The 208,980-nt window shown below is 41.1% G+C and overlaps 7 protein-coding genes and 2 pseudogenes across 7 annotated transcripts; 4 read left to right on the top strand and 5 right to left on the bottom strand.

Moving 5' to 3' along the window:
• Nucleotides 1-14,047: 14,047 nt before the first annotated feature.
• On the top strand, nt 14,048-21,518 carry LOC135706707 (TATA-binding protein-associated factor 172-like). The gene is made up of 5 exons (XM_065228356.1): nt 14,048-14,125; nt 14,210-19,021; nt 19,082-19,222; nt 19,283-19,526; nt 20,716-21,518. The coding sequence occupies exons 1-5, from the start codon at nt 14,115-14,117 to the stop codon at nt 21,196-21,198; spliced, it is 5,691 nt and encodes a 1,896-aa protein (XP_065084428.1). The 5' UTR covers nt 14,048-14,114; the 3' UTR covers nt 21,199-21,518.
• A 68-nt stretch (nt 21,519-21,586) lies between these two features.
• Nucleotides 21,587-33,115, bottom strand: LOC135706711 (uncharacterized). Its single transcript, XM_065228361.1, has 2 exons — nt 32,535-33,115; nt 21,587-22,020 (listed from the first exon to the last, which is right to left on the bottom strand). The coding sequence occupies exons 1-2, from the start codon at nt 33,082-33,084 to the stop codon at nt 21,812-21,814; spliced, it is 759 nt and encodes a 252-aa protein (XP_065084433.1). The 5' UTR covers nt 33,085-33,115; the 3' UTR covers nt 21,587-21,811.
• On the bottom strand, nt 22,526-23,625 carry LOC135706716 (uncharacterized; annotated as a pseudogene).
• Nucleotides 33,116-50,916: 17,801 nt separating the features above from the next.
• On the top strand, nt 50,917-51,968 carry LOC135706714 (RNA transcription, translation and transport factor protein-like). The gene is made up of 3 exons (XM_065228364.1): nt 50,917-51,048; nt 51,107-51,439; nt 51,497-51,968. The coding sequence occupies exons 1-3, from the start codon at nt 50,988-50,990 to the stop codon at nt 51,853-51,855; spliced, it is 753 nt and encodes a 250-aa protein (XP_065084436.1). The 5' UTR covers nt 50,917-50,987; the 3' UTR covers nt 51,856-51,968.
• Nucleotides 51,969-52,913: 945 nt separating this feature from the next.
• Nucleotides 52,914-53,949, top strand: LOC135706710 (NADH-cytochrome b5 reductase-like). The gene has a single exon (XM_065228360.1). The coding sequence runs from the start codon at nt 52,914-52,916 to the stop codon at nt 53,943-53,945; it is 1,032 nt and encodes a 343-aa protein (XP_065084432.1). The 3' UTR covers nt 53,946-53,949.
• Nucleotides 53,901-110,622, bottom strand: LOC135706709 (cytosolic carboxypeptidase 6-like). The gene is made up of 6 exons (XM_065228359.1): nt 110,551-110,622; nt 66,882-66,947; nt 56,560-57,053; nt 56,131-56,499; nt 55,749-56,064; nt 53,901-54,570 (listed from the first exon to the last, which is right to left on the bottom strand). Exons 1-6 carry the CDS (start codon nt 110,567-110,569, stop codon nt 53,978-53,980), a joined length of 1,857 nt encoding a protein of 618 aa, XP_065084431.1. The 5' UTR covers nt 110,570-110,622; the 3' UTR covers nt 53,901-53,977.
• Nucleotides 84,386-85,526, bottom strand: LOC135706712 (ionotropic receptor 75a-like). The gene is made up of 3 exons (XM_065228362.1): nt 85,020-85,526; nt 84,909-84,964; nt 84,386-84,770 (listed from the first exon to the last, which is right to left on the bottom strand). The coding sequence occupies exons 1-3, from the start codon at nt 85,524-85,526 to the stop codon at nt 84,386-84,388; spliced, it is 948 nt and encodes a 315-aa protein (XP_065084434.1).
• Nucleotides 110,623-124,853: 14,231 nt separating the features above from the next.
• Nucleotides 124,854-130,774, bottom strand: LOC135706705 (uncharacterized; annotated as a pseudogene).
• A 2,798-nt stretch (nt 130,775-133,572) lies between these two features.
• LOC135706713 (dnaJ homolog subfamily B member 14-like) lies at nt 133,573-135,699 on the top strand. Its single transcript, XM_065228363.1, has 7 exons — nt 133,573-133,728; nt 133,808-133,984; nt 134,064-134,238; nt 134,299-134,698; nt 134,769-134,884; nt 134,946-135,109; nt 135,273-135,699. Exons 2-7 carry the CDS (start codon nt 133,858-133,860, stop codon nt 135,383-135,385), a joined length of 1,095 nt encoding a protein of 364 aa, XP_065084435.1. The 5' UTR covers nt 133,573-133,728; nt 133,808-133,857; the 3' UTR covers nt 135,386-135,699.
• The last annotated feature ends 73,281 nt before the right edge of the window (nt 135,700-208,980 follow it).

The following is a 208,980-nucleotide window of genomic DNA, read 5'->3' as shown; positions in this document are numbered from 1 at the left end:
AGAGTAGCTACGGCACGGAAGGGGTGCGTTTATGTACATACATTATTTTCATTGATTGCAGTAATAATTTCCTGGAGCCGTTTCTACGTGGTTTGAATTACTTATTAGGCTCGGGAATGCTTATAATTTATTACTTGTATTCATATAGCTAAGTGAAGTTGACCAAATCAAACTGCAGCAGGATAACGATATATGTAGTAAACGATCCAGCCATCTATGGGAAAAAAGAAACAATTGACAAATGCGTTTATGACAGAATTTCCAAATCAAACCGCATAGAGAAGGGTCCAATCCAAGTCGAAGAAGCTGCAGGAAATTTTGGGATCACGATGCCACATCTGTTGCGATAAACAGCGTAGTTCTTCGAGAACCCGCCTGTCGTACGTCTTATAGCAGCTGACCTTGTGAATCTCGACTGCAGTCCGCTTGCTCTGAAAGTTTAATCGAGGATACTTCATCTCAAGGAATGTTTAGTCTAAATTCTAAATATGCTCTTACTTCTCTGTATACACGACTGGAAAACAAAATCATTTGCACAATCAATTGAGAGTACAACGAGGCGTAGAACAAGTTATTCCACGACATGAAAACTGTAACCTGGTTTGCGCTGGATGCAAACGAATGAATCAGTCCAAAGATGGCGACAATTATGAATGCCAATAACACGGTAAGGATGTATGCTATGTGATCGGAGTAGCAACAGTTGAACAGCTGAACTGTATCGCTTAGTTGATCATGCATTTCGGCAAATTTTCGAATAACACAAGTTTGTTCGGAATTGATCGATGCAGGTTGCATAAACATGCGATGGTGTCTTCTGTCAGGATAAACCGTATTAATCATAATATTCAGAACATTCAAGGAATTCAATTATTACCTGATAGCTTCCTGAAGCTTGACGAATCGTTCCCTTATCGAAAGTAGCATCAAATTGCTGTAGCAGATAAATATTTGTATATTGGCCATTGTCCGTCCCAAAGCTACGATCATTAGATCATAAGATATTATATCGTGATAGTATTGACAGCAACCGGTGATTCGTATTAGTCCAAACCCGATTGTAAACCATGACACGAAGAACAGTATAGTACAAATGTAAACTGTACTGATGAAGTGATGCTTACGATGATTCACGTACACTCCCAACTTCAGCAGCTCTCGATCACAGTGGACAACGTTTTCGAAAATTTGAAACATTTCCCGATACTTGTAGCGATTCCACAAAGGCAACTGAAAGGAAAACAAGTGTAACGCAAGTACGGTGCAGTACCAGCCAACATTGATTAGAGTGGAATCAGTTGCTTCTAAGAAGACATCACTGCTTTTAAAACTGGAGTACAGTAGGTAAATATCTAGCAATATGGTTAAAACGAATCGGAATTGGTCCTGCAGTTTACGGCTGGTCGTTTGCTGTTGAAAGTTGATTGTCTCGAAGTGAATGTGACAAATTTTGGTCGCTAGATAAACCGGACGGAACGAGTCTAGGTAGTTGGATGCGTTGAACCAGCGCATCGTGATGGACTGTTCGGGATGTGAGGTTCTTCGACGAATTTGGTGCTTGAGTTTTGTTTAATAATTCAGAGAGTGCTTAATAAAAGCCATAGATGATTTATCGTGTTGTGCTATTCCGCAGACAGATGCACGTAACTCTTCATGCTGAATCATCGCCATCGTAAATCTAAGTTTTACAAATATGGGTGAACTTGATAAGTTTTTCTACTTTAATATTAATGAGACGAACTCAACCAATGTCGTTATTAAGTTCCGTGACGATGTGTTGTTAAGTTAATGTGGTTCAAACAGTTACGTCTGTTTGTCTCTGTCAGTTGTCTTCATCGATTTAATCATTAATTAACTCATTTACTAAAATTTCATCAATCTCGCTGTTGATCTATAAAATTAGCTTTTACTGCCCATGTCCACCTTTTGACGAAGTTAATCTAAAGAGACAGGTGATTTTTTCATCAATGAATTCCTAAATATTGAGGTAGATACACCTTTTATGCACAATTTGGGACTTTTGGTGTGTTCCAATTATGTTCAATGGGAATTCCATAGGTCATAATTGGAACACACCATAGTTAATAGTAACGTGTGGCCGTAACTGGTACACTCATCCAATATAATATTCGTTCAATCTCGAAATTCTTAACTTTTTCTTAGTAGATACCAAACATTAAGTCTGAGACCCAAACAAAACAAATGTCCCAGAGTTTCATAAATTTGTCAAGAAAAAAACCTTGTCATTTTTTTTTTCTAAATGATTGCAGATCCTGAAAAAAAATACCAAATGTCAGACCAAAGTTTTGGTTAACTTAACAGTTTAAATAAATTTATAACTTCTAGAACCCTGAGATCTTTTAATGCCACAGAATACTTCTAGAATACTTCTCCATTCCTTACCTCGGAATTCTCCTCAGAACTCCATAAAAGTTTTCTTGAAATTCTTATCATAATTATCTTGGAACTATTCTCAGGATTCTCCTGCTCATGCAATTCACCCGAGGTTTCCAAAAGTATTGTCCCTAAATTATCTTGGAATTCACATCAGAATTCTCTTGAAACTCTTCTTAAAATCCCTTGATAGAATCTTTTAGAATATCCTTAAAACTATTCTGAGAATTCGATTCCCTTGGAATTATGCTCAAAATTCTCTTGGAACATACGTCTGAATCTTCCTGGAATTCTACTCGGAATTCATTGGAAATTTGCTCAAAAATCTCTTTGAATTGTTCTAGATTTCCCTGGAATTCTCCTCACAATCCCTGCCTCTTCAGAAGTACCTTGGAGTTTACCTTTATTCCTCCTTACAAATTTCTTGAAATACATTTGAAAAATACCTCGAACTTCTCCTCAGAATTTCTTTAGAATTATCTCTAGAATGTCTTAAAATTTTACCCAAGCGATGATTTATTTGAAATCTGAGATCTTTACAATTACGGTGTGTTATAAATTTTAAATTTTAATATATCGAAAAGTTGAAAAATTGACCTAGTCTCGAAATCTCTAAATTTTCTTATGTGATTTCGACAAATTTTACAGTCCGACATTCTAATGCTATGACACGTATCTTTTTTTTTCTAAATAAATTTCCAAATTCAAATGACCCACTCAGCCTTCGAAAAAATTTCAAGTAATCAAAATAAATTTCAAAATACCGATACACTTAAAAACTTTTAAAATTTCTGTCTTATGTATGCTAATTTATTTAAAATATGATTCAAAATTTGTCAATTTGATGCAATCTCGGAGCCTTCTGGAGTATTCCTATTTGCTATGAGTAGCTATTTATATAAAACCGGGTAAACTATGATTCTCGATGCTCAACAAATCACACACTAGCTTTCATTTCTCACATTGCACATCATCTTTTTGCAGGAAGTCTTAAGAATCTTCATTAATCTTCTTTCTATCTACTTTATTGATGCCGCCCTCTCCGTATTCTACGGCAACATCTATAAAGTAATCCAAGATACTGTTCCGGTGAAGACACGAAAATCTTGTTTGCAATTCCAACAACCTTGGTGGAATCCGCAATTGCGTAATCTGCGTAACCGTCTGCGTAAAGCTCGAAAACGTTACTTTCATTCCCGGACCGCAGCAAACAAGTATACGGTGCAGCTAGTAGAAGCAGAGTATAATAGTTTGCAGGAAGCTCGCTTTCGTGAGTACGTCGACAACCTCCAGAGGGGTTTCAAGGAAAATCCATCGTCGTTCTGGTCTTTTATCAACTCTCGGAAAAGATCAGCTGGTATTCCCGTGGACGTCACCTACGGTAGTAGAAGCTCCACCACCGACACCGCTTCTGCTGACCTTTTCGCTGACTTTTTCCGAAGTGTTTTCGAACCCGATCAAACTTCTCCACCGCAGCAATACATTGATTAGCTACCAAGATACGACATTCACCTGCAGCAGCTCATCTTCAGTCAAGACGCTATTCTCAAAGCCCTTTGCTCAGTCGATCCATCAAAAAGGTCCAGGCCCGGACCGTATTCCACCGTCTTTCGTCAAGAACTGTGCAGCATCGTTGGCCACTCCCGTTATGTCTATTTTCAATCGATCGCTTAAGGATGGCGTTTTTCCGGATGCCTGGAAGCTCGCCTCAATTACACCAATCTTCAAGTCCGGTAACATGCACAAAGTGGAAAATTACCGACCTATCTCGATCCCGAACTGCTTGGCCAAAGTTCTCGAAAGTCTTCTGCATGAGAAGTTGTATCCAGCTGTTCAACCCATAATCTCAGAGTTTCAGCATGGAGTCATGAAAAAGCGCTCGACAGTCTCTAACTTGATGACTTACACGAACACTCTTATAGGTAGCATCGAGAAGCGTCAGCAAGTGGACTCCGTTTATATCGACTTATCTAAGGCTTTTGACAAAGTCCCTCACGACCTAGCCATTATGAAGCTAAACCACCTTGATCTTCCACCGTGGATCGTTTGTTGGTTGAAATCATACTTATCGTCCAGGAAGGCTGCTTGGTTCCAGATCCGAAGTATTCCATATACCATCGATGGTTCCACAAGGGAGTCGCCTAGGACCTCTCATTTTCGTTCTGTTTATTAACGACGTGTGTGATAAGCTAAGTTCCTGTAAGTTGCTATATGCGTGTGTGATGTGTGATCAAATCGATCGTGGATTGTTGCGCACTACAAGCTGATATAGAGCGATTGTCATCCTGGTGTCAGATGAATGGAATGCAAGCCAATGCTGCCAAATGCAAAGTGATTACCCTTACCCGCTCTCACTCTCCGATCATTTTTGATTACTCTATGAATCAATCGCCGCTGGAAAGGGTTAATGCCATTAAGGATCATGGGCTCATCTTGGACAGCAAACTACGGTTTAACGAGCACATATCCATGACAGTTGCAAAGGCCAACTCCATGCTAGGATTTTTGCGCCGCAATACTGCACAATTCGACGACGTGTACGCCCTGAAAGCGTTGTACTACTCTATGGTCCGCAGTGTTCTTGAATATGGAGTACAAATTTGGGCTCCATATCATGCTGTTCATGTACTGCGCATTGAGAGAATCCAGAAACAGTTTATAAAGTTTGCATTACGACGTCTGCCATGGACAAATCCAGATCGCTTACCTCCGTACGAGCATAGATGTGCGCTTATTGGACTGCAAACACTAACAAATCGCCGAGTCTTTCTCCAGAGGATGTTCATATTTGACATGATTAGTAATCATATTGACTGCAGTTGTTTGCTCGGGAACATCAATTTCCACACTCCAGCTCGCCGTCTCCGCAACTATTACTTTCTGTGGACTCCCGGACATCGTACTGCTTACGGTTATAACAATCCTCTCGATAGATGTTGCAGACTGTTTAATGATGTGTGTGATGTTTTTGATTTTAATATAAGTAGACCAGTTTTTAAGAATAGGATTAAGTCACTTTAAACAGTCGGTATGGCTAAAATGTCAAAGATGGAGGTTAAATAAGGCCCTTTTATAAAGTTACGCGAGCATTACGTCATGTGTCCTTTTTTAGTAAACAAGGCACCGCTCAAACGTCAATTTTTTTTTCGTGAATTCATTCCGTGCATTGGTTAATTAGGTACTGCAGCGTGACGTCACAAATGAACTCAGTGTTAATCGGCTGAACCTTTTCGACAGTTCAGTGGCACTGTTTACAAGCACTTAGTCGTTTTTTCGAAAAAAAAAATATTCTAAAATTTCCCAATTTAACTTGAAAATTGTTGTTGAACAGCGCGGTGAAAGCAACAATCAATACGAAACTAACGATTTCAAACTGGCTCACTACTTGACTAGCCTATTGGTCCCAAGCAAATCGATTAACGTACCCCCTTCTAGTATAAATTCCAGCACTACACTATGTTTGTTTAGCTATGAAAGTTTGACAGATAAAATGAGGGGTTAGTGGATTTTCCTATGTTTCGAGGGGTGAATCGATTAGCTTGGGACCGAAGATAGTACCAGAGCTGAGCCAAAAAGTAGAGCTCGTTTCTTCGGGACCTTCTGGTCTTAGAGTTACCTCTATGGTGAAAGGATGTTGCTCGTGGACAATGCAGAAGTGCGGTTTACATCTCACTGCAGTCTGAAAAATTATCGAGAAAATCTACCCATGAAAAAACAGGGGCGGGATGTGCTGTCAAATCGGCCTACTGAAAATCCATCAATGAGATGTAAATGTGTAAGGCTCATTGAGTTTGCCATCTCTTTCGTTTTCCCGCTGTTTAAACGGTTGAAGGAGTGTGACGACAAACTCCAATCCATATAATTAGCCGGATTACGAAAGAGACGATAAATTTACTGGGCCCCACCTGTTTACGCTCATTGATTTGCCATATGTGAATTTGGTTCCAAATATCAACAAACCATCGTAGCTTATGGCTTTGTTGTCGATTGGAACCAGTGATGCGAGGTAGGCGACAATTGTTCGTATTTAACAGTCACCTCTCACCCACCAGAGTAAAAATCGACTAAGTCCAAGTAAACAGTAGCACTGAACTGTCATCAGATTGAGGTTAACCCCGACGGTGCAAAACCTAATGTTTGATACACGCTATTTCAAAACTACAAAAAATTAGATAGAATCCCCCCAGATCGGTCAAAACTGAACCTACCCAAAAATGGGTAAACTATGTTGGGAGTGACAAGTTGACAAATGAACAAAGTCGATCGGATTCATGCCATGTCTTTCTCTACGAAAGACGATTAAAAGACAAAAAGGTCTATGTTTTGGTTTCGACTCGACTGCTTCACAATTCATTCACTCGCGCGAGCACCACAGAATCAAAATAGCCATCCTCACCTACAAACAGATTGCCGAACGAGTGTAAATTCTTTCAACCAAGTGACTCTGCAGCTCTGCTCAGAACTGACAGCAGTAGAAGGAAAGAAGGATAAACTGAAAGCCAGCCAAACAATTTTCCCTAGCGAGGGAGAACCAGATTGAAGGCGTAAAATCCGAATGCTAACGATTTAAATAGCCGAGTCAGATAGTTTTTGGCTCACTGATTTAAATCAGTTGAATTGGCCACAGCAGTTTTATGTTATTTGCGTGACGCTTATGTTTATGTGTTACAGTATAACAGTTTTCTCGATATTAATAGCGATTTAAATGTGTCAATGTATGTTTAAAGCTAGAAAATAAAAAGTGATTCTTTCTACAAAATTCTCATTCAGCTCACTCAGCAGAATGCAATCGAAAAAGGCTCAGCATGGAAAAAATAATAATCTTGAGGTTGAGAGGAATCATCCACACTACTAAACTCAGAATCATTCATGTTACGCTCAGCTGTCTGTTTTGCTCAATGGATCAATGCAAATGCTGAGGTTTTGACAGAACTGTGCTGTGGCTACCACAGTATTTTACATTTGATCGTCCATATACAGTAGCGCCAAAAGCATGCTGTGGTGGGTTCAAAACTTGACCACTAAAATAATCAATTCTGCGTTCATCGAAGAAAATAGAAGCTATGCGAATAGACGAGTGCACGGATGGATTTGAGTTCACTCACTCGACAAAAAGTGACACAACAGCGGGGCCCTGTTTACTAGAAATGAACATATATGTGTTCATTTTTAGTAAACGGCCCCGCTGTTGTGTCACTTTTTGTCGAGTGAGTGAACTCAAATCCATCCGTGCACTCGTCTATACGAACGAAATCAGTGCGGCTCGTACAAGCTGCTGTTCGTTTCTGATGTAGTATGCGTGTGAGTAGTAAATGCAAAATGGAACGATTTTTCCCATGCTTGATGCTTCATACTTATAGCGAATTTGTTTATTATCCAGGTTGGAACCAGTTCCAACCCGTGCGAACCCGAGCTTATTGTCAATGCGAACCTCAACCCGAGCCAGGTTACAAAAACAAACGTTCACACTGACGTTTGACAGATAACAAGCAGACCCAATCTTGATACCCGATCCAGGTTGGCACTGAATCAAAACGATCAAAACAAATTCGCTATTAGCTTAACATACTGGATCAGTGTTGTCAGTTATATATAATATATGAAGCGGTTAAGAAGTATTTTAGTTCATTCAATATTACAATAGTTTAATTTTTCAAATTGTCTGGACAAATCTGGACAAATTCTCTAAAATCTGGACCAGTCAAAAATTTATCTGTATATCTGGATGATGCCTAAAAAACTGGAAGAATCCAGATAAATCTGGAAGGTTGGCAACGCTTGCTAGAGCTTGTCGGTCATTCTTTTGACTAAAGTTGACGCAATCGCACGCAACGGTGCAAACATTCATATCATGCGTTCTTATCGACTTCGTTCGGTAGCATTTGAACTAAAGTATCGTACCAAAAGCATAATTTACCTGTTAACGCAAAAATCATGGATTTATTTGATATTTTCTGCTTGATAGGCCCAAAATGGGCGCTTATGCCGAAGTAGTTCTCTACCCTATCACACACATTTTGCGTCTGTAATATCTCAACCATCTGTCATTCAGAACGCATGTTTTGTTTTATAACCAACATACGGGCAACAGACAAACCGCTGCGTACAAATGATGTGATACATCATGCCTACAAAATGCCACAAGGTCCACTTGTGAATGATTCTTCCGTTGTTTGTATTCTACTTATTTACATTTTAAAACAGATTAAAATTTACATTTTATCATTTGTGCGTAGTGGTGCTAAATAGACCTGTTGCATCGAATTTCACTAGTTGTTTTCATTCAGTGTAAATAATTATAAAACTAACGGCATTTAGCTTTCGATATACAACAGGCTGTACAATCCGCATAAATGTAACAATGGAAACAATAAAAATCGTTCAAAATTGATGCCGGACTTGGTGATAAAACTGTAATAGCATCAAAGAGGTATGAACATTGAGATATCATAAATAAATAATTTATCAGCAGGGACAGGTCTATTATGGATGTATCATTTGTTTGCATAGCATTTATGTGAGTGTTGTCGAGCGCTGTTCCTACATTGTATACGAATCATTATATCAGGTAGGTACTTGTTCGTATCAAGTGTGATGGGAATGTTTTTTTTTTTTTGGGAAATTTCTGGTCGAACGTGATTGCGCTTCATTCTCTGGGATCTCCGTTTCATATTAAATTGGTGATGATTGTCGGTAATTTATCACGTATGGTTTGTGATGCATTTGGGTAAATATTTGAACTAACATAACATAGGTGGTTGCTGTTAGAAACGCTGCGTTTGTTGAAATTGTATTTTCATGTAGCTTGAACTTAGTTTCACTTGATGAATTAAGTAAATTTCAGTCCATTAATTTTCATGCGTTTATCCCGCACGTAGTTTTGATCGTGTCACCCCGAATTGCAAACAAATTTGGACCAACGCGTTTGAAAAATCTGGTAAAATCTAGCTAAAATATGGTGTTATCCAAACTTATGTATTCTACATGAAAAGAAAATTATAGAAAATTTGAATTATAGTTGCATCCCAAATTGACGTTGTGCCTTTTTTTTTGAACATTTCACTCTATTATATAGAATAAAACGAATTAAACTGAAAATGGAGAGCAGGGCTGTCATGTGATCACAGAATGCGCGCAGAGAGCTGAGTTTTCTGGAATCCATAATGTTAAAAACAGTCAAACACAAAGCTTGTCAGTCTCTCTTAAAGCACTCTAGTAAAAGTATGGACGGCTGTCACCACATAACTGAAAAAAGTTGTTCCAATCGAGTGAAGCAGCGCATTTTGACGCTCGATTGTAAAAACTTTTGACAGACGTTCACACTTTTACTTAGCGGCCTTCAGCCTTTTTCCTTAGGCAAGAGTAAAGCCAACCGGTGAACACTCGTGTTTATTTCAGCTACCGTGGGGACGTAATTTGTGGTTAGCCCCGGTCCCTTTCAAATTGTATCATTATTTATGTACGGCCCTTATATTTGAAATGACGTTTCACTTTTATCTAGTGATGACCGATTTTATTTAAATATTTGTAATCGGTTATATCATGCCGATATAAGCATTAACTTCTGCAGAGGATCATCACCGATCGTTTCAAACAAGTTTTGCACTCTCATAGGTGGAAAAATGACAGCACAGCGAACAAAAAATAATCGATTAGTTGTTAATCGAATAATCAAAAAAATGGGACATCTCTGATTTTGGTGAGATTGTTTTGATAAAAAAGCGCGCAAAATTTCATCTGTACCGAGGGGGCAGCAAAACCACAAAATTACCTTGCATACTGGGGGTATTCATTGGATGAAAGGGACCGTGAAAGAGGACACTAAAATTGATAGTTATTCTTCCGACAGTTTCATCTTAGTATTCATCTTTGGTAAAGCAGTCGAGAAGAGAAGAAAGTCACACACACCCAGAAATAACGAAAATGCAAAGTGTAGCCACCGCACCGCCACAAAGAGCGCACCAAGTGTAGGATTGCAAAGGAAATCCAGCAGAAAGGCAATAAACTTCTTTGTTATGCACTTCAAAGAAAACATTAGCTACTTGTTATAGTCCATTCGCTGTGTCCTGTGCCCTGAGCCGTGTGAATGTTACCACCGCTCAATTTTGGCTTAGCCTTATTGTTTAAGCTACAAGCCCTTAAATTCTGAACTAAATCGAGTATAATGAATCATTCCATGAATGAAAAAGTACAGGGGTGGCAGGGTGTCTGTCCTATTATTCATAATTATCTATTTACCTAAATGTCACGTTCCTACTCTAAGCTGCAGTGCGATCTCCTGGGAACGGCGATCACTGACGTTGGATGATGTGTTCTAGAAACGGTTACCAGGAATGCAACTTCAGCATGATGAAATGTTTGGATTTAAGCGGATAGTTACATTGTAGCATAGATGATTGGTTGTAGTAATGATGGTTGAGTGTTTTATGATTCTGTTGCTTAGCATTGCACTTCCGTGGGAACAATGTTTGGTTTTGTGGGTGATAAAGATGGACAAACGATGACTGATGCTGGGATGGTATGATTCTGAAGATGTTTATGCTGTCCTATGGGAGGTGCTGTGATTGTGGTTTTCATAGTAACTGGTTCTGGGGTTACGAATTGTATAACAGGGGAGCATTGGTCCGTAACTCCGAGTTGCGCCCACTAGGTCACGAACCAGAATGCAGACCGATTCATAGAGAGTTATCCAAGGGCAGTCGAGTGGATCAAACATGAACACTACGTAGATGACATGCTGATTAGCGTTGAGACTGAAGAAGAAGCAGTGAAGTTGGCAAGCGAAGTTCGATCCATTCACTCACAGGGAGGGTTCGAAATACGTAACGGACTGTCGAATTCTTCAACCGTCTCATCTTCAACTGCCTGGTTTGCCTGAAAAATCTGCTTCAAGAAATCAACCGGAAGCCATCTGAAAGGTGGATGACCTGGATAGAGGCATTGTCGAACGTCTGACAAGTGAGCGTTCCTCGTTTTTACCGCCACGTAACGTCCGCCAAGTTAACGAATACTGTGGAACTACATATTTTCAAATGCGAGCGAGAACGATATGGCTGCCGTTGCTTACTTCAGGTTCGAAGGAGGAGGAAACACGGAGTGCGCACTGGTTGGTTGGAAAATAAAAGTTGGCCCTTTGAAATTCCTTTCGATTCCGCGCCTTGAATTGCAGGCCGCCGTAATAGGAGCACGTCTAGCTATGTGCATCGCTAGCTCACACCGAATGCAAATCTCACGTCGCGTCTTCTGGGCTGACTCTCGTGACGTTGTATACTGGCTCCGATCTGATCACCGGCGCTACAGCCCATTCGTGGCATTCAGGATTAGCGAGCTGCTAGATACAACACAAGTAGGCGGTTTCCGACCAGAAAGAATGTAGTCGACGACGGGACGAAGTGGGCAAGGTTGCCAGACTTTCAGCCGGACAGTCGTTGGTTCCGTGGGCCGAATTTTATGTGGAAGCATGAAAGCGAATGGCCTGGCGATGGCAGAGATCAAGTATCAACCACGGAAGAGATCCATCATAGGATCATCGAATCCTTCTTGTGCTTCGAACGCTTCTCTAAATGGAAACGACTGTTGAGGACAGTTGCATACGTTCACCGTTTCACAGTGAATCTTCGCAATCGTATCAAACAGACGGCCATAAAGCTTGGTCCGTTAACGCAGGAAGTGCTGAATCATGCCTAAAACATCATCTATCGACAGGTTTAACAGCACGCTTACCCGGAAGAAATCCAATTGCTCTGCAACAGTAATCCAGAGGCGCAGCTATGGGAGCATACTTTGCCAGAGAACAGCCCGCTGTATAAGCTCAGTTCGATCATCGATGAGCATGGCGTGCTGCGGCTGCACGAACGTATCGATGCTTGCGAGTGGGTAGATGTATCTACCAAGAATCTGATCCTTATTCCCAGGAGCAATTACGTATCCAGTCTGGTGCTCGCCGACTATCACGTTAAATACACGGCGCTGAACCAGATTTTGATAAAGTATAATATTCCTCGTCTTCGTTCATAGTTCGACCATAGAGGTAACTCTAAGACTAGAAGTTCCCGAAATGTGCTCAACTTTTTGGCTCAGCTCTGGTACTCCCTTTGGTCCCAAGCTAATCGATTCACCCGTCGAACCATAGGAAAATCCACCAACCCCTCATTTTATCTGTCAAACTTTCATAGCGAATCAAAACAAACATTGTGTAGTAGTAAAATTTCGAATAGAATGGGGTACGTTAATCGTTTGCTTGTGACCAATAGGCTAGTCAAGTAGTGAGCCAATTTAAAATCGTTAGTTTCGTATTAGTTTCGAGTTCGCAGAAACTGTCTGCGTTGCAAGATTCGACAACAAATCCCAAGCCTCCAGTAATGGGAAACCTCCCACCTGCCCGATTGGCAGCGTTCCAATGACCGTTCTCGTACACCGGGTTCGACTATTTTGGGCCGATGCCAGTATTAATTGGCTGACTGACGACAGATTCGTGCATCCTAGCCCTACGCAATTTCATTGCAAGAAGGGGATCGCCGTTGGAGATCATTAGCGACCGAGGAACGAACTTTCTCGGAGCATCACGAGAGCTGCGAGAAGCCCTGAACCACGTTGACCAAGACAAACTAATGGTCGAATTCGTTAGTCCAAACACGATCACATTTTGGTGGATGCTGGAAGCGTCTGATCTAATTGTCAAGAAGAACATGAACGACTTCGACCTCCCACGCTTGGCCTCTGATGAAATACTGCGCTCCATGCTGATCGAAATCGAAATGATCCTGAACTCAAGACCGCTCACTGACATACCACTAGATAACGAAGTTAACTCCCTAACACCAAACCACTTCCTGTTAGGGTCTTCGAATGGGAATAAGCCCCCGATCACCGTCGACGACAGACCTACTATGCTGAAGCGACCGTGGACCAGCTGTACGCCGATAACTTCTGGATGAAGTGGGTGAACGAGTATCTGCCTACTTTGAACCGCAAAACGAAATGGTTTCAACCCATGAAAAAGCAAGTTTCCAACAGAACTCTGAAGAGGATTCCAAGGTAATTCCAAAGAGAATTCCAAGAGAGTTCTGACTAAGGGATTTGTAAGGAGAACTCCAAGGTGCTTGAGAGTAGAATTCCAAGAGATGACAGGTAATGTGCAGCCGTATCTATACTCAAATCGATCCCAAAATCGATTCAAAGCAATATATTTTTATTTTTTACGTTTTGAGACTTGTTGAACAGGTAGATTGAGGTTAGGGCGACGCCACTGTTCTGGACAAAAACAAGATTTAATACAAACAGAAATATTCGAATAGCATATTAAATAAAGGTTTCATGGATAACATGTCAATATTCCGCTGAAGTCCTGAAAAAACCTGAAAAACATAACCTGAAAATTTATTTAGCTTAATGAGTTAGACATCCGGGTGTCATTTTCTCATGCATTTGACTTAAAACCCCCATATAAACTTCGAACCAAAAGCACCAGCTCGTGATACAACCAAATGAGCTGATAGTTTGATACCCCGTTGAAAAAATAGAAAAAAATCCTCCCATATAAATTTGATGATGAACGGTAAAGGTATTAACGAGGTCGGCATTTACCATAATTCGTCAAATTATTAACCCAGCAACACATTCACTAATCAAATTTCTCCTATCCCATTGTTACAGATCGTTGGATGTGATCGTGGTCATCGCGTAGGACCAACTCAGAAGTATCATCCGCAGACCAAAGAATGACTTCACGGTACGTACCCGCATCGTATCTCCCCATTTACAGCGCTCCCATAGTGGCATCCCAATAATCGCCGTCCCAACCGTTTTTTTTCAGCTTGGACCGACTGTTCATTCTGCTGGAGTCCGGTTCGGCAGCCGTGACCCGGAAAGCGGCGGCCAAACAGATCGGAGAGGTGCAGAAGCTGCATCCGCACGAGCTGCACAATCTGCTCGGTCGGCTGTTGACCTACCTGCACAGTAACAACTGGGAGACGCGAATTGCGGCATCCCAGGCCGTCCAGGCGATCCTGGAAAATGTTCCCCAGTGGAGCCCGAAAGGAGTGGAAGGAGAGGAAGGTGACGATGGAAGTGAATTCAATACTCAGGCCGGAGCTGGCAGCTCCCGGTTGTCGTTCGATAAGTTCGACTTGAATGCGGTGTTGCACCGGGGAGCCCGGCTGATGGGCTCCGAGGGTACGGAGTTCGATGCGATCGACGATAATGACGGGGGTGACCCGCGGGAGAAGTGGGCCCGTCAAAGGGCTCTTTTGAATGAAAAGTTGGGTTTGAGTACGGGTGTAAATTTGGATGATATTGTATCGATCGACGATATGCAGAATCGAAGCGTACAGGTGCAACAGGCCAGGCAGGAAGGTGAAAGACTGATGCCAGTTCAGGAGATTTTAAAGCTGGAGACTGATAGGTCTAGTCAGGAGCTGAGCTGTCGGGAGAAGAATCGTGCCCGAAGGAAGGCACGCGAGCAGCAGAAGGCATTTCCCAATCCCATAAATGCCGTCACGGGAGGAAACTCCGGCACCGTTGTCAATGGTTCCGGAGGCGATGGCGAACCGGATCGGAAACGGGTAAAAACCGATGGTAAACCGGATCTTGTTGCATTTTCGGAGCCCGTTCCGGATTTAACTGGTGCGTGGGTGGATGCAACGGAATGGCCTTTGGAGTCATTCTGCTCCAAGCTTTACATGGACTTGTTTAGCCCGCGATGGGAAACACGCCACGGTTCAGCGACGGCTCTGCGGGAGTTACTCAAAAGCCATTCGCAAGGAGCTGGGAAAAGTATTTTCATGACAAAGAAACAGATGGACGAGCAACACCAGCTCTGGTTGGAGGACGCTACGCTGCGATTACTTTGCGTGTTGGCCTTGGATCGTTTTGGAGACTTTGTGTCCGATCAGGTTGTCGCCCCCGTAAGGGAAACATGCGCCCAAGTTCTCGGTACGGTTTTGAAGCAACTGCCCTTGATAAATGTCCACAAAACAGTTAACATTCTCCTAACATTCATCAAACAGAAGGACTGGGAAGTTCGCCACGGTGGCCTGCTGGGCATCAAGTATATGCTAGTCGTTCGGGAAGACCTAGTTCAAACCTTCCTACCGGTGATCATCAACGATGTTCTGACGGGGCTGTTCGACTCCGTAGACGACGTAGGAGCTGTAGCGGCAGCTACTCTCATTCCCATTGCTTCCTGGCTACCAAAGTTGCTTACTAAAACACAAGTCTCTCACATTGTCAAACTTCTGTGGGATCTTCTGCTGGATCAAGACGAACTGGCTTCCGCCTGCAACAGCTTCATGGGACTCCTGGCATCGATTCTCTGTCTTCCGAATGCCTCCAACTGGATCCAAATGGAGCCAATGTCCATTCTAGTGCCACGTTTATGGCCATTTCTCAGCCACTGCACTTCTTCCGTTCGAAGATCTACTCTACAAACGCTGAAAACCCTCACCAATAGTAAACTAGCGGCCCAAAGCGAGCCATCCACGCCAACCGGAAGCAACGGAATGAACGGCAAAGCCACGTCCGTCATTGTCAGTACAGCGGAGGCCTTGGCCAAGGCGGCTACCGAAACAAACACAATTCTTCAGGTAGATCCTTCGGAAAACCTGGTCCTGAACTTCGGAGTACAGGAGTGGCCGCCCGCTTTGCTGCAGGAAGCTCTACGCCATATCTTCCAGCGGGTGCTGGTGGAGCACGTCGAAGATATTCAATCATCAGCCGAAGACGTCTGGAATAACCTCGTTACGAATGCTGAATTGTCGGCCCTCCTCCACGCTTCCTGTCCGTACGTAGCCAGCTGGCTCTGTCTGGCTATGCAACCGGTCCGATTGGCATTCGATCCGTCCTCTTTGATTTACGCTAAACCGACTCAACCCTCCCAGATACGGGAACGTCGCCGTCAGTTCGACTCCTTCGACAGTGGTATCCCGTCGCGTCAGAAACTGTTCCTCGGTGGATCGGAAACCATTCCGATCGACCATCGAGAGAGGAACGTCATTCGAGCCCGTATTAAGGCGTCGAAAATGATTGGATTGTTGTCCCGGTATTTGGTCCTGCCGGCTCCGGGCGTCGTGTACACCCCGGAAATTGAAAGTCCCATCGATTGTTATACCAAAGTATTGCTCGGTTATCTGCAGTCCCGTTCGGCACTGCAACGCTTGATCGCCAGCCTTGTGATTGCATTTTGGTGTTCGTGCGATGACACCATCAAACCGGGACCCGTATCGCTCCAGGACCGATTGAAGGTCTGCCTAAATGAGTACGTTTACTACGATGAAGTGGGCATTCTTTTCACCAGACTGCTGCAAGAAAGTCGAGACTACCTGGCCACGCTGAAGCAGCACAAGATCCAGTTCGTGGAGTTTGAGAGTTTAAAGGTGTTGAGCTTGGATCAGATCTTCCAGCTTTGCACGGTGATGTCGGATAACACAAAAAACAAGTACGGCTTGAAGACGAAGATTGCCGAGATGATGGAGGAACGGCGACGGGGACTGCTTAACTCACATGCCAGCACGTCTTTGGAGCAGAACACCCTTCACATCAGTACCCAAGCATCGCTTTCGGGAGCGGTAGTCAGTTTGCACTGCCTGCCGGAGAAGTTGAATCCGGTTGTTAAACCACTGATGGAATCTATCAAACGTGAAGAATGTGAACTCCTGCAGAAACTGTCTGCCAAATATTTGGCCGATCTGCTTGGACAAATTACGGTTCGCAATCCCTGTCCGAACAGCAAGATTGTTTCCAACCTCTGTACCTTGCTGAAAAGCGACCTTGAATTCACACCGAAATTGGTTATTCCGGAGCGGGAAATGCGCCACTTTGATCCGGCCAATACGGCTGACACTAATTTGTACCATGGAATAATAACACTCATGAATCAACAGAAGTCCAAGGAAGGTAACAACGGTACTGCTTCTCGAGGCCCCGGCAGGCCAGCTTCGGTTACCTCGGATACTCCAACGGCCGAAGATATCCTCAACGAAAACGAAGAAACTAGTCGCAAGCACGCTCGTACTCAGCGGCTTGGTGCCACGCATGCCATAACCACAATCTGCTCGTACTTCAAGGAAACCCTGCCGCAAAAACTTCCCGTCCTGTGGCAGCTGATGACGGAGAAGATCATAACCAAAGTAGATGAAGTTTACGTCGATCGACTCAGTAGGGAGATCGTGAACCAAGAAGATACCAATGACTTCATGACGTCGCTGCAGCTGATCGAAGTTGCCTCGCGGCATATTGATCAGGCCCTACACGATCAACTGTTCCAGTTGCTACCGAAGCTCTGCCTGCTGCTGCGGCATCCGTTGAAGGCGATTCGTCATATGGTCGGTCGGTGTTTGGGTACGCTTGCCGTAGTTGATTCCCAGGTCGTCATGACCATGGTCATCAACGATATCGTGCCCATGCTTTCGTCAATCGAGAACGTGATCAAGCGACAAGGCGCTGCAGAAGCTATAGCCTGTATCGTCAGCAAGCTACAGATGGAAATTGTTCCGTACGTGGTGCTACTGGTTGTTCCTCTACTGGGCCGTATGAGCGATCCCGATCAATCGGTTCGACTCGTATCGACCCATTGCTTTGCCACACTAATTCAGCTGATGCCCCTGGATGGGATCACTCCCGATGTGCGGGGACTTTCCGAAGATCTCAAGAATCGCAAACTCAAAGACAAGGAATTCCTCGAGTATCTCTTCACGCCCAAGACGATTCCGGACTTTAAGATACCGGTCAAGATCAATGCCGATCTGCGCAGCTATCAGCAGTCGGGAGTCAACTGGTTATGGTTCTTGAACAAGTACAAATTACATGGGATTCTGTGTGATGATATGGGTCTCGGAAAAACCTTGCAGGCGATCTGCATTCTTGCTGGGGATCACTACCAGCGCAGTGTCGATCCGAAGTGTGCTAAGCTGCCGAGTTTGGTGATTTGTCCACCGACCTTAACTGGTCATTGGGTGTACGAGGTGGAAAAGTTCTTGCCAACTCGCTTCCTGCGACCGCTGCACTATGTTGGCTTACCGGTGGATCGTGAACGACTTCGTCACAAACTGGGAACGTACAATCTGATCATTGCGTCCTACGAGATCGTTCGCAAGGACATTGAGTTCTTCAGTTCCGTTCACTGGAATTATTGCGTACTTGACGAAGGTCACATAATCAAGAACGGTCGAACGAAGAGTTCCAAAGCTATCAAACAATTGGTTGCGAACCATCGGTTGATCCTGTCGGGAACGCCCATCCAGAACAACGTGCTGGAACTGTGGTCGTTGTTTGACTTCCTGATGCCGGGTTTCCTGGGAACGGAGAAGCAATTCAGTACCCGGTTTTCCCGTCCGATTCTGGCGAGTCGCGATCCAAAGAGCTCTCCAAAGGAGCAGGAAGCTGGAGCACTGGCCATGGAAGCCCTTCATCGGCAGGTGCTTCCGTTTTTGTTGAGGCGTGTGAAGGAAGATGTGCTAACGGATCTGCCTCCGAAGATTACACAGGATTTGCTGTGCGAGCTGAGTCCACTGCAGGAACGGCTGTACGAGGACTTTAGCCGGACGCACCTCAATTCGGACATACGGGAGTGTCTGGAAAATATCGACGGGCAGATCGTCAGCAAGAAGACGCACGTGTTCCAGGCATTGAGGTGAGTTATTTGATGTTGTGCGGTTACGAGATGAATGGTTCTAATATTCAATTCTTACAGGTATCTGCAAAATGTTTGCAACCATCCAAAACTAGTCCTGCAGGCATCGCATCCCGAGTACCAAACTATTACATCGGAAATTAGTCGTAGCGGAAGCTCGCTGGATGACATCGAGCACTCTGCCAAGCTGCCGGCTTTGAAGTAAGATGATTCATTTTTATATCGATTTTATACATGCTCAACGGATGAATTTCTTTTCAGGCAACTGCTGCTCGACTGTGGCATCGGGACCAACGAGGACATGTCGGTCAATCAGCACCGGGCTTTGATTTTCTGTCAACTGAAGGCCATGCTGGATATCATCGAGAATGATCTGCTGAAGAAGCACCTGCCTGCCGTGTCCTATCTGCGGTTGGACGGAAGTGTCCCACCTAGTTCGCGTCATCAAATCGTGACCAAGTTCAACGGTGATCCCAGCATCGATGTGCTGCTGCTGACAACTCAGGTAGGTTGTTTCGTGACTTTAGTAAAATAATTGAAGTGTGTATGCTATCACGTAACTCAGGGATTAGGAATCTTGAACTGGACAAGATTTTCAGGATACATTCGCTTTGATGAACTTAATATTTAGAGAATTTTGGAGAGATTTTATAATGAATTCTGGATATTGCAACAATGTATTTCAGAGAAAAATACCAAGATACTAAGAGAGATTTCACTAGAACTGATTTGTGTGAGTTCAGAGTAGAATCGTTAGGTAGTTCTTTTGGAAAGTTCATGATGGTTGTGAAGAGTATTCCATTTTCATTTCTATTGAATATTAAAAATAAGTTCTGAGAAGAATTTTATGAGGGTTGTGATGAAAATTCCAATGAAATGCTGAGGGTATTGAGTTCCTAGAAAATTTAAAGATAACTTCAAGTGAATTACAAGGAAATCTCGCGATAAATACCAAGAGGATCGAATTTTGATGGGACAATTCCTAAGTAATTCTGAGAAGAATTTTATGAGAATTCCGAGAATAATTCTACAGAATTCTAAGGAGAATGCCATGTAAATTTTCAGAAGAATTTAGAGGAGATTCAAAGATAATTATGAGCAGAATTGTAAGACAATTCTGAGGCTAATTGCATGGACATTCTATGGAGAATTCAGATATATTATAAATAGAGGTATGGAAAGAAACTTCAGTGAATTCTTTTGAAGCGAATCTTAGGATGAAATACTTGATTTTTTTGAGTGTTCAGAAATGCTATAAAGACATTTTGAAAGTACTTGCAAAGAGAACTTCAACTTAATATTAGAGAAACTCTGAAAAGAGCTCTGTGATCAGAAATTTTTCTAAAGGAACGTTGAGAACATTTCATAAAAATCATGTAAAGAGTTCTGAGCGAACTTTTTCAAGGTAGTTAAAACATAGAAGCAGATAATCGAATGCGATTGCGCCGAATAGATCACTCGGTTAAGTGGGTTATAATATAGACAGTAGAAGTTTTTGTGGCGCGTATATATAGTAAAAAACGGGAAATTGCAAATCGAGATTGGCTGGTCACAGTCACCATGCGTAACCAAGTGATTTTATTTTTTAAATTTGTGCCTCGTTCGTTCTTTCAAATCTACCATGCGCCTCCATGATATCTCATCATACGATGGAGTTAGTACAAAACTAAAATTGCCGTACTCTCTTCATTCAGGTCGGCGGTTTGGGGTTGAATCTAACCGGAGCGGATACGGTCATCTTTGTCGAGCACGATTGGAACCCGATGAAGGATCTCCAGGCCATGGACCGAGCTCACCGAATCGGTCAGAAGAAGGTGGTAAATGTCTATCGTCTCATCACCCGAAAGTCTCTCGAGGAGAAGATCATGGGACTGCAAAAGTTTAAAATTCTAACGGCCAATACGGTGGTGAGCGACGAAAATGCCTCGATGGAAACAATGGGCACGGATCAGCTGCTGGATTTATTTGCGCTGAGCGATGGCGGCCGGAGGGCGGACAAGGTTGACAAGGGTTCCACGAGCGCTGGTTCCACGGCGGCTGCCGGAAGCGACGCTAATGGTGCCAACGGGTCCACGATGAAGAACGTACTGGAAAATTTACCGGAATTGTGGGACGACAACCAGTACCATGAGGAGTACGATCTGTCCCAATTCTTGGAAGGACTGAAGAAAAACTAGTCCCCGAGTGAGTGTGTTGTGAGAAATGATATGCTTTTTGCTTAGTCGGTAAGAACGATTGGAATTGGAGCGTTGAAGCTCTAACTTTAGTTTTTAGATTTTTCGTTTAAGTAGCGCTGAACTAAGATTGATATAAGCTTTCCCCTTTCAATCCATTGTCTATCCTTTCATCTCTGTTCAAATTCTTCCAGATGCGTACAATTCTCTGTTATTCCCTTAAACTTGGTAGTTTTGAAGTATTGCTCTTTCCCATGATAAATTATTACCGAAAATATAATTGAAATTAATTATCCACTACGGTTAACAATCTTAGAATACAGCTTTTGAATGAAATCATTTCGGGTAAAATTTATGCGATGACCACTCCTTTCTATTAGAAGCAATGTGAATGATATGGATAAGTGCCCTTGGACTTTATCAACCGACCGCATCGTCACGTGTTGGAAGTATTTTCTTTTCTTTAGTAAGCCGTCATTAATACCATTCAACAATGTTTATTTAAAGATAACTACCTAGTACGTTCACAAACTCTACATTTCGCCTTACCACTTGACATACAAGTAAAAGAAAACAAAACTAACTGCAAAATAATGTTTCGCCAAGCTTATCATCATCAATCCGTATCGATGAGGTTCTCTTCTTCCGGGATGTTGTCGAAGATCCAATCCAGCGACCGTGGACTGGCGTTGCAATATTCGTACGACCTGGCCAACCGTACGTCGTTGACTTCGTAGATTCCGATGTCGGAACAGGTGCGGAAGTGTTCCTGCGGGCCACAGCCCATTTTGCCTGTGCCGTCACCGCACCAGCCCCAGTTGTTGCCTGCCGGTGGGTGAGAAGGTGGAAAGAGAAAATGGTCATTTTACTGGGTTACGAGTAATTCCTCAAATAATAAAATGGCTCGAAATGAAGGACTGGGATCTGTTAGAGATGAGTGTGGAGATTTGAGACTTCGTATTATTTTATATTTTTATTTAATATTTGAAAGAAATGCCATTGAAACTAGGGGAAATGACGATTTCGACAGGCAATTAATGTTTTCAGTATCAAAATAAATATTCAAAATACTTTCAAACACGCGATTCAGGCGTTATCTGAAAGAATCTTCTGAAGCTTCTAAAAGACGCTTCTAGACAGGTGATAGTCTAGTAATCTCAAGTCCGCACTCGGTCACAATTTGTATTGTGATTAATCAATAATGGGTAAAGTCTGAAATTTCAGATCAATTTGAAACAACGGGAACTTGGAGTGTAGAGTGTAGTGTAGGGTCCAATATCCGATAATAATTAAAAATACACTTTAAAAGTACTCTGTTGCTTTCCGGCGTTTATTTTGCATTTTTAAAACCAGAAGCATCAAAAGAAAGAGAGAAAGGAGAAAAATTATTTGATTAACTCTTTCAGGATCGAGACTGCTTCGAGACTCAATCAAAATTCGCCCTGTTTTTGAAAACAAACGCTCTGATGGCACCGAGGTTACAATCCTTGGGAAAAGCTTCAGTGCTGCCTGGTATAAAAATGGAAATCTGCTCTGTTGCTGCTCTCAGTACCGAAAAATGTCATACGTCATTGATTCGATTCCACTCCTCATATACATGTCAATTTCCTTGCGAATGGAGTCTGGCGTTCGCATTGTTACCCTTCGCTTGTTGTAACGTTTAACCATGCCTTCGTGGTAACTCCAAATCCCATTATCGGTAGGGATCTTCCTCGGCGGCTCCTCGTCAACAAAATCTTCTTCATCAGATCCTTCATCTTGCGGTAGGACCATGTGGATGATTATTTCCGTAGCAGCGTTGCGTTCACTCTTGAAATGAACATCTTTAAATCGAGGATCCAGAAACATACTTGGTCCATAAACAGGCGAGGCTCGGTAGTTTTCAAATCGGGATTGGATTTCTCTTAACAAGGATGCTTGGAGGTTTCTTCTAACCGATGATACTGACTTCATAGCAGTGATGCAATTGGCCAGGCAGTTTATGATAGGCAGCACCCGACTTACTGTCGCATAATCTTGACCGCTCAAATCTTCAGTTACTTCGTTAAGGGGCTTTACTGCCCTGTGCGGCATAACAGTCCCATTAGCATTTTTGGCGATTATGAGTTATACATTGGAATCGATTGTCAAGTACCATCACTTTACTATGTACACGAAAAAATTCATACTTTGTTCAGAAAATGTCGCGAAAAATAACAAAACTATGTTGTCCCATCCATAAGAGCCCATGGAGAAAAAAATCTTCAACAGTGTTTTTCTCAGCTTGCTGCTTTAACGAATGGGACAACTATGCTGAAAAGGGCAGTTTAGTAGCTTGACGACTTCCTCCAGATTTCTTTTTCCCTCCAAATTAACCATTTCTGAGGAGCGATCTTGGTCCGACATAATGATCTGTATGAAGTTGTACAGCTCTAGAAACCGTTTAACCATGATAAACTCCGAGTTCCATCTGCTAGGCACAAATGAAGTAATTTTCAGAGGTGTTCTTTTGGCATCATCTTCAATCTGTAGCTTGTGCAGTTTATCTGTTGCGATTGTTGATCTCCGGAAAAAGGCAACTATTTTCTTTACTTTATCTATCAGTTCTGATAGAGCGTTTGTAGTTACAAAGGATTTTTTCGCAACGAGATTGATAGCATGGGCTACACAGCCAATATGTTCATCTTCAGAGAATGTATCCGCAACAGATTTTAACATATCATGCCCACATATCTTTGGGAATTGCCCAATTAAACAGAACTTCCTCAAAGCAAGTTGAAATGTATGCACTATTGTTCCGTTCATTCATGGTATAAACGACCAAGTCAATCGTTTGGAGACTTGTAGAAATTTGAGGGCTCAAAAAGTGACAAGTTACTCCCAAATAGCTCCTAGTAGTATGGCTATCGGTCCAGGTGTTTAGCAGTAATGGTCAAGTCTTTATCTTGAATTTTTGTTTTGACAAACTCGACCACTTTCGAATACTTGTCGTCAACTAGCTTTGCCATGAGTTGTACGGTTGGGAATTTTGTATTTAGGTGCCAGAATTTTCAATAAATTAACAGAACCTTCGTCTTCCACAATCGAGAACGGTTGATAATTTTTCACAATCATGAATCCATTCTAGTCCATCATCTAGAATGTTACAATTAATTTCCCATTATTAATAAAATAACACGAGCTTAATAATCGTGCTATAATATATATTATTTGATAACTGGTTCTGCGTCATATATATCTAAGGAGCATACTACCATTTAGAGCTGGAAAAAGCGATCCAAGACTTATTAGACAAGAATATTTGTAAGACGGGCTTCAACGTAGAGTCGTGTTCTTCCCCTGTAGTACCATGAACAAGCAAATCATCCATATACACGATCACCCCTTTTATCCCCCTGAACAACGGCGTATAATACCTCTTGGAGACCAGTTTCATCCATATCATCTTATATTATCATGCATACCGAAAAACCTGGCATAGTGGGAAAAATGTTTGGTATCAGAAAATAATCTGTCAAACTACTACAACAAACCCATACAATACACAACACGACTTCTCGGATATTCTACGGAGTTGGAAGATCTACGGTCCTTTCAAATATTTTACTGACTTTATTAATAATAATAATAATATTTTGACAAACTTCTTGGAAGTTTAACGGACTTTTCGGAACCAGTTATCTAGTTTTTGCGGAAGCTTTTGAACGGAGTTTGACTGGAAACCTCCATAATATAATTCCAAATTCGCTTTACCCATAGTCAATATTTAAAAACGAGTGAATTTCTAACCTCAAACTGAATTTAAAACAAAAAAATAACATAAAATACCGGTTCAAAGTTGCGTTTCTTTAAACATTAGATCTATTGTGGATGCCGATGTGGATGGTTCTGCAGATGTGAAGCTTGTACTGGGACTGGAGGTTGAGCCAAATCTTGTTCCTGATCCTGACACTTGGATGCATTTTGCGTTTTGTCCTTCTGCGGATGCTTCTGGAGATGAACTTTCAAATTGATGGTATTACCAACAATCAATACGAAACTAACGATTTTAAATTGGCTCACCACTTTAGTAGCCTATTGGTCCCAAGCAAACGATTAACGTACCCTATTCTAGTTGAAATTCTATTACTACACTATGTTTGTTTTGATTCGCTATGAAAGTTTGACAGATAACATCAGGGGTGTGTGGATTCATGCAGAACATGCAGGGGTGAGTGAAATAGCTTGGGACTGCTTGGGACCGTTGTTCTGGTACTGAGTGAGCCAAAAATAATAATGATTTTCTTCGGGACCCAGTGGTCTTAGAGTTACCTCTATGGTATTACCATAGAGGTAACTCTAAGACCAGAAGGTCCCGAAGAAACGAGCTCAACTTTTTGGCTCAGCTCTGGTACTATCTTCGGTCTCAAGTTAATCGATTCACCCTTCGAAACATAGGAAAATCCAATAACCCCTCATTTTATCTGTCAAACTTTCATAGCGAATCAAAACAAACATTGCGTAGTACTAGAATTTCGACGAGAATGGGGTACGTTAATCGTTTGATTGGGACCAATAGGCTAGTCAAGTAGTGAGCCAATTTAAAATCGTTAGTTTCGTATTGATTGTTGGTATTACCAACAATCAATACGAAATTAACGATTTTAAATTGGCTCACCGCTTTAGTAGCCTATTGGTCCCAAGCAAACGATTAACGTACCCTATTCTAGTCGAAATTCTAGTACTACGCAATAATTGTTTTGATTCGCTATGAAAGTTTGACAGATAAAATGAGGAGTTATTGGTTTTTCCTATGTATCGAGGGGTGATTCGACAAGCTTGGAACCGAAGATAGTACCAGCAACAATCAATACGAAACTAACGATTTTAAATTGGCTCACTACTTGACTAGCCTATTGGTCCCAAGCAAACGATTAACGTATCCCATTCTAGTCGAAATTCTAGTACTACGCAATGTTTGTTTTGATTCACTATGAAAGTTTGACAGATAAAATGAGGGGTTATTGGTTTTTCCTATGCTTCGAAGGGTGAATCGATTAGCTTGGGACCGAAGAAAGTACCAGAGCTGAGCCAAAAAGGTAGGCACGTTATTTTGGGACCTTCTAGTCTTAGAGCTACCTCTATGCTAGTAGAGTGCACTGCCCACCGGTTGATGTTGAAGTCTGGCCAAGTAAGTGGGTTAGGGTCTAATGATGCCTGAATGGACAATACAGTGCAAGTGGAGTTTTAGGTTTTTGAGTTAACAGAGGCAGAACGAGGAGGGACCACTTAGGGAAAGCATTATGTTCACACTAGAAGCATAGAGGTAACTCTAAGACCAGAAGGTCCCGAAGAAACGAGATTAACTTTTTGGCTCAGCTCTGGTACTATCTTCGGTCCCAAGCTAATCGATTCACCCCTCAAAACATAGGAGAATTCACTAGCCCCTCATTTTATCTGTCAATTTTTCATAGCGAATCAAAACAAACATAGTGTAGTACTAGAATTTCGACTATAATGGGGTACGTTAATCGTTTGCTTGGGACCAATAGGCTAGTCAAGTAGTGAGCCAATTTAAAATCGTTAGTTTCGTATTGATTGTTGCTAGAAGGGTTCAGACCGGCTGAGCTGTTCGGTGGTAGTATGACCTTTCTTTCAAAACCCATTTTTTCTCTAGAACAATTTCTTGTTCTGCATTATTCACATGTTGCAATTATAGAAAACAGCTCGATATAAATTAGCGTAAAATAATTAAATATAAATGCCGAAATCTTACCGAGTAGTTCAGCTGTTCTGATTTCGGTTCAGTTAGTTGAGATCGGGTATAGTGTGTGAGTATGTTTGTGGATTCCAATTTTGAAATAGCTCTGTTTAGCACAAAGTAATAGTTTTATTGCTAGGGAACGTCCCAGATAACTAGAAGTCGTATAACAATGTACAGACAGTATCGTTAATTGCTACAGTTTAAGTCAAAATCGCATATAAGAATGGCATACCTCGCATTATGTTTAAGACTTTTCAAAATGAATTTGTTATTACAGATTAAATCGTATATGATGTAAAATCAACTCGTTTAAAATTAAATTAAAATATGCACGTATATAGCCTCCACTTTTGTACGCATATGCCATTTTTTTTTGCATTCTATACGAATTGTTTGTTTGTATATATGTTTGTATATCTCGAAAACAACTTTGAATATACGTGCATTCTGGTTGTCTGGGGTTCTTTCGGGATCGTATTTTCTTCATACAATTCTCATTATTCATACTATATTAATCATGATCAGTCTAAGAAAATGCTATATGTTTGAGTTCTAGATTAAAGTGTGTCCGGAAATATTTTTTGTAACTTTGTCGCGTTAGCGGTCTGAGTCAACGTAAGAATTTCTTCCAGTGTATGGTTTGTTTAGCTGTCAGTTGATCCTTTCACCTTCGCGTCGACATGCATATTGTTTACTTTTTAATTTAAGTTCTGAAAATGGCGTCTCGACAACAGGAGCTGCGAAATCCTATTTTGAACAAGTGGTTAGAAAATCCTAATCGTTCACAGAAAACAATCGCGAATTCGGGGCGACGCAACAAACGGTTTCGAATGTCATCAGCAAGTTTCTACAAACCAAAACGGTTCAGAGGAAGCCAACCCAGCACGCTCGCTCAATGTTACTCAAAAGTGAGTAACTTCTACTCAGTTTGGTATTTTTGTACAAAATGTCAAAATCTGAGTAACATTGATTGAGCAAAGTGAGTAACTTCTCCTCTGTTTGTCTAAAAACATTGTTTACTCATTTCTGAGTAATCCTGCACAAATGTTACTCACCATGCTTATGTCAAATACTTGTAACAAAAGTGAAAATTTTTGTTGGTGATTAAACTTCCGATTTCCCTTTGAAGTTTTGAAAATTTAGAATAAAGGAATGAATCAAGTGGCTGCAGAGGTAGATAAGGATTCGTTTCGTAAATTGGAAAGGTAAGAAAAATGAAGTATTTGAAAATAAAAGCACCTTATTCAATACTATCAAAAAACAATAGGCCTATCTAGGAAATGTTGATGTGGGATGTTACATCGGACGTAGTGGACAGCATAGAAATGCAGATGGAACATCAGCGTTTTCTGAAGGTTATTGGGATCCCTGTGCTTACTCATATTGCCATGATAATGCCATGCAACATTTTTAGACATCGCTGAAGAGCGTCGGTCACCAGCCTCGTCGTTGCATTTAGAGAAGCCACATAAGACACCGAAAACATTGTTTTTTAAATATAAATGTACGTCTCCTCTTTTATATTTTAATAAAATTGTTTGTTCTACCGTTTTAATTTTTCATATTTTATCAATATAAAATGAATTAATTACTCATTTCGAAAAACGCTCAATTTTATATGAACTGAGTCACATTTACTCAGATATGCTTTTTTACTGCAAATCAGAACAGAGTACAAGTTACTCTGATTTTGACAAATGCTATCATTACTCAAAAGTGAGTAACTATAGGTTTACTCACTTTAGAGTAGTTCCACTTTTACCGAAAGAGAGTAGATTTTTACTCACTTTTGAGTAACATTGAAGGAGCGTGAGCAGTCGAAAGGGGGAACACGCAACAAACTAGATGATAAACAAGTAGTGAAAGTATACAAGAGGAAGCCCAACATGTCGGTCAGATGAATGGCTGATTGTCGGAAAATGGGAGGAAAGTCAAAATCGGTTAAAAACTTCAAGCAGAAGTTTGTCCAAACCTTGATGGCAGGAGTCAAGTCAAAGGTCCGAAAGTTTGGGCAAGAGGGTGAAACTTAAATCTATAAGAGTAATGGAACATACTTGTGGAAAATAAATGTCGAGAAAAAGATTTCTCGATGAACATTTCAAATGGTCCTATCTGCTTTGATCGATTATCTTCATCGACTTTCTCTTTCGTTAATAACTCAGCTGAAAAACCTTTCCCTGTTGTATTTGACGTTTTGGACGCTAGATAAGAACCTCCTTTATCAAACTATGTGGTAGAATTAGCGCGAAATCTGTTTGCATAGCAGTGGTTATGAAAAGAGAAAGTCGATGAAGAGAATCGATCAAAGCAGATAGGACCATTTGAAATGTTCATCGAGAAATATCGTCGCTGACACATTACCGCCATCTGTTGAGTGCACTGTGGTGGGCACTATGCTGAACAGATGGTGGAATTGTGTAAAAGTCAAACGCAAGCAAAATGACTATACGCGCCACAGGGGGCCGTACTACCAACTACGATACTTTTAAATTGACCGTTAAATGCTTGTTCGATGAACAACTTGCGAGTTTTATGTGTACTACCCACCACAGTGTGCTCAACAGATGGCGGTAATGTTTTAGCGACGATGTTTTACAGTGAGAATTATTCAATGTGTTATGTCTGTTTGTCTGTGCTAATATTAACTATCTGAGAACAAATGGGAACACGGCCAGATGTTCAATAGCGAAAAACGTGAGCAAGAAAAGAAGAATTAATTAAGACATGCATGGGCAGAAGTAGGCAGTCAGAAAGGATCACGCCGGTTGGAGACAGCCAATTTTCACTGGATGGAACTGGTATCTACACACCAAATTTCTTAAATCTTGTTCGGTACTTTTTTGCTGGATTTGTTCGGTAAAATGTAATTTTTACCGAATGCTTTGTAAAACATATTATTTTACAAATTTTCCGCAATCTAAACTGCTGAATTTCCGTTATTTACATACATTTACCGAAAACTGTAAATAAAATTTGCGGATCGAAACTGTAAAAGGCAGCGATTTCGCAATTCTGTAAAAATTGTGACAAGTATACTGTAAAAATAATCTTTTACAAAATCAAACAGCAATAAAGTACCGAATTCTGTAAAAGTTACTGAACAGATTTTCGTACTGTCAAACTCAATATTAGCTGCCATTTCGATGTTGAGTGTCCTTCGGTTCTACGTTGTGAAGCGTAAGTACTTTACCTTTCGATAGATTCTGTGCAATTTATGCAGAAAATATAATTAGTTTTTCATTTCTGGGCCAATTTCTTTCAGACGCCATGGACGTTATGCAACTCAATGTCCTCCTCTACCGCCGAAACTGCATTTTAGAACGGTTCGCTACTTAGTTGATAACCTCGTCCGGGTTCTTTACTGATTTTTTTTTATAATTTTCTGTACAAACTCAAGATGAAAATGCATCTTCCAAAAAAATATATGGTAAAAAGGAATGAATCTTTTGGTTTTATGAAAGAAAGAAACAGTTAATCAATCAATAAAAATTACAATGTTTATTATTTATTCTGAAAATAAAGTACAGTCGATTCGGTAAAAATTATACTGAACGCTATGGTAAACTTTACCGATCTTTCAGTAAAATTTACAGTCCAGGTCAGTAAATTTTGACAGGCCACAAGCGAAGAAAATTTACAGAACGGATTGTAAATTAAAAAAATTACCGAATGGATTACCGAATGTTCAGCTGTTCCATATTCGGTAAAAAATTACAGTATACTGTAAAAAAATCTTAGTGTGTAGGAAACAGTCATATGACCAGGAAACCGTAAGTAAATAATAGTACAGGTGATCCACAAGTTTTCGATACTTCTCTGCCCATGAAAGCATATTTGCCTGCTTGATTTCCTATTCATATGGGACAGTTGTGCTTTTATGTGCGGCAAGGGCGTAGCCGGGTTTCAAACTAGTGCGTTTTTTTTACTATGGAGGATTTGGCCGATTGCCATTAGGTCGAACGCTTGAATGTTGCTGAGTTAAGGGCAGGCAGTCGCACAGCCTGCGCCCATCTAACGCCTATGATGGGCAGATCTCATGTTTGTCGGTCTACCATTAATTAGTCAGCACTAATTTAAGCTTCTCCGTATGCTATGGGACCTACCTTAGCTCAGTTAGTAAAGATGCAGCTACAAAGCAAGACCATGTTGGAGGTGGCTGAGTTCGATTCCTGAGAAATTTCTCGACTTCTGTGGGCATACAGCATCATATTTTACTTGCCATATAATTAAAGCTGAACATTGCATTAGGCCGTTATCCGTAAGGAATCAATGAAATCTACAAATTTTATTTTCTATCATTAAATGGAATTAACAGAACTAAGTCTGTATTAGTTTGGAATAAATTTTCTAATTTTTTAATTTTACACAGAATTTTAAACTTTTATGAACAGTTCCGCAATTCAAAAACCCAGTAAAACCAACCGGTAAGCAAAAAGCGGAACCAATTCAATATATTTTAGACCAACAATTGAAAAGGTACTATCAACTTTTATAAACAAAACGATGATTATTCTTTCCTCGCCAATCGAACACAAATTTCCGGCATCATCGAATAGGGGAAACTTTCCCCAGCCCAAAGATGGTGTTAGTTTGCGAAGGCGTGTCTTAGGTCACGAGAAAAGGGTTTCCGAAGTGTTGTTCGCAATAGCTGATGTGCTCTTTTCTGTTGTTGGTCGTGATTTGCTCGATTGGTTTCGCTATTTGACAGTTCAATTGGTTCCCGAGATTCTATCCGCCAGACTATGAATATAGCGACTATACAGCAAACATGTTTGTTGGGTTGCGCAAATCAAAATAAAGATATGACTGTACGATGACACCAGTGGTGGGATAAACTATTTTTGAGAGTCACTAACTGCCTTGCCTCTCGTATTTGCACAAATAAGCCTACCAAAGAAGGTACACAATGTTCGGAGTGACTAAAACCGTTGTTCGGACGGTAAATGGTTAAACCAGTGATGACCAAAGTTCGGTCCGTGGTGCTTGTATCTCTATGATGCAACAACGTCCGCTTGAATTTTTTTTTTGCATTACGGATGTATATGGCCAGAACGATTGGTAAATACGCAAAATTCAACTTGAGTGTTGAATTTCGAGTACATTGTATTTATTGTTAGATTGTTGTACCAGAGAAAAAATATATTTCGATTGTGATTGTGTTAAGATGCTTAACAACCCCCTCTTTTTACTGTACAATTCTCAAATATCATGATTTTATTTGTTGTGAACCATGAATCTCGTTGTATGGCAATCGACAAAAATGTATAAAGTCAGAAAGTAAATGTAATGGTTACAATGACAATTAAAATCCTTGTATTTTATTGGATTTTTTTTAAGGGCACTGGGTTAAACAAACTTGGTGTCATTTGATAGTTTTAACGCTTAAAGCCCCATAGAACCCTATTAAATAAGGAGTTTCCAAATTGGATTCTTCAACATGTTGTGTGCTCGAACTAATTGTTTGCCAGCCATCGCATCGTGTTTCATTATTTGTCAAAACTTGTGTCATTTGATTGAATTATGATAATCGAAGCCTACCGGAAACTGATTCACACGAACAACATCACACCTATTTTGCGTTCACTTTCCCAACGCCAACCAAATGCCCATTACTCACCGGCAACGTACGTCCACTGCAGAACACAATGTTCGCACACGAGATCGGCAGGCAACTGCAGCATAACGGTGTACTGTGTGGCCGCCGTCGAATTCAGATAACACTCTCTTCGTCCTTTCACGTCCGACAACTTGTACTGCTGGTAGCACTCTTCCGTTTCGCCAGCACTAGACCGGCTCAAGTCACATACATTGAACTCCAAGTGCCCCATATGGTTCGCGGTGATCATTGCCTTCACCTCAATGACAGCGCCCTTCGAGTAGTTTCGAACGATTTCACCTTGCCCGAAGGGACCTCCGATTTCGTGCATCCTTGGCCGCGCATCGGCATAGTTGTCCCCACAGAAGCCACACTTTCCTCCATTTTGCTCCCACTGAACAAAGTACCCACCGCAGTAAAGACCATTATCGTCGTAGTTGGCCGGTGCACCCGAATTGCATCGCCACCGAGAACCACGTGCTATCGGATCCAGTAGCATACCGTGACCGCGGATTGATGGCACTAGAGCAGCTGCGATGCTTAGCACTAATAAGGTTACGATTTGACACATTTTGAATTCGGATGGGAAATTAACTGGTATGAGAGGCAATCGGTGCCAGAGTGGAACTGCCAGTGATAATGCCAGGACAGTTTTATATACGGACACACTCGAACGCGTCGGAATCACTATCAGTTGGCGAGTCACGCTTCGGCTGGTCGGATCATCTGTTTTCCTTTTCGCGCGCCAACTCCTCAAGTGGGTGTCGTCGACGGGTTGGTTGGTTCTTGTTCGGGGGTGTGTGTGGTTGGTTTGTTTGCACAGAGTTTCTAAGCCCGTCGAAGTACCGTGCGGTTTGCGAATTTTTATTTCTGAGCAAACAAATGATTAAACGTGCAGGGTTTTTTTTTTACTTTATGCGCAGAGATTTACCAAAATCAGATGAGAAAGTGCTGTTATCACTGTGCCACACAGTGTCCATAAAAGCTTAATTGTCTCATATGGATAGGAAAATATGCAATTGTGGGACAGTTACGCTACAGTGCGGAATATTTTCGTCGTTATGACAATGAAGAAAACAATTTGATAGGAACATTTTGGTTTGTTTTATTGAGGAAGTACGTTTTTATTTTTCAGATGGAAATGGAGACAAGGTTAGGGTTTATCGAATCATAAAATCAAGGCGGCCATGGAGTGCAAAATTTACATTATTATGGTTGGTATCCACGGGGAATGCGTTGTTCTTCGGGATAGTAAGCATTTGGAATCGAAAGTAGTTGTTATGGTTTAACGGATTGATGACTGTGATTCGCGACTGTATAAGTACTTGAAAGTAGAACTATAAACAAAACTTTATTGCTCTTTATTGTGACAGGCTAGTTGATGATTGCTCACAGGCACGGTATGGATTATAATTTCGCGACTAAGCTGCTTCCTGTTCATATGCTGCCGCTATAGACCATTTTTAGCGATGCCGATGGTGTAGTGGTAAGCGTGATTGTTTCTCATCCCAGACGGCATGGGTTCAATCCAAGTCGGCGACGCCAGGATTTTCAGAGGCATAAAGTCTCTGATCACGCCTTCCTTCGGAAGGGAAGTAAAGCCGTTGGTCCCCGGTCCATGAGTTTGATGGACCGATAGGTAGGGTCCAGGTGTGGGAGCTGCATCCCTGGCGTCGGTAGCCTTGGAACTCAGTACGGAAAACATAATCGACGGAAAACAAATCTGGCAAAAATAAATTAAAATAAAGGATCTTTAAAATTTGTCGAACTTCTTAACGGAATCCCTTTATGAAGAGCTTTGAGTGTGTTGGTTTATTTCCTTTAAATTCCGTTATAATTGCTTATCCTTTGACCGATACACGTATTTCGTCTACTAATTGCAGACTTCATCGGTGCCAAGTATTCAACACCACTGAAGAATCCATCTTTTATCTAGGAGTTATATACTAATCAATAGGTACTAAAAATCAGCAGGTATCCACTGCAATATCACAATTTACCTAACCAGATACCTTTGTTTTAAGTTCTTTGAGAATTAGAATTTCTTCTTTTTCGGTTTTACTAAGTGAATGTCCCTTTCCGTTTTGTATTGTCTCTGAAATAATATTCCTGTCAGTCTCTTCCACGTCAGGTTTTGAGGGGATCGCATATCCTAATACCACAGACAAACAGACATAACACTCGCAAATTGTTCATCGAACAAGCATTTAACGGTAAATTTAAAAATATCGTAGTTGGTAGTACCATCACCTGTGGCGCGCATATTCAATTCCCTTGCGTTTGACGTTTACACACTACCGCCATCTGTTCTGCGTACTACCCACCATAGTGTACTCAACAGATGGCGGTAATGTTTTAGCGACGATGTTTTACAGTGAGAAATATTTAATGTGTTATGTCTGTTTGTCTGTGCTAATACCTTTTTGAGAAGTGTCAATTGTTCTTCTGAGAACTCCTGCGTAAAATAAAGGATTTTAATAGACTTTTCTGGATTGAACACATAAATAAATGTTGACAGGAGGCGGTTACCTAACGGCTGTGAGAAGCAACATCAATATTAGGCTGGGACACGGATATATGAAAAAAATTAATTCTCGTTCCAGTATGATTTCCGGGCGCCTTATGGGTCCTAGCATTACAGCGTAAAATTTCAGGTCGGTCAGTGGAAAAAAATATTTTAGCGCCAGTGGTTTTAATTTTACATAGGATTTTCTATGGGAAAACTTGCTTTTTCAAATAAAAATCTGATGAGGCCACCCATTGTCCTCTAAAAATAAATCAACCCAACTTTTTCCTAGGAAATTTTACAAGGAAACTTTTCTTTCAAGACCGCAAAACGATCCGACACTTGTGAAAAAAGCGAGGGGGGCGACTCTAAACGCTGCAGGAAAGATTGTGTTGTGCTGTGGCTAGCTGCTCGCACGCTGAGTAGATAGAAAGAAGATTGATGACGATTCTGAAGATTTCCTGCAAAAAGATGATGCGCGATGCAAGTAGATGCGAGAAATGCAAGAAGATTATTCGAAGATTGATTCGCTAGTGTGAGATTTTTTGAGCATCTAAATTTGAGATTTAGATGTGTCGCCCCCCTCGGAAAAAAGTTATTTAGCCATTACGGATTGCTAACCAAACAAACTGCTGATTATTCTTTTTTTCTAGCGCAATGACAGCTGCCGCCTGCTGCTGTCTGCGCGAGGCAGTCACGTTGTGTGGGGGTTAACTCAGCATGGAGGATAGCCGATATCATGCGCAAAGAATCTTCGATTTTGATGAAACTTTACACAGGTTTCCGGTATAGTACAACAATTATGTTTGGAAAAATGCGTGATTTTTCACAAGGGTCTTTTTTTTTCCTTTGGTTTGTTTTTTTCCGTCGATCTTGTTTTCCGTGCTGAGCACCAATGCTACCGACGTGCCAGGAAGGCAGCTCCCACACCTGGACCCTACCTATCGACCCATCAACTCATGAACCGGGGACCAACGGCTTTACTTCCCATCCGAAGGAAGGCGTGATCAGAGATGTTATGCCTCAGAACATCCCGGCGGCGCTGACTGGGATTGAACCCAGGCCTTCTGGGGTGAGAGGTAATCACGCTTACCACTACACCACTGGCGCCGTTATCTCGTCGTCGTCGTTTTTTACAAGGGTGTATTTGCTTTGGCACACAATTTATTCAAACCATCCTACTTGGAAAAACTTCGAGTGTAGAACAAAACCGTCTAGGAAATGATGTACCTTTGGTTGTACACTGGGATGTGTAGGGTTTTAGCATACGATTTCTTCCTTCAATTCTCACTCGTCTTCCCAGCACGCACTCACGTACCGTGTTCTTCAATGGTTGCACTACTTCTCCCTCCCGTATCTCATTCAGCCGAACATTCAGCTCAGTTCGTTAAACGCTCGTGCCGTTAATCAAGATAAATACATAATCAAGGTTTATACACTTCGTCTCAAATCCTACATTCCTCCCCTTCTTTATTTAATCAACTGATTCTTCGACATCAATATGTTACATAGTCTTTAAGCAACTTTGATTCTGCCCTAATCCTTTTCGACGCTCTAACTACCTTTTCTGTCAAACCACTCTCCATCGGAAGTGATGCTGTCGATTCTTCCATAGTTTCTACAGCCTGTTGATTTGAATGAACTGGTGGGTTAAAACCCTGATCTGCACTATCGATCTTTGCAGGTATGACTTTCAAATGGGCTGCACTTCTTCTGTATTGTTTACCAGATTCAGTCGAGCGAATAACTACTTCAGTACCCCTCTTCTGGACTACAGTAAATTCTTCCGGGGTAAATTGTGAGCTCAATTTATTGTCCTTCTTCATTCGTTTTGCAAGCACGTAATCACCCACCTCAATAGAACTAGGCTTTGCTCTTCGTCGAATATCCGCATACTCTTTCCCCTTTTCTTTTTCCAATCTGTCACGATCCCTTACATATTCCGAATCCATTGTTTTCACTGGAACATAGGGTAGCTTTGTTCGCATTTTACGGCCAAACATCAATTCCGCTGGTGCCTTTCCAGTTGTTGTGTGACTTGATGAGTGGTACATCATCAGATATTTGCGTAATTCCTGTCTCCAATCCTGACCAAGCTCTTGAGCAATGCACAAGCGCTTTAAAATGAATCGGTTTTGTCGTTCCACCTCTCCATTCATCTGTGGCCAGTAAGGAATAGTGCTCTCTAGGTGAATACCATACTCATCACAAAAATTTCGAAACTCTTCCGATGAAAACTGCGGTCCGTTGTCAGCTCGAAGGATTTCAGGTATCACATAGCGGGAAAAGATAGTCAAAAGCTCACAAATTGTAGCTGATGCAGGAATTTCCTGCATCTCTACTACCTCAAGATATCTGCTATATTAATCCACACAAACCAGTAAATTCTCTCCATTTGGCAGTGGACCAAGAAAATCCACAGCAATTTGTTCCCAAACTCGACTCGGGAGCTCTTTCCGCATCATTGGTTCCGGTGCGCTAGGTGATGATACCAAGGAACATCCTCGACAAGCCTTGACAAATCTCTCTACATTCAAGTCCATTTTAGGCCACCAAACGTTCCCCCGAAGATGAGTTTTCATAATCCTTATACCCGGGTGACCTTCATGGGCCAGCTCTAGAATTCGTTGGCGTAGCTTGTTGGGCACCACAATCTTATCACCCCGCAGCAGAACATCGTTGACCATACACAACTCTGATGAAATTATTTTGTATGCCAGTGGTAAGTTATCAATCCTACCTAACCTCAATGCTTCACCTATCTCCGTGATCTCTGGGTCTTCTTGACTCATCTTCTCTATCTCCTCCCATTTTAGAGCCATCGTCTTCGCAGCAGCGGTTACTATTTCGTTTACTACTAATTCCTCCGTCTCATCAAAAGGAATTGGATGGAAAGTCGATAGGCGAGATAACACATCGGCAATATTAGTATGTCCTGAAATATGTACGACTTTGTATTGGAAACTCTGGAGGCGCAATACCCATCGCTCGATGCGTGCACATGGACGTGACACGGGAGTGAACAGGAAAGTTAAAGCTATGCAGTCTGTTAATAAGTCGAACTCTTTACCGATCAAATAGACCTGGAATCTTTCTACGCTCCAAACTAACGCCAATGCCTCCTTTTCCGTGCCATTGTCGTGAACTCCGGCACTGTGACTGCGACTGCACTCCGCGTAGCTCAGCATCTTTTACATGCGTCCACACTCTTGAAAAGTTTTTTCCAAACTCATTATCGGGTCGAACCATCGTCGACACGAAGCTCTAATGCTATTCCTCTCTCTTTCTCTCCCTCTCGTCATTTCTTCTCTTTTCTTCGACGTTTCATGACAGTTAGCCACCGTATGGAATTCGGTACCTTTAGCCATAAACTGTATATTGGCATAAACATACAAATCCAAATACTTAAATTGCAATATATTTTGAATTCTATCAACCAAACGAACTTTTTTTTTTTTTAGCAATTAGACTAAACAATTTGTTGTAGCAATTTTTAAGTGCAAAAGCAACTTTTTTTTACGAAAGCGTACCGTTTTTCCAAATTAATCATTATTGACTACTATAATCCCTACAAGTACCTTCTCTCAGTATCTGTTAGTGACTTAGAAACATAGGAGATCACGCGTGAATTTCCACTTCTATCTGTTTGAATAAGTACACCACCAAGAGCATGTGGACTTGCGTCGGCAATGACAGCAGTTCTATCTTCTAACTTATAGAACCCTAACCTTTGAGAGCCTGCTAATCTTTGTTTTATGGCACGAAACGCTGATTCCTCTTTTTCACCCCAGTGAAACTTCACACCTTTATGAGTTAGTTTTCTGAGAGGTTCATCCATGGCCGCCAAGTTTGGTATACATTTTCCCATGTAATTGGCGAGCCCTAGGAAACTTCTGACTTCACTTTCATTGTATGGTTGACGGAATGACAAAATAGCATCACGTTTCGAATCTGAAGGCATGAGTCCTTGTGAGTTGATATGGTATCCAAGAAACTCAAAATCCGTTACCCGTATCTTGCACTTCTCCCAGTTGAGAATAACACCTTTTTCCTTAAATCTTTCAAGAACCTTTTTGAGCCTCAAATCATGTTCTTCAACAGAGCTTCCCTCTACACCGACGTCGTCCAAGTACCAATATGTACCCTCGCAATCGGCCAGAATCTCGTCCATCTTTCGCTGAAATGTTTCTGGAGCCGAAACAAGGCCAAATGGTAGCCGTTTGAATCGGTACAGTCCGCGGTGTGTGATGAATGTTACAATGTCCCTAGATCCTTCTTCTAACTCCAAAAGAAAAAACGCATCCTTAACGTCAAGGATGCTCCAAACCTTTCCTTTCCCAATTTTAGCCAGAACCTCATCAATAACAGGCATTGGATGTCTTTCACGAATAACGACTTGGTTTACTCTGCGCAAATCAACACACAGTCGAATACTACCATTCGCCTTACTGGCAACCACCAACGGCGATACCCAAGTTGCTGGACCTTCTTTTGTTTCAATTATATCTCTACGAAGCAGTTCATCTAGCTTTTGGTTAACAGCCTCCTCCAGGGGCATTGGGATTCGTCGTAACGGCTGGAACACCGGAGTTATAGTTGGGTCCATCAAAATACGTATCTTTGTATCATATATCTTGGAGAACGGAGAATCATTGTTCTTGCCACGAAGGCCCCCGGAAATCATACTGGAAAGAACTGGAATTTGAATTTTGTCCCACCCTTCAATATGCCGATTGTAACGGCAGTGCCGGTCATAGCAAGCAAGCTGTGATTTTTTGAAAAATACGAATGTTATGGTATCATTGGTAACTCGGTATTTCTGACAGCTTGTTTTGCTTTGCAATCATAAGGATAACATCGGTCTGGCGACCATCAAGGAGGAATGCTGGCGATATGCATCGTGAGCGGAATCAGCCATCCAACAGGACACAACAAAGACAAAAAAGAGGAGTACAATGTCGAAAAAAGAAAATAACATCGAAAAATACTAGACAGGAGCAACCGCCGTCGGACGTATGAGAAGAAAAATGCGCTCATAAATGTGTTTGCTTCCTGATTCTACTTCATCAAATCAAATGATCGGTTGTAGACAGGGTTGTTAATCGTTAACGTCATCAATTGGAATTTGCATTGAAGACATTAATGTAAGTTAAACGCTGTCCAGACTGGAGAGTTATAACATGTTATAACGGTTGTCAACTAATTGCAACACAGAAACGACCATCAAGATAGCGCTATAACATGTTATAACTCTGTAGTCTGAACGTACTATAATAGTACGTTTATAGTACGTTCAGACTACAGAGTTATAACATGTTATAGCGCTATCTTGATGGTGGTTTCTGTGTTGCAATTATTTGACAACCGTTATAACATGTTATAACTCTCCAGTCTGGACAGCGTTTTAGACTACAGAGTTATAACATGTTATAGCGCTATCTTGATGGTGGTTTCTGTGTTGCAATTATTTGACAACCGTTATAACATGTTATAACTATCCAGTCTGAACAAGGCATTAACGTCATTAAAAATACTGGCTGTAGATGATGCTTCCCTTCTTAATATTAGTTCGGCTTCCCTTTGAGGATGACACAGGTAGTGGTAAGTGTGCGAAATTTGTCTTGTGTTCATAAGATAATAAAAGTCGTGTGTATTAGGGTTTTGTAATGCCCTCAAAAGCAGACCAGATACCCAGCCTTTCGAGCGGCCGGATAGCGTTGAAACTGGTGGGTAAAATTTTTAGAGATTGAATATAGATGATGATGAGTATGACTTCTGTAGTTTGTTTTGTTAGAGTTGCAGCATTATTTTAATTAACGGAATAACCATCGAAGTCTGATAAACTGCCTCTTTCTATTGAGTCCTCGCAAGAATTTACATTTCGGATGCCATGCTAGGTGTATTTAGAAAAAAAATCTTCAACGAGATCAACGCATTGTCTTCACATGTATTCACCACTACTTTCAAATTTGCAAGCAGTAGAGAGGGTGGTCATTATTTAAAATTTATTAAACTGAATATTTACAGAAGCTAAGGGAACTTCCGTGAAGTTGTGAGAACTTCGTAAAAGTTATTGAATCGTCTTAGAAAGAATTTATAAGATCTTCAAGAAAACTCGTAGAATATTATAAAACTCCAGTGAACTTCATAGAGTTTCAGTGAACTTAATTGGGAAGCAGGGATTTTTGCAAAGTTCAGCACATTATGTATAAGTTCAGAGAACTTTGTAAACATTAAACGAACTGTAGATAAATTCAGCAATGTTCGGGCAACTTCGTTTAAGTTCAGGGTTTTTTAACTTCTGGGAACTTCGTAAAACTTCAGAGACTTCATAGATGTTCAAGGATCATCGTAGAAATTCAAGAAACTTAGTAGAAAATTTAGTTAACATCTTAGAGCTTAACGTAGACATTCAGGGAACTTTATAAAAAAAAATCGGGAATACTTTGAGGTGGGAACTGTGTAAAAGTTTCAGGGAACTTCATAGAAAATAGACATATTTTTTATAAGCTCAGAGAACCCCGTATAAGTGAAGTGAACTTCATAGAAGTTTAGAAAACTTTGTAGATGTTTAGGGAATTACGTAGCAATTCTCGGAACATTGTAAAACTTCATAGACATGCTGGGAATTTTGTAAAAGCTCTTGGAACTTCATAGCAGCTCATCAAACATAGTAGAAGCTCAGCAATCAGCGGCACCGGTGGTGTAGTGGTAAGCTTAACTGCTTCTCACTCCAAAGGGCGTGGGCTCAATCCCAGTCGGCGCCGTCGGTATTTTCTTAGGCATAAAATCTCAGATCACGCCTTCCCTCGGGTTTGTCCCCGGTCCATGAGTTGATGAGTCTATAGGTAGGGTCCAGGCGGGAGAGCTGCCTCCCCGGCGTCGGTACCATTGGTACTCGGTACGGAAAACAAGGTCGACGGAAAACAAATCCAAATCAAGCGAAAAAAGCTCAGCATACTTCGTAGAAGTTAATGGTACTTCGTAAAAGCTCCAAGAATATCGTAGAAGTTCAGTAAACTTCTTAGAACTTCAGGTATTTTTGAGGGGGGCGAAAGTAGTCCATTCTACATTAAATTTAACGGATTTCAATAAAATTAGCTTCATAAATTCGATTTTAGTGGATTTCTTCGATTCGTAAAGAATAATAACACGCGCTTGCCGATATCATCCGATATTATCCGCTATTCATCGGTAATCTTGAATGAGTCAGAATTATCCAACCGTTCTCGCATTAAATTTTTAGTGTGTATTATGGTTTGACTGTCTGTCCCTTTCATAATCGCACCTCGGACCACTCATAGCTCATATTTTCAAAAAGTTGTGCGGAAATAACATTAACCCACCCAAATTCGACCTGGTTGCAGCAGTTTGGATGTAATATTCAACAACTTTTTTTTCTGTGTATGGTAAAATCTACAAGCAAACGGCACACTGTGCGTGAAACATGGCGGCCGTCGTACTATCACTTAACTCCACTGAAAATTCCCATAAGCAACTGTCAATATTTGCTAGAAGAGACGATTATTTTTCGACGGTGCCGTCATGGCCAATAGAGAGGAAGTTAACAGTTAAAAAAGGATGCAAGACAACCCAAAGAAATTTACATTAGCCCAACGTTTGATTTTGATGTCTACATCAGCATCGAAATCAAATGTATGCCTGATGTCAAACATTAGGAAACATTATGATTTAGTTGTATTTAAGCAACGTAACATGGTGTATACATCAGAAATTTTGGAACAAAATTTTGCCATTCTAATGTCGGTCTGACGTCAAAAATTTCAATCTATTGACATTAGAACCAAACGTTTTAAGGATGTTTTCAGATGTACAAAACGTTAGAACTAAACGTTTTTCGGATGTTTTTATATGTAAACGTTTTCTGATGTTTTCTAATGTAGAGGTTTCCTGATGTTAGAATCAAACGTTTTTCGGTTGTTTTCGGATGTAAAAAACGTTAGAACTAAACGTTGTTCGGATGTTTTTATATTTAAATGTATTCTGATGTTTTCTAACGTAGATGCCTCCCGATGCTGGAACCAAACTTTTTTTGGATGTTTTCGTATGTACACAACGCTAGAACTAAACGTTGTTCGGATGTTTTCAATTGTACTTCGTGTTTGATGTTCTCTGATGTTTTCAGATGTACAAAACGTTTAAAGTAAACGTTGTTTGAATGTTTTCAAATGTAGATGTTTACTAATGTTTTTAGATATACAAAACACTAGAATCTTACTTTTCAAATGCTTTCAATTATATTTACAACACATTAGAACTAGAAACATGATCGTGTAAACACTACACACGATTGTTGTTAGATTACATCATAAAAATGCGTACATAACAGTCAATGCTGAAGCTCCCGTTTCCCACCAGTCAGTTAACTGACCTTAGCTAACCTAATATCATTGCGGCAACTCTCTATGCGGCAGGGGAACTATGCCATTAGCGCGCTAAAAGTTATTAGACCACTGACATAGGCGCCAATTTGTAGGTGACGAGGCACTTGGTGACATTACAGCGAGCTTGACGATTTTTGCAGCATTTTTTTTTTTATCAAGCTACCAGTTAAGGTGTGTAGTGTTTACAAGATCTTGTTTCTAGCTCTAATGCTTTGTACAATTGAAAGTATTGAAAAAGTTAATTCTCATGTTTTGCACAACCGAAACCATCAGAAAACATAAAATTGTACAAAAAAAAGTCATCCATTCTGGTAGACTATCTCTTAAATGCATAAAGAATAGCCATTGCTTAAGCTCCCGTTTCCCACCAGTTAGTTAACTGACCTTAGCTAACCTAATATCATTGTGGCAACTCTCTATGCGGCAGGGGAACTATGCCATTAGCGCGCTAAGAGTTGTTAGACCACTGACAAAGGCGCCTATTCGTGGGTGACGAGGCACTTGGTGACATTACAGCGAGCTTGGCGATTGTTATAGCATTTTTGAGTGAACTACCAGACAATCATGACAATGTGATCGCTGCGCCTCCAGATCTCCCTTTAAATCGACCCACTGTGCCAATTTGTCAATAATGCATGACACTTTGGACGGGGTTGCTGGCTTGTTTGGTCCACTGTTCGGATATACAAGTGGCAAGCCTTCCCCTTCACGGATCGCTCCAAAAATTGCTGCAAACGAACTGCAAATATATAATAAACAAAATTATTGTGCATGAAAAATATGACAATGGACAATGCTCGAGGAGCACTGGGAGTTTTCGAACGACGCGTGCTTAGGACGATCTTTGGCAGAGGGTATATGAAAATGGTGAATGGAGTAGAAGAATCTAGATAGAGCTGGAATTAGGGAGTAACAGCCTTTGTAAACAATGCCTTGACTTGTTGATTTCTCGGAATTCAAGACACGCCTACACAAACCAACATATCCATCGGGTAGTAGAAGTCTTTCTCTAATCGATGGTGATGTCGATTCGCCTTGGAGAGCCATGACTTCCGCGAAATCATCGAGAGAAGTCATTGATTACAAAAGCTGTTACGCCCTAGTTCCAGCTCTATTTAGGAATGAACCACGAACTGGCGTAACTTTATGGCGAACCCAATATCCAGAAAGTCGCTAAAATTGGAAGGGTACAATGGACGGGACACGTTGTAAGAATGCCGGACAACAATCCCGCAAAAATGGTGTTTTCCTCAAATCCGGCCGGTACAAGACGCAGAAAAGCACAGCGTGCTATGTGGTTAGACCAAGTGGAGTAAGATGTAGGAAGTGTGGGACGCTCGAGAAATTGGAGACAAGCAGCCAGGGACCGAGTTAGTTGGCGCAACTTGTTATACAGGTTAGGTTCCGAGGGACGTCGGATCAGCAAAAGTAAAGTAAGTATACAGACAAACAGACATAAAACTCGCAAGATGTTCATCGAACAAGCATTTATCGGTCAATTTAAAAGTATCTTAGTTGGTAGTACCGCCACCTGTGGCGCGCATAGTCAATTTCCTTGCGTTTGACGTTTCCACACTACCGCCATCTGTTCAGCGTACTACCCACCACAGTGTACTCAACAGAGGGCGGTAATGTTTTAACGACGATGTTTTACAGTGAGAAATATTCAATGTGTTATGTCTGTTTGTCTGTGGTAAGTATCTTATACGTTGGCTAAATTGTTATCCAAACTGCCTAAAAGTTCGAAGAATAGTTATTAGATAGTACAGAATTCTAAATTGGCATTATTTATGAAAAATTTACATTAGAATTCTTAAATTTCAGTCTTTCCCTGATTGCGAACCACACTTTAAATTTTATATAAACTTGCGACCCATCTTGTGTACCATCATAAGGCTTGATGAAACTTATTCCGCCCGGAAACATGTTTTTTTGGAATTATGAAGTCATTATAGGGTTAACTACCCCATTTTCGGCATATTAAGCACAACCCGCACTTAGTCCTTCTTTATCTAGCGTAGTTTAGCACCAAACGGAATGTTATTATTACTGATGGCTTCCAAATTTATTTACCTTTCCGTATGTACCGTAAGATTTGATAAAGAGAAACCAATCGTTGAGATATTGTCAAAAGTCTAACACTGCTTCTTGACACCAAACTCGGCCTACGGATTCTAAACTCGTCCTAGCGCATTGAAACGCCATTGAAACGCCAATTAATTCACTTCGGCCTATCGCATGAAGATTAAACATTGTAATAATCATTGTATGTAGTCTTCACTGGCTTGACGAAATGGAAATAAAGAATAAAGAATGAAGATAAAAATTGATTCGGTCGGAGCGCTTCTTTTGTTTTTGGGAATAATGGGTGCAATCACGTGTTCTCATTGACTTCGTTCCGTAGCTTATTAACTAAAGTATCGTACCAAATGCATAATTGAATTGACGAACTCTGAAATAATGGATTTCTATTGAAGTTTTCTGCTCGATAGGCCCAAAACGGGCGATTAGGCCGAAGTAGTTCTCTACCCTACGTTATTATGACATTTTGTATTTTTAAGTTACAAGAGGACGTTGCAAAGGATGAGTTTGACGTATGAAACCTGTGCATTTAGTTTTCAGAGAGTCGCAATCAGCGAATTATTCATTAAATCACTTATGGCTGTAAGCTCCACTCGGTATTATCCTCGGATTATATCCCGATCAAGAATGTCCGGCTGCTTTGATGTCGACATCAGAGTTATTCAACACGATGTTATGCAAACAATTCGCAGATCATCCAAACAGGGACGGTATTAAAAGTTAATCCGAGTTGGAGCTTACCGCCATTATTGCGGCTCTCTGAATCCAATATTAATAGGTTGAAAAAATGGTTTAAAAATGGAACCTAAATCCAAAATTTCATAAATTTTGGTTCACATGAACTATGATAAATCAGTGTTATTACATTTGCAAACATCACCATTTTAGCGGCCCTCGCCATAGAGCGAACTGTCATTCAAAAGGATATTAATGTCATCTAATGCAATTTATCAACAATTTAAATCTTGGTTTACAAATCGAGATGAATGTCTATGGGAACGATAAAAATATATTTGTGCTCAGAAAACGAAGCTCGCCCGAAAAAAAATAACAACAAAAGTACATTAAAAAACAATGTAACAATAAGACGAAAATTATTGTCTTAACAATGATTTATATTGTTACGTCTACAATAAATTTACCTTGATTTATGTTGTACAAAACAATAAATTTCATGGTAAATGGAAAATTTACAATAAAAAAGGGGGGTTGTTAAGTATCTTAACAATGAAATTTTCGTGATTTTCCCATATAATTTTTTTTCAATAACATTATATATTATTGTTATTTTACTGTTGGTTGGCGAATTTATTTATTAAAAAAAATAACAGTGTACTTTAGAGTGTATGTGTTGACTTGACAGATCTACTTTATCGACTTTAAAAATAAATCGAAAAAATAAAACTTTGCCCCGGGAAGGGAAGGGGGTGGTATATCTGTTACGGGTGGTCCTTTTTTTACTGGTTATGGATCGAGATTCGATCCGGAACTTGTGAGAAATGCAGGCCAACTCCCCTGCGCTCGATATCCCTAGGTCACGTCTCCTTGGTGGTTGAGCGTCGTTGATAAGTTAATGCATTCGACTGGAGAGAATCACCCATGAAATATGCTTCCACCTGAGAGTTCCTTCCTGACATCTTCAAGTGGTGGAATTTTTTATTATTATTGTATGATTATTGACTGCACGGACAAGGTTTCCATTAAGCTTTAGAGAGGGTCTAGGATAAGATATGAGCGGACGCGGACTGCCTGGTTTTGAGCCAAACGAACTGTCAAAGCCAGAGCCATACGAGCAGCGCCTATCTTAATTACATTGGCAGTGTTGCTGACCCTCTCATAGTCTGCATGCTTCAATCAGATTTATTTTTATTGTTCGTGAAGTAACCCACAATGAAAATACACCAATATTTAATGTAACAACAATTTTTATTGCAATAGAGTTGTTCATTATTGTTCATGATCGAATCATGTTAACAATAAAATAAATGAAAAATACGATAAAAATCATTGTAACAACATTTTATTATGTACATTCATTGTACAGCTAGGTAGCAGTTTTGCCGTTTTCGGAAGAGTACAACATTATAACAATCATTTTTATTGTCGACAATAAATATTAATGTTAGAGCATTGTTTCCACTGAAAATTTTACTGTAATTTTTTTTTTCGGGCGTTCAGATGATGTATAAAAATTTGTTTGTTTTTCGAAATTATACAACCCAATTCCAGGTTTTCCACACGAAACGATAACTAATGGATACGTACTCGGTTTCCCCATAGGGATACGTATTCGGTTTCCCCATCAGGATACGTATTCGGTTTCCCCATCGGGATTCGTATTCGGTTTCCCCATCAGGATCCGTATTCGGTTTCCCCATCAGGATTCGTATTCGGTTTCCCCATCGGGATCCGTATTCGGTTTCCCCATCGGGATCCGTCTACGGAATCCCCATCGGGATCCGTATTCGGTTTCCCCATTGGGACCCGTATTCGGTTTTCCCATCGGGATCCGTATTCGGTTTTCCCATCGGGATCCGTATTCGGTTTTCCCATCGGGATCCGTATTCGGTTTCCCCATCGGGATCCGTCTACGGAATCCCCATCGGGATCCGTATTCGGTTTCCCCATTGGGACCTGTATTCGGTTTTCCCATCGGGATCCGTATTCGGTTTTCCCATCGGGATCCGTATTCGGTTTTCCCATTGGGACCCGTATTCGGTTTTCCCATCGGGATTCGTATTCGGTTTCCCCATCGGGATCCGTATTCGGTTTCCCCATCGGGATCTGTCTACGGAATCCCCATCGGGATCCGTATTCGGTTTCCCCATTGGGACCCGTATTCGGTTTCCCCATCGGGATCCGTCTACGGAATCCCCATCGGGAGCCGTATTCGGTTTCCCCATTGGGACCCCGTATTCGGTTTTCCCATCGGGATCCGTATTCGGTTTCCCCATCGGGATCCGTCAACGGAATCCCCATCGGGCTCCGTTTACGGAACCCGTCATCGGGCTCCGTTTACGGAATCCGTCATCGGGCTTGTAGCTTTTAGTAAATACACTGACTAACCTGCAAAGAGATCTGGCTGCAAACTCCCCGCCCGGGATCCAGCTTCGGATTCCCTACCGGGATTCGGCTGGGACTGGTACCGGTACACTTTCCTAAAAAAAAAAACATAATTACATTACATTAAATTAATAAATTCACATTTACTTACCAGAAAAACATTGCATCGCCACCAATGTTTCCTACATTACAATTTCTATTCGGGAATCGACAACGAAAAGATCAGGACGAAGATAATGCCACGGTTTGGAGGTGTTCCAAGTCAAAGGCGAAAGTGGTTGCGAAAGCAAACGAATTTCGGCTGAATGCTGGATTTCAGAAGTATTCGGTGAAGAATGTAGGATTAGATCCTATGATAGAATTTCGTTGGTTGCGACCTTTATACGAAGAGCTTCGGAGTGTGCTTCTGCTGTAGATGGTTGGGTGAATGTAGAATTTTGGCGAGGGGGACGACTCTATCTCCGCTGCAGGAAAGATTGTGTTGTGCTGTGGCTCACACTTAAAATGTTTCGCCGAGATTCCAACAGCCGAGTAGTTCTGCAATTTATTTTGCTGAGATTCAGTAAAACAATTGCCGAGACTCAGCTAACAAATATCATTTTGCTAACAAACAGATATTTTGCACATATATCAGCAAAAGTAAATGCCGAAGTAATCGGCTGTTGGAGATTTTACCGAGCTAGATTAAGTGTGCTGGCTGCTCGCACGCTGAGTAGATCGAAAGAAGATTAATAACGATTCTGAAGATTTCCTGCAAAAAAATGATGCACGATGCAAGTATATGCGAGAAATGCAAGAAGATTTTTCGAAGATTGATTCGCTAGTGTGAGATTTTTTGAGAATCTAAAGTTGAGATTTAGATGTGTCGCCACCCTTAGGTCCACGGCTGCTGTTGATGAGCTTATCAACGACAGGCAAACACACTCTAGTATGTGATGTATTGCAATTTCTGTAAATCTTTTCATACATGAATTCAATATTTATTTGTCATAACCATCAACCAGTCAGCCATGTAGGTGTAATAGAGGTCAAAAAGGTATCAATTTTCCTCATTGGGTTCCAAATGCCGAGAATCCCACCACGCATGTTATCACGGGTTATTAAATATATATAGACATAAACTTGAAGAACTACAATGGTAAACATTTGCTGCATCGCGGCTATCGCCCGTAAAAAAAAGAACCGTAGAGGTACAATGAAATGTATTGTAACCATACAATAGAGTTTATGGTATTTACAAAAAATCGTATTATCCACAACGATAAAATAACAATAGAATGTATTGTTTCTACAATAGAATCTATGGTAAATTGGGGAATATACAATAGATTAAGGGGGTCGTTATGTATCTTAACCATACGAAAAATCACTTTTTCCCGAACAAACTTGAACCATTTACCATTAATTGTATTGTTGTTCTATTGTTGAAAACTCTTACTATATGGGACGTATTGTACATCTATTGTAATAACAATATGCTAAAACTTCGTGTACTATATACACACAATAAGATCGATTGTTGGCAATAGATTTACTTGTAACTGTATTTTATTTTATGGTAATTGTATGGTTATTTTTTTCCGGGCGGTCTTCTCGTTCATTTACCGGCAGATTGCTTCTTCCGATGAAATTCCGAATATGTCGATAAATAATATAAACATTGCCATCTGTCACCTGGTGTGTCTCGAACTCTCTTTAACCAGCGATGCAAATCGATAACAAGGAGATTATAAATGTGCATCGATGGCAATCTTTGTTGTTCTTTGTCAAAGTTCAAAGTTACGATGATATCAGTATTTAAATATTTATTGATGAATATTTGTCAAGAATATTACTAAAGCCCATGTGACATATCGAAATTAAAAGAAATTTCGCATGGCACCTTTATAGATTACTATCATATGACTGATGAAGAAATAATCTTAAATGTAAGTATCGATGAATAAAGATTTTTAAATGTGTACATCGAAAGAAAATTTAAAGTGAATTGCCGACATAAATCTTTATTTCTGTATAAAGAACTTTGAAGAATTTTCACGAACGGTTGGTCGGGATATGATAAAGTGGATTTATACAGGTATGAATCGATTCACGAAAATAGTGATTATTTTTTTTCAAAAAACTTGAATAAATCTGGGAGTTTCGTCCCCCTTGTGGAAGCATGTTAATATCTTAATTTAGAAAAGATTAATGATTGTTTGAACCAGCCAAATGCAGTGCGGTGCGCAGCTGCACCAGTCCCCTCGAATACGTTATCATCCCGTTATTTGCGTTACCAAACACACACAAATCAATTTTTAAACGAGCTGTCATTTTAGGGTAACAACAGCGCTTGACATTTGTATCAAAACAAAAGTCTTCATCCGCACCCGGCAGTCCGGCAAGAAGTATACTGCAATATATTTCACGAAAATTGCAATGTTTGAGCGATACTTGGCCGCGTTGGAATACCCCGCCCAGGGTGGGATCAATATTGACGGTAAGAATATTCTATTTGATTTGTTCGTCGAATGGTAATTATCATTTCATTACCGCAGATCCTAAAGAGTTCCGCAATATCGTCCTGTGGCTGGAGGATCAAAAGATTCGCCACTACACCATCGAAGACCGGGCGAATCTACGGAAGGTGGGCGCCGCTGCCGACTGGGATCCCGCCTATGATAAATACAAGATGGATTTGAAGTATCCCACCGATCTGAAATCGAAAGCCGAAGAGTTAACGTGGCTGTTTCTGTATGCGATAAAGCTGGAATACTCCGACAATGCCGACCGGTATCGGCCCGTTACCGCAGCTCGGAAGCTGGAAGAGGATAAAAAGGCCACAGCGGCGCCGGAGATCAAATCGACGAATCCGTTTGATAATATCGATTGTGAGTTGGTTGTGTTTTTAGATTCGAGGAAGTTCGTAATATTTCTTTAATTTTCAGTCACAAGCCCTGAATTTGAGGAGGGTTCCAAAAAGTTAGCGGAAAAGCTGGGAATCGCCTATCACCCGGATCATTTGGTTTCGGTGAGATCGGCCGGACGGGTGATCTCAACTATGTTCAACAAAGAAGTTCTCAAGGAACCGATCATCACCGGAAAACCATTCCCGATCGGCGAAGGCACAGGGATGGGATTCCAGAAGGAACCCGATCTGGAGCGGGCAGCGCGAATCCTGCGATTGTTGCAGATTCAAAGTCTGCGGAAGCTGCAAACCGCCATCAATGAGACGATCGTTTCCGTGCAGAACATCACCGCCGATCCGAGGACCGATACTTCGCTGGGAAAGGTTGGGCAAAAGTAAGGGGGTGTTCGGATCAAGGAAGTAATTTCCCGCGCGTCGCTCGTGGAGTGTATTCCAGGTCTTAATTTATGTGTAATTTTTCATTTGGTCAAATAAATCATACTAGTAATCTACATACATGTAACATCAACAAACAAGGCGGTGGATTTAGTTCTTTGGGGCTTCCCGTGATTTTCCGAAAGGGTAGACATCTAGGAGTCGCGTTATTCCGATTCCGCCGGCCACTGTAAGTTGCAAATGGTTGGAACTTGTTACATGGTTACTGAAAATTTGAAATGTCTTCACAATGCGTCTTCTGCTTTGGCTTTATTACGCCCTCACTGGGAGACATTACTTCGGCTCTGAACTTAGTGTTTTTAGGCACATCCACAGTTGATAATTGAGAGCTTTCTAGGGATGTACCATTATTGCTTAAGTACATTTGTGACAAGTACAATCATACTCTATGCCAAGGGAAGTCCCACAATTTCGAATGATTTAAAAAATGTAGACATGTTATCAAACCTGGCACCTCTGATCTCTGATAAATGCCACAGAGATGATACGTTTGAAGACATGTCTTTTTGATTGAATAGCCATTCCACGAAACATGTTCTACTCTTCTCTGCTCTATGTTTATTCTTAGGTCAGATTTAATATTTACCTGCCGCCACGCCGTATATGGCGTATCTACCAACTGCCTGAGGTCTCTTCTGTGCCTGCATCCAAATGTAGACTCCCATTCCGAGCACGCCCGTTCCGCTGACGATTCGGCATGGAAGGCAATCTTTATGCCGGCTCGCCACCACTGATTCGGTCATTGCGAATGTTTATCATTAAATTTTCCACGAATTCAAATTCAATTTTAGTAGCTCATGAATCGAATTTTACTTCAGGTGAACATAAACCAGCTCGGTAACCAAATAACAATGCAAATACTACGGAGGCTCGTTTAGTGAACGCTGTCATCGAATCAGATACATCGAGGCGTTACGAGCCGTTAGCAATGGAATTTATAAACAAAACAAATTCTTAACTAGGAATTTTTTTCTTCATCAAAACCATTAGGTATTTTTTTAATGGCCTCCGAAGAAGACTACCTACCCGAGTGTTGTGGTTCCGGCTGCACAAATTGTGTACTCGATCGTAAAGTGAAATTCCGAAAACATCCGTCTACCTCCAACCGACCAAGTCTTCTGGACAGCAGCTACAAACCATTCCAATGCGTCGCCATCACGCAGCGCACACCAAATACTTTCCATTTCCGGTTCCGATACCATCCCCGAACAGAAGACAACGATTGTGCCGGCTACGAGCTACAGATCCCTCCCGGTAGCCATCTGATGCTGCGAGCACCGAGAGGTTGGAGACAGACGGAGCGTGGGCTCAATGCTATGTTTTCAACATGGCGGAACGAAACGGCTTCAGCGGAAGCACGTGTTGCTCATGGTGGCGACAGGAAGTCGGTTGAAAAGTACGATCGAAGCGAGCGTGATTTGTACTTTAGTCGACCGTACACACCGATCCAGGTTGATCGAGATGCGAACGAGTTTGAAGTTCTGATAAGGATGGAAACGGCAGGGGAGATGTCTGAGTATTTGCAGACTTTGAACGTTGGTGACGTGACGGAGTGGAAGGGGGTTTACACCGGATTCGTGTGGGAAAGAAATGCTCGGAAGAACTTGATCTGCTTAGCGCAGGGAGTCGGATTGGCACCGATTTACTCCATCGTGGCGGCCATTTTGGAAGATGAGGCGGATGAAACAAGACTGAAGCTGGTCTACTGTTGTAAAGATGTGGAAGGAATTTTGATGAGAGATGAGCTGTTGAAGCTGGGAGCGTTTTGGAACTTCGAAGCTACGATTTATCTCTCTAGGGAAAGCTGTTTCTGTGGCGGAAAGTCGTCCAGGAGTTGTTCGTGCCTGTCATCGAAGAAGAAATACAACGAGCGGGTCTTGAATCACAGACTGGAGAAAATTGACATAGAGACTTTATTGCTTCGGTATGCTCAGGATTCGCTCCAGGTCCTAATCTGTGGAACGGAATCCTTCGCGACGCTTGTAGAGAGTTGTTTAGTAGATTTGAATATAAGAGATTATTACAAATTTTAATAATAAAAAAATCGATTTTTTATCAATCTAGACTACGCTTTTCTTGAACTGCTTTTGAGCGTGTGGCGACGGATTTTCTCCTTTTCCCGTTCGAGCTTCCGTCCGGAGGTGGCTTCCTCGAGGCCTCCGCGCGTAAGCTGATTGAAGTCTATAATGGTAAGGCAGGGTTTTGGCGGAACGTTCAGGATCTCGATCGGGGGCATCTTGTGCTGCTCCGGAGCCGTTTTGGGCTTCGGGGTAACCTTGAACCGGTAGTCGCTGCTAAAATCCAGATTGCTGAACCGAGCCGCCTGGATGTTGGACAGCGAGTACTGATCCGGTGGCCCAAGGGCACGCATCCGGAAGCCACCGTAGTGTGAGTACATGTAGCGTATCGGCGAGCCCTCGTTCGAGGTCGAACTGTCGTAGCAGATCGAGAGATCCGTATAGCTAATGGGAGCGTAGGTGCGGACGGTTTTGGGCCGCAAGCGAACTTCGCTGCGGGTTCGGGATCGTGCCCGAGGCCGGTGCGTTCGGGGTCGACCCTTGCGCGGTCGCAGCTCGTCCACCGGCGGGATTGGCAGGATGTTGGTGAAACGGTAGTACTCCAGGAAGGATCGCGCCAGGTTGCGACCGATTCGCATATCTGAAATGAGTGTTGGGATGAGAATTGCGTATAGGACAGTCTAATCCGGATTCCGGTATATTCTCGTCAATATCTTTAATTGATTTCAAATGCAGTATGGACGCCATTTTCAACTTTAATTTAGAATCCTGGTCCACTGAATAGACATCTACTTGTTCAAGTATTCTTCAGAATATGGTCTAGGTGCCGTATACCTGCGCCATTTTGTAAGCAAAGATGGCGGATAATGAAAGGCAATTATGATTAATTAAAAACGCTTGGCTGGGAGTTCATAGATCTTTAATGGAAACGCAAATTGAATTTCATATCCAGAGGAACTCAAGAGCATGACCATTCCAGAAGAACATACGAAAAAGACTTCATGTATATGTAAAGAGAACTTTAATAGTAGTGGCTTTCGTATATTTTTGACGTAGGATTACGTTTTTCAGCAACATATTGGGGGTGCAATTTCAAAAAACCAAAATCGACCACGTTACGAAAAGTGGTCAGGTTTTGTCCACTTATAACTCTGTCAAAAACGGATGGGTTTTAATTCTAAACAAGCCAATCGATTGACAAATTTTCTACAAATCTGCTGAAATAAACACTTTATCAATTTTCATCAGGTTACTATTGAAAATTACACGAATGTCCAACTGTTCATCAAAATTATCACCGATTGCCTGCAAAAGGCGCTTTTCCTAACACAGTCGCCGAATATTGATACCGAGCACGTAATCCTACGTCAAATCTATGGTTGTGTCTTGGATACAACCTCTTAATTGCTGAGATCCACTATTTTGATTGAATCCCCATAAAAGGTTTCAAAATGGTAACGAAAGGCCTTTTACGGGGCTGTTCATAAATTACGTAGACAGTTTAGAATGGCAATTATCCACGACCCATACAAATTTAAAAAAAAAATGGACAATTGTCTACGCAGGGGGAGGGGGGTTCAATAATCCCAGAAAACTGTTTACGTAGTTAATGAACAACCCCTAATAGCCTTTTTACTATATCCACACGACCCATTAGAGCACTGCACGCAAAATCTAACCTCAATTTTTGCCATGACAGTAAAAGAGATAGCAACGAACGGGAGCCAAAACAAACCCGGCAGAACTGTCAAAACTCGCTGGTGAGGAAAAGGAACGGGGAGATTTGGGTTAGGTTTCGCGCAGTGCTCTATTACTTACACCCATCTTCAGTGTACTGCGTCAGTAAGTTGCTATCGTTCAGGTAGTACCCACACATGGAAACCTCCAGCGTATAGGTATTGACATTATCACTCAACGCCTCCACAAAGAACCGCCGGGCAGTTCCGGATTTCCTATCGTCCGCGTTGAACATCATATGCTCTTGGCAGAAGTCTTCGCACTTGGCTGCAAACAGCTTGGGAAACACTAGATGCCGTTCGTACCGATACACATTGTCATACGTACTACCGTAGATGAACGTCCCCGTCAGACTCGAATGGGCGTGGATGTCGATCACAAAATCCACCTGGTAGCACTGAAATAAAGAAAGAAAAAAATTCTCTAGACAATTAGCATCACAGCTAAGATTCACCCAACTGACACTCGAGTTGTCGTACTCCTTCAGCATCTTCATGGCCGCACCCAGCGTCGGATGCGTATACTGGGACATCTTGTTCCACGATCGGTTCAAATCGTGTCCGATCACGTTGCACCGGTTGTTTCCCAAGAACACCCCATCTGGATTCAGCATTGGAATGATTTTGAACACCACATTATCCCGCAAGGCTTTCGATATCGGTTGATTCGCTGCCGCCAGGTATTCGATCAATCCCTGCACAACGTACGAAGCTGGCGATTCGCCAGGATGAATCCTCGCCAGGATTACCACCATATGGATGACGTTCTTCTGATCGACTTTGTCCGGTTTCTTCACGTCGTCGAAGGTGACTACCTCCAGTTTGCGGTTTTGCTGCAATCGACATGAAAAGTTCAACAAGAAACAGAGGTGTAATTCAGACAGAAAACTCACAATCGTCATCCCCAGTGTGGTCCGCTCGAACGATTCCGGAAACTTGGTCTCCAACGCGTTTAGATAGGCCTGCAGTTTCGAGTACGAATACGGAAACGTTAGTGCAAACTGGTACACCTCGTCCTCCTTGTCGAATCCAAAAGCAAAGCTCAGCACATAATGGTTCTGATGGATGGCCGATTTGTAGTAGAAAACTTCGCACCTAGGGATACGTTGCCACTTGGGACGGCTGCTCGACTTGACGAGCGGTGTCATGCCATCCTTGAACAGGTTACGATTTTTGTTGATATTTACAATGTTGAATATCACCCGTTGGTCCTGTTTGACGTTGTCGACGGTGAAGTTGAACCAGAACCGGTACCGGGGATTGCACGTGTCCGGCCGGAGAAACAGATCGTACTCGAACTCGCCCACCAGGTCCACACGGCCAAGGTTGCCCGTTTCGAAGGCAGCATCGAAGCATAGGTGACCCCGTTTGGCTTTGCCGCTGTGACCTGAAACGAAAAGGCATTTGTGGTTCTTTAGAATTTTTGTTGAAGCACTTTATAACGTAGTTTCAACTTTAAGCCATGCGTCTCCATTAGATAAGCGAGTTGCATGGAGAGTGTGGTGACTTGGCAATTGAACGACGAACCCCACCCAATTAGAGCGTCAAAAAGATTAAAGCTGAAAGAAGTTTATTTTTTATGTCACTAGGTGGATCCCGGCCCCTCAATTCCTTATTTTGGGAAACTTGTTTCTTAAGACATTTTATTTATTTACTCTTCATGTACAATATTGCTAATCCAGAGAAAAAATTTGCATTGCAAATGCACTGCCAATATTTTCCTGGATTAGTAATGTAGTAATGAACCTGGCTTTGGCAGCTCTCTTTCTTAAAATATTTTCGAATACACTTTGAAATCCATGCTTTTTTTTCAGTGGTCTTATTGCACAGAAAGAATGACATGAGAAAGATTTGGAATTGCGGCTAAAATTAAAATGATTTACCGATAAGTCTGATGTAGAGATGGGCGATCCGCTCCCGAGCTGTTCTATAGACCCGATTCTCTAAAGTGAACTGATGACCCGCGGTTCATTTTTTAGGAACCGCAGCTCATCAGCTCACTGATATCACAAGTCTAAACCATACATTCCATCACTCATAGCGGAACTTAAAAAAAAAAACACATTACTCCACTTACGCATTGAACAGCTACCGCGTAATACAACATGTGCCTACTGATCGACAGCACCAACGGTAAAAGCAAACTTCGAAGTGGGAGAGAGAGAAATATGTACATGTGCTACACGATCTTAATCTTCTACTGGTATTATCCAATTTATTTATGTACCCGGCTCTTATTGCTGATGTTATTCCTCCAGCATATGTGCTCTCACCTCTCCTCCCATAATTCTCTGGGGGAGCGGAAGATCCGCACAAAAGCAAATAATTGAAAAGCGAAATGCATCTCTCCAGCTTATCAGCTCAGCTCCGGATCCGAATCATCGACTCGAATGATTCACTGGGAGCTGCTTAGGATGACAACTCTTGGAACCGGCCAGCTCTTCGGATCTTTTTTTCTCTCTCCATTCTTCACGATTCAGCTCCGGATCCGAATCTGAGCTGATGATCTTGAGCTGATGCCGAGAATAGTGAGAGAAATTCTGCTGGAGAATTAACATCACAAATAAAATCTGTATGTAGACTGGATTGCATAGCTTGAGAAAAGGCGTAACATCGTGTGCCACGATTTCAATAATATCATCGCGTGTGACATAGGTGTAGCTCTTTCGCATACATGTTTTGCTTTTACTGATATGTTGTTGGCACATTTTGCGCGCATGGTTGACCAGTTGTTGCGTTAGTGGCGTTTTCCATTGAAAAGTAGTGCCATATATTGTAAGGTACGGATTTATTGGTTTAGACTACTTTTACGATTTTATGCAGTTTTAAGCACTAAAACCACTAATTAATTTTCCGATTTCGAATTTGTGTCATAATTTCTATAATTTCAATGTGAGCTGAAGAGCTCCCTTTAGCGAGCTGGATGGATTTTATCCACTCGGCCAGATGAGCTGTTTTGCCCACCTCTAGTCTGATGCGTGGAGAGAAAGACAAATTCTGGTCATTACCGGTATATGTAACTTCGCAGATCCTAACTCCTGTCCGATACCCATATAGATAGATCTCTCACATCCGACCACATGCTATTGCCTTTAGATTGCTTAAAATTGAATAAATCTTCGTTTTACAATTCGTTACAATTGCGTTATAGATTTTGATCAACGGCACCCAATGTTTTGAATCAGGAACTGTAGGAGCAAAGGATAATAAAGTATTTTTTATTATTAAACTTATGTAATCGCGCATACACCTGTACCTGTACCTGTGTCTGTGGATTAGCCTATCGGTCCCAAGTACATCGATGAACGTACCCCATTCTAGTCGAAATTCTAGTACTACACAATGTTTGTTTTGATTCGCTATGAAAGTTTGACAGATAAAATGAGGGGTTCGTGGATTTTCCTATGTTTCGAGGGGTGCATCGATTAGCTTGGGACCGAAGAGAGTACCAGAGCTGAGCAAAAAAGTTGAGCACGTTTCTTCGGGACCCACACCTATTGAGTGCAACCATTAAATCACGCTTATTGGTTCATGGTTCACCAAATCATGATTTCATTTTGAATTTTATACATAAATTTTGTTCTTGCTACCATGAACTTGGATCACGACCATAGCTGCTGCTGTCATTTTCAATCGTTGTTTATGACCAGTAGGCAAGGCGCGAGTTCACTTATATCAGCGAGATATGGACTATTTCGGCGGTAGCAGCAGCAGCGAGCGGTGGCAGTAGAATTGGTAAACCAACGAGTGCTGAATTCACCAATCAAGCAATTTCGTCTAGCTTCGGAGTGAACAGTGGAGCTGGCTCCAGTGCAGGTGATTTGGGCGCTAGTTGATTAGAAGAGTTGTGTTGATTTTTTCCTCCGGGACTGAATTCGTCCTACACGCAAAAAAAAAACGTTCATATTTTCGAGAACAAAAAATCACGACAACGTGAACTAACAACTGCTTCAAATTCATGACTTAGTTCACATAAACGTGGTATAAAAAATCCAGCTTTCATGAAAAGAATCACGAATCCAAGAACAAAATTCAAGACTGTTGAGCATCCCAAACCATTTCGTAACGCATTAAAAAGCATGAAATATAATCATGATATCGTGACTTTATAAACCTTTAAGCGTGATTTTTGTTTCTACTTTCGTGAACGTTGTTCAGGCAACTGTCAATTTAGTGTAACGCATGCGAAAAAGGTTTTCATCTTGAATTCATCATTCAGTGTTGTGTGCAAAAGTTAAGTGAAATCTGTGAAGTGCCTACAAAAGAGGAAATCAGATGGACTACTTGATGATACAGTCGAGCATGTACTCCTTGAACCGTCGGAACTGAGCAACTTTACGACCTAAACGTTGCAGCAGTAAATTGAATCCGAGGGGTCACTTATTGTTGAACGAAGCGCCTCCAACGCAGTGAAAAACGATACCGGGGTGCAATATGTTCTTCTTGACGAAGAAAACTGCAATGAGTTGATTCAAGATACAACAAGTGACCCACGGAATTCATTGGAGGAACTTCTTGCATCAAGAGGAGTCGGACATCACCAAGGCATCCTTCAAAATGTTCATGGCATTTTGACACCTCAAATGTTTTCAGAAATTCAGAAATTCGTTTTTATTTCATATCGGTAATGATAAAATAAAGTACTGTACGCATTTGTGCGTATTAAAAACGTAGAGCCTTTCTTTTTCTATTCGTCATGTGTAATTCAATACTGAAGAGATGATCCCGAAGAAAGAAATTCTCGCGATTCGTTGTTTAAATTCGTGCATTTTGTTCCGTCAAGTCATGATTTTCAAGAGAAGAGTTCACGTTTTCATGACATACGATGGCTGGGCTGGTGCATGGAGCGCCATTACGCAGGCGTTATTTTTATTTTGCGGAACAAGGTTCACGTTTCCATAAGTTTAGTTCATGGTGTACTTTCGTAAACAAAAAATGGACTTGTTCCGAAATTCGTGACCAAAGGTTGACAAATTTGGGAACGGATTTTTTCCCGTGTACAGTGTACACTATGGTATATCCATGATTTTTATTCATGGTGTATGTTAGTTAAGATCGAACCCTCCTGGATCCCCAACGAACAACGAACAACGAACAACGAACAACGAACAACGAACAACGAACAACGAACAACGAACAACGAACAACGAACAACGAACAACGAACAACGAACAACGAACAACGAACAACGAACAACGAACAACGAACAACAACAACAACAACAACAACAACAACAACAACAACAACAACAGTTATGTAATTTTCAGTATTTACTTATTTAAAATTAATATAGTGTTCAATTTAGCAGATTCGTACCTAAATTTCTAATCAATTGGCTTGTTTAGAATTAAATCCATCTGCTATTGACAGAGTTATATGTGGTCAACCTGACCTCTTTTCTTAATGCGGTCGATTTTGGTTTTATGTTGCCGTAATACGTAATCCTACGTAAAAAAATACTCTTTACCAAATTTATGGTTTTGTCGTGATGGTTGATTAATGCTGAGCTATTAAGGTGTTTTACGCAGATAAGACTGGCGAGCTGTATTTTGTTTGGAACGGTGACGCGCTTGGAAAAGAGACACAACACAACAAGCAACTGAAATCCGATCAGTAGCGGGGCAACTCCTTGCTCTTTCTTGGACGAATGGACCGGTCAGTGGGCTGCAGCTCGCGCTTGCGGGCAGCCTCTCGTCGTGTACTAGAGAACAATCTACTACGTCACGCACCGAAAGCACTGCTGCTGCTGCTGATGATGACCACTGGACACCACCACTCACCACACATTCGGTGAGACCGGAGTCAATTCGATTTTTAAATCAGTGTCAGGGAAAGCGCTTTTCGCAGTCAATCGGTGATAATTTTCATTATTATAGCAACAGTTGCACATTCGTGCAGAATTAATATCCTTCCGCTATTGACAAAGTTATAAGTGGTCAAATCCTGAGCATTTTTCATAACGCGGTTGATTTTGGTTTTTTGAAATTGTACCCCCAATATGTTGCCGAAAGACGCAATCCTATGTCAAAATACCTATATTGATGGGTCAACAAACCACCCTGCCTTTGGTTAATGGAAAAAAATATTAGCTTATTCTTTATTTTATGAGTGAAGGGGAGATATGTGTGGATGCAAAGAGCACCCAATGCTTCTCCGTGCAGTGTGCTGAACATTCAGCACTATCGCAGGGACTCGTAGTCAGCCATGATGAGCGTTGCGAGGACAACGAACTGGATACTGCATTCTCGTGTCATTCAATCTCCAACCACCGTGCGCAGATTCCGGCAGATTCCTTTCCAGCTGATGGTCAGTTATTCACACTACCCAGCAACACTAAGTAGCACGGATGCACATGCGGTTATTCGCACCAAGGTGACTACATATAGGTGTTCTAATGTGTCAAATTCATGATTCAGCCATGTTGGATTTTTGTATGGGACAGCGACCGAGTTTGTTTACAATTTGCTCTAAAACCGCACTTTTCCCCCCGCGACCTCCTCGCCTATATAGTGACAAAGCTGTATCACCATTTATATACCCACCATGATTCTCACGTAACCATCGATGTCTCCGACCAGGACCACGCGACGGAAGCCACCTCAGCACTTCATTGCCCATGCATTAGCAACACACCCAAGTAACATTGCAAGTTTTATCACGGTTTTAAAGCATGCTACAAGGCTAAATCATAGTCTGTAGAACCCTCATAAAACCCCAATTGCTACTTGGGCAGTGACCGCATTCCTATAGGTTCTTACGCAGCAGTAATTAGCTAGGGCGATAGGTTTCGTTTTATTTGATAATTAATAAACAGTTCAGTTGATTGTTAACAGTGTAACGAGTAAGAGTTCTTTTTTAAAACTTGGACAGGGTGACAAGACCCAAAAGTTATTCATAAACGAAAAATTTACTTGTTCCGAAATTCGGACTTGAGCACCGACAAACCGACATGAATGATCATACAAATTACAAATAAATTGCCGCCGTGTTCGCGGAAAATATTTATCTTAGCCACAATCACGCGTTCAAAATTTATGAGTTGGTTCGTGTCTAATCTATTTTGTTTAGATAAAACATTTATATGGTTTTGACAGATGGGATCGCTGCACATTTGAATCGGCCGTTATGGATTTTCGATCAAGAGTTAAGTTTAAGTTTCATGTCGGTTTGTCGGTGATTTTTTCCCGTTTACCACTCAAGCGTCGAACTCAGTACATCGCATCGCCGTGAACGCTCATGGCGACTGGGGTCTTGAATTCTTTATGCAGATTACCCAGAAATGAATAGCAATCGAATTGAATGGACCCAACTAAACTTGTTCAGTAATGAATAAGCGGATGAGTGACGATTGTTGGTTTGCCTAAAGCCGTAATTCAGCGAACGACGAGAGAATGTAGGACTGTGGGAGATATACCTATTTTCGTGCACGAGAAGAGTGCGAGAGCCGCTCTCCTGCACCACTACTTCAGCAACAGCGAGAGGAATATATAACGAATTGTGCTTCGCTGTGACTGTGAGGATCAGCAACCTTTTAAAGTCACATTTCAGGCATTCAAGCCAAATGTGATAAATATTTAAAATGTTCGTATCCTCTTATAAACAAAAAATCCAAACTTTGCCTGAAGAATGAACTTCTAATATTTGAACAAGTTTTTAGACCGGCCATGCTATGCTTTACGCTGTGCCAATATTATCTTGTTATGTTTTCCGTCGATCTTGTTTTCCGTACTGAGTACCAATGCTACCAACGCCAGGGAGGCAGCTCCCACACCTGGACCCTACCTATCGACCCATCAACTCATGGACCGGGGAAATCCTGGCGGTGCCGACTGGGATTGAACCCAGTTCCTTTTGGAGCGAGAGGCAAACACGCATACCGCTACACCGCCGGCGCCGCTGGTCTAGTTGTTGCAATACAAGGAAAAAAGTACTTCAAAGGATACAGAACAAAATTCTGAAGATGATTCTGAAGTTGCCTCCCTGGTACAGTACTACCGAGGTACATTTGGAAGAAATATTCAATGTAATAATTAATAATTTCAGACATTAATTTCCTTTATACTTAGATAGGATTTAGTTCTAGTTTTTTGTTTTAAGATGTCAATTGTTATATTGACATGCAACAGTTTAAAATACTGAATTGCCAAGGGAGGAACAATGTAATAACACTTTGATATATATATTATAACAATTAAGGCTGGTAAGTTAGTGTAGTAATTGGAGCACCAAGGTAGTGAGTCTCGGCCCGTCTGCTGCTGGACAGGGGTTGAACTGGTGTCTGCGACAAGTTGGGAAGGCCGCAGAATATCAGTGTCCACTAGACTGAAGCAAAATTTGAAATTTTCACTCCACACTCCACTCCCAAAATTTGAACTCATTTAGTGAGAAACTGACTTGGCACAAACCATTTGAAGTTTACATGGGAATTACTATGGAGAAACCATAATTTCGGTTCATATCTATCTCAAAATTCACCAGTTCACTCTACTTTAGAAAATGATAGCTGAGTTTGTTAAAAATTTTCTCAGCTACAACTTTGTTCAAGACCACTTTTCGATCAAATGTAAGGAACAAAAATTATTAATGATTCAAGTCACTGATGTCTTATGATTATGCTCAATCAACTGTTCAGCAGGCAACATTGGTGTTTATGGCACGTAGAATAGAGGACAAAAATCATGGCTACTATGTCACACTGCAGAATGCAGTGTTGCCCACAATACAGTTGTTTATCTTGCCATAAGATTATCAATCTCTTAAACAATTAATAACTATTTAATTTGACGTTTGGCTGAAAAACGATTCTCTGCAAAGTTGTAGCTGATAAAAATTCCCATAAGAATAGTAATAGAATTTGTTAACAGTACAATATGGAAAAAGGCTAGAACACAATGAACAAAAAGTTTTGTTTTCCCATAGTCATTTCCATATAAACTTCAAATGGTTTGTGCCAAGTCAGTTTCTTATCAAATGAATTTAAACTTTCAGAGGCTAATCAGGACCCGATTTGAAACCGTTTGAAAACTGTGGAGCAAAATTTTCAAATTTTGCATCAGTCTGTCACTGTCACTGTCTACCCAGCCCGTTTTAGTTTTTCTCTTTAAACTTCTCTCAACAAGTTGGTAAATCTTAGCCTTTAGCAGAAAGACGCTTAACACTTTTTTCGGTAAATTTATGATCCTGTTTCACGTCATGGTTCTTCTCTATGCCTGTTCAGATAAATTAGTACTTTTGTTTATTTTCTCTACTGCGCTAGAGTAGAAATAAGAAGAGATGACGGTTACGCGGTCGAACAGTTGAAAATTTGATAAATATTTAATCGAATAGCTGGAAAAATCTTTACGATTAATCGTTAATCGAATAATTGGACTTTTAGGTATCCCTAGAAAATAGTGCAATTTCATGTTTTTTGGTGGTCCTTCGAAAATGTCCAAGAATTGCAACCAGCAAGAACCAAAAGCGGTGCGAAGTTGGTTTTCATTGCTATGACGATGACTGAATAAAGGGGCTTAGAAGCAGAGGGGTGAAAGTCTATTTTGCACTATTTCTGCTATGCTCTTCTATCATCCAGAACAACAAACGTATCAACGAATGTGTTTGCCGTCGAGTTATTAACGAAACAGAAAGTCGATGAAGAGAATCGATCAAATTCACTTGCATCCCTGCTTTTAAGTTTGGTTACAAGATTACAACTCTGGAGAGCATTTTGTGTGGTCGTTGGGGGCGTGTGGTTCGGAATATGGCGATGAGTGTGCAAAGTGTTACGCAATTGCATCCTCCCGAAAATCGGAGGCGAATGCCACTTCGACTTGTTTCGTCTACTAACGACTCTCTGATGACAGTGTTGGGGAAGCAGCATGGTGGATTTGTTACTTATTTCGACGCTTTTGGACAATGCTTGACACTAACCCTTTTTTAATAGTTTCTTGTTGAAGCATTGTTATCGAAGCGTAGAAATATTTCTGATCGATTGGTGATAAAATGATTGAAATTGGTCCAGGGGCAGCTGAATTATTAACGTTCAAAATCTTTCATAATTTCGTTACATTTTCGGTTTTCACAAAGTGCACCCCCATATAGCAATCACAGACGAAGTCCTACGTCAAAAAACAGGTTCACTTATAGAAGCCATAGGGTTAACTACCCCATTTCCGGCCTATTAAGCACAACCCGCACTTAGTCTTTCTTAATCTAGCGCAGTTTAGCACCAAACGGAATGTTATTATTACTGATGGCTTCCAAATTTATTTACCTTTCCGTATGTACCGTAAGATTTGATAAAGAGAAACCAATCGTTGAGATATTGTCAAAAGTCTAACGCTGCTTCTTGACGCCAAACTCGGCCTACGGATTCTAAACTCGGCCTAACGCATTGAAACGCCATTGAAACGGCAATGAATTCACTTCGGCCTATCGGATGAAGATAAAAATTGATTCGGTCGGAGCGCTTCTTTTGTTTCTGGGAATAATGGTTGCAAACCTTCATATCACGCGTTCTCATTGACTTCGTTCCGTAGCTTATAAACTAAAGTATCGTACCAAACGCACAATTGACTTGTTAACTCTGAAATGAAGGATTTATTTGAAGTTTTCTGCTCGATAGGCCCAAAATGGGCGATTAGGCCGAAATAGTTCTCTACCCTATATAGTCCATTCTATGTGCACGAGTTTGATGGTCCAAAAATGAGGATAACAATAACAAACCAACATTTTTGGCTGGAGCGAAAGTGATGATAACAAAGATCGCACTTGAAAATGGGATTACGCAAGTGTGCGTGTTATAAACGTCAGAAAGCTTAATGTGTTTTATTTGAAAAAGCTCATCATTCGACATTTTGGACTTAGACCGCTTGCGTCACCTCTAAATGTTAACGAAAAAAGCTAATTTTTTATATGTTACCTAATTTAATTTTGCTAGTCAACCAACTTTATCCGCTCATCAATGATTTTGATGAAAAATATTAGCGGCAAAATCCGTGTTAAATGCAAATCCTCCACAGAATGAAAACTCACCAAGTAATCACACTCAAGGTTTGGAAAATATAACACTATTGGAATAATTTTCATTTTATGTTAACGTGGTAGAGAATTCATTTGATGTGGCCCTCGATTACTTTAATATCACTTCCCATAAAACTTTTGTTTTTCAATCTGCAATTGTTTCCTAAATTTCAATTCCCATTGCGATTAATTGCTGAACACTGTACAAACTTACCTGGTGGTCGAATGATGACTCGGCTAACGTTTCCAAGTCCTCCTTCTCCATCGCTGTCCTCACTATCTGCAACGAGACCAGAATACAACACTCAATTAGAAAACTATTTCCCACCACCGTATAATTAGACAATGTTTCTCCTATATGTATCGCAAAAACGACCTTCTTCCGCCCTCTGGTACATGCTGGTATGCTTCAGAGGATCGCATGCTTCCTTGAACATTTTGTGTCCGAATTATCCAATCCAATATGACCACAGCAGATTAATGAAAAATCCTAATTCCGAAGGAAGTCCTTTTCGCTCGCAGTGAACCGATACAGATCACGGTCGGATGGAAAGTAACCGCTCATCCAATGCAATTTCTAAGAACCACCTACTACCATCGATGGTCCTTGGAGAGGAAGGTGTGTAGTAGTTCTGCCAGAGCTGCAGCAGTTGATTAGATGTCGAGGTTCGTAACGTTCGTGAATTGAATTGTGGCGGTTCTGCTACAGGACCGGTAGGAACGGGAAGCAGTGGAATCTAGACCGCCACATCGCCGTTCGGATCGGTTGGATCGGCGTATGCGGTACATAACAGAAAGAAGTAGTGCAAAAGGTGCAATTGAAAACGTAGGCACTACAGAGTCAGCCGTGTGTGAACTTTTCCCCTAGAGCATCTGCGGGGGCGGAGTGGACGTGTTTGGCATCATCGCGGTAAGTCATGCGGTGTGTTTAGATGAGTGTGATTTTACTGGGTACCCGGCGGCAAATGCTAATTTATTCGTCTGAAGGTTTCTGCTTGTGCGGGCCAAAGTTCAATGGTTCAACGATGAAGGCGGTACCTAATCGCACATGCATGCCACTGAGTGCGATAAAGTAAGTTTGTCGGATTGTGGAGAAACGGCCTAGGTGATGTGTGAAAGTTGTTTTTGCTCTAGGGTAGGTGTATCAAATATCGTCAAAGTATGTTTTGTGTTTACATGTGTTGGAAGGTGTTAAGTGTGCAGCACAAGCAGTTACCCCAGACTGAAACGTTCCGAAGGCAATAATCCATCAAAAAGTAAATGGGCCAGTAAAACTGTGCTTTGATCAGAGCAACACCTCCACTGACTGCAAAATCATGAATGGAAGTAGATTTTGCTGTTAAGTAGATTTCGCTCTTCCCTGTATTCCAATGGTTAGTAGGTAAGGAAGGTTAATGACGGGACTGGTAGTTTCTCGCGTCTCATACGCTAGAAAGCTGTTATATACTGGACGGAAAGTTTTTAGACACATACCGCGCTACCATATCTACGTACAGGAATGCCCTCATCTATGGAATACCTTGTTGTTGTTGATTGGATTTTCCCGAGGATTTTCCATTTCAACATTGCTCAGTGGGCCAGGAATGGAATCAAGCAGGTACAAATTAATAATGCTCTGGATTTTCATTCAATTGAGTTGACGTCTCCAGTAACTTTTCTTGGCTTAGTTAGGACAATAATTTGGTGGATAAAACTAGTTCTAGTGTTTGCCTCAAAGATGGCGCAGCGGTACCAACTTTTTTATTTTGCACGCTAGAGGTTTGCTGTCTTGGGCAAATATGTACTGTATGCGTGATAATGTTTGCACCATTGTACAAATAAGGTTCCCGTTTCATCTGTGCAAACATTTCGTTGTATGCACGTAACCTAGTAGGCTGTGTATAAAAGAAAATGATTTACTTAGTTTGACAGTTGCACCATGACGAAGTGGCAGTGTATTCGTGATTTGTCCCAAGCGTCAATGTCGCAAAAATACATTTCAATTGCCGTGTGCGTGTCCCGGTGGACCGTCAAAAGGGTTTTAGACCGAGAAAAGAAAGGACAACTATCCGCGATGGTGGCCACAGGTCCTCCGTGGTCAGCTCGGGTTCCGAGGGTTATCGCTGCTATCAAAATGAAGATTCGGGTGAATCCAGTGCGTTCAATAAGGAAAATGGTAAAGGAACACGGGATCAGTGATTTTACGGCACGGAAGATCGTAAAGGAAGATTGCGGGGCGAAGTCAAGGGCACGGAAAAAAAAACTCACATGATTACCAACTGCATCCGTTAGCTACGAGTCGAACGATGCAAGAAAATCTTTAACTTCCTGAAGCGAAAAAATCCGGTAGTCCTGTTCACCGGCGAGAGCATGTTTACCGTCGATCCCGTATCAAATTCCAGAACCGACCGGTATATTAGTTCTCTGCCGGTAAAAGGCGTGGCCGACGAGCACAAGAACGTGTATCTGACCAAGCATCCTGCTAGCGTTATGGTGTTTGGATTGGTGGCTTCCGAAGTAAGTATGTTCTTCCATGGATCAAAGAACAGTACGGTTTGAAGCCAAATGTTGTATTTCAACAAGATGGGGCTCCGTGCCACACCTCGAACCGCACTCAGAAGTGGTTGCAGGAACATCTTCCGTTCTGGGCGAAGGATATGTGGCCGCCATCCAGCATCGATCTTAATCCGCTGGATTACTTAATATGGCGCGTCATGAATGCCAAGGCCTGTTCTAAACGCCACCCGAGTACAGCAAGCCTCAGACTAACATTGACCCGACCACGGAGAGAAATGGATCCAGACTACATTATTAGAACCTGCCATGCATTCCGGAAGCGTGTGGAGGCCGTAATTGCAGCAAGGGGAAACTCAATCGATGATTAACATAGTTTAAGACTCTGAAAAACATCCCCCCTTTGAATAAATAAAAAAACTCGAAAACGAAATTTTGAGATTTTTTTAAATTTTGACATTGCTTAATGGTGCAATCATTATCACGCATACGGTAGAACGTTATATTTTATGAAGAGTTGCCGAAGACATTAAAGCTGCACATCTTCAAATTACTGAGATATACCAAGTTTTGTTCTTTTTTTGTGAAATTCATGTTTTTAGCACAGCCGACTAGACATAAAACCTGCATGTTTTCATAGAACACGCATTTAACGCTCAACTTAAATTTATCTCAGTTGGTAGTACGGCCGCCTGTGGACGCGCATAGTCAATTCCCTTGAGTTTGGCGTTTACACACTACCACCATCTGTTGAGCGTACTGCCTATGACAGTGTACTCACCAGATGGCGGTAGTAGTTTAGTGACGATACTCAATGCGTTATGTATGTTTGTCTGTGTTTTGAGTATTAAAGGCTTGCAATTGCTCATTACAGCTAAAATTGTATTATTCGGAACTATGAAACTATGAGATAGTATAACGATATTTTTTATTTGTAAGACGCAGGAAGAGGTGGTAAAGTTTATGTACGACACATAAAACCTGTTAATTTTTGCTTTTACCAGGTCACAATAAGCAATTTTAGCTGTAATGAGCAATCGTAATGAGTGCACGCTCATCGTTATAGCAAATCGCTAATTGTGACACTCTGGAAGCAAAATTAACAGGGTTTATGTGTCATACACAAACTTTACCTCATCTTCCAGCATCTTACAAAAAAAAAATCGTATAATACCTAATAGTTTCTTAATTTCGAATAACATTTTAGCTGTAATGAGTAATTGCAAGCCTGGTATTATGTTTTGTAAATTCGTTCGAATTAATACTATTATAATTTATAGTCGATCCGTTCTAGTCAATCAAATCGTTTCCAGAACAATATTTTAATTTGTAGAGTACTAAAAATAGATATATTACATGAAATTTCAAATAAGTACAAATCTTCGTATACCTCAGTAATTTGAAGATGTACAGCTTTTATGTCTCGGGCAACTCTTTATAAAATTTTACTTTCTACAACTTTGCCAAAGACAGCAAACCTCTAGCATGCGAATTAAAAAAAAAACTACAAAGGACAGCCCTATGTGGTTGTACGCAATGGTGACGTAGGACTACGTGGTCTTATATAATAAATTTTATTTGTTAACAGCAGCAAGAGCTTGTCTTTGGTGTAGGAATAGGAATTTGAGCGGGGTTCTCTCTGTTTATACTCTTAAGTATGACGCGCTTGACGTAGATGGCCCGCAGCGACTCACGAAGAGCTACTGATTCTGATCAATAGTGACATGTTGAAATTGATAAAGTCTTAATTTTAACAGATTCGTAGAAAAAATTCCTATCGATTCGCGTAATAAGAATTAAAATCCATCCTCTCTGGATCAAAATCAGACCACTTTCATGCCGCGACCGACTTTGGTTTTTGAAATTGCACCCCCAATGTTGTCTTCAAGAACATGGTATGTAAGATTTAAACATATCTAGATAGAGCTGGAATAAGGCGTTAACAGCTTTTGTAAACAATGACTTCTCTCGTTGATTTTTAGGAATTCAAGGCACGCCCACGCAAACCAACATTACCGCCGAGTAGGGAAAGTCTTATCCTACTTGATTTTGATGTTGATTTGCGTGGGCAAGGCTTGACTTTCAAGACACCATCGAAAGAAGTCATTGTTTACAAAAGCTGTTACACGCTAATTCCAGCTCTATCTTGATATGGGAACTGACATTCGATTAATGACCTTGACAAATGTCCAAAAAATACTCTTTTACAAATGTATGGTGGTCCGAAAAACCAAAAATGTATGGTGGTCCGGTGAAAAGGACCGTTTTGCCGTGATGGTTGAGTAATGCTGAACTATTAGGGTGTTAAACACAGATGAGGCTGGTGAGCTGTATGTTTTTTGGAATGAGAGTGACGCGCTTGGCATAGATGGCCCACAGCGATTCACGAAGAGCTACTGATTCCGATCAATAGCGGTGCTGCTTCTTCCTCCTTCTATGGATGTTCATGTGGGCTGATGCCGACTACCGGCCACCCCCACACACGGTGATTGGAACTGAATCCGATCAGCGGTTGTGGCCAGCCTTGATAGCCAGCTGCTTGCGGGGAGCCTATTGTTGTGTACTGGAGAACATCACCACTCACCACGCTGTGATTGAATAAACACCGTTTGGTAAGACCGGATGGAATTCAACTTTGAAATCTGTGTTAGGGAAATCGCTTTTCGCAGGCAATCGGTGATAATTTTAATTATAATAGCAACAGTTTCACAGTCGTGCAGTTTTCAATATTGACAGTTTGATGAATGATAAAGTCTTAAATTCAACAGATGCGTAGAAATATTTCTGATCGAATGGTGATAAAATTATTGAAATTGGTCCAGGGGCAGCGGAGTTATTAACGTTCAAAATCTTTCATAATGTTGTTACATGTTCCATTTTCTGTTTTCACAAAGCCCATATAGAAATCACAGACGTAGTCCTACGTCACCATCGTGCACCATCTTTGCGGCAAAAACTTGAACTATCTTTATTCAACAAATTATAATCCTAACTAAGCCAAGGAACTTTGCTGAAGGCCTCAACTCAATTGGATGCAATTAAAGAGCGTTATTATTATTCTTGCTAGATTGCATTCCTGGCCCACTGTGCTTTGGTTGAACTGGTGTAGATGGTAAAAGAAACAACGGCATGTATCTGACGGTAGCAGTTGTGTACATTAATTGAAAACTTTTATAGCTTAATTGAGTCTGGAATAGTTTTCTGTTTCCGTGCTGTAAGCGTAATTAGATATAAAAGAGTGAAAAAGGCGTTAGCTCTTAATGATTTGAACATGCAACTTTTTTGGAAATACATGGCTATGTCTTATTATCCAGTCATTGCATGGTCATGATTTGAAAACAGGTCAAACTGCAAGATACATTTATGGGTAATATAATTTATAAAATGGGGACCTTAGATAGTCTTGTCAGACATTTTTGCGGCCTCCTTGGACATAGATATCTCCCAAGTAGAATTTTATGAGGATTCTGCAGACTATGATTTAGACTTGTAACATGCTTTAAAACCGTGATAAAACTTGCAATGTTACTTAAGTTTTGAGCCTTTCATACAACATTCAAAAGTGTTTGAAAGAACATACTGTGGAAGTGCTTCAAAGATCACTCAGTTGAGAGACGGCAAAACGCTCGCAAAGGAAGCGTAAACAGCCTATAAGAAGTAGAATGCTTTATATGTTACTCCCCGGCATAAGGTACATAAAGCAATTCCAATCTGCAATAGTCCGTAGGTGCGTCAAACTCACCTATCTATCACTCCATTACGACGGTGAATGACACAGACACGCAACGTTGTGCCGTTTTGAAGTCCCGTTGGTGAAGACAATGTTGCACCACGTTAATACATACATTTAGGCCGTTGGCAATATCTAGGAACATTCCTCTTAGTCCTAACATACTTGTTGATAATGTTGATTTGCCACGGTTGTCACTGGTTGGACAGTCGTGTGATTGATGCCTACAGTTTAGTGACATAGACATTAGTAATTGGATTGGGACGTGAATTGAGTTGTTATTCTATCTAAAGAAAGCCGACGTAAAGTCCCAGTAGGGGCGTAATAAAGCCAAAGAAAAATAATAAGAAGCGATACAGGTGTATTTAGAAAAAAGAAGACCGAAGAAGTCAAGGGAATTTCGAAGAAGGTAAGAGAACATGATTTGTTCGGGGAACGATGTAGAACTTCAAGGAACTTCATACATCTTTAGGAAACTTCGTAAAAGTTCTTTCAAAGAATGCAGCTAATTTTATAGCAGTCCAGCTACCTTTTTAACAACTCATGGAGCTTTGTTAAAGCTCAACGAACGGCGTAGAACCATAGAGGTAACTCTAAGACTAGAAGGTCCCGAAAAAAAACGTGCTCAACTTTTTTGTTTTGATTCGCTATGAAAATTTGACAGATGAGGGATTAGTGGATTTTCCTATGTTTCGAGGGGTGAATCGATTAGCTTGGGACCGAAGATAGTACCAGAGCTGAGTCAAAAAGTTGAGCACGTTTCTTCGGGACCTACTAATCTTAGAGTTACCTCTATGGAAATACTGCGTAGGTACCTGCTGATCTTTTTCATCCATTATTATTATTATTATTTAGCTTTATTTAGGAGGCTTTCAGCCTTAGGCTGGTTCGCCTCCAATATTTTTCATCCATGACGATTTGCTGGATCTTGTAAGGGACAAGGAAACATCGAAGGACATTTGAAGTAGTTCATTTCATCTCAAACTCTGGTAAGGAAGCAGCTTGTGAAGCTGAAAGTGGTTGAAGGTTCGTCGATGAGAAATCACCTGAAGACTTTCGACGACTTGGTACGACAACTAAAGTTGGCCGGAGCGAAGGTAGAAGAAAATGATGTCGTATCTCAGCTCTTTGTGACTCTTCGTTCAATTCCCTCGTTACCGCCCTGGAAAATCTTGGAGAAGAAAACCTGAAACTGGATGTTGTCCAAGTGCGCCTTCTTAGTGAAGAACTCTGGAAAACCGATCTTGCCAAGAAAAACCTACAGTCTTTTCCGGGTCGAAACAGAAGCATGAAAAGTTCACAGGGAAGTGCAGCCGTTGCCGCCGGGAGTGCACTTATAAGTGGGGACACTCTGACATAATACTGTCATCTCCAACAGTTATATTATTCATAATCAAGATTTTCTAGAAGTACATTAAAATATTATGTCAAAACACATTTCAGTGGCCCTTATTACGAGTGTCATGGATTCCTTTGCAACATATCGGTGAGATCTCTCCTTTATTAGTCCCTTAACATTCATTCCATTATTATATGACACATTATATGCTGGGTATGGGCCGGTCCAACCAGGGCACCCGATTGAAGCGATTTGGATGGGGAGAGTGGAATTGTCAACTTCCTGTCGTTAACAGATCGTGAATTGAAGTCGCTCTCTTCTTCCCCACTCATTGGGACATCCCCTCGTGCGATGGCTTGTACATTACCCTGTTGTAGGATTTTATTGTTGGAAGGATATTCTCTTTGATCCCGCGGACTAAGCGTAAGTGTCTCTGCTTACAGGTTCGCCCTCCGTTTTTGGCCCTTCATACAATGGTAAATTGAATACAATCAGGTGTTGTACTTGATCAAGTCGTACGAAGTGGACAGTCCACTGTTTAATTATTGTGCCTGCAACAATACATATAAAAAATCTACACATGAGCATCATCATGAGCATGATTAACCGCCCCCGGTTGCTACTCTGATTTGGCCAAATCAGCTGTAATTACACAGAGAACCAATAGACGATATTTGGGACTAGCAATCACCATCAATGTGTAAAAACTTGTGATCTCAAAGTAAGTAATACCAGCGCCAGCCGGGCCCGATCGCAGCTCAAGAAAGGAATAGATACACTGAAAATGTATACAACGAAATCGCTCATTTGTCCTACGAATTTATTCGTTGTTTTCTGCAACGAAATGGATTTGTATATTGTATGAAGCTGAGTACTGCGAACTAACTCAAATGCTTGTCATCTGGGAGCCGAGTCAAACTGTCAAATGGGAGACAAACATTTAAAAGAGCTCAGAAGTCACGTAGGTAGTTACTGTTTGAACCACAAGTAAAGGTGTTGCCACCTACTGAAAACAAATTAATAATTATAATTATGAAACTGTCGAAACATCAACCTTAGTAGGCGGATAATGTAAATCATCGAGCGTGATGCTCGAAAAAGTGTTTTTATTTGATATTAATAATGCCAAAGCTGAGTTGCTGAAACGAGAATGTAATCAAACTTTATAAGAGTCATGTGAGCTTTGTGGGCAGGTGCACTCCCACACCATGTATACGTTATTTCTGGAGCAGAGGAGGAGCAGCCAAGAGTTCATTTGACAGCATATATATACAATTTCGTGAACTGTTTCAGCAAAACAATTTGAAACTTCGGAAGATTTTCAAGATGTTTTCTAGCTCACTTGAAAAATAAAATCGGCTGAGTTCGCAGTACTCAGGTATGAAGCTAGTTTCGTTGGAACTGTCACACTCGCTATCGCTACACCCAACCAGCGGGCCACAAGTGTTGGTTGTGGAAACCGAAAAATGTGGAGTGTGTTAGTGAGGATGGGTAAAAATAATTTCATCATTGGAAGGAATAAACATGACAAAAAATAAAAACAGGCTTCAGACCGGACTCGAATCATGAACCTTGCGATCGTCAGATCTGTACTTTATCCATCGCTAAATCTGTGCTAAGTGAAATGGTAAAGCTAAAGGCAAATAAGAAGCACTCATGGAACGGTAATTCGATTTCGTTTGCTTTTTCTGCTGCTTGCATGTATTTTTTCCTCTGACATAAAATCACCGCGACCAGTAATTTGATTTATTGTGGTAGCTTGCATGTATTGGTCAAACCGACAATATTAAAAAAAAAAAGTATCCCATCTTCAACACTCAATCAGCACTTTAGGAGACAATAAGCGCAGTTGTTGATTTGATTGTTTTTTTTTTTTTTTTTCCTTTGGTTTGTTTTTTCCGTCGATCTTGTTTTCCGTGCTGAGCACCAATGCTACCGACGTGCCAGGAAGGCAGCTCCCACACCTGGACCCTACCTATCGACCCATCAACTCATGAACCGGGGACCAACGGCTTTACTTCCCATCCGAAGGAAGGCGTGATCAGAGATGTTATGCCTCAGAACATCCCTGCGGCGCCGATTGGGATTGAACCCAGGCCTGCTGGGGTGAGAGGTAATCACGCTTACCTGGTTTGATTGTACGAAGATGAATTTGTATATTATACAAATAAGGCGTAATATTTACATTGCGCCAGATGACAGGAAAAACGAATGTTTCGTAACATTTATGAAAGATGTGTTGTATGTACAATATTCATATTCGGTTTTCAGAGAAATAACGAAAATACATTTTCATTTTAGGAATGTGTTGACGTAAGACTCACTTTTATGGCAGCCGAGAAATCGGCTGCACTTCCACGAGGAATCACTGGGATAAGAGCACCGACAAACCAACATGAATGACCATACAAGGTACCAACAAATTTCTGATCAAAGCACAAAATTGACATCTGCCGTCGTGTTCGCGAAAAGTGTGTAGCCTAGCCACGAACACGCATACAAAATGTATGTGTTGGTTCGTGTCTAATCTATTCCGGGCAAATTATTTTTATCTAGATAACAAATTTCTATGGTTTTGGCAGATAGGATCGCTGCACATTTGAATCCGCCATTATGGATTCTCGATCAAGAGTTAAGTTTAAGTTTCATGTCGGTTTGTCGGTGATAAGAGGCTTGGGTTTGCAGCAGGGTTCGTTTTGGTAAACGATAAGCTGAATTGATTGAAACCACGGTATTCTGCTCAGTAAGCAAAAATGTTTGCGACTAGGCAAAAATCATCGAGTTGCTGTCATTACGATGACAAGACCAACAATTGAAATGGCCTTAACTCCATTTTGTAAACAAACCTTATAAGGCCATTTCTCGTGCACTGAAGTCCGCAAACCAACAAAATGAACAAGTAGGGGAAATTCTCCTCTACCCGATTGTGGTTTAGGTTTGCGAATGAAGATTTCGGTTCGCGAGAAAATAGCCTTACAAGGTTTGTTTACAAAATGGAGTTAAGGCCATTTCAATGGTTGTTCTTGATGTAGTCATATTAACAAATAAACCGATTGACGAACCTTGAATGTGAATGGGCCTGAGATTAGACTCATGATGTTTTGCTTAGTAAGCAATAATGGTCGCTCTAAGGCCGCCGAGCCCCTCACTTCACATCATACCGTTACTTGAGTTGTTGTAGCCATTCAAACCGGGGCAAACAAACAAGCACCAGGGGGCAACTGTCGGGCGACCTTGCGTCCTTGCGGACGCCAAAGCTGAGACAAGCACCCTGCGGCGAACCGGTGGAACTGGCCAACCGTAGGTGAATGTCTCCGCTCAGATAATCGAGTTCAACGGGCGTTGACCATCTCTTTAATGTGAAAGGACCTGCAACCGACGATCTTTCAAATCCGAAAACTAAAAGCTACGAAAAAGTACTTAGGCTTTCATTAAGTTCCACTTTCACGCGACGTTCCATGTTTCGATTTGCTTTTTACGCATTGTTCAGGCTGTCAAAACATGCTATGACCGACGTGACGATTGTTTAAGCCCTGATTAAACAAGCTATTCAAATGATATTACGTTCTCGAAAGCAGTATCGCTTTTCTTATGTTCTAACTAAAGCCATAGAGATAACTATAATAATAACTATAAGACCATAAGCTCCCGAAGAAATGTGCTCAACTTTTTGGCTCAGATCTGGTACTATCTTTGGTCCCAAGCTAATCGATGTACCCCTCGAAATGTAGGAAAATCCACGAACCCCTCATTTTATCCGTCATACTTTCATAGCGACTAGAATGGGGTACGTTAATCGATTTGCTTGGGACCAATAGGCCAATTTAAAACCGTTAGTTTTCACCGGTTGCTAAAACTGCAAAATAGATGACGCACGATCGAGATTATCATGGCAGGAAACAAACGGATTATTTTTAACTTTAACTGAGAAGGAACAAGCGCACCAAATCCAATCACCATTAAAACACAACCTTCAACAAATTTTGAAAAATTTTGAAAAGAAAGAAAAGGGAGAAAAATGTACACAACCGCATAAAACACATTAACAGGGAACATGACACTTCCTAATACAAAATCAACCACCATTAAACCTCCATCGAACTCTTTGGCACACATCTCACATCTGTCAGCATCAAATTTACGAAACAACTTTTCTTTTTCTTCCCGGACGCGTACATAGCATTTTATAAAATAAAATTAGGCGCAAGTCAATTTGATACGCAACTTGCCGCCGAGTTCATTATAAAATGTCAGCAACAACCACTTTTACCTTACACTAAAGTAGATAAGCGCTGAGCAATTTACCCAATTTAATTTTAAATTTGATTTAAATTAACTTCACAATTCAACAGGCATTGTGACTACTTCTCCGACTCTTGGTATATAAAGTAACAAGGACTAAAATGTGTTCCTTTGATTCCCGAAAAATCATGCTCCCCCAATTTGAAGTTGTCAGCACTAGGGTTCGGAGGTAGATCTTATACCAGTCACCACGAAAAGGTAATCTACCCGAGGGGGGCGACTCTATCTACGCTGCAGGAAAGATTATGTTGTGCTGTAACTAGCTGCTCGCACGCTGAGTAGATAGAAAGAAGATTGATGACGATTCTGAAGATTTCCTACAAAAAGATGATGCGCGATGCAAGTAGATGCGAGAAATGCAAGAAGATTTTTCGAAGATTGATTCGCTAGTGTGAGATTTTTTGAGCATCTAAATTAGAGATTTAGATGTGTCGCCCCCTCGAATCTGGTTCTGTATAAAAAATCTACACTGGTCTGCTAAAAATTCAAAAAGCCTTCTTCAATTTTATCATGTCTTCACAATACATGGATTGTCTTCAAAATGTCTGCGGGATTAAAATATGCTCACAAAATTTCAAATGGCTTCAATTCTGGCGTCCTTGTGTAAGTAAAAAAGTTGGAAGGGTTGTATACTAGATACGACCGCAGGGTTGGCGTTGGATAACGTCTGTTATGTGTTGTACTTAATTGTGTATATTATATTTTAGGAATATTCCTTAATAACTCTTTTGCGAAAGTTTGGTGGCCCTGAAAAGGGCCGTTTTGTTGGGCTGATGTTGTTGACAATGATGGAACGGGCGACCTTGTTGGACGCTTATATAGTAGAACAGAAAATATCAGAGGTGTCAGATACTCGCATACGTACGTTAAACTCTTTCTTGATAATGTTGTGGCCCTGAAAAGGGCCATTTTTCCAACGCGCTCGGCGTAGTTGCCCTTGCGGAGCAGACGGTGAATACGACCGACTGAGAACTGCAGCAGCTGGGCATTCCATGACGGCGGCCCAGTATACCGGAGCACTGGCACTCGGCGTAGTTGCCCTTTCGCCCCCAGGCTCTGCTGCCGCTGCTCTGCTGCCGTTGCTGGGTCGACGATCGGATAGACAATGATGGAACGGGTGACCTTGTTAGACGCTTATATAGTAGAACAGAAAATATCAGAGGTGTCAGATACTCGCATCTGATGTCTCGGTTGGAGAAAGTATAAGAATATAAAAAAATCAATCGATTTTCACCATCTTTAGACAATGGTTTACTTTTAACCATTTTTCAATAGTTTACAGAATGAAATCAATAGTTTTGAAACATTCAGCAAATTGCTAGAAATATTTCCAATCGATTGATGCCATTATCTCGTAAATCTATCGAGAGACGGTTGAGTTATTATCGTTCAAAATCTTTTAATTTTTCGTAACGCATCCAAAATGACGGTTTTCAATTTTGTACCCCCGTATGTTGCCGAAAGACGTTATCCAACGTCAAAATTATTGTTAAGCTCGTTACTGTATAAACAGCTCCAAAATCAATGTAAACATTAACATACGTTTGGATTTTAGTTCCGTTTCATGGCACAATACTTTGCACTTTTATTCTATATTTTATGAAATATATTTAATTAATTTGACGTTTGTTTTATGGATAATGTTATCTTTTGAAACATCATTTGCAATGCTGAAGCATGCTGATGTCAACAAATAAATATAAAAAAAATTAACATTTTCAGTGTTGGGAAAATATAAAAAAAAAATTAAATCTCACCAATGCCCAAGATCACGCTTGATTTATTATATTATCGTAGCTACGAATATCCAGCTAACAAAACTCACCAGGTCCAATTCTAACCAAAGCGTGGTGAGTTTGAGTTTTATGATTTTTGCTTAACATCCGAACGCGACTCGAAACGTCACATTTTCATCTACATCTTACTTCATCCAGACAGCTCTAAATATATAACATCCCAATCAACAGCTGGCTACAGAACGACTTGAACATTACGCTGATAGACAACCGCACGTTAAGCAACAGGGAGCTACTTCATCATGTGTCTCTAAGACAGTTCAACAACGAAATACGAATTTGGAGTCTTTTTGGAGGATTATCAGTAACAACAATCATATTAATAATGCTCATCCTTCTCTATCTTAGACGGTCAATTGACAGAGTAGCCAAGAGAATATCTAAACTGAGGAAACGTAAACAGAAACCCAGGAAAGAGGATCTCGAGGAAGTTGAAGACAAAACCCCGAAGAAACCAAGTGCCGCGAACGACACTTTTTCACTTTTTCAGTCGATTTGCGACCTCTGTGCACCTGAACTCCGATTCTTACCTCCACGCGATGCCCGACGGGGTTGCTGACGGTAATATTTGCCGTCAGTAATGCGAACAAGAACGGGGGATCATCGTCGTCACTAATGCACTATTGTTCATAAGTCGCTAGTGTCAGTGATGATGATGACAGAGCAAATAGATAGGTTTTAGCCAACTCTAAGTAGCCCGTGATTATCGCTACCTGGGAATGCTAATCGGCTAGGTGCTGGTTACGATTTGACCATCCTGAATGAACTATATCCATTTCTTCAAGGTGGTTTGTTTAAAAGGACGTTAATAAATGGAAGCATGGAAGCTCTCTTTTACCTTTCGGACGTTACTGAAGTAGCAAGTATATAATTTTAATTCTGAATAAAAGTGTTTTTTTTTAATGATACAGTGCTAAGTGTTCTCGACCATGAAATATTTCGTTTTGTTTTAATGTGACTTGAATGCAATACGCAAGGGTTTTCCTTCTTTCGACATGGTTTGACGTTTGTAGTATCATTCGACCTTTTCGACGTTTAATCATCTTTCTCTATCATGGTTTTTTCCCTAATCTGTTTGCCTCTTGCTTGCTCTTCTCCAATTTAGTGGGAAGTTCCGTTCAGCACTAATCTTGCTCGCTCGATGTTAGGCTGTGAACCATTTGCCGAGTTAAATTTAACTCGTGGTTAAAAGTGACATTTCGAAAGTTATTCTGTAAGTTCGAAAATCCCTGTGCTGCCGATCGACTGGTTTTCGAGCAGAACTTAGCCAAGGTTGTCAAAATTTAACTTCTTGTCTATCAGAAGTAACCATGCTCGGATAGCAGGGTTAATCGATAACTTTTCATCTGTCAAATTTTAACCAAAAGTTAAAATAATCCACCAAATGGTTCAGAGCCTAAATGGTTCAGATTGCGCTTCTTTGCCTTGAATGATTGCGTTAAGACGTGTTCTGCCGAATCATGAAAAAGCAGTGAACATATCGTGCGGAGACCGTGTTAAACAATACCCGAAGGGAGTTTTACACGCATATGTTGGACAACTATTTTGTACATGCTGCAACGTGGACAATTTAAGGAAAAATTCAATCGACAAGCATCTGAAATCATAACAGCACTTGCACAAGTTAAAAGCGCAAGAGGACGAGGCTCGGTGTACATTGATTATTTTAGAGAAAAAGCCCTAAGCAAAACGCTTAGCAGTGCGTACCAGTTTTGCCTTGATTATCACAATATGGACATTCGATCTGGTGCACTGAGGAATGAGACAACAAACATGTCGCAAGGCCTCCTATGGTCCTAGGCTCACAGCCACCAGCATCCAATAAGGCAAGCACAAGGGTCCAATCAGCCATTTAGGCCAGCCAACCAACATCGACCTACTCAATATGGCCAAACAAATCAACCCAAGCCAGAACCGATGGATGTTGAGTTATGGACCTGGCGATAGGAATCAGCAGATCACACCACATGGATGGAAACAGGCCAATGCTTACTCGACAATGCACTTTGGAAACCGAAGAATTCGATGACCAGCAATTGTCAACTTAGCAATTGACGATCGGTTGCCACCCAGAGGAGTTTTGCTGAGACAGCAGGAACGAAAAACAAAACCAGTTGCAGAGGCAGGAGCGAGGGTAGTTTATGTTAGGTTCTAGGTGAGAACAGGAGTTATTCAGATTCAGTGTAAAAAGTGAAATGTAATTGCCTTTAAGGGAATAAAGAAAATTATTTCTTTATGATGCCAAGAATCATCCTGGCATAAGTGTTGATCCCAGCATCCGGTCAGGAAATATTAATTACGGTGATTGGTCACAATTAAATCTCAAGCGACCACATCCACCGTCGCAACAATTTCAAAATTTCAAACGTTTTGCTCACCCAGTACAATAAGAGCCAGATTATTATGATTACTATGATTACTATGATTTCTATTATCAAGATGAAGAGTATTATGATGCCAGCACAGTGCTGGCATCATAATACTCTTCATCTTGATAATAGAAATCATAGTAATCATAGTAATCATAATAATCTGGCTGGCAGCACTTCCGATTATCAAGAACAATTAGAAACATCGGTTCACCAAGAAATAGATCCAGAGCCATCAACTTCGGGTCAAACGAGCTCGGATAGTAATGTACCAAATTCCAATACTGAAAATACTGCTAATTTTTTAAAGTGGAAAGCGAGTTGGTAAAACCCTAAAAGGAAGAGGAGACAACTGGCTTCTTACTCTTTTATCTCTATCTCTATCTCTATCTATATCTATCTTTATCTCTACCTTACGCACTTCAAATCGGCCAATCACGAGCTGGTTCGCGTATGACAGAAAAGTGGTTCGTTTTCGCCCCCGTATTGTCTCCTCTTCCTCTTAGGTAAAACCAACTCTGCCGTAAATGAATTTTCAAACAACCATAGGGGAAACGTTCCTATGGTGCCGGTACGTTAGAAGCGTTAGGTTCCTATAGTTGTGCATGGAGACTCAATACACAACTATAGGAACCTAACGCTTCTAACGTACCGCAACTATAGGAGCGTTTACCCTAGGTAGATTTCCTTTTTTGTTTGACACTAGAGCAAACGTCAACTTGATTTCAACAAAAATACCCTATGCTTACGGTAAAAAATAATAAACGAGGCAGATAATGTCCTCGGGATTTATGGAACGGACACCGATTGGGTGAAGAGTAAAGAGAGATAGCGCACTAAACTTTCTCTTTCTAAGAAAACGATGTGCAATGGAATCATTTTTGTGCCGAGTCAACTCTCAACTTCATTTTTACATGTTGTGAATAGGACACAATATTAAAGGAGCTTGTAAAATCAATATCATGTATGATATTTTAATCCAATATCACACGTGATACTGAAAGCATTTGAACACGGAAAAACATCATTTGATTGATGATTTTGCCAACACTGAATACATTTTCTCGAACTAGGTATATCAGGAAATATTGATCGTAAAAAGTATATTGGACGTAATATCGGAAAGTCAAGCTAAGCAGTAAATATCGAAAATTATTCCGTATAAACATCAGCAATTTTTTATTCAAATTCCTAAGTGTCTTATTTTTTCATTTAATACAACAGTTAACACGTGACTTGTAAATTTAAACTGCTACTGCTTTTTGTGACTGAACAGTGCTAATTGTGAAGTGCTTTCAAACCTAGCATGATACCACGGATAAACGGAAATAACTCATCGAATATTTCTAACTGTAAAACATCGTCGGTAAAACAATATCAGCATCTGTTGAGTACACTGTGATGGGCAGTACGCTCAACAGATGGCGGTAGTGTGTAGACGTCAAACGCAAGGGAATTGACTATGTGCGCCACAGGTGGCGGTACCTACTACCAACTAAGAAACATTTAAATTTCGATGAACAACTTGTAAGTGTTATGGCTGTTTGTCTGTGATGATAGTGTAGCTTCTCTCAATACGGCTACACTCATGATTGATAAGCATACGAAAGGAGTGGCTCAAACTGTGTGTGTAAAGGTGTAAAATTGTCATTGTAAGTTATTTTTTATACCTCACTCAGTGCAAGCAAGTCAATCCAACCAAACGGGATACTGCCGCAGGAAATGCCTCATCTCCAGGTACCTCCGGATTCGAAACTCAACCACTTCCACTAGTAAAACCGCTATCCCGAAAATCGCTCCAACTGCCAGTAGCCAATACAAGCTAGCGATATCCCCAAAGCTCACCTGTACAAATGCAAAATCCTTTTTCATGCATTGGGGCTTGCTTGGGAAAAAAATCCTCTTGAAGTACCCGGCTACACTTGTTTCCAGCATCCGTCTGAGTGAAACTCGGAAGATCTCCTTCAACGGGCTTCCCTTCGGTACCGGAACATACAGCGGACGAGACGGATAGAGCGATATTTCCTGAAGCTCACAGATCTGGTGCTCGTCGAAGGATTCTGAAAAGCTGCAACTGTAAAAAATGTGGGTGACATTTGAATTGACTTTCCAACCTAAAATCATCGTATATGCATAGGAGGAATCACAATGGAAGGCATGACCGCCTTGTCGAACATAACCAAGCCCAGTGCTGATGTTTGTGAAGCCATACTTATTCGGGAGGATCTTACGACTGTACAGCTCCAGCGCAGTGGCATCTTTGGTTCTCTAAAAGTGCATTGGACTATAAGTCAAACCCACATGGATAGTAAAAGCTAAATACATTGAAGAAGTCATGGTTGTACGTAAGATCTTCGATCGAGTACTTGAGATCGCTTCCTAGCAACTGTTTCGTAGTGCGGATACTCTTCGGTGGTAAAACCAATAGGTAGCCGATGATGAAAGTCGAGTAGAATTGGTAGATGATGACGGAGAACACAATAACCGCTTTGATAGTGATTCGAGACGAGATGGCAGATGTCCGTCCAGAGTATGCCTGCTGACAGAGGAATCCGAGAATGGCCAGTAGAAACTGGCAGTTGCAGATGGCATCCGATCGACGCTCAACGCGAAAGGCCACTAGTAAAACTACAGACGCGAGAGCCAAAATCACTAGCAGTGCTATCCAAACGACATTCTGAAATGGAAGTAGGAAAATGTTTCGGGTATTGCTGTTTTTCGGATGCCGGAAAATTGTCACAAAATTTGCTGTGCCAAGCGGTACTGTAACATCATAAGCAACCAAACGCTCTTTCGCCAGCGATAGCGGCGCAACGGAGAAATCCACCATCTTTCTTTGCAGTTGACCAAAGATTCCCTTCGAAGAGTTAGTTCCCAGCAAGTCAAAGTGCCATTCATCTGCTATAATGAGTTGGATCCTATTGTAAAAATGTAGACCGTTACTGTAGTGGTTGCTTTACCGATCAAAGGATTCGTATACCTGAAGTTGAGATGCTGACTCAGCAACACGCCTATTTGATAGCCTATACGATCGAAGGAGTATGCTCTTGGTGGATTTAAATTCAACAGATGTTGGCACAGAACATGTTTCTTACGTGAAGGTGCCTGTCATAAGAATTACTAGAATTGATATTATTATTATAAGATTATAACACATTTTACCGCAACAACAGCTCGAAGATACACTCCATCCAAACATTTCCGCTGTTGATAAGTATTGGTACTGCTACCGGTCCAATGGACCTCCATAACCGAATCTACTTCACCAACCTTAACCACATGATTCTTTCCTCCTCGTCTACGAATTGTACCATATACTTCATAAATCCCGTAACTGCGTGCGTCTGAATCCCGTTCGGGTACCACCAATGTAAGATGTGTATCGATGTTCAAGTTCAGACTCTCCAAGAAAGTAAAAGTCCCATCTTTCTCATCGCTAACCAGCAACAACCACCGGTAAGATTCGTTGAAGTACGATTGGTGGGAGCAAAATTGCAGCAGACCAACGACCTCTGGACAACTCCAGTCCACTACCAAACCAAAGCGGTGGTGTCCTGTGGTCATGAATCGGTGATGATCGGAATAGAATTTAGATGAAGCAACGTCGAAACTGTGGAAGGAACCCGACAAATTGGCGTTCAGGTCCTTTAGCCAGGACATCGACATCGAAGGATCGCACTGGAATGAAATCACTGCATTTATGCGTTCTCGAGTAGTGAAATCAAGAATCAATCGATGGTTGAAGTAACTATGTGTCACATTCACATGGATGAGAAGATGGAGAAATATCACCGCCGGTTTCATTGTAGGTATGTTTTGGAACGCGATGAAAGGGCAACTGTTGTACGAGTTTCAAAGCAAATAGTGCAATTGTGCTTCGTTGACCATTACATGGTCACATTATCCTGTCGTCGTAAATGGAAAGCAGAATGCTTGAATTATGAAAGATAAACGGTAAGGCAGTGATTAAAGATTGTTTTCCGTTTATTATCAAGATAGAGAAGCATACTTTGTTTCACACTCACCGGCTCTCGCAATCAAACTGTCGCACACTGAGTACTTTTGTTGGGCAAAAATCATAGCACCCTGAATAATATTCGAAAGAAATTTGAATGCAAATTCATACGAATTTCTGAAGTTAACTCCTAAGGAATTCTGAAGAGGACTCCAAGTAAATTGAAAGCAGAATTCCAAAGGATTTCTGGGGATAATTTCAAGAAGTTTCAGGGAGAAAAAGAATCTAGAGCATATTTGCATGGGAATTTTTTGAGAATACTTCGGAAGTATACTAAAAGGAGTATTAACAAATAAATCTGAAAATAATTCCAGGAAAACTTCAAAGGAACTCTGACAGAACTTTCAAGTTCCATAAAGTCCAATTAAAGTTCCGACAGATCTTTCAAGTTCCATAAAGTTCAAATAAAGTTCCGACAGTACTTTCTTCCCAAGCCATCAAAAGTTCCACATTCAACGATAAAACCCACTTTCAAGTTCCATAAAGTGTATATAAAGTTCCAACACCACTTTCTGGCTAATTTAGAAGCTATAGAAAGCACACGAGGAACTTCAGGCTCTTGAAGTTCAAAAGAAGCCCCAAAAAGTATCCCTAAGTACTTCTTAGTAACTTCAAGCAAAGCTGAAAACATGGCCACAACAAAGTTCCCAGTGGAACTTCTTAGCAACTTTGAAGTATTTTAAAAGTTCCCTGCGGAACTTCTTAGTAACTTGAAAGTTTCTAAAAAGGTCCGTCATAGGCCACATGAAGCAATCCGCTTAAGTCTTTTTTAGGAACAAAAATTAATGTACGTAAATATGAAATGATCAGTGGGTCATCAAATAAATCATATTTCTTACATTTATGCAGTCCATCAAGATTCCATCCAAACATAAAAAATAAAGAACAATTTCCTGGATTCGAACCCGTGTGTTTGGCATGCAATCTACGAACGCTAATAACTGCGCTACAAGTGTGTTGGAATACCCTGCTGGCAAACACCAATTTAAAATTCATTAAGGTGTTGTGTGTCGTATTCAAGTCAGTCAGCTGGCACTGAAAACTCCAACAAGACGGGACTACAGCTCACTTTAATATATCTCAGATGATGTAGCGGTTCGTGCTGGGGCTCTCACGCGTAAGAACTGGGTTGAATTCTTCAAACAGCTCCAATTCTCTACTACTAATACTGATAAATCAATACACTTCATACCTGACTTTAGAATTAACTTTCACAAAAGTGCAAACTAAATATAAAATTGGTGTAGAGGACAAAATTTTTTTTTAATTTGTTTCCTAAAAGTTCCGTTCAAGTTCTGCCAGAAGCTGCTTAGAATAATCTTCAATTATGGTACCGGAACTTTCAAGTTCTTATAACGACTTAAAAATGAGGCTGCTTAGAATTCTATAGACCACCTTCAACCAAGCTGCTTAAGCCACAAATAACCCTTTATCAGGAGTTTTGGTTACTTGGGTTCTGACTTGAATGCCAAATAGGTTTTAATGATAAATCTATCACATTTATTATTTCACTACATGCGAATTCTTATGGAAAATTCAAAGTGAGTAGAATTCCAAGGGAAGGAGTAAAATTCAAAAAGCATTCGGAGATGAATTCATTGAAAATTCTGAGAATAATTCCAAAGGATACTGAGAAGTATTTCAAAGTAATTCCTAGGGTTCCGTGGGAATTTATTTCCAAGGATTATTCCAACGGAATTGCAAGGAACATTTCACGGGACTTGCAGTCATGTTCCGGTGGTAATTTTTGGAGAATTCAAATAAGAGTTGCAAAATTGTGAGGGGCATCTATGTATCGCAGTCCTGAGCAAAACTAAAAAGGAATTTTTTGAATCATTCAATGGGAATTTGTGGAGAATACAAAGTGAATGCTGAAAGTAAACTCCAAGTGAATTTTTCGGAAAAATCTCCTGGGAATTCCTATGTAATTCTGCAAAAAAAAAATAATTTGAAGTGCGTTGAAGAGTTCTGCAAACGATTTTCAGGCTCATTATAGAGCAAGTTCTAAGAAAACACTAGAAAGAGGTCTCAAGTGGACCCTACACGATTGCTTTTATTGATAATAATCGTATTGTCATTCTAAATTGACGTCAATGCATCGATATTGACAATATTTCTGTATTCACATCTCCAATATTATTGTCAATAATTCCCCTTTGCGTTAACATATTGATACGAGTGGGGTTTGCTTAAAATCTAACTGACGGTATTATGATATAATTCAAGCAAATTCCTAAGAAAATAATAAAAAAAAACTACAAGGGACAGCCCTATTGGGTTGTACGCAATGGTGACGTAGGACTACGTGGTCTTATATAAAAAAATGTTATTTGTTAACTGGAGTTTGTGTTTTGTCGAAGACATCATGTCAAGAAGACTGGCAACTTTGCCAGAATCCAAGTGACAGGTACAATAGCGCTGCGGTTGAGTGAAGGTGGCGACGCATAGAAAAATTAACAAATATAAAAACTTTTCTTCTGAGGATGTAATCTTTGCTATCAAATTTGTTCGAAGCATTTACCTTTGAGCGGTAGATGACGCGATTGTACCTGTCTTATAGCGTGCGTATGAGAAAATGGAAGGGTTGCTAGTCTTCTTTATTTGTTGTCTTCGTTTTTGTGTAGGAATAGGAATTTGAGCGGGATTCAATCTGTCTATACTCTTTAGTATAACCAACAATCAATTCGAAACTAACGATTTTAAATTGGCTCACTACTTGACTAGCCTATTGGTCCCAAGCAAATCGATTAACGTACCCATTGGGTTAGATCCCGAAATAACTTGCTCAACTTTTTGGCTCAGCTCTGGTACTCTCTTTGGTCTCAAGCTAATCGATTCACCCCTCGAAACATAGGAAAATCCACTAACCCCTCATTTTATCTGTCAAACTTTCATAGCGAATCAAAACAAACATTGTGTAGTTCTAGAATTTCGACTAGAATGGAATACGTTAATCGATTTGCTTGGGACCAATAGGCTAGTCAAGTAGTGAGCCAATTTAAAATCGTTAGTTTCGAATTGATTGTTGGTTGTATACTCAGCAAAAAAAAAATCTCTTTCAGCAAATATTGACAGTTTTTTATGAGATTTTTCGGTGGAGTGAAAGAATAGTACCAACAATCAATACGAAACTAACGATTTTAAATTGGCTCACTAGAAATTCGTAAGAATGTCCTTGAAATGGATAGGAATATCCTTGAAATTCATTGGAATTTCCTTGAATTTCGAAAGAATTTCCTTTGAAATTGTTTGAATTTTCTTATAATTCGTTGGAAATTGCTTGAAAATCCATGACATTTCCTTAAAATTCTTAAGAATTTCCTTGAGGTTCGTTGAAATTTTTTTAAGAATTTATGGAACCACCATAAAATTCGATTGAATTTTGTTGAAATTCTTAGTTATTTTCTATAAATTTTGAGAAATTTCCTTGAAATTCAATGAAGTTTTGTTGAAATTCGTATGAATTTTCATGAAATTCATGAAATGTCCTTGAAATTGTTGCCATTTCCTTGAAATTGTGTGAATTGGGTTGAATACGTTAGAATTTCATTGAATTCATTGCAATTACCTTGAAATTCATTGGAATTTTCTTGAAATTCCTTGGAATTTTTTTGAAATTTTTGGCATTCCTTGAAAGTTGTAGGATTTTTCTTGAAATTCGTAGGAATTTCTTTGAAATTTATCGGAATTTCCATAAACTTCGTTGGAATTTCCTTGAAATGAATTGGAATTGCCTTGAAACCCGTTGGAATTTTCATGAAATGCGTTGAAATTTTCTTGAAATTCGTTGAAATTTCCTAAATTTTTTGGAACTTCCCTCAAGTTCTTGCCCTGAAGTGCTAAGAACTTTCCGAATCCCGTATGATATTTTCTACAGATCTGTAAACTTATCAGAGCCTTTCTCGGAGTTCAGGTAATGTGCATAGATTTTTATTTGAAACGTTGGCTTGAGGAACATCCCAACAAACATTGAATGTTGAATAAGAGTTTATTCAGACAAAAACAAGCTTCTTCAGCTAAAAAATAGCTTAATCAGCTGTTGATCAACTCAAATTGTTTGTTGGGATGTTAACAACTTTGGAAGCATTAAGAATTCTATCCACAAAGAAGTTACAAAATTGTTTTTATACGCCTTTTTAATAGAAACTTAGCGATAGATTTAAACACTCTTGGTGAATAGGAGACCGTCAAAAACCCAACAAACATTGAATGTTGAATAAGAGCTTATTTAGGCAAACGTAAGCACCGTCAGATAAAAAATAGCTTATTCAGCTGTTGATCAATTCAAATTGTTTGTTGGGAAGAGTGTTGTGAGTAGAAATTTGTGCCGTGAGACATAGGAAGCGAAACAATTTGACGATGACAATCATTCATTTTTGTTTTACAAATCATATGCTACTGGTTATGTACTGCTCAAATACATACGATACACCAAATAAAAAAAAGTTTCATAAACTGATTATGTGTTGTACATACTACTGACAATCAAACCGATATCAGTCGCTTGGATCACTGGAGTTTCTATGTCGTTAATACTAGTTTTGTCGTCGGACGTCGCGTGTCCGGTTTGGCGGGCGTGCGACAATAAGATGCATTTCAAACTTTTATTTGTTAATAAATAAATTGTATTTACAGTACATCATTTCCGAATTCGCCCTATTCAGATAACACTTCTGAAATTTGTGAGTTTGACAGAACCACCAGCACCAAATTTTCGGGGTACAATAGACGAGTGCACGTATGGATTTGAGTTCACTCACTCCACAAAAAGTGACGCAACAGCGGAGCCCTGTTTACTAAAAATGAACACATGAATAATACTCACATAACATTTGAAACGGGCCTATCAACTTTTGCACACAAAACTTGTTAAGCCCCTTTCGTATGAACCGAATACCCCATTCAAACTAACAACACCATCGGGTAGAGAAAATTCCCCCCTTCCCGATAGTGCTCTTGGTTTGCGTGGGCGTACTTCGGTTCTCTTGAAAAGGACCTAGGAAGTTGTTTACAAAAGTTGATAGGCCCTTTTCAAATGTGACGCGAGCATTATTCGTGTGTTCATTTTTAGTAAACAGGGCCCCGCTGTTGTGTCAATTTTTTATCAGTAGATGAACAAAAGTTCACCTGTGCACTTGTCTATGGCAATATACTGGAGATGTCAAGTTGCCCCCGAGTTGATTTTTTTTTTTTTATTAATTACTTTATTTGTACAGGCTCAATCGAATAAACTTTACAGAGCCGAGTTATCATTTTTGTTATACATTATAGATGTCTTATATTTAAAGTTAAAGGAGCTGGACCGGATACTCGCGGTTGTCTCGAGGTTAGTGGGGATTTACATTTTTTTTTTGGATGGGAAAAGGGAGAGGGAGGTTTGAAATGTGGTTTACGATACAAATATTTAATCAATCCTAAAACATGAACTAATTTCTATTCATCTTGAAAACAAACATAAAAAAAACCCACACGTACAAAATGCAAACTAAACACAAGGTTAATAAAACTTACAATCTAATGTTAATATTCTTAAAGTAAACATATATGAGTTTCATAAACTCCAGATCGCGTCTAGCCAAAATATCCCGAACTGGAACATTAGGTTGTCTACCTCGAGCCCGAAGGGAATCGTACAGTTCAGATCTGACTCCGCGATGCTCAGCACAAGACCAAATAATGTGATCTGCGTCCTGGTAACCTTGTCCACATTCACAGAGATTGCTGTCCTTCAGCCCAACACGGAACAAGTGAGCGTTTAACGAATAGTGATTGGACATGAGGCGAGACATCATACGAATGAAGTCTCGACCCACATCCAACATCTTGAACCAAGGACTCGTCGACACCTTAGGGATGATCGAGAATAGCCATCGTCCCAAACTCCCTTCACTCCACTTATTCTGCCAGCTGACGAGTGACTGTTGACGATAAATGAAGAAAAATTCATCGTAGGCGATTTGTCGATCGTAAACCCCCGAGTTGATGAATATTAACGTTTACATTAAAAAAAGGCATTTTTTTTTCTAAAAAAATACTATGAACAAAACAACTTCCAATAGAACCAAACGATTATTTTCGTTTGTAAATAGTGCTTAACTTTGAAACAGCTAGTTGTGAGTCCTACCCTAGGACCTTTGCCATAGTGGTCCAAAAAAAGTTTGTTGCCCTTTGCCTTTTCGATCAACCAGGATAAACTTTACCACGGTTTTTGCTACAAAGTAATTGGAGCAGTTCTTTGTGTTGGGATTTGAGAAGAAACTTTCAATTGACGGCAATTGAGAAACATAGGGAGGGTTGAAATCTTGGGTATTACAGGTATCTATTTATCGTCCTGATTGCAAAATTCTTGCGAATGGAACGTGTCAATGTCAGCTCAAAACACTGCATATTTTTCAAATGGTACTTCTGTGTAAACCTTGACAACTTGTTGCAAAATTTTGCTGCTTCTCCCTGGACTTCGAAATGTAAGCACTTAGATCCAAATTTACGTGGTCGTATTTTTCCTCCTATGACATCCAATGAAATCAAAGTTTGATGCGATTGGTTAAAAAAAAAAAAATAGAAAAAGTCCAAAGAAGGAAATGTTACATACATTTTTCATCTAAGTTTACCACAGTTTTGCTGTGATGGATTTCTTAAAGCTTGATATATAATTATAAATAATCGACACAAATGGTTAAAGAAACAGTAAGACAGGAGTTCAGGAGTGCTAAGAACACATAGAATTATAAACCATGTTAGAATTGTTTTAAAAGAATTTACTGCCTCCTTGATCCCCTTTATCATTTTACAGTTGGTATAATCAAATTGACAGATCGATGTCTTTCTATACCACTTGAAATCACTGAAAAAGGGTAGATTTTTGATGATCGAGCTCCACATATGTTATGTGCCAAATATCTAAGTTTTTAAAATCATAAAACATAACTGTGTAAGGAAGCTTGTCAAAATTTATTTAAGTCTGGGCTAGTGACATCCAGAAATGACCAGAATCTTTGATATCTTGTTTAATGAAATGTCAATAACTGGCAGCCCCAGCTGGGTGGCATCCCTATCTTGTTTGCCTTGGCTTGAAAAGAGCTAACATCGCTGCGGGCCCGCGAATTGTGGGCCCCACTGACAGCTCATAATTTGTAAACAAATAGAAGATTCAAGCCAGAATTTCAAAAAAGGCCTGACTGATATTATGGATATTCTTAATATTTTTGCTTACATTTTGTGAAAAATAAACTTAGGACTCATAAAATATTATTTTCTGCCACGAAGTCAACCATTTATATGGCATAAAAGGGAAAATAATTTCATTTGATAAAAATAAGACATTTTAGACACGCCATTTTTGCAGTTCACACTGGAATTGTGACGTTTCAGATGTTGGTTTCAATAACATGGCGGCATGTCACCCAGCTGGGCAGCCCTGTAGCGTTATTATTTTTATTATTATTATTATTATTATTATTATTATTATTATTATTATTATTATTATTATTATTATTATTATTATTATTATTATTATTATTATTATTATTATTATTATTATTATTATTATTATTATTATTATTATTATTATTATTATTATTATTATTATTATTATTATTATTATTATTATTATTATTATTATTATTATTATTATTATTATTATTATTATTATTATTATTATTATTATTATTATTATTATTATTATTATTATTATTATTATTATTATTATTATTATTATTATTATTATTATTATTATTTATTAGTGACACTTTATCACTTCTGTGACATTCGTGTCTAGAGCCCTGTAGCGTGTTTTGTGTATATTGGCTTAATATTATAATTTAACTACTCAGAACTTTAATAAATAGATCCTTGAACCATTTTTCGAATTCATATGAGCAAATAAGGCCAGATATTCCAGTAAATGGAGTAATTCGGAATTATTCTTGAAATTATAGACCAAAAAATTGTTTATTCTATAAATCGAAAATTCTATAGCTAAATGGTCCCTTCAATATCGAGTTATAAAAAGTTGTCTGTTGTTACTGTTACTGTCCAACTAAGTGATTTCCATGAGTAAATAGTAGCTTGTTGAATATTTAAAATCACTTAGAGACAATTTGCGGTGCAAAGGAATGGAACGTTGCGGCTCAATTTTGCTGTCAATTTAAATCACCTCTGGTTGTGGTTTGTTCGATTCATTAAAAAATCATGTTCGCCTCAGGTTTAAAATTTTCTTCCATTTAGATAGCCTACATATTTGTAACTCAGTGCAGTTTTGGTTGGGAGAGTTGGTTCAAAATGAAATTGCTCGCTATTGTACTGCTTCTGAGGCACTCCATCGATGCAGAATTTAATGCCAATTTACTCAAGGATTACTTGCAGTGGCAACATCTTAGGATTGCAACAATTTTCCATTGTTTGGATCAGAATGATGGTGATTTCTCTGTACATGAGTAGAAGCAAACACAAATTAATTTCCCGATGTAGATATTCTCAGTTTATCCCTGGAAATCACCCGTTCATACCCGGGAAAAATACACTTTGAAAACATTTCCAACATTACGGAGGCCCGCTGGAACCACAGTCACGTGATGCGATACGACTACCATAAGTTGGGAGCTTCCATCGATTTGAGTTGTCCGGGAACGACGAAACTATTCGAGGTGGTATCGAACCACGAATACTTCAACGCTTCGTATCACTGGCTGTTGTTTGGTGCTGACTCCGTGGATACGGCTTCCTGTCTTTTGAACGAGCAAAATTTAAATATAGATGCGAAAGTTACATTGGTAGTTGAACGTGGAAAATATTTGGACGTGATCTACGATGTGTACGACATTTTCAGTCCTTCGATAAGGCACGGAGCTGCCCTCAATGTCACGAACATGGGTACCTGGAGCACGGTGGGAGGATTCGATGTCGTCGTCAATCAGACCGAATACGAACGGAGGTTCGATTTTGGAGGCATTCCACTCAAGGCTGCTGTAACCGTCAGTGCAAGGTTTGTCAACAATGGTGTAGTTGTTTCAAATGTGATCAATTTCAGCCACTGGACCAAGTTCACCATACTACACTTTTGGAACATTTAACTAGTAATGACCCAATTACTAGGTACGCTCTTCATAGGTTCGGATACCGGATGCTGGAGTTCGTAATGTTAAAACACAATTTCTCGTATGTCGACTATTCCAGAATGTGTAGGATTCTTACAGAAAAGTTTACTCCTTTCAGAATTAAATTCGTTCGATCGTCTTCCTGGGGTTTGTCGAATACGGATGGACGGTCTAGCTTTGGAATCATTGGTCAGGTAGCCACAAAGCATGTCGATTTATCCATCAATGTTCTGACGTACACCCAGGAAAGAATTGGTATATTTGACTATACCGTTACAGTTAGCTCGTCTAGGTAAGGTTGAATGTCAGAACAGAAGCATTCCGGTCGATACTAATCGAAGTTTGATCCAGCAGGATGCTCATAGTATTCCGTCATCCACGAATTTTCCAAGGTCGCTACTTCTTTCTGCAACCTTTTCACATGGAACTGTGGATTGCGGTGTTAGTGATTAACTTCCTGGCAGTGGGCATCGTGTTTGGCAGCTTTTGCGGAGAAGGCATTAAGCTGTACGGCGACCGGCAGATTGTCGATAATCGTGGGCTGGCGTGGCTAACCGTATTCGGAATTCTCTTTCAGCAAGGTTAGTTTGTGCATGATTTGGTTGAACCGTTCGGCAAATAGTGATCATTTCAGGCACACACTGCAGAACCCATCTCAGTTCCACCCGGATTGCTCTAATCAGTTCGCTCCTGTTCTCTGTGTTGATTTGGCAGTTCTATTCAGCGTACATAGTCGGTTATCTCTTGATTGTTCCTCGGAAGACCATGTCCACGCTGCAGCATCTGCTGGACAGTAACCTGAAAGTGATCGTCGAAGATCTGGCCTACAATGCGGACTATCTCAATGTAATTCCCCTCGTGTGAATTCCTTTCCTTATTGTATGGAACTCTTATTTCAGAGAACCAAAGATCCCGTAGCCATCGAACTATACCACAGGAAGATTCTGAACGGAGAAAACAACTTCATGAACGTTACCGAAGGCATCTCCTGGGTCAAACGTGGAGGCTATGCGTTTCAGTGCGATACAGCCTACGCCTACCCGCTGGTGAAGCAGACGTTTACCGATAAGGAAATTTGCGACCTGCAGGAAACTTTCCTGAATCCGATCCGACCGATGCACATTCCACTGCGAAAGGGCAGTCCGTTCAAGGAAATGTTCCGCATCACACTTAGGAAGACGGTGGAAACGGGCATCGGACGCTACCAGCAGAAGATGTATTTCACCGATAAGCCCAAGTGCGACAAGAACGATCTGGAAATAGTGGCCGTAGACATCGATCATGTTTTGATGTTGTTCTACGGGCTGGGGGTCTGGATGGTGGGATGTTTTTGTTTGATGCTGTTGGAAAGGGGTTGGTTCTTGATTTTCAATAGGCTTTCGTCCACGGATAAGAGAAATATTTTGCCGTAGTGTACCGGACACCCCAGCTCTGGAAACAGGGCTGGTTGCGATCAATGCTGTCAAAAACAGTGATTTTAGTGACCATGTTGAAGAAATAAGTGATCAAACAGTGACTTATAGTTGTGAAAAAATGACTATAAAGTGACCAAAGTGAAGAAAAGTAGTCGTTCCGAAGGCACTCCAAATAAATGTTAGTAGATGTTCTAGACTCATTCAATTATTATCTCACACTTATGTTCGATATGAACGTTTAAAGCGAAAGATTCAATATACAGTTTATGACCAAACCGACTACATGGAAAACCAGGAATCTTCAGGGGATTTTATTTTTTCCTGAAAATACCTAGAAGCAGTCTTGTAAGCGGTCGCGGTAGACGAGTTTTTTTTTTGTGATAATTGACTGCCTTTGCCTCCGACACTTGCAAAACAAGCTATCATAGTACAGTATCAAACTAAAATGTCATATGACAGTCTCTGTCATACGATGTCCTAGTAATAACATAGAGGTAACTCTAAGACTAGTAGGTCCCGAAGAAACGAGCTCAACTTTTTGGCTCAGCTTCGGTCCCTAGCTAATCAATGCACCCCTCGAAACATATGAAAATCCACGAACCCCTCATTTTATCTGTCAAACTTTCATAGTGAATCAAAACAAACATAGTGTAGTACTGGAATTTATACTAGAATGGGGTACGTTTATCGATTTGATTGGGACCAATAGGCTAGTCAAGTAGTGAGCCAATTTAAAATCGTTAGTTTCGTATTGATTGTTGGTAATAACATTTCTGATCATAAAGTGTTTAATTTATACTAAATTTAAGAATTAGAACGAAATGTCATATGATAGTGATATGATAATTTTATTTTTGCTCGAGTGTTATTCTACCGTTTGTGTTGTGTGAGAGAGACAACGGTAGAGCATAAGTGTACGAATACAAACAGACTATCGCGCACGACAACGAAGCGAGTGTAGTAAAAAACGTCAACCGTTTCAATCCCTGCCTGGAAGCAGACCCCTTTGCACTCTTTGGAATTTATAGAGACAGATAACAGCGCCAAACGGTTTGTGACGAGACAACGTTGAACCAACAATCAATACGAAACTAACGATTTTAAATTGGCTCACCACTTTAGTAGCCTATTGGTCCCAAGCAAACGATTAACGTACCCTATTCTAGTTGAAATTCTATTACTACACTGTGTTTGTTTTGATTCGCTATGAAAGTTTGACAGATAACATCAGGGGTGTGTGGATTCATGCATAACATGCAGGGGTGAGTGAAATAGCTTGGGACTGCTTGGGACCGTTGTTCTGGTACTGAGTGAGCCAAAAATAATAATGATTTTCTTCGGGACCCAGTGGTCTTAGAGTTACCTCTATGGTTGAACTGCAGCGTTGGAAGAAAACACGCACACCAACATCCATACACGAACCCACACAACTGAACGGACGGTACTGCGCAAATCAAAACACGAAGCGGTGAAATCACTCATCGTCATCATTCAGCTTCGGCTACTTCCGTTTGCGTTTGCTTTCACCGGCGTTGAAAAATACTTCCTACGTTATAAAATAGGAAAGTTATGATTATTCCAACGTAATTTTTGAATAGAATGCGTGCTGTGTTGGCCAAAGAAGACGGCATATTTTATTTCGTTTAGCAATGATTTCGATACGTTGCATTTCCAGTGGCTTGGGTGTTGGAATAATTCTTTAGAGCGTGGGAACGTTTTTCCCATGTTTACTTCTTTGCAAATCATCAATTACTATTAGAGATTTACATCTTACTGATACCGGTGGTATATTGGAAACTCTTTCGCTCGAAAGCAAAACATATTGCGCGCTTGGATGTGTGATTGTTTTCTCAAGTGTTTCTGTTGCGTATAAAGTGGTAATGATTAAATACGGAGCAATCACAAACAAGTAAGAATCTTGCTTTCGCAATATAATGATGATGACTTCGAGGATGATATCGTCCTCTTCCCTAGGCTGATCATCAACGTCCGCGTTGACATCTATCATGCTGACACCTGTCAGTTATTGAGCCCTAATGGTGAAGTTGGCGGGGAACTCCCAACAGTTTAAATGTGCGCTCAACAGATGGCACTGCGATCACATAAGGGTGGTAATTATATGCCTTGTATGAGGAATTCAGTGCTAACATTTGAAAACGGCACAAAAGCCATTTGTAAACAAATGGTTTGTGGGCCCTTTACTCACTACTTGGTACACCCACGCGACACAACAGCAACATCGGGTAGGGGAAATTTTCCCCTTCCTGACGATGCTGTTGGTTTGCGTGGGCGTTCTTCGGGTAGCGAGTAAAGGGCCCACAAACCATTTGTTTACAAATGGTTTTTGCGCCGTTTTCAAATGTTAGCACTGAATTGATTAGTGGGATATCTTGTTAATTATATATCTTTGCTGGAAGTCTCAGGAAATCCAAAATTTTTAATTTTCCTCGTTATTTTCATTCACACTTTTAACTTTATAGACCCACACACCAAATTTAAGTTTTCTGTTTCAGTAAAACGGATTGCTGGATCATGACCAGCAATCCAATGCTTTACTGAAAAACAGCAAACGATATTTTTACTGAAAACATCAGCTAACATAAACTAACACCCAGTTGTTACCGGCGGGTAACATTGTTTTCATATGTTTAGTACACGGGATATAGCTGTATTTATATTAGGGAGATTATTTAATCGGCAACGGTCAATTTGAACTCGTTGGTGGGTGGCATAAGTGGACAGACGATCGAACAGCTAAACGATGAGTGCAGGTGGGTGGTAGCGACATCCACTGAACTCGAAGAGAGTGTGGGCGGAAACTCTCCCTGGAGAGAGTGACGGAGCCCACGATGGAGGAGAGTGAGCAGATAACGGAGGCTGGTGAAGTTTAGAGCCAATGCCACCCGACCATCACCCGATCGCTACCCGTCACCACCAAAGCCCAGTTAGGTTTGTTTACCATCAATAAATAAATAATTTAACCGTTGACCGTAGCGTTTGATAGGATCCCTTGTCCGAAAACTCTCCCACGCCCGTACGCCTTGAGACCCGGAACTATCAGAGGTCGTGAGTGCCCACCCCGGGAGCTGTCGTAGGCTTAGACCGGCAGCTTGGGGCTTTGGCAGGTCCTTCTTCAGGTCCTAGCGGTTCCGGGGCCGAAAAGTGTCTTATACAGTAAAAGAGCTGTCAAACTGTTAGCATTAAGTCGCAAGTATTTTTGCATTCGTGCACCACCATTCAAACCGCAGGAGGAGGAAGAGCTAAAAAAAAAACAACAAATAGGGGAATTTACGTATTCTCGTCAATCTAAGCAGCGTCCGAACTTCTATTAGCGATTTCTCAGCGTCACACACATACATGACAGGTTTGTTTGTTGACATTTATCTGCTGTTTGCTGTTCTACCAATTCCAATTGACAGAATTGATCAAAACGGGTTGAACATGTTTTTACAACGCTCCAAACTTCTCAGGTGAGAGTGACTATTGTCGGCAGTCTCTTTTTCTTCGGCACCCTTTCCATTTGAACTGCGTGTTAACCAGCTGTTCTATTATCGGCAACTCGAAATCAGCCGTATTTTGTAGTATGTATATTTCATTTAAAGAAAAATATGGTATAACAGGAATTCACAGTCGTAAAAATGTAATCAGATTGAAGCTGAAAAGGTAAGGAATCGGCTTAATACATTCAGCGAAGAGTTTTGATGGGAAAATACAGTGAAATAAACGTTTCAATTTCGGTTGCCGAAAACAGTCAATGGGTGCCGAAGCCATAATTTACCCTAGATAAAATTGTGTAGGTAAGGACACTGGCTCGGACACTGGTTATATTTAATAAACGATACTTGAAAACGAGTCTGGCGATTTTATCTTTATTATTCGTATATTTACAGAAGCTTGAAGCTCATATAGTGAAAACAAATTCGATTTACTGAATTTAATTGTTTAATCAGCAAAATGCTGCCAAATGTCAAAATTTTTAATTGCTGAATTATCAGTAAAGAAATATTGCTGATTTTCAGTAAAAAGTTGTCTTTTTGACAGAAGTCGGAATTGCTGAAAAAATCAGCAGCATTATTTTGCTGGAACGTTTGCTGATCTTTCATCAAGTCTAAAATCAGCAAAATTTTGCTGATGTTCAGCGATTTAAATTTGGTGTGCAGAGTAGATTAAGCTTCAGTAACAAATAAGGGGCGTCCCAGATCAAATTGCATCACGGTAAAAACACTGTAGAAAATTACCCATTGGATATTTATTCTTGATAATTTGGATAGAAGTAGTTTAGAGTGTATTGTTAAAACTGTATTTTTATCGCTGTCAGTTTTTAGAAAACTGGAAAAAATGGCGTTAAGCAACGTCGCGAATTGATTTTGCGCAAGCACCTGAAAAATCCTCAACTCTCTCATAGGGACATCGGAAAACTAATCGGAATCGCGCAGTCATGTGGCAAACGGACTGCGCCGTTCGTGACTACCGGGACTGTAAACGGGGAGATCTAACGCAAGGAGCGTCTACAGAAGTGGCTGCTTCCCCTGTTGAAACGACACGAGGGCCCTACGATCTTCTGGCAGGATTTAGCTTCGTGCCACTATTCAAATGTTGTCCTGGAGTGGTACGAAGCCAACGGGATCACTTTCGTATCCAAGGACATGAACCCACTTCCCCCTACTGGGCTATTATGAAGCAGGCACAACGGAAGCATCCCAAGGAGGTCAAATCTGAGGAAGACATGAAGAAAAACTGGGTTTCCGTACAGAAGAAACTGCAGCCAGATGTTGTACAGAACAGGCATACTAAAAGTACCGCCTCATGACAGTATTCCAACGTCTGTCGCCTTAAGATTGAGCTATAAGTGACAGTCCACAAAGAGGTTGTCATACTACATGCAACCAACAATCAATACTAAACTAACGATTTTAAATTGGCTCCTAGATTGGCTCACTACTTGACTAGCCTATTGGTCCCAAGCAAATCGATTGACGTACCCCATTCTAGTCGAAATTTTAGTACTAAACAATGTTGGTTTTGATTTGATATGAAAGTTTGACAGATAAAATGAGGGGTTCGTGGATTTTCCAATGTTTCGAGGGGTGAATCGATTAGCTTGGGACCGAAGATAGTACCAGAGCTGAGCCAAAAAGTTGAGCACGTTTCTTCGTGATCTTCTAGTCTTAGAGTTACCTCTATGCTGCTACTACACTACCAGTGTGCCGCCGAAGCTCGTTCGGTTGCTATCACGTTCGTGCTGCCCATTGCAAAATTTTCATCCGACATATTTTAAAAACGCGCGGTCTTGAGCAGATCAGTCATTCCGACATTCCGGCGAAAAATATAAGCCTACCCGACACCAACCTGACTTCTAGCAAACCCAACCAGGGTTTGGGGTAAGCTGAGGGATGTCGTCGGTTTGTGAAGGCTGTCATGACGACAGAAACATTGAAAACCTGCTCATAAAGAAATGTATAAATACAGCCCCATTCGGTTCACTACGTTCCAAGCATGATGATTTTAGCAAAGCGGGTATAGATGCGACGGTTCTAATACAGCTTTCATTCGTTCGTGCGTGCGTTGTTGCCAATGCACTTCGAATTCAGATCTGAACGTACGGTAGCAAGCGGTAGTAAAGCACACAAAGCAACAGTCAATTCAGATATAAACCATCTGTCGCAAGAAGGTTGTACCATAGAGGTAACTCTAAGACCAGAAGGTCCAGATGAAACGAGCTCTACTTTTTGGCTCAGCTCTGGTACTATTTTCGGTCCCAAGCTAATCGATGCACCCCTCGAAACATAGAAAAATCCACTAACCCCTCATTTTATCTGTCAAACTTTCATAGCGAATCAAAACAAACATGGCCGTGGGGATGCAAAGAGAAAGTCGACGAAGAGAATCTGTCAATGTTACTTAGGACGTAATGCAATGTTCAGCTTGAATTGTTGTTTGCGAGAAATCGACGATAAAAATCAAAAGTGACAGTTACGTTATATCGAGGTACACCTGTATTTACTCAGCATTGTTCCGGGAGAGACGAAAAAAAAACTTCCGGAGAAATATGATTTTATGATGGTCTGATTAAAAATATTTATTTTATGATGGTCTGATAGTATCATCTATTATTATCACTTTGTGTTCAATATGTTGCAATCAAGGTGTTTAGGTTCAGTGTGTTTTTTCATTACGAGCCGCCAGTGTTTAAGTAGCTGAATGCTGTAACATCGTATAAATTTCTCTCGTTTTTCTCTCTCACCAATACAATCTGCATACTACGGCAGATTCGGTGATAGGCTTAGAAAAGTATAGAATAAGAAACGATTTTAATATAGTTTGCCATCAGCCACCACTGAGTTTGCAAGAGGAAACCAAATTGCGCGCAAATATACTTTGTCCTAGAAATTAGAAACAAAGTTTGTTAAGTGTTTGGTGTTGCAATAAATTATCGTCCCTCTGTGAATGTGTTTCGTTTAACCGTGCGAAGAATAAGTTGCGTATTGCAAACTGTTAGGCGAATGACGGCCGTAAAGCGGTGAGAAAAGGTTCTTCCCCAACATAATTTGGTGCCGTGACCAGGATTAGTGGATTCCTGGACTTTTCGGGGGCTCATCGCCATCTCCGTGATCGCCATTCTGTCCGGTAACAATACTGCAGAAATAACCGCCATCTTCGGGCGCGGTCAAAGAGACAATCACCAATTGTCCGCGACAAAAAGGAGTCGCCATCACGATCACCTCTGGAACGATTTTGCAAGTTGTATGCTGCCATTACAAAAATACAAGGCCTAATTAATTAGGCAGCAGGTAATTAGCTTTCCAACGTGATTAGTAGCCAACGTAGGTGCGTTTAGATTTTCGGTTTTGTTCTCTCCTTTTAAAACGCACATGTCGGCTGGTGGATTTCGACGTTTCACGACTCCTGATAATACGGTAAACGGATTCCACGCTGCTTCGTGAGTGCTATCGAGGACAAACACCATCGCTAATCTATCGCGAAGATCGCTAAGGGGTCATCGATACGGAACATCAAGTTCTTGATTATTTTGAAGCTGTTTCTGGCTGAGTACGAGATTTTGCATTAAAATACAAGGCACAAACTTGCCTTGGTCAGACCACGTTCCGCTTCCTGTTCACGTCGCTGTCACTGTCGCTGGTACCACGGTGGTGACCATCTGCTCGCAACAACGACCGACAAGATGGACGATGATAGGAGGAAGCAACAGCTCAACATCCGGAGAACCACACTGCTTGCGTCACTCAGCCGAGCGGAACAATTTCTTCAGGCATTTGAGGCTGGACGGGACGCTCTGCAAGTCCCTCTGAGGCTGGAAAATTTGGAAATCGTGTGGCAAGGGCTGGAGGAAACTCAAAGGGAACTGGAGGAAATGGAGACGTCGAATCAAGGCATGGTGAGGAATTTGAATTATCGTTCTGACTTTGAGTCCAAGTTTTTTGCAATTAAAGCTGGTCTGCTATCTAAGTTACCTCCACCTATCAATCAACCAAGCAATCTCCCTCTAAATCCCCCTACTCACACTAACTCTGGTCTGCATCGTCTAAAATTGCCAACAATAGCTCTGCCTGAATTTAGTGGTGATTACCAAGATTGGCTAGGTTTTCATGATACGTTCCTCGCGCTTATTCACTCTAACCCAGAAGTGGCTGACATTCAGAAGTTTCACTATCTGCGTGCTGCTGTGAAAGGTGAGGCTGCTCAAGTAATTGAATACATCGCCATCAGTGCTGCGAACTACCAACTCGCTTGGGAGGCTCTCGTGTCACGCTATTCCAACGAGTATCTCCTCAAGAAGCGGCACTTACAAGCTCTGTTCGAGACTCCAAGGATGAAACAGGAATCTGCAGCGACTCTACATGGACTTGTCGACGAATTCGAAAGGCACACGAAAATTCTGCGACAACTAGGGGAGCCTACCGATACCTGGTCAACAATGCTGGAACATCTACTCTGCACCAGACTGCACGACGAAACGCTGAAATTGTGGGAGGATCACGCGTCAACAATCGATAAGCCAACATACACTAACCTAGTTGACTTTCTGCAGCGGAGAATCAGGGTTCTTGAATCTATCGCCGTCAATCATGAGTCTGTTCCACTACCTCCGAATTCGCATAGTACTTCGCCTTTCTCTTTTGGTTATGGTTCTTCTGGTTCACAAAAATGCAGCAAGGTTTTTCAACAGAAGATGTCTACGCATGCTGTGACGGAGAATAATACAAAGAAAGGAAATTCCGGTAGTCGACCCAGCTTTGCAATGCGCCAATTCAAGAAGCTATCTCTTCAGGAGAAGTTGAATATTATAAACACAAAACGACTCTGCTTCAACTGCCTCCAAGATGGGCACTACGTTGGCAACTGCCCTTGCCAAACCAACTGCCGAATGTGTCAGAAGCGTCATCACACGTGGATCCATCCTGGCTACGCAGATTCTTCTCCAAGTAGCAACGTGGTTCAGTGCTCTACTAGTGAGCCACAATTTTCCACTCAAGCAAACGTCACCGTGGCCAACATCGATTCATCCACCATGGATTCATGTACCTCTGCGTACGTCAACGAAGTTCAAGCAGTGTCATCTCAGATCTCTCGAAACAGCAACGTCTTCATGCTCACCGTAGTGTTGGTCATCGTAGACGTCCACGGGCAAGAACACCTAGCAAGGGCCTTGCTAGACAGTGCTTCCCAACCCAATCTAATGACGGATCGTATGGCAGAAATGCTGATGCTCAAGCGGAAGAAGGTGAATGTACAGCTGCAAGGACCTGGGGGAATTTCGATTCGCGCATCAGATTCTGTCTCCACTCAAATTCGTTCTCGCAAGGAGGATTTCACACGCGACATTGAATTTCTCGTCCTGCCTCGAGTGACGTCCGCCATGCCTGAGCAAGACGTCCCAATCGTCGACTGGAAAATCCCGAAGGACCTGTTCTTGGCCGATCCCAACTTCAACAAGCGTGCTGACATCGACATGATCATCGGTCTTCAACACTTTTTCTCCTGCTTCACAACAACGGCTCGTATCCAATTAGCGAAAGATTTGCCCGAACTGGTCGACAGCGTATTCGGATGGATCGTTGCAGGCTCTGGTCATCTCATTCCAACATCTCCCGATTCCGCCACTTGCAACTTCACTGCAGTTTGCCTGGTCACACTCGAAGAGAGTTTGGAACGCTTTTGGAAGCTAGAAGAATTACCTCACAGTTCTGACTATTCTGTAAAGGAGAGGAAATGCGAAGAATGGTATAAGTCAACAGTCTCACGTGATTCTTCTGGTCGCTATCAAGTTCGTCTGCCCCGTCATCCGGAATTCAACACCATGATAGGGGAATCCAAAGCTGCTGCCATTCGAAGATTCAGGGCTACTGAAGCAAGATTAGAACGAGAACCCGATCTTAAGAAGGAGTATCATAAGTTCATGGAAGAGTACTTGTCCCTTGGTCATATGCGATTAGTTCCCGAAGATGAAATCGACGACAAAAATTCGTACTACCTTCCTCACCATCCAATAGTGAAGGAATCCAGCACCACTACGAAGGTACGTGTCGTCTTCGACGGATCTGCAAAAACATCAACCGGATTCTCGTTGAACGACGCCCTGCTCGTTGGACCCGTTGTTCAGGATGAGCTGCTAGCGATTATTCTACGTTTTATGACGTTTGCAGTTGCAATTGTGGCGGACGTGGAAAAAATGTATCGTCAAATCCTGTTGCATCTACTAGATTGCCCGTTCCAGTGCATATTCTGGCGCTTTTCGAAATCCCAACCAATCCAAGTGTACCAGCTACTAACGGTCACATACGGGCTCGCTCCTTCTTCCTTCCTAGCCACTCGAACCCTTCTGCAACTAGCAGAAGATGAAGGTCCAGCATATCCACTCGCTCTACCAGTTCTCCGCAAAGGTTTCTATGTCGATGATTGCGTTGCGGGTGCTCAAACCATCGAAGAAGCCATCAAGCTGCGAAAGGAACTAGACGATCTTCTCAGGAAAGGTGGTTTCATTTTACGAAAGTGGGCTTCGAATAAGCTAGAGGTGCTCCAAGGACTAAGCCAAGATCAAATCGGGACACAATCCATCGTAAGCTTCACTCCTCAAGAAAGTCTGAAAACGTTGGGTATCGTATGGGAACCTGAAGCTGACAAGCTGCGATTTGACTCGAAGGTCACTCATCCGGACAAGCCTGCTACCAAAAGGTCCATGTTATCATCAATCTCCCAGCTTTTCGATCCACTAGGGCTTGCTGCACCGATCGTCGTCCGAGGAAAAATGCTGATGCAAGAACTATGGCTCCTTAACTGCAGCTGGGACCAGCCTGTACCGGACGTTCTTCAATTCAAGTGGGGGGAGTACTTCAGTTCGTTGGAAAAGCTCACTGAATTTCGAGTCGATCGCTATGCATTGTTGCCACACGCCAAAGTACAACTCCATACGTTCACCGATGCATCGGAAGCTGCATATGGGGCCTGCATCTACGCTCGTTCTGTTGACTCTTCTGGTAACGTCCGTGTTCGACTCATCGCATCGAAAACTCGAGTTGCTCCGTTAAAACGTATCACTCTACCTCGCTTGGAGCTATGTGGGGCTCTCGTCGGTGCTCAGTTGTACGCCTATGTCAGCAAAGCTCTTCCAATCGAAATCTCGGATTCTTTCTTCTGGTGCGACTCAACTGTCACGCTACATTGGTTGCGATCACCTCCAAACAACTGGAAAACGTTCATTGCCAATAGGGTCTCGGAAATTCAAACTCTAACGCATGGATTTCAATGGAATCATGTCGCCGGTTCGGAGAATCCAGCGGATTTGCTGTCACGAGGAATGGACGTCGACGATTTCGTTGTAAGCAGTTTCTGGATGCACGGTCCAGAATGGCTATTCAAAGCGAAAGAAGATTGGATCAACTCAGCACTACCCCCAGCACCTGAACACGAAATGGAACATCGCAAGGTGGTGGCGACCATTACACGTACAGCACAGCAAATCAACGAAGTATTTGACCGCTACTCTGCATTCTACAGACTCAGGCGCATAACTGCATATTGCCTCCGGTTCATCGAGAATATTCGGCATAAAGCGCGCACCCAGCCATTGGTATCTACTGGTCATCTACCTAGTCCAACGCTCACCACTGCTCAAATATCCTCGGCTGAAGATCTTTTGGTTTGTCTCGCTCAGGCAGATGCGTTTCGTGCAGAGTTGAAAGATCTACAAAAGGGAAAGATGATTTCTAAACATTCGCCAATCTGTGTACTTAACCCCTTCCTAGACCCACAAGGCACGTTAAGAGTAGGGGGTAGGTTGAGATTGTCAGACCAGCCATTCAGAACGAAGCACCCAGCCCTATTGCCCAATTCCCATCCCTTTACCCACATGCTCATACGTACCCACCACGTTAACCTGTTGCATGGTGGTGGCCAGCTCACACTTGCCCGAATTCGTGAGAAATATTGACCACTGCATGGAAGGAGAACCGTACGCAGCGTCCTACGTCAGTGCATTCGATGCGCGAGAGTCGATCCCGTCCAAACCCAGCAGCAGATCGGCCAACTGCCTGTGCCTCGAATCACTCCAAGCAGACCATTCACCGTTACCGGAATCGATTATGCTGGACCCGTTTACCTTCGAGCACCACACAAGCGAGCACCCTCACCGAAAGCGTACATCTGCGTACAAAGCGGTACACCTCGAACTAGTCTCGGACCTAACAACGGCGGCATTTATGGCAACATTGCGCAGATTCATCGCGCGCCGCGGTTTCCCAGCGCATATCCACTCCGACAATGGAAAAAACTTCGAGGGAGCCAAAAATGAGCTACTTGCTCTCTACAAGTTCCTACGTAGCAAGAAGGAAATGAATGTCATCGAATCTGTCCTGGCTAACAACAGCATTACTTGGCACATGACACCACCGAAAGCACCTCACTTCGGCGGTTTATGGGAGGCCGCAGTTAAAGTCGCTAAAAAGCAGCTGTATCGGCAACTAGGAAATTCTCGCCTCCAATTGGAAGCCATGTCAACGGTGCTCACACAAATCGAGGCCAGCATGAACTCTCGTCCACTTGTTCCACTATCGGAGGATCCTGAAGACCTTACTGCACTGACACCCGGCCACTTTTTGATCGGTGCACCTATGCAATCCCTGCCTGACCACGACGTTCGTTGCATCCCTACCGATCGCTTGAGCCATTATCAACAGCTGCAGCAGCTGCATCAAAACTTCTGGCACCGTTGGCGTACTGAATACCTACATGAACTACAAAAGAGCCAGAATAACTTCCGTGCGAACAGCGAAATCAAGCCTGGACGTCTCGTGATCTTAGTGGACGAAATGCAGCCTCCACTGAAATGGCCCCTCGCTCGAATCGTGGATATCCATCCGGGAGAGGACGGTTTGATTCGAGTCGTGACTCTGAAAACAAACAAGGGAATTGTAAAACGACCCATCGTCAAAATTTGCATGCTGCCACAGGAGGAAACCGACGAAAACACTTCGTTGCTGGAGCCATCCGCAGGAGATTCTTCACTACAATCTGTTCCCACCGTTGGTCCTCTGATTACGGATACGTAAAAGATTGTCGATGTAATCTTAAGTTGTTGTAAGAAACCTTCTGCATTTGTACTCGTTGTCCCAATAGTATAGAATCAGTTGTTTATGTTTAGTTTAAATTGACATTTCAAGGTGGTGGCGATGTTTAGGTTCAGTGTGTTTTTTCATTACGAGCCGCCAGTGTTTAAGTAGCTGAATGCTGTAACATCGTATAAATTTCTCTCGTTTTTCTCTCTCACCAATACAATCTGCATACTACGGCAGATTCGGTGATAGGCTTAGAAAAGTATAGAATAAGAAACGATTTTAATATAGTTTGCCATCAGCCACCACTGAGTTTGCAAGAGGAAACCAAATTGCGCGCAAATATACTCTGTCCTAGAAATTAGAAACAAAGTTTGTTAAGTGTTTGGTGTTGCAATAAATTATCGTCCCTCTGTGAATGTGTTTCGTTTAACCGTGCGAAGAATAAGTTGCGTATTGCAAACTGTTAGGCGAATGACGGCCGTAAAGCGGTGAGAAAAGGTTCTTCCCCAACACAAGGTTTACAAGATTTCCGGATTAACTGGCATTCAGTACATTACGGTACGACAATTTGGGCACAATATTTACATGCTAAGTGTATGGATTTTAGTGCTTTACGGAAACCGTTGGAAATTTGCTAAGATCTTTTTATTTGGAAGTAAACAATTTGTTTTTATCGACGCCTGAATAAAAAGAGCTGTTTATACGGTCAGTTGAATTATGACTTTTAAGATGTACCGAAAAACTTTTAATGACTTACCGGAACCGAAATCACCCATTTTCTAACTTTATCGGTGTTTATTTCAGCCAACCGCAAACAGAATAATAACCCGTAAATTAAGGCAGCATTCCAGAGAGCATTCACTTCACCTTTTATTGAATATTGATTTCCATGCACATCACCTGTCAACGCACTTTATGATAAACCTTGAAACTACACCCAAACTCGTAAAACACTGACGGATCAAATCACCAAAATTAAGAATGAGATCAGCGCCACATAATTTGGCACTTTGAATGAGCAGTCAAGCGAATCGATTGCACTTCTTTCGGTTTCCAGAGGCAAATTTATTGTTGGTTGTCATGAAACTCTGCGCTGCGACATTTCACCTCTTGTGCCAACTCCACTCACCCTATAAGGGAAGGTACCATTGGTAAAACTTTTCTATCTCACTCGGAAAATCTTCGTCGGGCTTAGGTTTCGATGATCCCTCACCAACCCGGCAAAACAATGCTGCTCTTGATTACTCTGTCTGTAAAGTATACTGCACTGTACTGCCAGGCACTTCCCGGAAGCAATCAATCAAACTTTTCACCACCGAGCAGTCAACCATAAACTCTAGGAAAATTTTCCAACCTTTTCCGCCAAAAGTTCAAACTGTTCTGAGCGAAACTTTGCCACCGAAAATCCTGGTCGTCTCAACCGTATAGCTTTGGGAACTCGCACGACATCGACAAAATCCTTGCAGCTGCCGAACAAACCAAATGACAAACTACCTTGGGGCCGCCCATAATAACTCTAATGTCATTTTTTTTTGTTCGAATATTTTTCCATTTCCGTTCCGGCGCGCACGCTGATATGAAGGAATTTATAATTCGAACTAAAGAGTAGCCACCGGAGCACGTGTTTGATCGATACACGGAGCGGTCGGTCGGTCGGTCGGCCGATTGGTTGGTCGGATGGAAGAAAGTGGTGACGCCAATGTCCTTAGGAACCGTATTTGATATGGAAGAAGAGCAAAACAAATAATGTTCGTGCAAGCACACAAGAGGCATCAAAGTGGCCGTGGATGAGCATGATTAGGGTCGTCTAGGGCTAAAAATAGACCGAACATGGCCTGCTGCTTGTTTGCTTTGCAGACGTTTGGCTCTGGTCGTGTAAGATACTCATTTGAGTTCAAAACCATGCAGATGCAATTGACATCGCATATTTCACCCATAGTGTGAATCAACAGGTGCATTTACCTGTACAGTTCTTAGTGGGATTTGGGTTGGTTTTTTATTTGATTTTGATTTTCTGCTTTTTAAATTCAGTTTTGAATTTGATAAAGCTTTTATCCGTAGTTTTACTCATATTGAAAATCTAGACTCAGACAAACCATAGGTTATTTACATACACAAACGTGAATTTTGTCGAGATCTCAGCAAGAAACATAAATTTTGCTGAATCTCGACAAGTTTTTACTCAGATCCAGCAGGTGCCCATCTCGGTAAAAAAAACCTAAGTCTGTAGAAGATGTTTGGATTCAAAGTTGCTTCCAATATAATCAATGTTTTTCTATAATTAAATAACGAAGCATCGAACATGCAATCCTACATATTTATAGACATCGAAGCTGTTAGTCATCTATCATAAAGAGCGTAGAATGCGTATAGCGCATAGATGATAGGTAATGATGGCGCTGAAAATTATGAATGAACTCTCGATGAACATTTCAAATGGTCCTATCTGCTTTGATCGATTCTCTTCATCGACTTTCTCTTTTCATCACCACTGCTATGCAAACAGATTTCGCGTTAATTCTACCACATAGTTTGATAAAGGAGGTTCTTATCTAGCGTCCAAAACGTCAAATACAACAGGGAAAGGTGTTGCAGCCTCGGTTGCAGCTGAGTTATTGATGAAAGAGAAAGTCGATGAAGAGAATCGATCAAAGCAGATAGGACCATTTGAAATGTTCATCGAGAACTGATGCCAGCGTCGGCGAACAAGCAAAGCAGGAGACTTCCACTATACGGTAAGGCGTGATTTTTAAGATGTAAATGGCTTGTTTTTTTGGTAGTACTATTGGCAATGTGTCGCCCAACGATCACTACACTAGTAAAAATCCACACATAACTAATAGAAAATTTCTATAAAATATTAAGCATAATATTCATTTGGCCACACATAATTAGATATCATGGAACAAAACACATACAGATTATGTGTCATATAAACAGTATGTGTGATCACATATAGAGATGATATGTGCAAGTGAGATTTATGTGTCTGGTATATAGAAACTATATCATAAATTTAATTGCAAAAATCTATGTGTGGAACACATAGAAACAATCATTGACTTTTTCTCAGTGTAGTATTGAATAATTATTATTTTGGGTCAGGGCGCACGAAAGAATGTGATGATGATATTTTGGTGAATTAAAATGACTATAAATCAACACTAAAATTGGTAGTTACAAAATACCAACCAGTTGTAATGTAACGTATACCAATAAAATAATACACATTTAAGGAAAGGCATCTCCTTTTGCCAAATACAGGACAGTCAAAGACCACGTGCTCCGGTGTTTTCTCCAAATTTCCACACTCCGTGCAGAAGGGTGACGTTGCGTGTCCGAACCGATGTAGGTACGTAGGTACTGCATGAAGTAACCATGACCAGATAGGAATTGCGTTAGACCAAAGATATGTAATTAACAAGATATCTCACTAATCAATGCATCATCCAAATAACCAAAATATCTCAGAGATAACGCCAACATGTTTTCTCAAACACACCCGACGGACGCCAAAAATGCCAGAGCTGCGCCAAAAAGTTGAGCACGTTTCTTCGGGATCTTCTGGTCTTTTGACGTAGGACTACGTCTTTGATTTCTATATGGGGGTACACTTTGTGAAAACCGAAAATGGAACATGTAACAAATTAAGAAAGATTTTGAACGTTAATAACTCAGCTACCTCTGGTCCAATTTCAATTATTTTATCACCAATCGATCAGAAATATGGCTGCGCATTGATAACAACGCTTCCGAATGTTGATTTTCAACAAGAAACTATTGAAAAACTGGTAAATGTTCAGCATTGTCCAAAAGCGTCGAATTAACTAACAAATCCACCAATTACCTACATGCATATGCTGCTTCCCCAGCAAAGTCGTCAGAGAGTAGTAAGTAGACGAAACAAGTCGAAGTTGCATTCGCCTCCGATCCTCGGGCGCGTGTGAATAGGGAGGATGGAATTGCGTAATATTTTACACACTCATCGCCATGTTCAGAACCAAACGCAAATTCTTCGAGATAACCACCATCCGTCGTCTGGCTCGCCGTGGCGGTGTCTGACGTATCTCCGGTTTGATTTACGAGGTGTGCTGAAGGTGTTCCTGAAAAATGAGATCAGTGATGCTGTCACCTACACTAAACACGCCAAGCGTAAGCGGCCATGGATGTCATCTACGTTTTTGAAGTGACAGAGACGCACTCTGTTTGGTTTCAGAGGTTAAATCATCACCAACATTGGAAACAAAACGGCTCTTTTCAGGGCCACTAAGCTTATTACAGTAAAGAGTAAGAATAGAATTCATCTGCCTGTTTGTCCATATTCAGAACCACCGACCACACAAAATGCTCATGTGATCAAACTGGAAGCAGGGATACAAATTGTTTTGATCAACCTTGATCAACTTTGAATCGCCACGGCCGGATATTTTCGATGGAAGAAGCAACAATCTAGCATCTAATTCGACGAAGACGGCAGGAAACATTTCTGGATCAACAATAGAATAGGGCCCATCAGCATTTGTAAACAAACCGTTCCAAAGCCTCACAAATCGAAGGCTGCTCACACAAACCAACACCAACATCTTGTAGGTAGAAGTTTCCCCTATCCGATGATGGTGTTGGTTTGTGTGGGTGGCCATCGCTTTGTGAGTAAAGGGCTTTGGAACGGTTTGTTTACAAATGCTGATGGGCTCTTTTCTATTGTTGATGCAGATTTGTGAAGCCGAGTTATTTACGAAAGAGAGTGTCGATGAAGAGAATCGATCAATGTAGATAGGACCTATTGAAAAGTGACGCGAGATTTGTTTTCCGTACTGAGCTCCAATGCTACCGACGCCAGGGAGGCAGCTCCCAGAGATGTTATGCCTTAGAACATGCCGATGGCGCCGACTGAGATTGGACCCAGGCCTGCTGGGGTGAGAGGTAATTACGCTAACCACCGGCGCCGATATCTATCACGGCGAATGAGAACGACCCAAATTTGAGTTTAGTTATCTCAGAAATAAGCGCAGGAACTCAGCGATGAGTAAATATTCCTCATGTTTTCCCAGGTTTTTCCACGATTTTCCAGGGAAAAATTCCCGAATTTGAGAAAAGTAAAGATTGGATTCACTCAGTCTATTGGTACTACTCCGAGACTGAATAAAATTTTCGTCAATTTCCTCATAACCACCATCCGTCGTCTGGCTCGCCGTCGCAGTATCTGACGTATCGCCGGTCTGATCTACGAGGTGTGCTGAAGGTGTTCGTGGAAAATGAGGTCCGTGATGCTGTCACCTACACTAAACACGCCAAGCGTAAGTGGCCATGGATGTCCTCTTCAATAAAACGGCCCTTTTCAGGGCCATCAAGCTTACATCAGTAAAGAGTTGGAATAGAATTTATCTATGCTTGTTTGTCCATATTCAGAACCACAAGCCCCCAACGACCTGGAAGCAGGGGTGCAAGTGATTTTGATTGATACAGGGTGGCCAGCAAACCGGGAAATCCGGGAATACCGGGAAATATCCGGAAATTTTTAAAGTAACCTGGAAAACCGGGAAAAACCCGTGAATTCTGCAAGAGAACCGGGAAAATAAATTAACTATATCATAGTAACAAATTTTTACATCAGAATTTAAGAATAAACCATTAAAACAGAGTGATCCTTTAGCAAATGAATGTCTTGCTCTATTTGTTGCATAATTTTCTTCAGTATACCGTCTTATTGTTTTTAGAATTTAATCACTCAGCAATATTGCAAATTGATTTTTGTCGTTTCAATTTCAGATGTAAAGTGCATGGTCCTCTAAAGAAAATATTGAAGATGCTGGAGTTTGGAAACAAATATTTGTAAAAACCGAAACTGAATTATTCTTTTCCGGGGTTTTAATTTTTCGTTGTTCAAAATTCTCATGATGAATTCCAGAATTAACTTGGAATTCTGCTCTGAATTATCTTGAAATTGTTCTGAAATAAACCAGAAAACACTCCGCGTAATAATTACCGTTGAATTCTTTTAGGAATTTTCTTCCAACCCCTAAGAATTTATTGGAATCCTTCATATAATTCCCGTTCCCGCCTATCCGGAACTTTGATTCCTTTAAAAATCTTTTCAAATATTTCTTTTAACTCTATTCAAAACAAAAGAAATCTTTCGAAAATTAATCTATAAACCCCTTGGAGTATTTTAAAGAATTTCTTTCTAATTATCAGCAAATTTTTTGGAATCAATTTTGTTTGGGTTATGTGATGAATCATTCGCACTAGGGTTGAAATTATTGCCAGAACATTTTAAGAACTCTGTTTCTTGTTGAATTCCGATCATAATTCTCTTGGAATTCTTCTTAAAATTCATCTGTCATGTTCCTTACGATGCCCATACAAATTATATCAGAACCACGTAGGAATTTTCTGCAATGTTTTATTTTTATTTTCACAATTCTTTTTTAAATCTACTAAAATTACCTAACAGTTTAATTTAGAACTTGCATTCTTCTCCAAAGAAATCCTTCCAAATTCATTCAACAATTTCTATGGATTTCATGTAAGAATAATTCTGGAAATCTGTTCTTCTCCTTCGAAAACTGTGTGGGAATCCTTCTCAATATTTGTTTTTAATCAACACTTTGAATTCTTTTAAATTTTACTAAAAATTCCAGGGTTTGTCCGCCAGATTCTACAGATTGCTATGTAATTTGTTATTACCCTTAAAATGCTTCTAAGTCTCAGAGCGTGACAATTATGACTCCACGACTCATAGGTATGATGTTTTTTTTTATAAATCTGTGATCTAAAAAAAAAATTCAAAATTTCACATTTTAATTATTGTTTCTCCAAATCTTGCATTACGAAGCATGTTATTAATCACAAATTTTGAAGAAAAGTTCTAGTTTCAGACTCTACACAAATTTCAAAGCTCCAGAATCTTGGGAATCTTTTTAAATCACATTTTTTTTTATCCTATCAGTAAATTTTGTTTTTTTTTTGTTGCATATTAACAACCGGGAATTTTTTAGATTTGAACCGGGAAAACCGGGAAAAAACCGGGATTTTCAAAATGAAAATTCACTGGCCACCCTGTTGATTCTCGTAATCAACTTTCTTTTTGAAAAAGATTACTACAAATTTGGATCGCCTACAATTCAAAACCGGAAAGAGTTGAGATAATAGATATTTCAGGCATAACATTTGATAACGGCACAAAAGCATTTGTAAACAAACCTTCTTAGGCCCTTTACACGCGAACCAAAGTACGCCCACGCAAACCAACAACATCATCGCATAGGGGCAACTATCACCTTTCCGTAAGTGGTATTGGTTTGCGTGGGCGTACTTTGGTTCGCGTGTAAAGGGCCTTAGAATGTTTGTTTACAAATGCTTTTGTGCCGTTATCAAATGTTATGCCTGATTTGATCAATTAAAAGAACTTAATGCTCTTCACATTTATTCCGTCCACTAGCGGTCCTACGTCAAGCTTCCGTTTGTGCCCCTAGGCACAGACCCTTCTACTTTTTTCCTCTGTTCGGGACCTAACACCACTGCGACTAATGTAACGTTTGGTTCTGTTGTCATTGGATGTATTCTGATGCCAAATTTTACATCGTCAAGACGTTTGATTCTGATGTAACGTTTGAGGCTAATGTATTTTTATGTACTTGGACGTCACACTGAAGTCTGAATACATTAAAGGTACAGCAATACACGTTAAAATTTAATGTATTGAAGATGTCTGCTTATGTTTCCTACATTACAATTTCTATTCGGGTCTCCGAAGACAGTTTGGAAGTATGATCAGGTCTTGCTTAAATATTAACGGGTCTAGTGTTCTAAGATTCTTTTCCTGAGCTTCATAACGACGCAATCTGTCCGGCCACCTACCGGTCTGGAGCCCCAGCTTCACCAAGCTCTTTGTCGTTTTCAGATTCAAACCCTGGAGCTCTCTCTGGAGCTTCAGTGGTAAAAAGTCGGTAAACACGCACACTGTTGGATCTATTGCTAGGGAGCTTGTCACTAAAGCCCTACAGTAAAAGTATGGACGTCTGTCAAACGTTGTTCCAATCGAACCGTCAAAATGCACAGCTTTGCTCGATTGGAACAGCTTTTTTTTCAGTTTTGTGGTGACAGTCGTCCATACTTTAACTAGAGGGCTTTACTTGTCACTGGTTTTGTTTACTGAACACTGAGTTCTCGCTGAATAAATGGTGGGAAATATACCCTCGCAGGGGAATAAATTTAGTAAAATCATCCTCCCAGGGAGACAAATTTCCAAGCTGGGAATAACAATCCTTTCGGACTTCAACCTCCTCACGGGGAAGTTAAAACCCGATACCCTCTCAGGGGGATACGTTTTCTCACATGGAAAACCAGAACAGTGCCCTCTCAGGGGAATTACATTTCCTCACAGGGAATATTACGGGATAATACCATAGAGGTAACTCTAAGACCACTGGGTCCCGAAGAAAATCATTATTATTTTTGGCTCACTCAGTACCAGAACAACGGTCCCAAGCAGTCCCAAGCTATTTCACTCACCCCTGCATGTTCTGCATGAATCCACACACCCCTGATGTTATCTGTCAAACTTTCATAGCGAATCAAAACAAACATAGTGTAGTAATAGAATTTCAACTAGAATAGGGTACGTTAATCGTTTGCTTGGGACCAATAGGCTACTAAAGTGGTGAGCCAATTTAAAATCGTTAGTTTCGTATTGATTGTTGATAATACCAACAATCAATACGAAACTAACGATTTTAAATTGGCTCACTACTTGACTAGCCTATTGGTCCCAAGCAAACGATTAACGTGCCCCATTCTAGTAGAAATTCTACTACTACACAATGTTTGTTTTGATTCGCTATGAAAGTTTGACAGATAACAGCTTGGGACCGAAGAGAGTACCAGAGCTGAGCCAAAAAGTTGAGCACGTTATTTCGGGACCTTCTAGTCTTAGAGTTACCTCTATGATAATACCATAGACGTAACTCTAAGACCACTGGGTCCCGAAGAAAATCATTATTATTTTTGGCTCACTCAGTACCAGAACAACGGTCCCAAGCAGTCCCAAGCTATTTCACTCACCCCTGCATGTTCTGTATGAATCCACACACCCCTGATGTTATCTGTCAAACTTTCATAGCGAATCAAAACAAACATAGTGTAGTAATAGAATTTCAACTAGAATAGGGTACGTTAATCGTTTGCTTGGGACCAATAGGCTACTAAAGTGGTGAGCCAATTTAAAATCGTTAGTTTCGTATTGATTGTTGATAATACCTTCCCGTGTAATATCATCCTCTCGCTGAATAAAATAATCATGTATCCACACTACTCTCGCTCCTTCCAGCTTTTTGTTTTGCAATGCACAAATACTAATTCCGATATTTACAATGCACATCTTCAACGGACTGATGATACACGTACACTTAACTTGCTCGAAGCCACGATAGGTTCATTTGCTCCATACCAAAACTAATCACAGAAAATTTTCACTCTCGCATTCCCTACATCCAAAATTTAGTGCTCAGAAAACGAAGCTCTTTCAGATGATACATAAAAACCGATATATTTTTCAAAATTAAAGAACCCAATTGTGAACAAAACTTTGGAAACCCTTTTCTCGTGTCTCAAGGCTCTCCTACGCAAACTAACACCATCTTTGGGTTGGGGAAAGTTTCCCCTATCCGATGATGTTGGTAATTTGCGTTCGATTGTCGAGGAAAGAATAATCAACGTTTTGTTTATCAAAGTTGATAGTACATTTTCAAGAGTTGGTCTACAGTATATTGAATCGGTTCTGCTTTTTGATAGATCGTAATTCTATCCGCCAGACTATAAATATAGCGACTATACCATAGAGGTAACTCTAAGACCACTGGGTCCCGAAGAAAATCATTATTATTTTTGGCTCACTCAGCCACGCATGCTAACACTACCATCAGATAGGGGAAATTTTTCCCTACCTGCTAGTGGTGTTAGTAAGCGTGTGCGAGCTACCAGTTACGCCAAATCGACGATCAAATGTATTGTTTACAAAAGCTGATACGTCCCTTTGAAAAAGTAGTCGAGATTTAGTACCTTTTTTTGCTCTTCCTACATTTTTACCAACAATCAATACGAAACTATCGATTTGAAATTGGCTCACTACTTGACTAGCCTATTGGTCCCAAGCAAACGATTAAAGCATAGAGGTAACTCTAAGACCACTGGGTCCCGAAGAAAATCATTATTATTTTTGGCTCACTCAGTACCAGAACAACGGTCCCAAGCAGTCCCAAGCTATTTCACTCACCCCTGCATGTTCTGCATGAATCCACACACCCCTGATGTTATCTGTCAAACTTTCATAGCGAATCAAAACAAACATAGTGTAGTAATAGAATTTCAACTAGAATAGGGTACGTTAATCGTTTGCTTGGGACCAATAGCCCAACAAACATTGAATGTTTAATAAGAGCTTATTCAGGCAAAAATTGGCTTCTTTAGCTAAAAAATTGCTTATTCAGCTGTTAATCAACTCAAATTGTTTGTTGGGAGGCTACTAAAGTGGTGAGCCAATTTAAAATCGTTAGTTTCGTATTGATTGTTGATTAAAGTATCCCATTCTTGTCAGAATTCTAGTACTACACTATGTTTGTTTTGATTCGCTATGAAAGTTTGACAGATAAAATGAGGGGTTAGTGGATTTTTCCTATGTTTCGAGGGGTGAATCGATTAGCTTGGGACTGAAGATAGTACCAGAGCTGAGCCAAAAAGTTGAGCACGTTTCTTCGGGACCTACTAGTCTTAGAGTTACCTATATGCTTTTACCATAGAGGTAACTCTAAGACCACTGGGTCCCGAAGAAAATCATTATTATTTTTGGCTCACTCAGTACCAGAACAACGGTACAGTCCCAACACTATTCCGGTACACGTCCCAAGCTATTTCACTCACCCCTGCATGTTCTGCATGAATCCACACACCCCTGATGTTATCTGTCAAACTTTCATAGCGAATCAAAACAAACATAGTGTAGTAATAGAATTTCATCTAGAATAGGGTACGTTAATCGTTTGCTTGGGACCAATAGGCTACTAAAGTGGTGAGCCAATTTAAAATCGTTAGTTTCGTATTGATTGTTGCTTTTACTCTCTCTATCTATCTTTCTCACTCTAGATATATTGCTGCCTGCACTGCTCTCATTCCCTACACCGAGGTGAATTTCCATATACCTTTTATGTGTGAAACCACATATTTTTTTGCAATTAGACCTCACAAATAAACAATATGTTTGGGGAACATAAAAAATATTTAGTTTCCCACAAATAAAATCAATGTTCTAAAAGAAATGAATTTCATATGTTTTGCAAATAAAATTTATGTGTGAGATTTATAATATTTATTTCTCGGTAGAACATGAAGATTATGTGTCTAAGTCAATCACACAAATAAAATCAATGTTCCAAAAGAAATGAATTTCATTTGTTTTGCAAATAAAATTTGGGTGTGAGATTTATAACATTTATGTCTCGGTAGAACATAATGATTATGTGTCTAATTCAAATGAAAGTCATGGTTCAAACAATAATGTTTACGTGTCAAGTACATATACTGTATATGTGCTAAAAATATTATTTCCAGGGTTTCAGGCCTCGGTTTAGGCAAGGGCATTGGCGAAGCGTAGAGGAATATAGGGCAAGACGGACATAATCTCTAAACCACAGCGTTTTATAGTTAATTTGATAGAAATGTATATAAATCACTTCGCTAGTAAGTTCTCATACAGCATTACACATATTTCTACCAAATTAACTCTATGGTTTAGAGACGATATCCGGCTTGCCCCATATGGTCATCTTGCCCCACATTAACTTATCTTATGGTATTCTATGTTTACATATCTAGAAACTCATTAACATTAAGATACTTTTAATAACGTGCTACATTATTATTATTATTATTTGAACATAGAATAACATAACCCAACAAACAATCGTCTATTGAAGAAACGACTTCATAGCCATTTTATTCAACTGCATGCTGAATAGTACTTGTACTATTTTTAATAACAACTTCTGTTCCGGCTTTGTTAACACAAATCTGGAGAATTTATTCAACCACAACATTGAACTACTTTGGTATTGTATAAGGTATGTCGAGAAGCTTTTATTCGACTTATATGAGTTGTAACAGAGTTCATACGATAATTTTTTTGATTATTCAGCGTTTATTAGACATCACTGCTTCCTTTTTAAACAGTGATGCTCTGTATATGCTTGATTCTCATGTGAAGTAACGTTTAATTAGACATTATTATACATTTATTAAACGATTATTCAACTGTGGGAAAATTAACCCGAAAATAAGAGGGGCGGGGACAGACAGGGAAGGAAGGTTGTGTTTCTTAAGTGTAATTGTATCCATTATTTCTGACGTTGCTCGCACCACACAGATATTAGAAAATTTATAAATACTTATACATGTCGTTGTATGGGATTCGAACCATGTTCCTTCCGATCACCAGCCGCTTGCCTTGTCATCTGAGCTATCCTAGAATTCGTCATATGGGCAACTCAATAATCAATAAAAGCTTGCATGAAAGTGAATACCTATCAGCACTCCCGATCGCAACTCTAGCTCCTTCAAGGCCCTGTGGGAATGATTAATTCATTCATCGTTGTTTAACATGAGACCAATGTTACCTCTTCACCACTCCAATCCCAAGGAAGGTTATTTTTTGAACTAGATAAATGCATTCATTATCGTGAGTCATGTGATCGATGATTACTATTTAAATTAATTAGATGTAGAACACAAATAAAAAAAAAGGGTTAAGCTTGGGATTCAACTCACGACCTTCTAATTGGAAAGCGGAAACGGTAACCACTACTCTACTGTTTTCGCCTTGTTGTTATATTGAATCAGTGTTGTCGAATAATGAATCTAATACGTCGTTTGTAAAGCATTTACAAATCATGTGATTACAACATGGACGCATAGTGGTAATAATAGCTATTATGCTGACTGTATTCACCTTTATTCAGCAATATTGTAAAGTAATGCAATGAAATCTAATAAAGGAGCTGGAGAACATTTATAAGACGTCTAATAAAGCATGTTATTAAATCAATTGAAAACAGTCGAATTAAAGTGTCAATGTATGTACAAATTACATTTATTCAGTTTGTTATTAGATCAAACTTCTGGCGTTGAATTGGGAAGACATTTAACACTTTTACAGCTTTTAATAAGTAAATTAATCAGATCAGAGCAAACAGTTGAATAAATGTGCATCTATGGATCTCAATGAGCTTTTTCAGCACATAATTCGTCAACTCTTTTTATTCAGCTTTGTACACTGTTATACAGCATTTATTCAATATATATGCTTATTTGTGACTCTGAATTGTTTGTTGGGTGGTATAAGAGCTATTTTTTTCACCTTTATACAGCAATATTGTAAAGCAATGCAATGAAATCTAATAATGGAGCTAGAAAACATTTATTAGACGTTTAATAAAGCATTTTATTCAATCAATTGAAAACAGTCGAATTAAAGCGACAATGTATGTGCAAATTACACTTATTCAGTTTGTTATTAGATCAAACTTTTGGTTCTGAATAAGGAGGACAGTCAACGTTTATAAAGCTTTTAATAAGGAAATTAATCATATCAGAGCCACTGACGTTCATCACAGTATGAAAAGAGGGCAGTTGATTAAAAGCCGTATCTCCCTTAATTCCTGTTTCGGAAGGTCTTTGCAGATTTACATCTTCTTCATAATTGTGTATGGTTCTACGAAACGTATCGTACTCTTCTACATCAACCCGACATTCTGCGCGTGATCTTCGACAAAAGCGACAATAACATTGAATGATAGAAAATTTAGCATTTGATGTAGACCTAAGTTGTCTCCCTGCAGTATCACAAGGATAAACCTTACTTTTATCTGCTTTCCATCGATTTCGAACGTAATTCCTCGTTCCTCTATCTCCCTGAAACGTTGAATAATATTCTTAAGTAACATGTTTAAACCTATTTCATTAATGTCAACTTTTTTCATCATACAAGCTACAAAAATATTGTTGAGTTTAGAACTGTATTGCTCAGGAATAGTTGGACAACTGTAATATGACCCACAAACAACATGTTTCTTATTATGCGCACTCAAAGGGTCGTTGATTTCAAAGTCATCAGAATAGTACGATAATGGCAATAATATATCATTGGGATACTGTTGTTTTACATTTGTCCATAGCTGGCCGTTAACAATGCTACTTATTACACTGGACTTTTCGAGCTGTTTAGTGTTTTCTATGGTTAACTTGAGAATATCTCCGGTACTAAAATATGACTTAAGCTGAAATTGAATATCCATGATTACAAGATTATCTTTCTTCTCATCAATTGCCTCATCAATTTCTATGCCTGCTACTGTGTTTTCTCCTTCTACTCTAATTGATAACGGTAAACGAAAAATATTCAGTTCTTCCAAATATTTAAAAAATTTGTAATCTGTTTCAATAAAATCAAATGGATTCTGCAGCTTTTGAATGTACTTATTTAGTTTATAATCAATTTGAGGGTCACTGGTTTTAGATGGTAATAATCCTTCGATCTTTTCAGCAATCGTGCAATTCAGTTTTTTAATTTTCTTCTGTACATGTTGAATATCATTTCGTGTCAAATTCGTTTCACTGTGTAGCTCTAATGTGAACTCTAAAGCTGCTTGCTCTATATCTCTGATGTTTGCGGAATATGATGCAATGGGTGTGTTATCCTCCTGTGCTTCAGCTTGTAAACAAGAATTTAAATTATCTGTAGTCTCTGTACCAACGAAAACTTGTTCTGTCCTGCGTCCATCAACATCAAAAGGAGTTGATAATTTCTCACAAGAAGTTTGCGAATGATGAGCAAAATGTCTTAATGCATGTCTTTTGAATACATACCAATTGGAAAGTATTTGACAACATCGTTGAAAGGTGCATTTATATCGATAGTTCCTTGGGACCTTGTGGATATTGGTGAGATGATCAAAATACGGGTAAACAGACATAGCATTCACTATGCAACCTTCGATCATGCAGGTGAACATATTATTGTATTTTTGGTAAGAATCGTTTGAGGTTGTTGATTGATTCATATTGCTCTGGTACTACCAAATCATATACATAAGAACAAATAAAGTTCCATACCAGTCGACAAATTCTGGAATACTCCAATCCGAAAATCGTGCTGAGTTTCACCAGAACATCAATCGCCCTTTCTGCTGTTTCTAGCTTATACACTATCGATTTATAATGCACTTCGTATCCGCCACTTAATGATGTTATGTCTTTGCCTCTGAATACCAGCTTTGGGATGGTGTAGAAACCTAATGACTCGTAAGATGAATTAAAGTCGTTGATTTTTTGTACCGCTTGACCATTCGTTTCCGCAAAAAAAAATAATATCTTCCTGAGCTGACAAAATGGATGGCTTGAATGTTTTAGTCACTTTAGTGGGTTTCAGGACGTTATTCAGCAGGATCAAAACAGCTGAGATAATTGTATCTAAAATATGAAAAAATATGTATTTATTTATGCTATAATTACGTACGAATATTAACGAATTACGTACTTTTATCAGCTCCAGGTGTTTTTATAAATCCAAGAAGATTGATTGATAGTTCGTCTTTGTAAGGTTTATCAAGGTACTCGATGATCTTCGGTAGAAATTGATCCCATTTGTTGATGCCTTTGTCGTTTCCCAATTTCAATAATTTGAAATCAATGTCTATCTGTTTAGAGGATAAAATACAATCATTAAGTTACTGACATATGGTAGGGGAAATGGCTTTAATGTTGGCCTATGGATCTAAGATTGGGCCCATTGCTAAAACTCTGCTATTTATCAATGTTATCAAGATGAACGCGTCATTGTGACGGTACTAATGTATATAATCAATAGCGACCAATATTGAAAATTTAGTCGATTGCTGAATTTATGTATGGGCCCAAGTTAGGGGTATTTAGGCTGACATTTCATCCATTTCCCCTATATGAGTGATTTATGGTCTTTCACTTTTCTGCAAATCATGCGTTTAGGATTTTTTTGTTGACCTGCACCAGTGTGTTTTTTAAACAGATTAGAGTGCTAAGCATAAGCAAAGTGACGACAATGTCACAGCGATTATTTTTAGATTACATCAGGCATAACATTTGATAACGGCACAAAAGCATTTGTAAACAAACTTTCTAAGGCCCTTTACACGTGAACCAAAGTACGCCCACGCAAACCAACAACATCATCGGATAGGGGCAACAACCTTGTCATTACATATTTTTAAATATATTTGTTTTTGTTTTGTGTTCGTTTTTTTACTTTTAATGGATTAACTTATTTATTTAAAAATATCATGCAGAAGAAAGAAAGAAAATTTAGTAAATAATGTATAATACACTATTCAGGGCAAAATTTTACTCATTTAATGGGTAGTCCCAGTTTCCCTCGAAAATGCTTACTTTGTAGTCATTATTGGGTATTTTGCGGTTACCATGTACTGCTTGAGGCAGTGCCGATGATTTCAAGCTGAACACTGCATTAGGTCCTAAGTAACATTGACAGATTCTCTTCGTCGACTTTCTCATTGTATCCCCACGGACATCTTAAGACATTCCCAGGTATTTTCAGCACACATATCGATAAAAAAAAGCTTTCATCTAGCATCTACTACGACAAACACAACAAGAAACGGTTATGTGCTCATGTTATTAACTAAAGAGAAAGTCGACGAAGAAAATCGATCAATGTTACTTAGGACCTAATGCAATGTTCAGCTTGATTTGTTTTGAATTTATTCGACGTTGCGAAAAGGCTTAGCAAAGGGCATACCATATATGATGACAAACACAATGGCTTAACAAAAAGGGCCTATCCATTGAAAGATTCACAAAAAGGCTTATTAATTTATGAAATTAAAATCGACAGTGAGCATTCATAAGGGCGTATACGCGATGATCGATTCTCTTCATCGATTTTCTCTTTTGTTAATAACTCGCTAGATTTAACATTTGTCGGTGCGTTTGCTGTTGCTTTTGATAGTCAATGCAACCTGTTACAACTCTACATTGAACAAATTCTACAAAATTGTTTCGCTTAGCTGTAGCAATGCAAAGAGAAAATCGATGAAGAGAATCGATCATCGCTTATACGCCCTTATGCATGCTCACTGTCGAAATGTTATTGATTTTCATATATTTTTGAAAGCTTTTCGCATATTTTGGATGTTGTATACTGAGATACTGTTACTATTGTTATTGTGAATGCCTAAAATATTTCAATTTTCTTAAATAGGAATTGAATACTGCCGGAAAAATTTAAAATTCATTTTCTGGTTTGATTACGTTTTGGATATAGGCCCATTTCAAATGTTACTCTAGAAATGGAACACAGCCTTAACATTTCGAAAACAGTAAATAAAAACATGCTACAAAACGTTTGGATAAAGACAGATTACACCAAGGATTACACAGCTGAAGGATAATAATAGAGCATAAGTTAGTACATAACAAAGATTCTGATGACCCATTGCTGAAGAGTGATCAGTATTAACTTACAGTCACTAGGTCCTCCTTGAATAAAATCAGGAAGAAGACTTCATCTGAATCACCGGTATGAAGGTAAGTATTTATCGTACTACATTGGAATGTTTGATCGCTGACCTTCAATTTTCTACCACAGCAATCAACCACTTCACACGAATGTCCTAGAATATTAAATATGATAGCATCAGAGGATTCTCGGAACGGCTGATATTAAAGGGACATATTCTCCACGGGGACCGCTACACTTGATTTGCTTTGAAAGCTGATGGATTTACGACAAACCAAGTTCATAAACCGAAGAGTCACCATCCACATAGCAGGGAGTTTTTTTTTTAAATTACCTATAGGGGTAAGAGGGGCATAGTGAACAGGTGGGGCGTAGTGAGCATCCCGTGCACCAGCTTGGACTTCCAGCCGTTCGGAACAAATTTATTGGTAGTAGGATCAATATCAATGATATTGAACCTTACCAGTTGATTTGTTTCATGCAGCTAGATATCCAGGGCCAAACTGTGGGATGCTCACTATGCCCTCCTCCCCCTAGTATCTCAACAAAGGAGGAGGTGGATGAATACAAGATCGTAGTTTTTGAATTTTGGAATAATTGGAAGCTGGATGAGCCGTGGAGTGCGCAAAATTATGTTGCAATTTAGTGATCTAAGTACGGTGGGTAAAAGTCTTCCCATCAGGTTTCCGGAGAACTTTGAGATTAGGGCGTAATTGCTTTTGTAAACAAACAGGTCAATCATCGATTTCTCGCTAATTAAAGTTCAATCTCGAAAATTAGCAACACAAACAGGTAGATGAATGATTCTTCTATCATTTGGTATAGTTTGTTTGCGATATTGAGGTTTTATTCGCGAGCAATCGGCAATTGACGTGTTTGTTTACAAAAGCAATTACGACCAAATCTCAAAGTTCTCTGGGTTTATCTGCTGCCTTTCAACTATTTAAGCTGATTTTTCTTCAGAATTTCGTTCAGGCCGAGTGTACACATACAATTATCTTGAATAGTTAAAAGGTTGTAGAGAATTCGGGGTGGGTGATTCGTATCACCCACCGTAGTATTCAAGAGATTCCTGTAGGTCAAAATAAATTGATTGCAAAGGCCTGTATAAATGGTTTGATAGGTTGAATCGACCTTTAAACATTCGGGGTTTATCAGTGAAAATTGTGCCTTGATTGGTCAAGTCTGTATGAAGATTTAGCAATTAAAACGCTTCTAATTTGACTACCATTTTTTCAACCTTTTTTCTTAAAAAAACGATGAACCAAACTTACTAAATTTTTTATAGCTTTTAGTCAAAACACTATTCTTTCAGATCTCGCTAAATTTACTAAAATCCATTCACGACTGAGAACTACCAGCATTTTAAAAAAATATGGAGATACTACAAATTCATTGTGTGTACTTTAATATTGCCAGTACTTTGATCAACTGTCAAATCACGAGGAAAATATCTCAACCGAATCAATTCTGGCGTGATCTTTCAAAACGATCTATGAACCATTCATCGTTTCATCATCCATATTCCTCTTGAATCAGGGAAACATGAGAGCTTGACATGTATATTTTTTATATTAGGGGTAAGAGGGGCATAGTGAACAGGTGCGGCATAGTGAGCATCCCGTGCATCAGCTTGGACTTCCGGCCGTTCGGGACAAATTGGTTCGTGGTAGGATCAATATCATGATATTGAACCTACTACCAGTTGATTTGTTTCATGCAGCTGGAGATCCAGAGCCAAACTGCGGGATGCTCACTTTGCCCTACCTGTTCACTATGCCCCTTCTCCCCCTACCTACAATACTAATCCACTTAATATTTAGAAAAACTTACGACTGAATTTTTTTTTTTTTCTATTTTATGCGTGATAATCTAACGTTGAAAGTACTGCGCACTATTCGCACAATCATGTGCTCTACTTCTCTACTATATTTTTTAAAATGATTTTTAAATATGAATAAACGAATTTTGCTTTACTTACGATCTGGTATCCATGCTTGCCAGAATAATGGCGATGTCTTGTGAGAACTTCTTCGACGATTTTTGATTTCAATAAGTGGGGTTTCCTGATATCAAAAGACACAATCCACTTGTCCAGAACTGTGCTCCACGGACAAGAATTCTGTTCTAGCCACAGTATCGCTTCTTCTGCCACCGGATCTTTAGGAACGAATGGGTCAACCTTTGATTTTTTCCCATGCAAATGTTCTTCTTCCTTAAACGCGCGTTTGATCAATTTTTGTTTTAAGTTTGTAATTCTATTGAATAATTTTCCGCCATGGTTCTTTCTCTTTCCACTTCTTGCTACAAAATACGTATCCTGAAAATCAAAAGATTGAGGTTAAAATTTTAATGTTTGTATAATTGTGCAATGTAGTGCATACCAATGTCTCGTGTCTGAATTGAGCAACAATTGCTTCACCGTAGTCACGAAGACTCTCCTCTTTCAAGGAAGTTCCCAGGCTAATGTGATAATCGGCGATAACTCCAACCAGCTCCCGCTGACTTTCTTTTGATAAAAGACCTCGCTGGCCTCGCTTCAAAATTTCCTTCCCTGTTATTGTTGTGTTCAGCAAATCAACAAGAGTTTTTACACAAAATCTCTTGACTACCTTGATTTGGACACTCGGAGCAATTTTGTCGGAAGCATCTACAGGCTCTGGTGGGTTCTTGAATAGTGGTTTTATGCCGTCACTGACGTCCGTGGGTTGATTATTTCCGCGTGGAGGCGTGTTCTCCTCCTGCGCGTCATCCTCCTGTCCGTCTTCCTCCTGCACGTCCTCCTCCTGCGCGTCGTCCTCCTGCGCGTCGTCCTCCTGCGCGTCGTCCTCCTGCGCGTCGTCCTCCTGCGCGTCGTCCTCCTGCGCGTCGTCCTCCTGCGCGTCGTCCTCCTGCGCGTCGTCCTCCTGCGCGTCGTCCTCCTGCGCGTCGTCCTCCTGCGCGTCGTCCTCCTGCGCGTCGTCCTCCTGCGCGTCGTCCTCCTGCGCGTCGTCCTCCTGCGCGTCGTCCTCCTGCGCGTCGTCCTCCTGCGCGTCGTCCTCCTGCGTGTACTCCTCCTGGACGTACACCTCGTCAAAGGTGAAAAGGCCGCATCCCTGCGTAAAATTCAAAAAATGTTATTTCGCACAAATTAAATATTATTGCGCCTACTCACGTTTGCCTTGCGCCATTCAGTTAGGCGACGGAAGATTTCGTTTATATTCCACTCTGTTTCCTCCGATTGTAAAGATTCTCCAAGCTCGTCGCGGGAAATGTTGATTAACGTGTCTTCCGTGAACTTTTTCGCTGAAAACAATCAAAAATAATAGTTTGATGGTAAGCAGTTAAAAATAAATAATTATTTACCTTTGAAAATGTTCAGAAGTTCTGCTGGAAGATCGAGCAGATATAGCACAATTTCAGTGAATTTATTTGCTGACGCCATTGCTTGTGTGCACTGAACTGAATAGCTCAAACATCAAAATTATATGTGTATACACATAATCTTCAACTATAAGATGCGAACCATAATTTTTATGGCAGCAAACACATAAATAAAATTTGTCACGCATATACGTGTTATAGGTTAGCTTATAGTAGCTAAGGGGTTTATAATGATGTTTATATTTACGCACATAAAAATAATGTTTTGCATATCTTATAAAAAGTATATGTACCAGCCAAATAAACTTTAAGTTTAGAATTTTATTAGTGTACAGTTTCCACCGGTTGATATAATACCACAGACAGGCATACAAATTAGTACCGTTGTACCACAAACGAAGTGACAGACGACTAACTGGCGAAGAAATCCATTTAAATAATGTGGTTCACTGTAATAGAATTTTCTTGGAAGCTTGTGCCATTATCCACCAGATGGGTTAGTTTTTTTGTTTTGATTTGAACAAAGTTGATTTTTCGTGTACAATGATTCTTTGACAGTGTGCAAAGAGTGCGTATCATTTTGTCATTTTTTATGCATTCCGGTTTTGAGTAGAGTGAAAGAGATAGAACCAAAACATTCTAGTACATTTGGTGAAAATGCTAGTTCAATCTAGTAGTAGTGTTGCCATGTGGTACAATCCAGTAGTAGTGGTGTTGCCATGTGGTACACTGAAAAAATGCAATAGCAGGTTAGTCACCAAAGTTTTCGAGCCGCTCCGTCTGTCACTTCGTTTGTGGTTGTACTTCTTTAAGTCTAGTATCATAGAGGTAACTCTAAGACTAGAAGGTCCCGCAGAAACGTGTTCAACTTTTTGGCACAGCTCTGGTACTCTCTTCGGTCCCAAGCTAATCGATTCACCCCTCGAAACATAGGAAAAACCAATAACCCCTCATTTTATCTGTCAAACTTTCATAGCGAATCAAAACAAACATTGCGTAGTACTAGAATTTCGAATAGAATAGGGTACGTTAATCGTTTGCTTGGGACCAATAGGCTACTAAAGTGGTGAGCCAATTTAAAATCATTAGTTTCGTATTGATTGTTGCTAGTATCTTTAACGTACAATTTGTGGTACTAGCTTAAAGCAGTACAACCATAGAGCTAACTCTAAGACTAGAAGGTCCCGAAATAACGTGCTCAACTTTTTGGCTCAGCTCTGGTACTCTCTTCGGTCCCAAGCTAATCGATTCACCCCTTGAAACAGAGGAAAAACCAATAACCCCTCATTTTATCTGTCAAACTTTCATAGCGAATCAAAACAAACATTGCGTAGAACTAGAATTTCGACTAGAATGGGGTACTTTAATCGTTTGCTTGGGACCAATAGGCTAGTCAAGTAGTGAGCCAATTTAAAATCGTTAGTTTCGTATTGATTGTTGGTACAACCATAGAGGTAACTCTAAGACCACTGGGTCCCGAAGAAAATCATTATTATTTTTGGCTCACTCAGTACCAGAACAACGGTCCCAAGCAGTCCCAAGCTATTTCACTCACCCCTGCATGTTCTGCATGAATCCACACACCCCTGATGTTATCTGTCAAACTTTCATAGCGAATCAAAACAAACATAGTGTAGTAATAGAATTTCAACTAGAATAGGGTACGTTAATCGTTTGCTTGGGACCAATAGGCTACTAAAGTGGTGAGCCAATTTAAAATCGTTAGTTTCGTATTGATTGTTGGTTACCATAGAGGTAACTCTAAGACCACTGGGTCCCGAAGAAAATCATTATTATTTTTGGCTCACTCAGTACCAGAACAACGGTCCCAAGCAGTCCCAAGCTATTTCACTCACCCCTGCATGTTCTGCATGAATCCACACACCCCTGATGTTATCTGTCAAACTTTCATAGCGAATCAAAACAAACATAGTGTAGTAATAGAATTTCAACTAGAATAGGGAACGTTAATCGTTTGCTTGGGACCAATAGGCTACTAAAGTGGTGAGCCAATTTAAAATCGTTAGTTTCGTATTGATTGTTGGTTAAGCTCTCTTTTATGGTTAGTCAAGTAGTGAGCCAATTCAAAATCGTTAGTTTCGTATTGATTGTTGGTACAACGGTAGTACAACAGTGAACTTTGTATGTCTGTACAAGGTATAAGCATAGAGGTAACTCTAAGACTAGAAGGTCCCGAAATAACGTGCTCAACTTTTTGGCTCAGCTCTGGTACTATCTTCGGTCCCAAGCTAATCGATTCACCCCTCGAAACATAGGAAAAACCAATAACCCCTCATTTTATCTGTCAAACTTTCATAGCGAATCAAAACAAACATTGCGTAGTACTAGAATTTCGATTAGAATGGGGTACGTTAATCGTTTGCTTGGGACCAATAGGCTAGTCAAGTAGTGAGCCAATTTAAAATCGTCAGTTTCGTATTGATTGTTGGTATAAGTTTGTCTGTGGTATAAGCATGTATAAGCCATAGTCTGTACGGGGTTAGTGGATTTTCGAGGGGTGACGACTCACTCATTTTTCGCCGTGTATGCAATAACAACTCAGTGTTACACACGTTACTTTTCCGTCGAAACGTACAATTTCAAGCTCAGTGGGCAGTCGACTCGAGTGTCGTTTCGTTCGTCGATGACGTTTAGCTGGGTGATTTGACGTGTGTTTTTATCTGGGGGGGGATGTGCTGTCAAATCAGCCTACTGATCATCTTGTATGAAACTGGTTCCAAACGTAAACAAACGCTGTAGGTTTCTTATGGCTTGTTTACGTTTGGAACCAGTTATGCGAGGTAGGCGACGATTGTTCGTATTTGACAGCCACCTCCCCCCCTTGGTTTTTATTCCTTTGCTCCCGTTCTAGAAAAGTGAAAAATATTTTTATCGTCCGTAAAATAATGGAATAAGTCGGAGTTTTTCCTTGTTCCCGTCTAGTTTGACCATCGAAAAGCTAGTGAATCTGCTGAGTCCCCGAGAACCAGGCAGAATAATTGGTATTTCAAACGGGTAAGAAAGACGGCCTGGGAAAATTTTCTTCGATTTTCATGATTAATTTCACCTGCTCCCCCTTATCTTGCTTGGCCAGGAACGCGTGAGAGCAAAGGATAAAAATAAACCCATCGCACCGCAACAACGATGAACAGTGAAGCGGCCGTCCAGTGCGTGGTGAGGGCAGTGTCCTACCTGTCCGAGGGTAAGATCGAAAAGGCGGAAAAGCTACTCACCAAATCGCTTGGTCTACATCCAACGAAACAGGCCGAAGGTAAGCGAACGGGGGTTGATAAAGAGATCGTTCTATTACGTTGATGCGTAATAGTAATCAATATTCATTGTCTGTGTAGAGCTTTTGGAGAAGATTAGAAGCGGAGCTTATACTAAGCGTGCCTCGTCCGGGAATGCGTCGGACGATGGCCTGCGGCAACGACCGGCTGCTGGATCGAGTACGGCAAAGGCAGACTCGGGTTCCGAAGCGGACTACACTCCGGAACAGTTGGAAGCGGTGAAACGGATCAAGAAGTAGGTCGAGGCTGTTCTGTTGTTTTGTGTTGGAATATTGATTGGGTTTCGATTTTGTAGATGCAAAGATTACTACGAAGTGCTGGGAATTACGAAAGAATCTCCCGATACGGACATCAAGAAGGCTTACAAAAAGCTGGCCCTGCAGTTGCATCCGGATAAAAACAAAGCACCAGGATCGGCGGAAGCTTTCAAGGCAATCGGCAACGCTGTGGCCATATTGACCGATGCCGAGAAACGAAAATCGTACGATCTTTACGGTGCAGATGAGCAACATCAGACAACGGCTCGTAGAAGCCGTGCCCAATATGAATACGCTTACTCGCGAGGCTTCGAGACGGAGTTTACGGCCGAGGAGCTGTTCAACATGTTCTTCGGAGGAAATATTCCCACTCAGCATGTCTACATGCGACAGCGACGGTTTCATCGCGCCGAACATCACCACCAGCAGAACAGGGAGGTAAAGTTGACTTGAAAAATGGGCATCAAGATAGCGGAATTTATTGATTTTTTTTATTGTTTGCTACTAGCCTCAGTCAGGTTATGCAGCGTTCATTAATCTGTTGCCGATAATACTCCTGATTGCTCTCTCGATGATGTCCTCGTTCTTCATTTCGGACCCTATCTACAGTTTGACTCCTAGCCAGTGAGTGTTCTCGGTTTGCCTTCACTTTATCGTCTAATTTTCCCCCACTTTTGTTTTCAAGGAAATACTCCGTCGCTCGCAAGACCAATCAGCTAAAGATTCCTTACTACGTGAAAGAGAACTTCCACTCGGAGTACCAGGGATCGGTCGGACGGCTGGAGGCATCCGTTGAGGAAGAGTACCTAAACAATTTGAAACATTCGTGCTATCGAGAACGAAACTATAGTAAGTGTTTCAAGCTTTTCGTGAACTTTGTATACTTTATCTGCGGTACTATTGGGAAGCTGCTGGTCATGCTGCTGCAAACCTCGTTGCAATTTTACTAAAAATTCTTGTTTTACTCTATTTCGTTTTTTTTTTCCCTTTTTTCAATTGCCGTACATCACAGAGGAAACCATGCTAATGAAGGCACGCAACTTTGGTGATCGCGATCTGTACTACAGAGCACAGCACATCAAAACGCCCTCGTGTGACAAGCTGAACAGCTTACACAACAACTAGTCTTGGGGCTTGTGGTCGTCGTTTGAGTCGTCGTTTTCTTCGAAATCTTTGTTAAATAGCAAATTGAGACAGGAGTCAGCAGCTAGTTTGCATTGCACGTTTTTAGGATTAGAAATCGTACAGCAACAAGAGAAGTGAAGAAAACGAATGCAAAGAGTTTTTCCTCCCGTGTGTCGTCGATTGCCTTCGTGTTGTTGGTGAATCGAATGTTTTCCCCCTGCCCATTTGAAGTTACTCCGGTCCCCCATTTGTCATCCTTCGAGAGCATTTTTCGTTTGTTAAAATTTCGGTTAAAGGGTTGTTATTTCTGTAAAGTGAAAAAAATAATGAGGATACAGTCTAAGTCACGTCTAGAAACGTAGCGGAAAAAGTCTTATTTTATTTATCTCAATTTAAACAAATAAAAATTACAAGATTTACACCGTGGCATTGCTTGGGGGAGGTGGAATAGGTAAAGAAAGTCCATCAGTTTTAAATTTAGAGTTAGGTACCAAAGAAAATGCTCAGGGAGAGGAACGTTTGGATAGAAAAGAAACAAATAATCGGAGTAGCAGCGAGATGCGAACTTCTTCTGTTGGGTGGAATGAATAGGCATGTCGTTGCTTAGCTTTAAATCGATTATTGATTAATCGATTACTTTTTCGTTCTTATCGACCCTAATTAATCGCAATAATCGATTACAATTTATTATTTATTTTTAATGTTTTGCATAACTTCGCTGCCTCTGGATAGTGGGTTTGACGGTGGTTCAGCAAGAATAATATGTAATTCATGTACAAATATTGTGAAATATGTTTTTAATCCTTTTAAGATTCTTGGTGGGTCACACCTTCGACCTGGTTGCAGCAACAGTGTCGCATGAACTAACAACAACTGCCTGCCTCTGAGGTCGGGGGGACCGGCAGCGCTCACTACACAAGACCCCGAAGTAACATCACTCACTAACAAGACCCCGAAGCTAACGACTATCCACACCTGTTAGTTGTGCCTCATTTAATGTGTCATCACTGTCACCCTTAGTTATTTTTACACTAACAAGTCAATACTTTTTACCTCTTGTTGCACAACGTTGCAAGCTTGAGCTTGAGCTTGATTGACCGCCCACGGTTGCTACTCTGTTATTGCCAGATCAGCTGTAATTACACAGAGAACCAATAGACGATGCTTGGGACTAGCGATCATCCTCAATGTGTAAAAACTGGTGATCTTAAATTAGGCAATAGCAGCGCCGGCGCGCCCGAACACAGGTCAAGAAAGGAGTGGGAAGGATTGTGTTGACATGACACTCGCTTTGATGGAAGCCGAGAACACCTCTGCACTTCCACGAGGAATCACTGGGATGTTGGATAAGAGGGTTGGGTTTGCAGCAGGGTTCGTTTTGGTAAACGATAAGCTGAATTGATGTCCTAACGATCATATAACGCGAAGGAGCTTGGGACTAAACCCACGGTTTTCTGCTCAGTAAGCAAAAACGTTTGCCACTAGGCAGACGAGCACCTTTTTAATCACCGAGTTGCTGTTATTACAGTGAGCGCTCAACTTCCGAGCTGAACAGATGTATTTTTGCTACAGTTCTGTGGAAGTCGAACACAAGCTAATTACCAGTGCCAACTGTGTTTTTTTTTCTCTTTCTGCGCATCGCTGAGCCGTTACGTGTCGCTGCGCGTCCAAACGACTTCGCGATGGGCCGTCGAGAAAACACCTTTCGCATAGATTTTGCGAACGTGCCGAAGAAACCGGACAATGCCAAAGTTCACAAATTCTGTGCGACCATATTGGGTCTGAAGCAAGGTGAAGTGCTACGGATTCAGAACAGCAGAACCCTCGGAGTTTCTTTCGTGAAAGTCGTCGACCTAGCGTTGGCGCAACGAATCTGTGAGGAACACGACAACAAACACGAAATTACGGTCGACTGGAAAAAATATCCGTTGAAAATCACTCTGGAGGAGGGAGCAGTGGAAGTGAGGCTCTACGATTTGTCCGAGGACGTGTCGGATCAAAAAATCACTGATTTTCTAGGAAGATACGGTGACGTAATCGCAATACGAGAACAACGATGCGGAACCGATATCGATTTCGCTGGCATTTCGACTGGCGTTCGTGTAGCAAAAATGACGGTGAAACGAAACATCGAGTCGTGGGTCACGATCGACGGCGAAGTGACGAATGTATCATATTTCGGGCAGCTACAAACATGCCGACACTGCCGCGAATACATGCACATCGGGGCTACTTGCGTGCAAAATAAAAAACTGCTCGTGCAAAAATCATACGCCGATGCCGCAAAGCAGACGCCGTCGCAAAAAACGAGTCCAGTCGACTATAGTGCGAACCAAACCAACACAAACTCAAACCAAACCGCTCCCATTGCGAACCTAACTAAAACGACCTCGAACCAAGCTTCCCGGCCTCGGTTCGAACCAATCTCGGCCAAAGCTGTTACCATGCCACCACCGAAACAAATTCCCCAGCGTCAACAACAGAAGCTGTTACCACCAGTTCTGACCGAACAGAATTTCCCCACGTTAGCCCCTACCTCGGCTTCGATTCCCCCATCGGACAGCGGGTCGTTGACTCCCTATACAAGTCAACAACCCCCCGCTAGCGGCGGAGTGGATCGCAAAACTGCTAGTGGTAAGTCCGATGGAAACGAAACAGATTCGTCTGTAGGGTCATCCAGCTCCAGAAGACATCTCCGCACTCGACCACCAGGCAAGAAGCCTCGCGTGGATGACGACTGCGACGACAAGCGAGATGGGAGTAACCAACCGTCCTAATGGCTGAGTTCTCCAGTTACAACCTCGCCACCATCAACATCAACAATATTACGAACGCAACGAAGATTGACGCTCTTCGAACCTTTTTACGAACACTGGAACTGGATATCGTTTTCCTCCAGGAGGTGGAGAATGAGCAACTCTCTATCCCTGGCTTCAACGTTATCTGCAATGTGGACCAAGCAAGGCGGGGAACGGCAATCGCGCTGAAAGACCACATACAATTCTCGCATGTGGAGAAGAGCCTGGATGGTCGTCTCATCGCTTTGAGGGTGCAAAACACGACGCTCTGCAACGTATATGCGCCATCGGGGACAGTTGTTCGTGCGGAAAGAGAAAGATTTTTCAACGGCACGATCGCGTACTACCTTCGGTACAACACTCAAAACGTCATCCTCGCTGGAGATTTTAACTGCGTGCTACGTCCGAGCGACTCAACGAGTTCCAACACAAGCCCGGCTCTCCAAGCGACCGTACGGCAGCTACAGCTTCACGATCTGTGGCTGAAATTGTACCCCACAACCCCCGCACCCACGTACATCACACACAATGCGGCATCCAGGCTCGACCGCATGTATGTCAGCGCTGGGCTTTGCGAGCATCTGCGGAGTGCTGCTACGCACGTATGCTTATTCACGGATCACAAAGCGCTAACAGCGCGCATTTGCCTTCCCCACCTTGGCCGCGAACAAGGACGCGGTTACTGGTCCCTCCGCCCTCACCTCTTAACCGCCGAGAACTTAGAGGAATTCCAAGTGCGATGGCAGTTTTGGACCCGCCAACGGAGAAATTTCCCCAGCTGGATGACATGGTGGCTCTCATGCGCGAAGCCAAAAATAAAATCTTTTTTCCGATGGAAGTCAAGTGAAGTTTTCAGGATTTTCAACGCAGAACAACAACGACTCTACGAGCAATTGCGACTCGCATATGATGGCTATTACCAGAATCCCACCATGCTGGTGACCATCAACCGCGTAAAAGCACAAATGCTCACGTTGCAGCGGCAATTTGCGCAAAACTTCATCCGCATCAACGAGACGTTTATAGCCGGCGAGAACATATCCACTTTCCAGTTGGGTGATAGACGACGTAAAAAAACAACCATAACAGGACTGCAGAACGAACGAGGAGAGCAAATACAAGGCTCTCTGGAGATCGAGCAACACATGTTTCGATGCTTCAGGGACCTGTATGCGGCGGAAGAGACGCGGCAGGTGGCGGAAGAAATGTTCGAAACTGAGAGAGCCGTACCCGAGAACGACGAAGCCAACGCAGCTCTAATGGCAGAGATCAGCATTGACGAGTTGAAAAACTCCATCCGAACGTCGCAAAAACGTAAATCACCGGGGATCAATGGTTTGCCGGTAGAGTTCTACCTACGAACTTTCGACGTCATCTATCGAGAGCTCTACTTCGTTATTAATGAAGCTATGACGAATGAGCTCCCATCTGAATTCGCCGATGGCACTATTGTGTTGGTTAAAAAGCGAGGTGGGGATGGGACAGCAAGAGCATACCGTCCGATCAGCCTGCTCAACGTCGATTTCAAAATCCTCTCCCGCGTGATGAAGGCCCGCCTGGAACGAGTACTGCGGATCCATCGAGTCCTGAGCGACTCTCAAAAATGCGCAAATACCGACCGTTCTATTTTCCAAGCTACACTCTCGCTCAAAGATCGTATTGCGCAGCTAATCGCGAGGAAGCAGAAGGGGAAGTTGATCTCGTTCGATCTTGACCACGCGTTCGATCGGGTCTCTCATGAGTTCCTGCATCGGACCTTGCTCTCTCTGGGCTTCGACCAGGGTTTCGTCTGTTGGCTCTCTCGAGTCGCTGCTGCCTCTTCATCACGGCTGCTAGTGAATGGGTGCCTCTCAGAGCCGTTCCGTATAGAACGGTCCGTACGTCAGGGAGACCCGATGTCGATGCTGCTGTTCGTGCTCTATCTTCATCCCCTCCTCACACGGGTGGAGCGTGTATGCGCTGGTGACCTTTGTGTTGCGTATGCTGATGACATCACGGTGATTGCCACCTCAAAACACACGATAGACCGTATTTGTCAGCTGTTTGGTAGCTTCGAGATCGTATCCGGGGCAAAGCTAAATCGACTGAAAACAGTGGCGATCGATGTTGGTTTTATCAATGGAAATCCACTGACGATACCAGGGCTGCAGGCAAAGGAGAATGTCAAGGTACTTGGCGTTATTTTCACCAACTCAGTGCGACTGATGGTTAAACTAAACTGGGACGCTTTAGTATCGAGGATCTCGCAACTCATATGGTTGCATAACATGCGCTCCCTTTCCCTGCAGCAGAAAGTGCTACTGCTGAACATCTTCATTACAGCGAAGGTGTGGTACCTCTCGTCTGTTATTCCACCGCAATGTGCTCACACGGCGAAGCTGACATCAACGATGGGGACTTTCCTTTTTCGTGGGCTACCCGCACGAGTCCCAATGCAGCAGTTGGCGCGCAGCAGAGAGCAGGGTGGATTGAAACTGCAACTGCCGGCGATCAAATGCAAAGCACTTCTAGTCAATCGTCACCTGCAGGAGATCGTTTCCCTTCCCTATTATCAGTCCCTTCTCGCCCAAAATATTCCTCCCCCCGCCGATCTTCCTTGCCTAAAACTTCTCTCACAGCAAATTCCCTTATTTCCACACCACATCCAACAAAACCCCTCCAGCGATCAAATCCATCGTTTCTACTTGGAACAAACTGAGCTACCCAGAGTGGAACGAAACCATCCAGGCATCAATTGGAAAAAGATCTGGATGAACATATCATCGAGAAGGCTATCGTCGAGCCAGCGTACTGATCTCTACCTGCTAGTGAACGAGAAGACGGAGCACCGTAGACTGATGAACGTCATCGGCCGTGCAAACGACCCAAACTGTCAGCACTGTGCGGTAGGAATCGAGACTTTGCAACATAAGTTTTGCGAATGCCCTCGAGTTGCTGCAGCTTGGGCACACATCCAGCGAAAATTGACGACGACGCTCGGCGGCTGGCAGAGGCTGAGCTTCGACGATCTTGTACGGCCAATCTTGGGTAACATGACAACAGCGAGAAGAAATCAAATTTTAAAAACGTTCATTAAGTACATCAACTTTGTCAATGTGAATATTAATAATAGAATAGATGTAGGCGAGCTAGATTTCATTTTGACTCTAGAAGATTGATATATTTTTAAATATCTTGAATATGTTATTTAAGACCTAAATAAACAATATTTTACAAAAAAAAAAAAAAAAAGTTATTACCATGCAGTCATATTAACAAATAAAACGATTGACGAATCTTGAATGTGGAAGAGCCTGAGATTAGACTCATGATGTTCTGCTCAGTAAGCAAAAACGGTTGCTCTAAGGCCACCGAGCCCCTCATATCACATAATACCTTTGCTCAAATTTTTGTATCCATTCAAACCCGGAACCAACGACAACAACGAGTTTCGCAAAATACATTTTTTTTTTTATCTAGTTCGTTTATTTGGGAGGCTCAATCGCGTTAGCTTTACGGAGCCGATAATTCATTGTTCACTGTGTGTAACAAAATTCACTTAATTCTATGTCTAGTAGGAGTTGGGCCGATTACTCGCGGCTTACTCGAGGTTAGAAGGGTACATTTTCGAAGGATAGGATCAGGGGAGGAGCTTGGGGTAGGGTTTCGTTGTCTCATCAGAGCGTTGTCGCCAGTATGAACGGTAGTGCTGTTCTAGCTTCGTCCGGAGTTCGACCGGCTATGGTGGGTGACCAGTGGGCGACGATGAGACTCATCGAGACGGGGGGACAAGACAGTGATGGAATTCTCACCAAAATATCATTTTCGCTTGCGATACGTTTTCTCTTGGGAACTTTCCCTCACTAGTTTCACACTCCAATATTTCCTGAGCGAACTTTCTGGGATGAGAGAATGAGATATCGCGAACTTTTTTAACTCGAATCACCAACGTGAGGATACGAAAAATATCAGATCATTTTTTCTCTCTATCTCTTTACACCACATTCGTTCTTGAAAATTGCACTGCACATTTCACAAGGGAAAGATTATAGACAGAAAGCTATCCCGAGTAAATCAATACAATCTCTAAAGACTGATAAGTCTGGTACCTGGCTGTCTACTGGCGCCTGTTGTTTAAAGTAGCCGTTATCAGGATGATGTGAACAGTTTTGTGCAACTGATTGATTGGTACATTGGTTTCTTGCAAAAAAAAAATGAATGAATCAGCACAAGTGTCAACGCGACATTAACGAGGAACGGGGAGGGTAGTGTAAGATTTTGTGACTAGCAATTTTTATATTAAAACCGTTCCTCAGGATAGGGGGTTGCGGAAGGAGGAGCGCCTAATGTATCCTCATTTTCACGAAATACAGTTAATGTATGGCTCCTCTCATCACTAGTGTTCGTAATATCGTTCCTGTAAGCTCTTATGCAATAATTATATGCAGGGGGATGGTTGGGAATATAGGTGGTGGTGAACTTTTTCACTGTGCTATTACCAGTGCTGTAAATTCTCAAAATCATTTGAACATTTTTGATGAAAATTAGAAAAGTAGCTATTCGCTATCAAAGGGGACCTCCTCCGAATGGGTGATATCAGTTGCTTAGTCATTTGACGAAGGCATGGATCATTCTCATTTGAGAAACGCTATATATCATTCGATTGAGTGTAACCTACACACAAACGGAGCTCTGGTCGACATTCCGGCGAAAAAGCTAAGCCAACCCGACACCAACCTGACTTCTATCAAACCCCAACCCGATGTTGACCCGACATGGACCCGACATAAACTCAAAATTGACCCGACATTAACACGACATTGGGTCGACATCGACCTTAAATTAGCCTTACATTGATCCGACATCGGGTCGACTTGTCTGTTCGGGACCATTTTCCTGGATTTCTTCCATACTCCACTGTCGTATATCAAATGATACTGAGTGACTCAATTGACAGTGACAATGAGCTTCGAATGAGAAAGGGGCTCTTCAAATTATGGTCATGTGAGAATTCGTTTACACAATTCTGTGAATGGTTGTAGTGGTTCATCTTCAATCGAATGCATTGAGAACTAAAACTATAAATAAATCCGGAAAACTTTGAGATTAGGGCGTAATTTCTTTTGTAAACACACACTTAATTCGCCGATTTCTCGTGAATTAAAGTTCAATCTAAAAAACTAACAACACAGACAGGTAGAGGAATGATTCATTTGGTATAGTATAGTTCGCTAGATTGTGCTTTGATTCGTGAGAAATCGCTGAATGACGTGTTTGTTTACAAAAGCAATTACGCCCAAATCTCAAAGTTCTCTGGAAATGGTATTTAATTTTTTTTTTTTATCTAGTTCGTTTATTTGGGAGGCTCAATCGCGTTAGCTTTACGGAGCCGATAATTCATTGTTCACTGTGTGTAACAAAATTCACTTAATTCTATGTCTAGTAGGAGTTGGGCCGATTACTCGCGGCTTACTCGAGGTTAGAAGGGTACATTTTCGAAGGATAGGATCAGGGGAGGAGCTTGGGGTAGGGTTTCGTTGTCTCATCAGAGCGTTGTCGCCAGTATGAACGGTAGTGCTGTTCTAGCTTCGTCCGGAGTTCGACCGGCTATGGTGGGTGACCAGTGGGCGACGATGAGACTCATCGAGACGGGGGGACAAGACAAACAAAAACTAATAAAGAGAGACAAAAGACAAAAGGAATTAAATTCTTATACTAGACATTTGAAGAAAAACATAAACGGACTGCATATAGCAGAGATCACGGGTTGCCAACACGTCTCTGATAGGAACATAGGGTTGTCTTCCTTGGGCCTCGGGGTATTCAAAAGTCGCTCTCTGGCGGCGTCATTATCCGTACATTGCCAAACTGCGTGTTCGATGTCATCGTAACCGTTTCCACACCGACAGATGTTGCTGTCCACGAGGTTTATTCTATTGAGATGAGCATCTAGCGAGTAGTGGTTGGACATAAGTCTACTCATCACGCGAATGAAGTCACGACTTAAGCCCAAGCCTTTAAACCACGCTCTCGAAGAAACATTAGGAATAATTGAATGTAACCACCGTCCAAGATTTCCAGTGTCCCAATCGGTTTGCCAACTCGAAAAGGTACTCTGACGCACTAAATGGTAAAATTCATCGTGTGAAATTTGCCTGTCATACAATTCGCCTTCCTGCGCGCCCACCTTTGCGAGAGAGTCCGCCTTCTCATTGCCTGGGATTGAGCAATGGGAGGGGACCCATACAAAGGTAATCATATATGATCTTTCGACCAGCACACACATCTGCTCCCTTACCTTTGAAAGGAAATAAGATGAGTGCCTACCTTGTTTCATCGACCGAATAGCCTCAATCGAACTGAGACTATCCGTGAAGATGAAGTAATGGTCTGCGGGCATGTTGGAAATCATCCCCAATGCGAAGTTGATTGCTGCCAGCTCAGCAACAAAAACGGAACAAGGTTCCTGAAGTTTGCGGAAGGCGCTAGAGTTTTCATTGAAGACACCGAAGCCAGTGGATCCATTGAGACGGGACCCGTCTGTAAAATATCTTTTCATGCAATTGACTTGTTGGTACTTTTCAGTAAAAATACGTGGGATAATAATAGGTCGAAGTTGATCGGGAATCCCATGAGTTGCTTGTTTCATGGTCAGATCATATTCAATTGAGGAACTGCGATTGGTGAAGTGAACACGGTCTGGAGTATAACAAGGAAGACACATATCTGATGATATGTAGTGGTGGTAGATTCTCATAAATCGAGATTGTGTGTTCAGCCCAAGAATTTCTTCAAAATTAGCAATTATAAGTGTGTTCGTCACTCCGCATTTGATTAGTATTCTGAAAGAGAGCTCTCAGAAACGGTTCTGGAGGGGTGTTACTCCTGCCAGAACCTCGAGACTCATGTTATGCGTTGAGTGCATACAGCCTAGAGCAATACGCAGACAACGATATTGAATTCGTTCCAATTTTATTAGGTGACTTTTTCTTGCCGAGAGAAAGCAGAAAGAGCCGTACTCTAGAACAGAGAGAATAGTTGTTTTATAAAGCGTTATGAGGTCTCCCGGATGAGCACCCCACCATGTGCCGCAAATTGAACGGAGAAAGTTGATCCTCTGCTGACATTTTTGCTTCAAATACGTAATATGGGCATTCCAAGTGCACTTTGAATCAAACCAGACCCCAAGGTACTTGAAAGACAATGATTGGGTAATGTTTCTGCCCAAAAGATTAAGCTGCATTTGGGCTGGGTACCGCTTTCGAGTAAACACTACCAGTTCAGTTTTCTGCGGCGAGAATTCGATCCCTAGATTCCTAGCCCAAGAAGACAAGTTATCTAAGGAACTTTGCAATGGTCCTTGCAAGTCCACGGCATGTGAACCTCTTACGGAAACCACACCGTCATCTGCAAGTTGTCTAAGCGTGCATTGTTCTGCCAAACAGTTGTCGATATCTTTGACATAAAAGTTATAAAGAAGAGGGCTGAGACATGAGCCTTGGGGCAGACCCATGTAACTAATTCTGGAAGTTGTCAGTTTTCCAAGAGAAAAGTTCATTTGCTTTTCTGACAACAAATTGTACAAGAAATTATTTAAAATTCCAGAAAGTCCACATCTGTGCAGATTGTCTGACAGAATTTCAATGGAAACTGAATCAAAAGCCCCCTTAATGTCCAAGAATACTGAAGCCAATTGCTCCTTGTGCGCAAAGGCCAGTTGAATATCTGTGGAAAGCAGCGCTAGACAATCGTTTGTTCCTTTGCTCTTGCGGAACCCAAACTGTGTATTTGATAGCAAGTTATTTGATTCGACCCAGTGATCGAGTCTCCGAAGGATCATTTTCTCCAACAATTTCCTAATGCACGAAAGCATAGCAATCGGACGGTATGAGTTATGGTCAGACGCTGATTTGCCAGGTTTTTTAATGGCTATTACTTTGACCTGTCTCCATTCAGGCGGTACAATGTTGTTTTCTAGCAAGGAATTGAATAAATCTAGCAAGCGTCTTTTAGCGATATCTGGGAGATTTTTCAGAAGATTGAATTTAATCATATCGCTTCCCGGTGAGGAGTTGTTCGATGAAAGAAGAGCCATAGAGAAATCCAGCATTGAGAATGGTCTATCCAGAGAGCCGCCGCTAGGAGACGCTTCTCGAAGAATATTTTGTGCTGGAACTGAGTCCGGACAGACCTTTTTAGCGAAATCGAATATCCATCGGTTGGAGTATTCTTCACTCTCATTGAAAGATGAGCGGTTACGCATGTTGCGAGCCACCCTCCACAAGGTGTTCATTGAGGTTTCTCGTGAGAGTCCCTCGACGAAATTGCGCCAATAACCGCGTTTTTTTGCTTTGATTAATTGTTTCAGCTTTGTCTCAAGCTTTGAATATTCCTCGAAGTAAGTGGAGGTTTTGTGTCTACGAAAAGCTTTGAAAGCATCAGATTTTTCTACATACAATTTTGTGCATTCTTCGTCCCAACCAGGTGTGGCTGGTCTCCTTTTAAAGGGTGCACTTGGAACTTTTCTTTTTTGTGCTTCCAGTGAGCTTTTGTAAATCAAATCGGCTAGGAATCGATATTCTTCCAATGGTGGAAGCGCATCTATTGATTCGACACCGATTGTCACCGCCGTTGCATATTTCTGCCAGTCGATGTTCCTTGTAAGATCAAATGGAACCCGAGATGGTTCTGCAGAGTGAGGGCCACACTTTATTGAAATGATGATTGGCAAATGATCGCTACCATGGGGATCATTGATAACCTTCCACTGACAATCCAATGATAGCGATCTTGAACACAAAGATAGGTCGAGTCGGCTTTCTCGAGCCGGAGGTTTTGCTATACGTGTCGCTTCACCAGTGTTCAAAATAGTCAAATTGAAATCGTCACATAAATCGTAAAAAATAGCCGCTCTATTGTCGTCATATAGATCGCCCCACCCAGTACCCAGAATTAATACTGGGGATGGAAGAATCGAAACTAGATTCCAGAGTTGACTACGGCTAATGGAGGTTCTTGGTGGAACGTATACTGAAGCTATGCAAAGATCTTTGTTCTTCACATTTATTTGGCAAGCAACGATTTCGACGCCGGATAGAGCAGGGAAGGGAAATTTTGTAGAAAGGGTAGCACTTTTTGATCCCTAAAAGTACTCCTCCATAAGAATCGTCTCTATCCAGGCGTATAATGTTAAAATCGTGGAAGTTGAGTTCTTTATCGGAAGAAAGCCATGTTTCACAGAGAGCAAATATATCACAATCAGAATTGTGAAGTAAAAATTTGAACGAGTCTAGTTTAGGCACTAGACTACGGCAGTTCCACTGTAGCACAGTGATCATATCTTCAACCTCGTTCGACGAATTATCCATCGAAAGATATGATTGATGCAAGGAGGGGCCATGAAACAGTCAATTGCTTAAGATATGATTCTAACGTTGGAAGCAAGGCAGAAACTAAGCTTCTTAGAGGGTCTTGTATGTTGAACATGTTTAATATGAATTCCACAATGTCCGAAAAAGCTAGCAAACCTCGTTCGGACTTGGATTTCTTTTGAGAAGTTTGAGGAGCAGCTTTTTTATTTTTTTTATCTATGTTGGGCAATGGCGGAAAATTCTTGCTGCATCCAGGGATTGGATCAACAGGAGCCTTCGGTTTTGTTTTTTCATCCCCATTACCCTGGGAATTTGGCAATCGTCTGGAGGTGACTTTAGTTTTCTTACGGCGCACTTTCGGGGAGGGGCATTTTCTTTTTGAGGAACCGTCTATTTTTGAAGGTGCGTGTACCACCGTAGAATCACCTTCATCGGATGAGTCAGAGTCCGATTCTTCAACTGACAAAACCGAAAATTGGTTTGCATCTTGGACGGCTGATGCAGCCTTCAACATTTGAGCATATGTCTGCTTGGAGCGTCCAGAGATTGAACGCTGCACTTTATCGGAGTGCTGTTTGTACATCGGGCACTCCTGCAAGGGGTGAGGATTCTCGCCACAGTAAGCGCATTTTACTGATTCTTTGTGGCAAGAATCCTCTTTGTGGTTTTCACCACAATTGCCACAACGAGTTTTGTTGCCGCAATGGCTGGCCGAGTGTCCCAGCCTTTTGCAGTTGGTACAATTATATACCCTCTGTACAAACAGTCGCACCGGAAAAAAAGCACCATCAATTTTAACAAAGTTTGGGAGAACTGAACCTGCGAAAGTCACCCGGAACGAGTCTGAATGTTTATAAACTTTTTTACCGTCTAGCAAAGATGCTGAATGCAGTTGCCTTACTTCCAGTATCTTCACTAGCGCGGTAGCGAATGTCGAGTTTTTAAAAGTTCCCGAGGCATGTTTCAAGTCCTCGACAGTCAGACTCGCGTCGGAGACCACGCCTTCTATCTCCACATCTCGAGAAGGGATGTAGATGTTGTACTCAACACTAAACAACTCGTGATCAGCAATTTTATTTGCCACATCATAAGTCGGTGCTTCTACACGCAGTTTGTTGAATCTTTCTTTGTGTACCAAGATTCCCGGATACTTACGCAGCAAATCTCTCGTTATGTCGAGAGTTTTCAAAGGTTTATTTTTGGGCCAAAAAAAGACAACCCATGGTCCTTTCGAAGACGGTTCATAGTATCTGGTTCGCGTAACGTAGGCATCGGAAGATGCCATAAGTGTTGCGCAAAAGCGGTGCGCAACCACTTAAGAAGGAAAAAAAAATAAAACCTTCACTAATTAATTAATTTTAATTACTAGTAATTAAATTTTTTGCCCGACGTACGAACAAATCAAAAAGAAAAAAAAAAAAAAATCGAAAAAAAAAAAAACTTATATCTACTTGCAAAAAGTTGTCTCACTATGACCCATACTCCCCTACCAGGGGTGAGAGACAGAGTCACGCGCCACGAGGCAAAATTAAACTACAATAGGGAGGCAATGGACTTGCAAAATGTATTGTCTAATACTTATGCCGGTTGTAAACAACCTATCAGCCGTTGCAGCTAGATGGTCCGTTTGCTGCTGCTGGTGGTGATGATTGGTGTTGGTGGGTCGGCACGATGATGAAAAAATGGCTTGACGACCGGATGGATTACCGGGGTGGATTAAAGCTGGATGGCAACTCCAAGGGGCTCGGCCCATGGAATTCCACTTCCTCTGTTGCACACTGGTCACTTGGGGCACCCAATGGGGGGGTGAAAAAACCGCTCGGGCGGAAAAAACACCGAAAAAAATTAGATGCCGCGCGACTGAGACCGGGACGTTGTTAACCGACTGAGTGTTCAACTAGGAATGTGCAAAATACATGATACCGTGCGGGACCGAAATCCGTACAGCACCGAAATCCGTACACCCTGTTGAATTTGTTTATTTATATGCATCATAACAATGTAAATATTATACATGAATACATATTCATGTTCATTCATGCATCAGCTTGATGTTTACTTCAACAATTAAGCAGTATAACATGCAATTAAAATAAGAAAAATAAAAACCTTATCACGTGTCGGACATTTCTGTCAATCGGTTGCGCTCTTAACGATTTTCTAAGAAAATGTCTCGGATTTACTTCCAGTTGTTAAGCGTATTTAAGTGATTTTTGCAAGTAGTTTCCTGAAGGTCGATCGGAAAGGTAAGTGTTTATCGTTTTATATCTCAATTCTAAGCAATGGATCGTTCATATGGTATTTATTTATCAAAATTAGTACTGTACGGATTTCGATCCATATATAACAGCTGATTCTAAATCCGTACACTTGTGCATCACTAATGACGATTGTACTTTATCCAATGTTTTTCAGCAGATATGGAAACTTAATACACGCCGGAGGATTTTGAGAAGACTGTGGCAATGATGCGTGCGGAGAAATCTTACCGAGAAGCATCCAGGGATTTTGCCGTTCAATTCACCACCATAAGAGATGCCGTATTGAATCGCTACTCTCTTATTTTATTCGTATTGTAAATGTTATATTATTAATATCTTTTAATAAAGAGCGTCAAGAACCAGCCGAAAAGTAAAACAACGCAGCTCCCCTACAGGATATCACCAACACGCATATACAAATTAGGGACCATGCATAAATGACGTAGCATTTGAGGGGGGAGGTGAGGGTTTCAGAATTTGTGACCGGCCATGTATTGGATATAGCCAAATACGCTACGAGGGAGGGGGAGAAGTATAAAATTGATCAAAAATATGCTACGTCATTTTTGGATGCTCCCTTACAGAGAGCAGACAGAAATGGGCCAGAGAGCATTCCAAGCTACCAGCGAGGAATGACCGGAAATACACATGAAAGTAGTGCGGGCGAAAATTGATAAAGAGAACGCAAAGAAACAAAGGATTGAGGAACGACAAAAGAAAAAGGTTGAGCGAGAGAGGAAGAGGAAGAAGAAAAGGAAGAAGAGCAAAGAAAGTTCTCTAATAAACGAATACCATGAACGAACTTTATCCCGGATGGGTAAACTTTCCCACAAATGGTTTGGATGATACCCCGAACACGTCGTTAAGCTCTCTATTATGGTTATTTTTATTAGGCTTGGAAGCAAGAAAGCATTATAACATGAAAAGGCAATGGTAACAATGGAGAAGAAGCAGAAGAAAGCTGTGGAAAAGAAGCAATGAAAGATCTGTATTTTTATGATTATTACTCTCTTGACGTATCAAATTAAATTAAGTTATAGTCGTTATTTTACCAATTTTAATTTTCATGCACAAAACGAAAAACTAATCCTTGATGTCAGTTCATTGTCTTTTTTGTTGGTTTCTAAGATGGTTGTATTTTTCTTTTACTTATCCGCCATTATAGGGCTACCATCTTAGGAACCGGTTAATTTATCGCTTGATGCCAGTGGGTTGATGGAGTTCCAAAGTATGGCGCATCTTGCACGTTATCACATGTCAAATTTCAAAAAACTCGAAGTTTTGATCGGAGGAAAACTCCAGTAAAATATTTAACCCAAAGCACTGGTAAAGAATAAAATTTGGAAGAAATTAATCCTTAAACATGATATTAGTTAGCATAAACTCCAGAACAGTTACCTTCTTAAATAAAAAGAATTCAGTTACCTCTCCTTTGAATCGATTGGAGCATCAATTAATCTAACGCTGATATCATTAGTTAAAAAATTAAAAGTAACAAAAATGAACTTGAACCTTTGAAGAATGATTCTTATGTAAAATCGTGCACTGAATTCAACAATGTAGTCGAAAAAAATGTCAGTAGGATAGTTTTTGAGATACAGCTAAAAATGAAAATTCACTTTAAACAAGTTTGATTACTATAATACAAATATCTCCGGTTGTAATGAGATTATATCAATTATTTTAACGCTAAATTAGAGGTAAGAATTTTTTTCGTTCGATTAATTGAACATCAATTGTCAGTGAGATTGATGGTATTGTTGTTAGTTAATAGTTTGTTTTTTAAGTTTACCTAAGAAAAATTGAATTTCTGCTAAGTTTTTAAGCAATGTTAATTAAAATGTTTATGGTGGTTCTACCATTACTCTCACGGAAAAATAGTGTTTTAACGATCGAAAATTTTTTTTATCACGTTTAATTTGGCGTTAAAATAAATAATATCACTTCATTTCAGCCAGAGATATTTGTGTTTTAGTTTTTTTTTAACGTTAGATTTCATTTTTTAGCTAGGGGAAGGAGGGGCATAGTGAACAGGCGGGGCATAGTGAGCATCCCGTACTTTGGCTCTGGATCTCCAACTGCATGAAACAAATCAACTGGTAGTAGGATCAATATCATTAAGATATTGATCCTACAGCCAACAAATTTGTTCTGAACGGCCGAAAGTCCAAGCTGGAGCACACGCGATGCTCACTATGCCCCACCTGTTCGCTATGCCTCTCTTACCCCTATATCTTCAAAACTATCCTACCGAGATTTTTTTTGACTATATTTTTGGATTCAACGCACGATTTTACATGGGAAATGACCATCAGCGTACAAAGTTCAAATATGCTGTAAACTAGTGTATTTAAACGAATATAGCTGTTTTGGACTCTTAGCCAAGCAACTACAAAAAAAAAAATACTTTATTCAAGATAGCAACACGTTTTTTGTTCATTGATTTGGATCGATTTACATTCATGTAAGGATTTTGATTCATGACTGTACGGATTTTGATTCATCCTCAACACAGTGTACGGATTTCGATTCAAAACTGTACGGATTTTGATTCAATCGTAAAACGCTGTACGGATTTTGATTCAAGATATGTGCAATTTAAATCCTTTTTTCTAATAATTGAAGGTAATTTTAAGACCTGGTGTTTGCAAATATTGGAAAAATAAAGATAAATGTAAAGGAAAAAGATGTGATACAGAGCATAATGTGATAGCATTATTTAGTATTGACCGTTAATGATTCTCTCGTGCTTAGGTGTACGGATTCGGTCCCGCACGGTACACAAGCGATTTTACCATAAATCTCTTTGATATGTAAGGACCTGGGACGGCATTTTTCTGCTCAGTAAGTAGGCCACTGTAACCGACGATCTTTCAAATCCGAAAACTAAAAACTACGAAAAAGTACTTAGGCCTTCATTAAGTTCCACTTTCACGCGACGTTCAATGACAGGGTCCTATCCAGGATTACATCTGAAAAATCCAAATCTGGCCAACGCCCACCCTAAACCTAAACCTGCTCTAATCCACCTGAAATGACTAACGAATGGAAGACTTTGACTACCCAGCCATGCAATAGTCTCATTCCGTGCCTTATGGCAACTTGATAATTCTATTGCGCTCATCTTCTGGCACCACCCAGGGGAGACTTGGTCCTGTACCCAATGCTTAACTTATCTCCATTTCACTCAGCAACTCGCAATTTCTTGTGATATAGTGGGCGGAATATTATTATATGAGACAATTCAATGCAAATTTGGCAGATGGACAGGTAATCGGTGAGGTACCACGATAGTTGCTATTCAACAACTCGACAACGTCCCATCGTCAACGCCTGCTATGAGAATTTCCTATTGCAGACGCCAGCGAAATGACGTCATCGCGCTATCGATCAACTACCCTGGTTATCGCCTGGTACCTTATAGCACGATGCTAGGAGGCGAACCGGAAGAATCGATGAGCTACCTCTCTCCCTACCACTTGTTGCAACGTTGCAAGTAATATTAACCCTGTTATACTTTGATATCTTTTAGTCTAATAGATTCTTCTTGCACATCCGATCCCATTTCACCACTCGTAGCAAGTTTTGTTAGATTGTCTAGATCTCTTCTAGTCTAATAAATTCCTTTTCCACATTCTGTCTCATCCTCTCTCTAATTGCGCACAACAATAAACAAGTAAACAGACACAATAAATGGTTACAAAACAATATGTCCACTAATAGTATCTAACCTTAACCTTAACTTTCTTTCTTTCCATAACACAATGAACGAGTGAGACATACGGAAATGCAACAAACGTGTCAATTTAACTGCATTGGTAACGAAAACACAGAGGAGCGTACACCTGATGTCACACACTAAGGTGATGGTAATAAGGTCGGTGATAATATGACATTTACACAAAAGCGGAGATCAAATCAGATTGGTCAACGTACCAACATTCGAAACTTCGATTAAAACGTGGAATCTGTGCAGCACTAGTGGAGAACACTCAAAAGCTGCAGGTCTCATCAACCGCTGCCTGCGGTATATAACTTGTGGCTGGTGGCCTCAAAAATGGATCTCAGATGTCAATGTCATCAGAAGCCGATAGCAATAGAAACGAAGTCTGCAGGCAAGCGTTTGATTATGAATTAAATCCGCCAGAACATCGCAGCAAAGGCAAATACTAATGCGGCGGAGCGTCAACAAGTGAATTAAGCAAGCCGATAGGAATTTGACCTGGGCCCAGGTCAAGCAGCTGCCCAGAATGGAAGTCTTTCACGTTGGCCCTGTGCACCTCTGGAGGTTCCCAGGTATTTGAGTACGACGACGATGGACGTTGCCCCTTGGAACGGAAGAAAGCTAAAAAACCTGATGTCGCACAACAAGCCGGCGTATTTTTGTTTTGTTTTTTTTTTTTATTTTGAAGTAATGAAATTGGGTTGTTAGCGGAATGGTTAAATAAAACAGCAAAAAAGGTTATCTTTCATTTAATTCCACTTAATCAATTTTGGTATCCATGACAGATACGTATTTCGACTACAATGTGCAGTCTTCATCAGTGTCATTTCCACTAAAGAACTTATCAAAATCTAACCCCCTTAAGTACTCATCCCCTAGGTATAAAAGTCATATCTGTCATGGATACCAAAATTAATTAAGTGGAATTAAATGGAAGATAACCTTTTATGCTGTTTTATTTAAACATTCCGCTAACAACCCAATTTCATTACTTCATTATGATGGCTACCAAAACCAAGATCGGTAGGCAGCAGCCAGCCAGGGTGTGAACTGAGCTATAACAATAACAGATTATCAAACTCTTAAACAATTAATAACTATTTAATTTGACGTTTGGCTGAAAAACGATTTTCTGCAAAGTTGTAGCTGATAAAAATTCCTATAATAATAGCAATAGAACTTGTTAACAGTACAATATGTAAAAAGGCAAGAAGACAATGAACAAAAAGTTTGGTTTTCCCATAGTAATTTGCATATAAACTTCAAATGGTTTGTGCCAAGTCAGTTTCTTATCAAATGAGTTTAAACTTTCGGAGGCTAATCAGAACCCGATTTGAAACCGTTTGAACACTGTGGAGCGAAAATTTCAAATTTTGCATCAGTCTAATGCACATACTCAAAAAAAAAATTGTTTATTTTATGTTAAATTTCAGGAACCAATTGGTAAAAATCTGTATTTAGTTTCTAATGTCTGTATAATGTCTGTAGTCCCTGCGCTTTGGTTAGATAGCGTATAGGGCGTCGTTGTGCCAATTTGGTCGTGGCACATTTCGAGTATGAGAGAGTGATTGCAGTTTGCTCAAAAGTGCCTGAGTAAAATGCAAGTATTTTTGATGATTACCCGTAGTTGTTACAGTGAAGATATACACCCATATTCTCGTTTATGTCTGGACGTGTTTGCCATACAGAAACATTTTTATTTGATTATGTGTGTTGGATGGGTTTCGGGCGTGGACGGGAATATGAGTGATAATACGTTAGGATAACGTTGAAAAATTGAGAAATGTATCGCTTCGGTTTGAGAAGCACTTCACTTCGCAACCGATGAACCATTCTGACGGCCCACATTATCGTGCAAGCGCCGTGTGTTGGCAGGGTCCAATATTGGACAGTTTGATGTTTATGAAGTACCATCAGTTAAAACTGCACAGTTCGAAAAAGTAGTGTAAATTTCTGTTCAGTATGATGCACATAAGTGGAGCGTCACATATCATATAAGTTTACATTATATATCATGTAATGTTCTGAGACATTTCATGCAATGTAGCAAATATTGCATACAAAAGCCCATTGTTGTAAACAACATTGTTTACAAGTTGCTGGTTTACGTGAAATAAAATACAAGTTTACGTGAATGAATGTTTACATCACTATTAAAATTCAGAATATTTATGTGTGTGTATTTTGAGCTTTATCTCTATACATTCTGACAGTGGCGTCGCGTAACCTCACTTTTTACCTGTGCACCAAGTTTCAAAAACAGTTTTAATGCCATATTCATACTCCAATCGGTTGAAAAATACACTTAATCTTCTAGTTAACTCGATATCTATCCATTGCAAGCAATATTTTGATAATTGTTTATGTTTTGAGAGTTGGTGCGCAGGTAGATTGAGGTTAAGGCGAATGATTCTTAGGTGTTTCTTAGAAGATTATCATGTTGGTGTACGCTGATTAAAAAAGGAAATGGTTTTAACATTGAGCTGTCCATGGTTGGGCTTTGTTGAACATGTGGTACTTGCACAATATTTCATGTGAGTACCAAAGTAACCATATAATTACAAAATAACTTTTAATGTAGGTTCAGATTGAGAAAATGTCACTGAGATATGGTTAGTTGGGTATTCAGATGATCATTACTTTAAAAAAACTAATCCTGGTTGTATGCTGTGTTGCTCACTCCTCTCCCCTTCCCTGGTGTATTATGGATGTTGTGAATATTCACATCGGTGACATGGCCCCTGACCCCCTTGTACATCTTAAAATGAAATTGAAAATGAAATATCTGTATAATGTCTGTAGTCTGAATTGGGTCTGTCAAAAATCTGTATAAATACAGACATATCTGTATATCTGGCTCCGAAGGTGTGCCGTGGCCGCATTAGACGCGTTTGTTTTCGGTCGCTGGAGTTGTCGGTTCTGATTTTGGCGCTGGTAGCGAGTTGATTCGGTCAGTGTGGAGCAGGCAGTACAGACTGTGTACAGGCGAACTGAAGCCGTTGTGTCGCGAGTGATTGGTGATAGAAAGTGAACGCAGTCCTTTTTGACGTATGACTACGTCTTTCGGGGAAAAGCAACGAAAATTGGTCAGACTTTAAATGCTAGTCACATAGCCAATAATCAATGGATTTTGATGATTTGTGTGTCGATCGATTCACCAGTGTTATAAAATTTGTGTGGTATGTCGCATATTATAATTGTAAAATATTTAAATAGTTAAAAATGAAGAAATATGGAAATATTCAAATTTCCCATACATTTTCTTCGACCCTTGCTCACCCTTAACTCAGCCATCAGAAAGCTGATCCCCAACGACAAAAGCCGAAACCGCACAATCATTCAACGATGCACGTTGGACGGTTCGACCTCGGACTTGTCCGCTGCAGCTTGGACATCGTAGCATTCCTAGCAGCTCAATACATACATCTCACTCCAATGAAAAACAACCAGACGCAGACGCAAATCGGTCCAGGGAAATGAAAAAGCTGCACTTACCGTCGTGAGATCCGCCGCCATGGTCCGTTGGTTATCTTTGACAAACACGTACCTAATATTCCGTCGAACATCCAGCTCATCAGAGTAACTGTCGATATCAGAAGAATTTGAACATTGCAATCAGTAGGAATTGTTCTATTTATCAGTCACCCATAAAAATTTAGTGAAAACAAACGGCCTTTTTCAAGGTCAGCAATAAATCTTTACATAAGAGCTCTAGTTTATTGTAAATAAAACTGAACCATCATCAAAAGTGCAAAGCTTGTGTAATAGTGATGCGTTCGGCAAGCAAGGAATAAATTTCGTGCGCCAAAGATACCGATAAACGATTTTGACAGATTTTACACCTACCAGAACGTGTGTTCCCCTCATTTTATCTGTCAAACATTCATAGCGAATCAAAACAAACATAGTGTAGTACTACAATTTTGACTAGAATAGGATACGTTAAGGTTCAATTTACTTTGATGCTTTTTGGAAAATTTCAAAAGCAGTTTTTTCCGACGCATTATTTCAGATTGCAAAAAGCTCGCGTAATTTTGTGTAAAATATCAAAAGGAATCGAATAGTGCAAGCTTTTTGCAATCTGAAATAATGCGTAGGAAAAAACTGCTTTTGAAATTTTCCAAAAAGCATCAAAGTAAATTGAACCTTAAAGGATTTGCTTGGGACCAATAGGCTAGTCAAGTAGTGAGCCAATCTCTATAGAAAACAACTGGTGCAAACTTGATCAAAGTAGTCGATCTCGTTCAGAAATAACGTAAAATGGAACTCGAAAAAAGAAAAAAACAAAATTGTATACAAACACCTGGAAAATCCGTATTGGTCCGGTTCCAAGCTGGCCAAAGTGCTGAAGATGCCGAAAACAATAGTTTGTCGAGTGCTCAAAACCTACAAGGAAACCCTGTGTGTGGAAAGGAATCAGCGGACCTACGAAAAAACTGGAACCAGGGATCGTCAGCTGCGCAGCAAGGTGTTGAGGTGCATTAAAGCCAACCCTGGTCTTTCGATCCGAGATGTGGCCAGAAGATACAACGCCAACTTTCAAACGGTGCGGAACGTCCTTGCCAGGGAAGGATACCGTGTTTTGACGAAACACAAGGGCTGCACTTTGATCGATGACGAAACGTACGTCAAACTCGATTTTAAGCAGCTATTGTGGATTCAATCCAAATTTTTGGATCATTCCTATATTTTTATTGCACTAACTTGATTTTGGATCAATTTCAAATTGATTCGGTCGGAGCACTTCTTTTGTTTTTGGGAATAATGGGTACAAACCTTCATATCACGCGATCTCATTGACTTCGTTCGGTAGCTTATTATCGTACCAAACGCATAATTGACTTGTCAACTCTGAAATTATGGATTTACTTGAAGTTTTCTGCTTGATAGGCCCAAAATGGGCAATTAGGCCGAAGTAGCTCTCTACCCTATGCTTCTGTACTGCGTTGTTATGGAACTTGTTTTACAATAAATAGGTTTGTTTTTATTATGCTCACGATGTACATCAGCATCCGCAGACAGTAGCGTCTTCAACAAATAGTACTTTATATGCCTTATATCATTAGACTAAGAACGGCATTCGATTTGTGTATATCTTTCAAAACCAAACATTACATCAGTTTAATATGTACTGCACTATTGGTTTAAGTATCATCACTATCGCTTGCTCGCTCGCTTGCAATACAAAGCTACGCTTCAAGGGTGCCTCAAGCATACAGGATATTATCTAGGCAAGATAAATACTACGGAAGTATCTGCCATCATGGCTGGTCTATTTTCATTAGGGACGCATATATTGCATTGTTTGAAATGGCAAACTCATCTTGTGTCATCCACATGAATAGGTTCTAACGCTATTAGGAGCAAATCAATGTTTTCTGAGTGAGCAATTTAAATTTAATTATGCTTATGCTATTTTGGATTTCCAATCCAATATCAAAATTCGAAATTCCAGAAAATTCAGCACTTAAGTAATTTTCCAATTGCGGTATAAATCAAGACACCCTTCCTCAAAATTCGATTTAACTCTTGTCACCGACCCAGCTCCCAGTTCTGAGATCTATCGTTACAGGCAACATCAATTGCACGTCACGCCGTCTGCCTTCAAATTGGCGTATCTGATTGCTCTCACTTGGAGCAACTATTGTACACGCCACTAAGAACTTGCGATTTGACTTCTCCTAAAGCAAATATCATAATGCGGAGCTGCCGTGAAATGGGGTTAAGTTGATCATTGAGGTAAAGTTGATCACAACACCGTTCAATTTTCGTTTCTCAACAATCATTTGTCTAGCATTTCATTAAGTAGATTTAAATATGTAGTAGTTTTGTAACATTTTCCCTAACAAACGATGGATTCCAGCACCATAAATATACCATTTTATGGAAGTAATAAAATATGCAACTTTTAACTGTTCCTAACAGAGTCAATATTTATTCTGGTGCTGTGATCGGTGAAATTACACATTTTACTTCATTTTAAATTGCTGAATCCGAATCTGATATCAGATTTCCTTAATATGAACGACTTTGCATCATGAAAATGATTTTATGTGGAATACTGATGAAAATTGCCTACATTTAGGCGTATTTGAAACTATGCTGCTACAAAATATGCAGGTCAGCGTGATGTAGTGGTAAGCTAGGGGCATCCCACTCTAAACTTTAGTTCTAATATCGATTAAATATTTTTAAATCTGTCATAAGTATTCTTAAGTATTTTTAAGTATTTTCAATCCTGAACAATTTTGTCCGGTTGCTAGGATAGATGTTTGTTGTTTTAACTTGGACGATTTATGACTTTTCGTCTCGAATTTAGTGGAATTGATACTAATTTTACCCTGTTTTAATTTAAATAATATGTGTAATCATGTTAATTAATGGGTATGTATTTTAATTTCATCAATGAAATAGTGTAACAAAGTAAACAATTTTTCAGCTAACCAGGCAGAATATTCATTGGACTGTTTTCATTCAATCCGATTCGAATTAATGATTTATTCTAACTGCGCTTTCAAACATTTAGACTCCGAAGGCATTAAAGGACGTCAAGCTGGCATTATTCTGACCTGTCCAATCAAATCACCAAGGTCTTCGACCAAGAGTTTGCTTCATATTATTTCGCCTGAGAATTGTATGAGTTCTTGTCAATGCTCAAGCAGATCAAACAAACCGAAGTTATGCTGCTCATTTGCTAGTGAACCACGATAGTGAAGCGTACCATTTACAGTTGCTGCAGCAGGAACACTATTCGTTGGGATGGTGGACCTCCCCATTGTGCCACTATTTGAGGAGCATACATTGCTGGATTACGCCGTACTGGCGAGAAAGTTAAGTTACTACTATCCTTCTAGGATTCAATGATTTTTTTAAAACTCTACATAGATTTCGTGTTTTTAGGTTTCGGATGATGATTGAGGATTGCAAAACATTCGCTTCGTTACCTTTATGTTTTATAGAGGCAACCAGATGACTCGATAGAAGCAATAAGAGAAGAGACGCTTATGGAAGCAATAATTAAACCATTCCAACATTATCAAAAAGGGGATATGTCGTTTCGATCTTGTCCAGACTTGATAATCGTTTAGAACATCGATTCTCAACGTTGCCCCACCGATCAGCTCGGTCTACATCGCCAAATTCATTTTATGTGCTTTTCGTTCATTGGGGGTTCGTGAACTCCATGTTGAAAATCGATGGTTCCAAATACTAGAAATTATTCTCCACTTTTAGATAATCACATTCGGCGGGAAGCTATGAGATGTGATTCTCGGGATGCTAAAGTAAGGGGCGAATGGTGTGGAAAGCCTTCACAACTTTTAATTCAGCTCCGATCAGCCTAAATTACTTCAGTTAGTGTCACGCTGTCAATAGCCTAATTTTCACCTATCAAATCAACGAGGAACGGATGGAAGATTCCCACGACGGTCAGCTAGACAGAGTTAGACCATAAAGTGAAATGTTTGAGTGCTTGCAGCGTGGCATCATTCAATTGGTTCTCTAAATAGAAGCCATAATCGGGATAACATTCCGTCACTTCATGTAAGGCATTATAATGATTGAATTTCTTGCAAAAGGTGGGTACTTTAAAAATATTCGCTGAAAAATGCTAGACGATATTAGATAAGCAAACAAATTAAATTTGTGTAGCAACGGTGGTAACCTAGATGGTTATAAACTAACGCTAAATATTTCTTAAGTATTTTTAAGTATTTCTTGGTATCTTAGATACCAGAAAGGACTTTCTGTGTAGAACGCGAGAAATACAAAGTTTAGAGTGGGATGGCCCTAGGTGGTAAGCGTGATTACCTGTCACCCCAGCAGGCCTGAGTTCAATCCCAGTCGGCACCTCCGGGATGTTCTGAGGCATAACATCTCTGATCACGCCTTCCTTCGGAAGATAAGTAAAGCCGTTGGTCCCCGGTTCATGAGTTGATGAGTCGACAGGTAGGGTCCGGGTGTGGGAGCTGCCTTCCTGGCGTCGTTAGCATTGGTACTCAGTATGGAAAACAAGAACAAAGGTTAAACCCATTGATTCCTTTGTCTTTTGCCTCTCTTTAATAGTTTTTGTTTGTCTTGTCCCCTCGTCCTGATGAGTCTCTTCGTCGCCCACTGGTCACCATAGCCCGTCGAATTCCGGACGAATCTAGCACAACACTACCCTTGATCCTATCCTTCGACAATGTACCCCTCTAACTTCGGGTAAGCTGCGAGTATTCGACCCAACTCCTACACTGAGATTATTAATCAAACGAAATTCATAGAAATATCGTATGATTTTTTGCGACAAGATTTTATACTAAATTTCATACGACCGAACTATGAAGAACTGTCAGTTTTCTGTCAATCAGCCATCGTATGATTTTTCATGCATATAACTATGAATCTCAATACAAACAAACGATAGCTATCATTGGATATTACGAACACTTTCATTTGTCATTTCGTATGAAACTCATAAAAGATATGAATGAAAAATATAGTTTGAGTTGATTAATTACTAAATTAGTGATGGTGACGACTAGTACTCGAGCGATTTGCTTAGTTCAACGGCTTTCTAAGTCTTAATCACACTCTAACGAAAACGATTTAATCTGCCCGACGTTTCGGCCATGGACCATGAACTAAAACCTATGACCGAAGCGTCGGCCAGATTAAATCGTAGTCTTTAGAGTGAGATTAAGACTGAGAAAGCCGTTAAACCAAGCAATTATTTATTATATTTATTATATTGATTCTGATGGATCCAGTGTGGGTTCTATATTGGCAGGTACAAATTTGTCGTTGCATTAATCTTCGTCGCAGTCGGGGATGTTACTCGATAATCCGCTGCAGCACTCTGTCTGTTGAGGCAGCTGTGTTGACTGGTGAATCAGTTGAACCCCCGGAAACGTTCACTGTGATGGCTCGCAGTACTTGTACTCGTGTCCGATTCCTGTTCATAAAATTTTACTGTTGTAGGTATTAAATTATCAAAACAAAAACAAAAAATAAATCTGACACTTACGCGATCCGGTTATCTCTTCCGACGTGCTGTTAAAATCGATAAAGCAAAAGCAGTTTGCTTAACAGTCTACAAATGTAAATAAACGACAAATAAAACAATACGAATTAAATTTATTTACAGGTTTACGGAGCCTTGAAGCTGGATCCGCCATCTTGTGTTTTGTTGTTGTTTTGATTTGCACTGTCTAAATAAATTGCATACGATCATCGTATGCTTTTTTGCCGTAAGCTGAACCAAAATAATTCATACGATGTGTGATAATTGGTAGGATCGTAAATACACAGACGTACTTGACTCGACAATCACCGATTCTATATCTTTTACTTCTCCGCATCTTCACTCTCTAACCTCAATGGTCACAGATATTGAACAGACCCATTGCCACATCTCCCCCTTTTTAAACCATTTAATAATCTATGAAACACTCATTAAAGCGACTTGGCATTCTGATGGTGCGTTGAGATCTGGCACGATAATTCGAACCGCCGATAGATGACGATTGCTGCATAACATCTATTGGTCCCACTGGTGGCTGCGATTCTTCATCTGGTGGGTATTCCGATTCCTTTGAGTTATCTGGCATTGAAGGCTCCGTAATGGTCAGTGTGCAACCTGTAATGTGTAACATTGAAATAAATTTGCAATAAGAGCTAATACAATTGAACGATATACTTTTCTCAGAAACGCTATCTTCTGGAAGATTTACTTTCTTCAGGTGACTAGAGTTTCGATCGTAAGCCTTTCCTGTTTCCTGATTACGAATTGTTACTCGTGGTCCCTGTTTTGCTTCTACTGTCATAACAGTAGGATCGAATGTTGGTGTCAGCTTATTACCCTGGAGAACATTCTTCATGAATACCTTGTCTCCAACATCAATGTTTGACTTCGCTTTACGTCGTGCATCTTCCCTTTCTTTCCCTTTTTCCTTCGCAACTTGATCCCGATCTCTATAGTCGGTAACAGGTACAGTGGTGCTTATATCTTGCAGAGAAGGTATCTTCGTTCGAATATTTCTACCAAACATGAGTTCGCTTGGGGTCTTTCCCGTGGTACTATGAGGTGTTGAGTAGTACATCAACGAATAAGTGAGCATCTCGCGCTTCCAATCGCGTTTCAAAGCCTGACTGATTTTGAGTCTTTTGACCAGTGACCGATTCTGCCGCTCGACCAAACCGTTCTCTTGCGGCCAGTATGGTGTGGTCTTATTAAGATATATCCCTCGACGCTTACAGTACTCGTCAAACTCGGTGCTTATAAATTGACGGCCGTTGTCTAGTGTGATGGTTCGAGGATATCCAAGTCTAACGAAAATTCGTTCCAATCGCTCAGACGTCTCACTTGCAGTTATCTTCCGAAGTATTTCAATTTCTTTGTAGCGGCTGAAATAATCGACTGTCACGAGTAAATAATCTCCTGACGGCAACGGACCCAAGAAATCAATAGCTACGTCCGTCCACGGCATGACAGGTAGTTTTCTCCGTTCCATAGGTTCTGGGCGGTCAGGCAGGCTCACTAGTTGACAACCTGTGCATGAGTCCACAGTGCGGGCTATAGCCTCGTCCATTCCTGGCCACCAACATGTATGTCTCAATCGTTGCTGCATCTTAGTACGGCCTGGATGACCTTCATGTCCCAATTGCAACATGCGCTGTCTCAGATCACGTGGAATTACTAGCCTTGACCCTCTGACAACCAAATCTCCTACTTTGCCAAGCTCGTTCCGAAAGGCGTGATATGGTTTGATCTCGCTAGATGTGTGATTCCATACCCCACGATCCAGACACTCTCTCAACTGAACCAACTCCGGGTCACTGGACGAAGCAGTTTCAAGTTCGTTTAAATCAACAGCAGCCAATTCTAAAACATTGCGAACGTACACCTCTGAATCCGGATCAAATGGTTCAATTTCTGACGGTTGCGAAAGGCGTGACAAGGGGTCCGCAATGTTGGATTTACCTTTGCGATAAACAACCTCATAACTGAATGATTGGAGTCTCAGAACCCAACATTCAATACGGAGACACGGCGATGAATCAGGAGAGAAAATCGCTTCTAGAGGCTTATGTTCAGTTTCTAGCTCGAATCGAATCCCTATTAGGTAGATTTGAAATCTTTCGACCGCCCACACCAACGCTAGAGCCTCTTTCTCTGTCTGGGCATATCGGCGTTCTGTGTCAGTGAGGCTTTTACTAGCGTAAGATACAACTCTTGGTTCTCCTTCATAAAACTGAAGAAGAACTGCCCCTAACCCGACTGGGGAAGCATCCGCAACAACTCTCGTCTTCAGTTTGCGATTGAAATGAGAAAAACTATCTATTTTCCCAATTGCTTGTATGAGATTCCACTTTACTCTTAGTAAGCTCCCGTAGTGGAAAAGACCTTGTGGCCAGATCCGGAATGAAGGCTCCGATATAATTGACCAGACCTAAAAAGCTGCGTACTTCTTCAGAATTGACTGGAGTTCTAAAGCTTTTGATCGCTTTAATTTTGTTTTGTGATGGCGTCATGCCGTTTTCATCAAAATGATGACCGAGGAAATCAATTTCAGTCAACTTGAAAACGCATTTTGACTGATTTAAGAGAACGCCATACGATCGTAGTTTAGCCAAAACTTGCCGAAGTGATGCATCATGCTCTTGCTCCGTCTTTCCGGCCTTTTGAAACATCTCCGGAGCACACGATATTCCAAAGACCAGCCTTTTATATCTGAATAAACCTTGGACACAAGTAAATTAAACACAATACCCCAATTACCAATAAAATCTTGTAATTACAAAGTGTAAAATAATACGAGTTTGGGAGACCAAATGTGTAATCATATTAAAAATCGCATTTTACCTTTGTGAGTAATAAACGTCGTCAGTGGTTTACTTTCGTCTTCCAATTCGAGCTGGTAAAACGCGTCCTTTATGTCCAGTCTCGAGAAGAAAATCGCACCATTCAGCTTCCAACGGATATCTTCAATAGTGGGAAGAGGATAAGTTTCGCGTAGGATGGCCTTGTTTACTTTCCGCATGTCGATGCACAATCGTATATCTCCATTGTCCTTGACAACAACAACCATAGGTGAAACCCATCGACTAGGCTCCGAAACGCGTTCAATAACATCCTTACTCAGCAGCTCCTTTAACTTTTCATCTACACGCTGTAGTGTTGAAAACGGCAATCGTCGAAATCGTTGCGCTACGGGCTCCACTGACTTGTCGACCGGAATATGTATTTTCACACCCCGAATGCTAGGAAACGGTCTGGAAACATCTACATGTTGAACTGCTTCTTGTCCGACAATTAAAACCCCCAACAGCTTTGTCGTGTTCTTTCCCAAAAGGGGTTGAGGACCATCCTTTGCGACGTAGAAACGTGCTACAGTATTCAGCTGCTTTGGCCCATCGCTGATGGAGATTTCCGCATCAAACATGTTGGTTACTGCCAGACAATCTTTCTGCGCGTATGCTTTGAATTTGCGATCTGACTGTTGAATGCCACCCACGGTCTGCACTCCATTACGGATCATTACTTCCCAAGTGTTGTCGTCAATTATATTTGACTGCACCCCTGAATCGATCTCCATTTCAATTAGCACTCCACCCACATTGGCCCATACCAGTTCTTCCGAATCATGAACGGATGATACCATCTCAACTAATTCAACCGCTTCATTTTCAACTTCAGCGTCGTCAATGGCATGCAGCCTTCGTGTATATTTCATTGTCTTGTTCAGTGTCGATCTACTAGAAGAGCTTCCAGCCATAGGGAATGCTTGTTCATAACGTTTCTTCAGTGAATGGTGAGGGTTTGATGACGACGTGGGGTTCCTGGGTCCTCTACCAGTGCGACTGAAACAAGCGATGCGAAAATGTCCTCTCATGCCACAATTGCCACAAGTTTTGTTCTAAGCTGGGCATTGTTGTTCTGGTCCGTGAGGTCGACCACAATATTTGCAGGATGCTCGAATGCTTTGCATTGTTTCGGTCGCTCTGGGTGCGTGCTGTAGAATGCTCTTACCACTGATTTGATCACTAGCCGATTGCGAAGTCTCGTAAGCGTTCACTTGCTTGATCATTTCATCGATCACCAAATTGGAATCTTGAAGAAGCTTTTCCCTTAACGGCACCGGTACAAACTGCAGCATTTTATCGATAACCGCAATGCCACTACTTTCCACCGCTGTCGTTCCAAAATTACATTTGCTCGCATGAACCTGTACCCTCATCAAAAACTTCTCCAGGCCTTCGTCTGACTCTGGCTGCATAGCCCAAAAGAGATACCGCTCATGCGCTTCATGGCGTTGAGGAGCAAAGTATCCGTCTAGCTTTTTGATGGCTACATCGTACGGGTCGATGCCGTTATCTTTATTTCCTTCTACGTCAGCCCCAGGAATGTTGAAGAAAATTTCCTGAAGTCCAAATCCACCCTGTGCGAGTAACAGGTCTTTCTTTTCATCGGCATTTGTCACTTTGGAGGCACGAAGACAAATTTCGAATCCTCTTTTCCAGACATGCCACTTACTGCGGCGTTCTGCTAAAGGCACCTCAGCGTACGAAAACGGTGGAAGGTTGGAGAAACCTTTTAGTTTATCCATCCTACTGGAATTGAATAAAAAACAGTCTATCAATATCAAATTAGATTTTCCAACCACAAAGTTTGTTTACTTCCAAACAGCTCACTCGTCCCGCTTTCTCGCCGCGGTACCAATTATATCTCACCGCTCACTTGTCATGGAGCTTTTTCCACCGCTTACTCGTCGCGTAGCTTCTTTCTATTATCTCACCGCTTATTGGTCGCGTAGCTTTGCCTTTTGCTTTCTCTTGCTTCCAAGTCGCAAATCTCACCGCTCACTCTTCGTGGTAGCCCTGCTGTCAAGTCGCAAATCATCCAAGGCAAACATACGCCTATCTTTTTCACTCTCAAGAAAAGATATCCTTTCTCGCTTCAACAGAGAGCAGCTTTTTCCACTGGCAAGTCCCACTAGCAGCAATGAAAAGCTTTTGACGTAGAACTACGTCTTTGTCGACTATACTGGGGTGCAAATCAAAAAATATGTGTGGTGAAGCAGTGTTAGGTTTTGAACGCTTGTAACTTTATCATTTATAGATGAAATTAAAATCCAAATACGCCAATCGATAGGATATTACATTACGAACCTGTTGAAATAAATATTTTTCCAATTTTTCTGTAATTAAACTATTGAAAATATACAAATGATAATTTTACCACTGATTTCATGAAATAAGCCTTTTTCCCAAACCCAGTCATCACAAACGAATACCACTTGGTTGCACATCATTCTGCTTGAATCTGAAAAGATATAAATCAGCGCTGCTCTCATGCCTCTGCTCATTACCGCTTCGGACGGCGTGGCACTAAGTCCTGCATCAAGCAGGACTAGGTCAGCGGCTAAAGGTGGATCACGGCGTGTCCACCACAATGAGGAATGAGACTTGAAAAAACGTACATGTAAAGGAATGAGACTTGAAAAAACGTACATGTAAAGGAATGAGACTTGAAAAAACGTGCATGTAAAACCCCCTCCCGCTTAACAACCCCTCCCCCTCCCCCTCAACAATAACCCGAAAAAAAAATGGACTTTGACGATCATTTTTTTTTTCGGGAAATAAATTTTAAGCAAACCCTAATAATGTATAAACAATTAATTTTTTACATGCAGAGCCAACATTTTCAAAAAAAAATATTGCTTATTAGGAGACATACACTCGATGAATTACCAACAACTGACTGTAAAACATATCTGGTGCCTCTATATATGCAATTATATTAACATCCAAACTCCATCCTATTTTACATATTCTGCACAAAAGAAACTTTCTGCTCCGCCCCATTCATAAAAAACTGCGGGAAATCCTATCAGGTTCTGAACCGGAAAAGATATAAAACAGCGCTGCTGTCATGCTTTTGCTCATTTTCGCTTCGGACGGCGTGGCACTTGGTCCTGCAGTAAGCAGGACCAAATCAGCGGCTAAAGGTGGATCACGGCGTGACCACAATGAGGAAATGTAATGATGTAAACCCCCTCCTCCTTTCACAACAACCTCTCTCCCTCCCCCTTCACAACAATCTCCCCACCCCTCAACAACCTCTCCTAACCAATTATCAATGACAATTATCCACGGCCCATACAAATTTTAAAATTTTTATATGAACAATTGTCTACGCACGGGGAGGGGGGGTCAAGCATACCGAAAAGCTGTCTACGTAGTTAGTGCACAGCCCCTAAAATAACACTGTTATCAAATAAAAAGCAGCTCACGCGACCACCAACGAACGACCAAAACAATCTGTGGGCAGTGTTGCGATATATCGTTAAAAAAAAGTTGATGCATTGTCCAATACTCATATTGTTCGTTTAACTCGTATAACTTAAATTATGCACTCATAATGCAAACAAATAATGTTGAAAACATAAATGACCTATGTAACTGTGATTATAACAAAACGTCCTATATAACATGTCCAATGTACACCTGACAAGAGCAAAATGTCCTATGTAACATTTTTCACGTTTTCATAGAAAAAAAAAATGTACAAAACGGGTAGATTATAATTTCAATTTCAATTTTACTATCGCATTTTACTATTGAAGGTCTTACAAATGTCAAAAGTTGATTTGGTTTAAAATAGTATCAAAAAAGATTTTGTCAATCTTCAACCTCGTTTTTCTCGAAAAGAGTGAAATGTTAGATAGGACCTTTTGAAAAGTTAGGCGAGATTTCATCTCTACCAAAGGGGCAGCAAAACCACAAAATTGCCTTAGCTCCGCGTTGTGTAGTGACACTCTCGCTGACCCAGCCATGGGTAAGAAATCGCGCGGTAACGCGAGTGCTGGTTTACCGGGAAAACAGACTCTCCCAGGAGACGGCGCGACCACCGAGCCAGCCCAGAAGAAGCAGAAGAAAACCCCATTGCCCATCCCGACAGGCGTTGCGGACCCGCAGCCGGGGCCTCCCGGAACTAAACGACCCAGACCTGAAGACAGCAGCGCCACCGTATCAGCAGCAAAAAAGCTGCTGAGCAACAATCCGTTCTCCGCCCTGCAGAACGGAGCGCAGCCGCAGTCGAACCCTGAGACGGTGCCTAAAAAAGTTAAGTTGCCACCCTTCTATGTGAAGGGCTTCCCTCCCGGGCTATGGGAGCAGCTGGATTTCTACATTAAGCAGGGCCTTCGCTGCACCATTCAACGGTGCACGGAAGGCTACAAACTGATGGTCCCGGCCGAAAAACACTTCAACGCAGTTCAGGCCCTCTTGGACAGAATGAAGCTGGAGTACTTCTCCCACGACATCGAGGCCACCAAGCCGCTGAAAGTGGTGCTGCGCGGGCTCCACGACATGGACACCACCACCTTAATGGACGAGATTAAGGCGAACGGCCTCAAGCCGGTCGAAGTCCACAAGATGACCCGCAGCAAGGCCATCAAGTATCGTGACCAGCTCTACCTGGTCCATCTGGAGAAGAACTCCACAACAGTGAAGGATCTCCAGACGACACGCACACTGTTCCACATCGTAGTGAAGTGGGAGCGGTATAAACCCACCCACCGTGGCGTCACTCAGTGCTCGAACTGCCTATTGTTCGGGCACGGCACCAGGAATTGCCGCATGGCCAGCCGCTGCATCAAATGCGGCAAAAACCACAAGATCGACAACTGCGACAGCATCGAGGAAGCCACTCCCACATGCGCCAACTGCGGTGCCGCCCACAAGGCCACGAGTAAGGCCTGTCCGAAGCGGGCCGAATACGCCGAGATCCGGAAGAAGGCCTCGTCCAACAGCCAGCCCGGTCGCAAGAAGGTTCCAGAAAACAACGCGCAGAACTTTCCTCCGTTATCACCGGTCCAATCACGGCCAATTCCAGTGTTGCCGCCGCTCCCGCTCAACCAACAGTTGGCTGCCGCTGCAGTACCCGGTCAAGCCTCCGGGCCATCGACGGATCCCCCTGCTCCGGGATTGGCCGGTACAACCGGTGAAGCTACAGACGATTCTCCGCTGTCAACGGATGAGATCGTCACACTGTTGGCCCAGGCCATCATCATCAAGCGCACCTGCGCAACAAGAACACAACAGCTCCAAGCTATCATCTCCTTCGTCGCTAATTATGGACCGTGAACCCATAAAGATCGCCAACTGGAACGCTCGCTCCGTAGGGGCGAAAAACATTGAGCTTGCAGACTTCCTCCGCAAGCACGACATCGACGTGGGCCTTCTCACCGAGACCCACCTCAAGACCGGTGACAGCTTCTGGCTGCCCGACCACAGCATTGTCCGGCTTGATCGCACCAGCTCCAGGGGGGGGCGGTGTCGCGGTCATCATCAAGAAAGGCATCAAGTACTGCACGCTACCCCACTACCGCACTTCCATCATCGAGGCCGTCGGCGTTGAGGTGGAAACATCGACCGGAAACGTCCGGTTCATCGTTGTCTACTGCCCCCGGCAATGTACCGTTAGCAATGGTACAGCACAGCAGTTCAAGAACGACCTTGCCATCATAACCCGCACCAATGCCCGCTTCGTAATCGGAGGGGACCTGAACGCCCGGCACGAGGCCTGGCGGAACTACCAGCAGAACCAGAACGGCCGCCTGCTATTCGACCATTCCCAGCATGGTCTCTATTCCGTCTGGTTTCCGGACGAACCAACCTTCACATCACCGACGGGCAACCCATCGACGCTGGACCTGTTCTTGGCAAACACCAGATTAGCCAAGCCGGTTGCCGTCAACGACCTGAGTTCGGACCACCAACCGGTGCTGACCGAGCTGGGCTACAACGTGGCCCCTGCACCGTGCCAGCGGAAGGACTACCATCGAGTCAACTGGGTCCAGTTTCGACGCGTGGTCGACCGCCACATCGACGACAACCCACCGCTCGACACAGTGGATGACATCGACCGGGCCCTGGAGGGTCTCCATCAAGCCATATCCGTGGCTGACGAAGAGTGTGTTCGACGAGTTCCTGTGAGGGGTAAGTTTCAAGCAATTGATTCCCACACCAAACTCTTGATTCGGCTCAGAAATGTTCGTAGACGCCAGTTTCAGCGGACTGGGGATCTGCAGCGTAAATACGAAATGGTCGATCTGAATCGGCAGATCGCTTCCAGAATGGTCTCAATCCGGAACGAGAGTTTCGGGCGGCTCGTTCAGAACCTGGACGACCGTTCCAGACCATTCTGGAAGGTTGCCAAGGTGCTGAAGTCTCACCCCAAGCCCATTCCACCACTTAGAGTCAATGACGAACGGCTTATCACCAACGAAGAGAAGGCCAATGCAATTGGGGAGCACATTGCCCAGTCGCATTTGCTTGGCTCTACAATCCCAAGTCCACTCGAGAACCAGGTTGTGCAGTGCGTCCAGACGTTAGATGCCTCCCCTTGTGCCGTCCCTCCAGAAGAACGGATTACAGAGGAACAAATTTGCTCAGCGCTGAAACACAGTACGAACATGAAGGCTCCCGGGTTTGACGGAATATTCAACCTAGAGTTGAAAAATCTCAGCGCGAGGGTGCACTCGCTGCTGGCTGCCATCCTCAACAGATGCTTGGAGCTGCACTACTTTCCAAGCATCTGGAAGGTGGCAAAAATCATCCCGATCCGCAAACCTGGGAAAGACCATTCACTACCGTCAAGCTACAGACCGATTAGCCTGCTCTCAGCGCTGAGCAAGCTGTTCGAAAAATTGATCCTCAGCCGACTAAACAAGTTTGTGGAGGAACATGACATTCTTCTTCCGGAACAGTTCGGGTTCCGTAAGGGGCATTCCACCAATCATCAGCTAGTGCGGGTGATGAATAACATCCGGAGTAACAAAGCTGTATCCAAGTCCACAGCCATGGCCTTGATAGACGTCGAAAAGGCGTTTGACAATGTCTGGCACGACGGACTTATATACAAGCTTTGTAACTCCAACTTTCCACCATACCTTGTGAAAATCACCCGTAACTATCTCCAGCAAAGGTCGTTCAGGGTGTCGTTGAATAGTTCCCTTTCGGGACAATTTCCGATCCCAGCAGGTGTTCCGCAAGGGAGTCTGCTGGGACCACTGCTTTACAGCATCTACACGTCGGACATCCCTCCTCTAGGAGACGGTTGCGTGTTCTTTCTGTTTGCAGATGACACCGCGATAGCCGTCAAGGGTAGGATGCCTCGTGAAATTACGAACAAGCTCCAACGATGCCTTGACACCTTTACTGATTATGCCACCACGTGGAAAATCAAAATCAACGCCTCGAAAACCCAAGCGATCATGTTCCTTCACAGACAATCACCAAAACTTAAACCGTCTCCCTCCTGTACCGTAATAATGGATGGTACAAGGGTCGAGTGGTCCACTGATGTTACTTATCTCGGGATGTTGTTCGATGAGAAGCTACTGTTCCGCTCGCACATAGAGAAAACCCTAGTTAAGTGCTCCGCCTTGGTTAGGTGTTTGTATCCGCTCATTTGCCGCAGATCCCGCCTCTCAAGGCAAAACAAACTGGCTGTTTACAAACAGATCATAGCCCCCGCGATCTTCTATGCCGCCCCGGTGTGGGAATCGTGCGCTCAGACCCACAGGAACAAAATCCAGGTTGCACAGAATAGAGTGTTGAGGATGATCCTAGATCGTCCATTCGACACAAGAATAGCAGACCTCCATCAAGAGGCAGAAATTCCCAAAGTAGATTCCAAAATTGATGATATGACAACTAAATTTATTCAAAAATGCAATCTTTCTGAACATGCTTTAATAAGCAATTTGTACATAGTAGGTTAAGTGTATATAGTAGAGTAGGTTAGTTTTAAGCTGTAAATAGTAGTATTAAGTAGTTTCTCTTCAAATTCTAAAAACAAAACAAACCAATCCCACCAAGGTGGTCGACCGTGTACTAAGTCTAGGACTAATTCTGTAAAACAAATTTTGAATTTTGCCCATACCTAAAGATGAAGAAAGCAATTAAATCACTTAGTAAAAAATTTATATGGTAATCGTCCAAGTTAAACTAAAATAAAGATCATTTAAACTTTAAAAAAAAAAAAACTTTAAACAAAATTGCCTTGAATACGGGGGGTATTCATTGGATGAAAGGAACCGTGAAAGAGGACATTAAAATAGAAAGTTTTTCTTCCGACAATTTCATCTTAGTATTCATCTTTGTGTGTACTTCTGAGTGGATTCTGTTTATGTGTGGTCAAATGAAAATCATGTGGAATTTCACATGGATATTTATCAAGAAAAATGTGTAAATTGTTTTGAGTCAACCATAACCGAAATATTGAAATACTTGAAAATTTTAAAATAAAGTATAATAGTCAAAAATGCATGAAAAACATCAATTTTGTGTGGTTCTACGTCATACTGCGGTCGTGTCTAGGACACAACCCTTTAATTTTTTTTTTTCTACCATCCGTCTGGTGAAAGCCATGAAAAATATTTCATTTTCAATTAATATTTCCACCTTTCAATCAACGCCTTAACTTACCTTCAATGTAAAACAACTTGAGAAGTACCACCACCAATGACAAAACCAATATTCACCTCGTCGCCAATTTGTGATAATTTGTAGGATCGTAAATACACAGACGTACTTGACTCGACAATCACCGAATCTTTATCTTTCACTTCTCCGCATCTTCACTCTCTAACCTCAATGGTCACAGATATTGCCACATGATGTGTTTATGAAATTTTTATGTTTTTCGTATATCTTTTGTTGTATCAAATTATGAATACTATAGATGGAGTATGAAAACATAAGATAATTATGAAATTGATTCAGGCTTGTATTTGCATGCGTTCATACGATGTAGTTTATGAAATTTGTAGGGATAATTATCTCAGTGTACTAAAGGGTGTTCCACATCAAATTTCATTACGAAAAAAAAAAACGCTGTAGAAAATTACCTAGTTAACTCCACTCTTTATGTTCTGTACAGCATCTAGCTGCAGCTTCTTCTGTAGGGAAACCCATTTTTTCTTCATGTCTTCCTCAGATTTGACCTCCTTGGAATGCTTCCGTAGTGCCTGCTTCATAATAGCCCGGTATCTTTCGATGGGCCTTAGTTCCGGTGCGTTGGGTTCATATCCTTGGGTACGAAAGTGACCCCGTTGGCTTCGTACCACTCCAGGACAACATTTGAAAAGTGGCACGAAGCTAGATCCGGCCAATAAATCGTATTTCCCTCGTGTTGCTTCAACAGAGGAAGCAGATCCGGAACATCAAACTTGTGCTGGGATGAGACAATGAGGCTTTGTCAGCATCTGGTTGTACAGTTTCCGGGCCACCGGGCTTTCCCACCGTATTTTTCCGTTCGTCTCGATTTGGAGCCTTCTGCACTTTGTACGTATGCAGTCCCTCCCGGTCCTTGGCTCTCTGAACGAAAGACTTGGACAGATTCAACTTTTTGGCCACATCCCTGACCGAAGCATTAGGATTCCCATCAACATCACTAATAGAACATCCATTCTGACCGCATTTCTCCTTCCGTTCGATGCTCAGAGTTTTGTAGTAACGTTTAATCACACGACTCTCCGTTGACTGCGCGATGAGAGAGTTGAGGATTTTCCAGGTGCTTGCGCAAAATCAATTCGCGACGTTGCTTTCGGGTGACGCCATTTTTCCAACTTTCGAAAAATTGACAGCGATAAAAATACAGTGTAAACAATGCACTCTAAACTACTTCTACCCAATGGGTTATTTTCTACAGCGTTTTTTCCGTGATGCAATTTGATGTGGGACACCCTTCAGACATAGAATTAAGTGAATTTTGTTACATACAAAGAACAATTAATTATCGGCGCCATAAAGCTAACGCGATTTTGTCTTCCAAGAAAAAACTTCACTCCAAAATTGAGAAATTGCATTTCTAATCTAATTTCAATTCTAAAAAAATAATCTAAATATGCAATTTAAAAACATAGATTCGTACATTAAAAAAGCATTTACTAGTACTGGTTTAAGAGGTATTTGTTTGTGCACCAAACATATGGTTAGCAACATATTCCGATTTATCGGTGAGAAGTGATCAATTCCCCCCTTTTTAACGGTACGTCAGAAAACTATCCAACAGACACACAGGTAGGGTCTATTATAGCCCTATGGGTAAATCAAACATGACCGGAGCAGTAGCTCCGAAATCGCAGTGAAACTTTCTATCGGGAGCGATCATCATTATGCCAAACTCTCAGTTGGAAGCAGTCAGTGGATTCGGGAAAATTTAATTGGCTAAAGCTGAAGCTGTTAATAATATAATAGGAACACTTAGCCCAACGACGATGGTTTACATAATAGCTCAATTTGAGGTATAACAGAAGCAACAGTTAGCAGAGTTAATTTATGCGAGACTCCCACTTCGGTGCCATCCATCGTGGCCCGACTGAAAGGGTGTGGGCGTGCTGTGCCGGTAGGTGAGGTGACCATCAAATTTTGTCAAATTGAAGGCATTTCCTGGAGGAATTCCTGTCGTTGGTGATGTCAAGTTGTACACACAGGCGACGAGTTGCCGGGACGATGCCGACGGAAGCTGTCCATTTCCATAAATTACAGTCCCCGACATAAATCAAACTTAATCGCTCGGTCGGTCGACCTTCACTCGTCATCAATCATTACGGGAGCGATTCATTTTTCATCGCGAATCGGGTGAAATTTCCGTGTACAACAAGTTCCAAATAACAGGACAATGTGTGACGAAGGTTTGGGCGTAGTAACACATTTCCCATGGCGGGTACATGGGGCTGGTTGACACCAAACCCATCAGTAACATAATTACTTCCGCCCTTGGCTGCAAGCGCCGGGGTCCATGGCGATGGATAGGAGGGAGCGGAGTTTGGCATGCATGCCAAAATGTTGGCAACAACATAAATTAAAGATTTTATCATGCTTTACTGGCAGTATGTGGTTCGAGGTGCTTGCCCCGTTAAATTTGACTCATTCAAGGATGATTTTCAAAAGGACGTATTTCGTAAACAAAGATTTAAACGTCAATTTGTCGAGATTCGTAAGCTCGCCCACGCAAACTAACAGCACCATCAGAAAGGGTAATGTTTCCCCACCAAGATAGTAGTGTTAGTTTGCGTGGGAGAGCTAAGACTTTCGACAAATCGACGTTTGAATCTTTGTTTACAAAGGCAGATACGTCCATTTGAAAAGTCATCCTTGCATTCCCGATCTGAGGCCGTCGCCTCCGTCCGCGGTGGGAGAAAGTGATAATGATGACGTTGTAAGGTGAAATAAATTTTCCGCTGGTGACACAAATCCTGAATAAGTAAAGCTACCCGGTGTTTTTCGGAGTTCGTTGGGAATTAATTGACTTTTTCAATATTAATCAGTTTTTTTTATTAAACATGTATTTATAGCCTCCCTTTATTTATACTTCATTTGATCCCACGCGATATTTACAGAGATACTTCTGTCACTATCATCAGATGAGAAAACGAGGGCAGAGATTTTCTTCAAAATCTCATAGATTTTTTTGTCATGACAGAACGTGACAGTGTTGTGATCATCGTGATTACTAGCTCATTTATTGCTTTTAAAGTTACTTGTACCGAGGAAATCTTAAAAATATATTCACTCTACCGATTACATGCAGAACCATGTTATCATTTGCGTTATACACTCTTAATGTCTTAAATCTAAAATTAAAGGATTTGAACCGATTACTCGCGGTCTTCTCGAGGTTAGTGGAAGAAAATTGTATGGATGGGGAGAGGGAGAAGGAGATTTGGATTAAGGATTAAAAAATTTCACTATTTCTAAAACATGTACTTAATTCTATCAACGTTATATCAACTCTGTAATTATACAATTATTACATAAACAAATATACAAAAAAAAAAAAAACAAGCATACTCACACAAAAAACAAACTAAACACAAGGTTAATCAAACTTACAATCTAAGGTTAATATTCTTCAAGAAAACATCGCGTCAGATCGCGTCTAGCCAAAATATCCCGAACTGGAACATTAGGTTGCCTACACAGAAACACATTCTGAGTTTTACCTATCGCGTAAAATCTCCCTTCGTTAAATTTTGAGCTATACTTGGCATAAACAGTGAAATCGTTTGCAAGCATGTATACTAGACTGATGCAAAATTTGAAATTTCCACTCCACAGTGCTCAAACGGTTCCAAATTGGGCCCTGATCAACGTCCCAAATTTTGAACTCAATTAGTGAGAAACTGACTTGGCACAAACCATTTGAAGTTTATATGGGAATTACTATGGAGAAATCATAATTGCGGTTCATATCTACCTCAAAATTCACCAGTTCACTCTACTTTAGAAAATGATAGTTGAGGTTGTTGAAAATTTTCTCAGCTACAACTTTGTTCAAGACCACTTTTCGATCAAATGTAAGGAACAAAAATTATTAATGATTCAAGTCACTGATGTCTTATGATTATGCTCAATCAACTGTTCAGCAGGCAACATTGTTGTTTCTATCGCGAAGAATAGAGGACAACAATCAGGGGGAGAGGTAGCTCATTGATTCTTCCGGTTCGCCTCACAGTAAAAAAATATGAATATTACACGCAACGTAAATTATGCAAACATGTAAATAAATAGCAACGTAATCTTTTTGTACACATAATTTTGAGTAAAAAATCACGCACACTAAAAGCCATCTTTTTTTACTTAAAAATATATCGTTCTTGGTTGAATTTTACCCGAATGTAGGGCTTTATCATCGGCATGTAAAATTCAATCTTCAAACATGTAAATTCCCAGGAACCAAACCATATGTTTACACACCAGTGTAATTTTGAAGCAACCTTCATCTAAATCTGAACATATTTTTTTTATCAGTCGTGCTTCGTTGGTGTCAATCGTTCTTCAAACGCGCGTCGCGTCATGTAGTGAAAAAAATGTCCGCGATCAAGTGTAATTTTTGTGAGTTGCAGATTTCTGATATTGATTATTTAATCCGTCACTTGCGCGTCCACAAACAGTGGACAATTACAGAGTGTGCTTTTTATGTGGAATTAGTTTTAAATCGTTTCGCGCGTACAAAAACCATTTGCGACACCGCCATTTTCGGATGAGAAATCCGATACAGAAGCTGTTCGAATGCTCCGTCAATTCATGTGGTTTTATTGAAGCTGACTTCAAAATAATGATGAAGCACTTGAATCAGCATTTGTCAGCAGGGCAACCCGTTTTTTGTCCCTTCGGATGCCGAAAAGAAAAGCCTTTTTTCACCGTCAACAGCCTCAAAATCCACAAAATGTATTTCCACCGGAATGGAAATTCGAGAGGAATTGATAAAAGCAAAAGTTCCAAGTTTCAAGAGCCTTTTTTATGTGGGGAAGACCCTGTAGTGATAGATTCCGGAAGTAACGGGGAAGAAATGGCGGAGAGTGTTGGAATAATTGAGAACAATGATCCTTCGAGCAAAATCGTTTCTTTATTTGGATCTCTTTTCCTGAAATTGTTGTCGAAAAACCATGTTACAGATACAGCTATTCAGGAAATCGTTTCCGCTTTAGGAGAAGCTGCCATTTTGCAAGCTGATTTCCACAAAAACTGCTCTGATGTAACCGTCAACGATTCAGTTTGTTTTGAAAACCAACAATCATGCGAAACAAATCTTTTTAAATACATGTTTGGTGCCAAAGGTGTTTTCCGGTCATCGTACATGCGGAAAAAGTTCTTTCGTGACAACTACAAATTCGTTCCTCCGATTCAGGTGTCACTCCAAAGAGATCAAGAGCACAAGGAAAGTTTTTATTTCTATGTACCAATCTTAGAAACTCTGTGTACAATGTTGGACGATAAGAAGACGTACGAAGCAGTGTTTCGCCAAAAACCTAAAATTCAGGGTAATCTACAAGACTACGACGATGGTTTAAAGTTTAAAAAAAGTTCATTTTTCAATCATAAAACTTTAAACATTTTTATCTACCAGGACGCAGCTGAAATGGTAGTCAATGCCCTCGGCAACGCTACATCTCGTCACAAGTTATTGTGTGTTTACATGGTGCTGGGTAACTTGGACCCACATCTGCGTTGCCTCACCGAAAACGTCCAACTTCTTCTGTTGTGCAAAACCAAAGACTTTTCTTGTTTTGGAGGAAACCGAGTCTTTCGAAGATTGATTGAGGATATAAAAGTCTTGGAAGATGAAGGCATCGTTGTACACGGAGGGGGTTTTGCAGAGAGGGTTTATGGGTCAATTTTTACCACTTTGAATGATAACCTTGGCGCTCACCAGCTTGCTGGTCTTGTAGAAAATTTTTCCAGTAGTTCCTATTTCTGTAGAAGTTGCTACGTGGAGCTGAATGAGTACAAAAGCGATTGGTTTCAAGAAGCTGAATTTAGGACACCCCAGACTCATCTGATAGATCTTAAAATGATCGAAAATAATCCATCCAGTGTTCCATATCGAGGTGTCAAAGTGAATAGCATTTTTGATGAATTGAAACACTTCAAATTTTTTGACTTTGGAGCACCTCCCTGCGTTGCGCATGACTTATTTGAAGGTTGGGTTAACTACGACTTGTTCCTCATACTAAAACGTCTGGCTAAGGAGAAAAATATCTCGGCACATTTCCTCCAAGGCCGAATTAACGATGTTGCTGCAAGGCTAAAATTAAATACAAAAATATCTATCGATTTTTCCAGAAAAGCCAAAAATTTTCAGGCAAAAGCCTGCGATATTTGGCATGTTGTACAAATAGTTCCTTTTATATTTCGTAACAAATCAGTTGACCATGATTATCCAATGCTAAAGATGCTTATCTTGATTAAAAATATTACGGATATTGTCACATCACCTTTAGTGTCTATAGACCAGACTTTCCTGTTACACTCCTTTATAACGGAATACTTAGAGCTGAGAAATACACAGTTTGATACTCCTGTTCGGCCAAAGCACCATTTCACGACACACTATCCTTGGTTGATTCGATCGCTGGGTCCTCTTATGTCCTATTGTACACTGTTTTGTGAGAGAAAGCATTGCTTTTTCAAGCGGGCGTTGCGTAGCACACTAAATTTTAAAAATGTACTGAAATTCTGTAGTGAGCAGCACCAGTACTACCAAGCACTTCTACATGGACAAACAAACAGATTTGAGTTGAAGTTTTTGGTTAATAGCTTCGTGGAAAGCTATGAGTATCTCCCCCAAGATGTACAGCTTCATTTACATAATTTTGCACTGATAGGTGACCAGTTCGTATACGCCGAAGTACTGTGGACATAATTATTCACGAGGCACTTATCTGTCATCGAGCTATCGATCAACTACCCTGGTTATCGCCTGGTACCTTATAGCACGATGCTAGGAGGCGAACCGGAAGAATCGATGAGCTACCTCTCCCCCATCATTTCGTTGGCGTCTGCAATGGGAAATTCTCATAGCAGGCGTTGACGATGGGACGTTGTCGAGTTGTTGAATAGCAACTATCGTGGTAACTCACCGATTACCTGTCGATCTGCCAAATTTGGAAAGACGTCTGCATTGAATTGTCTCATATAATAATATTCCGCCCACTATATCACAAGAAATTGCGAGTAGCTGAGTGGAAAGGAGATAAGTTAAGCATTGGGTACAGGACCAAGTCTCCCCTGGGCGGTGCAAGAAGATGAGCGCAATAGAATCATCAAGTTGCCATAAGGCACGGAATGAGACTATTGCATGGCTGGGTAGTCAAAGTCTTCCATACGTTAGTCATTTCAGGTGGATTAGAACAGGTTTAGGTGGGCGTTGGCCAGATTTGGATTTTTCAGATGTAATCCTGGATAGGACCCTGTCATTGAACGTCGCGTGAAAGTGGAACTTAATGAAGGCCTAAGTACTTTTTCGTAGTTTTTAGTTTTCGGATTTGAAAGATCGTCGGTTACAGTCCCTCCTCATGGACATGGAGGTTGACGGTACTGAAGCAAAGGGTTATGTTTAATTTCTTTATATTTGCAACGATGATGATTTCCTATAGTGACACATATCACCTTCTGAATGCTTCAGTAGGCCTCAAACGATTAATTCTTGGTTGTTAATAGAACTTCCTTGATGAAATGGGCTGCTTCATGCAGACTGAGCAATTCTGATTATAGTATCAGATTTGTTCTGTATACGGAGGAACTGGGAGGGCTTATTAGAAACTTCTCACCAATAAAGTAATGATTTTCTAGTAAATTTTGCATTTAATTATATTAATACTTTATTTTTAGCATACGATACAAAAGTGCTCGTTTTTGCGTAAAATAATCAATATTTATTTTGTAATTACGTTTAAAAGTTTTTTTTTGTGATCTGAAAATTTTCCTAGTTTGGTTAGAAGTTTCGAAGCTAACGCATGTCCGCAGGCCTAATAGAAAGATAGGCAGAAAAAGTGATTTTCGGAGTTTTATTCGTTAGGTGTTGTAGTGGAGATTTGTGTTGTTGGATGCAGGAGGAGATTGGAGGGCGGAAGTTTGACGCATAGAGCCTGCCAATTTCGCTTTCAGAATGTCGCAGTCAGCGGTTTTATGATTCGTGAGCGCTCGCGATTCGTAGAACCGTTGATTGTGACTGCAAGTGGATTTGGCAGGTTTTGTGAGTCGGACGTTTGCTTTTTGGCCTATTCTTGTGTCTAACATGTGCAGAGTATCATTATAGGGTCTAATGGTTTTGAGATTCCTGGTTGCATGAAATATATTTGTGAGAATATCTTTTTGAGATTTTAGTAGTCACGTTTTGTTTGTAGTTTATATTTTATTTCTTTCATGTAATTATCGTAAATAATAGTTATTCAATAATAGATAGTTCATCCATATATTCGGACTTTGACGCGAAGCGCTGTGGATTATGAGATGCTTGATGACCCTGGAGGGATCGATTTTGCTTACTGAGCAAAAAATCATGGATTTAATTTCAAGCTCTTCCACAGCACAATAAATCGCCAACATCATTTGTATATTTGATATTGAACATTAATCTTGGAAACTATTTGCATATCAAGCGAAAACGTAGTCCTGTATTGTCGCGAAGCGTTATGGTTCTGAGATGCTCGATGACCCTGGAGGGATCGATTTTGCTTACTGAGCAGAAAATTATGGGTTTAATCCCAAGCTCTCCGTCATGACTCTTAAAATTCATGATCACTAAACAAAATGAATATGTTCTTTCGATAGCCGGCTATCGATAGATTAAATAAACAACAAATTAACAATACATACTTTTGGTTGCATCGCCAACTTGAGGTGAATCCTAACCGAATACCCTACCCAACCCTCCAACTCCGTAGCACTTATGAGGGTGTCGCTAAGTCGGTGGCCTTTCGTTAAGTAAGTACTACATCAACATTTCCTTCCCTATCCCTAGTTATGGTAAAGATGGGCGTGGCCGGGAATAGCGACAGTCATGCTTCTGTTACTCTTGTTTTGATTGGAACCAATGTTTACTCCCCAGCATTATTCCTGAAAGTAGTCTTACTGAGAATTTCAGAAGAGACGTGAGTGTCGCTAGTATCCAATCTACGAAGTATATCATAACAACGCTAACGCTAACGAAAAATAGAGGACAAAAATCATGACTACTATGTCACACTGCAGAATACAGTGTTATCCACAATCAGTTATCAATCTCTTAAACAATTAATAACTATTTAATTTGTCGTTTGGCTGAAAAACGATACAAATTTCCATAAGAATAGCAATAGATTTTGTTAACAGTACAATATGTAAAAAGGCTAGAATACAATGAACAAAAAGTTTTGTTTTCCCATAGTAATTTCCATATAAACTTCAAATGGTTTGTGCCAAGTCAGTTTCTTATCAAATGAGTTTAAACTTTCGGAGGCTAATCAGGACCCGATTTGGAACCGTTTGAACACAGTGGAGCGAAAATTTCAAATTTTGCATCAGTCTAATGCATACAATATTGCGCTTAAATTTACACGAAAAATCGCGTTAATTTATGCCAAATCTAGCGTTAATTTTATGTGCGCTATATCTCGCAGAAATTTACATGAATTTTTCGAACGGTGTACCTCGAGCCCGAAGGGAGTCGTACAACTCGGATCTAACTCCACGGTGCTCATCACATGACCAAATAATGTGATCTGCGTCCTGGTTACCTTGTCCACATTCACAGAGATTGCTGTCCCTCAGCCCAGCATTGAAAGGGTTTTTCGATCCGCGCACAAGAAAAGTTTCTACAGCCCATTGTTCAAAGCGACGTCCCGGCACTAATATTCGATCGAAACTGTTGCCATAACGCGTTTATCTCGAAACATGATTTTTCAAAACTGCGTACAATCTCATTTGAAACCGGTTCAATTAAAAGACTTCTACCTTTGACCATTCGAAAGAAAACCTTTTTCATTGAAGGAATGATCTATAAAATCTACAAATTCACTATTTTTTTTCTGAAGCCTTAAATCGACCAAAAAGTTTGAGATCGCACCATTTCGTCAAATTTGAAGTTTTTTACCCGTTCTTAGGCCATTCCTCCGATAAATTTAGTTCACTTTCAAGCCTTATTAATCGTGTTGTGTTTCAGATCGATCCTGAGGTACCAACATAGAGGTAACTCTAAGACCAGAAGGTCCCGAAGAAACGTGCTCAACTTTTTGGCTCAGCTCTGGTACTATCTTCGGTCCCAAGCTAATCGATGCACCCCTAGAAACATAGGAAAATCCACTAACCCCTCATTTTATCTGTCAAATTTTCATAGCGAATCAAAACAAACATTGTGTAGTACTAGAATTTAGACTAGAATGGGGTACGTTAATCGATTTGCTTGGGACCAATACGCTAGTCAAGTAGTGAGCCAATTTAAAATCGATAGTTTCGCATTGATTGTTGGTACCAGGCTGTACGCAGTTTGGCAATTCCAGGCGCACACTACCTTACTCAAAACGTGACCACGGGCGCCATTTTGTTTTTTTCGCCTTGTAAAAATTTGGAAATAAAGACAAAGTTCTAAGCTTTTTGAATTTTCATTGGCCCACAAAAAAATCCTGCTTACTTGTTGGCCATTTGAATGAGAACCTTCCCTTAACTTCAAAGTCATGACGATATTGTTCGCAAATTTTACTCGAGTTTGAATAGTATCAAGCATGGAGTTAGTTTTTAGCATATCAGTAATCAGACCGATTCCAGTTTTTCTTGGGCAGATCTTTCAGAACAACCTTTTTTCTTCTTGTTTGGTTTGTTTTCCGTCGATCTAGTTTTCCGTACTGAGTACAAATGCCACTGAAGCCAGGGAGGCAGCTCCCACACCTGGACCCTACATATCGACCCATCACCTCATGAACCGGTGACTACTTCCCTTCCGAAGGAAGGTGTGATCAGAGATTTTTGTGTTTATTCCACTTCTCGCGCGAATCGAGATGACCATTCTCGTTTCCCTCTCGCGTGACAATTCTCACTCTATTCCGAATGTCGACTCGCACGACGCGAGATGTTCATTTTGCATCGAGAGGAAGGATGAATCGCACGCGAAGTGCTGTTCATTTCAAGAAACGTCAAACTGAAAGAGTTCATCGCGGAAGCTATGATAAGGACGTATGCAGTATTTTCTGATAAAACAGTAATTTGATTTTGGTATAAATATCAGTTTTTTCAATAAATAAAATCATAGATATGGATAAAAACAATAGAGCACACGTTTTTCTATCAATTGAGAATTATAGTTTAAGGTTCTAAGTAACTTTCTGTGCCATTTCGATACCACCACCGGTTATGTAATTTGGTCCTTTTTTGAGAGAGGTTTGTTGTTTTTAATTCGAAGATCTGTTTTTTGTGATCAACCAATCGTAGTCAAACCCGGTGTTTAGTGGAAAGTTTTTCCGAATAGTTGAGTTTTATGCTTTTTTTTGGTTTTCTTGACCTGGAGAAAGAAATTGAAAATCCGCGATACAGCGGGATTGGAGTCGAGAAGCCAAGATCGAAACCGTTCAACGGTATTCGACTCTCGAAAAGAGAAGCTAAGCGTTGCGACGGGATAAGTGCCTATGAATGATACAATGAATAAAACAATCTCAGATGAAACAACTTAAATTAACCTGGAGTATTTTTGAAGTCCATATTGTCTTCTTTCTTGTTTGTTGATTTTTTTTATTTTTTTTACTATCGTGATTCTAATTCATCACTAGGTTTTATCAATGATCCACTTCACCGCGCGAACCTCAAGTCCTTCGACGAACAATCTCTTCCCGGCGGGGATTTAAGTCAGCGTGTTTTAAATCGCAGCCCGAGTCTCCCCTCCTGCCGTTGAGTCCACGCAATGTGGACCAATCTCATCGACCAGGAGAAGAAGGATATAGCCATCGCCAACAACTCGACTTCCGATAGGAAGCCGGTTTTACCCTTCTTACAGATAAGGGTATTCATATCAAGTGCCAGGTGATAGGTATTGTAGTCTTCCTATCGAACGCTATTGAATATCTTAGGAATTCCAAGATCCGGAGATAAAACAAGATCTGACAAAATTTGAATTATTCGTACAAAACAGCATATCTCCTAAACAAAACAGTTGCCAAACGAAAGGTATTTAAATCCCACAATTCTTTAGCTGGGATTATCTGGAGTTGGATCAGACATTCTTGAGTTATGACTGCGAATGATTTATAAATGCCTGGTTATGGGTACAAAACATCATATCTTCTCAACAACTGAACCGTGTTTGACAATACAACCGCCAAACGAATGGAATTGAAGTCCCACTGTACTCTATTTAAAAATATTTGGAGTTAGTTCAGAAGTTCTGAAGTTATGACCTGAATAAAGTCTGGGTTTGTCAGTTCCGTGGTACAAAATCACATATCTTCTCAACTACCGAACCAAATTTGACAAAACAGCCGTATTCTTTCGTTAGGCAGTATCTTAGCTGGGAATATCTGGAATTGGTACAAAACACGATATTTTCTCAACAACTAAACTAAATAAAATTGACTAAAAAATCGCCAAACGAAAGGTATTGATACTCTACAGTACCTGAACGAGGAATATCTAGATTTTAATGATCTGGGAATGCCAGGTTATTGGTAAAAAATGGCATATATCCTCATTAACTGTAACAAATTGGACAAAACAGCTGCCAAACGAAAGGTCCTGTGACCTTATAATTTTTTTTCTTGAATGTCATAAGCGATTGACTGTTGTCGAAGTTATCATCAGAACCACTGATCCAAATTTGACATACCAACCACCAATCGAAAGGTTTTGAATTTCAGCAAATCTCTAATTAAGAAAATCTGAGATTGGTTCACACTATCTGAAGTTATAAGTTATGAACGTTTTTTTTAAATATTAACGATGAATGATATCTGACATAAGAGTAGTTCAGAATATTCTCACTACGGAGCGCTATAATACATGTGAAATTCCCGCATGTGATATATACGTGCAATTTTCTCATATACAATAGCTCGAGATCCTGAGCAGACAGAAAGCTACTGTTTTGGGCAAACTTGTTCATTGGGTCAAGACTTTTTGGCTGGTGCACAGTAGCCCAAAATTTTCTCACCACGTGGCGCTAGTAAACGTGTACAATTCTCGCGTATGCTATAGCTCGTGATTCTGAACAGGTAGAAAATTACTGTCTTGGAAAAAGTTGTTCATGAAGTCAATGTCTATTGCTTGGTGCACAATAGTTCAGAATTTGCACACTAAGTGACGTTAGTATACACGCAAAATTCTAGCATGTAAAATATCTCGAGATTCTGTTCAGATAGATTTCGCTAGTGGACAGTAGTTCAAAATTTTCTCACTACGTAGCGCTAGAATACACGTGAAATTCTCGCATGTGGTTTGTTTCGAGATCCTGACCAGATAGAAAGTTTCTGTCTTCGCAAAGTTGAGAATTTCCTAAGCGGCGCTAGTATACACGTGAAATTTTCACATGTAAAATATCACGAGATCCTGACCTATCTTCGGCAAAGTTGTTCAGGGAGCCAAAGCCTTTTGGCTGGTGGACAGAAATTCATTTTGTATACACGTGCAATTCTCGCATTAGATATATTTCGAGACCTGCTAAACTGTCATTGGCAAAGTTGTCCAGGAGATCAAAACTTTTGCATTGGTCGACAGTACAGAATTTTCTCGCTATGCGGCGCTAGGATGTACGTAAAATCTTCGTATATATAATATCTCGAGATCCTGAACAGCTAGAAATTTACTGTAGTTGGCAGCTGTTGAGGAGATAAAGATCTTTTAGCGGGCAATTCTCGCATATCAAATATCATAAAATAAAAATACAATTTACATCAGCCTAAGTAGGATAAGCCAAATATATTCTGGAATTCTTTTATTGGTGAAGATTTTCATGCAGATTTGTGGATACATAAATTGAGGTGAGTCGTTCCACTTGTTTACCTTTGATAAATTAGTGGTAACACGTATGTCAGATAGAAAACATTATCTTAAAAGATCAATATCGTTGAAACTTAAACCAAATGAATGTTTAGAGTCTCCCTTTCATTTAAGGCTAATTTCAAAATGTCTTATTGAGGGGTCAGAACAAAAAAAATCCTTGTATTAACGTGTCGCGGACAACGAGACTAACTCAGAGAGTGAGGCATTTTTGCTCAGTTGAATGGAGAAATTTATAAAACTGTACCCTCTGATCATAAGTTTTAGGACATGCCCTAGAAACGTCAAATTTTCGTTCTTTTTAGAACATTTTAAAGATTTTAAATGGAAATACGAAGGGGCAAATTGCTCAATACCATTTTCAAATTTTGTATACCAAAGCTTCACCCAAAGTTACACTATTTTTCGAAATTTACTCTTAAGAATAATGATTAATTTTCTCAGAATTGACTTGGAAAAAAAATTGAAACTAAAAGTAGTAGTAGAACCCTTATGCTATACCATTTATACCATTCAAATAACCTAAGGAGATCAAAAATTGGACGTAACATTAGAGAGCTTTGAACAAAACACATTTGCATGTTCACCATCCGGAAGAACTTTGCCGCATGTACAACTTTGACGATGACAGTTACTTCCTGACCTTAAGCTATAGCATATACAAATATTTTACATGCACACTAGCGCCGCATACCGAAAATATTCTGAACTATTTATTGTTCACCAGTAAAAAAGTTTTGATCTCATAAACAACTTTGTCGAAGACAGTACTTTTCTAGCTGTTCTGAATCTCGAGCTGTAGCATATATGAGGATTGCACGTGTATACTAGCACAGCACAGTGAGAAAATTCTGAACTACTGTTCACCAGCCAAAAAACCTTGACCTCCTGAACAACTTTGCCGAGGACAGTAACTTTCTATTCGGTCAGGATCTCGAGATATTTTATGCGTGAAAATTTCACGTGTATACTAGCGCCACGTAGTGAGAAAATTCTGAAAAATTGTGCACCAAAAATAGGTTAAAGCCAACTTTGTTCAAGGCAATAACTTTTTATCTGGTCAGGATCTCGTTGTAATCAATGAAGTCAAATCTCACGTTGTATGGCCACAGTTTACGCAGTTTCCATTTACATTTTCCCTATTATCCTTATTTTAGATGTTTACTATAATCAAAGTTTAGCTTGTTTAAATCAAAACAAGTTTTTTGAGGAATACTCGTTGGTTTCAGAACGATTGGTAACTCAGCAACAAAATGGCAATGGAAAACTCATGTGTGTTGTACAACAGGGCGAGTAACGGAGGGTTAATAAGCATTCGTGTTTCGGAACCGAAGACAACTATCCGTTCTATGGAACCGTGGTCATACCTTTCATTTGATGGGTCTTTCATCCTCACTCACACACACACAGACACACTCACACACTCTCTCACACACACACACACACACACACACACACACACACACACACACACACACACACACACACACACACACACACACACACACACACACACATACACACACACACACACACACACACACACACACACACACACACACACACACACACACACACACACACACACACACACACACACACACACACACACACACACACACACGCACACACACACACACACACACACACACACACACACACACACACACACACACACACACACACACACACACACACACACACACACACACACACACACACACACACACACACACACACACACACACACAGGGCTACAAATGGTGAGTTGACAACCTAGCTCTGGTTCTCACAAGTTCCTACCTCACGCCTCCCCGTGGTGTAGCCTGGGCAATGTTGTCCTTCTGACAATAGCAAAGTGAGGGGGTGCGACGCGAACACTGGCGCGGTAACCATAACACGGCGATAGAGGAAATGCTTCGTCAACCCGCAGGAGTGCCAACCGGCACATTAGGATCGACGCCAGTAAGATCCTTATTACGGCATACTGGATACGGCATGGAACTATGGACACGACACGGCACAATGGATTGGATACCACGCTACAGGGCTGACAGTCGTGCTATTCTGCTCCCTAAGTAAAGAAGGGTGACACCTTCTTGAAATGGCGAGTGGGCTAATAGTGCGGCTGCCCCCGTCCCGGTAAAACCTTGACCTTGGCAGGCCTCCGGATACGTTCAAAACTCGTCACCAATTGGTGATTGGTGAGTAGTAGGCTCAGATGTAACATTCCTGACTTACGCCGATCTGGCTCTGAACACGGCCCCCATGAAGGACCGTGTCAACCCTAGCATGGCCTCCCTGCTTGCATAGATAACCATGGGATCACGATAGGAGACTACATACAACGAGTGGAGATAGCGGCCCGAAGGGGGGACCCATCAGAATGGATAAAATTGGAGAAAAAAATAAAAATGAAGAAAAAGAAAAAACCAAAAAAAATATGAAGAACGACGGCAATACGCCAGACAGTGAAAACGGAGGAGCAAACGTGTTCGCAAGGAGTGGGATATTGCAGAGATCACCAGTGTCGAACCTGGGGGTCACTGCGAGTTCCAGCAGCAGCAGTAAGTTTCAAGAAGAGCAGCCAGGCGTTGGGCTAAGCCAGATATTCACACCAATATCCAGTAGTAGCAAATCCCAAGAACTGCAGCTCGGGAGAACCAAAATGACGGAGGTCAGGAGGAAGATCGATGATCTCTATGTGTTCGTGAAGGATAAAAACAACGTACACAAAGAGATCAAGCAACTTGTGACCGGTATCAAATCCGGCATAACAGTGGCAGATCGGGAATGTCAAGAGTGGAGAAAAAGGGCCGAAAATGCCGAAAAGGCTCTGCTGGAGGCCAAGGAGAGCATAAGACTGGCTCAAGCACATGAGACTCCGAAGGGACCCACAAATCCACGTCCTGAAAAGAGAGATAGGGACACGCCAGGAGATGAGGAGGAGCCCAAAAAACGCAGGGACGACGAGGAAGGCATCAAGGAGATGGGAGAAAATGGTGCGTGGCGTAAAGTCGAGAACCAGAAGGAGAGGAAGAAAAAACAGAAGGAAGATGAAGTGAGGAAGAAGGAAGAGGAAGCGAGGAGGAAGGAAGAAGAAGCGAGGAAGAAGGAAGAGAAGAAGAAGGAAGACAGGAAGAATAAGGAGAATCCTAGGCCTCGTAGGGAGAGAAGCAAGGGTGACGCTCTGGTTGTTGAGGCGAAGGACAAAACGTCCTACGCAGCACTCCTCCGGAAAGTGAGAGATGATCCGGAGTTGAAACACTTAGGCGAGAATGTGGTGAAAACCAGGCGAACCCAGAAAGGCGAGATGCTATTCGAGCTGAAAAGGGACCCTACGGTTAAGAGCTCAGCTTTTAAGGAGCTCGTCGAAAAATCTCTTGGCGAGACGGCGAACGTAAGAGCCTTATCCCAGGAGTCAGTGGTCGAGTGCAGGGATCTGGACGAGATCACAACAGAAGACGAGTTGAAAAGTGCGCTAAAGGTGCAATGCAACCTGGGAGACGTACCGATGGCAATTCGGTTGAGAAAGGCGTATGGTGGCACGCAGACGGCGTCGATACGACTTTCTTCGGACGCAGCTAACGAGCTGCTGAAGACTGGCCGAATCAAGGTTGGGTGGTCAGTGTGCCCGTTGAAAGCTATTCCTCGGGTATCTAAGAAAATGGAGAGATGCTACAAATGCATGGGCTTCGGTCACCAGGCGAGACACTGCAAAGGCCCTGACAGATCTGATCTGTGCAGGAAATGCGGAGAGAAGGGGCACGTTGCAAAAGACTGTACAAAGCAACCGATGTGCATGCTCTGCAAAAAGGAGGACGGAAATGGCCATGTGACGGGAAGTTTCAGGTGCCCTGAGTTCAAGAAGGCGATGGTGGGCCAGCAATAATGAAGGTAACCCAAATAAATCTCAATCATTGTAACACAGCACAGCAACTGTTGTGGCAGTCAACAACGGAAACAAAGTGCGACGTTGCAATCATTGCAGAGCCATACCGAGTCCCTCTCGATAATGGTAACTGGGTGGCGGATAGAGCAGGAATGGCGACCATACAAGTCATGGGCAGGTATCCCATACAACAAGTGGTGGCAAGCTCATATGAAGGTTTCGTGATCGCCAAAATCAATGGAATCTTTGTATGTAGTTGCTACGCACCCCCGAGATGGACAATTGAGCAGTTCCACCAGATGCTAGATGGGCTCACCGAAGAGCTCATTGGACGGAGACCAGTCGTCATCGCAGGAGACTTCAATGCTTGGGCAGTGGATTGGGGGAGCAGATGTACCAACGCAAGAGGGTATAGCCTGCTGGAAGCTCTGGCAAAGTTGAACGTCAGTCTGGCCAACGAAGGAACCATCAGCACCTTCCGCAAAGATGGTAGGGAATCCATTATCGACGTTACTTTCTGCAGTACGTCGCTAATGGCAAATATGAACTGGACGGTGTGCGAGGAGTACACCCATAGTGACCATCAGGCGATCCGGTACAGTATCGGCGAACGAACACCGGTGGAAATGCGGAGGACGAAAGTAAGCGAGCGGAAGTGGAAGACGAAGGCATTCAATAAGGATCTCTTCATCGAAGCTCTAAGGGTAGACAACAGCGTCCCGGGCCTAAGCGCGAATGAGTTGACCGAATTATTAGCAAGGGCATGTGACACAACTATGCCGAGAAAACTGGAGCCAACGAACAGGCGGCGTCCAGCCTACTGGTGGAACGAGGAAATTAGCACCCTCCGTGCTACTTGTCTTCTAGCCAGAAGGCGTGCTCAGAGAGCAAGAACAGAAGCAGACAGAGAGGAGCGCAGGGTGGTGTTCCGAGAGGCCAGGGCTGCACTGAAACGAAAGATAAAGCTGAGCAAGTCAAATAGTTTCAAGGAATTGTGCCGCGATGCCGATGCCAACCCCTGGGGCAACGCATACCGAGTTGCGATGGCGAAGATCAGAGGCCCAACGATGCCGGTTGAAATGTGTCACAACAAGCTGAAAGTCATCGTGGAGGGACTTTTCCCACAGCATGACCCAACGAACTGGCCACCTACACCATATGGCGAGGTAGATGAAGACAACGTTGAACAAGTCTCCAACGAGGAACTCATAGCAGCAGCGAAAGGGTTGAAAGCGAATAAAGCTCCCGGCCCGGATGGAATTCCCAACGTGGCGTTGAAGGCGGCGATCCAGACGTTCCCGGACATGTTCAGGATGGTGCTGCAGAAATGTCTGGACGATGGTCAGTTCCCTGATAGGTGGAAGGTACAAAAGCTTGTGCTGTTGCCGAAGCCCGGAAAACCGCCGGGGGATCCTGCATCGTATAGGCCAATATGCTTGCTGGATACTGTAGGAAAGCTCTTAGAGAGGATCATCCTCAACAGGCTGACGAAATGCACGGAGAGTGAACACGGATTGTCGGAGAGACAGTTTGGATTCCGGAAAGGGAGATCGACGGTGGATGCAATTCGGACAGTGATTGACAGAGCCGAGAAAGCTTCCAAACAGAAGCGGAGAGGAAATCGATACTGCGCCGTGATTACGATCGATGTCAAGAATGCATTCAATAGCGCCAGCTGGGAGGCCATCGCCAAGGCGCTCCATAGAATGAGGGTTCCAGGCTACCTCTGCAGGATTCTAAGTAGTTATTTCCAGAACCGGGTCCTTGTCTACGTGACAGACACGGGGCAGAAATCGCTTAGAATCACGGCGGGGGTTCCCCAAGGCTCCATTCTAGGTCCCACGCTGTGGAACGGAATGTACAATGGCGTGCTGACGCTCAAGCTGCCCAAAGGAGTTGAGATCGTTGGCTTTGCGGACGATGTCGTCTTGACGGTAACCGGTGAGACGCTGGAAGAAGTGGAAATGTTGGCGGCTGAGGCGATAGATACGATTGGTAACTGGATGCAAGGAGCGAAGCTGCAGATAGCCCACCACAAAACAGAAGTGATGTTGGTCAGTAACTGCAAAGCAGTGCAGCGGGCAGAAATTACCGTTGGAGAGCACACCATTGCTTCGAAGCGCATGCTTAAGTATCTGGGAGTGATGATCGACGACCGGCTAAACTTTAATAGCCACATCGAATATGCTTGCGAGAAGGCGACGAAGGTCATCAACGCAATAGCCAGAATCATGCCGAACAATTCTGGTCCAAGCAGCAGCAAGAGACGTCTTCTGGCTAGTGTTTCCTCATCAATACTAAGGTACGGAGGTCCAGCCTGGATTGAAGCGCTGAAAACGAAGCAGAACCAAAGGAAATTGAGCAGTACGTTCCGGCTCATGGCCATGCGAGTCGTGAGTGCGTACAGAACCATTTCGATGGAGGCAGTATGCGTTATCGCCGGTATGATCCCAATCGGCATCACCTTGGCGGAGGACTACGAGTGCTATATGACGAGAGAAACCAGAGGAGTACGAAAAATGGTGAGAACGGAGTCGATGGCTAAGTGGCAGCAGGAGTGGGATGCAGCAGAGAACGGTAGATGGACACACAGGCTAATACCGACTCTTTCGACCTGGGTGAACAGGAAGCATGGAGAAGCCAACTTCCACTTGACGCAGTTCCTGTCTGGTCATGGCTGCTTCAGGAAGTACCTGCATCGGTTCGGACACACAACGTCACCCTTCTGTCCGGAGTGTGGGAATGTGGAAGAATCACCAGAGCACGTGGTTTTCGAATGTCCTAGATTTGATGATGTGCGAGAGGATATGCTCGCCCTTAGCACGGAGAATGTCGTCGAAGAAATGTGTCGAGAGGAGGGCACCTTTAACGCCGTCAGCAGAGCAGTAACGCAGATCATGTCAGCGCTGCAGCGAAAATGGCGGGAAGACCAACTAGAAAGTAGTAATGTGCTCACACAAGTGCGAACTGAAAGCCGAAGCCGGGAGAACTCTCCGTCAGAGTAGGCTGTATCCACCACCAGAGATAACCGAGTAGAACGTGACGCTGGGAGATAAATGGCTCACAAATTGGAGAGACGATCAGCGAACTGGAAGCGCCAATTAGCTGAGGTAAAGTGAGGTGCGTAATGCACGGCCCCCTCCGAAGTAATACGACAAGTGGTTCCGGGGGAAAAGGGCAAGGCGTCTAAGGAGGTTTTAGTGCGGTAAGAATCCCACACACCGTGTCACCGCGACTGTGCGCCCAGTCGTCAAGCGGTGGCACGATGGCCTTTTTGAAGGTTTCCTCCTTGCCAAAAAAAAAAAAAAAAAAAAAAAAAAAAAAAAAAAAAAAAAAAAAAAAAACACACACACAAAACTTACCGTTTCACTTCCATTTTCACGCTTTTCAAACCTTCTCGATTGCTTCTGGCGTATCGACAACACTCGCATGAAAACGTCATTCCGATCCGAGTTTTGTCGATATACATCGACTATGGGAATGCACCGAAAATTCATCGGAGTTCATTCGTATCGACAAATGTCACTCTATTCGAGTACGGGAATTGGGTGACATAAACGACTCGACTCGGTACGCGTCACGCGAGAAGCGGAATAAACACATTTATGCCTCAGAAAATCCCGGCGGCGCCGACTAGGATTGAACCCAGTCCTTTTGGGGTGAGAGACAATCACGCTTACCACTATACCACCGGTGCTGCTTCAAAACAACCTTGAACACACGTTCAGTGTTGGTGTCGTAAGTGAAAAATTGTATTAATTCTTAGTAAGATACTTGAGAATACGTTTGCATCCTTCCAAGGTTGCAATACAAGGGCATTGAAGGCTTGTATTTAACGAAGTTCTAAAGCTCCGTGAAAAGAGCATGGAAATCAGAAGTGGTTATTGTGATATCTAACATGTGTTATTTACCATCAGTGTATGACAGACAGATAGCGCAGATAGGGCATGAACAAAGACAAGGTGGTAGCCAGAAACGTAGGAAAAGTGAGACGGAGGAATTGTGGAGAAGGTTGGAAGCGAGCGCAAATAAGGAGTGAGTGTGAAAGCTAAAATTGTTAACACCAGAATATTCAATATTCCAAAGTTCCCATAATCTTGAAGGAGGATTTTATGGATGGATTTATGGATCATTCTCATCATCCGTGAGAATATAAAATTGATTCCTCGATTGAATTTCTTCAGCAGGGCGATCAAGGGATTACCCATTTCTTTAGGTGCTATGGCGGCAGTTAAACGTTTCTCCGGTTCTATAACATTCCCCAGAAAACCTTTCCCCAGAATGCACCATTCCCCAGAAAAGCATTCCATTTTTTTTTACTATTGATAATACACTATGTTTACTTTTATGGAACTATGTACACAGCAAAAAAATAATTTTGATATCACATCAAAGTGGATGCACTACAATCATGTCGAAAATTTCATGTAATTTTTATGACCACATAAATAAACAAATGCAGTAAAAGCAGCGTAATGTCAGTTCATGCATTGTATTAATGATAATTTTGTCCTTTTTAGCAAGTAATATTACACCATATTTTCGACATGATTGTAGTGCATCCACTTTGACGTGATATCAAAATTATTTTTTTGCTGTGTATTTATTAATTCCAAACCATTTTTTAGCTCTTCATAAAATGACAACCTTCAAGTTTTCGAGCACTTCGTTCATTAATTCATAAGTCAAAGGGTCTATTATGCAATCCAATTCAACCAGTCGGAAACTGTTAAACCTTATTGAAAAATTGTTCGAGCTGAGTTGAAGAATTTCTCGTGGTGGATTAAAAAATTGGTGCATGGAACGTTGAACTACCGATTACAAATTTATAACATTATTCCACTCGTTATTATCCCAAATGGTCATAACCCCGAATCCCTTGCGAAAAGCTATTGATTATATATTTTCCTTTTATATTAAAAGAAGGGAATATTCCTTCTTTATCGTAAATCCAAAGAATTAATTATTTCCTTTTGTTATATTTTCAAAGAAGGGAATATTCCCTTCTTTATCGTAAATCCAAAGAATCAATTATTTTCTCTTTTATATATTCAAAGAAAGGAATATTCCCTTCTTTATCGTTTATCTAAAGAAATAATTATTTCTTTTCTTATATTTTCGAAGAAGGGACTATTCCCTTCTTTATCATATATTTAACGAATTAATGATGTTCTCTTCTATATATTTATTCAAAGAAGGGAATATTCCCTTCTTTATCGTATATCCAAATAATTAATTCATTCTTTTTGTTATATTTTCAAAGAAGGGAATATTCCCTTCTTTTTCATATTATTTACATATTTAAAGTAGGGAATATTCCATTCTTTATCGTATATTCAAAGAATTAATGATTTCCTTTTCTTAAATTTTCAAAGAACAGAATATTCCCATCTTTATTACATATATAACGAATTAATGATGTTCTCTTTTATATATTCAAAGAAGGGAATATTCCCTTCTTTATCATATATTTAACGAATTAATTATGTTCTCGTTCATATACAGGGTGCGTGACGAATTTTTGCAGTAAATGGCATATTTGAGAAAAAATACACCAGTTAGTTATTCTAGCAATGAATTTTGTGCGATTTATTTTCTTTCGCAACATATGGAAGTTGTAAGTAAATTTATTCAAAAAAATTGCCTTCCCTTTCGACGACTGTAGTTAGACGCTTCCGGAAACTGCAGTATGCACGTTTTAAAATGTTTCGATTTATAGATGTCATCACTGCCTTGATTTTAGCTTTTAGCGACTTAAGTGTGGTGTGAGGGGTTCTATTGGTATCCCGTTGGACGACGCCCTATACAAAATAATCCAACGGATTGATATCGGGACTGCTTGGGGGCCAAATTTCTTCCTCCCAAATTTACGAAATATTTTCCGTAAGCCATTTCTGTGCTTTATTAGCAGTATGAGCAGGTGCTCCGTCTTATCACTTTCCCAAGCCTTTTTTAATATTATACACTGTTCTTTCAGACACATTTCCGACCGAATTATTTCTTTCATGCATACTCCGGCGCGCAACAAAGCGACAACGGCTGACAGATTGCTCTCTTGTTTCGACATCTTTACGTTTACTCAACATTGTTTGTTTAAATCTTACACCTAACAGTATAAGCTATCCAGTGCTGCCAAATATATCTAAATCATGATGCTTCAAATTACTATTTGAAATTTACTGCAAAAATTCGTCACGCACCCTGTATTAAAAGAAGGGAATATTGTAACGAGCATATATGTCGTTATCTATTTTGTTTGTCGTATAATATCAATATTCAATAATATTTGTTAACTACTTAAATAATTAATTATCGCTAGAGATACATTTATGAACTTGCCTAATGTATATTCACCCGATTAGAGTTCTTTATATTCATTTTGTTCACCAGTTGCGCAAAGTAAAATTAAATGAGTTCCCCACACATTTGTGATCGCTTTGATCATCTCGTATCAGCCTACAGGCGCTGGGTTGCTCGATCGTCGCGTAGCTACCGCGAACGTCGGCCCGTTGGAAATCCTTTCACGATGTGTTGACCTTTCCCTAATTTTCTCTCCCATCCTGGTTTTGGGCCGAAGTTGGTTGGGGGATAGAAATCGTTCTTTGGAAAGAGATGCAAAAATTGCGCGCAATGAAACTAATGGGAGCGTGAGAGCAATTTTCGGTATCACGAATTTTAACTTCGTGATTTCCGGTAGCGAAGATTTCAATATCGCGGTTAATCTGAAGATCTTCAAACTTAGTCTTGTTCACTTTGAACTGATCCGTGGAAGAGGCAGGAGTAGTCCGAAGTAGTTCTCACGCCGTGGTGTTGTCCAAAAGGTGACATGATACCTGTTTAGATTAGTGTAGCTTTATTTAACCAAAATCCTTTCCATTAGTTTTTCGTAGCGTAGAAGTGAGAAGTGTGTGCTATTCTCTCAGGTCGTGTGTTATCGAGTTGTGCTTTGGTGAATAAACAGGTAAAATTGAACATGCAATTTGCTTGGTGTAATTCCGTGCTTACACGTGCGTGGTGCAATGGTTATTTTCCGAATGTAGATTCGTGGCAGTGCCGATATACGTCCAACACACCACACCGAATCATCCGTGGCCATTTCTGACCCCACCGTCAGCTTCAAAGTTCCCGAAGAACGCCAGAAGAGGGACGCGAACATCAACGACGCACCCTAGGCAAGGCGATCGACCATTCAACAGCCCAGCAGTTAGCAACACGTTTTTCCTCCCGTTGGTGACGACCAAAGGGATACCGACGCTCGTACCGCGTCGTGCAAGACCACGAGTCGATGATTAAGACGCACCGGTTCATCCGATGCACGTAGCACACATCTAGACTTCCGGCGGTCTCCGCTGTCGAACAACGCAGAAGTAGCAGAGTTCACCGCCACCCCGTCCGTTCATTCGTCGAACGCGCGGTGTCCATCACCAGCATCATGAGAAGGTCGTGAGTACATGTACTATATGTTGTGAGTGTCCATTAGACTGATGCAAAATTTGAAATTTTCGCTCCACAGTGCTCAAACTGTTCCAAATTGGATCCTGATTAGCCTCCCAAAATTTGAACTACTTTAGTAAGAAACTGGCGTGGCACAAACCATTTCAAGCTTATATGGGAATTACTATGGGAAAACTTATGTCTTTGTTTATATCTATCTAACAATTCACCACATCACTGTGCTTTTAAAAATGATAGCAGTGATTGTAGCAAATTTTCTCAGCTACAACTTTGTTGAAAACCACTTTTCAATCAAATGCACGGAACAAAAGTTATTGATGATTCAAGTCACTGATGTCTTATGATTATGCTCATTCAACTGTTCAGCAGGCAACATTGGTGTTTCTGGTGAGAAGAATAGAGCACAAATATCATGGCTACTATGTCACACTGCAGAATACAGTGTTGCTAACAGAACAGCTGCTTGATCATGCCATAAGATTATCAATCTCTTAAACAATTAATAACTATTTAGTTTGACATTTGGCTGAAAAACGATGTTCTGCAAAATTGTAGCTTAGAAAAATTCCCGTGAGAATAGTTATAGAACTTTTCAAAAAATCAACATGGAAAATGCGTAGAAGACAATGAACAAAAAGTTTGGTTTTCCCATAATAATTTCCATATAAACTTCGAATGATTTGTGCCATGTCAGTTTATTACCAAATGAGTTTAAATTTTGGCAGGCTCATCAGGACATGATTTGAAGCTGGTTGAGCACTGTGGAGCGAAAATTTCAAATTTTGCATCAGTCTAGTGTCCATGCGCATGTGACTCTAAAACGTAACCATTGCTATGCACGGTTACGAGGCGTACGAGCATAAACCGTACTTGCTCTAATTCGATTTGGCGCCAAATTCTTTCCGGTGCAAAGCAACGAAGAAATGCAAGTGAATTAGATTCATTGATAAGCACCCAAAGCCAAGCACACACACACCCCCGCACGATAGGAATAGGGATCTATGAAAAGGTAGAATGAGAGTAGATAGGAGACGAGTCTGAAGAACAAATGAACACTCTGTACTGTGGTAGGACAATATAAATGGATAAAAGCTCCACTGTTTTTGCGAACCTTACAAATGAATAGAATAAAGCTCTTTGTAATATATTTCAAACGTATTTTTGTAGTTATCGCTGAGAGTAGATCCCGATGAAGTGATACTGTCTGAATAGGTGTTCATGTTGCTGGGTTTTCGTTAGCATATATTTACTTGCTAATTTAATTTACTGGGGAGGTTGGCTCCGAATCCAACCGAGCAACTCTCTAATTGTATAATTTGGGAAAATCAGAGCCTTCCCCTGAAAGGTCTCATACGGTCGGGCAACCCTATCCCTGGTAGGTGGTCTCCTTCGGGAGTGGTGCTTAAGCCACTTTTACTTGAAAACGGGAAGACTGCATGGCTGATCGGTTACGCTATCAGTCCAAAATCTCTCTGGTTGAGGTAAAGGACCTCAGTCACTTGATTCGTCTGAATCATCGCATTGATGCGGCCGACCCTCAACTACAACAACAGTCAGGAGAGATGCCAGTACGTAGACCTGTGAACCAGATTTCTGCTGACCAGAGTGACTACGAGAGCGATCAATCGGCATCAATCAATGCGATCGGAAACCGAATTAACAGGAATATTCGACAAGTAATTCAGCAACCCAACCCAAGGGAACAACAAAACACTTCGACATACCAGGGTAATCAACAGCCCAACCAAAGGGAACAGCAAAGTGTAGCGACTCATCAAAGAAATCCAAGCCAGGCAAACACACTCAGTTGTTGGAACTGCCAGGAACGAGGGCATAGCTGGAGACAGTGCCAAAGACCATTGGTGGTATTTTGCTATGGTTGTGGAACTGTGAGCGCTGCTCCAGACCGACGGATGGTACAACCCAAAACCAGGGAAACGAGTAAAGAGGGGTGACGCTGGGAAGTCGTTAATCCCTCCGGTAGCCGATATTCCCAAAACATCATCAACTAATCAAATCTATGATCCCTTCTATCAAATTTACCGCATCAAAATCCGTAACACGAAATGTCCTCATATAAAGGTAAAGATTTTCGAGTCCGAATTTGAAGCCCTGTTGGACTCTGGCGCGGGCATTAGTGTCTTAAATTCACTCGACATTGTCAACAGGTATTCGCTGAAAATACAACCTGCATCCATTCGAGTAACAACCGCTTACGGTTGTCAAGGGTACGTTAACGTGCCGTTCTCGTTCAAAGGAGTCACCAACTTTAGTTGTACCGGATATATCTCGTCATCTGATTTTGGGGGCGGACTTCTGGGAATCATTCGGGATTAAACCAATGATTGACGTAGGTCAGGGTCTCGAAGAATTAGATACCATTGAACGTGGAAATAAGTCACCACTTTGCTTCACTATCGAACCGTCTGGAGAGCTACCAAAACTGGAAAACCTATAGGAAGATGACACGCTGGAAATTCCAGTCTATGAAGGACCAACCGATTCAACACCCGATCTAGACAGTATAGAAACCGAACACAACCTGATGGAGGATCAACGGAGGGAACTTTCGAACGTGGTTAGGCACTTCGAGCTAACGTGCGTGGGAAAACTCGGACGAACGAGTCTGATTGAGCACGAGATCGTTCTCAAGGAAGGCGCTAAACCTCGAAATCCCCCGATGTACAAGTGCTCCCCATACGTGCAACAAGCCATTAACGACGTGGTAGAGCGCTTCAAGAAGCTAGATGCGATAGAGGAATGTTATAGTGAGTGGACCAATCCACTTGTCCCGGTTCTCAAAAAAAAAAAAAAAAAAACGGGAAAGTACGGGTGTGTTTTGACTCGAGGAAAATCAACAAATTAACGGTAAAGGATTCTTACAAGTGGACGAAGGAAGCAGAGGACGGCTTTCGAGAGTTGAAATCGGTGCTGACATCGGCGCCGATTCTGGGTAATCCGGATTTTACGAAGACTTTTACGATCGAGTCGGACGCTTCCGACAGGGCTGTATGAGCTGCGCTTGTCCAAGACCAGGACGGTGTCACTTCTTTATCGCACATCCAAAGAATTAATTATTTCCTTTTCTTATATTTTCAAAGAAAGGAAAACGCCTTGACCAATTAAGAAGTTTTTCTATTCTTTTTATATACACGAAAGAAGATTCCAGGAGTGACTATAATAAACAAAAATAGTCAATCTAATACATGGCATACTTTTCTGGGAAATGGTACATTCTGGGGAATAGTTTGCTGGGGAATGTTATAGAACCGTTTCTCCAACTCGATTTCCAAGCAGATGACTGTAAGAATCCGAAGGATCGAAGAGGATTACCTCGGTCAGGATCCAAACGAGGATCGAAGAGGAATAAGAGTCGAAAAATGTAGGAAATTTGCAGATAAGAGAAGTGTTGTTCAAATGTGTTGTAGCTTTAGGCAGCAGTAACGCTACCTTCAGCAATAATATAATACACAGGACTATAAAAAAATGGATAAACAACTGAATTAATAATAAATTAATAATAAAAAAAAATTGTGTATTTTTATGATAAAGCACAGAGTGAAAGAAGATTTTGAATCGAATTAATTATTGTTTGCCCCTTCAATATTTTGTAATTTTTAAGGTGGGGAGGAACAAGTTTGAAGACATTTTTCTATGGTGCATTTAATCTGGGGATGGGGAGTACTCAAAAGTGCGTGGAAGATGGTGCTGTCAACCCACCACGGCTTCGCTACGGTTTAATTTAGCTAATTTTATTAATTTTTTGCTCCGGTGGTGGTTCATCTTCTTCAATGCAAACTGCTTTCAGACAGCTAATGGAAATTGGCAATTTAATCCCATTGACGATGTCGATGATGAACCGTGCCAAAGTACCGCCAGTCGGGGTGACAAAAAATGATGCCGAACATTCAACATGTTTTAATGATGATATAAAAGACAAACCCGAATTTATTGCAATGCACATACACAGCTGTAACTTTTTAACTATGTTAACAAATGACTTGAAATTTTCAGAGAAGATTCTTAGAGGATGTTTTAGTAAGACACCAATAGACCAAGGTTCAATGGCAAACTAATACCCACTTTTCAATTAGGGAATCCAAAAGCTATCTTTAAACTCTATACAGTTGCGAAAAAGTCCATCCTCAGAATTCCTTGAGGTTCTTTTCAAAATTTTTAGAACTCTATGGGCTCTTTTGAAATTCTTCTCAGAAGTCCTTTGGAATTATTTTAGAACTCTTCTAGACTTTTAGTCAGAACACCTTGGAACTGAAATTCCCTTAAGGCCCACGCACATTAGATCCGGATTGGACGCGTTGCGGCAAAGTGACAGCTAAATCTATTGTCTAACTGTCGAATTAACGTCAACGCAACGCAAACGGATCTAATGTGGGTGGCCCTTTAGAGTTTCAGAATAATTTCCACAATAAATTATTCCCGGAATGAGCCAGCAATTATCGGTACTCCCTTGAAATTTTCCTCCAAATCTCTTTGGAATTTCACTTAAAATTCAATTTTCTCGGTATTCTTTTCGGAATTATCTTGGATTCACTAAGAAATTATACGCAGAATTTTCTTGGAATACTCCCCAGAAATCCCTTGGAACTGTCCTCAGAATTCAATATCCTTGAGGTTCTTCTCGGATTTTTTAGAACTCTCCTAAGAGCTCTTCTCAGAAGTCCACTGGAATTATATTTAGAACTCTTCATGATTTTTTTTCAGAACACCTTGGAACTGAATGAACTAGAAATTATCCTCGGGATTCGCTTGAAATTTTGCTTAAAATCCCTTTGGAATTTCACTCAAAATTTGATTTTCTCGGTATTCTTTTTGAAATTATCTTGGAACTATCTGCAAGATGCACTCCATGCAGCAGATTGTTGCAAATCTTACACCAGAAATTTTCAATACAAACTTTTCCACCAAATAAAGCTTGCCCCAATTTTCAGATTTTTCATCATTATTTTTCAGTAAAGCAGCTTCTCTCCAATCATCAGAATGGTGCAAATTTTGCACCAGAAATTATTATTAAAGTTTGTTTCTCTATTCAGCAGAAGCATGCAAATTTAAGACCAATTTTTTTCCAAAAAGCTTGCCCATCCGTTCACCAGAACGGTGCAGATTTTCCACCAGGAATTTTCAATATAGCTTAATTTTAAATAAAGCTTGTGCCTTCATTTACCAGACCGGTGCAAGTTTTCCACCAGAAATTTTCCGTTCATTTCATTTATCAGAGCAATGCAAATTTTGCACCAGAAATTTTCAATAAAGCATGCTCCTCTATTCACCAGAACGGTGCACCAACAATTTTCAGGGAAGTTTGTTTCACCATGCACCTTTGTGGTGTAATTTTCAAGCTTTGTCTCTTCATGCACCAGAATGCTGCAAATTTTTCACCATGAATATTCAATGAAGCATGGCATTGCATTCATCAGAAAGATGCAAATTATGCACCAGAAAAATTAATAAACCTTGCTTCTACATTCACCCCAGTGTAGCGAATTTTCCACCAGAAATTTTCTGTTCAGTGCGCACCTCCAAATTTTTGGCGTGATTCAACTTTTTCAATCTTCATTTCGATTAGTCCCTACATGCACCACCTTGATGATATTTTTACACCAGAAATATTCAATAAAAAACTATTCCTTCTATTTACCACAACGAAGGTGAATTTTTAAACCTTAAATTTACCCTCTTCTTTTAACCCTTCATTAACCACCTTGAAAAAACAAAAAAAAAAAAAAAAATTAGGCCAGATTTTTTTTTTCTGCACCACAGTGGTTCAATTTTTTGACCAAAAAATTTCATTGAAGTTTGTTTTCAGGCACCATCTCAAAGGAATTAGTTATCAAAGTTATTTTATATCATTATTTTGTAATTGTGGAAATAAAAATCTTATTTATAAAAGGGGAGGCAATTGCCCAATTTTGCCCCTCCCTGTGCACGCCAGTGGTTTTGACAGAACTATGTTGTGGCTACTAGAAACACTCAGAGGGAGAGATAAGCGGAGATAATGTTTTGAGCCAAATGAACTGTCAAAATTTGAACCAATCGAACATTCCCATTAGAATTTTTTGGAGGATTTCTTTTTCAATCACCTTTATGTTTCGTGTGCTTCTCAAATTCAACTAGTTTTTTTTAATCAAAAACAATATTCTAATTCTATTGATTAATTGATCTTAGTTGCACCAAGAAATGTGCAAAATATTGCGATGCACTCAATTATTATTTTGCACGTAAATCGAATCAATAGTAAAAGTCATGTGAAATGCTGGCTTCTAGCAAGGGTTGTCAGATAAGTTAGGTACAAATCCCTGCAGCCGAATTGTATTTTGTTTTCTCCGCCTATTTCTAGTAAAAACAATGTAAGTGAAAATCAATAATTGCCCATACTAATTCGCCGAAATCATCACACAAATTTCAAATCATTGACGTGACCTTTAAACCTTCATCAGTCTTTACCAATGTTTGCACAGGTTCGTGTTTTTTGGTTATGAATCGAACTGGAGGGTGGCCTATCAGAAATTTCAAAATGAAGCACCCTAATAATCAGCTTATTCAGACATTTACTGAAATTTTAAAATTTTAATAAACACTCAAACATACAAAATAGCTGGAGATCCATCTACTGTCGCCTCAACTTCACCCCCTTCAAAAGGATATCGAACGCGAATTCATTCAATGTTTCTCTCGACCGTATATGCTACGTTCCGCATGACCGCGCAAACGCGCCCTATCCGTTGGTTGCCAGGTTTCGTCACTACACCAAACATTACTGGTTGTGGCAAAACAATTTATTGGAAAATTGTTGGATTCTTGTTTTCATCATGGTTGGTATAACATTATATATTTTTTGAATATTTTACAATTGATTTGTATCAATTGAAGATCCTTTCCCGCACCAAGTCGGAATCCGCCAAAGGGAGTCGTAATTCGGCCGGTTCAAGCAGCGCTAAGACGGCAGTGATTCCAACGTTCGAAGAGTTTCTCCTGAGAAGGGACTATGTGGGTGCGAAAACTGTACTGCAGGTGAAAATTCTCATTCCGACGTAATGCAAGTAATGCGTAGTTTTAAAACGGGGAATACCTTTCAGTGTTCGAAGGATTATGACGAAGTATCGGAGTTGCTGAAGGAGCTGTGGGTTGCATTTTGCAGCTTTCACATCGGCGACTACAAAGATGCACTGGATCAGTACGAGAAAATCTACTCCGACGATCAAACTCAGAAGGATGTGGCGTTGAATATTTGCGTCTGCATGTTCTACCTGGGAATGTACGAGGAAGCGCAGAAATTAGTGGAAGAACTGCCGGAGAATCCGTTGAAAATTCGCTTGCTGTTCCACTTGGCTCACAAGTTGAGCGAGGAGGACCGATTGATGGAGCTGCATGGATCGCTGAGAGATGTCGTTGAGGACCAGCTGAGTCTGGCTGGGATGCATTATCTGCGGTCCCACTACCAAGAGGCGATTGATATCTACAAGCGAGTTTTGCTGGATAACAAAGATTTGTTGGCGCTGAATGTGTACATTGCTATCTGTTACTACAAGTTGGATTACTATGACATTTCGCAGGAAGTGTTGGACTTGTATCTGAACCAACATCCGGACAGTACGATTGCTATCAATTTGAAGGCATGTAATCGATTTCGTCTGTTCAACGGACGTGCTGCGGAGCAGGAGATTAAGAACATCGTAGACAACGGGACATTTGGAGCGGATTTGATCAAACACAACCTGGTGGTGTTCAAGAATGGCGAAGGTGCTCTGCAGGTTCTGCCGCAGTTGATCGACATCGTACCGGAAGCTCGACTAAATTTGGCAATCCATCACCTTCGCCGTGGAGAGATACAGGAAGCACACCAACTGATGAAGGAAGTTCAACCTTCGGTTCCTCAGGAGTACATTCTTAAAGGCGTGGTACATGCCGCTCTTGGTCAGGAAACTGGTTCCAAAGAACATCTGAAGAATGCCCAACAGTGTCTCCACCTGGTGGGTGGATCAGCTTCGGAATGCGACACAATCCCAGGCCGTCAGAGCATGGCATCGGCATTCTTCCTGTATGGGCAATTCGAAGAAGTTCTCGTATATCTAAACTCGATTCGCAGTTACTTCGTCAATGACGACGTATTCAATTACAACTACGCTCAGGCAAAAGCCGCCACAGGTTACTACAAGGAAGCCGAAGAGCTACTGCTGCAAATCCACGACATAACAATCAAAACGGACCACACGTATTCCATGGTACTGGCCAAGTGTCATGTTCACTCCGGCCATGCCGACCAAGCGTGGAACATTTTCCTAACCAAAGATTCAACCCCAGAGGCGTTCGCCCTTCTGCAACTAATCGCCAACGATAGCTATCGGGTGGGTGAATTTTGGGTGGCAGCCAAAGCATTCGATACCCTTGAGAAATTGGATCCGAACCCGGAGTATTGGGAAGGCAAACGGGGTGCATGTGCTGGGGCGATCCAAGCCATACTGGCTAAACGGTCGAACGGGGCGCCACCGGGAGGCGTTGCTGAGGTGATTGCTTTGCTGCGGGACACGACCAACAGTCAGGCGGAAAGCATGCTTCGGACGATTAGACGATTTGCCAGCAGCATCAAATAGATTGTACCGAGAGGGGTTAATGAGCGAGAGTTTGAATATTGATAAAGTTTCCTTTTGAGTGTGTAACCACTGGGGTTGAGCATAGAATAAACTCTTTCAGCGAGTGGAATTTTTGTTTGTTCGTCCATTGGGATTGAGTTATTGCTTTGACACGTGGGAAGCTTTTAGCCAGATTGCGTTTTCTGGGATTGGCCGGTGATGGCGCTTGAGGGCTGAAATCACAATTAATATAGAGGTAGAATTGGGCCAGGAATCACTGTAACAATACATTATCGTTAAATGGGAATTTATCGTCGTCGGGTGGTGGATTGCAATTCACCCAATCCAGTTTCCTGTTGTAAATTCATTAATTTTGATACCCATATATACCCATTATATTATAGGGTTTTTTATCCCAAACACTTCTATGGCCACTAGAAGCCCTACAGGAGCCTGCGCCATAATGACCGTACCGAGGATAATCCATAAAATGGCCACAAAAGTATCATAAACGGTCTTCTACTGCAAATTCATGAATTTTGATACCCATATTGCAGGGGTTTCTTCCTAAACACTTCTATGGGCACTGAAGGCCCTACGGGAACCTGCTCCGGAATGGCCGTTCTGGGGACAATCCATCGGATGATCACAAAATTATGATAAACAGTCTCCTGCTGTAAATTCATGAATTTTGATACCCATATTGCAGGGGTTTCTTCCTAAACACTTCTATGGCCACTAGAAGCCCTACGGGAACCTGCTCCGGAATGGCCGTCTCGGGGACAATCCATCGGATGATCACAAAATTATGATAAACAGTCTCCTGCTGGAAATTCATGAATTTTGATACCCATATTGCAGGGGTTTCTTCCCAAACACTTCTATGGCCACTAGAGGCCCTACAAGAACCTGCTTCGGAATGGCCGTTTTGGGGACAATCCATCGGATCATCACAAAATTATGATAAACAGTCTCCTGCTGTACATTCATGAATTTTGATACCCATATTGCAGGGTTTTCTTCCCAAACACTTCTATGGCCACTAGAGGCCCTACGGAAACCTGCGCCGGAATGGCCGTTCTGGGAGAAACCTTAAACTGGTCCTCAAGTAAGCTGAAATTGTTTCTTAAAGGAGATTCTGATATCGATTCCTTCGAAATTCTAGCGAATGTGGCAAGAAAATGCTTAGTTCTGGAACATTATACAGGAAATCCGGATTTCCGGGAACCAG

This window comes from Ochlerotatus camptorhynchus, unplaced genomic scaffold (genome assembly GCF_037179485.1).
Source record: "Ochlerotatus camptorhynchus isolate MF236.1 unplaced genomic scaffold, CSIRO-AGI_Acam_v1.1 ptg000289l, whole genome shotgun sequence".
NCBI lineage: Eukaryota > Metazoa > Arthropoda > Insecta > Diptera > Culicidae > Ochlerotatus > Ochlerotatus camptorhynchus.
Note: the sequence above shows the minus strand (reverse complement) of the source record. Positions and strands in the feature narration are given on the sequence as shown.

What these genes read in the sequence shown, in the direction of transcription:
- LOC135706707 (XM_065228356.1), top strand. An exon ending in CACGTGTTCCAGGCATTGAG is followed by an intron (nt 19,022 to 19,081) that starts GTGAGTTATTTG and finishes CAATTCTTACAG; the next exon opens with GTATCTGCAAAATGTTTGCA. An exon ending in GCCAAGCTGCCGGCTTTGAA is followed by an intron (nt 19,223 to 19,282) that starts GTAAGATGATTC and finishes ATTTCTTTTCAG; the next exon opens with GCAACTGCTGCTCGACTGTG.
- LOC135706711 (XM_065228361.1), bottom strand. Translation starts at nt 33,084, where the DNA reads ATGTGTCAAATCGTAACCTTATTAGTGCTAAGCATCGCAGCTGCTCTA. An exon ending in GCAGTGGACGTACGTTGCCG is followed by an intron (nt 22,021 to 32,534) that starts GTGAGTAATGGG and finishes ACCCACCGGCAG; the next exon opens with GCAACAACTGGGGCTGGTGC.
- LOC135706714 (XM_065228364.1), top strand. Translation starts at nt 50,988, where the DNA reads ATGTTTGAGCGATACTTGGCCGCGTTGGAATACCCCGCCCAGGGTGGG. An exon ending in GGGTGGGATCAATATTGACG is followed by an intron (nt 51,049 to 51,106) that starts GTAAGAATATTC and finishes TCATTACCGCAG; the next exon opens with ATCCTAAAGAGTTCCGCAAT. An exon ending in TCCGTTTGATAATATCGATT is followed by an intron (nt 51,440 to 51,496) that starts GTGAGTTGGTTG and finishes TTTAATTTTCAG; the next exon opens with TCACAAGCCCTGAATTTGAG.
- LOC135706710 (XM_065228360.1), top strand. Translation starts at nt 52,914, where the DNA reads ATGGCCTCCGAAGAAGACTACCTACCCGAGTGTTGTGGTTCCGGCTGC.
- LOC135706712 (XM_065228362.1), bottom strand. Translation starts at nt 85,526, where the DNA reads ATGGTGGATTTCTCCGTTGCGCCGCTATCGCTGGCGAAAGAGCGTTTG. An exon ending in ACAACCATGACTTCTTCAAT is followed by an intron (nt 84,965 to 85,019) that starts GTATTTAGCTTT and finishes ATGCACTTTTAG; the next exon opens with AGAACCAAAGATGCCACTGC. An exon ending in CGTAAGATCCTCCCGAATAA is followed by an intron (nt 84,771 to 84,908) that starts GTATGGCTTCAC and finishes CATTTTTTACAG; the next exon opens with TTGCAGCTTTTCAGAATCCT.
- LOC135706709 (XM_065228359.1), bottom strand. An exon ending in AGTCATCATTCGACCACCAG is followed by an intron (nt 57,054 to 66,881) that starts GTAAGTTTGTAC and finishes TTTTCGTTTCAG; the next exon opens with GTCACAGCGGCAAAGCCAAA. An exon ending in GCAGTACACTGAAGATGGGT is followed by an intron (nt 54,571 to 55,748) that starts GTAAGTAATAGA and finishes CACTCATTTCAG; the next exon opens with ATATGCGAATCGGTCGCAAC.
- LOC135706713 (XM_065228363.1), top strand. Translation starts at nt 133,858, where the DNA reads ATGAACAGTGAAGCGGCCGTCCAGTGCGTGGTGAGGGCAGTGTCCTAC. An exon ending in GCGGTGAAACGGATCAAGAA is followed by an intron (nt 134,239 to 134,298) that starts GTAGGTCGAGGC and finishes TCGATTTTGTAG; the next exon opens with ATGCAAAGATTACTACGAAG. An exon ending in TACAGTTTGACTCCTAGCCA is followed by an intron (nt 134,885 to 134,945) that starts GTGAGTGTTCTC and finishes TTTGTTTTCAAG; the next exon opens with GAAATACTCCGTCGCTCGCA.